General features: G+C 43.4%; 3 protein-coding genes across 14 annotated transcripts; 1 reads left to right on the top strand and 2 right to left on the bottom strand.

Moving 5' to 3' along the window:
• The first annotated feature begins 35,713 nt into the window (after positions 1–35,713).
• On the top strand, positions 35,714–83,527 carry LOC140902056 (butyrophilin subfamily 3 member A2-like). Of its 3 annotated transcripts, none has more exons than XM_073321698.1 (5): positions 35,714–35,848; positions 48,938–49,046; positions 55,039–55,314; positions 60,354–60,407; positions 83,484–83,527. In XM_073321698.1, the coding sequence occupies exons 2-4, from the start codon at positions 48,977–48,979 to the stop codon at positions 60,404–60,406; spliced, it is 399 nt and encodes a 132-aa protein (XP_073177799.1). In that variant the 5' UTR covers positions 35,714–35,848; positions 48,938–48,976; the 3' UTR covers position 60,407; positions 83,484–83,527. The 3 variants fall into 3 exon arrangements, with proteins under 3 accessions (XP_073177799.1, XP_073177801.1, XP_073177800.1); XM_073321699.1 differs by lacking the exon at positions 35,714–35,848 and adding an exon at positions 44,286–44,341; XM_073321700.1 differs by lacking the exons at positions 60,354–60,407; positions 83,484–83,527 and adding an exon at positions 68,147–68,216.
• LOC140902055 (butyrophilin subfamily 1 member A1-like) lies at positions 71,521–159,319 on the bottom strand. Of its 9 annotated transcripts, none has more exons than XM_073321689.1 (33): positions 159,118–159,319; positions 153,918–154,015; positions 151,869–152,219; positions 135,057–135,341; positions 133,963–134,391; positions 127,561–127,836; positions 123,123–123,191; positions 122,511–122,531; positions 120,786–120,806; positions 120,152–120,172; positions 116,139–116,159; positions 115,797–115,817; positions 114,631–114,651; positions 113,683–113,703; positions 111,805–111,825; positions 111,317–111,337; positions 106,101–106,121; positions 104,702–104,722; positions 99,572–99,598; positions 96,923–96,955; positions 95,991–96,011; positions 95,235–95,255; positions 92,502–92,522; positions 91,388–91,408; positions 86,258–86,284; positions 83,610–83,642; positions 82,678–82,698; positions 81,922–81,942; positions 79,190–79,210; positions 78,075–78,095; positions 76,984–77,004; positions 73,991–74,017; positions 71,521–72,128 (listed from the first exon to the last, which is right to left on the bottom strand). In XM_073321689.1, the coding sequence occupies exons 2-33, from the start codon at positions 153,979–153,981 to the stop codon at positions 71,602–71,604; spliced, it is 2,568 nt and encodes an 855-aa protein (XP_073177790.1). In that variant the 5' UTR covers positions 153,982–154,015; positions 159,118–159,319; the 3' UTR covers positions 71,521–71,601. The 9 variants fall into 9 exon arrangements, 8 of the variants coding, with proteins under 8 accessions (XP_073177790.1, XP_073177792.1, XP_073177791.1 ...); XM_073321691.1 differs by having other exon boundaries at positions 123,123–123,188; XM_073321690.1 differs by lacking the exon at positions 159,118–159,319 and adding an exon at positions 156,025–156,103.
• A 25,829-nt stretch (positions 159,320–185,148) lies between these two features.
• Positions 185,149–213,283, bottom strand: LOC140902132 (butyrophilin subfamily 2 member A1-like). 2 transcript variants are annotated; one of them, XM_073321864.1, is made up of 13 exons: positions 213,204–213,271; positions 211,922–211,969; positions 206,390–206,464; positions 203,925–204,203; positions 201,586–201,684; positions 199,773–199,799; positions 198,639–198,665; positions 197,328–197,354; positions 195,195–195,221; positions 192,304–192,330; positions 191,239–191,259; positions 191,108–191,134; positions 185,149–186,861 (listed from the first exon to the last, which is right to left on the bottom strand). In XM_073321864.1, exons 3-13 carry the CDS (start codon positions 206,460–206,462, stop codon positions 186,338–186,340), a joined length of 1,158 nt encoding a protein of 385 aa, XP_073177965.1. In that variant the 5' UTR covers positions 206,463–206,464; positions 211,922–211,969; positions 213,204–213,271; the 3' UTR covers positions 185,149–186,337. The 2 variants fall into 2 exon arrangements, with proteins under 2 accessions (XP_073177965.1, XP_073177964.1); XM_073321863.1 differs by lacking the exon at positions 211,922–211,969 and having other exon boundaries at positions 185,150–186,861; positions 213,204–213,283.
• Between the last annotated feature and the right edge of the window lie 41,771 nt (positions 213,284–255,054).

Raw genomic sequence — 255,054 nt, 5'->3', positions numbered from 1 at the left:
ACAATCTGCTCAGTGGAATCAGCGTATGGAAGAAATCGTGACAAAGGAGCAACACTATCCCTGCCCCACTTCCTCCAGGGATTAATTGTAGTGTGTTGAAAACTGTGTTTAAATTACAAGCTATCACTTTCAGTTTGCAACGGGTTTGCTGGTCCTGATTGTATGCTAGGTGGCTCTGCAGATAGCTGTGCAATCTGTGTCTTTCAGCAGGCAGTCTACAGAGAGCCAGCCTAGAGCAAGGTGGGGTGAGTTCTGCCTCTCTCTTTTACAGAGCAGCCTGCTCTGTCTCTCTCTGTTTTGCGGTTCTTGTCTGGTAGTGTTCTGGATTCTGAGCAATAAACAGTGTTATGTTGCAACTTTCCAACAATAATATTTTATGTTTTTATCTACTTTCTCTGTGTGTGTGCTATGAACATAACACTAATAACTGGTGATTGGTCTTTTACCAATAGCAAAGTATTACCCTAATCTTGTTACTGGCTCAGATGCTCTTGTCAGTGCCAAAGGTCGGCCCACTCCCCCTCAGACAGGAATAGCAGGTGTACAGCAGCAGCTTAAACCTGCACACCCAGATCCAAAGTGCAGGAGGGTTTGCAGGAGCATATGCGGAAGGGGAGGCTTATAAACCTTAAGCCCTTGGGCACCTTTGCAGAGCGATTCATCATCCAGCCTATAGTTATTCATCAACCAAATATTGCAATAAAACTGAAAACTATTTTCTATGAGACAGAATCAGACAGAACAGAGAGATTTGCTTGGGTCTGTTACACTCACGGATATTCTATAAGGCCAATAGGCAGACTGAAATTCCAGACAAATGTGAGTCTGAATATTAGCGATACTCTTCGTATTATTAATCTGTTTCTGCTCTATTTGAGACTAGCAGGAGCTGTTACGATGTATTATCAGTAGCAGCTTCCTCTCAGTTTTCCTGTTGTTTGTCTAGTTTCTGTCTGTCCTGTTCAGAGGCACACTCAGTGCATCTGAAGCACTATTGTCTTGGCCTGCAGTTTTGGAATTATAGATGGTCACTGATAAGGGGATGTTCCAGAGTCTTTCAGTATTTGGTACTTGAGATTATAATATACTATAATTAATATATTAGTGTCTTGACTCATGATTTTTGCATCACAGTGTTCCTGCCGAGTAACAGGACAAGTTGAATCTTTTTGATCAAAGCAAAATTTAAACAACAAAATAGTTTCAACTAAATCAATATTTCCATGAAAAATATTATTTTGAAAAAAAAATCTTTGGTTATTCCTATGTTCTTAAGTTGGTTTCTGCCACATTTCTCCTTGCTGGTACCTACAGCATGTTAATGGAATCACGGTTATTTGTAGGGCAATAGGCTTTAGCGTGAGAAAGCTCTCCCTCTGTTCAATGACAGCATCACAGAGATAGATCTTGCCCTCCCACTTGGTGTTGCTCTGTGTTCTGACATGTTGCCCTTAAATTTAAGAGGAAAAGTTAATATTTATAGATTGAGCTGCTCTGGAAATAGCAGAAACTCTAGCGCTCCCAGAGTCTAGGCTCCCAACTCTGCAGCAGGGAGCCTGGAAATACAGGGGGCTCTCAAGTTTTCCAGGTTCATTGCTGCAAGTCTGGGAGTCTCGAGGTCCTGGGATAGGCTCCCAGGGTCTGCAACTCTGGGACAGCCAGCCATGCGGGCTGACCTGAGGCTAGAGACCCAGGACTTCTGGGTGAGCTGGAGGTGCAGCCCTTGGGAGTCCCAGAAGCTGCAGAGTGAAACTGAATGAACCAGAAATCCTGAGTTTTGGCCACCTCTGCCTAACACAGTGGAACCCAACAAGTGCTTCTGCAGGGACCAGTTTCCATTCCCAAAGGAGATCAGACAGGTTTTGTCTGTGAGGGACCACTGCCATGCCTGGATGATTTGTCACTTATCCTGTGGACACTGGCTTTTTAGTTCCACCTGCACTGTGCTCTTATCATCCAGAAATGCTGTGTGGCAGGGTTTAATGTTTAACTACGGAATCATCCTGTTTTGCATCCAGGATTTTTCAAATGAGGCTAAGGGAGTTGGGCACCCATGTTCCACCGATTTTCAGTTAGGCCCTTTGAAAATCCCAGCTTAATTTTTCCACAATGTTGTGTGACAACTGTATTAGCTATGGACCCTTGTGTGTCCCAGGAAATTAGCAAGCGAAATTGGGTGAGGTAATATCTTTTGTTAGACCAACTTCTGTTGGTGAGAGAGACAAGCTTTCGATATTACAGAGAGCTCTCCTTCAGTTCTGGGAAACTAGCTCAGAGTGTCACTGCTAAATACAAGGGTGAAAGGAAGGAATAGGTGGGAAAGGCAGCTGGAGGTGGGGTAGGGGGTGTCAGTGGGTTATAGATTGTTGTAATAAGCCATAGATCCAGTGTCTCTAGTCAGTTCATGTTTTTTAGTGTCTAGCAATGTTATGAATTTAAGCTTCCCGGCACATCTTTTGAAAATGTTATGCAGGTTTCCTTTGAGGATTCATAGATTCATAGATTCATAGATATTTAGGTCAGAAGGGACCATTATGATCATCTAGTCTGACCTCCTGCACAATGCAGGCCACAGAATTTCACCCACCACTCCTAAAAAAGACCTCACACCTATATCTGTGCTATTGAAGTCCTCAAATTGTAGTTTGAAGACCTCAAGGAGCAGAGAATCCTCCAGCAAGTGACCCGTGCCCCATGCTACAGAGGAAGGCGAAAAACCTCCAGGGCCTTCCAATCTGCCCTGGAGGAAAATTCCTTCCCGACCCCAAATATGGCGATCAGCTAAACCCTGAGCATATGGGCAAGATTCATCAGCCAGATACTACAGAAAATTCTTTCCCGGGTAACTTGGATCTTACCCCATCTAAAAACCCATCACAGGCCATTAGGCCTATTTACCATGAATATTTAATTACCAAAACCATGTTATCCCATCATACCATCTCCTCCATAAACTTATCGAGTTTAATCTTAAAGCAAGATAGATCTTTTGCCCCCACTACTTCCCTCGGAAGGCTATTCCAAAACTTCACTCCTCTGATGGTTAGAAACCTTCGTCTAATTTCTAATCTAAATTTCCTAGTGGCCAGTTTATATCCATTTGTTCTTGTGTCCACATTGGTACTGAGTTTAAATAATTCCTCTCCCTCTCTGGTATTTATCCCTCTGATATATTTATAGAGAGCAATCATATCTCCCCTCAACCTTCTTTTAGTTAGGCTAAACAAGCCAAGCTTCCTGAGTCTCCTTCATAAGACAAGTTTTCCATTCCTCGGATCATCCTAGTAGCCCTTCTCTGTACCTGTTCCAGTTTGAATTCATCCTTCTTAAACATGGGAGACCAGAACTGCACACAGTATTCCAGGTGAGGTCTCACCAGTGCCTTATATAACGGTACTAAAACCTCCTTATCCCTACTGGAAATACCTCTCCTGATGCATCCCAAGACGACATTAGCTTTTTTCACAGCCATATCACATTGGCAGCTCATAGTCATCCTATGATCAACCAATACTCCAAGGTCCTTTTCCTCCTCCGTTACTTCTAGTTGATGCGTCCCTAGCTTATAACTAAAATTCTTGTTATTAATCCCTAAATGCATGACCTTACACTTCTCACTATTAAATTTCATCCTATTCCTATTACTCCAGTTTACAAGGTCATCCAGATCCTCCTGTAGGGTATCCCTGTCCTTCTCTAAATTAGCAATACCTCCCAGCTTTGTATCATCTGCAAACTTTATTAGCACACTCCCACTTTTTGTGCCCAGGTCAGTAATAAAAAGATTAAATAAGATTGGTCCCAAAACTGATCCTTGAGGAACTCCACTGGTAACTTCCCTCCAACTTGACGGTTCACCTTTCAGTAGGACCCGTTGTAGTCTCCCCTTTAACCAATTCCCTATCCACCTTTCAATTTTCCTATTGATGCCCATCTTATCCAATTTAACAAATAATTCCCCATGTGGCACAGTATCAAACGCCTTACTAAAATCTAAGTAAATTAGATCCACTGCGTTTCCTTTATCTAAAAAATCTGTTACTCTCTCAAAGAAGGAGATCAGGTTGGTTTGGCACGATCTACCTTTTGTAAAACCATGTTGTATTTTGTCCCATTTACCATTGACTTCAATGTCCTTAACTACCTTCTCCTTCAAAATTTTTTCCAAGACCTTGCATACTACAGATGTCAAACTAACAGGCCTATAATTACTTGGATCACTTTTTTTCCCTTTCTTAAAAATAGGAACTATGTTAGCAATTCTCCAATCATACGGTACAACCCCTGAGTTTACAGATTCATTAAAAATTCTTGCTAATGGGCTTGCAATTTCTTGTGCCAATTCTTTTAATATTCTTGGATGAAGATTATCTGGGCCCCCCGATTTAGTCCCATTAAGCTGTTTGAGTTTCGCTTCTACCTCAGATATGGTGATGTCTACCTCCATATCCTCATTCCCATTTATCATGCTACCATTATCCCTAAGATCCTCTTTAGTCTTATTAAAGACTGAGGCAAAGTATTTGTTTAGATATTGGGCCATGCCTAGATTATCCTTGACCTCCACTCCATCCTCAGTTTTTAGCGGTCCCACTTCTTCTTTCTTTGTTTTCTTCCTATTTATATGACTATAGAACCTTTTACTATTGGTTTTAATTCCCTTTGCAAGGTCCAACTCTACTTGACTTTTAGCCTGTCTCACTTTATCCCTACATATTCTGACCTCAATAAGGTAGCTTTCCTTACTGATCCCTCCCTTCTTCCACTCCCTATATGCTTTCTGCTTTTTCTTAATTACCTCTCTAAGATGCTTGCTCATCCAGCTTGGTCTACAACTCCTGCCTATGAATTTTTTCCCCTTTCTTGGGATGCAGGCTTCCGATAGCTTCTGCAGCTTTAATTTAAAATAATCCCAGGCCTCCTCTACCTTTAAACCCATAAATTCTTCAGTCCAATCCACTTCCCTAACTAATTTCCTTAATTTTTGAAAGTCAGCCCTTTTGAAATCAAAAACCCTAGTTGCAGATTTATTTTTGTTAATCCTTCCATTCAGTTTGAACTGAATTAGCTCATGATCACTTGAGCCAAGATTATCCCCTACAACCATTTCCTCTATGAGGTCCTCATTACTCACCAAGACCAAATCTAAAATGGCATCCTCTCTAGTCGGTTCAGCAACTACTTGCTGAAGGAATCCGTCAGCTATCGCATCTAGGAAAATCTGAGCCCTATTATTATTACTAGCACTCGTCCTCCAGTCTATATCTGGGAAGTTAAAGTCTCCCATGATCACACAGTTTCCATTAGTATTTACTTTATTAAAAACATTAAAAAGGGCTCTATCCATATCCAAATTAGATCCCGGCGGTCTATAGCACACCCCAAGCACTATCCCAGGGGAGGCTCTAATAGTTATCTTCCCCAATTTAATTGTTGCCCAGACAGACTCAGTTATATCCATTTCATCGCTTCTTATTTCTTTACATTCTATCTCATCATTGATATACAGTGCTACTCCACCACCTTTACCTTTATTTCGGTCTTTCCTAAACAGCACATACCCTTCAATACCTGTAGCCCAGTCATGACTACTATTCCACCAGGTCTCTGTTATACCTATAATATCTGGTTTCACTTCCTGCACCAGTAACTCTAGTTCCTCCATTTTGTTACCTAGGCTCCTTGCATTAGTGTACAAACATCTTAATTTTTGCTGTTTGGCCTCACTCACATTCTGTACCCTATTAGGCACGGTTATTTTACTACCAGTATAACTTATTAGACTTGTATCTACACTGCCCTTCCTCCTACCTACAGCTGTATCCACTCTTACTTCATTTTCTTTCCACTCTATGCTAAATTCTGGCGTGGAGATTACCTGGACATCTCCCAACCATCTCCCCCAAATTCCTAGTTTAAAGCTCTCTTAATCAGTTGTGCCAGCCTCCATCCTAGAAGTCTATTTTCTTCCCTACTCAGATGAAGTCCATCCCGAGAGAACTGTCCTCTATCCATGAATGCCTCCCAATGGCCATACATCCCAAAGCCCTCCTTATAGCACCACTGCCTAAGCCATCTATTGATAGTCATAATCTTGTCACATCTTTGTTGCCCTTCTCTAGGAACAGGCAGAATCCCACTAAAGATCACCTGAGCCTCAATTTCCTTAAGCGTCCTCCCCAGCCTAGCATAGTCTCCCTTAATACTTTCCAGCGAGAATCTAGCCGTATCATTTGTTCCCACATGAAGGATAATTAGGGGATTCTTTCCCGCTCCCTTTAGAATCCTTTTCAACCTCAGGTCTACATCCCATATCTTAGCACCTGGAAGACAGCACACCCTCCTATTTTCTGGATCAGCTCTGGTTACAGGCCTATCTATTCTTCTCAGTAAAGAGTCCCCAATCACATAGACCTGCCTTTTCCTAGTGACGGTGCTATTCTCCAGTCTCTCCCCTGTTCCCTCTGGCTGCAAGTTCTTTCCATTCCCATTCTCCCTTGTAATCCTTTTTAACCCATCCTGTATCCTCCTAGGGCTCATATTTGGTGTAATCTCCATTAACTCTTCCCCTTTTCCTATAGGACTAACTGCTCTTCTCTTCTTCCTTGCCCTGTCACCTTCAGTGACTACCTGCTGAGCCCCTTCTTCATTTTCCAACTCTGCAAACCTATTCTGAAGCTCTATTTCTCCTTCACTAGCCCGTCTTTTCCTCTGCCTAGTTCTTTTAGTCACATGCTTCCACTGACCACTTTCCTCACCCAGTCTCCCCTCAGAATTCCCTAGTCCTGCTTCCTAGTCTGACAGATCAGATCTCACCTACCTTGTTTCTCAACTGTATAAGCTGTTAGGGGAAAGGGTATGCTGAAACTTTATACTCTAACCTGCAGTCAGTGTTAATTTAAAGCTTCTCATCTCCTTATCACATGAGAATATGTGTAATGGAGCAAATTTTGCAATGTATCTACTTAGTCTTAAGTACAGGAAGAGCTGGCAATGGCACTTTAATTAACATTGTCTAACTTTCCTTTACAAAGCCCTGCTTTCCCCTGCTCTCCCCCCCCCCCCCCCCAGTGGCTTGTATGTTTTCCAAACTTTAACGGTTTGTGCTGAAATTTTCCTACTTGGTTTCCGCTTCAGGTTAAACTATTTTTAGAAAGTTTAAGTAAAAATGATCCAGTCATTTCTGAGAATTAGGTTAGGGGGAAAACACTATCCATAGAATCATGGAATATCAGGGTTGGAAGGGACCTCAGGAGGTCATCTAGTCCAACCCTTGCTCAAAGCAGGACCAATCCCCAACTGAATCATCCAATCTGATTATGGTGTATTAAAGCCTATGGGATTACGGTGTATTGAAAACTGTTAAAAGGATAGGCTATCACTTTAAATTGTCAGGAGTTATTCCTGGTCCTGCTTGCAGGCTAGGGGGCTCTATAGGGAAGTGTCCAATTGCATCTTCAGTGGTCAGTCTGCAAAGAACAAACCTAGAGCAAGCTGGTGTAAGTTTTGCATCGCTGCCTAAGGGAGCAGGCTGCTTTGTCTCTCCCTAGTTTTGGTTCTTGCATGTTAAAGTTCAAGATTCTAAGAAATAAAGTAGTGTTACATTGCAATCTTCCAGGAAAAGTATTTTATGGGTTTTTTTAAAATCTAATTTCACTGCTTGTATGCTGTAAACATAACATTGATTATGTAATTAAAGTCTATCATAATGCATGCACACAAAGTAGCAAACTCAGGTTGCAAAGACAACCTTAATTCTGGCATTTTTAGTGTTGGACATTGCAATCTTAATCTCATAATGTTATTTTCTTATTAAATTCCATTATGTGCACCCATGTGCTGGACAATAAAAATGCTGGGTCTCAGTATTGTGGGTTCTAGTCTCAGCTCTGTCAGAAATAACTTTGTGTCACCTTTCTGATCCTCAGTTACCACTGCTATAAAATGTTGTATGTGTCGGTGGTGTTGGGGGACTGATATTTGTTTACATACATTGCTTCCTAAATAACAAGGGTTGTGAAGTGCAGAGAATTATTGGGTCAGTCAGTGGAAGAGGTTGGACTAGAAATCACGCCCTCCTAACACCCAGTCCAGTGTCCTTTTTCCTCCTGCCACAAAATAGTTGATAGAGCAAACTCACAACAGTGGCAGGAGGAGCCATCATACCTGAGACTTTTGCAGTCATTTTAGAACGACAAAGGAGGCTCAGGAGGGTCTGGGAGCAAATGCAGCACAATGGGTCAAAAGTGAATTTTCAGATACGTCAAGCACATGGGAAATGGAGATTTTTTGCAACTGATAATTCAGCCAGATCTGGACACATTTTCACACAGGCTGCAAAAGATACTACTGTGACCTGAGGGCTATCTGCCTACAGGATTTCAGATAGATCCAGGTAAAAATTTGTTATTTTGTATTGTAGGCAAAAAATACATATTCAGTGGCACTGAAACATTTAATGAATTTGTGTAGATTTTGCTGAAATGTTTCAGGGAAAAAATGGGAAAAAAGGGAACTAATTTGTTTTAATGTTTTGATTATACTATTCAAAATGACTTTTTGTTTAGAAATTTCCTTTAATTTTATTTAATTAAAAATGCTCAGAATCAAAATGAAACATTTCATTTTGGGTTGAACTAATTGTTACGTTCAACCCAAGATTATTTTTTTATTTAAAAAACTCTTCATTTTTAACCCAAAATGTTTTTTTAGGTTTTCAGTCTTGCCAGCAAACTTAAAAATCCATTTTTCACTCACATCTAGTTTCAAGTTCCTAATCCAGTATCCTGAGGCCTAGAGCTGTTAAAAATTAGTGGCATACTGGGAAAAACAAACATACATTTTTCTCACTAACTTTGTGCTTTGAAAATGGCTGAACTAATCAAACTTTAAATAAAAATGTGACATATCAGTCACCAGTCATGGAAAATTCCATTCTGAAAGGGGAAAAGAAATGGCACAGTTCTAAGCAACTGCAAACAGGTGTTTCTAATAGAAAATTATAGACAACCTTATTTCTGGATGTTACTATTATGCCACTTCTAGTTCATAATTACTTTATAGTGTATTTGGCTTCCCCCTCCCATCAAGCCCTCGGATCGCTACCCCTTCCTGCTTCTCCACGTGGGCACCAATGATACTGCCAAGAATGACCTTGAGCGGATCACTGCGGACTATGTGGCTCTAGGAAGAAGAATAAAGGAGTTGGAGGCGCAAGTGGTGTTCTCGTCCATCCTCCCCGTGGAAGGAAAAGGCCTAGGTAGGGAGCGTCGAATCGTGGAAGTCAACGAATGGCTACGCAGATGGTGTCGGAGAGAAGGCTTTGGTTTCTTTGACCATGGGATGGTGTTCCATGAAGGAGGAGTGCTGGGTAGAGACGGGCTCCATCTTACGAAGAGAGGGAAGAGCATCTTTGCCAGCAGGCTGGCTAACCTAGTGAGGAGGGCTTTAAACTAGGTTCACCGGGGGAAGGAGACCAAAGCCCTGAGGTAAGTGGGAAAGCGGGATACCGGGAGGAAGCACAGGCAGGAATGTCTGTGAGGGGAGGGCTCCTGCCTCATACTGGCAATGAGGGGCGATCAACAGGTTATCTCAAGTGCTTATATACAAATGCACAAAGCCTTGGAAACAAGCAGGGAGAACTGGAGGTCCTGGTGATGTCAAGGAACTATGACGTGATCGGAATAACAGAGACTTGGTGGGATAACTCATATGACTGGAGTACTGTCATGGATGGTTATAAACTGTTCAGGAAGGACAGGCAGGGCAGAAAAGGTGGGGGAGTAGCACTGTATGTAAGGGAGCAGTATGACTGCTCAGAGCTCCGGTACGAAACTGCAGGAAAAACCTGAGAGTCTATGGATTAAGTTTAGAAGTGTGTGCAACAAGAGTGATGTAGTGGTGGGAGTCTGCTATAGACCACCGGACCAGGGGGATGAGGTGGATGAGGCTTTCTTCCGGCAGCTCACGGAAGCTACTAGATCGCATGCCCTGATTCTCATGGGTGACTTTAATTTTCCTGATATCTGCTGGGAGAGCAATACAGCGGTGCATAGACAATCCAGGAAGTTTTTGGAAAGCGTAGGGGACAATTTCCTGGCGCAAGTGCTAGAGGAGCCAACTAGGGGGGGGTGCTTTTCTTGACCTGCTGCTCACAAACCGGGTAGAATTAGTGGGGGAAGCAAAAGTGGATGGGAATCTGGGAGGCAGTGACCATGAGTTGGTTGAGTTCAGGATCCTGACGCAGGGAAGAAAGGTAAGCAGCAGGATACGGACCCTGGACTTCAGGAAAGCAGACTTCGACTCCCTCAGGGAACGGATGGCCAGGATCCCCTGGGGGACTAACTTGAAGGGGAAAGGAGTCCAGGAGAGCTGGCTGTATTTCAAGGAATCCCTGTTGAGGTTACAGGGACAAACCATCCCGATGAGTCGAAAGAATAGTAAATATGGCAGGCGACCAACTTGGCTTAATGGTGAAATCCTAGCGGATCTTAAACATAAAAAAGAAGCTTACAAGAAGTGGAAGGTTGGACATATGACCAGGGAAGAGTATAAAAATATTGCTCGGGCATGTAGGAATGTTATCAGGAGGGCCAAATCGCACCTGGAGCTGCAGATAGCCAGAGATGTCAAGAGTAACAAGAAGGGTTTCTTCAGGTATGTTGGCAACAAGAAGAAAGCCAAGGAATGTGTGGGCCCCTTACTGAATGAGGGAGGCAACCTAGTGACAGAGGATGTGGAAAAAGCTAATGTACTCAATGCTTTTTTTGCCTCTGTTTTCACTAACAAGGTCAGCTCCCAGACTGCTGCGCTGGGCATCACAAAATGCGGAAGAGATGGCCAGCCCTCTGTGGAGATAGAGGCGGTTAGGGACTATTTAGAAAAGCTGGACGTGCACAAGTCCATGGGGCCGGATGAGTTGCATCCGAGAGTGCTGAAGGAATTGGCGGCTGTGATTGCAGAGCCACTGGCCATTATCTTTGAAAACTCGTGGCGAACCGGGGAAGTCCCGGATGACTGGAAAAAGGCTAATGTAGTGCCAATCTTTAAAAAAGGGAAGAAGGAAGATCCTGGGAACTACAGGCCAGTGAGCCTCACTTCAGTCCCTGGAAAAATCATGGAGCAGGTCCTCAAAAAAAAAAAGAGGAAAGTGATCAGGAACAGCCAGCATGGATTCACCAAGGGAAGGTCATGCCTGACTAATCTAATCGCCTTTTATGATGAGATTACTGGTTCTGTGGATGAAGGGGGTTGGACTAGATGACCTTCTGGGGTCCCTTCCAACCCTGATATTCTATGATTCTATGATTCTATGATTCTATCAGGGTTGGAAGGGACCCCAGAAGGTCATCTAGTCCAACCCCCTGCTCGAAGCAGGACCAATTCCCAGTTAAATCATCCCAGCCAGGGCTTTGTCAAGCCTGACCTTAAAAACCTCTAAGGAAGGAGATTCTACCACCTCCCTAGGTAACGCATTCCAGTGTTTCACCACCCTCTTAGTGAAAAAGTTTTTCCTAATATCCAATCTAAACCTCCCCCACTGCAACTTGAGACCATTACTCCTCGTTCTGTCATCTGCTGCCATTGAGAACAGTCTAGAGCCATCCTCTTTGGAACCCCCTTTCAGGTAGTTGAAAGCAGCTATCAAATCCCCCCTCATTCTTCTCTTCTGCAGGCTAAACAATCCCAGCTCCCTCAGCCTCTCCTCATAACTCATGTGTTCCACTCCCCTAATCATTTTTGTTGCCCTTCGCTGGACTCTCTCCAATTTATCCACATCCTTCTTGAAGTGTGGGGCCCAAAACTGGACACAGTACTCCAGATGAGGCCTCACCAGTGTCGAATAGAGGGGAACGATCACGTCCCTCGATCTGCTCGCTATGCCCCTACTTATACATCCCAAAATGCCATTGGCCTTCTTGGCAACAAGGGCACACTGCTGACTCATATCCAGCTTCTCGTCCACTGTCACCCCTAGGTCCTTTTCCGCAGAACTGCTGCCTAGCCATTCGTTCCCTAGTCTGTAGCTGTGCATTGGGTTCTTCCGTCCTAAGTGCAGGACCCTGCACTTATCCTTATTGAACCTCATCAGATTTCTTTTGGCCCAATCCTCCAATTTGTCTAGGTCCTTCTGTATCCTATCCCTCCCCTCCAGCGTATCTACCACTCCTCCCAGTTTAGTATCATCCGCAAATTTGCTGAGAGTGCAATCCACACCATCCTCCAGATCATTTATGAAGATATTGAACAAAACCGGCCCCAGGACCGACCCTTGGGGTACTCCACTTGATACCGGCTGCCAACTAGACATGGAGCCATTGATCACTACCCGTTGAGCCCGACAATCTAGTCAACTTTCTATCCACCTTATAGTGCATTCATCCAGCCCATACTTCCTTAACTTGCTGACAAGAATACTGTGGGAGACCGTGTCAAAAGCTTTGCTAAAGTCAAGAAACAATACATCCACTGCTTTCCCTTCATCCACAGAACCAGTAATCTCATCATAGAAGGCGATTAGATTAGTCAGGCATGACCTTCCCTTGGTGAATCCATGCTGACTGTTCCTGATCACTTTCCTCTCATGTAAGTGCTTCAGGATTGATTCTTTGAGGACCTGCTCCATGATTTTTTCCGGGGACTGAGGTGAGGCTGACTGGCCTGTCATTCCCAGGATCCTCCTTCTTCCCTTTTTTAAAGATTGGCACTACATTAGCCTTTTTCCAGTCTTCCGGGACTTCCCCCGTTCGCCACGAGTTTTCAGAGATAATGGCCAATGGCTCTGCAATCACACATGCATGTCCAGCTTTTCTAAATAGTCCCTAACCACCTCTTTCTCCACAGAGGGCTGGCCACCTACTCCCCATGCTGTGTTGCCCAGCGCAGCAGTCTGGGAGCTGACCTTGTTCGTGAAGACAGAGGTTTTCTAAACTTCTGAACATTTTTGCTGCTTTCCTCTCGACTCTCTCAAATTTGTCCACATATTTCTTAAAGTGTGACACCCAAAACTGAACACAGTCCTCCAGCTGAGGCCTCCACAGTGCTAAGTAGAGTGGAACAAGTACCTCTTGTGTCTTACATATGACACTCCTGTTAATATATCATAGATTTATATTTGCCTTTTTTATAACTGCACATTGCTGGCTCATTTTCAATACTATAAATCCCTGATCCTTTTCAGGAGTACTGTCACCTATACAGTTAATCGCCATTAAGCATTGGTGCATTTGCTTTTTCCTTCCTAAGCGTGGTACTTTGCATTTGTCTTAATTGAATTTCATCCTGTTGATTTCAGACCAATTCTCCAATTTATCAAGGTCATTTTGAATTCTAATCCTGCCCTCCAAAGTGCTGGCAACCTCTCCCAGCTTGGAGTCATCTGCAATTTTATAAGAGTACGCTGCACTCTATTATCCAAGTAAGTAATGAAAATATTGAATACTATCAGACACAGGACTGACCATGCAGGACTCCGCCAAATAGGCCCTCCCATTTTGACAGCAAACCATTGATAATTACTCCTTGAGTACAGTTTTTCAACCAGTTGTGCACCCTCTATAACATGCATGCAAGCAGATCATATGGAATGCACTATTAAATATTTAATATTTTGTAATTACAGCAGAATCTTGCATTAACTTCCCTTCTCCAGTTAAAGAAGGTTGCCCAGTCTCCTAGTCCCCTCACCCTCCTCCCCATATAACCTGGTATAGGCAGACAGCGGGCCAAATCTGTACTGTCAGACGCTTTTGAATGGACCCCCAAATCTTTTTATTTACTTATTATCTTTATTGTTATTAATTAATTATTAATTATTATTATTAATAATAATAATAATAAACTGCAGGAGAGTGAGTTTGTGTGTGTGTGGGGGGGCGGAGGGTGAGAAAACCTGGATTTGTGCTGGAAATGGCCCAACTTGATAATTACTTTAGATAAGCTATTACCAGCAGGACAGTGGGGTGGGAGGAGGTATTGTTTCATGGTCTCTGTGTATATAATGTCTTCTGCAGTTTCCACAGTATGCATCCGATGAAGTGAGCTGTAGCTCACGAAAGCTCATGCTCAAATAAATTGGTTAGTCTCTAAGGTGCCACAAGTACTCCTTTTTTTTAAAAAGATATTACCTCACCCACCTTGTCTCTTTGTCTCCTAGGGAGTCCATTTCACCTACTCCAACTGCTTGTCCAAGTTGGAAAGGTGACTGCCCTCAAAGTTAGTTGCTTGGGTGATGATCACTGTTTGTATGGATGCTCCTGGATTTCTATAGGGCTATCCTGTTGCTTGGGCACCTCTGTTTCTCCCTGAGCAAAGTTGGTTTGTCAGAGAATTTACCTACTTTCTCCCCTTTTGGTTTATAGACAATAGGAATATACTTTCTAGCATAAAGTTTGGACGAGTATATCAGCCACTTATTTAGAATATCCATAATAAATAGTTACACAGCATCACAGCATCACACTAGGGTCTTTGTCTACAGGAGGTACTTGGGGTGATGTCAATGAAAGCCTGCCAGATAACACCTTTTCTACCACATTTCATAATCCCAACACAAGCAAAGCATAAGGGCCAAGTTCTGCCAGTGGAGCTACTTGCAGAGTAAGGGTGGCATGATCTGGCCCTAAACAAATGTTGTTTTTGATCAAAGCAAAGTTCACCATCAGGATGTTTCTGTGGAAAGTACTGCACTTCCACAAGAGTCTGTGAATTGCAAAGAACAAACACTTATCAAACCTTGGTTTATAATTCAGGGAATTGTTTGAGAACAGGTGATGACTGGATTTTTCTGGCTTTAACAGTTTGTGAACTGTGCTTCCAAGGAAAATGAAGTAATCTATGTTCTAAACGGCAACATGTCTCACCCCTCTTTCCCCTTATGCCACTGTGCTCTTTGTTTTCTTGAAAGCCTGAGTCTCTGTTTCATTTGCCTAATAATTGTGATTGTGGTTTCAGCAAAAAAAACAAACACACACACAACCTAAAACCATTTTCTATAATTTAAATGGAAAAAAAAACATTTCTGGAGCAGAAAAAAAATCTCTGGAATGGATATTTTCAGAAAGTGCAGGCCATATTTTTGTTTTGTTCTACAGAAAACATGGACTTTCCTAAACTGGTGCTAGATGACAAGATTCTCATGGACATTCTTGTTCTTGCCCTCATGCTCATAGCCATTGGGATTGCTTTCCTCATTTATCATCGCACAGGTATGGAAACCTTCCTTCTTCATGGCCTCACTTTCTCTGTACTTATCGTATAAGGCTAATCTTGCAGCTCTTACTCAGTCGTTGGCATCAAGGGGAATTTTGTTGTTTAGGGGCTGCAGCATTTGATCCACGACTTGTCAGTTTTACAAAGGATTATCAGAGATGTGCTCCAGAATTTGAATCCTGATTTTCAGTTGCTCCCACACAAACACACAAGGGTGTTTGGATCCAGTGTTTTGGCTTTTGAGTCATGAAATTTAGCTCTGGATCTAGATACCCATCATGGAGTTCTTGTGTTTATTTATTTAAAACTCTCTACCAATAGGCTATGTTGATTTTTAATGGTCCAGGGTTCTAAGTAGCAACTAACTGCTAAACTCTTTTTATCCCACTGTAAATGTCATAAATGACCTGTTTTTCATTTTACGGAAACAGAAGTAAAGAATCCAAAAAAAGTATTTACTCATACTGCAGCTTGATGTAAGTTCTGGCAAGTGTAACATATTTGTTTATATATAGAAGAGGGGGGAACAGACAAATATTTAGGATAACCAGTAGTTTCACAGATTAATAAATCTTTTTTTAAAAAAAATTGTTAGAAAATGTAACTAGCCCATTTAAGTAACACCTTGTTAAACTGCACATAGCAACTAGTGTAGACTAAATCAGATCTATTTAAGAACATGTTAACAGGTCATGATTAGCCCTAGAGTAAATATGGCTGGTTTTGTCTACACTTGGTTCTATGAGTTGTTTCAAAACGTAAATTAAAACTCACCTCTTTTTCGTTAGGGTGACCAGATTGCAAGTGTGAAAAATGGGGATAGAGGCTGAGGGGTAATAGGCACATATATCAGACAAAGGCCTGAATATTGGGACTGCCCCTATAAAATCGGGATTCTGGTCATCCTACTCCCAGTGTACCAAAGCTAAGAGTGAGTCTCTGCCAATTGTGCTTCTGGTGGAGTAAGGCACTACCCCATATGAGTGAGGAGTAAAGAATTAGAACTATTGATAGCACTCTCCTCCTATTGGAATAAAATTTCTTCTTCCTAGGTTAATTTGATGGAGCTTTCTCAAGGAACCCAGGGAAGCTATTTTTCAGTTGGGGTAGTTTGTTTAGTTGAGCCTTATTAACAAAACATGACCAAATCCCTGCATGCTCTTATTTCAAAGTCTGCACAAGCATAGCAGTCCTTTCTCCCAAATTCATCTCTCACACCAGTGATTCCAGTCACAGATTTCCTGGCTTTTACCTCAGACCCTCAGCAATACAGAGCTCCCAGCTAGTCTCTCCTCTTGTCTGTTTGCTTTTCTGGAGCAGTTCCCCTCAGCAGTAACTCTAGTTGCAGTCCCTCTCACCCCGTAACTTCCTGGAGGGTGTTCCAGCTCCTTCTCATCCACCCCTTCCTGCTGCTCTCTTTATTTAAGGGTCAGCTAATTAAGTTCCATCCTTTTCTCAGGTGCAATGGGCAAGGCTACTCAGATGCCAGGCCAGGCCAGCTCCAGGCCTCTGACCCCAAAGGAATGGTATCCCTTATTCCTTCACAAGTGGCAAAAGCTAACCCTAAACAAATGTGGGTTGGTGTGAAAGCAAAGTTAACCATGTGGAAGCTCACATGGCAAGGATGGCACTCCTGTTAATGTTCATGAACAACAAAGAATCAGGACTTGTCTGACTCTAGCCTTGGATTCTGTTTCAGAGAAGTGTTTGAGAACAGGTTATAGTCACCCAGTTCACAAGCTGTTCATCAGGAGACATGGAGTCACAAAGGTCCTGGTGCAGCACCATTACCTATCCCTCCTTCCTCCTTAGGCCACAGAGCTGCTTTATGTGGGTGTTGGAGTCTGTAGTTGATATCTGATCACCGCTAATAATTCTCATGTTCTGTTTTCAAATGTTGGGGAAGACGTTACACACTGAGGTTTGTTTAGATTGGGAGCTCTTTGGGGAGGGATTGTCTCTTACTATGTGTGTATGGGGAGGCCAGCACAATGCAGCCACTATTCTGGTTTGGTCTATGCTTGAGGAATTATTCTGAGGAAGTTCCCTGGCCTGTGTTATACAGGAGGTCAGATGAGGTGATCACATTGATCCCTTTTGGACTTAGACATTCATAGATTCATAGAATCCAAGTGCTACTACAACACTGTAGGTGGGTCTGATAGCAACATCCATTATTAAGGTGGCCCAACATTTCGGATTATAAGACCCTATTTGCAGTTACCAAATTTTCGAAACGTTAACCATTTGGGCTGAAACTTCCCATGCTGGGTGTCTGCCTTGGGCTGAAATTTTTTGCCCAAAATGGTTCAGCCATTTCTGAGAACCAGGCTAGGGGAAATACATTGTTTTGCAATGTTAAAGAGATTCTCTCAACTTTTTATTTGAGACTCTACTGCCCTCATGCTTTGGAACAGGGACTTGAAATTTGGCAGGGGGGATGGTCTTTGAATCAGGGACATGCCCTTTGCTATTCCTGTGAAAATCCACCCAAATTTGGCCACATTATAAACTTGTGAAAAAATTCATTTTGCACATGCTCAGTAGAGATTTTTTGGAATGTAGCCACTAAAATCTGCAGAGATTCCATCCTTACTGAGCATGCTCCATCCCATCACAGCATCTAGTGCAGTCCAGGCTGTGCATGCACCATCCCCACAGAGCAACTGAGCACTCTCCAGCCCAGAGCTGACAACTTTCCATGTAATTGATGATCCTAGCTGCTCTGGGCTGGGGCTGGGCACTGGAAGCTAGAGCCGGGGGCTCTGGCTCCAGGACAGCAAGCCTGGTGCACTGCCCAAGAACTGGGAGGTGGGTAAGCTGGCACAAAATATTGTCCAAATTGAGATGTTCCTACAGCATATTTTTATTTTAACAAGTTGGCATTTTCTGATTGGAAAAATATTGCCTTGGAAAATTTCTGACCCTTTCTACCACCTACATCTGTTTCCACTCACACACCGAGCCCACAGAAACCACTCCAGCATTGTTAAATGTTATGACCCCATTGCTCTGAGGATTCCTTCTTCACTTAGCCCTTACTAAGCCCTGGAGATCACTGCCAAGTTGTCATCAGACTGCTGACAATCCCCCTAGCAAGAAGACCTTTGCGCCCTGCTACTGATACCGCCTACACAATGCAGTGCTGAAATGAAGCATACTGGGTCTCTCAAGATACACATGCCTCCCTCCTCATACCACAGTGACAGCTCTGCCAGGCTGCCCCAACTACCCCCTCCACCAAACAGCTGCACCCGACACAGCGAACACAGCTGGAGTGAATGCAGGCAGCTCAAATCCGTGGAGCACAATACAAACAACTGCGCAGTCTTGTAGAACTTCCTCAGATATACTTATTAGTGCACCCCAACCCCTTACTCTATCATTCCCTATTGTCTGCTCCAAGGGGCAGAGTTAAGGTTGCATTGCAGAGATGGGGCACCTTAGCTTTGTATTACCTGGTTTTCAGAGGTTAAGTTTAACCACTCTGCATTATGGAAGGGCATGAGTCACAACTGGGCAACCTTAACTCTTCGGTAACAATGTACCTGCGTATTTAATAATAATTACAATAAGACCAATGAGAGAAAAAAAGAAAATGGTGTGGTGTTGTGCTCCTCGCTTTCTGCAAAGTCCAAGAGTTCCTTGTTTTTTGCATTTGTTAAATAATTATAATCATGGTTTAGCTTAAAATAAACAAGAAATACCTGGAACAATGTAGAAATATTCTCTATATTTAGCACAGAAAGGTATTCCCAGAGCTATGCAAATATATGTTACAGATTTTGAGTAACTACAGGGGATTCTTTTGCCTTGTTCACCAGAAAACATAGAGCAGTCTAAACTGCTGCTAGCTGAGATCATTCTCCTGACCACTGCTGTAATTTCCCTCTTCGCTCTCATCATCATCGGAACCATCTTCCTCACTTACCATTGCTCAGGTACGGAACCAGATTTTGCTCTCTCTCTCTCTCTCTCTCACTCACACACACAGAAACAGGTGATGGATCCAGTGATTTTGTTCAGCTCCTTACAGACAGAGACATTGGTCTGACTGGGTGCACCATCCGGTTAATGATCTCTGCTTAGCGGAGTTTATATTTTAAGGAACTTTTGCATTCATGAATTGCTCTCACTTTTTAAATATTTTTTACTGGCCGAGCTGTTGAATAGCTAAATTGAGTCAGTATTGGTCTCTTTGGGACACATTTTAAATAGTCTATTGATTTGCTTCCACATCCTCTGGAGAGATAAATCCGTCCAAAGATTGGCAAAAAGAGAATTTCCTTTGTAACCTTATTCTAAACCAGAATTTAAAATCTGAAACTGTATCAATATTTCAACCTCTACATGTAATTTTCAGTTGATCCCACTTAAGGCCAGATGTGTGGAGGTAGAAAATATGAGATTTATGACAGCATGCCAAACCATTAGTAACCCCATCCCACTTTCATGCCCATGACACTTTGCTTGATGCTTGAGAGCATGTTAGTGGCAGCCATTCATCCTTGGACTTTGATCTCCTTCCAGCTCTGTGTTTGCATGTTTCATCTATTCACCCAGTATTATTAAAATGCCTTTGTTAACCCAAAGACCCAATCCTGCATGTGGTTGTGGGGACGGACTCCTATGCCCATGCAAAATTCAACAGGGCACCCTGGATTCAAGGTCTGTTTGTGCAGATCCAATCTCATAGCTGGATATGAGTCAGCAGTGTGCCCTTGTTGCCAAGAAGGCCAATGGCATTTTGGGATGTATAAGTAGGGGCATAGCGAGCAGATCGAGGGACGTGATCGTTCCCCTCTATTTGACATTGGTGAGGCCTCATCTGGAGTACTGTGTCCAGTTTTGGGCCCCACACTACAAGAAGGATGTGGATAAATTGGAGAGAGTCCAGCGAAGGGCAACAAAAATGATTAGGGGTCTAGAATACATGACTTATGAGGAGAGGCTGAGGGAGCTGGGATTGTTTAGCCTGCAGAAGAGAAGAATGAGGGGGGATTTGATAGCTGCTTTCAACTACCTGAAAGGGGGTTCCAAAGAGGATGGCTCTAGACTGTTCTCAATGGTAGCAGATGACAGAACGAGGAGTAATGGTCTCAAGTTGCAGTGGGGGAGGTTTAGATTGGATATTAGGAAAAACTTTTTCACTAGGAGGGTTGTGAAACACTGGAATGCGTTACCTAGGGAGGTGGTAGAATCTCCTTCCTTAGAGGTTTTTAAGGTCAGGCTTGACAAAGCCCTGGCTGGGATGATTTAACTGGGAATTGGTCCTGCTTCGAGCAGGGGGTTGGACTAGATGACCTTCTGGGGTCCCTTCCAACCCTGATATTCTATGATTCTATGATTCTATGATTCATGTTTGGAAAGCAAAGTGCACCCAATGAAATGTCTGTTATTCCTTTGCAGATTCACCACACACTTCACCGGGTAAGTTCAGTTTGGGATTTTAACTCTTCCCTTCTAGGACAGAATGTCTCTATGCTGGAAATATGCACCCACTATGGGGTACCACTTCCATCTACCTCCTTCCCCTTCCCCAAAAAAATCAATCACTCAACAAGGTTTTCATAAATCTCCCATTAACAGACATAAGTCAAACTGAAATAAGCCTGGTTTAAACTGAAATAGGCCATTTAGGGCTTATCTATGCTGTAAATGCTGCCGCTGTGGCCCTTCCATGTAAACTGAATTCTGCCATCGATCTAGTGCTGTCTATGTGGGAACTTGGGTCGGCTTAACTCCACGGCTCTGTGATGAGGGTTTTTCACACCCCGACTTTAATTAAGCCGACTTAATTTTCAAACATAGACCAGGCCACGTCTTTTGCACCAATTTAAAATCACACCTTGTGTTAAACCTGAGTAACTCTGCAAGTAGACAGTTGGTGACCTGTTCTTTGTGGGATTTGGAGCCAGCTGGGTCTTAACAAGTCCCACCCCTCCTTCCTCATTATGCCCTAACATTGCTTCATGTATGGTATGAGGTACTTTATATCTGACCACCACAAATAATTCACCAAATGATTTAAAAAATAGGATGAACATGCAACATTATGTGTCATATATTGTGCTTTATTTAGATTATGGACTACTTGGGGCAGAACTGTTTCATGCTATGTGACCTTATAGCACCAGACCTGATCGAGTCCTTATCACAGCTGGAGGCCTTTATGCTTTACAACAACAACAACAATAATAATAGTTATTACTATTATTATTATTAATATATAATGTATAAGAAAAAGCTGTTGTTATATGCTGTGCTCCTTGTTTTCTTCACAACCCATACCTGCCTTCTTTCTTTCAGTTGTCAAATAATTGTAATTTTGGTCAAAGTCAACCAAATTACCCAGAGCCACCTAGATTACCGATTACCCAGAGCCACCTAGAATTCATTTCTCTGTTTAAAATGAAAAGACATTTCTAAAGCAGGGCAAATGTGATGGAGATTTTCACTAACTACAGGGCATATTGTTTTGTCTTTTTCCAAAGAACACCTGGACATGCCCAAACTGGTGCTAATGTTCAGCATTCTCCTTGCCGTTGTGACTGTTTCCCTCTTCATCCTCACTCCGTTCCTCATTTATTATCGTTGCTGCTCAGGTATGAAAATCTTACTTCTACTTTTCCAAACTGAGCCATATTCATACAGCAGATTTACTAATACAAAGATAAACCCTTGCAGTCCTCATTGAGACTGACATCAAGGGGAATTTCCCCCAAGTCAGGACTGCAGTGTTTGACCTGTAAACTTGTGCCAAGGCAAGCTGAGTAACTACTCATTTCACACATTTTATGTCATTGCAAAGGGGCTCGCAGCCAGCCTAGACACACACTTATTTTCTTTGTCTCGACGTTGCCTTTTGTTATATTGGTACAGAAGAGATAACAGAGAACAACTGCAAACCTGGCCCCCTAGAATCTGTCCTGTACCAAATTCCCTGCCTTCCCAGGTGAATTCCTTTGGATAGTATTGAGTTCCTGTGTAATCAAAAACAAAAAAACAAAACCTCCCTCTTACTACCACATGTGTGCGTGTTTTAGGCTTTGTCTACATTAGCACTTTTGTCAGCAAAACTTTTGTCTGTGAGGGTGTGAAAAAACACCCCCCTGACTGACACAAGTTTCACCAACAAAAGCGCTGGTGTGGACAGTGCTACGTCGGCAGGAAACCCTCTCCCCCCGACATAGCTACCACTGCTCATTGAGGGAGGTTTCATTATGCCGGCTGTAGAGCTCTCTCCCACCGACATAGAGCAGAGACACAGGAGACCTTACAGCGGCGCAGCTGCAGAGGTACAACCATGCTGCTATGAGGTCCATAGTGTAGACATAGCCTTGGGCTCTAGGGTTGTAAGTAGTAGGTAACTGCTGAACTATTTGTAGTGTTCAGATAGTGTCTCTTTCTTTGCTTTTAGAAAACAGAAAAAGGGATGCTGCAAAAGGTAATACAGGAGACAGACTGATGTAAAGTTTTGGCAAGTGGTTATATTCCTTGTAACAAATGTAACATATTTGAGTGTAAGTCAATAGTAAATATTTTCATATATAATCAATATTATTTTCTTCATGCCTATTACATCGGGGACTGGGATGGGGAGGTTAACAGGGGAAAGTATTGAGAGCCAGAGGTGGGAGAAATTGATTGGATGAGGAGCTGGGGAGGGCAAAACTGGGACTACCTGGGCAAGGAGACTGGGACAGGGAACCAGTGGGAGCAGGGGAGACAGATCTGATGAGGAGGTGGATTGGGGTGGAGAAGTGCAATTGTGGGTGGATTTAGAGGTTCCGACCCTGCTCGTGACTCAGGTGGATGTGTATCTGATGCCACAGGATGGAATTTCTGATTTTGGTTTTGTTTGATTTTTCAAAAAATAATAGGAAATTACACACAAAAACCTGCATTAAAAGAACAATAATTTTGCAAAATCAAGCACACAAAATTAGGAACTGAGAGATTTAAATTTGCCTGGTTAAACATAATTTGGCCTTCTTGTGCATAAGCATCAGAATACAGTCTTTAAAAGATCCTATTATTTTCCATGGGACTCTTGCCTCATTTGTTACCAAGTGCTCAGTGGTTCAGGGTTGTGTAGTGAGTAATGCCGTTGTCTGCAGGTCCCAGGCCTCATCTGCTGCAAAAGTTGGAGGGAGATGAGTGAACGAGACAGGGGATGACCGAAAGAGAAAGGATTACAGATTACTGAATACTGCCTAGGATAATTGTATTCTATCCCTGCCTCTGCCACAGAGTTCCTGTGTGATGCTGGGCATACCCACTTTGCACCCACCCTGCAGGCTGCACCTCACACCCAAGATACCTAGCTCTTTTCTTCCCTCTTAGGCCTTATGACAGCTCCTAGAGAGGAGTAACTCGGGTGCACATTGTGAAAAGGTCTCAGGACATGTTGGGTGCATGCTGGGTGCTGAGCCGTAGGGAACCACGTAGCAGCCCCCTCACTAATTAAGGGTTAAGTTCTGCTGAGCCCCTGTCCTGCTCCTCACCCAACACTGCACTTGGGCTGGACCTGACCTTGAGAATTTTCTAGGGTAAAGGCAAACTGTTGACACAGAACAAGTGTTTGTTACTGTAAATGTCGCAGTTCAGGGAAACTTCACCTGTATTCCCCCTCATGGTCCAGCAAAGGACCCACTCTAGGCTCCTAGCTCCCCAGCCATCACTTCTTCAACAGAGACCCATAAAAAAGCTGTGGGATCTGCTGCAGAGCAAGGCCTGCAATCATGGCATTGATGTGTCAGGAAGAGAAGAAAGAGGGCGATAAAGCCAGTAGTAACTGAGGGAACAGGGAAGCAGGGGCAGTGTCCTGACACTGTCACACCTGGGGAAGTCCAGGTAGCCAGGGACAGAGATAACTTCTACTGGAGCATGAGTTTTTCTCTTTGTTTGGTACAGAGAAATTCCACAGCTTTGGGCTTCTGAAGCCCTTCTTAATTAGAGCTGAGTGAAATATTTCAAACAATGTTTGCGTGCATGGGAGAAAAAATGGCCTTTTTATAAAAGCAAATTTTTTCACAAGACTGTGGACATTATCACTCTGATTTTCAAAATTTTAGTCAAAGAGGTTAGCAAAATGTTACATTTCAAAAACTGGGTTTTAATAACCTTTTCAGTAAGAATTTGCATTAAAATTGATAAAACAGATCACAAGAAATATAATAAAAAAACCCCAAATGGTCCATTTTGCACCTTGCAAAATGGAAACTTGGAAATGTCAAATTGTTTAACTTTCTATACATATAGTGCTCCTCTTCCCTTGAAGTACATGAATGTTTACTTAAAATATGTCCATGCTCACTATGAGAGTTAATTTGCTTTAGAGATGTAGCCAATAATTCTCCCCTCTGTTGTTCAGTACAGTTGTTAGCAAAGGGCGGAATTATTGGCTATGTCCCTATTGAAGCTTGTCTATCAATGTGGGCACGGGCATTATTTTAAGTAAGAACTCATGTGTTTCAAGGGAAGGGGTGCACTATTTGGAAGAAATATGTACTGTTTTCCACCCATGCTCACTACATTTATTATTGGGGCAAAAGTAGGGATGCAGCCCCACTTCCACACCAAAGAGCAGAGCAGGGCTAGTTCTGGGAGAGCCGCCAGGGCTGGAGATGGGTGAGAGAGCCAGGTGCATGCTGTGCCACTGGAACGGGTGTCACACCTTCTATTCTGGGGTGCTCGCCTCAAGACTTGCTGGAGACGGTCGCCAGACTGGGGTGTCTCCACACCTTTTTCCCAGGACCCCTGTGCTTGTAAGAGAGAGGATAGCAGCCATGCAATAGGCCGTAGTCCGTTGCATAAACCAGTGAGTATTAGTTACACAGGGGCACTGTCTTCTGAAAATCTTGATGGCACAAAAAAAATCAATGTCTGAGCTATAAAAAATTCAACTGAAATCACTAAATTGTATAGACTGTAAGATGTTTGGGGCGCGGACAGTCTCTTACTGTGTGTTTGCACAGTGCCCAGCACAATGGGGTGCTGACCTGCTTGGGATTATTAAGTACTTAATAAAGATAAATAATAACAGTTAATAGCACAAGAAATGTCATATATGAATTACCATGTCACATTATCTGTCTCTCTGTCATGTATTGTAACTCCACACTATCATTGTGAAACCACAATCGGCTGGCAAAGACTAAGTTGTGCCTGCTTTTTCTTGCAAGAGTTAATAATAAAATCAATAATGTTCATATTAATTAATTTGTCTTTGTTCATTTCAGTGATTTGTAATGACAAAGTACAGAGTTCATTGGGACGGGACATAAGACTTTTATAGGGTATATCTACACTGCAATTAAAAACCCGCACTGGCCTGTGCCAGCTGATGCAGGCTTGTGGGGCTTGGGCTGTGGGGCTGTTTAATTGCAGGGTAGACTTCTGGGCTCAGGCTAGAGCCTGGGCTCTAGGACCTTATAGGGTGGGAGGGTCCCAGAGCTCTGTCTGCATCCCAAGCTGGAACATGTACACCATAATTTAATAGCCCCTAAGCCCAAGTCCTGCGAGCCTGAGTCAGCCGGCACAGGACAGCTGCTGGTGTTTAACTGCAGTGTAGACATACCTATGGAGTTGAAGACCAGAAGGGACCATTAGATCACCTAGTCTGACCTCCTTTATAGCACCCACCATAGAATTTCACCCAGTTACTGCAAATTAAGCCCAACAGCATTTATTTGGCTAAAGTAATTTCCAGGAAATCATCCAGTCTGAATCTGAAGTCTTCAAGAGATGGACAATCCACCAGTTCCCTGGGGGAGTTTGTTCCAATAATCACTGTCCCTGTTATTATTATTTTTTTGCCTAATTTCTCATTAGAATTTGTCTGGCTTCTGCTTCTACCCATTAGTTCTTGTTGGGATAGAAATGGTTAAAAAACAAACAAAATTATAAATATGCTTCTAAGACTAAAACCGAACTGAACAAATAAGAATATTTTGTTCAAAGTAGATTTCTCACTACAGAACTTCTTCCAGCACGGCTGGCCAGTCCTTAGCCATGGTCCAACACAGAGCCAATTGCACTTGGTATCTTTGACTGCTCCAGGGAAGGATAACCATGGGGTTCTCTCCCCTTCTTTTTATAGTCCAGTAAACCTGTACAATGTAGTCTTTGAAAAGTAGCCCAGAAAAAGTTTACCTCACCTGCTGGGGTGTAGATGCCATTCTGTCTACTCCCCCACTTGATAGTTTGATAGCTTTGTTTGCGTTATTTGCATCTTGATAGTCTCTGCCTGGTAACCCAGCTGGTCAGAAGCAAAAAAAACCATTCCTTTGGCTAGGGCAGACTGGGTTCATGCATTGCTTGCCAAACACATTTTAAGAACACAATTCCAGCCCATACTCATAGTTCTTTGTATGCACCCCATACACACACACCATGCAATGATTCTTGGGACCAGTGTGTAACCAGTTTATATATGGCACCTTCCATCACACCTTTTAGACACAGATTATGACAACATTGAGTTGGGGTTCGCTGAGCTGGTCAGGCCAGCTGAGGTGCCCTGCTAGATACTGGGGAGCCCCTTGCTCTCTGTCATTGACATGTTTTAGCATCACAATAATTTCATTGCCTAGAGCCAGATTCTACCTAGTCATTACACAGATGTGCAGTGGAAGGGAGGCAATATTGGGCTGAATCAGAACCAGGTTGTATTCCAGCCCTGTGTCCCTAGCCTGCTTTCCCTCCCTCCCTGGAAATGAGGTGCAATACAAAGATATGCAGAGTGGCTGGCATGGCCCTGGCTCAAACCCCACGGTGAGAATGGGCCAGTGGAGTTGTCTGGCTTCCCTGGGGTTTCTGAAGAAATATGTACTGTTTTCCACCCATGCTTACTACATTTATTATTGGGGCAAAAGTAGGGATGCGGCCCCACTTCCACACCAATCAGCAGAGCAGGGCTAGTTCTGGGAGAGCCACCAGGGCTGGAGATTGGTGATGGACCTAGCAGCCTGGGTGCATCCTGGGGCTCTGAGCTCCCTGGGGGCATGGTATAATAGGCCGAGGGAGGCTAAACTTCCCCTAAACCGAGCCCTGGCCCTTCCCATGCTCCACAGTCTCCCAGATGCTGGTGTCTAAGCCAGCAGGCGCTCAGCTCTGCTGCTGGCCTGAGGTCAGCAGGTGGCACTGGGGGCGGGTGTTGGGCTGGCGCTGGAGCCGATGCTGAGGCCGGCCGGTGAGCTGGTGCTGGGGGCCAGTACTGGGGGGGCCTGGCAGCTCAGTGCTGGTGCCAACCAGGGGCGCCGGGCGGTTCGGCCAGGGCTTCTCTTGCCATGTGTGTGGGGGGAGTGGGCACTTGGGGCTGCGGCGGACGGTGTGGTAGGGGGCAGGACCATATGGGTAGTCTCCCCTAAGGGGGCACTCACATGCTGCCCATGCCTGGGGTCATGGGTAACTCTGGCTCATCTCTTATGGTGTGTCTATACTACAAGAGCTACAGCAGCAAAGCTGTAGTGTAGACACTTGCTACAATGACGGAGGGGTTCTTCCATCGTAGCAAATCCACCTCTCTGAGAGGTGACAGCTAGGTCCATGGAAGAGTTCTTCCATCAACCTAGCAGTGTCTACACTGGGGCTTATGATTGCTTAACTACATTGCACAGGGGTGTGAATTTTTCACACCACTAAGTAACGAAATTAGGTCAATGTGTGTTTTTGGTGTAGACCAGAACTTACTTAGGGCTGGGCTCACAAGGTGCAGCTTACCGTTACCGGAGCATGTGAGAAATAGTGCTGGGCCTGTTTTCCCAGCATGGCACCGTATATTGGTGCATCGGTAAGACTCGGGTCTCACGGTGAGTGTTTTCTTTGCAAGCACAGCCATTATGATCATCTAGTCTCAACACCTGCCTTACACAAGCCCGAGGGTTTCACCCACTGATTCCTGCGCTGAGCCCAAGAACTTGTAGCTGAACTAGAACCAATCTGTCTGAAAGAAGTCCAGTCCTGCTTTAAAGACTCCGGATGAGGGAGAATTTACCATATCCTTGGGGAAGTTGTTCCAATGGTTAATTACTCTCATTTTTTAAAATTTGCACTTTATTTCCAGGTTGAATTTTTCTAACTTCAATTTCTAGTCATTGGATCTTGTTCTGCCTTTATCTGCAAGGTGAAAGGGCTTCCATACAAATATCTTCTCCATGTGTAGGTATTTACAGACTACAATCAAGATGAGCCTATTTCTTTCCTGTTTGCTTTGACCAGCAGTGAAATAGTTAACAATGATGACATTTAAATGACTGTCACTAGGTTTCAGAGATAAAAACGCACTGAGGTGAATGGGGACAGTTTGCCCCCATCAAATCTCATTTCAAGCTGTCCACATACATCACTTGCATCACTGCATCTGTTACACTCAGCTCACAGTTTGAATTGTGTTGTCAGCTGTTGTGCATGTTTGTTCTCTCTGTGCTATCCCAGTCCTGCACAGAGAGTTGGTTCAGCAAACCTCAACAGTGCTACCCAGAAAGACCACAGGCTTGGCTCGGGGGCAAAAAGGCTCGGCCAGCTTTAATATCTAAAAAGCACTTTATCAGTGTTCCATACACTGCATGGGCATACTGCATGTATGCTCATGAATGTACCAGCACATTCAGTGTAAAGTCATCCCCTAAGCCAGTACGAAGAATCAAGGGGTGTCCCTTGATATATCTGGGGTGAAACAAAGACTTACATGCCTCATGGCATCTGTTTGTTACCTTCCCTTGTACCTTGTTCATGATGTTTCAGACAAAACATTCCTATTCATTGTTCTGTCAAACCATCTTATCTTGTGCAAGGTTGGGGTGTATCTGTGCTAGCCTCCTGAAACATATTTATGTTAATATCTAGTGACTAGTACTTCTTACGAGTGCCTGTGTTTTAGCAATGCTAATAGTAGCTTTGCCAAGTTCATATAGCGGACAGTGAACTTGTCAGCATGCGACTGCTCTATGATAGGCCCTGGTGTTTGCTCATAGCATGGCCTTGCTGACTGTGGTTCAAGCCTCAGGTCTTGCACCAGGCCCCAGGCTCTCTCTCTATTACATCCCCTACTTTTTGTCTTTTTTTATGGGGAGGAGATTTACCCATCATCCTGGAACAGCATCATGCATGGACTGAACATGACCCAGTGGGCTAACCACTTTTATATGGCCACCTTGTGTTATCCACACATTCATGCCCCATCTGTCCTTTGGTCTGCACATTCCCTCGTACAACCTGTGCACAGTTTCCTTCCGTCAATAGTTTTAGTCCCATATACTGGGCCTGGCAATGTTAGGTCTGGGACTTTAGTTGAGAGGTGTAGTCTTAGAGTTGCTCAGAAATACTGGGATAGGCATTATGAGTGTGTCCCACAGTGCTATGTATATGAGGAGTAAAACAGAAATTTGGAGTAGTGACATCACAAATGAGGTCTTCATATATACATTTCTTGTAATTAGTTACCACACAGTACTGTCCATCCATGTTATAAGTTATCCTTTCTGCTGATTGTTACCATCTGGTAAGTTTCGCTGGGCAGGAGACAGGAGCAGCTAGCTTCGCTATTCCATTGGATTGGCCTGAATCATTGTGGACACACAATAAGTTGCAGAGTCAACAACATTTCTGGCTGAACAAGCCATGGTGTGATGCTCTTTCGGTTTGCATTGCTCCATATTACACCAGTAGTTGATGTAGATCCAGTCGGTTTTTGTAGATGCTGTCTTCCAGGTGACCGACTGAATAGACAGGAACAAATTTATCAACTATTTCTACGTCAAAATTCAATATTGGTAACCAGATGCTGAACAAGACTGTTTTGAACAACATGTGCCTTAGTTAGGGTGCAGTGTTACTGACCCCAAAATTATGACTAGTACTAACAGGGAATTCGTCTATACAATTTCATATATTGCCATTTCACCACAGTTTTTTGTTATACACTGAGGGCAATGCCAGTTAGCTGTTTATTAATAATAAGGTGAGGCAATTTTTTCTCTCTTTTTTAAATGTTCTCTAATGACAGGTTTCAGAGTAGCAGCCGTGTTAGTCTGTATTCGCAAAAAGAACAGGAGGACTTGTGGCACCTTAGAGACTAACCAATTTATTTGAGCATAAGCTTTCGTGAGCTACAGCTCACTTCATCAGATGCATTCAGTGGAAAATACAGTGGAGAGATTTATATACATAGAGAGCATGAAACAATGGGTGTTACCATACACACTGTAACGAGAGTGATCACTTAAGGTGAGCTATTACCAGCAGGAGAGCGGGGGCGGGGGAACCTTTTGTAGTGATAATCAAGGTGGGCCATTTCCAGCAGTTGACAAGAACGTTTGAGGAACAGTGGTGGGTGGGGGAGGGGGCATAAACATGGGGAAATAGTTTTACTTTGTGTAATGACTCATCCACTCCCAGTCTCCATTCAAGCCTAAGTTAATTGTATCCAGTTTGCAAATTAATTCCAGTTCAGCAGTCTCTCATTGGAGTCTGTTTTTGAAGTTTTTTTGTTGAAGTATTACCACTTTTAGGTCTGTAATCGAGTGACTAGAGAGACTGAAGTGTTCTCCAACTGGTTTTTGAATGTTATAATTCTTGACGTCTGATTTGTGTCCATTTATTCTTTTACGTAGAGACTGTCCAGTTTGTCTCTAAGTAAAAGAATAAATGGACACAAATCAGACTGGGAGTGGATGGGTCATTACACAAAGTAAAACTCTTTCCCCAGGTTTATCCTCCCTCCCCCACCCGCCACTGTTCCTCAGACGTTCTTGTCAACTGCTGGAAATGGCCCACCTTGATTATCACTACAACAGGTCCCCCCCCGGCTGGTAATAGCTCACCTTAAGTGATCACTCTGGTTACAGTGTGTATGGTAACACCCATTGTTTCATGTTCTCTATGTATATAAATCTCCCCACTGTATTTTCCACTGAATGCATCCGATGAAGTGAGCTGTAGCTCACGAAAGCTTATGCTCAAATAAATTTGTTAGTCTCTGAGGTGCCACAAGTACTCCTTTTCTTCTAATGAGTTGGTTATTGTAGTTACCTCAGCCTGGTCCAGTCCACACAAGAGATCCACTTCCTGGACACTACAGTGCTAATAAACAATGGTCACATAAACACCACCCTACACCGGAAACCTACTGACCGCTATTCCTACCTACATGCCTCCAGCTTTCACCCTGACCACACCACACGATCCATCGTCTACAGCCAAGCTCTGCGATACAACCGCATTTCCTCCAACCCCTCAGACAGAGACAAACACCTACAAGATCTCTATCAAGCATTCTTACAACTACAATACCCACCTGCGGAAGTGAAGAAACAGATTGATAGAGCCAGAAGAGTCCCCAGAAGTCACCTACTACAGGACAGGCCTAACAAAGAAAATAACAGAATGCCACTAGCTGTCACCTTCAGCCCCCAACTAAAACCCCTCCAACGCATTATTAAGGATCTACAACCTATCCTGAAGGATGACCCAACACTCTCACAAATCTTGGGAAACAGGCCAGTCCTTGCCTACAGACAGCCCCGCAACCTGAAGCAAATACTCACCAACAACCACATACCACACAACAGAACCACTAACCCAGGAACCTATCCTTGCAACAAAGCCCGTTGCCAACTGTGCCCGCATATCTATTCAGGAGACACCATCAAAGGGCCTAATAACATCAGCCACACCATCAGAGGCTCGTTCACCTGCACATCCACCAATGTGATATATGCCATCATGTGCCAGCAATGCCCCTCTGCCATGTACATTGGTTAAACTGGACAATCTCTACGTAAAAGAATAAATGGACACAAATCAGATGTCAAGAATTATAACATTCATAAACCAGTCGGAGAACACTTCAATCTCTCTGGTCACGCAATCACAGACATGAAGGTCGCTATCTTACAACAAAAAAACTTCAAATTCAGACTCCAGCGAGAAACTGCTGAATTGGAATTCATTTGCAAATTGGATACTATTAATTTAGGCTTAAATAGAGACTGGGAGTGGCAAAGTCATTATGCAAGGTAGCCTATTTCCCCTTGTTTTTTTCTACCCCCACTCCCCCGACGTTCTGGTTAAACTTGGATTTATGCTGGAAATGACCCACCTTGATTATCATGCACATTGTAAGGAGAGTGGTCAGTTTGGATGATCTATTGCCAGCAGGAGAGTGAGTTTGTATGTGTATGGGGGTGGGGGGAGAAAACCTGTATTTGTGCTGGAAATGGCCCACCTTGATTTTCATACACATTGTGAGGAGAGTGGTCACTTTGGATAAGCTATTACCAGCAGGAGAATGAGTTTGTGTGTGTGGTTTTTGGAGGGGGGGGGTGAGAAAACCTGGATTTGTGCTGGAAATGGCCCACCTTGATTATCATACACATTTTAAAGAGAGTGGTCACTTTGGATGGGCTATTACCAGCAGGAGAGTGAGTTTCTGTGTGTGTGTGGTGGGGGGGGGGGGCGGAGGGTGAGAAAACCTGGATTTGTGCTGGAAATGGCCCAACTTCATGATCACTTTAGATAAGCTATTACCAGCAGGAGAGTGGGGTGGGAGGAGGTATTGTTTCATGGTCTCTGTGTATATAATGTCTTCTGCAGTTTCCACGGTATGCATCCGATGAAGTGAGCTGTAGCTCACGAAAGCTCATGCTCAAATAAATTGGTTAGTCTCTAAGGTGCCACAAGTACTCCTTTTCTTTTTGCGAATACAGACTAACACGGCTGTTACTCTGAAATTTTTCATTAATGTTGAGGATCCCCTTACATTTTTTTCCTTTGAATAAAAAACTTTGATTAATAAAAGAGAATTATTTTTGTTTGCAATTGCGTTATTCGTTGGGGCAAAATTATATGCACAAATATTTATAACTTCGGCTTTTGCAAAAAAAATGGTTATTAATAATATTATGATTACACCTCAATCATAGCATTGAAATAGTGTTACCACTTATATTTTTAAAAAAGGATAAAATTGACTTTTCTTGCAACAAAATTTAAGAAAAAGGTAGTCACATGAAACACACAATATATGACACAAGACAATATATATGACATACAGGACAAACTTTCAATTAAAGATGAATGGTACCAGAATTGTATTTAGAACTATACAAGATTAGGCATTAAGAGCTAAGTTATTAAAGTTAGAAAACAGGCAGGTAAACAAAAGAGTTAAACATTTAAATAAGTGAGTTATTAACTTTTTATTTAAAACTTTTTATAAGAATTGATACAAATTCATCTTAAGTTATCTGCCCACTTTGTTGTATTAATTTAGTTAACTTAAGGCAGTTTCCATCACTTTATATTCCTTTTATTTTAAAAATGCGACTATATGAAAATAAAAAATACCCATGTTTCATGTATTAATTAATGGCTAGAATGAGAAGAAGAGTTAACATCTCTATTGCTTGTCAACTATATCTTCAAGAAAGTTAGGAGTATTTCTAGCTGTTCCAAGTCCATAATTAATTTACTGGACTTATTTAAACTAAAGCTTTTACCTGGCTTTCTCTTTGCTTGTTTGTCGTTGCTTTGACTTTTTCTGCGATGGAGATTTGTGTAACAAGTATAACTTTTAACTTTTAAAACAAAGAGAGGGCAGAAGTGAAGAAAGGTGTGTGTAGGGAGAAAGCAACCTAGAAAGGGAGGGAGATCTGAGTCAAGAGATTAATTAACTCTGTCAGGTCATCTGAAGCTATAGGCAGCAGCAGCCAGTTAGCAAATTGAGAGAGGATATAAAGGAAAACTTAAGCAGTATGTAAAAACATTTGAAAAAGATTAAATTATTAGCTCTGAGTTAGGTGTGGGGCTTCGTGGGTTAAAGTCTTCTTGAAATTGCCAGTATGATTGGTTTTAGGATGAGGCTGGAAACACAATGAGAACAAGCCTTCTGCATTGTGCTTTGGGATTTCTGCTTCACAGCTAGAAGTGTGAATATCCAATACTTGCAATTAACTGCTCATGAATAATCAACATACCAAAAATTATTTGTGGAAATTATTTAGCAAAAACTTCTGAATTAGAGCAATGGTGGTAGGCTCTTCCTGGACTATTTCTCTGCTGGGGCTTCGAGGTTCTAACAGAATACAAATATAATTATAGCTGTTGAAAAGCTCTCCCACAGAAACACATGTACCTTGATTTTCCAAGACTTTAACCAAGTCCAAGTCCAAGATTGGGAACCCACACCCCTGGTGTTTATCCTGGCTCTGAGAGGAGAGTGGAAGTTGTTACCTGCTCTTGCAAAACCTGAATTTGTTCCCCCAGTGTCCCTTGCTTTTGTCTGCATGCCAAATGGATTGCGGGAGTGCCCTTCGCTGCTGCAGTTAACCATTTCTGAGCAACTCAATGAGTTAATGCATCAATTCTGGGTTTTAACCTGCTCATTCTTCACTTTTGACATTGAAATTCTTTTTTATCCACTCCCCTGCAATCAAGTCACACCTCCTGCCTGCAAATATGCTCTGTTAACTGCTCCATTTTCTCCTTAATCTGATTTACCAATCTAGTGAAAAGATTGTTTGCTACTTCTCCCTCCTGTGCACTTATTTCTCCCATTCTGACAGGCACCAGCCTAGGTCTCGGTTTAGGTTTTACCAGAACCTGGCTCCCATCATACAGTGATGGTGGCAGTATTGTGCCCCCTGCCCATGGATTGCTTGGTGGCTCTTGGTCTGGGTCATTCCCAATGTCCCCATTCCAGCAACCATTCCAATCATTCCATGTTCCATCTTTTAATTTTGATCAGGCCACATTTTTCCATTTCGGTCCTCATTCTTCAGGCACTGTACAATTACCCGAAGTCTGCTGTTGCCAGACAAGATTTATAGTGGGGGATGGCACTTCTCTTTTTTGCAGATTGTCTACAGCGGCTCCTCATTTTCTATTCTGTCCCTGTGCTTTCCAGTGCTCTATTTCTTCTTCTAATTGTTTTGTGTCTTCTATGAATTGCTCTGCCAATTTCATGGCATATTGTCTAAGCCAACTCACTGCCATATCCATTCATTTCAATTTTCTACTTTTATTACCCTCTGCTATTGCTTTTCATATTCCAGTCCATGTTTCCCCACTATACTTTTTGAACTTATATGAACCTTCTTTGCTGGCTATTCAGAGTGTCCAGACCTCATCAAACTCTGTGGAGATTCTTAGGGAGGGGAGGAGGGGATTATCTCCCTCTAATTTATTGATCTGTTTTTGATAGAGATGGGGTGAATTTCAATTCTCTTCAATATTGCCCAGCCTGGTATTTCCATGTCTGTATGTAACTTCCAGTATTGAGGATGTTTTAATGTGGTTTGTGAAATGTGTGTTTGCTAGAGACACAAAATGCATCCCCATCTAAGCACTGATATAGCTTTAGGGTTCTGGGCGACCTTTCCTGAAAAAGACACATACACTTCAGGTAGAACAACAGGAGAGTTAATATTTAACCTACTCTTTTTGTTTTCACTTTCCTTGGTCAGAGTTCAGTCCCTTTGTTCAGTGTATTCAAAGTGTGCGATCCATTCCGCGCAGGCATGCTGTCAAATCCCATTTTAAAGCCTTGGTTTTATTAACACTGGAGCCCCCGCATCTGGCACTGAGGGATGGAGAACCTTCCAGACTGTGGTCCAGTTTAGTTTTCTGAATAAAGGTAAGAGCCTCTGCTTTAATTCCAAATCCTCCGCTTGTGTTGATGGGTGGGGCTGCATTAACGTAAGGGGAGTTCTGACCATTCACACTCATTGGCTTGGGGAGCACATTGAGGAGAATGGTGGCTGGAATCTATAGCTGAGTTCGTAGTGGGAAGAATGGAAGATAAATTATGATTCTTTGAACAAATCTGTCACCTCTTCTTGACATTTTCCTTTTTTACTTGGTTGGTTGATCTGTCTGAGGGTTTACTAGCAAATAGAACAGGAGGCTATAATATAGGATGCAGAGGCAGTGGTGGATTACCACATAGGCCCTGGACAATTTGGGGGCCCCGCAAGAGCACCAGAACTTTGGTCCCACCCTCTGGTCCTCCTCCCCGCCACTCCCTATGTCCTGTTCCTCCTCTTCCCCCTGAGGACCTGTCCCCTGGCCCTGCCAGAAGATGGAGTCTGTGGTAGGGTGAGCCTATTCCCCTTGCCCCCATGCAGAGCTGGCAGAGCTGCTTGCCTGAGCCCCTCTCCCTTACCCCTCACATGACATGGAGTGGGCTCAAGCCCCCCCCCACACTGAGCAGAGTTGGCCAGAAGGTCCCCCGCCCCCATGTGGCATGGAGCTGGCTAGGGTTGCCAATTTTGGCTGGATGTATTCCTGGAGATTTTATCACATGACATAATCTTTAATTAATGTTTAATCTTTAATTCCTGGAGACTCCAGGCCATTCCTGGAGGGTTGGCAACATAAGAGCTGGCCAGAGCGCCATGCCCTTCCTCCCACCTGGAGCTGGCCCAAGCTCCCCCCCAGTGCAGAGATGGCCCCCACCACGCCACTGAATGTTTCTTTGTGTCTCCCGGGTGGCATGCCCCACAGTTTGGGGACCACTGCCATAGGCTGTGGTAAGAGTCACCCAGGGAACCTGTATAGCTGTGGGGAGCCCCTGACCCTCCACCTGCCCTGGGTGGGAGTTTGGGAGGCCCAAGAGAAGCTCCTGGCCTATGTCCCTGCCGCCAGGGCGCACTTCTCAGAACAGGTGGGGGGTTCAGGGCTCCTGACAGTGGCCCAAGCTCTCTGGGCAGCTCTTACCACAGCCCAGCTTCCGGCCAGGCCAGGTGGCGAGGCCTTGTGGGGAAAAGAAGGAGCAGGGGGTAGAGCCCCATGGCAGGGGGACGATGTGGGAGGCTCAAATGTTCTTTGTGCCCAGGGCCTCAAATATCTTCATCCACCTCTGTGCAGAGGTTATAGTCCATCTCTTCTGATTATTCATTTTTTGACTTCGGGCAAGTCACAAGTTAACAGCTTCAGCCTTTGTTGCCACCAGATGGAAAATAAGAATGATAAAATGTATCCACCATTTTAAAGTGCTTGAAATCTTCTGCTGGTTGGTGTTCTATTAAATCAAATCTTTGTTGTTTTTATTTAATTTATTTATTTTATTATTAATTATTATTATTATTATTACTAATCGCTGGTAATAATTGCTGGCAAGTGCTAGAGGAGCCAACTAGGGGGGGCGCTTTTCTTGACCTGCTGCTCACAAACCGGGTAGAATTAGTGGGGGAAGCAAAAGTGGATGGGAATCTGGGAGGCCGTGACCATGAGTTGGTTGAGTTCAGGATCCTGACGCAGGGAAGAAAGGTAAGCAGCAGGATACGGACCCTGGACTTCAGGAAAGCAGACTTCGACTCCCTCAGGGAACGGATGGCCAGGATCCCCTGGGGGACTAACTTGAAGGGGAAAGGAGTCCAGGAGAGCTGGCTGTATTTCAAGGAATCCCTGTTGAGGTTACAGGGACAAACCATCCCGATGTGTCGAAAGAATAGTAAATATGGCAGGCGACCAGCTTGGCTTAATGGTGAAATCCTAGCGGATCTTAAACATAAAAAAGAAGCTTACAAGAAGTGGAAGGTTGGACATATGACCAGGGAAGAGTATAAAAATATTGCTCGGGCATGTAGGAATGTTATCAGGAGGGCCAAATCGCACCTGGAGCTGCAGCTAGCCAGAGATGTCAAGAGTAACAAGAAGGGTTTCTTCAGGTATGTTGGCAACAAGAAGAAAGCCAAGGAATGTGTGGGCCCCTTACTGAATGAGGGAGGTAACCTAGTGACAGAGGATGTGGAAAAAGCTAATGTACTCAATGCTTTTTTTGCCTCTGTTTTCACTAACAAGGTCAGCTCCCAGATTGCTGCGCTGGGCATCACAAAATGGGGAAGAGATGGCCAGCCCTCTGTGGAGATAGAGGTGGTTAGGGACTATTTAGAAAAGCTGGACGTGCACAAGTCCATGGGGCCGGACGAGTTGCATCCGAGAGTGCTGAAGGAATTGGCGGCTGTGATTGCAGAGCCATTGGCCATTATCTTTGAAAACTCGTGGCGAACCGGGGAAGTCCCGGATGACTGGAAAAAGGCTAATGTAGTGCCAATCTTTAAAAAAGGGAAGAAGGAGGATCCTGGGAACTACAGGCCTGTCAGCCTCACTTCAGTCCCTGGAAAAATCATGGAGCAGGTCCTCAAAGAATCAATCCTGAAGCACTTGCATGAGAGGAAAGTGATCAGGAACAGCCAGCATGGATTCACCAAGGGAAGGTTATGCCTGACTAATCTAATTGCCTTTTATGATGAGATTACTGGTTCTGTGGATGAAGGGAAAGCAGTGGATGTATTGTTTCTTGACTTTAGTAAAGCTTTTGACACGGTCTCCCACAGTATTCTTGTCAGCAAGTTAAGGAAGTATGGGCTGGATGAATGCACTACAAGGTGGGTAGAAAGCTGGCTAGATTGTCGGGCTCAACAGGTAGTGATCAATGGCTCCATATCTAGTTGGCAGCCGGTATCAAGTGGAGTACCCCAAGGGTCGGTCCTGGGGCCGCTTTTGTTCAATATCTTCATAAATGATCTGGAGGATGGTGTGGATTGCACTCTCAGCAAATTTGCGGATGATACTAAACTGGGAGGAGTGGTAGATATGCTGGAGGGGAGGGATAGGATACAGAAAGACCTAGACAAATTGGAGGATTGGGCCAAAAGAAATCTGATGAGGTTCAATAAGGATAAGTGCAGGGTCCTGCACTTAGGACGGAAGAACCCAATGCACAGCTACAGACTAGGGACCGAATGGCTAGGCAGCAGTTCTGCGGAAAAGGACCTAGGGGTGACAGTGGACGAGAAGCTGGATATGAGTCAGCAGTGTGCCCTTGTTGCCAAGAAGGCCAATGGCATTTTGGGATGTATAAGTAGGGGCATAGCGAGAAGATCGAGGGACGTGATCGTTCCCCTCTATTCGACATTGATGAGGCCTCATCTGGAGTACTGTGTCCAGTTTTGGGCCCCACACTTCAAGAAGGATGTGGATAAATTGGAGAGAGTCCAGCGAAGGGCAACAAAAATGATTAGGGGAGTGGAACACATGAGTTATGAGGAGAGGCTGAGGGAGCTGGGATTGTTTAGCCTGCAGAAGAGAAGAATGAGGGGGGATTTGATAGCTGCTTTCAACTACCTGAAAGGGGGTTCCAAAGAGGATGGCTCTAGACTGTTCTCAATGGTAGCAGATGACAGAACGAGGAGTAATGGTCTCAAGTTGCAGTGGGGAAGGTTTAGATTGGATATTAGGAAAAACTTTTTCACTAAGAGGGTGGTGAAACACTGGAATGCGTTACCTAGGGAGGTGGTAGAATCTCCTTCCTTAGAGGTTTTTAAGGTCAGGCTTGACAAAGCCCTGGCTGGGATGATTTAACTGGGAATTGGTCCTGCTTTGAGCAGGGGGTTGGACTAGATGACCTTCTGGGGTCCCTTCCAACCCTGATATTCTATGATTCTATTATTCTATGATTCTATGGTCTCTGTCTGATTGTCTCATAAAGATTGTGTTGTAATAATATGTAGCAGTCCAATATTTAAAATAAAAAATCTTCCTAAATATTTCTGTGGATAAAAGCACTGTGCTCAGTTTGCTGTCACTCATGGGATTATGTTATTTGTTAGGACAGCTTCCAGATATTCCTGAGAGTGTTCACAGATCTCAAAAGTTATATTTTAGAACAAATAATTATTTAGATGAAAAGTCATATCCAAAATTCACTATTTTCATAATCATGAGAACATTGGAGCCGTCATCATATTATTTATTATTATTCATAGAATATCAGGCTTGGAAGGGACCTCAGGAGGTCATCTAGTCCAACCCCCTGCTCAAAGCAGGACCAATCCCCAATTTTTGCCCCAGATGACTAAATGGCCCCCTTAAGGATTGAGCTTAAAACCTTGGGTTTAGCAGGCCAATGCTCAAACCACTGAGCTATCCCTCCAGCAGAAATTCTTCTGTTTAAAAACTTTCTGTCACCCAACCAGAAATCAGAAACAATACCAACTGATGACCAATCATACACCATGAATAATGAGTAGTCACAGACAGGTCATAGGCTGAAACAGGTTACTCTTATTTATTTGGTAAATACTTAAGAAATAATAAATACAGTCACAGATTAATGGAATATATTTGTAAAATCAGGATCAGTTCATTAATAATTGGTTGGGATTTTCAAAAACATCTATTTGAGCTGGGAGATCAAGTCCCATTAAATAATCAAGGAAACATGCTTCTAAGTCATTCAGATCATGTCTACACTAGGAAAAAGGTGTCTAACACACGTTAATTAACAAGTAGTAGAATCCTAAACATAGACATGGCAGTTGTAGTATTAGCCAGTCAAGATAAACCCAACCACCTTGTCTACTCTAGCATTTTAAAATGTTAGTTAACTTGCACTACAACATACCTTTTCCCAAGTGAAGACAAGGCCATAGACACATTAAAATCCCCCCTTGACCTTCCACCTCAAGTCTCAGAAGCATTGAAGCTTACACATCCTGTATAGTTTCATATTTTGTCATGTCATAATTATTAGCTGGGTAGCAGCTCCATACAGATCTTCATATAGATAGAGCTTATCAAACTATTTGGTGAAAATAATATTTATGAGGAACTTTGGATAAAATCAGTGAAATGCTTTTGAAAATTTTACCCACAATCTCTTGACCAGCCAAAGACGAAAGAAGGCATTTCTGGTCACTGCTGTCACCTGGGAAACAAGGTATAGAGACTGGTTGTAATATGGACTCTGTGGGCCAAAATCTGCCTTCATTTAAAACTATCCAAACCCACTGACTTTGCTTAAGTTGAACAGTTGTAGCTAAAGGGGGAATTTGGCCTTGTACCTTTTACTGCTTCATGGCCTGATTCTAACTTTCATTTACCAGGAGAAACTCCATCACCAATGTTGTTAGGCTGGTGTAAAAACAGTGTGAGTGGAAAATGCTTTGCTTCTTAAAAATAATAGACCTTGAAATATTTTGGGAAAAATTAACACATAGGTTGGATGTTAACAAAACCAAATTTCAAAGGCACTCCAGAATAAACAACCGATACAGATAAACTCAGCAAATGTGCTATCTGCTCTTCCATACTAACTGTTTGAGTTACAGAGAAGCGATATCATGGTGTTATTCAGAAATGAGTGAGGCTAGACTTGGGGCTAAATTATGTTTGTTTGTTTTGTCTGCCTAAGAAAGAAACAGTGCATATTGTTATGGTGAAATGTGCAAATGGCTAGTACTTTACAGTCATTGATGGATAACCCCCAACACAAAATTCCCCTTAGAAGATATCACATAGTAACCTCCCCCAGTGGGCTATTATGGTTCTGTGTGGTCAGAGCGCTCTTCTTTGGCTTGCACATATACAGACACTCAGGGAAACTATTCTGAATTAACTAACGGGGTGAAAGAAGGTGAATTAGTTAAACTGTATTAAACTCAGATGTGGATGCTCTCATTCATAATTAATGTGGCCTTAATTAAACCAAATTAAGGTCACAGTAAAGCCATTTGCATTCTGAATAAGAGCATCTACATTGGGATTTAATGTGAGTTAACTATTCCACTTAAAAAATTCAGTCAGATTATTTTTCCCGAGTGTCTCTATGTAGACATGGCTTTGTGTCTCTGGCTTGGTCTACATTTAAAATTTAGGTTGATATGGCAACTGTGCTCAGGGATGTGAAAAATCCAGAGAGAGAAAGACATGTTTTTCATCTTACCCAGAGGTCTTGTTCAGGTCTAGGAAATTTACTCAGATTGTCACAGCTAAATCCACACCCCTAAGTGCCGTAACTATGCCAACCTAACCCTCAGTCTATATGCAGCTAGGTCAATGGAAGAATGCTTCTGTTGACCTAGCTACCATTGCTCAGAGAGGTGGTGCTCTGACAGCGATGGAAATACCCCTTCTGTCCATGTAGGCTGCATCTGTAGGCCATAGCTATGCCGCTATAGTCCCTGTAGAGTAGATATGGCCTCAGCATGGTAGCACAAAAGGCGGGTGGATGTTCAGGCTCATCCTGCCAGGTGAGCAGCCCTGGACTAGGTGTCAAGGCTGATTTCCCACTCTGGCACTTCGAGTGCAGAAGTGGGGCCCACAAGGATTCTAAAAATTAATACTGGCCACTCCAGGCTTGTATTAAACTCCCAGGGTTACAGCTTTTCTCTGACCTTGGATTGGTAGATGCTGCCACCACCCAAGTGCAGAACCCCTTTGAGAGCCCAGGAAGGTGCACTTGGGAATTCCTTCCTGTCGGGTACCCTCAAGCCCTTTCACCCCACTCCGGGGAAGAGCTGAGAAAGGGGAAAAAAGGAAATCAGCTGTTGCCACCAGCTAATTAAACAACATGTGCACAAACCTCTTAAGACACAAAAATCCAATTCTGTTCTTAAAAAAGGTAAATTTTATTAATATAAAAAAGAAAGAAAATACATCTGGGAACTCAGACTATTGCTAGATTTTCAAAAGAGCAACTACAAGGATTAAGCACCAAGACTAGCTTTCTTGAGGTCCAGCTTAAAGGTTACAAGCAAAACAAAAGCACCTGGGTTAGCACAGAGGAATCCACAAGCCATAACGAAATAAAAGGGATAAACCTAATCGCATCTTCCTGGACATTTCCTGATCTACTTACATATCTGGGGTTTTAAATGAGTAGTTTCTAGGTATGATACTGATTATTTTTTCATACCTGGCCCAAACTTTTTACAGCGTCGCTGCTGCCCTATCCACCTCTCCCTGGGAGAACAACAACAGACAGACAAAAGGGGAGTCTTTTTTTCAATTTTAAAAAGTTCTAACCTTCCCATTGGCTCTTTTGACTAGGTGCCCACTCACTTCCTTTTACCTATGCATAGCAGTGAGACTTTTTAACCCTTTACAGGTAGAGCAATTAGAGAACAGCTACTAAGAGGTATTTTATAGCTACTGGCTGGCTGGTTGTCCATAAAAGGGAGCTACCCCCACCCCACTTGATTTATCACACTTCGGCTTTCTCACAGTAAAAAACTTGGGCTGGGGCAGAAAGAGGAGTCTATGAAGCAGTGTGGCTGGAGAGAGAGAAACAGAGGCCTAAGACAGCTGCCAGTCCGTACAGGGCAGGAGTGCCTGGCCAGAGATTTCTGCAGGAGGGAGTGGTCTGTATATGTTTGTTACCACATGGTTCAAAGGAACAGGACTCATGTACATTTAGTAAATAAACAGGTTTCAGAGTAGCAGCCATGTTAGTCTGTATTCTCAAAAAGAAAAGGAGTACTTGTGGCACCTTAGAGACTAACCAATTTATTTGAGCATAAGCTTTCGTGAGCTGCAAACCTTCTGCCCATCAGAGTTGGCAGCAACAAGAGCCGGGTTCAGTATATAGGGGTTCCATTCCAATAACACAATGCAAAACCGGCTCAAGCCCCCACCCAGTGACCTGGGACAAATATATACCACCCCCGCTGGGCGCCTCCAAGAGGCAATACTTCCCCTCTCGCAAGCACAAAGTCTGAGTGTAGCAAAAAGCCTTTTAATAACAGAGAGAAACAATGTGGCATTTTGTTGGGGAAACATCACCAACAGGATTCATAACACAACCCATGAGCAAAAAAAAAAAACCCACCCCAAGCAAATTGGGGCATGTCCTTTCCCTTTGGTTCTTGAGTCCAGCAACCTAAAATCACCCCAAAGTCCCAAAAGTCCAACGACCCTGTCATAAATATAAAGGGAAGGTAAACCCCTTTAAAATCCCTCCTGGCCAGAGGAAAAATCCTCTCACCTGTAAAGGGTTAAGAAGCTAAAGGTAACCTCGCTGGCACCTGACCAAAATGACCAATGAGGAGACAAGATACTTTCAAAAGCTGGGAGGAGGGAGAAAAACAAAGGGTCTGGGTCTGTCTGTATGCTGCTTTTGCCAGGGACAGAACAGGAATGGAGTCTTAGAACTTTTAGTAAGTAATCTAGCTAGGTATGTGTTAGTTTATGATTTCTTTAAATGGCTGAAAAAAGAACTGTGCTGAATAGAATAACTAACCCTGTCTGTGTGTCTTTTTTGTAACTTAAGGTTTTGCCTAGAGGGATTCTCTATGTTTTGAATCTAATTACCCTGGAAGGTATCTACCATCCTGATTTTACAGAGGTGATTCCTTTACTTCTATTAAAAGTCTTCTTGTAAGAAAACTGAATGCTTTTTCATTGTTCTAAGATCCAAGGGTTTGGGTCTGTGGTCACCTATGCAAATTGGTGAGGATTTTTACCAAACCATTCCCAGGAAGTGGGGTGCAAGGTTTGGGAGGATTTGGGGGGGGGAAGACGTGTCCAAACTACGTTTCCCAGTAAACCCAGTTAAAGTTTGGTGGTGGCAGTGGAAATCCAAGGGCAAAGGATAAAATTAATTTGTACCTTGGGTAAGTTTTAACCTAAGCTGGTAAAAGTAAGCTTAGGAGGTTTTCATGCAGGTCCCCACATCTGTATCCTAGAGTTCAGAGTGGGGGAGGAACCTTGACAGACCCAAAAGTCTCTGTCCCTGGTTAGGGCAGCCCCAGAGTTCAAAAGTTCATCTGCAAAGTTTTACCTCCCAACGTAGGGGGGAAGAGGTAAGGGGCACCTTACATGATCTGAAGCTGACTGCCCTGCAGCTCCATAGGGCTTCACTCTGATCCGCTCCACGAGCCACTCCGCTCTTCTCCACCTGCTGCCCCACAAACTGCTCGGCTCCGCACCGCTCAGCGTCCCACAAGCAGCTCCCGCTGTCCCATGAACTGCTCCACCAGCCGGTCCACAAGCCGCTCCAGCCGTCCCGCAAACTGCTCCACAATATATCTTCAGGCTCCCTCATTACTTAACACAACGCTCAGTGATTTCAGCTCTTAGTCAGTTCAGCTCTTTTGTGATTTCAGCTTGTAGTAGGGGAGCCTCAGTGCTGGTGCACCATTAGCCCAAAGTGAATTCAGCTCAGCAGCCTGTAACTAGACTCCTAATGGAATCAACATTAGCTCTGATATTCCACAGTGGAGAGAGGAGGAAGTGCCATCAGCATGTAAGGCCCTCACCAAGGGGCCCATACCACCAAGTATTAATACCTGTCCCCAGCTGTAGCTCACAAAAGCTTATGCTCAAATAAATTGGTTCGTCTCTAAGGTGCCACAAGTCCTCCTTCTCCTGTAAATAAACAGTATCACTGATTTGTCCTGTAATTGGGGAAGTGTCCTGCCAGGCCCTGAATTCTGCTACTGCTTTGTAAAGGGACAAGTTTTTGTTTGTTTGTTTGTTTGTTTTGTTTGTTTTTTAAATTTAGCTTTAAATTAAAATAAGAATATAGGAACATAAGAATGGCCATACTGAGTCAGACCAAAGGTCCATCTAGCCCGGTATCCTGTCTTCCTGCCCATCCTGGCCAATAGCCATTAATGGACCTATCCTTCATGAATTTATCTAGTTCTTTTTTAACCCTGTTATAGTCTTGGCCTTCACAACATCCTCTGGCAAAGAGTTCCACAGGTTGACTGTGCGTTGTGTGAAGAAATACTTCCTTTTGCTTGTTTTAAACTTGCTGCCTATTAATTTCATTTGGTAACCCCTAGTTCTTGTGTTATGAGAAGGAGTAAACAATACTTCCTTATCTGCTTTCTCTACACCAGTCATGATTTTATAGACCTCTGTCATATCCCCCCTTAGTCATCTCTTTTCCAAGCTGAAAAGTTCCAGTCTTATTAACCTTTCCTCATATCAAAGCTGTTCCATGCCCCTAATAATTTTTGTTGCCCTTTTCTGAATCTTTTCCAATTCCAATATATCATTTTTGAGGCAGGGCGACCACATCTTCACACAATAGTCAAGATGTGGGCATACCATAGATTTATATAGAGGCAATATGATATTTTCTGTCTTATTATCTATCCCTTTTTTAACGATTCCCAACATTCTGTAGCTTTTTTGACTGCTGCTGCACATTGAGTGGATGTTTTCAGAGAACCATCCACAATGACTCCAAGATCTCTCTTTTGAGAGGTAACAGCTAATTTAGACCCCATCATTTTATATGTATAGTTGGGATTATGTTTTCCATGTTTTCCAATAAAATAAAATAAACATGTGCCTAGCCAAGGATATGAGAGCCAATGTGAATGAAGAAACATCTTGTATTAGACCAGCTTCTCTTGGTGAGAGATCAAACACTTTCAAGCTTACACAGAGCTCTTCATCAGATCTGGAAAACGTAATGAATGGCACAAATTAATACAAAATGGAACAGATTGTTTAGCATAAGTAATTTCAAGGGACCAAAATAAAATAAAATAAAAATAAATAAAACTGGTGCCTATCCAAGGATCTCGGCATCTTGGCCATAAATTACAAAAAAAAAAAAAAAATACAATTACACAGCCAGCAGAACATAAAGCTCCCATCTAAGATCTCTGATTCCCCTCAAAAGTCCCTCTCTGCAGCACGTTGCAGTGAAATGGACTGAAAGCTTTCACATATTATTTCAAATGGAAACTGCTTCACTTGAAGAACTGTCAAGTTCACATCATATATACCAGGAGCCAGATAAAAACATACATACTTTTTTTCTGGAAGGTTGCAGCATACATGACTTTATTGCTTAGAATTCAGAAGGACAACACACAAGAACCAAAACCAGAGAGCGAGAAAGCAGGCTGCTCTCTTAAAAAACAGAGAGGCACAACTCACCCAACCTTAGCCGAGGCTGGCTGGTTGCACACTGACTCTGATCCCATGCTTCCATACAGAACCCGCTGCCTGCAAGCAGGACCAGGAAAACCCTGAGAATTCTTTTAATACAGTTTTCAATGCATGATAAGAACCGCACTGTATTTTGCTTTCTGCCTTTCTCTCCTGACTAGGGTGATGGCGTGAAGAGCCATGTGCCTTTACAATGACTCCAATTCAGCAAACCATCATTTTTCAGAAAAGCACATGCTGAACTTAAAAAGGACTTCTGTGGGTACTTTGCTGAACTGGTGCCTATAAGAGGTGCTCTCACATTTTCAGTATATCATTATGTTGACTCTGAAAAATAATTCTGCTTATGAGGAAACACTCTACCTGTGCTCTCCCTAGCCAAGAGCTTCAAAATGGACTAGTCATGTTGGGTGCCCAATCTGAGAGACCTTGAAGGGCCTGAATTTCAGAAAGAGCTGAGGAGCCCCACTCTGAATATCAGGACTTCTTAAGGTCTCTCAAGCTGGACACCCAAAATCAACACTCAGTTTAGAAACTCTTGGCCATTGAGTTCAATTGGATTGTTCACAGTGTAGGGTACCAACCCACATGAGTCAAGCCCACAGTGTCCATGGAAAAAGAAGGCTGAGCTCAGCAGTACGATCTTCCTCAGACAGCCACACACAGCCCCCATGTAGACAAGCCCTTTTGGGCTGATGGCTTATGTAGATTTTTTTTTTTTTTTTAGTGACTTGTGTCTTTAAGGGTATGTCTATATTACAATAAAAAACCTGCAGCATCATGTCTCAGAGCCTGGGTCAACTAACTTGGGATCGCTGGGCTCTGCCTGCGGGGCTAAAAATTGCAGTGTGGACATTCAGGCTCAGGTTGGAGCCTGGGGGTCTGAAAAACACCCCCATCGCGGGGTTTCAGAGCCTGGGCTCCAGTCTGTTCCCAAACGTCTACACTGAAATCTATAGCCCCACAACCTAACCCCAGCCATCACTGTGCTGCAGGGCGTTTTACTGCAGTGTAGACATACCCTAAGGCACAGCCCATGGTAACAGGAATCCTGCAGACTCCGATGAGTGAAAAGGGGCAGGAAAACTGCTGGATATCCCTAGCTGAGAATTTCCTCTCTGTAGGGAAGTAAATCCTCTGGCTTAGAGCTTATGTTGCTGGCCTGCATGCCACCCCAGCTCCTGCACTGTATGGCATAGGGGCATGAACTGCCATGTCTTGAGCATGACAGAACTCTGGTTAAACTGATCTGATGTAATGGCCCTTTGGGGCCATAGCTAGGAGCAGCCCCGGAGCTGGCATAGAACTGGTCCCAGAATTAGGGAGTTGCAACTGACTCCTTTGTTCTCCCAACTGCCACATCACCAAAGTACGTCCAGTCGGAAGAGGGTGCAGCTAAGTGTATGGCTATGTGCAGTCACTGGCTGTGATTGCAGCTCGAGGGGACATGCCTGAGCTAGCTATAACCTCACTAGCACAGGCCCTGGAGCAGTGAAGCTACAGCAGCACCGGTTGGGAGTAATTATCCTGGGTTCTGGGCTCCTTGGTTTGTACAGCCTGGATTGAAGCTTGTGCTGCTGCAGCTTCACTGCTCGAGGACTCGAACTAGCGAGATTAAAGAACTCACAGGCAATGCCTGCAGCCTAGACATGCCCCGCATCTCGGCCTATTGTGCCTCAGGGAGAGTCAGTGCCTCCAGCAGCCCTGGAGAAGGGCAGGCTCTGTGCCACATCTGGACAGCAGTGGTGCTGGAATCACATGGCCTTGCCCTCCCGGAGCACTAGGACTATGACAGTGAGTGTCCCTTCCACCACAGCAAAGATTCTCATGTGATCTAGCCCACACACTCACCCTCACACTGGCTACACATAGTGACACCCTCACATATTGTTCAGCTTTCCCTGCAATGTACAGTGACACAGGGGAAGGGAAGGAACAGACTGGTGTATTTCAAGGGGGAATAACGAGAAATCAGGTGTCTTGTATTTCTGAGCATCTGTGTCTATTTTGATTGCTGCTCTCATTTCAGATCAGCTCCGTGACTCTTCCCACATGAGCTACCAGAGGCATGGAGCTACGGGGACAGCTCTCCAGCTGCTTGTTCTGTGCCATACTCCTAGCAGCGATTCCCTTTTCAGGTAAAAGCATTGTTGGTAAAACACTTCTCTGCAGCACAAAATCCCTGGAGAGAGAGACCCTAAACCTGCACGAAACCCCTGCTGGTATCTGTGTTTCAGCAGAGAAAATGTTTCTGTTTGTGTTACTGAGACACAAACAGGCGATTCAGAAGGCATTTGGGGATCTGGTCCTGGAAGCATCTGGGTGCTCTCAGCTCCTACTGAGCTTGGCATCTCACAGCAGGTTCTCAGCACATTGCCAGTTTCAGACTCTTTGTTAGCCCCAGAGTCATAGAATCATTGAATCATAGAATATCAGGGTTGGAAGGGACCCCAGAAGGTCATCTAGTCCAACCCCCTGCTCAAAGCAGGACCAATTCCCAACTAAATCATCCCAGCCAGGGCTTTGTCAAGCCTGACCTTAAAAACCTCTAAGGAAGGAGATTCTACCACCTCCCTAGGTAACGCATTCCAGTGTTTCACCACCCTCTTAGTGAAAAAGTTTTTCCTAATATCCAATCTAAACCTCCCCCACTGCAACTTGAGACCATTACTCCTCGTTCTGTCATCTGCTACCATTGAGAACAGTCTAGAGCCATCCTCTTTGGAACCCCCTTTCAGGTATTTGAAAGCAGCTATCAAATCCCCCCTCATTCTTCTCTTCTGCAGGCTAAACAATCCCAGCTCCCTCAGCCTCTCCTCATAACTCATGTGTTCCACTCCCCTAATCATTTTTGTTGCCCTTCGCTGGACTCTCTCCAATTTATCCACATCCTTCTTGAAGTGTGGGGCCCAAAACTGGACACAGTACTCCAGATGAGGCCTCACCAATGTCGAATAGAGGGGAACGATCACGTCCCTCGATCTGCTCGCTATGCCCCTACTTATACATCCCAAAATGCCATTGGCCTTCTTGGCAACAAGGGCACACTGCTGACTCATATCCAGCTTCTCGTCCACTGTAACCCCTAGGTCCTTTTCCGCAGAACTGCTGCCTAGCCATTCGGTCCCTAGTCTGTAGCTGTGCATTGGATTCTTCCGTCCTAAGTGCAGGACCCTGCACTTATCCTTATTGAACCTCATCAGATTTCTTTTGGCCCAATCCTCCAATTTGTCTAGGTCTTTCTGTATCCTATCCCTCCCCTCCAGCATATCTACCACTCCTCCCAGTTTAGTATCATCCGCAAATTTGCTGAGAGTGCAATCCACACCATCCTCCAGATCATTTATGAAGATATTGAACAAAACTGGCCCCAGGACCGACCCTTGGGGTACTCCACTTGATACCGGCTGCCAACTAGACATGGAGCCATTGATCACTACCCGTTGAGCCCGACAATCTAGCCAGCTTTCTACCCACCTTGTAGTGCATTCATCCAGCCCATACTTCCTTAACTTGTTGACAAGAATACTGTGGGAGACCGTGTCAAAAGCTTTGCTAAAGTCAAGAAACAATACATCCACTGCTTTCCCTTCATCCACAGAACCATCCACATAAATATAAAGGGAGGGGTAAACACCTTTAAATCCCTCCTGGCCAGAGGAAAAACCCTTTCACCTGTAAAGGGTTAAGAAGCTAAGACAACCTCGCTGGCACCTAACCAAAATGACCAATGAAGAGAAAAGATACTTTCAAAGCTGGAGCAGGGAGAAACAAAGGGTTCTCTCTGTCTGTGTGTTGTTTTTGCCGGGACCAGAGCAGGAATGCAGGTCAGAACTCCTGTAAAGGGTTAATAAGCAATCTAGCTAGATATGTGTTAGATTCTGTTTTGTTTAAATGGCTGATAAAATAAGTTGTGCTGAATGGAATGTATATTCCCGTTTTTGTGTCTTTTTGTAACTTACAGTTTTGCCTAGAGGGATTCTCTATGTTTTGAATCTGATTACCCTGTAAGGTATTTATCACCCTGATTTTACAGAGGTGATTCTTTTACTTTTTCTTCAATTAAAATTCTTCTTTTAAGAACCTGATTGCTTTTTCCTTGTTCTTAAGATCCAAGGGTTTGGGTCTGTGTTCACCTATGCAAATTAGTGAGGATTTTTATCAAGCCTTCCCCAGAAAAGGGGGTATAGGGCTTGGGGGGATTTTGGGGGCAAAGATGTTTCCAAGTGGGCTCTTTCCCGGTTATATTTTGTTAGATGCTTGGTGGTGGCAGCAATAAAGTCCAGCGGCAAAAGGTAAAATAGTTTATACCTTGGGGAAGTTTTAACCTAAGCTGGTAAAAATAAGCTTAGGGTTTTTTTCATGCAGGTCCCCACATCTGTACCCTGGAGTTCAGAGTGGGGAAGGAAACTTGACACCCAGTTTCTCCAGTGAGATGCTCAGTTCATTATGGATCTGCGGTCAGTACGAGGTATGATTGGTCTGCTCTGGGGATCTGCTCCAATTCTAGCCATCGGGGAAAGATGACCAGTGCAAAGCCCTTTTATAGACAAAAACACCCCCACCCCCGCCACACGCACAATATGGCTTGGTTGAGCTTATCCCAGTTTTAAACTGGATACACAGCACTAATGGAAATGACATCATGTTCTGTCTATATTTACAGATTTCAGAGTAACAGCCGTGTTAGTCTGTATTCTCAAAAAGAAAAGGAGTACTTGTGGCACCATAGAGACTAACCAATTTATTTGAGCATGAGCTTTCGTGAGCTACAGCTCACTTCATCGGATGCATCCGATGAAGTGAGCTGTAGCTCACGAAAGCTCATGCTCAAATAAATTGGTTAGTCTCTAAGGTGCCACAAGTACTCCTTTTCTTTTTGTCTATATTTAGACATTTGTGCTGGTGGCTGATGGCTGGAATAGGGCAAACACAGGGTTGAAATTTTGATTTGAAACTTTTGTTTCAATAGAAAAATGTCCTTTTCCCAACAATAAATTTATGTTTTTTCAACAGACCTCCTTCCCCATCAGATTATCAGTTTGGGATTTTTTCCCCTCCTTTTTCTTTTTTCTTTTCTTTTCTTTTCTTTTCTTTTTTTTGCCTTTCTTCATTCTCTCCCCTCTTTTCCAATTTTACCATTGAAAAAGGAGAAAAGTGGAAAAAAAAGCAGACAGCACTTCCCCCCCCCCCCCCGCAAAAAAGAAAAGAAAATATATTTTATTAGAACATTGGGAAAAAATGGGGAAAAAAGCTCTCATAGAGCAGCCCTAAGATCTCCCAGGGAGGCTCTAATTCAGTGGTTCTTAACCTTTACTGCAGCCTTCACCCCTTTGGTTCTCAAAATATGTTCTCGCACCTCTTATCAAAAATGGTTGAAATAGGTCAGTTCTTTAAACCTGTTTGTATATTACTGTAATCTTTAAAAAATGTGTAATGTTAATAAATACATAGGATGGATGAAACAAAGTAGTTGTACTTATGTGCCTGTGCTTAATTTGTGTTTTCAATTATTTACCTTCTAAAAAAATCTGGCATGTCTCACACCCCCAGAAAGGTCATTTCGCAACCCCAGGGGGTGCGTGCACCCCAGGTTAAGAACCACTGCTCTAATTATTTGGTATGTTTTATCTGTTATACAATGTCTTGTACACTGATGGTGCAATAACAAAATGTGTCTTCATTCTTCTTCTTTGATTCCCATCTGTCAGCTCAGCAGCTATGATTAGGGTTGGGTGATGTCTTTCCACCACTTTCTGTCTTGAACCAGCTTCATGGCTTCCTTTCTCTTTTTGTTCTATGTCATTGTATCTACGCAGTGCATTCTCAGTCTTCCTCTATTTCTAGGTTTCAGAGTAACAGCCGTGTTAGTCTGTATTCGCAAAAAGAAAAGGAATACTTGTGGCACCTTAGAGACTAACCAATTTATTTGAGCATGAGCTTTCGTGAGCTACAGCTCACTTCATCGGATGCATGCCATGGAAGTTCCTTGCACTCTGGTATGTATTGACAATATGGTATCCTTTTTAGGCCCATTCCTGACACATATCCAAACCATCACAGTTATCCTTCTTCAATCTTCTGTAACAGGGTTGTTTCTTGTCCCAGACATTTTCTTCTCATTTCATTTTTTAAAATTTTCTGCAGTCTTGAAACTCTCAGTATACCCCTCAGCCAGTTCATTTCTGCAGGCAATGTCTTCTGTTTGTTAGCTTTCCTCATACTCCAGCGTTCCAATCTGCAGCGCAGTATCGGCACGAGAGTTTCTTTGTTATTGAAATGTATTGAGGCTTCCAGATGTTGCAGTTTTCCAAATGCAGTAACAGCTAGTCCAATTTTTCTTTTTACTTCATCTTCACAATTCCCATGCTTTGATACTAATCCTCACTTTTTCTCACTTGTTCTAGTTCTTTGTCTCCACCTTTGATCTTTATCTCTTCCTCTTGTCTTCCAATTGCCATATTTTTTTGTCTTCCCTGTGTTGATGTTCAGTCTGAATTTTCTCCTTTCCCAGTCTAGCTGGTCAGTAATTCTTTGTAACTCCTCCTTGGTCAATGCTATGAGTCAATATAACCTGCGAAACTCAGGTTCTTAACAATAAGAATGATCTTAGATCCTTAATAAACAATAACAAAAGCATTCAATTGCATATTTGCAGAGTATTTCCACTCTTAAATTTATGAAGATAGATTCCTGTCCCACTGCTTGGAATTCATGTCTATTACAGACACCCTCAGTTTTGTTCTGGACAAACCCTCAGGGTACGATTACACTGCAGTCGGAAGACTGATTGAGCTCAGGTAGGAAGCTTGAATCTAGCTAGCTTGGTTAAAAATACCATTGAAGACACAGCTGCATGAACTCCTGTGTGAGTTAGGAATGTGAATATGTACCCAGAGTTCAGGGTGGGTTTATACATCCAAATCCCATGCCACCATGTGTTCATTGCTCTTTTTACCCATGCTAGCTCGATCCAAGCTAGCACTGGAATGCCAACTGAGCTGCAATCACTCCTCCAGTTGCAGTGTGGACTCTCCCTCATTTAGGTTTGCTTCTTTCAGAGAGTTTTGAAGTCAGCTCACATGAACCAGCCCGTGGAACTGCTCCGCTCTGCAAGGGGCTGCAAGCTGCATGTAGCAGGCTGTGTACACCTAGGAGCTCTGGCGTAGGACAACTCCCCACCAGCCCCTTACTCTAAACTGTGCCTGTATGGAGCAACTGAACCCTAAACACATGGAATATGAAACACTGGACCTGATTTTCAGTCACACCAAGGACTTCTTATGCTGCACTATCAATGTAAAGGGGTCTTAAAATGGGCAGAAATGGCCCCTTGAGAATAGGCCCAGGGCAGGTCTCTGGCTGGCTTAATGGCTTTGCACCCACTCAGCACCCAGCCTCCAACAGAAGGGCAGATTGGGATGTGTTAGGCACCTGGGAAGAGCTCAATGCACCATGGATGTCCTCTGCTTACTAGGGCCCATGGGGACCAGCTGCTCTAACTTACACCAGGGGGCTGGACCGGCCTTACCTGGCCCCAGAATACAGAGAGAGTGAAGGTGGTTTAAAGCCCTTTCTCTCTTCCATTCTTGCCCCAAGTGCAGGGACTAGGGAGCGGAGAAACAAGCCCAGCCCTCTGAGATCCCTGTCTAAGGGATTGTCTGTGCTTCAGTGTAGACTCACACTACAGCAACAGAAGGGGTTCTCCCATCACTGTAGTGAATTCATCTCCCCGAGAGGCGATAGCTAGGTTGACAGAAGAATTCTTGCATCAGCCTAGTTCTGTCTATACTGGGGTTAAATCAGCTTAACTGCACCACTCAAGGGTGTGGATTTTTCACCCCCCCTAAGCAATGAAGCTGGGTCGACCTAACTTTTGAGGGTAGACCTGGCCTGAGTATTGGCATTGGCATGTGACATTTTGGAGGCCAGGCAGCCATACAACTTGCTATTTATTGTGGAGACTCGTCATGATCTGGAATTCCCAGGAGGAGCAGGTGAAGAATTTATTTGAACTCCAGTAACAAAAACACAGAAACTGGGACAGTGTCCTAAAATAAATTCATAACAAAGGGACAATGCTGTTTCCCTGAGGATAGTCCCTTCCCAATCTTTCTCATCTTGTTTTAGCTGTTGCTTCCGTGTCCATCGACGTGCTGGGTCCCCAGGACCAGGAGATTGAACTAGCCTGCAGGTCAACAGGGTGGTTCCCTAGCCCTGAAGTCCACTGGGTTACAAAGAATGGGCAGGATCTGCAGCCTGTGACCAAAACAGAGCAGGATCATGAACTTCTGTTCAGTGTTCTGAGTCACGTCACCATCCTGGGAGAGGAAACTGGAGAAATCAGCTGTGTTATCCAGAACAGCCTGCTGAAAACAGAACAGAAATCTGTCATTCTCCTCTCAGGTGAGCCCTATGCATCATGCTTTAACCTTGGAGCTGCTTCTCTGCCCAGAGTCATGTCCCATCAGGCTCTTGTGTCCCTATTATCGATATAAGAATGTGGCAGAACACAGCTTCTCACATAACTCAAAAGGATGCTGCCCTAATACTGTTAGAAGGGCCCCATTGTGTTAGATGCTGTACAAATAACTAAACTAGACAGTCTCTGCCCCAGAGAGCTCACAGGGTAGGATTAGAACAGGAAGAAACATATAAAAGGGTAAACTGGGTGGAAAAGGCAACAGGAAAAGAGGTAGATTTTGCCTGCAGTGTGACTTTGTGGACAAAGCACTGGACTGGGACTCAGGAGAAGTGGGTTCTGTTCCCAGCTCCGCCACTGGCCTGCAGGGAGACCTTGGGCAAGTCACTTCCCCTCCCTGTGCCTCAGTTTCCCCATTCGTAAAATGCGGATAATGATATTGCTCTCTTTTGAGATACACTGATAAAATAAAAGGAGTACTTGTGGCACCTTAGAGACTAACCAATTTATTAGAGCATAAGCTTTCGTGAGCTACAGCTCACTTCATCAGATGCATATCGTGGAAACTGCAGCAGACTTTATATATACACAGAGAATATGAACCAATACCTCCTCCCTGCACAGAGAGGGGAAGTGACTTGCCCAAGGTCTCCCTGCAGGCCAGTGGCGGAGCTGGGAACAGAACCCACTTCTCCTGAGTCCCAGTCCAGTGCTTTGTCCACAAAGTCACACTGCAGGCAAAATCTACCTCTTTTCCTGTTGCCTTTTCCACCCAGTTTACCCTCTCCACAGTGGGGTGGGAGGAGGTATTGGTTCTTTTAAGAGACTACAGTTAAAACACAGTAGTAATAATAATAATAATGAACAGTGTTAGATGTTTGGTCTCCCCTGTCAGGTGCTTTTCTTTGCTCTTCCAAAATGCAAGTGGCTTTTTACACTAATGATACTTATCTATGTGAAATCAACCCAGTGTAGAGGGCTCACATAATGCCTATACACCACTTAAGTCACTTAAGTTCTACTTAAGTCCTATTTTGAGTGTCACGTAGGTCTTGTGTTGGCTCTCCGCATAGGAGGGAACGAACTTCACCCATCTGGCTTTATAAACAAATCCTCACAAAACTCCTTGGAAGCAGATGAGTAGTATTATCGATATTTAGAGATCATAGAATATCAGGGTTGGAAGGGACCTCAGGAGGTCATCTAGTCCAACCCCCTGCTCAAAGCAGGACCAATCCCCAACTAAATCATCCCAGCCAGGGCTTTGTCAAGCCTGACCTTAAAAACTTCTAAGGAAGGAGATTCCACCACCTCCCTAGGTAACCCATTCCAGTGCTTCATCACCCTCCTAGTAAAAAAGTTTTTCCTAATATCCAACCTAAACCTCCCCCACTGCAACTTGAGACCATTACTCCTTGTTCTGTCATCTGCTACCACTGAGAACAGTCTAGAGCCATCCTCTTTGGAACCCCCTTTCAGGTAGTTGAAAACAGCTATCAAATCCCCCCTCATTCTTCTCTTCTGCAGACTAAACAATCCCAGTTCCCTCAGCCTCTCCTCATAACTCATGTGTTCCAGTCCCCTAATTATTTTTGTTGCCCTTCGCTGGACTCTCTCCAATTTGTCCACAACCTTCTTGTAGTGTGGGGCCCAAAACGGGACAGTACTCCAGATGAGGCCTCACCAATGTCGAATAGAGGGGAACGATCACGTCCCTTGATCTGCTGGCAATGCTACTTATATGGCCCCAAATGCCATTAGCTTTCTTGGCAACAAGGACACACTGTTGACTCATATCCAGCTTCTTGTCTGCTGTCACCCCTAGGTCCTTCTCTGCAGATCTGCTGCCGAGCCATTCAGTCCCTAGTTTGTAACGGTGCATTGGATTCTTCCATCCTAAGTGCAGGACTCTGCACTTGTCCTTGTTCAACCTCATCAGATTTCTTTTGGCCCAATCCCTCTGTATCCTATCCCTACCCTTCAGCATATCTCCCACTCCTCCCAGTTTAGTATCATCTGCAAACTTGCTGAGGGTGCAATCCACGCCATCCTCCAGATCATTAATGAAGATATTGAACAAAACCGGCCGCAGGACCGACCCTTGGGGCACTCCACTTGATAACAGCTGCCAACTAGACATGGAGCCATTGATCACTGCCCGTTGAGCCCAACGATCTAGCCAACTTTCTACCCACCTTGTAGTGCATCCATCCAGCCCATACTTCCCTAACTTGCTGACACGAATACTGTGGGAGACCGTGTCAAAAGCTTTGCTAAAGTCAAGGAATAACACGTCCACTGCTTTCCCTTCATCCACAGAACCAGTTATCTTATCATAGAAGGCAATTAGATTAGTCAGGCATGACTTGCCCTTGGTGAATTAATGCTGACTGTTCCTGATCACTTTCCTCTCCTCCAAGTGCTTCAAAATTGATTCCTTGAGGACCTGCTTCATGATTTTTCCAGGGACTGAGGTGAGGCTGACTGGCCTGTAGTTCCCAGGATCCTCCTCCTTTCCTTTTTTAGAGATTGGCACTACATTAGCCTTTTCCAGTCATCTGGGACTTCCCCGGATCGCCATGAATTTTCAAAGATAATGGACAATGGCTCCGCGATCACATCCGCCAACTCCTTTAGCACTCTTGGATGCAACGCATCCGGCCCCATGGACTTGTGCATATCCAGCTTTTCTAAATAGTCCTGAACCACTTCTTTCTTCACAGAGGGCTGGCCACCTCCTCCCCATGCTGTGCTGCCCAGTGCAGTAGTCTGGGAGCTGACCTTGTTCGTGAAGACAGAGGCAAAAAAAGCATTGAGTACATTAGCTTTTTCCACATCCTCTGTCACTAGGTTGCCTCCCTCATTCAGTAAGGAGCCCACACTTTCCTTGACTTTCTTCTTGTTGCTAACATACCTGAAGAAACCCTTCTTGTTCCTCTTAACATCTCTTGCTAGCTGCAACTCCAGGTGTGATTTGGCCTTCCTGATTTCACTCCTGCATGCCCGAGCAATATTTTTGTACTCCTCCCTGGTCATTTGTCCAATCTTCCACTTCTTGTAAGCTTCTTTTTTGTATTTAAGATTAGCAAGGATTTCACTGTTAAGCCAAGCTGGTCGCCTGCCATATTTACTATTCTTTCTACACATCGGGACAGTTTGTCCCTGTAACCTCAATAAGGATTCTTTAAAATACAGCCAGCTCTCCTGGACTCCTTTTCCCCTCATGTTATTCTCCCAGAGGATCCTGCCCATCAGTTCCCTGAGGGAGTCAAAGTCTGCTTTTCTGAAGTTCAGGGTCCGTATTCTGCTGCTTTCCTTTCTTCCTTGTGTCAGGATTCTGAACTCGACCATCTCATGGTCACTGCCTCCCAGGTTCCCATCCACTTTTGCTTCCCCTACTAATTCTTCCCAGTTTGTGAGCAGCAGGTCAAGAAGAGCTCCGTCCCTAGTTGGTTCCTTCAGCACTTGCAGCAGGAAATTGTCCCCTACATTTTCCAAAAACTTCCTGGATTGTCTGTGCACCGCTGTATTGCTCTCCCAGCAGATATCAGGATGATTGAAGTCGCCCATGAGAACTGGGGCATGCGATCTAGTAGCTTCTGCGAGTTGCCGGAAGAAAGCCTTGTCCACCTCATCCCCCTGGTCTGGTGGTCTATAGCAGACCACCACCACGACATCACCCTTGTTGCTCACACTTCTAAACTTAATCCATAGACTCTCAGGTTTTTCTGCAGTTTCATACTTGAGCTCTGAGCAGTTATACTGCTCCCTTACATACAGTGCAACTCCCAGACCTTTTCTACCCTGCCTGTCCTTCCTGAACAGTTTATACCCATCCATGACAGTACTCCCGTCATGCGAGTTATCCCACCAAGTCTCTGTTATTCCAATCACATCATAATTCCGTGACTTTGCCAGGACCTCCAGTTCTCCCTGCTTGTTTCCCAGGCTTTGTGTGGAAAACAGACGACGATGAGGGAATATGATAGAGGTCTATAAAATCATGACTGGTGTGGAGAAAGTGAATAAGGAAGTTTCTTTTACCCCTTCACATAACACAAAAACCAGGGGTCACCCAGTGAAATGAATAGGCAGCAGGATTAAAAGAAACAAAAGGAAGTACTTCTTCACACAGCGCACCAGTCAACCTGTAAAACTCGTTGCTGGGGATGTTGTTAAGACCAAGACTGTAACAAGGTTCAAGAAAGTACTTTATATAAGTTCATGGAGGACACGTCCATCAAAGACTATTAGACAAGATGATCAGGGATGCAACCCCATGCTCTGAGCATCCCTAACCTCTAATTGCCAGAAGTAGGGAAGTGGATGATATGGGATGGATTACTTGATGATTGCCTGTTCTGTTCATTGCCTCTGAAGCACCTGACACTGGCCACTGTTGGAAGACAGGATACTGGGCCAGATGGGCCATTGGTCTGACCCATTATGGCTGTTCTTATTTTATAGAAAATGAACATACAAATAAATAACACTCCTTCCTCCCTTGCCCAGTGTTTGACACCTTATAGTCTTCCAGAAACCCTATTGGTTTTAGCTTCCCTTACATCTACAAGACTTAGCAGTATTCCCTAATTTACATCTAGAGAATATTGCTAAAACCAGAATGAATTTTTTAATGCACCGATTGTAATCATGGGAGGGGAAGAGTTCATTTCAGAAATTATAATATTTCTATTTTCTACAATTTAAGTGTGAGTGAAACGGATAAAAAAATCAGCACAGATTCACTGCTGCCCTCCCCGAGAGTCTTTGACAAGGAAAGCCAATATTGAAATATACACATTTTTATTTTGGAAAACTAAATGAACTAAGGGTTAAATCCTGTTCTCGTTCATGTTAGATCTGGTAAAAAAAAGTTTTCAACCATATTTTTCCTGATTTTTCACTGAAAATATTGTTTTTCAGGAAAATCTCATTTGATTTTTGGTCAGGAAATTTTGAAATAAAATAAAGATGTTCATTGAGACTGGAATGGAGTGTTTTATTTTGATTTTTTTTGAAGGGGAAAAAAACCTTGACTTTTCAACCAACTCTAAAGAGTACTCTTGTGAATAAGGTGAGTAAAACTCGGCTCAAAGCATCGGTACTGTGATATGGGGAATACCCACATCTCTCACTGAAAACAGTGGGAGCTGAGGACACAGCATCTCAGGAGATGGAGCCTTAAAATGTATCTTCCCTGAGCAGAGGTTTTGTGTTGGTCAAACACATTGTAACAAAAAATAAAGACTGAAAATATTTCCCAAGGAACGGCAACATCAATATCCCTCTGGTTGTAGAGCTGTTCTCAGATTTTTCAGAAACAAACATACTTACCATTTCCCCTCAGGAGTGGTCTTGCAAAGCAAATAAACAAACCAACCAACCAGTTAAAATCATCTAGAGCAGTGGTTCTCAAAGCTGGTCCGCCACTTTTTCAGGGAAAGCCCCTGCTGGGCCGGACCGGTTTGTTTACCTGCCATGTCCGCACATTCAGCTGATTGTGGCTCCCACTGGCAGCGGTTTGCTGCTCCAGGCCAATGGGGTCTGCGGGAAGCGGCGCAGTCCAAGGGGGTTTTACCTGCCCTATCCGCAGGTTCAGCCGATCGTGGCTCCCACTAGCCGCAGTTTGCTGCTCCAGGCCAATGGGGGCTGCGGGAAGCGGGTGCCATCCAAGGGACATGCTGGCCGCCCTTCCCGCAGCCCCCTTTGGCCTGGAGCGGTGAACCGCGGCCAGTGGGAGCCGCAATCGGCTGAATCTGCGGATGCGGCAGGTAAACAAACTGGTCCAGCCCGGCAGGGGCTTTCGCTGAACAAACAGCAGACTGGCTTTGAGAACCACTGATCTAGACATGATGTTAAAATATTCTCTGATACAAAAGCATGAACCAGATTTACAGATTTGATTCTGGGTGAGTGCCTTAGGAGATGCAGAACTAGATACAGCAGCAAGACATGACCCAGGAGGAGGTCAGACTAGATGGTCACAATGATCTTTTTCTGGCCTTAGTAAGTAGGCATCTATAAAATGCACATTTCTTTTAAGGACTAAATGTACTCCCTCAGAATTGATTTTAGAGTTTTTATATTTAAAGAATTTGGTCACAGAAACAGATATGACACTTCAGATCGAACCCATATCTCAATCTCTTTGGAGAAGCAAAATAGCAGAAATTGATTACTTATAATTTGTATTCAGAGAACAACTACCCACTCTTCCAGTAGATGGGGTGAATCTGCTAATGCTGATACTTCTGCTACTACCCAGTTGTAAACGCTTGCAGATAGATGGGGACCCCAGAGCGTCCTACTCCCCAGTGTCCCAGTCTTGGGTTGTGAAGGATTTGTTCTGACAAACTTTTCTGCCTTCCTGAGACTACTTAATTGCCAAGAAGGCCAATGGCATTTTGGGATGTATAAGTAGGGGCATTGCCAGCAGATCAAGGGACGTGATCATTCCCCTCTATTCGGCATTGGTGAGGCCTCATCTGGAGTACTGTGTCCCGTTTTGGGCCCCACACTACAAGAAGGATGTGGACAAATTGGAGACATTCCAGCGGAGGGCAACAAAAATAATTAGGGGACTGGAACACAGGACTTAGGAGGAGAGGCTGAGGGAACTGGGATTGTTTAGTCTCCGGAAGAGAAGAATGAGGGGGGATTTGATAGTGGCTTTCAACTACCTGAAAGGGGGTTCCAAAGAGGATGGCTCTAGACTGTTCTCAGTGGTAGCAGATGACAGAACAAGGAGTAATGGTCTCAAGTTGCAGTGGGGGAGATTTAGGTTGGATATTAGGAAAAACTTTTTCACTAGGATGGTGGTGAAACACTGGAATGCGTTACATAGGGAGGTGGTGGAATCTCCTTCCTTAGAAGTTTTTAAGCTCAGGCTTGACAAAGCCCTGGCTGGGATAATTTGGTTGGGGATTGGTCCTGCTTTGAGCAGGGGGTTGGACTAGATGACCTCCTGAGGTCCCTTCCAACCCTGATATTCTATGATTCTATAATTATGGTATCACCTAGGTGTCCCAGAAGCTGACTAGGGCCCCACTGTGCTAGGCACTGTACACTATTTATTAGGTGTATTATGGTAACACTAGGAGCCCCCAGTAATGGCCAAGGCCCCCAACTGTGCTGGCTGCTGTACAAACACAGAACAAAAACACAGACTCTGCCCTAAGGGGCTTCTGGTCTTCAGTGGGGAGAGATAGCTCAGTGGTTTGAGCACTGGCCTGCTAAATCCAGGGTTGTGAGTTCAATCCTTGAGGGGGCCATTTAGGGATATGGGGCAAAAATTGGTTGGATGATTTAATTGGGGATTAGTCCTGCTTTGAGCAGGGGATTGGATTAGATGATCTTCTGAGGTCCCTTCCAACCCTGATATTCTATGACTATCAAATGTCATTTATATTTTGGGGGGAGGTCAGGGGAGACGGATAGCTCAGTGGTTTGAGCATTGGCCTGCTAAACCTAGGGTTGTGAGTTCAATCCCTGAGGGGGCCATTTAGAGATCTGGGGCAAAAATTGGGGATTAGTCCTGCTTTGAGCAGGGAGTTGGACTAGATGATCTCCTGAGGTCCCTTCCAACCCTGATATTTTATTATTCTAATAAGGACTTCAAATTTGTTACTGTCTTGCACATCACAGTCAATTTAATCTTCATGACAACAGCAGACATGGTACGCATGCCCTACTCTCCCTATAGCATAGGCCCCTAACACTTCATCTAAACAGAAGTCTTTAATAGCTATTAGACATAAGGGAGAGTTGAACAGTTCTGATTCCATTCAGCAGAAGGCACTGGTGATACATACACACTTGTAAAATCATTATAATATTCTGTCTTCCTTATGACAATATCTTTATACTTAGATAGATTCATATATCTAATATTTTGTCTTTATGCTAACCATAATGCTGAGATTATCATAAGTAGTGCTATTTTTTTAAGAGGTTATACATGTGTTAACTCTACTAAAGTCATTGGAATTACACAAAGGGCGAATTTGACTCATTTAGTTTTTGCATCAGTGCTAGGAGAGAGACAACAATCATACAAGTCAACACATTCAACCCTGTACTTCCCTTTCACACAATAAGTGTGAGGGAGGACTCAATAATAGTATACAGGAGAGCTGGCTAATAGAGTCACAATAGATAATTTTTGATGCATTTTGGTAGTTTTATTTGTGAGTGTGATTTTTTGTCATTTATCACTCACTTTCCTAAATGGATGAATAATATTCAGCAAATAATTTATTCATCAATAGCTTGCTGATCAGCTCTAGAACACAATATGCATGATCACATTTTCATTCTTTGATGATGTTTAAGATACGAACTCAAAACTTCTTTATGGTGCCTGTGTTTATGATACAGGTACAGTAACTTACATAAAGTGCTTGACACTCCAACTACGATAAACAGACTCCAGTACTTACTTTTGGCTGAATGCAATTTAAAGGGCTGAGTGAAGCAGGGGATTTCTATGCAGACAATTGAATATAAATTGGCTAATGCACAGCTGGAGAAGTATTTACATAATAAAGTGAACCAATATTGCTAGCTACTTCATGTCTTTGACTGTCACAGCACATAGTGGTCATTGTAATATTTCACTGCCTCTATCATTTTAGCCTGTGATATTTCCAGTGAGCTTAAGGGAAACAGGTGCCCAGCTCCCAGTGAAACACAGCTTACATAGTCATGTTATTGCCACTCTTCCTGCATGCAAAACTCTTATGAGAATAGGGCCCAGTTCTGTAGCCTTTACTTACGTGATAAATCCCATTGACTTTAATGGGATCGTTAGCATGGCTAAAGAATTACCTGCACAAATAACAGTTGTGTGACTGAGCCCCATTCCCTGAACATCCTTTATACAGAGCTGTCAGATTTTTAAAAACAGTATCAGAAAAGAAAGAAAAATGAGTGTCAGTGACTGGAGTACTGTTCTGCTTCAGAGCAACTGTCAGGAGAGCTGGGTAAGATGAATTCTTTTGTTTTCAATAAGTCTTTGAGCACTTGGGAACTTCCATCAGCCCAGGAGAAAGTGAATATTGTACCAATTTTTTAAAAGAGTAAATGTGATGACCCTGGTAATTATAGGTCTGTCAGCCTGACATCGATCCTGGGAAAAATAATAGAGCGGCTGATACAACACTTGATTAATAAAGAATTAAAGGAGGCTGAGACAAGTAATACAAATCAATATGGATTTATGGACAATAGATCCTGTCGAGCTAAATTGATGTCTTTTTTTTTTTGTAATGAGATTACAAGTTTGGTTGATAAAGGTAATAGTGTGACATAATCTACTTAGAGTTCTATAAGGCATTTTACTTGGTACCACACAACATTTGGATTAAAAAATAGAATATAAAATTAACTTTGCACATATTAAATGGATTATCAACTGGCTAATAGGTCTCTAAATATAATTGCAAATGAGGAATTGTCATCAAGCCAATGGGCTTCCAGTGAGGTCTCACAGAGATCAGTTATTGACCCTGTACTATTTAACATCTTTATCAGTGACCTGGAAGAAAATATAAAATCATGACTCATCAAGTTTGCAAATGACATAACAGTTGGGGCAGTGGTAAATAATGAAGAAGACAGGTCAGTGGTTCAGAACAATCTGGATTACTTGGCAGAGGTGAAAGTAACTAAAGGGACTTACTGGTATGCAGTACGTACTTACTAGTATGTACCGGGGGGTGGGGCGGCTGGGCTCAACCAGAAGTGGCGGGGCCTTTAAATCCCCAGGCCCTTTACATTGCCGCTGCTACCCTGGGGCTTCGGCTGCAATTTAAAGGGCCCGGGGCTCTGGCTGTGGTGGCAGGGAGCTCCGGGCCCTTTAAATCACAGCTGGACCCCCATGGTAGCAGTAGCGGCCTCGGCGTCCAGGAGCTCTGGCGGTGATTTAAAGGGCCAGGGGCTCTGGCCACCGCTGGAAGCCCCGGGCCCTTTAAATTGCTGCTGGAGCCCTGGGGCTCCTGACTGCTGCTGCTACCACAGCCGGAGCCCCGGGCCCTTTAAATCACCACCAGAGCCCCAGGGTCCTGGCCGCCGCCGCTACGCCAGAACTCTGGCAGCAGAGCTCTGACTGACGGCGATTTAAAGGGCCAGGGGAGTGGCTGTGGATAATCATCTGAACATGAGCACCCAGTATGGGTAAAAGGGGCTAAAGCTATCCTGGGATGCATAAACAGCGGAATCTTGAACAGGAGCAGAGAGGCTCTTTTCCCTCTCTATCTGGCATTGGAGCAACTGCTGCTGGAATCCTGTGTCTGGTTCTAGTGCCCACAAATCAGCAATGGTGTTGATAAATTGGAGAGGGTTCAGAGAAGAGCCATGAGAATGATTAAAGGATTATAAATCACACCTCATAGTGATAGGCCCAAAAAGCTCAATTTGTTTAGCTTAACAAAGAGAAGGTTAAGAGATGACTTGATCACAGTCTATAGGTAGTTACATTGGGAAGAAATATTTAAGAATGGACTGTTCAGTCTAGCAGAGAAAGGTACAACATGATCCAATGGCTGGAAGTTAAAGTTAGAGAAATTCAGACTGTAAATAAAGTGTAAATTTTTAACTGTGAGACTACTGCACTATTGGAACAATTGTCCAGGGCTCAGAGTAAATTCCACATCAGTGACAATATTTAAATCAAGATTGGATGGTTTTCTAAAAGCTCTGCTCTAAGAATTATTTTGGAGAAGTTTTGGAGCCTGTTCTACACAGGAGGTCAGACTAGATGATCACAGTGTTATCTTCTGGGGCTGGAGTCTATGAATCTATCAAAATTAAACAGTTATTCTTGCAATGAACATTATAATTATTGTTCATACATTAACTAGATTCAAATAGAATGGAGACGAGCGTGCTATAAACACATGGGTAGGAAGACAGCAGAGATGTTAAACTCCACTGTATTTCACTTTTTGATAGATTTGCAAGATATTCATTGTTCTTTCCCTTTGGAGATTTCAGAAGAGCTCGGAGCTATGCTGATAAACTGGAGTGGGTTCAGTCAACCTATTTTCTATAAATTTTAGAGATGATATTTTTTTTCAGAAGATCAATATGTGAAAAGAAAATCATTCCTAGTGCAGTCACTGGATATATTTAGAAATAAGTGTGATATAAATTTATTTTATATCTTTCAATCCATCTGTACCTTCAATTCTATTCTATTTACCTGTTTTGTGTAACAATACTTATTTCTTAAGTATTAACTATGGGATCAGTGTTATCAAACACTTAGGAAGATGTGGTTCCTGTTGAGAACAGTTTACAGTTGAAGACCCCAGTCCTGCAAAGTATTTAAGCACATGCATAACTTTAAGCATATGAATAGGCCCATTGAAGAAAAGAGCAATGTAAATTTAAAATTGTAAAAACATAAGAACGTCCAGACTGGGTCAGATGAATGGTCCATCTAGTCCAATATCCTGTCTTCTGACAGTAGCCAATGCCAGATGCTTCAGAGAGAATGAACAGAACAGGTATCAAGTCATCCATCCCGTGACATCCAGTCCCAGCTTCTGGCAGTCAGAGGCTTTGAGAGACCCAGAGCATGGGATTCCATCCCCGATCATCTTGGCTAATAGTTATTGATAGGCCTACCCTCTGAACTTATTTAATTCTTTTTTGAGCCCTATTACACTTTTAGCCTTCACAACATCCCTTGGCAATGAGTTCCATAGGATGACTGTATGTTGTATGAAGAAGTAATTCCTTTTGTTCTGTTTAAACCTGCTGCCTATTAATTTCATTGGGTGACCCCAGTTCGTATGTTATGTAAAGGGGTAAATAACACTTCCTTATTCACTGTCGCCACACCATTAATGATTTTATAGAACTCTAGCATGTCCCGCCTTAGACGTCTCTTTTCCAAGCTGAAAAGTCCCCGTCCTTTAAATCTTTCCTCTTATGGAAGCTGTTCCATCCCCCAATCATATTTGTTGCCCTTCTCTGACTTTTTTCCATCCTAATGTTGTTTTTTTGAGATGGGATGACCAGAACTGCACACAATATTCAAGGTGTGGGTGTACCATGGATTTAAATAGTGGCCTTAAAATATTTTCTGTCTTATTACCTATCCTTTTCCTAATGGTTCCATTCTGTTCGATTATTTTGACTGTCGCTGCACATTGAGCTGTTGGTTTCAGAGAACTTTTCACAATGACTCTAAGATCTCTTTCTTGAGTGGTAACAGCTAAATTAGACCCTGTCATTATGTATGTATAGTTGTTATTACATTTTTTAATGTTCATTACTTTGCACTTCTCAAGATTGAATTTCATCTGCCTGTGTCTAAGTGATTTCCTCGTCTTGGGTTTATATAGATGGAGAAAACAATATAGTCAGACACACTATGCTGTGGATGAGTCCTTGCTGGCATAGGCTCCAACTCCAGGGTTTCTCCATTGCTCAAGCCCCCAAAGAAAATAAATTGGGGGTGCTCAGCACCCACTAGCCACATTACTTTCTTGGGTCCCAGGGCTGGCCACCAATCAGCTGTTTGGTGGGCCCCAGGGCTGGTGGCGGATCAGCTGTTTGGTGGGTCTCAGGGCTGGCCCTGGATCAGCCAGAGGCTGGCGAGAGGAGCTCAGGGGAGGGAGGGACTAAGAGGAGTGAGCGGCGGGTGGGCAGGGAGGGCTCAGGGGAGTGGACAGAACAGGGGTAGGAAGAGGCAGAGCCGGGGTGGAACAACCACAGGGAAAACCAAAAGTCAGCCCCCGGGCTTGCTGGTGATTCTATCGGATAATATAACAGTGTGTTTGTGTGAGCATGTGGTTCCTTTTGCAGATTGGTACATAACAGCATTTTGCTGAAGGAATTTTACATAAGAAGAAATTTGCAAGAAAACACATCTTGTCTTCATTCCTCCTGAAGAGAAGAGGGAGCTTCAGGAATATGGGGAAGCATGAAAGAAGCCATAAAGAGAAGAGAAGGAGAAGGATAAACAGGAAGTGTTGGGGTGGGAGTCATGGTGAAGTAAGAGGGGGAATAGTGGGAAATGAAAGCAGGATGTAGTTGAACTGTGGAGATCCTTGAAGATGTGGGTGAAAAGTGTGATCCTGATGTAAGGGTGACAGGAAGACAATGGAGGGATTAAAGAAGGTGACTGACAGGTAGGGCTGTATGACTCAGGGCAGGAGAGGAATGGACAATGTGGGAATTTAAAAAATATATTTGTGAATATGATGGGTGCCTCAGTTTCCCTCATATTTTGCATTGCTACCCAGCGTGGGGGGAGAGTATGTTTGTTTTCCGACAGATTAAATAACATAGGACTGTGTCTGAGTGGAATGAACAGAGTTGTTAAGAAACTGGTTGAACCTTACCCAGATCAGCAAGGAGTCCAGACAGATCATACAAGCTCCAATGACTCATCAGTTGACACTCAACAGCAAGATACTCCAGCCTGAGGGGCTGTGAACTTACCGTGGCCCTGCCTGGAGAACAAAAGACTGAGCCATGACCAGGAGAGAACAAATAGTTGGTGGGTGGGGCTCTCTACTGGGACTTACTAAGGAAAACAGAGAGAGAGCGATGGGGACTGAAAATGGAGTTCCTTACAGCTTGGCTGGTGTATTGTGGCTTGACCAGAATGGACGATGCTTTAATCCTTATTTCTGTGTGCTAACTTAAGGACTTCCAATGCTGTGTGGCAGCTAATAAATCCTGAACCTTTTTGAAAAGGCAGCTTGGGTGTCACTGAAAATACTGGCTAAGTTGCATGGGTGAATGAAGAGTGTGCAAATCTCTACCAGGAATCGATCACAGTTGGACGCTTTGGGCACAGTTCATGGTGTGAAGCAGGAGAGCTGGAACCCAGAGGCTCAGTCTGGGAGGCATTGAGGCCGTGTGGCCTACCCTGAAGGGAAGAGTGGGACCCCTAAGGCCTCAGACACGCAGAAAGGGTCCCGTCAAACACTGTTTAGAACCTGGGTGATGGCACCGATCTTGTGGATCCGTTACAAGGAAAATGCCTTTAGCTGCTCTAGTTTAAATGAAAGTTGGGATGTGAGGTGCAAGCTGGGCAGATCAGAGAGGAGGATGTTGGGGGAGATGTGGAAGCATGAGTTGACCAAGGACTGGAGAAGCATTTTAGTCATAGGGATAGGAAGAGAGAGATGAAGTTTTGAGTTGTTGTGGCGAAAGAACAGACAAACTTTGTCAACAGAAAGAGATGAACATAACACCAAGGTTGTGAGTCAGGTCATAAGAGTTAATACCAGGAATGGAGAAAGGAATGAGAGTGATGGACTAGGGAGGAATGCTGAGGAGGTCAGTGTTAGCAATATGGAGTTTAATTTGGCAGCAGGACAGACAGGTCCTGAGAGGAGCTTCTCCAGATCTCTCCAGCCACAGCAGGGGACAAAGCCGCACCATTCTAAGTGACCAGGCTGCTTGCCACTTCCCCTGATGGTGGGAGCTCTGCTATGGACCATGCCTCCACAAGATGAGGCCTGAGGTAAGCCTCTTAAAGATGAATAAAGCAATTCCAGAATAGAGCTTCCACTCCAGCTTTAACTCACCCACTGAGCCCAGTTTTTAAAGAACTTGTGATGTGTAACATTACCTTGGAATCTCACATACCTCTGGGCAGTTGTGATGGCCTTAGGATGGGGAAGAGCACTGTATGAGTTTCCCTTCAGTACATTTGTGTGTGTGTTATACAGAACATAGGGTTTGGTCCTGTAAGATGCTGAGCACTCTGACCCAATCATGTGAAGCAGTTGCTGTCAGTTCAGCTATTCATTTTCTTCAGAGCTTTGCAACAAGCTTATCAACAAGGATAAGTGCAGGGTCCTGCACTTAGAACGGAAGAATCCAATGCACCGCTACAGACTAGGGACCGAATGGCTAGGCAGCAGTTCTGCGGAAAAGGACCTAGGGGTGACAGTGGACGAGAAGCTGGATATGAGTCAACAGTGTGCCCTTGTTGCCAAGAAGGCCAATGGCATTTTGGGATGTATAAGTAGGGGCATAGCCAGCAGATCGAGGGACGTGATCGTTCCCCTCTATTCGACATTGGTGAGGCCTCATCTGGAGTACTGTGTCCAGTTTTGGGCCCCACACTACAAGAAGGATGTGGATAAATTGGAGAGAGTCCAGCGAAGGGCAACAAAAATGATTAGGGGTCTGGAACACATGACTTATAAGGAGAGGCTGAGGGAACTGGAATTGTTTAGTCTGCAGAAGAGAAGAATGAGGGGGGATTTTATAGCTGCTTTCCACTACCTGAGAGGTGGTTCCAAAGAGGATGGTTCTAGACTATTCTCAGTGGTAGAAGATGACAGAACAAGGAGTAATGGTCTCAAGTTGCAGTGGGGGAGGTTTAGGTTGGATATTAGGAAAAACTTTTTCACGAGGAGAGTGGTGAAACACTGGAATGCGTTACCTAGGGAGGTGGTGGAATCTCCTTCCTTAGAAGCTTTTTAAGGTCAGGCTTGACAAAGCCCTGGCTGGGATGATTTAATTGGGGATTGGCCCTGCTTTGAGCAGGGGGTTGGACTAGGTGACCTCCTGAGGTCCCTTCCAACCCTGATATTCTATGATTCTATGAGGGCCAGAGAGCTCAGCAATTCTCAGGATTGGACCCATAGTAGTTTTCAAAATGACTTTTTCCATAGCAGCACTTAGGGAGAATACTGCTTCTCTTCACCAGAGGGTCTCTGGGGTCGAAGCAGCTGAGTAGCACGTCCAGGAGCCACCAGCTACAGCAAGATGGATGTTTAGGAATATAGTTTAGGAATATTTCAAGTTTAGCAAGTTTTCCAAGGAGGAAAAAGAGCATATAAGGAAAAAACATTGAAGCTTGTTTATCATTTATGGGGATAGAGGGTTCAGACAAACTGCTCTGCACCTACAGGTACCCAGAGGAGAGTGATGCAATCAACCAAACGAAATCTGAGCTTCTGTTTTCCAGGGAGAAGCTTTTTATTTTGCCTCGGAGGTGAAGCTGCCAATTAGGAAAGTGTGAGAAAGGATGGTGTTTTCTTCTTTTTAACACCTGCCCATCAAATGCCCCAGAAACACTGGGATTTTAATAAGCTAGTCAAATATTATATTGGACAAAAGTCACAAGCAAAAAACTAATCGTAAATGAAAACATTTTATTGAAAAATATATAATGAAGACACCATGACAATGTACATTTAAAAAAACCCAGCTTTTTATACATCAAAATACATTTGTGAAAACCTTGATTTCAGTTACACCAGTATAAAATCAGCATCAGTGCCATGTTATATTTATTCCTCTTTAATTGAGCAAATTCTCATTGTTGTTTCTTTGTGTGAATTTTTAAAGAATGGATAAACCTCTCCTGAGAATGAACAATCATTAAATGTGAACAACACAGACATGTCAGTTACATTTAAAAAAGTCACCTGCCTGTCTTGGTGACTAAGGTAAACTCCAATTTTCTGGGGCTTTTTCTGCACCATGACCCGGGTCCATGGGTCTGTTTTTGCCCAATAATCTCTCCCACTCAGACCCAGAGCCCAGAATCCCTCTTTAGGGGACAAGGAAAGTTTTCCTTTTCTCTGTATTGATGTTCTGGCCACTCCCAGGTCCCAGTCAGTGCTGCTCACAACCTCCACCTCCCAGTAGTGCTTTCCAGAGAAGAATCCTTCAGAACCCAACACACAGACAGTTGAATCGAACCTCTCTGCGTTTGCTGGAACTTTTTGAGGTTGGGCTTCATGTTTCAAACTCTTCTTATTGGGAGCAATGGAGAGGTTGGGGTGCGCTGTGTCTGCGTCAAGAGTGATGTCATCTACAGGAAGAGAGTTTTCTTTCTGAGAACCACTCCTATAATGCCAGAATAAACTGGAATAGGAGGAAAATATACACCACAAGCCTTCTCCTGCCGCCTCTCCTCATGCAAAGCTCCCACTGATTTCAATCAGAGTTTTGCCTGAGTAAGGACTGCAGGACTTGACCAATTCAATGTTGCATTGAACTATTTCGGAAATGAGAGTTGCTTGATATTTGCCCAAAAATAAAAGTAACCCTGAACTGTTTATCAAACTGGGATAGATTCTGAGCTCAGTTACACAAGTGTAAATCTAGAGTAACTTCACTTAAACTAATGGCCAGCAAAGTACATCATCACCATTGTATCTGAGAGCTGAATCAGGTCCACTATGTGTTTAGCATTATGGGATATTGTGTGTGTGAAGAATAGCAAAAATATTTTTCCTATGACAGCTAACTATGATGAGAAGTTCATCATGAAACACACAATTGGATTATTAAGAACTCAAACATTGGTCATGTCAACATACCCCTATTACTATCATTGTAAATAAATAAGATGCACATAAATAAAAACACATTATAATAGACTGTATTTTACCCATTAAAATAAAGTTTTATCTAGTAATGAATCCTGGAATCAGGACCGGTAGGTTCTGTTCCCAGCTCTACTGCTGTGTGAGATTGGTCAGGTCACAAACTCTGAGACTTGGTTTACTCCTCAGTAAGCTCAGTATGGTGCCAACCTCATCAGGTGCTAGAGGGTGTTTTATTGTTTGTAAAGAGTTCTGAGATGGTCAGCAGAAAATTGCTATAACATATAAATGATTATCTACACTATCTTCATCATCAGATCACCATCACTGTGCCCTTCCTCATCCCTGTATCATTTTAATCTTCTCTCACTATAATTATTATAATCAACAACATCAACATCAGTCTCCGTTATCACCAGAGCAACGATCCCACCACTGTCTTCATCACTTAGCAAATGCCTCATAAACCTCGTCGCGTCCTGGCCAGGCCTGTCACCACTGCAATCTCCATTGTGATCCCCACTTCCACTGCATTTTGATTCTCATTGCAGTCCCCATTCCTGCCACCACATCATCTGTGCCTTCACTGTGGCCCAAATCCTGAGGGCCTCCTTAGGCACTTCTGAAAACCCCGCTCCAAGTAAACACTAAGGCCCAACTCCTCAAAGGTATTTAGGTGCCTACCTCCCATTGGTATCATTATCTTGGAGGAGCTGTGCCAAAGTGACTTAGAAGCACAGGACTTTCAGAGGGTAGCTGGCCTGCCGGAGGGGGGCACAAGGCAAATGAAGTTCATCTGGGAGTAGAAACCTCACTGAATAACTGGGGCAGAGGGCAGATTATTAGGCAGGGAAGCACCAGGGATTGATAAAAGTTTACAGACCTCAGTGAGAGGGAAAACGAATACAGAATTGAGGGTGGAGGTATATAGGGCACGGAGTGAGAAAATTACACCCAGGTGAACTGGGATTTGTGCTCTGAAGTCACTTAGGTTTTTTTTGAAAGTCACACCCTCAATCCTTATTCAAGGAAATCTCTCACTGGGGTGGATTCTGATCTGACTGCTGTAATTCAGGAGTAACTCCATACAAGTCAATGGAGTCACAGTGGTGTGAAATCTGTGTAAATAAAGTTAGGTTCAGGACTTGTAACCAGTTTGGGAGCTGGGGAGTAAGGTCCTTAGGAGCTGTCTCTGATAAGAACAGTTTGTGTTTCTCGTTTGATTATAGTAGCAAATATGATGATTTCTTTAATATTGGAAAAGATTCTAATGCATTGAGATTCTCCCACTGCACCCAGCACCACAGTATTAACACCTCCATCCATGTGCTGTGTGTTCTGTTACCTGAATTGTTCCGAACCCTTCTCCATTCTGAAACAAAAGTAAGAAAACAACGGACATTGGATTAAGAGAGGCATTGACTATAGATTTTCTCCCTCCAGCAGCCAAAGATGATGTGTGTGCGTGTGGGGGGGATGCGGGATCATGTGCCCCCCTCCTACCCCCACCTCCAATTTCTGCCAGGGTTTGCTGGCTAGATGCTGTCCCTGTGCAGCAGCTCCTGGAGCTGGCAAGTTGCAAGCTGCAGTCAAGGGAAGAGGGCACAGCAAACAGCTGGGAAGGGGCCTCTTAGGGTAAGGGGGGGCATGCCTGGCGGAGCGTGACTCAAGTTGTTAGCAGGAGGCAAACCTTGAAATTGTGTCCTCCCACTATCAGCAGGTACCAGTCATCTCTGCTGGCAATAGGAAAGGTCAAGCCTGAGAGCAAGTGAGGATTCCAGATGCAGTTGGGGGCAATTCCTTTTGCCGAGTTAATATAGACATAATGGCACTTGAATGGTCATTCTCTCTCTCTCTGTCACACACACATGGGCTGTTCTGAGCTGAGATTAGAAACCAGGGCAGGAATCCTGCTCTGGCTGAGATCTGTCCTGTCTGTCTTGCACCTCCAGCCAAACCGTCACCTCACCATGTTACCTGCTCTCCTGAGCTTTGATCTGTTTCTAACTCCCTTGTAATAAATAAATGCGGGGGGCCGGGGGGAAGCTCCCTTTGATGGACATCCAGCGAGCCAGTTAGCTGTAAAATCCCTCTTGCTAACTATTCTTTACTTGCTTTACCTGTAAAGGGTTAAAAAGTCCCCCAGAAAGAAAAAAAAAGTGGGCACTTGACCAAAAGAGCCAATATGAAGGTAGAACATTTTAAAATTGGGAAAGAAACTTTCCTTTTATCTGTTCTCTCTGGGCTGAAGGGTCAGAGCAGCCATGCTATAAGCAGCTAAGCCAGGTATGCTTATAAATCATCAGATCATGCCTAGAACTAGTTATCTGAACTTCAGTGTGTAAGTAGATCAAAATGTTTAGCTAGATATGATTAGGGTTATTTCTTTTATTTCTTATTGGCTTGTGGACTCCTCCATGCTAACCCCAGATGCTTTTGTTTGTTAAATTTGTTAGTCTCTAAGGTGCCACAAGTACTCCTGGTTTTTTGCTGATACAGATTAACAGGGCTGCTACTCTGCAACCTTTTGTTTGCTTGTAACCTTTAAGCTGAACTCCCAAGAAAGCGATTTTGGGTGCTGGATTTTTGGAATTGCTCTTTTAAAATCTAGCAAAAGTATAAGTTCCAGATGTATTTCCTTTCTTTTTATTTTTAATAAAATGTACCTTTTTTAAGAGCAGGATTGGATTTTTGGTGTCCTAAGAAGTTTGTACATGTTATTTGATTAGCTGGTAGGCATAGCTAATTTCCTTTGTTTTCTTTCTCAGCTCTTCCCCAGAGGGGTGTGTGAAAGGACTTGAGGGCACCTCACAGGGAGGAATTCCCAAGTGCTCCTTCCTCGGTTCAAAGTGGGTTTTGTGGCATTTGGGTGGTGGCAGCATTTACCAAGCCAAGGTCAGAGAAAAGCAGTAAGCTTAGGACTTTAATACAAGCCTGGAGTGGCCCGTATTAACTTTTAAAATCCTTGCGGGCCCCACTTCTGCACTCGGAGTGACAGAGTTGGGATTCAGCCTTGACATCCCTCTTACACATTCCCCTCTCACTCTAACAGACAATGAACCTTGCCATCCACACGTACAATGTTTCAGGCTGCCAGAGGCTGTATTCTCAACTGTTCAGCTCCTACTAGGCAGGACATAGAAGTACAATTCCCTCCAAGGGTATGTCTACACTGCAGCTAGGAGGTGAAACTCCCAGCATGGGGAGATGTGCACGCGCCATCTCTGTCTGAGCTAGTGCACTAAAAAGTAGCAGTGTGACCATGCTGGCTTGGGCTAGCCGACTGAGTACAATTCCACGCCAGCTGTGGCTACGGAGGTGTTTTTGGCCCCACATGTGACTTTTAGACAGTCAGTGGGTCTGTCCCAACGCACAGGTTCAGACAGATAACAAGGCACAGGCCACATCTACTATGCTGCCCGGTATGTGTGAGCAGTGTGCGATGATGCAACGAGTATGCCTCGAGCTGCTTTATTCCCAGCTATGGATGGGGAAGAAAATGGACTGTCAGGATCCCTTTCCCTATCAGAGGCAGCCAGGGATATGGAAGAGAGAGAAGGAAAATGGCACCTCTCTCAAATATCCATGCATTGGGAGTGGGAACAACAGAGAGGGTGTACATGGGTCTTCATTAACCTAAATCCTATCTCATTGCAGCTGGAAAAAAGGAAACAAGGAAAGCCTTTTAAACTCTTGTTCAGTGTTTCCCTTGCTACCATGTATGAACAATTACACAGGAAATGAATAACACTGTGCAAAATCTGTGGTAACTTAAGAAGAGCTAGAGAAACTGATAGCTAGATAGCTGGAAAGATGTACTAGAAGGATGGTTTAAAGTTTGGATGATTATTCATCACTAACAGATATTCATGTAGAATTGGGAAAAAATGTGGAGTTCAAGGGGCTTTCAGATCCAGGTAAGGGACTGCAGAGCTGGCTGAGCCCTTCTTCATATAGGGGGGAAGGAATCTTAGGTGCTCTGCAGAGACTCTCAGTGCCCAGGTCCGGGGGGACACTGTCCTCTCTCTGTCCCTCAGGCAGAGTGTGGGGTGTTTACATGGCCTCAGCTACTACAGCTCAGGCCCAGCTCTAGCAGCTCTGTCCTGCCGCACTCCCCATCCAGAGCTCTCTGATGCAGAGGGTAAGTACAGTTTATGCACTTTACATATTCGCTAACTGCTCAGTCCCAGTTGCCAAAAGGTACTCCCCTCCTGCTTACTGCTAGAGCAAAAGATCATGACCCTAGGCTGTTAAAGGAACCCTTCCTCCTCCAATGACTTTAACGGCTACATGATTGATCCTTCCCCATCCAAACAGCAGAAGTCAAAGCCAACTTACCCATGTTCTCCTTGACTTGGGCTGTAAAAAAAAAAAAAAAAAAAAAAAAGGACACTTTTCCATATATGCACTTAGAATCATAGAATCATAGAAGATTAGGGTTGGAAGAGACCTCAGGAGGTCATCTAGTCCAACCCCCTGCTCAGAGCAGGACCAACGCCAACTAAATCATCCCAGCCAGGACTTTGTCAAGCCTGACCTTAAAAACTTCTAAGGAAGGAGATTCCACCACCTCCCTAGGCAACCCATTCCAGTGCTTCACCACCCTCCTAGTGAAACAGTGTTTCCTAATATCCAACCTAGACCTCCCCCACTGCAACTTGAGACCATTGCTCCTTGTTCTGTCATCTGCCACCCCTCAGAGCAGCCAAGCTCCATCCTTTTTGGACTCCCCCTTCAGGGAGTTGAAGGCTGCTATCAAACTCCACCTCACTCTCTCTCTTCTGCAGATTACATACGCTCAGTTCCCTCAGCCTCTTCTAGTAAGTCATGTGCCCCAGCCCGCTGATCATTTTCTTTGCCCTCCGCTGGACTCTCTCCAATTTGTCCACATCCTTTCTGTAGTGGGGGCCCCAAAGCCGGATGTAATACTCCAGCAGTGACCTCACCAGTGATGAATAGAGGGGAATAATCACTTCCCTCCATCTCTTGGAAATGCTGCTATTAATGCAGCCCAATATGCCATTCGCCTTCTTGGCGTGGACAAACAAATCAAGCCTTTTTGGCAACTGCTACAGAGGTCTGCGGGCTTGAAAGCACTTGAAATGGCAGTAACACAACTACGTCCATAGGGATCAGACTCGACAGCCATATGCCAGATATAATCAAATGGTACTGGAAATCTCCCACCCAGGACCAGGCAGATGTAGGACAATTGCCCACTACTACCCTGCGTAGCATGTTCTTGTGGACATCTCGAGGTTCTCTCCGAGGAGTAATTTGACAAATCCTCCTTTCCCCCAATCTTTCTTGTCATTCCTATTTCAAAGAGGTGATTCCTGAAAAATTCTATGACCTCTTTCCCTTTTTAAAGGAGAATCAGAGCCCCAGGTTCTGTCCAGCTCTGTCCAGGTTCTGTCCAGCTAACTTACCATTATCTTCCTTGAGTTGGGCTGCAAAAGAAAAAAAAAAGGACACTTTTCAATGCACTTTATTGTTATTAAATTAGGGGCCCATTCCTGATCCCAGTACAGATGCCTGGGGGATACCACTATTTACCTCTCTTCATTCTGAAAATGGACAATGTATTCCTACCCTTTGTTTCCTATCTTTTAAACAGTTACCAATCCAAGAGAGGACCGTCCCTCTTATCAATGGTCAAGTCTTAGATTAAGTAAAGCTAGGGTTTTTTCCCTGAAACACCTACTCTGCCCCCACATGATTGGGTAGCCTAATGGAACCTTAACAATGTCTCCTTGCATTTGTTCTGTGAAAGAGGCACAGGGACTGCACATGTTACATGAACAGGTAACATTTCCCTCATCCATCTGCGTATAACTGATGCACAATGAGGGCAGACTTACTGATTTGCTTAGGTAGGGCTTCTGAACAAGAAATGTTGCAATTATATTGGAATGGTCATTTTTCAAACCAGGCAAAAATATACTATACTTTCTCTGCTAAAACTTTCATGACATTATCAATATATCAAACTAAATATGCAGGTGTTGAGAGCTATTGGAAAAAGCAGACTATGAGGTGAGTTTTGCATGGATCCTTAGAGGTGGGGTCATTCTGATATTGTGCAGGTTTGAGTTCTGTAGTCTAAATCCAGCTACCATACAGGTTCATGTTCTGTCTCACAAGTGGAATGTAGTAGGTATCAGTGGGGATCATAGTCATAGCAGGAGAAACATCTCTCGGATAAGAAGGTGAGATCTTACGGGAAGTTTTGAATGTTAATCTAGAGACCGTGAATTGTACTCCACATTCAATGGGAAGCAAGTCTTTACGGTGTTCCTACTTAGCCTTAATGTAGGTATAAGCCTTCAAGTCCAAGGCTGCAGATTGACTAAATTCTGTACTTGGCACATTGATTTCAATGGGATTACACTGACAGACCACAATACCTCACAGAACTGACCGTTTGGAGCCTGCTGATGTGTAATGGATAATTTAGGGAGTGATACTGAGGTTTACAAATACAGGACATACATTATACTTCTGGGAAATAAAAACAGGGTGATACTAATCCACACAAACTCACCAATTTCTCTCTGCAGTTGCTCTGCAAAAGAATAAACTTTATCAGTCACCACTTGCAGTTTTGTTGTTTCGAATTTGAAAGAAAGAGAACATAACAGTTGGATACCTGATTTACTAACACCATGAAGAGCATGAATCAGCTGTATTCAGTACGGCTGATTTGTGTAGGTATTCAGTATTCAGCAAGGGCGGTGTGGTCTATGACCACCCTGACTATGTACCAACAGAGTTCAAGCAGGTTTATGAATCAAGCAGGTTTATCAAGCAGGTTCCACACCATTCATGATTTTATAGACCCATTTGGTATTCCCCCTAAACCACCTCTTTTCTAAGGTGAACAGCCCTACTTTTTTTCAGTCTCTCCTCATATAGAAGCTGTTCCAAATTCTTGACCATATCTATTGCACTTCTCTGTATTTATTCCACCTCTAATATATCTTTGTTGAGATGAGGCTAGCATAACTGGAAATGGTATTCAAGCTATGGGTGTTCCATGGATTCAGATAGTGGCTTTAGGACAATTTTTGTCTTATTTTCTATACTTTTCCTAATCGGTTCTAACCTATTGTTAACCTTTTTGACCACTGCTGCCCATTTCCTGAAGTTTTCAGATAACCATCCACAGTGACTGCAAAATCTCTCTTGAGTTGTAATAGCTAATTTAGAATCCATCGTTATATGTGTATAAGTGGGATTATTTTTTCCCATGTACATTAGTTTCCATTTACCAACCATGCATTTCATCTGCCATTTTGTTGCCCAGTCCCCCCGTTCCGTGAGATTTCTTTGTAACTCTTAATAATTTTGAATAATTTTGTATCATCTCCAATTTTGCCACTTAAGTGTTCACTCTCATTTCCAGATCATTAGCAGGTCCCTTGGTAAACCCCATTGTTTACCTCTCTCCACTGTGAAAATTGACTACGAGGATTCATTTTGCAGCAGAGTCTTTCACACGCTGTTTGTGAGGCAATAAACTCCCCTTCTGAGGAAACATCCAAGAGAGAGGATCCTGGAGCTCCCAGCAGAGGGAGTTCTCCTTGGGAGGATGTATTAAACCTCACAGAGTGGTTTTTTTTTTTTTTTTTAAGATTCACAGAGGGTTGCTTGGTGGAATCTGGAACTAGCTACTGAGTTATTGTCTCTGAAATCAAACTCACCCTTGCCTTCCTGCCATTGTTTTGCAAAACCAGAGCCATCACAACGCACCCCCTATTCTATCTTTGCTTTTGCTCTGTCAATGAACATTTCTTTCCTCTGAACAGCCCCAATCTGACATCCCCACCACAACCCTGTAAAACAGAGAAACAACCCCCAAGTGAAAAATGCCCAAATTCCCCTGAATCCCAACTGCAAAATTAATCTTGCCACCTCACTGTTTACCTCTTTTTCCAGATCATTTATGAATATGTTGAATAGGACTGGGCCCAGTACAGATGCCTGGGGGATACCACTATTTGCCTCTCTTCATTCTGAAAATGGACAGTGTATTCCTACCCTTTGTTTCCTATCTTTTAAACAGTTACCAATCCAAGAGAGGACCGTCCCTCTGATCAATGGTCAAGTCTTAGATTAAGTAAAGCTAGGGTTTTTTCCCTGAAACACCTACTCTGCCCCCACATGATTGGGTAGCCTAATGGAACCTTAACAATGTCTCCTTGCATTTGTTCTGTGAAAGAGGCACAGGGACTGCACATGTTACATGAACAGGTAACATTTCCCTCATCCATCTGCGTATAACTGATGCACAATGAGGGCAGACTTACTGATTTGCTTAGGTAGGGCTTCTGAACAAGAAATGTTGCAATTATATTGGAATGGTCATTTTTCAAACCAGGCAAAAATATACTATACTTTCTCTGCTAAAACTTTCATGACATTATCAATATATCAAACTAAATATGCAGGTGTTGAGAGCTATTGGAAAAAGCAGACTATGAGGTGAGTTTTGCATGGATCCTTAGAGGTGGGGTCATTCTGATTTTGTGCAGGTTGTCTCCGAGGAGTAATATGACAAATCCTCCTTTCCCCCAATCTTTCTTGTCATTCCTATTTCAAAGAGGTGATTCCTGAAAAATTCTATGACCTCTTTCCCTTTTTAAAGGAGAATCAGAGCCCCAGGTTCTGTCCTCCATCACTTCAGAGGTGGAAGGCAGATGAGGGCAATTAGATGCAAAGACTAGAGGGTCCTGATGCCTATGCAGGACTCCTGCCTTGTTTCATCAACTGCTGCTTCAGATAAAGTTTCCTGGCCATCTGTGTTCTCTTTTTCACAGAATGGCAGATGCTACAACTTTCTGTAATGTGACCCACTCCTGGGCAGAGAAAAGAGTGAATTTGCTCCTCGCTGTTGAGGACAGAGACACCACACAACGGGCAATATTTGACCCCTGGAGAACATTGCATAACCCTAAGTGTTTTGGGCCCCACATGGGGCTCTAAGGGAGACAGTGGGTCTTCCCCACCCCTCAGGCTCAGACAGACAACTGGGCAAAGGCCACAGCTCCCGTGCTGCCTGGTATGTGTGAGCAGTGTGGGGAGATGCAATGGGTCTGCCTGGACCTGCTGTATTCCCTGCTATGGGAGGGGAAGATAGTGGACCGTTAGGATACCCTTCCCTCTCAGAGGCAGCCAGGGAAAGGGAAGGCAGACAGGAGAAATGGCTCCATTCCCCCGATATACAAGCAAGGGGAGTGGGAACAACATCCAGTGTGTACATAGGTCTTCACTCACCTAATTCATTCCTCATTGCAGCTGGGGGGAAAAAAAGAATCCATCAATCACTACACTCTTTTAAACTCTTCTTCAGTGTTTTTCCTGATACCATGGATCAATAATTACCCAGTAAATGGATTACATCTTGCAAAATCAGTGATGACTTAAGTTAAAAAAGAGCTTGAGAAATTGATAGATAGCTGGAAAAATGTTTTGGAAGGATGGCTTAAGGTTTGGATGAGGAATCATCACTAACAGATATTTATGTGGAATTGGAAAAAAGTGTGGCGCTAAAGGGACTTTGAGATCCAGGTAAAGGACTGCAGCACTCTATGCCTGTCCGAGCCCTTCTTCCATATTGGCAGAGAGAAACCTTGGGTGCTCTGCAGGGGGTGTGAGTGTCCCTCAGGCAGAGTGTGGGGTGTCTTCATGGCCTCAGCTATTATAGCTCAGGCCCAGCTCTAGCAGCTCTGTCCTGCCGCACTCCCCATCCAGAGCTTTTTGATGCTGAGGGTAAGTTCAGTTTACGCAGTTTACATATTTGCTCAGGTTTAGGCTGCCCTTGATCCTCTTTGCAGAAAGCTAGTGAGGGCTCAGCTCCATGATATACAAGGGCGCTAGAGATTCCCTGCTTGGATCTCCTTCTTCCAGTCCACCAGCCTGTGGAAATATAATATCCCTGCTGTTGCTGCTGCTGGGGATGTCTGAACCCATGGTGAGATTATAGGGTTTGGCTCTTTGACTGTCAGTGTCCCCTGAACTAGACGCACTCACCCATCTCCTCTTCTAGGTGCTCTGCAAAAATAGAATGGAGAGAAGGAGATCAAAAATTCAGTCTATTCTGTACGAACTGAGGAGATGGATTGGGATCCTTTTAAATACCATCAAAACTGGTTTGTAAATATCACAGAGCCTTTACCAGCCATTCAATCTATTGGGCTGGTATTTCGTGCCCGTATGCTTATGCAGAAGAAAGAGTAGACTCTAATTTTTTTTTTAAATAACAATCATTTCCCCTAGAATCTTCATGTTTCCCATTAGTTAGCAGCATGGCTAAATACAGAGTCATAGATTCCGAGGCGGGACGGTATCACTGTGATCATCTTGTCTGATCTCCTGTATAACACAGGCCAGAGAACTGCCCCCAAATAATTCCAGTTTGAACTAGAGCAGATCTTTAAAAGAATCATGCAGTCTCAATTTGAAAAATTCCAGTGGTAACACACAGTTCATATCTAATTCAAAATGACATCAGCCATGAAAGAAGCAGTGGCACTCTTTAGATAATGAGTTGTGGTCCATTTTCTGTTTCAAGGAAGAATCATTTCCATACATGCATTTCCTTCCTTCCTTCCTGTTTGGTTTAAGAAGGGATTGTCTACACTTGAAATGATACAGCAGCACAGCTGCAGTTGCACCACCGGAGCACTTCAGTGTAGACACTCCCTCCAGTGATGGAAGGGGTTCTCTGTCAATGTAGTTAATCCACCTCCCTAAAATAATAATAAATAATAAATAAATAAATAAATAATAATAATTAATGATGATGATGATGATGATTTTTTTTATAATCTGCATAGGACTTCAAGCAGTGGAGTGAAACTGGCAAGAAAACAAAGCAGATTTACTCAGGGAACAATATACAGTTGTTCTATGAAAAAAGAAAACTCTTGCTAATGGATGAGGAGGGACAGGGGACACTTTACCTGCTTGAGAATGATCTTTTTTCCTTTCTGAATCTGGACAAGAGAACAACATTTATCACTGAAAAATAGATGTGTATTTCTCAGGTTTACACATGCACACAACACGGAAACCTTCGCATCGCCCAATCCCACAACCACTGAAATTTTGACTTCAATTAGGATACATCATTTAAAAAAACACTGAATCTTGATTTTAAAATTACCAGAGATGGACAATCTGACATAAACCTTGGTACATTTTTTCAATAGCTAAATGCCCTCACTGTTAAAAATTCACACCATATTTCTAGTCTGAATTTCAATAGCTTCCCTTCCACCCATGGGCCCTTGTTAGACCTTTCTCTGCAAGACTGAAGAGCCCATTTTCAAATATTTGCTCTCCAGGTAAATACTTGTCGAGTGCGATCAAGTAAGCCCTTCTCTTTTTAAATAGATTGAGTTCTTGGAGTCTATCCCTATAAGACATGTTTTCTAATCCTTTCATCATCTTGTTGCTCTCCTCTGAAACCTCTTAGTGAGTCCCAGGACTAGGGATCGTGGGCTTCCAGGGTCTGTATGTTGTGGAGTGCCCAAGGGAGTGGAGTGCCCAAGGGCCAGGAATCCCAGGGCTTCCAGACTCCAAGTCCCCAGGCTGTCTTTTCTGCATCATTATAAAAAGTTATATAATCTCCATCTAGGAATGAGCCAATAGCATTGTTAGGATTTCTTTTCTTTCTCTTCCCTGACCCACAACCTCTGTAGTGTTGCCAACTTTCTAATAGCAGAAAACTGAACTCCCTTGCCTTGCCCTCTGCCCCGCCCCTACTCTGAGGCCCTGCTCCCACTCACTCCATCCCTCCTCCCTCCTGGGCTCGTTCTTCTCCACCCTCACTCGCTCGCTCATTTTCACCGGGCTGGGGGTGCGGGCTCTGGGGTGGGGATGGTGCTGAGGAGTTTGGGGTGCAGGAGGGGGCTCCGGACTGGGGGGGTGGAGCCAATGGGTTCAGAGTATGGGATGGGGCTCCAGGCTGGGGCAGGGGGTTGGGGTGCAGGAGGGGGGCTCCGGGCTGGAGACGAGGGGATTGGATGGATTATGATTGGGGGGGGCAGGCCTGGGGCAGGAGGTTCGGGTATGGGAGGGGCTGAGGGTTCTGGTTGGGGGCCTAGGCTCTGGGGTGAGAATGGAGATGAGGAGGTCGGGGTGCAGGTGCTGGCACTGGTCTGGAGCAGGGGGTTGGGGCATGGGAAGAGGTTCAGGTTGCGGGCGCCGTGTAGTGCTGACCTTAGGCAGCTCCCGGGAACCAGTGACATGTCCTTCCGGCTCCTAAGCAGAGGTGCGTCCAGGTGGCTCCCCTTTTTTCATCATTATAAAAACTTGTATCATCTCAATCAAGTAATGAGCTAATAGCATACCGTATATACTCGATCATAAGCCAGTTCGTTTATAAGCCGACAACCCCCAAGGTGGATAAGTAAAAATGGAATTTTTTATGACCCATTCATAAACTGACCCTATAATTCATAAGCCGACCCTTTAATTCCCACCTTATCTGGGGAGGGCCAGGGGAGGATGTCTCTGGCCTGGCTGGTGCTGCTCCGGCAGGCTGGGCAGTGCGGCCGCAACCTGCTCCAGTGGGCCAGACCGGGCGGTGCGGCCGCAGCATGTTCCAGCAGGCTGGGCCGGGTGGCACGGCCGCAACCTGCTCTGGTGGACTGGGCTGGGCGGCACAGCAGCAGCCTGCCAGCCCCGGAGCTGCAGCTGCTTCAGAGACTGGGGGGAGAGCAGCGTGGCCAGAAGCGGACTCTGACCCCGCAACTTCCCTTCTGGTTCTGCTCGCTGTGCTGCCTCTCCTTGCTCCCTCTGTTGGGGGGAGGGGCTGTGTCCCACCTCTCCCTCTCTATACCCGTTCATAAGCCGACCCCCTTCTCTGATGCTTCCCTTTTTTACTAAAAAAATTCGGCTTATGAACGCGCATATACTGTCGTTATGATATCTTCTATTCCTAATGTACTGTAAAAGCTCCTTCTTCTTCTCATTTCCCTATCCCAGCCAGCCATGGATTTTTCCATAATGTTGTCAGCTTCCCATATCAGTTTTCTATATAAATTGGTATCTATTCCCCCTTTTTCCCAAGTTGCCCTCTTTTGTGATTCTCAAATCATGGCTTTTTGGCCAGCTTCTAGACTCTTCTTGACGAACTGCCAATTTTCATTCACATTTTTCTGTTTAACTATTCCCTTCCAAGCAATGTTGCTTATACTTTTCCTCAGTTTTGGGAAATTAGCCCATGTGAAGCCTGAAATATATGCATAACTGGTTAAGAATGCCCTGTGTTTCCCCAGATTGAATGTAATCAGGACAGGATCACTGGTCCCTCGGCAGCAACCAATATGCTGTCCAATGATTTATCCACTTTTACTAGTCAGGATGAGGTCCAAATAGAGTTATCCTGTGTTGGTACAAACCCTTTTGAGTTAGAAAATCATTGGCTGTATATTTTAGAAATACTGAAGATGTTTTATTATGGTCTGCACAGGACTTCAAGCAGGGGAGTGAAACTGGCAAGAAATCAAAGCAGGTTTACTGAGGAAACAATGTAAATATTAAGTTGTTCTGTGAAAAAAGAAAACTCTTGCAAATGGATTAGGAGGGACAGGAGAAATCTTACCTGCCTGAGAATGATCTGCTTTCCTTTCTGAATGTGGGAAAGAAAACAACATTTCTTATTGACTAAACATATGTGTATTTCTCAGATCTGCACACTCAAATCTTCCCATCGCCCAATCCCACCACCACCAAAGAAAATGGCAAACACCTTTTGACTTAATTGGAGCAGATCTTTGAAGAAAATCTCCAATCTTGAGTTTAAAATTATCGCTGATGTACAATCTGCCACGAACCTTTCTAAATTGTTCCAACAGCTAATTACCCTCACTGATAAAAATTTACACCTTATTTCCACTCTGAATTTCACTACCTTCACTTCCAGCCATTGGATCTTGTTAGACCTTTCTCTGCTAGATTGAGGATCCAATTACCAACTATTTGCTCCCCATCTACCTACTTACAGAAGTTGATCAAGTCACCCTGTGTTTTTGTTAAGCTAAGTAGATTGATCTCCAGGACACCCTCTTTCTTCAGTTGTCCTATGGGATTGATTTAGCATGGTGCTGTCTGCCACATTCATGTACAGCTTTGAGCACAAAAGAGTTAGGTGCAGGGAGTGAAAACAAAACCTGAGAATCTTTCATTGGAATCCCCAACTTTTTATCAGCCCCTTTGAACAACAGCAGTGCCATTGGTGGAGCCTGCCTGACGGTTTTTCCATGATCTGGGAGGGCTTCATTCACGAGTAGAGCCACTCACGCAAGGGGTGACATTTGCAGATTACCCAAACAGTTTCTGTCTGGATTCCTGGAGCTCCTCTAGTGGAATCTGCAGTGAATCTCCAACCCAATTCATCAGTCCTGGAACTACTGAAAATGGTGAACAAGGGAAGGTGGAGGAGGCGTCACAGCTCACCTGGGCGAGGTGAGGAGATGGCAACCTGTGCAGCAGTCTCCTCATGTGCTCATGCCTAAATCTTAGACCTTTGCTTCCAAAGGTTATACCCCATGAAAGGAGGCCAAGATGGATCCAACCTTTCCACATAGCCAGGTAAGCAGATCCTCTTGACGACTTTCTACTGAGCAGGATTTGTTGAATCGAGACATGTTCTCTCTTTTTGGTCTATCCAGTCAGAAGCCAGGATGAAAGATGACATCTGTCCATGTCAGGAGAGGAATTGGGAGGAACAGATTTATTACTCCTTGGGTCCATTTCAATCTCAAGGCTTCGAAAATAAAACCTGCACTGTGCCCTGCTCAGAAACAAAACTGGTGACATTTTCTCTTCTCTTTCCTTGCAAATAGGTCAACAAAAGGAATAACCTACCTCCGAAAGATGGGTCTGAGCACACTGTTCTTGAAAGACCAATTGGGATTGAGCTAGATCCTCCTGCTGAAGAAGTTGGCCAGTTGATTGTGGACTCCAGCTATGTGCGTAGCTACATTTGAAATGTAAGGACTGGAAAGGATGGACTGAAATCACCCCCCCCACCACCACCACCACCCCGGCCAACCTCTCCCTGTTTAGATAAAACACTGCTGTAACATTTTCAGTGACAATCTGCACTGGAAATGCCTTGACAGAAATGAGAATTTTTATCTTAATGGATCCAAACTTTTCTACTTTTTTCGAGGGGGATGGCTTTTCAAAAATTAAGGAAATTAGTTAGGGAAGTGGATTGGACTGAAGAACTTATGGATCTAAAGGCAGAGGAGGCCTGGGATTACTTTAAATCAAAGCTGCAGAAGCTATTGGAAGCCTGCATCCCAAGAAAGGGGAAAAAATTCATAGTCAGGAGTTGTAGACAAAGCTGGATGAGCAAGCATCTCAGAGAAGTGATTAAGAAAAAGCAGAAAGCATACAGGGAGTGGAAGATGGGAGGGATCAGCAAGGAAAGCTACCTTATTGAGGTCAGAACATGTAGGGATAAAGTGAGACAGGCTAAAAGTCAAGTAGAGTTGGACCTTGCAAAGGGAGTTAAAACCAATAGTAAAAGGTTCTATAGCCATATAAATAAGAAGAAAACCAAGAAAGAAGAAGTGGGGCCGTTAAACACTGAGGATGGAGTGGAGGTCAAGGATAATCTAGGCATGGCCCAATATCTAAACAAATACTTTGCCTCAGTCTTTAATAAGGCTAAAGAGGATCTTAGGGATAATGGTAGCATGACACATGGGAATGAGGATATGGAGGTAGATATTACCATATTTGAGGTAGAAGCGAAACTGAAACAGCTTAATGGGACTAAATCAGGAGGCCCAGATAATCTTCATCCAAGAATATTAAAGGCACCCGAAATTGCAAGCCCATTAGCAAGAATTTTTAATGAATCTGTAAACTCAGGGGTTGTACCGTATGATTGGAGAATTGCTAACATAGTTCCTATTTTTAAGAAAGGGAAAAAAAGTGATCCGGGTAACTACAGGCCTGTTAGTTTGACATCTGTAGTATGCAAGGTCTTGGAAAAAATTTTGAAGGAGAAAGTAGTTAAGGACATTGAGGTCAATGGTAAATTGGACAAAATACAACATGGTTTTACAAAAGGTAGATCGTGCCAAACCAACCTGATCTCCTTCTTTGAGAAAGTAACAGATTTTTTAGACAAAGGAAACGCAGTGGATCTAATTTACCTAGATTTCAGTAAGGCATTTGATACCGTCTCACATGAGGAATTATTAGTTAAATTGGAAAAGATGGGGATCAATATGAACATTGAAAGGTGGACAAGGAATTGGTTAACAGGGAGACTACAACGGGTCCTACTGAAAGGTGAACTATCAGGCTGGAGGGAGGTTACCAGTGGAGTTCCTCAAGGATCAGTTTTGGGACCAATCTTATTTAATCTTTTTATAACTGACCTCAGCACAAAAAGTGGGAGTGTGCTAATAAAGTTTGCGGATGATACAAAGTTGGGAGTTATTGCCAATTTAGAGAGAGACTGGGTTATCATACAGGAAGATCTGGATGACCTTGTAAACTGGAGTAATAGTAAAAGGATGAAATTTAATCATGAGAAGTGTAAGGTCATGCATTTAGGGATTAAATAATAAGAATTTTAGTCAGAAGATGGGGACGCATCAATTAGAAGTAACGGAGGAGGAGAAGGACCTTGGAGTATTGGTTGATCACAGGATGATTATGAGTCGCCAATGTGATATGGCCGTGAAAAAAGCTAATGCAGTCTTGGGATGCATCAGGCGAGGTATTTCCAGTAGAGATAAGGTGGTGTTAGTACTGTTATACAAGGCACTGGTAAGACCTCACCTGGAATACTGTGTGCAGTTCTGGTCTCCCATGTTTAAGAAGGACGAGTTCAAACTGGAACAGGTACAGAGAAGGGCTACTAGGACGATCCGAGGAACGGTAAACCTGTCTTATGAAAGGAGACTCAAGGAGCTTGGCTTGTTTAGCCTAACCAAAAGAAGGTTGAGGGGAGATATGATTGCTCTCTATAAATATATCAGAGGGATAAATACCAGAGAGGGAGAGGAATTATTTTAGCTCAGTACCAATGTGGACACAAGAACAAATGGATATAAACTGGTCATTGGGAAGTTTAGACTTGAAATTAGATGAAGTTTTCTAACCATCAGAGGGGTGAAGTTTTGGAATAGCCTTGCAAGGGAAGCAGTGGAGGCAAAAGACCTATCTGGCTTCAAGATTAAACTCGATAAGTTTATGGAGGAGATGGTATGATGGGATAACATGATTTTAGCAATTAATTGTTCTTTAAATATTCATGGTAAATAGGCCTAGTGGCCTGTGATGGGATGTTAGATGAGGTGGGATCTGAGTTACTACAGAGAATTCTTTCCTGGGTATCTGGCTGGTGAATCTTGCCCATATGCTCAGGGTTCAGCTGATCGCCATGTTTGGGGTTGGGAAGGAATTTTCCTCCAGGGCAGACTGGAAGAGGCCCTGGAGGTTTTTCACCTTCCTCTGTAGCATGGGGTGCGGGTCACTTGCTGGAGGATTCTCTACTCCTTGAAATCTTTAAACCATGATTTGAGGACTTCAATAGCTCAGACATAGGTGAGAGGTTTATCGCAGGAGTGGGTGGGTGACATTCTGTGGCCTGCGTTGTGCAGGAGGTCAGACTAGATTATCATAATGGTCCCTTCTGACCTTAATATCTATGAATCTATGTCATGAGGGCCCCCGTTTCCCCTATTCTTTGAGCAGATGTGATGGCCATGAGAAAGCCTGTCTTTATCAATAGATGTATGTCGGAGCAGGTTGCCATAGGTTCAAACGGGGGACCACTTAGGCAGCGTAAAACTAGATTGAGATTCCAAGGTGGAGTGGGGTCTTGTACTTCCAGCTGTAGATTTCAAAGACCTGTGAGAAATCTCTTTGTCACTAGGTGTGTGAAAACCGAATGGTGATGGAAGACCATGATAGCTTTGAGATACATTCTAATTGAGCTTGATTTTTTGAGTTTCAAGATGTAGTCCAGTATCCGTGGTAAGGGAGAGACTATAATTGTGACCTGCTTGTTATTGCACCAGGTCTGGAATCTCAGGGGCATCCAGGAAACTCTTCTGGCAGAAAGGCACAAGACCTCTCTGTATGAGGCCTGGGTTCTATTGGACTCTTGGGATTTACAATCATTCCACCACTCTGCTGTGTGATAGGAGAACCCCCTCATTAGTGTGGGATACAGTGAAAGGCCCCTGAAATTCCCAGCAGAAGTTTCCCATCCAAGCATTTCACTCTGAAGGGATTCCCCTCGGGGCAGTGTATCAAACCCCCTAGAGTTGTTGAAGACTTACCATGGTTTGCTGGGTGCCATCTAGAACTGACTGCTAACCATTTCCCTGATAAAAACCCCACTCTGTGTGATCATCTCAGAAATCAAAGCAAACTCACCCTTTCTGTCCTGCCATTGCTTGCAAAATGAGAAGACCCCTGGTGTCTCCTCTTTGTGTTTGTTTTGTCTGAAAATTGGGTTAATTAACATTTCTTTCCTCTCAACAGCCTCAGTCTGAAACTACACTGCTCACCAAGCAATGAGACAACCCTCCAATTGAAAAATGCTCTAATTCCCCTGAGTCCCAACTGGAAAACTCACTCACCTCAGCTCAGTGCAAAAATAGAAAGATTCTGACCCCTCAGGAGTTAAAGAAAACCTGCCTATTCAACAAGGACTGACCCCTCCATCTCCAAACTGCAGAAATCACAGCTAACTTACCATTATCTTCCTTGAGTTGGGCTGCAAAAGAAAAAAAAAGGACACTTTTCAATGCACTTTATTGTTATTAAATTAGGGGCCCATTCCTGATCCCAGTACAGATGCCTGGGGGATACCACTATTTACCTCTCTTCATTCTGAAAATGGACAATGTATTCCTACCCTTTGTTTCCTATCTTTTAAACAGTTACCAATCCAAGAGAGGACCGTCCCTCTGATCAATGGTCAAGTCTTAGATTAAGTAAAGCTAGGGTTTTTTCCCTGAAACACCTACTCTGCCCCCACATGATTGGGTAGCCTAATGGAACCTTAACAATGTCTCCTTGCATTTGTTCTGTGAAAGAGGCACAGGGACTGCACATGTTACATGAACAGGTAACATTTCCCTCATCCATCTGCGTATAACTGATGCACAATGAGGGCAGACTTACTGATTTGCTTAGGTAGGGCTTCTGAACAAGAAATGTTGCAATTATATTGGAATGGTCATTTTTCAAACCAGGCAAAAATATACTATACTTTCTCTGCTAAAACTTTCATGACATTATCAATATATCAAACTAAATATGCAGGTGTTGAGAGCTATTGGAAAAAGCAGACTATGAGGTGAGTTTTGCATGGATCCTTAGAGGTGGGGTCATTCTGATATTGTGCAGGTTTGAGTTCTGTAGTCTAAATCCAGCTACCATACAGGTTCATGTTCTGTCTCACAAGTGGAATGTAGTAGGTATCAGTGGGGATCATAGTCATAGCAGGAGAAGCATCTCTCGGATAAGAAGGTGAGATCTTACGGGAAGTTTTGAATGTTAATCTAGAGACCGTGAATTGTACTCCACATTCAATGGGAAGCAAGTCTTTACGGTGTTCCTACTTAGCCTTAATGTAGGTATAAGCCTTCAAGTCCAAGGCTGCAGATTGACTAAATTCTGTACTTGGCACATTGATTTCAATGGGATTACACTGACAGACCACAATACCTCACAGAACTGACCGTTTGGAGCCTGCTGATGTGTAATGGATAATTTAGGGAGTGATACTGAGGTTTACAAATACAGGACATACATTATACTTCTGGGAAATAAAAACAGGGTGATACTAATCCACACAAACTCACCAATTTCTCTCTGCAGTTGCTCTGCAAAAGAATAAACTTTATCAGTCACCACTTGCAGTTTTGTTGTTTCGAATTTGAAAGAAAGAGAACATAACAGTTGGATACCTGATTTACTAACACCATGAAGAGCATGAATCAGCTGTATTCAGTACGGCTGATTTGTGTAGGTATTCAGTATTCAGCAAGGGCGGTGTGGTCTATGACCACCCTGACTATGTACCAACAGAGTTCAAGCAGGTTTATGAATCAAGCAGGTTTATCAAGCAGGTTCCACACCATTCATGATTTTATAGACCCATTTGGTATTCCCCCTAAACCACCTCTTTTCTAAGGTGAACAGCCCTACTTTTTTTCAGTCTCTCCTCATATAGAAGCTGTTCCAAATTCTTGACCATATCTATTGCACTTCTCTGTATTTATTCCACCTCTAATATATCTTTGTTGAGATGAGGCTAGCATAACTGGAAATGGTATTCAAGCTATGGGTGTTCCATGGATTCAGATAGTGGCTTTAGGACAATTTTTGTCTTATTTTCTATACTTTTCCTAATCGGTTCTAACCTATTGTTAACCTTTTTGACCACTGCTGCCCATTTCCTGAAGTTTTCAGATAACCATCCACAGTGACTGCAAAATCTCTCTTGAGTTGTAATAGCTAATTTAGAATCCATCGTTATATGTGTATAAGTGGGATTATTTTTTCCCATGTACATTAGTTTCCATTTACCAACCATGCATTTCATCTGCCATTTTGTTGCCCAGTCCCCCCGTTCCGTGAGATTTCTTTGTAACTCTTAATAATTTTGAATAATTTTGTATCATCTCCAATTTTGCCACTTAAGTGTTCACTCTCATTTCCAGATCATTAGCAGGTCCCTTGGTAAACCCCATTGTTTACCTCTCTCCACTGTGAAAATTGACTACGAGGATTCATTTTGCAGCAGAGTCTTTCACACGCTGTTTGTGAGGCAATAAACTCCCCTTCTGAGGAAACATCCAAGAGAGAGGATCCTGGAGCTCCCAGCAGAGGGAGTTCTCCTTGGGAGGATGTATTAAACCTCACAGAGTGTTTTTTTTTTTTTTTTTTTAAGATTCACAGAGGGTTGCTTGGTGGAATCTGGAACTAGCTACTGAGTTATTGTCTCTGAAATCAAACTCACCCTTGCCTTCCTGCCATTGTTTTGCAAAACCAGAGCCATCACAACGCACCCCCTATTCTATCTTTGCTTTTGCTCTGTCAATGAACATTTCTTTCCTCTGAACAGCCCCAATCTGACATCCCCACCACAACCCTGTAAAACAGAGAAACAACCCCCAAGTGAAAAATGCCCAAATTCCCCTGAATCCCAACTGCAAAATTAATCTTGCCACCTCACTGTTTACCTCTTTTTCCAGATCATTTATGAATATGTTGAATAGGACTGGGCCCAGTACAGATGCCTGGGGGATACCACTATTTGCCTCTCTTCATTCTGAAAATGGACAGTGTATTCCTACCCTTTGTTTCCTATCTTTTAAACAGTTACCAATCCAAGAGAGGACCGTCCCTCTGATCAATGGTCAAGTCTTAGATTAAGTAAAGCTAGGGTTTTTTCCCTGAAACACCTACTCTGCCCCCACATGATTGGGTAGCCTAATGGAACCTTAACAATGTCTCCTTGCATTTGTTCTGTGAAAGAGGCACAGGGACTGCACATGTTACATGAACAGGTAACATTTCCCTCATCCATCTGCGTATAACTGATGCACAATGAGGGCAGACTTACTGATTTGCTTAGGTAGGGCTTCTGAACAAGAAATGTTGCAATTATATTGGAATGGTCATTTTTCAAACCAGGCAAAAATATACTATACTTTCTCTGCTAAAACTTTCATGACATTATCAATATATCAAACTAAATATGCAGGTGTTGAGAGCTATTGGAAAAAGCAGACTATGAGGTGAGTTTTGCATGGATCCTTAGAGGTGGGGTCATTCTGATTTTGTGCAGGTTGTCTCCGAGGAGTAATATGACAAATCCTCCTTTCCCCCAATCTTTCTTGTCATTCCTATTTCAAAGAGGTGATTCCTGAAAAATTCTATGACCTCTTTCCCTTTTTAAAGGAGAATCAGAGCCCCAGGTTCTGTCCTCCATCACTTCAGAGGTGGAAGGCAGATGAGGGCAATTAGATGCAAAGACTAGAGGGTCCTGATGCCTATGCAGGACTCCTGCCTTGTTTCATCAACTGCTGCTTCAGATAAAGTTTCCTGGCCATCTGTGTTCTCTTTTTCACAGAATGGCAGATGCTACAACTTTCTGTAATGTGACCCACTCCTGGGCAGAGAAAAGAGTGAATTTGCTCCTCGCTGTTGAGGACAGAGACACCACACAACGGGCAATATTTGACCCCTGGAGAACATTGCATAACCCTAAGTGTTTTGGGCCCCACATGGGGCTCTAAGGGAGACAGTGGGTCTTCCCCACCCCTCAGGCTCAGACAGACAACTGGGCAAAGGCCACAGCTCCCGTGCTGCCTGGTATGTGTGAGCAGTGTGGGGAGATGCAATGGGTCTGCCTGGACCTGCTGTATTCCCTGCTATGGGAGGGGAAGATAGTGGACCGTTAGGATACCCTTCCCTCTCAGAGGCAGCCAGGGAAAGGGAAGGCAGACAGGAGAAATGGCTCCATTCCCCCGATATACAAGCAAGGGGAGTGGGAACAACATCCAGTGTGTACATAGGTCTTCACTCACCTAATTCATTCCTCATTGCAGCTGGGGGGAAAAAAAGAATCCATCAATCACTACACTCTTTTAAACTCTTCTTCAGTGTTTTTCCTGATACCATGGATCAATAATTACCCAGTAAATGGATTACATCGTGCAAAATCAGTGATGACTTAAGTTAAAAAAGAGCTTGAGAAATTGATAGATAGCTGGAAAAATGTTTTGGAAGGATGGCTTAAGGTTTGGATGAGGAATCATCACTAACAGATATTTATGTGGAATTGGAAAAAAGTGTGGCGCTAAAGGGACTTTGAGATCCAGGTAAAGGACTGCAGCACTCTATGCCTGTCCGAGCCCTTCTTCCATATTGGCAGAGAGAAACCTTGGGTGCTCTGCAGGGGGTGTGAGTGTCCCTCAGGCAGAGTGTGGGGTGTCTTCATGGCCTCAGCTATTATAGCTCAGGCCCAGCTCTAGCAGCTCTGTCCTGCCGCATTCCCCATCCAGAGCTTTTTGATGCTGAGGGTAAGTTCAGTTTACGCAGTTTACATATTTGCTCAGGTTTAGGCTGCCCTTGATCCTCTTTGCAGAAAGCTAGTGAGGGCTCAGCTCCATGATATACAAGGGCGCTAGAGATTCCCTGCTTGGATCTCCTTCTTCCAGTCCACCAGCCTGTGGAAATATAATATCCCTGCTGTTGCTGCTGCTGGGGATGTCTGAACCCATGGTGAGATTATAGGGTTTGGCTCTTTGACTGTCAGTGTCCCCTGAACTAGACGCACTCACCCATCTCCTCTTCTAGGTGCTCTGCAAAAATAGAATGGAGAGAAGGAGATCAAAAATTCAGTCTATTCTGTACGAACTGAGGAGATGGATTGGGATCCTTTTAAATACCATCAAAACTGGTTTGTAAATATCACAGAGCCTTTACCAGCCATTCAATCTATTGGGCTGGTATTTCGTGCCCGTATGCTTATGTAGAAGAAAGAGTAGACTCTAATTTTTTTTTTAAATAACAATCATTTCCCCTAGAATCTTCATGTTTCCCATTAGTTAGCAGCATGGCTAAATACAGAGTCATAGATTCCGAGGCGGGACGGTATCACTGTGATCATCTTGTCTGATCTCCTGTATAACACAGGCCAGAGAACTGCCCCCAAATAATTCCAGTTTGAACTAGAGCAGATCTTTAAAAGAATCATGCAGTCTCAATTTGAAAAATTCCAGTGGTAACACACAGTTCATATCTAATTCAAAATGACATCAGCCATGAAAGAAGCAGTGGCACTCTTTAGATAATGAGTTGTGGTCCATTTTCTGTTTCAAGGAAGAATCATTTCCATACATGCATTTCCTTCCTTCCTTCCTGTTTGGTTTAAGAAGGGATTGTCTACACTTGAAATGATACAGCAGCACAGCTGCAGTTGCACCACCGGAGCACTTCAGTGTAGACACTCCCTCCAGTGATGGAAGGGGTTCTCTGTCAATGTAGTTAATCCACCTCCCTAAAATAATAATAAATAATAAATAAATAAATAAATAATAATAATTAATGATGATGATGATGATGATTTTTTTTATAATCTGCATAGGACTTCAAGCAGTGGAGTGAAACTGGCAAGAAAACAAAGCAGATTTACTCAGGGAACAATATACAGTTGTTCTATGAAAAAAGAAAACTCTTGCTAATGGATGAGGAGGGACAGGGGACACTTTACCTGCTTGAGAATGATCTTTTTTCCTTTCTGAATCTGGACAAGAGAACAACATTTATCACTGAAAAATAGATGTGTATTTCTCAGGTTTACACATGCACACAACACGGAAACCTTCGCATCGCCCAATCCCACAACCACTGAAATTTTGACTTCAATTAGGATACATCATTTAAAAAAACACTGAATCTTGATTTTAAAATTACCAGAGATGGACAATCTGACATAAACCTTGGTACATTTTTTCAATAGCTAAATGCCCTCACTGTTAAAAATTCACACCATATTTCTAGTCTGAATTTCAATAGCTTCCCTTCCACCCATGGGCCCTTGTTAGACCTTTCTCTGCAAGACTGAAGAGCCCATTTTCAAATATTTGCTCTCCAGGTAAATACTTGTCGAGTGCGATCAAGTAAGCCCTTCTCTTTTTAAATAGATTGAGTTCTTGGAGTCTATCCCTATAAGACATGTTTTCTAATCCTTTCATCATCTTGTTGCTCTCCTCTGAAACCTCTTAGTGAGTCCCAGGACTAGGGATCGTGGGCTTCCAGGGTCTGTATGTTGTGGAGTGCCCAAGGGAGTGGAGTGCCCAAGGGCCAGGAATCCCAGGGCTTCCAGACTCCAAGTCCCCAGGCTGTCTTTTCTGCATCATTATAAAAAGTTATATAATCTCCATCTAGGAATGAGCCAATAGCATTGTTAGGATTTCTTTTCTTTCTCTTCCCTGACCCACAACCTCTGTAGTGTTGCCAACTTTCTAATAGCAGAAAACTGAACTCCCTTGCCTTGCCCTCTGCCCCGCCCCTACTCTGAGGCCCTGCTCCCACTCACTCCATCCCTCCTCCCTCCTGGGCTCGTTCTTCTCCACCCTCACTCGCTCGCTCATTTTCACCGGGCTGGGGGTGCGGGCTCTGGGGTGGGGATGGTGCTGAGGAGTTTGGGGTGCAGGAGGGGGCTCCGGACTGGGGGGGTGGAGCCAAGGGGTTCAGAGTATGGGATGGGGCTCCAGGCTGGGGCAGGGGGTTGGGGTGCAGGAGGGGGGCTCCGGGCTGGAGACGAGGGGATTGGATGGATTATGATTGGGGGGGGCAGGCCTGGGGCAGGAGGTTCGGGTATGGGAGGGGCTGAGGGTTCTGGTTGGGGGCCTAGGCTCTGGGGTGAGAATGGAGATGAGGAGGTCGGGGTGCAGGTGCTGGCACTGGTCTGGAGCAGGGGGTTGGGGCATGGGAAGAGGTTCAGGTTGCGGGCGCCGTGTAGTGCTGACCTTAGGCAGCTCCCGGGAACCAGTGACATGTCCTTCCGGCTCCTAAGCAGAGGTGCGTCCAGGTGGCTCCCCTTTTTTCATCATTATAAAAACTTGTATCATCTCAATCAAGTAATGAGCTAATAGCATACCGTATATACTCGATCATAAGCCAGTTCGTTTATAAGCCGACAACCCCCAAGGTGGATAAGTAAAAATGGAATTTTTTTATGACCCATTCATAAACTGACCCTATAATTCATAAGCCGACCCTTTAATTCCCACCTTATCTGGGGAGGGCCAGGGGAGGATGTCTCTGGCCTGGCCGGTGCTGCTCCGGCAGGCTGGGCAGTGCGGCCGCAACCTGCTCCAGTGGGCCAGACCGGGCGGTGCGGCCGCAGCATGTTCCAGCGGGCTGGGCCGGGTGGCACGGCCGCAACCTGCTCTGGTGGACTGGGCTGGGCGGCACAGCAGCAGCCTGCCAGCCCCGGAGCTGCAGCTGCTTCAGAGACTGGGGGGAGAGCAGCGTGGCCAGAAGCGGACTCTGACCCCGCAACTTCCCTTCTGGTTCTGCTCGCTGTGCTGCCTCTCCTTGCTCCCTCTGTTGGGGGGAGGGGCTGTGTCCCACCTCTCCCTCTCTATACCCGTTCATAAGCCGACCCCCTTCTCTGATGCTTCCCTTTTTTACTAAAAAAATTCGGCTTATGAACGCGCATATACTGTCGTTATGATATCTTCTATTCCTAATGTACTGTAAAAGCTCCTTCTTCTTCTCATTTCCCTATCCCAGCCAGCCATGGATTTTTCCATAATGTTGTCAGCTTCCCATATCAGTTTTCTATATAAATTGGTATCTATTCCCCCTTTTTCCCAAGTTGCCCTCTTTTGTGATTCTCAAATCATGGCTTTTTGGCCAGCTTCTAGACTCTTCTTGACGAACTGCCAATTTTCATTCACATTTTTCTGTTTAACTATTCCCTTCCAAGCAATGTTGCTTATACTTTTCCTCAGTTTTGGGAAATTAGCCCATGTGAAGCCTGAAATATATGCATAACTGGTTAAGAATGCCCTGTGTTTCCCCAGATTGAATGTAATCAGGACAGGATCACTGGTCCCTCGGCAGCAACCAATATGCTGTCCAATGATTTATCCACTTTTACTAGTCAGGATGAGGTCCAAATAGAGTTATCCTGTGTTGGTACAAACCCTTTTGAGTTAGAAAATCATTGGCTGTATATTTTAGAAATACTGAAGATGTTTTATTATGGTCTGCACAGGACTTCAAGCAGGGGAGTGAAACTGGCAAGAAATCAAAGCAGGTTTACTGAGGAAACAATGTAAATATTAAGTTGTTCTGTGAAAAAAGAAAACTCTTGCAAATGGATTAGGAGGGACAGGAGAAATCTTACCTGCCTGAGAATGATCTGCTTTCCTTTCTGAATGTGGGAAAGAAAACAACATTTCTTATTGACTAAACATATGTGTATTTCTCAGATCTGCACACTCAAATCTTCCCATCGCCCAATCCCACCACCACCAAAGAAAATGGCAAACACCTTTTGACTTAATTGGAGCAGATCTTTGAAGAAAATCTCCAATCTTGAGTTTAAAATTATCGCTGATGTACAATCTGCCACGAACCTTTCTAAATTGTTCCAACAGCTAATTACCCTCACTGATAAAAATTTACACCTTATTTCCACTCTGAATTTCACTACCTTCACTTCCAGCCATTGGATCTTGTTAGACCTTTCTCTGCTAGATTGAGGATCCAATTACCAACTATTTGCGCCCCATCTACCTACTTACAGAAGTTGATCAAGTCACCCTGTGTTTTTGTTAAGCTAAGTAGATTGATCTCCAGGACACCCTCTTTCTTCAGTTGTCCTATGGGATTGATTTAGCATGGTGCTGTCTGCCACATTCATGTACAGCTTTGAGCACAAAAGAGTTAGGTGCAGGGAGTGAAAACAAAACCTGAGAATCTTTCATTGGAATCCCCAACTTTTTATCAGCCCCTTTGAACAACAGCAGTGCCATTGGTGGAGCCTGCCTGACGGTTTTTCCATGATCTGGGAGGGCTTCATTCACGAGTAGAGCCACTCACGCAAGGGGTGACATTTGCAGATTACCCAAACAGTTTCTGTCTGGATTCCTGGAGCTCCTCTAGTGGAATCTGCAGTGAATCTCCAACCCGATTCATCAGTCCTGGAACTACTGAAAATGGTGAACAAGGGAAGGTGGAGGAGGCGTCACAGCTCACCTGGGCGAGGTGAGGAGATGGCAACCTGTGCAGCAGTCTCCTCATGTGCTCATGCCTAAATCTTAGACCTTTGCTTCCAAAGGTTATACCCCATGAAAGGAGGCCAAGATGGATCCAACCTTTCCACATAGCCAGGTAAGCAGATCCTCTTGACGACTTTCTACTGAGCAGGATTTGTTGAATCGAGACATGTTCTCTCTTTTTGGTCTATCCAGTCAGAAGCCAGGATGAAAGATGACATCTGTCCATGTCAGGAGAGGAATTGGGAGGAACAGATTTATTACTCCTTGGGTCCATTTCAATCTCAAGGCTTCGAAAATAAAACCTGCACTGTGCCCTGCTCAGAAACAAAACTGGTGACATTTTCTCTTCTCTTTCCTTGCAAATAGGTCAACAAAAGGAATAACCTACCTCCGAAAGATGGGTCTGAGCACACTGTTCTTGAAAGACCAATTGGGATTGAGCTAGATCCTCCTGCTGAAGAAGTTGGCCAGTTGATTGTGGACTCCAGCTATGTGCGTAGCTACATTTGAAATGTAAGGACTGGAAAGGATGGACTGAAATCACCCCCCCCACCACCACCACCACCCCGGCCAACCTCTCCCTGTTTAGATAAAACACTGCTGTAACATTTTCAGTGACAATCTGCACTGGAAATGCCTTGACAGAAATGAGAATTTTTATCTTAATGGATCCAAACTTTTCTACTTTTTTCGAGGGGGATGGCTTTTCAAAAATTAAGGAAATTAGTTAGGGAAGTGGATTGGACTGAAGAACTTATGGATCTAAAGGCAGAGGAGGCCTGGGATTACTTTAAATCAAAGCTGCAGAAGCTATTGGAAGCCTGCATCCCAAGAAAGGGGAAAAAATTCATAGTCAGGAGTTGTAGACAAAGCTGGATGAGCAAGCATCTCAGAGAAGTGATTAAGAAAAAGCAGAAAGCATACAGGGAGTGGAAGATGGGAGGGATCAGCAAGGAAAGCTACCTTATTGAGGTCAGAACATGTAGGGATAAAGTGAGACAGGCTAAAAGTCAAGTAGAGTTGGACCTTGCAAAGGGAGTTAAAACCAATAGTAAAAGGTTCTATAGCCATATAAATAAGAAGAAAACCAAGAAAGAAGAAGTGGGGCCGTTAAACACTGAGGATGGAGTGGAGGTCAAGGATAATCTAGGCATGGCCCAATATCTAAACAAATACTTTGCCTCAGTCTTTAATAAGGCTAAAGAGGATCTTAGGGATAATGGTAGCATGACACATGGGAATGAGGATATGGAGGTAGATATTACCATATTTGAGGTAGAAGCGAAACTGAAACAGCTTAATGGGACTAAATCAGGAGGCCCAGATAATCTTCATCCAAGAATATTAAAGGCACCCGAAATTGCAAGCCCATTAGCAAGAATTTTTAATGAATCTGTAAACTCAGGGGTTGTACCGTATGATTGGAGAATTGCTAACATAGTTCCTATTTTTAAGAAAGGGAAAAAAAGTGATCCGGGTAACTACAGGCCTGTTAGTTTGACATCTGTAGTATGCAAGGTCTTGGAAAAAATTTTGAAGGAGAAAGTAGTTAAGGACATTGAGGTCAATGGTAAATTGGACAAAATACAACATGGTTTTACAAAAGGTAGATCGTGCCAAACCAACCTGATCTCCTTCTTTGAGAAAGTAACAGATTTTTTAGACAAAGGAAACGCAGTGGATCTAATTTACCTAGATTTCAGTAAGGCATTTGATACCGTCTCACATGAGGAATTATTAGTTAAATTGGAAAAGATGGGGATCAATATGAACATTGAAAGGTGGACAAGGAATTGGTTAACAGGGAGACTACAACGGGTCCTACTGAAAGGTGAACTATCAGGCTGGAGGGAGGTTACCAGTGGAGTTCCTCAAGGATCAGTTTTGGGACCAATCTTATTTAATCTTTTTATAACTGACCTCAGCACAAAAAGTGGGAGTGTGCTAATAAAGTTTGCGGATGATACAAAGTTGGGAGTTATTGCCAATTTAGAGAGAGACTGGGTTATCATACAGGAAGATCTGGATGACCTTGTAAACTGGAGTAATAGTAAAAGAATGAAATTTAATCATGAGAAGTGTAAGGTCATGCATTTAGGGATTAAATAACAAGAATTTTAGTCAGAAGATGGGGACGCATCAATTAGAAGTAACGGAGGAGGAGAAGGACCTTGGAGTATTGGTTGATCACAGGATGATTATGAGTCGCCAATGTGATATGGCCGTGAAAACAGCTAATGCAGTCTTGGGATGCATCAGGCGAGGTATTTCCAGTAGAGATAAGGTGGTGTTAGTACTGTTATACAAGGCACTGGTAAGACCTCACCTGGAATACTGTGTGCAGTTCTGGTCTCCCATGTTTAAGAAGGACGAGTTCAAACTGGAACAGGTACAGAGAAGGGCTACTAGGACGATCCGAAGAACGGTAAACCTGTCTTATGAAAGGAGACTCAAGGAGCTTGGCTTGTTTAGCCTAACCAAAAGAAGGTTGAGGGGAGATATGATTGCTCTCTATAAATATATCAGAGGGATAAATACCAGAGAGGGAGAGGAATTATTTTAGCTCAGTACCAATGTGGACACAAGAACAAATGGATATAAACTGGTCATTGGGAAGTTTAGACTTGAAATTAGATGAAGTTTTCTAACCATCAGAGGGGTGAAGTTTTGGAATAGCCTTGCAAGGGAAGCAGTGGAGGCAAAAGACCTATCTGGCTTCAAGATTAAACTCGATAAGTTTATGGAGGAGATGGTATGATGGGATAACATGATTTTAGCAATTAATTGTTCTTTAAATATTCATGGTAAATAGGCCTAGTGGCCTGTGATGGGATGTTAGATGAGGTGGGATCTGAGTTACTACAGAGAATTCTTTCCTGGGTATCTGGCTGGTGAATCTTGCCCATATGCTCAGGGTTCAGCTGATCGCCATGTTTGGGGTTGGGAAGGAATTTTCCTCCAGGGCAGACTGGAAGAGGCCCTGGAGGTTTTTCACCTTCCTCTGTAGCATGGGGTGCGGGTCACTTGCTGGAGGATTCTCTACTCCTTGAAATCTTTAAACCATGATTTGAGGACTTCAATAGCTCAGACATAGGTGAGAGGTTTATCGCAGGAGTGGGTGGGTGACATTCTGTGGCCTGCGTTGTGCAGGAGGTCAGACTAGATTATCATAATGGTCCCTTCTGACCTTAATATCTATGAATCTATGTCATGAGGGCCCCCGTTTCCCCTATTCTTTGAGCAGATGTGATGGCCATGAGAAAGCCTGTCTTTATCAATAGATGTATGTCGGAGCAGGTTGCCATAGGTTCAAACGGGGGACCACTTAGGCAGCGTAAAACTAGATTGAGATTCCAAGGTGGAGTGGGGTCTTGTACTTCCAGCTATAGATTTCAAAGACCTGTGAGAAATCTCTTTGTCACTAGGTGTGTGAAAACCGAATGGTGATGGAAGACCATGATAGCTTTGAGATACATTCTAATTGAGCTTGATTTTTTGAGTTTCAAGATGTAGTCCAGTATCCGTGGTAAGGGAGAGACTATAATTGTGACCTGCTTGTTATTGCACCAGGTCTGGAATCTCAGGGGCATCCAGGAAACTCTTCTGGCAGAAAGGCACAAGACCTCTCTGTATGAGGCCTGGGTTCTATTGGACTCTTGGGATTTACAATCATTCCACCACTCTGCTGTGTGATAGGAGAACCCCCTCATTAGTGTGGGATACAGTGAAAGGCCCCTGAAATTCCCAGCAGAAGTTTCCCATCCAAGCATTTCACTCTGAAGGGATTCCCCTCGGGGCAGTGTATCAAACCCCCTAGAGTTGTTGAAGACTTACCATGGTTTGCTGGGTGCCATCTAGAACTGACTGCTAACCATTTCCCTGATAAAAACCCCACTCTGTGTGATCATCTCAGAAATCAAAGCAAACTCACCCTTTCTGTCCTGCCATTGCTTGCAAAATGAGAAGACCCCTGGTGTCTCCTCTTTGTGTTTGTTTTGTCTGAAAATTGGGTTAATTAACATTTCTTTCCTCTCAACAGCCTCAGTCTGAAACTACACTGCTCACCAAGCAATGAGACAACCCTCCAATTGAAAAATGCTCTAATTCCCCTGAGTCCCAACTGGAAAACTCACTCACCTCAGCTCAGTGCAAAAATAGAAAGATTCTGACCCCTCAGGAGTTAAAGAAAACCTGCCTATTCAACAAGGACTGACCCCTCCATCTCCAAACTGCAGAAATCACAGCTAACTTACCATTATCTTCCTTGAGTTGGGCTGCAAAAGAAAAAAAAAAGGACACTTTTCAATGCACTTTATTGTTATTAAATTAGGGGCCCATTCCTGATCCCAGTACAGATGCCTGGGGGATACCACTATTTACCTCTCTTCATTCTGAAAATGGACAGTGTATTCCTACCCTTTGTTTCCTATCTTTTAAACAGTTACCAATCCAAGAGAGGACCGTCCCTCTTATCAATGGTCAAGTCTTAGATTAAGTAAAGCTAGGGTTTTTTCCCTGAAACACCTACTCTGCCCCCACATGATTGGGTAGCCTAATGGAACCTTAACAATGTCTCCTTGCATTTGTTCTGTGAAAGAGGCACAGGGACTGCACATGTTACATGAACAGGTAACATTTCCCTCATCCATCTGCGTATAACTGATGCACAATGAGGGCAGACTTACTGATTTGCTTAGGTAGGGCTTCTGAACAAGAAATGTTGCAATTATATTGGAATGGTCATTTTTCAAACCAGGCAAAAATATACTATACTTTCTCTGCTAAAACTTTCATGACATTATCAATATATCAAACTAAATATGCAGGTGTTGAGAGCTATTGGAAAAAGCAGACTATGAGGTGAGTTTTGCATGGATCCTTAGAGGTGGGGTCATTCTGATTTTGTGCAGGTTGTCTCTGAGGAGTAATATGACAAATCCTCCTTTCCCCCAATCTTTCTTGTCATTCCTATTTCAAAGAGGTGATTCCTGAAAAATTCTATGACCTCTTTCCCTTTTTAAAGGAGAATCAGAGCCCCAGGTTCTGTCCTCCATCACTTCAGAGGTGGAAGGCAGATGAGGGCAATTAGATGCAAAGACTAGAGGGTCCTGATGCCTATGCAGGACTCCTGCCTTGTTTCATCAACTGCTGCTTCAGATAAAGTTTCCTGGCCATCTGTGTTCTCTTTTTCACAGAATGGCAGATGCTACAACTTTCTGTAATGTGACCCACTCCTGGGCAGAGAAAAGAGTGAATTTGCTCCTCGCTGTTGAGGACAGAGACACCACACAACGGGCAATATTTGACCCCTGGAGAACATTGCATAACCCTAAGTGTTTTGGGCCCCACATGGGGCTCTAAGGGAGACAGTGGGTCTTCCCCACCCCTCAGGCTCAGACAGACAACTGGGCAAAGGCCACAGCTCCCGTGCTGCCTGGTATGTGTGAGCAGTGTGGGGAGATGCAATGGGTCTGCCTGGACCTGCTGTATTCCCTGCTATGGGAGGGGAAGATAGTGGACCGTTAGGATACCCTTCCCTCTCAGAGGCAGCCAGGGAAAGGGAAGGCAGACAGGAGAAATGGCTCCATTCCCCCGATATACAAGCAAGGGGAGTGGGAACAACATCCAGTGTGTACATAGGTCTTCACTCACCTAATTCATTCCTCATTGCAGCTGGGGGGAAAAAAAGAATCCATCAATCACTACACTCTTTTAAACTCTTCTTCAGTGTTTTTCCTGATACCATGGATCAATAATTACCCAGTAAATGGATTACATCGTGCAAAATCAGTGATGACTTAAGTTAAAAAAGAGCTTGAGAAATTGATAGATAGCTGGAAAAATGTTTTGGAAGGATGGCTTAAGGATTGGATGAGGAATCATCACTAACAGATATTTATGTGGAATTGGAAAAAAGTGTGGCGCTAAAGGGACTTTGAGATCCAGGTAAAGGACTGCAGCGCTCTATGCTTGTCCGAGCCCTTCTTCCATATTGGCAGAGAGAAACCTTGGGTGCTCTGCAGGGGGTGTGAGTGTCCCTCAGGCAGAGTGTGGGGTGTCTTCATGGCCTCAGCAAGAGTGGACCATCCCTCTTATCCCATGACAGCTTACTTTGCTTAAGAGCCTTTGGTGAGGGACCTCATCAAAGGCTTTCTGAAAATCTAAGTACATTATATCCACTGGATCCCCCTTGTCCACATGCTTGTTGACACTCTCAACAAATTTTAGTAGATTGGCGAGGCATGATTTCCCTTTACAAAAACCAGTTTGACTCTTCCCCAACAAATTATGTTCATCTATCTGTCTGACAATTTTGTTCTTTACTATAGTTTCAATCAGTTTGCCAGGTACTGAAGTTAGGCTTATCGGCCTGTAATTGCCGACATCACCTCTGGAGCCTTTTTTAAAAATTAGCGTCACATTAGCTATCCCCCAGTCATCTGGTACAGAAGCGGATTTAAATTATAGGTTAGAAACCACAGTTAGTAGTTCTGCAATTTCACATTTGAGTTCCTATAGAACTCTTGGGTGAATACCACCTGGTCATGGTGACTTATTACTGTTTAGTTTATCGGTTTGTTCCAAAACCTCCTCTAATGACACCTCAATCTGGCACAGTTCCTCAGATTTGTCACCTAAAAAGAATGGCTCAGATTTGGAAATCTCCCTCACATCCTCAGCCATGAAGACTCATGCAGTGAATTAATTTAGTTTCTCTGCAATAGCTTTATCATCCTTGAGTGCTCCTTTAGCATCTCAATCATCCAGAGGTCCCACTGTTTTTTTTTGTTTTTTTTTAAGCAGGCTTCCTACTTCTGATGTACTTAAAAGAATTTTTGCTATTACTTTTTGAGTCTTTGGCTAGCTGTTCTTCAAATTCTTTTTTGGCCTTCCTAATTATATTTTTACACTTCATTTGCCAGAGTATATGCTCCTTTCTATTTTCCTCACTTGGATTTAACTTCCACTTTTTAAAGGGTGCCTTTGTACATCCCACTGCTTCTTTCACGTTGTTGTTTAGCTATGGTGGCACTTTTTTGGTTCTCTTGCTGTTTTTTAATTTGGGGTATACATTTAGTTTGAGCCTCTATTATGGTGTCTTTAAAAAGTTTCCATGCAGCTTGCAGGGATTTCTCTTTTGGCACTGTTCCTTTTAATTTCTGTTTAACTAACTTTCTCAATTTTGTGTAGTCCCCCTTTCTGAAATTAAATGCTACAGTGTTGGACTGCTGTGGTGTTTTCCTCACCACAGGGATGTTAAATTTAATTATATGATTGTCACTATTACCAAGCGGTCCAGCTGTGTTCAGCTCTTGGATCAGATCTTGTGGTCCACTTAGGACCAAATCAAGAATTGCCTCTTATCTTGTGGGTTCCAGGACTAACTGCTCCAGGAAGCAGTCATTTAAGGTGTCAAGAAACTTTATCTCTGCATCCCATCCTGAAGTGACATGTATTCAGTCAGTGTAGGGATAGTGAAATCCCCCCTTATTGAGTTTTTCTATTTTTATAGCCTCTCTAATCTCCCTGATCATTTCACAGTCATTATCACCGTCCTGTTCAGGTGGTTGGTAATATATCCCTACTGCTATATTCTTATTATTAGAGCATGGAATTAATATCAATAGAGATTATATGGTACAATTTGGTTCATTTAAGATTTTTTACTTCATTTGATTCTAAGCTTTCTTTCACAGATAGTGCCACTCCCCTACCAGCACGACCTGTTCTGTCCTTCCGATATGTTTTGTACCCTGGTATTACTGTGTCCCATTGATTATCCTCATTCCACCAAGTTTCTGTGATAGGTCCATCAATGGCTATTAGCCACAATGGGCAGGAATGGTGTCCCTGGTCTCTGTTTGCCAGAAGCTGGGATTGGCTGACAGGGCATGAATCACTTGATGATAACCTGTCTTTTCATTCCCTTTGGGACACCTGCCATTGGCCATTGTCAGAGGACAGGATACCGGGCTTGAAGGAGCTTTGGTCTGACCCAGTATGGCCATTCTTATGTTCTATTAGATCAATAGCCTCATTTAATACAAGGCACTCTAATTCACTCATCTTATTACTTAGACTTCTAGCATTTGTATATAAGCACTTTAAAAAGTTGTCACTTTTTAGCTGTCTGCCATTACATGATGTGCTTGAATGAGACTCTTTTTCATTTGACTGTTTCTCATCAGATCCTACCTGTATTTTATCATCTTCCATCCTCTCCTCCTTACTAGGATATAGAGGATCTCCATTAATAGATCCTCCCCGAACCACATGCTCCTCCACACCAGTCAGCTTTCGACCAGCCCTTAGTTTAAAAACTGCTCTACGACCTTCTTAAGTGCCAGCAATCTGGTTCCATTTTGGTTTAGGTGGAGCCCTTCCTTCCTGTATTGGCTCCCCCTTTCCCAAAAGTTTCCCCAGTTCCTAATAAATCTAAACCCCTCCTCCCTACACCATCATCTCATCCACACATTGAGACCCTGCAGTTTTATCTGTCTAACTGGCCCTGTGCGTGGAACTGGAAGCATTTCAGAGAATGCTACCTTGGAGGTCCTGGACTTCAATCTCTTACCTAGCAGCCTAAATTTGGCCTCCAGAATCTCTTCTATACTTCCCTATGTCATCGGTACCTACATGTATCACGACCAGCGGCTCCTCCCCAGCACTGCATGTAAGTCTATCTAGATGTCTTGAGAGATCCACAACCTTCTCACCAGGCAGACAAGTCACCATGCAGTTCTCCCAATCATCACATACCCAGCTATCTATGTTTCTAATGGCACCTTAGAGACTAACAAATTTATTTGAGCATAAGTTTTCGTGGGCTAAAGCTCAATGCATCAGATGCATGCAGTGGAAAATAAAGTAGGAAAATACAGTAGGATGTATAAAGAGAACAGTCTATGTAACTCTCAGGGTATGTCTACACTAGAGCCAGGAGGTGTATGCCCACACTGGCTGTGATTGAGCTAGTGTACTAGAAATAAAAGTGTAATCATGGCAGTGACAGCAGTGTGAGGGCCTATCTACCCAACACACGATCCCATCTGAAACACTAGGTATGTGCTGGAGACAGCTAGCCCATCCTTCTGCCCTTGAAGATGTCACTACGCTGCTAATTTTGGTATAATCATTCGTGAAAATGTTAAATAGAGTAGGGCCAAAACACAATCCCTGTGGGACCACACTACAAGCACTCCCACTCTGTGAGGATTCCATGTTTGCAGTTACATTTGGAGACCTATGAGTTAGTCACTTTAAATCCATGTAATGCATCATGTTAATTTTATATTGATCTAGTATTTTAATCCAAATGGATTAAACAAATCAAACACCGTACAGAAGTCTAGTTATCAACACTATTACCTTTATCGAACAAACATGTAGTGAACAGGAGGCAGGGATGTGCCATCCCCTTCCAGGGGTGGAAGGAGAAATTTAGACAACATACGGGACTTTATACAATACAAGTGATTATTTTTAAGGTGCTTGGATACTGTAAGCATCAGTATGTTCTATATCTGTAGACAGACAAATTGATATAATATGGCAAATCATTACAGAAAATGTAAAAGATTAAAATGTATGAATCTAATATTCAAGAACATTAAGTAGGGAAACAGATTTGTGTTGCAGCTTAAAATACTTGTTCAAGGCTTACCCAGGTAGAAGTGTGGATGTGAAAAGATGTTCTATGTGACTAACAACTTACAAAATTCTGTATTTGGCCAATTATCTTCAAAGCAACTATTTATGTGGAGAAAGATACCTCATGTAACTCAGAGTTTGCAGAACTGGACACATACTGAGTAGTATTTTCTTAAAAAAAGCTCTGCTACATAATGGATGATTTAGGGACTTCTGTTTAGACTTAGAAATATAGGATATACAGTTGAGTTAACCTTGTCCTGTCCCACTTCAAGATGGTTTTGGAGACAGTGCTTCTTGCAACGTTTAAGTGCCTGAAGCCTATTTTGTCTTTCTTTCTTTGCTCTCTTGGTAAAATGTAAAGCAAATTGAACACTTGGAGGGTGAGTGTCCTTCACCTAAACATGTTGTATCTAATGCTGGGAACACCGCTAGATAAGATACACACCTTTTGAAACTGGGTTTCTTCTTCAATTCCATTCAAGTAACTATCTAATCTCCTACTACTAAATGCTAACTCATTCCTATTTGATTAACTACGTTTTAATGCTAGCCACCAATCATACCACAAAAGTATTCCTGAGCTCCACATAAAACTATTCATCTGGTCACAGTGAGAAGGAACTCACTGCCCCTTTTGTACCCTAGCCCTGGAATGCTCCAAGTTCACTGAGGGGAGGGGTGAGGGAGGTGAATGAGCACTTCAATGGCTATGATTGGCTAGAACTCTACTGTTCAGGGCTGCACTGGTCTGGAGAGTTCTCATGAGTGAGAGTATGCAGAGTACACTTGAAGGAGAAGAATCTCTCAGTGGATGGTCCAGGATCCCATGGATAGAACCTGCTTTAGCTTCAAAGTGTAGTTTCCAGGCAGCACACTTTATCTCCTCCATGAGCTGGGAAGCCCATCCCCCTTGAGAGTACATTCCCCAGGAGAAGCTCATAGATTTCCCAGCAGATGTGCCAAAAATGGCAACAAACTGTAGCTTCCTGTGACAATCTGACACTCCCAATACAGCACAAATAACAGCCACTCCTAACAATCGTCTGACGAAATATGAGCAATGTAACCCAACTACCAGCTGCGATAAACTTCACTAATCTCCCTCCAGTTCATCACTGCTGCCCTTGGTTCCTTCAACAATAATACAGTCATTTCTAACCAATATCCTCTCTCTTCTCAAGAGTAGAAAGCTGCACAACTCGGTGCTAACTTACCCCTTTGTCTCTGAAGCTCATCTGTAAAAGAATGACACACATTTGAGTAATTACATAATTTTCCCCTTTTCTTCAAGCATCTTGAATACAATAGGTCCTTCTGGACAATTCACTGTTGCTGGACATTCAATACATGCAGCTCCTAAAAATTCCTTCTCAAATCTGCAGGTGGTTAGGAGGCTGTTGGCAATATTGCACATATGACTAATGAAATAGTTTCCCCCCCTCTGCAAACGTCTGAATACAAATTCAGGAAAAAAATATGTTGGGAGTTTTTCAAAATCCTAGGGACTAACTTACCCGAGTGTTACTACAATGACATCACTGTAGTTACAGATGGGATGAATTTAGCCATGTCTGCGCAGTGGAATGTTTTCAGAGAGAACCGATTTCTAAACAACTAATACACAGCATCCACAATTCCACCATATATCCTCTCTTTTTTCCTTTGCTTGAGTAGCAGGCTATATAAATCAATGAAAACTTACTCATTTCTCTCTGTTGTTGATCTGCAAAAGAATGACAACTATTTGAGTAAGAAAATAAATTCCCCTCTTCTTCAAAATAATTCTTTTATAGAGGTTCAGAGGGGGTAGATTCTGTTAGGTGAGAGTTATAAAAAGACAGCAACTTTTTTTCTTTATTTTTTAGAAAGGCCCAATTCAAGACTGGGGCTTAAATAGGGCTGCCAACTTTCTAATCGCACAAAGCTGAACATCCTAGCCCCGCCCCTTCCCAAGGCCCTGTCCCCGCTCACTACATTCCCCCTCCCTCTGTGGCTCGCTTTCCCGCATCCTCACTCGCTTTCACTGTGTTGGGGAAGGGGGTTGGGAGGGGGTGAGGGCTCTAACTGGGGTGCGAGCTCTGGGGTGAGGCCAGAAATGAGGGCTTCAGGGTGTGGGCGGGGGCTCTGGGGTGGGGCAGGGAGTTGGGGTGTGGAAGGGGGTGAGAGCTATGGCTGGGGGTGCGGGCTGAGATATTTGGAGTGTAGGAGTGGGCTGCCAGTTGAGGAAGGGGGTTGAGGTGTGGGAGGGGGTGCGGGCTCTGGGCTGGGGGCTCTAAGGTGGGGCCAGGGGTGAAGGGTTTGGGGTGCAGGAGGGGTCTCTAGGCTGTGGGGTCAAGGGATTCGGAGTGCAGGAGGGGGCTGTGGGTTGAGGCAGGGGGTGCGGGCTCTGGGGTGGGGCCAGGGATGAGGGGTTTGGGGTGCAGGAGGGGTCTCTGGATTTGGTGGGGGGCTCAGTGATGGGGCTCGGGGTTGGGATGCAGGGGGGGTGAGAGCTCCAGCTGGGGGTGCAGGCTCTGGGGTGGGACCAGGGATGAGGGGTTTGGGGTGAAGGAGGGGTCTCTGGGTTTGGTGGGGTGCTCAGGATCGGGGTAGGGGATCAGCATTGGGGCACAGGCTTACCCAGTCAGTAGTGCAGCAGGTCTAAGGCAGTCTAGTCCCTACCTGTCCCAGCTCCGCGTTGCACTCCGGAAGCGGCCAGCAGGTCCGGGTGCTAGGCAGGGGGGGGATAGGAGAGGGGGGGACAGGAAGTTCTGGGTGCTGCTCTCGCCCGCAGGCACGGCCCTCCCCTGCTCCCATTGGCCGTGGTTCCTGGCCAATGGGAGTGCGGGGGCAGCGCACAGAGCCCCATGCACCACTGCCTAGGAACTGGACTTGCTGGGCGCTTCCAGGGCACAGCGTGGTGCCAGGACAGACAGGGACTAGCCTGCCTTAGACAGCACCGCCGACTGGACTTTTAACGGCCTGATCGGCAGTGCTGACCAGAGCCGCCAGGGTCCCTTTTCGACCCATTCCGGTCAAAAACCAGACATCTGGAAACCCTAGGTTTAAATAAGTGTGAGAGTGCACTAGAAGCTCTGCATTTTCAGCAGGGATACTTCTGGCTATGGCTGTGCAGTGGACTATTCTGTGAGGGAGGGGTGCTCCGGTCAGCAAATATAAAGCAAATATAAGTCCATCATCAGCTCCATCTCTGCATCAATAGAAGGTGGAGTAGGAAGAGGTCCTGAAACATAAGCCCATGTGTCAGACATAAGACCAGATATAAGAGGCCTGGTATGAGGCCTGGGCTAAAGTAGTTAAAATCTTGCTGCTATAACACAAAGTTAAGTTGTGAGCAAGAGGCAGGCCCTGCTCACAGAATTGATTGCAAAAGTATAGCTTGTGTTATAAAAGACTTGGCCCCTACTACACTGTAAACAAATTAAGTTAATCTGTGCATTAAATTTGGGTTACTGAAAACAAGAAGAAATGTAAAACAAACAAAAAACTTTATTATGTTAACTAACTTAAACTGTTTAAGGTTGCAGCCCACAGATCAAAGAAAACAGGTGATATCACATCCCAAACACACCAAACTTACCAATTTGCCCTTGTAGTTGGGCTGTAAAGGAATGACACACATTTGAGTAACAGCAGAGTTTTTGTTCTATCCTGTAAACAAATGTTTTCTACATAGTATAACTTGGCAGAGGTGGCTGTTAGATGGGAGCTATAGAAAGACAGCAGGAAAAGTGTAATGGTCACAGGATGCTGATGGATAAGGAATTAGCTCACCCTGCATCCTCTACTCATACCAGTCACCCATGAATATCATTGCGACAGATATGGCAATTTCCTAAAATATCTTTGGGATATCTTACTGCACTGTTTTCTCTGTAAATCTTTCACCTTGCAAAGAAATATGTTTGCATATAAAAAGCTACGTGGTAACTTGTGCCTGCTGGCAATTCCAGCTGCACATAGACTTTGAAGAGAAAGCAAAGTACAGATGCAGGCCAGTTTAGGCAGTCTGGCTTGCTGGGGATATCACATTGTAGGCAGGGAACTGTGCAGCCTTGACAAACCCCAGTCAGGAGGGAGAGAGACACATATCTCTGTCCAAGAGAGGTGATGACTGATGAGCCCTCAAGAGACCACAGAGGGGTAATACAGGGAGAGTTGCCCTGAACTGTGATAATCATGTCACAGTTTTCAAAATGCAGAGCAAGTGGACAGCCCATTCATTTAGCCTGGCTTTCCCACAGCTGCAAAAAGGAAAACAAAGGGAAAGAGTAGGAAATTTGCAAAAAAATGTTTAATAATTATTACCTGCTAGTTTCTGGGAGGCATATAGACAATATGAGACACTTTATCAGAATGATGATTTGTAAGGTGATCAGACACTCTAGAAATAAAACTGCTGGACATTTTGAGGTAAATGAGACAGAGTAGGTAAGTAGATAAGTAGAAAGTTTAGACATATAGGATATACATTGCAAAGCAGAAAAGAAATCTGAAAATCACTACTTACAAATCAGTGCAAACTTACCACAATCATTACAGAATTGGACTGCAACAGATTAAATTAGATTATTATTATTTTTGGTTCTTGAACGTTTAACAATACATTTAGCTGACTGAATTTTTAACTTTGTGAATAGCACCAATAAACCTTATTCAATGACCCACATAGTGCCAAATATATTGTGCTATGTATATATTTTACCACCATCCTGCTGCTCCCAGCCTGTCATCACTGGTTCTTTCTCAGGTCTTCCAAGAAAATGTAAAATATTTTTTTCACAACATACGATGGTCACTGCATTAATTACCAATCCCACCTGTATTTAATATTTGCTTCTCATATGATCAAAGTTTAGCAGATTATGCAAAGATTAGCAGAAATCCACTCTACAGATTAGCCCTCTTGCTAAGAATTAAATAAACTAACATTTGTTCCAACAGGAGTTTTGCAAAAACTGTCATCTAATTCATCCTTGATGTAAATCGCACCGACTTCACAACAAGGATGAATTTGGCCACTGCTGTGTAGTAGACTCCACTGACATGGAGCAGCACTCTAGATAATGAATATATATCACATGCAGTTCCTTCATGTCATGCCACAGCTGCAATCAGCAAAGAAGCTGAGGCTAGATCTCCTTAATATAAAGTTGCTAGTGGCAGAGCGCTCTATATAAAGTTCCTGGGGCTTTGGAATACCCTCCCGACCTAGGTCTGAAATAACCTGGATTTCCAAACTTTCAGAGCATGCTTCAGAGCTCACCAATATGTTGAGGTGTTGTCAGACAGGAGTGAAGTTTTTATCTGATTTTGTATTTTGAAATAATTGGCAGGGCGCTCACAGCTTGCACATGGGCACTTTATTTTATCTCAGCTAAACAAACACATTTTCACAAATATATTCTTGCTTTTTTAATGAGAAAAGGTGGGTAAGGTAATATCTTTTATTGGATCAAATTCTGTCATTGAAAGAGACAAACAGTTCTGCAGAGCTGTTCCCAGATCTGAAAAAAAAAAAGAGCTCTCTGTAAGCTTGAAAGCTTGTCTCTTTCACCAACAGAAGTTGGTTCAATGAAAGACTTTACTTTACCCACCTTGTCGCTCTAATATTCTGGGACCAAAGCAGCTTCAATAACTTTTCCTTGTCTTGGTAGCTTGAGCAGAAGCTTACAGAAATCAATGTAAACTTACCCCTTTCACTCTGCAGTTGATCTAAAAAGAAAGTACACAGTTTTCTTTAGTAAAAAAAAAAAAAGAGATTTAAATGGGAGGAGGGAGTGAGTTGGGATAGGGGTTTGTTAGCTGTGATTATAACAAGATTGCAGAAAAAACCCTGGGGCCTATTTTTCCCTGATGTAACTACACTGACATTACTGAAGTCACAGCAGAGATGGACTTGGCCACCGCTGTGCAGTGGATTGCTCTGAAAGGGAGCACTGCTTTGATCAGCAAATATGAAGCACCTGTAATTCCATTATATGCTCCATCCCTTTCTCCTTGAGTGGAAACCTACATAAATCAAGTCAAACTTACCCATTTCTATCCGTAGTCGGTCTGAAAAGGAATGACACAGATGTGAATAATGGAAGAGGTTTTTTTTTTTTTTTCTATAGGCACTGACTTTTTTTTTTTGGCCGGTGGGTGCTATTGAAGGGGTGTGTGTGCTGAGCAGGGTGGTGGTACACTCTGCCAGTTTTGGGAGGAGGCTATTTTCAGCATATTTATATACTTCTTTCCTATTCTAATTATTTGAATGTGTCTATCACTGATATCATTACTATTTTAATAATGATTAAATTGTTATGAACTACATAATTACATTATCATGAATTACATTATATTAAAACCATTGCAATCACCTACAAGCTGTTTTCACTAACGTCCCAATTTAAAGACATTATGTCTCACTGTAACTTTCTGGATGAAACTGTCAGCAATCTTATTTACATCTAGTTCCCTGGTATTGTCTTGATGCACATTAGGACAGTTACATTATTCAGTGGTGTCTGTCCCACTGATGACTGGAGAAAATTTTTAAGTCTTCTGAAGCTGGAGAATGAGTTCAGGATGATACTGGCACAACGAGAAGGATTCTTATAAATTTGCATTACTCTGGAAGCATAGTTATACTCCATATTCTTTACGAAAATATGTTTGTGGTAGGAATACGACATAACTAAGATATGTTTTATGCAAGGTAACTCTTGTAAGGTATCATTTGAAAGGTTATAATACACAAATAGGATAATCCTATTCAGTATGCATGTATCATTTCTGTATCTGCAATTAGGAATATTGACTCTGTGTCTATATTTCAACTATGCTACTTTGGATGACGCCCCCTACTAACACTTCAGGTACAATAATGAAAAAGCCGGACAGTGCTGATGGTCCATCAGCAAGAGACAATGGACTGTAAAAGACCTTAGTCTTCCAGTGAACTTGTGGGTCAGCCTGTGAAGAATGGCCACAGGGGCCCTACAGAGGCATGTGATCATGTCACCTGCTACTGGAACCCATCTTGAATTCTGTACTTTTCCAGGAGAAGCTGGGGTGTGTGTGTCAAACTAGGAAACAAAGGACTCCCGCCTTATGCAAATCCTATTTAAGGGTGGGAAGTGAGGTAATCCAGGTCATCAGTTCTCCCCTGCAACCCCACCCAAGATGACTGCTGGAAACAACTAAGACAGGGGAGGGATAGCTCAGTGGTTTGAGCATTGGCCTGCTAAACCCAGGGTTGTGAGTTCAATCCTTAAGGGGGCCAATTAAGGATCTGGGGCAAAAATTGGGAATTGGTCCTGCTTTGAGCAGGGGATTGGACTAGATGACCTCCTGAGGTTCCTTTTAACCCTGATATTCTATGATTCTATGAACTGGGGGAAACAACTGGACGCAGGCTGGAAGGGTCTCAGGCCTGTGAATAAGATTATTAGAATCACATTTAGGGTGAGACCTTACATGCAACCAGTTTCTTTAGTGTATTAAGTTAGTTTTCATGCTCTGTTTTATTTTCTTAGTAATCTGCCCTGTTCTGTCTGCTACCTCCTTAACTACTTAAAATACTCCTGTTATTAAAATACTCCCACAGTATTCTTGTCAGCAAGTTAAAGAAGTATGGGCTGGATGGATGCACTACAAGGTGGGTAGAAAGTTGGCTAGATTGTCGGGCTCAACAGGTAGTGATCAATGGCTCCATGTCTAGTTGGCAGCCGGTATCTAGCAGAGTGCCACAAGGGTTGGTCCTGGGGCCGGTTTTGTTCAATATCTTCATTAATGATCTGGAGGATGGTGTGGATTGCACCCTCAGCAAGTTTGCAGATGACACTAAACTGGGAGGAGTGGTAGATACACTGGAGGGTAGGGATAGGATACAGAGGGACCTAGACAAATTGGAGGATTGGGCCAAAAGAAATCTGATGAGGTTCAACAAGGACAAGTGCAGAGTCCTGCACTTAGGATGGAAGAATCCAATGCACCGCTACAGACTAGGGACCGAATCGCTTGGCAGCAGTTCTGCAGAGAAGGACCTAGGGGTGACAGTGGACGAGAAGCTGGATATGAGTCAACAGTGTGCCCTTGTTGCCAAGAAGGCCAATGGCATTTTGGGGTGTATAAGTAGGGGCATTGCCAGCAGATCGAGGGACGTGATCGTTCTTCTCTATTCGACACTGGTGAGGCCTCATCTGGAGTACTGAGTCCAGTTTTGGGCCCTGCACTACAAGAAGGATGTGGAGAAATTGGAGAGAGTCCAGCGAAGGGCAACAAAAATGATTAGGGGACTGGAACACATGAGTTATGAGGAGAGGCTGAGGGAACTGGGATTGTTTAGTCTACAGAAGAGAAGATTGAGGGGGGATTTGATAACTGCTTTTAACTACCTGAAAGGTGGATCCAAAGAGGATGGATCTAGACTATTCTCAGTGATAGCAGATGACAGGACAAGGAGTAATGGTCTCAAGTTGCAGTGGGGGAGGTTTAGGTTGGATATTAGGAAAAACTTTTCACTTGGAGGGTGGTGAAACACTGGAATGCGTTACCTAGGGAGGTGGTGGAATCCCCTTCCTTAGAAGTTTTTAAGATCAGGCTTGACAAAGCCCTGGCTGGGATGATTTAGTTGGGATTGGTCCTGCTCTGGGCAGGGGGTTGGACTAGATGGCCTCCAGAGGTCCCTTCCAACTGTTATTCTATGATTCTATAGTTAATACATTTATTTCTGGTTTACAATATAACTCAGTTTGTGTGATTTCTAACTGGGGGATGGGGGCAAGAAGTTGTGCATACTCTCCTCCACATTGAGGGAAGAGGCAAATTTCATATAATTTTGGGTTTGTACTCCAAGGGGGGTGGACATCTGGCACTGGCAAGCCCCTTAAACTGAGCCTTCCCAGAGTGGATCTCTGTCTCTCTGTGCAGCTGTGTGTGGTCCTGCCTGTGTGCTTAGCTAGAAAAGCTAGCCCAGTGAGACCAGGTAAAAGGGGGCCCAGACTGGCAGAATAGTCTGACTCAGTGGTGTCCCTGCACAGCAGGTGACATCCCAGGGGGTCCAGCCTGTCACATAGGGAATGGGCAATTTTTATATATATATATATATATATATATATATATATATATATATATATATATATATATATATATATAAAAGCTCTGTCCTTGTCTCCGTGGGTCCTGCATTTCCTGGAGGATTTCGCTAGCCTCAGAGGCTCACTGTGACCCTCCACGTAGCCCTTCTCTCTCTAGAGACAAGGGTCACAGTCTACTGAGCCATTTTCATCATAAGCCAGAAAGGGAGGTGAAGAGAAGCTATCCTCCCTTGCACAGTCTCAGTTGTCTCCCAGTCTCAGTGATTAATTGGGGATGGGGACAAAGGGGGGAGCCGGGGCCCGCCCTCTACTCCAGGCTCCAGCCCAGGGACCCTAATAGTATCAGCTATGGTAGCTGACCTTTTAGAAACATGACATGTACAATTCCCTGGGCTATTTCCCCACAGAAGCCCCCACTTCCTCAAGCTCCATTTCACCCTTACCTCAGGGCCTCCTTCCTTGTGCCTGATATGGTGTGTACTGCTCAGTCTCTCCAACAGCACAACTTCCTCCCACAGCTCCTGACATCTGCACCCACCTGACTAACTGGGAGGCTTTTAACTAGTTTCAGCCAGTCCCTGATTGGCTTTAGGTGTCCCAATCAACCTAGCATTCTCCCTGCCTTCTGGAAAGTTCTTAATTGGCCCCAGGTGTCTTAACTGACCTGGAGCAGCTGCTATTTAACTTATCCTGGTACCAGGGATTTGTTTAGCCTGGAGCTAATATATGTATCTCCCACTACTTTTCTATACCCATCTGGCCTTGCCCCGTCACAATTATATATATATATATATATTGTTGCCTGCTATGAGGGACTTATATTCTAGCATGAAATACTAAAAGTATTTAGGTAAATGTGACAGATTAGGCAGCTAGATCAATTAGACAGCTCAGTAAAATAGGATATACATTTCTGAAAGAGAAAAATATCTGAGATCAACTGCTTAGAAATCATTGCAAACTTACCATAGTCATCGTGGGATTGCTCTGCAACAGATTAAATCAGCTCAAAATGTGCATTTTGTAATTGGAAATTTGGTTAACATTACTATTGGCTGATTGAATTGTTAACTTAATGAATGGCTTATTTAATGAGCCACATATGACAGAGTCTTTAATCTTTAATACTTGTGTTATGTTATACATATATAACCACTATTTCACTCTCTCACTATCTCTTGTACCATCAAGCAATATTATCTATTCTTCACAGTGTAGGATCACTGTTTTCATAACATCTTCATCCAGGTTCATGCTGTATTTGAAATCTGGCTCCTATCATATCTAGCACTATGCAAAGGTTAGGTGAAATCCAACCTTCATAGTTATCCTCTTTCTGGGAATTAATGACACTACATTTGTTCCAATAGGAATATCCCAAATACTCTGAAAAAAATGCTGCAACCTAATCCTTCCTTGTTCTAACTGTACTGACTTCACTGGAATTACAATAGGGATGAAATTCACCAGTGCAGTACAGTGGACTACACTGAGAGAGAGTTGTGCTCTTGTCAATAAATATAAAGTACACACAGTTCCATCAGACGTACTATTTAACACTGGCCTGCTTAGAAGGCTACATAAATCAATACTAACTTACCTCTTACCCTCTGCACTTGGTCTGCAATGGAAAGACAGAGTTGAATAAATACATATTTTTGCCTTCTTCTGTAAACAAGTGTTCTGTATAGTGGGCAACTTGTCATGGGTTTTGGTTAGGTGTGATCCTGAAGAAGACTGAAACAAAGCCGGTCACTGAGATCTCATGACCCTGGTACTTCACATTGGCACCCCATAAAATCCTGAGTCAAATTCCAGATCAAGGCTCATCTTTAAGGAAGTTTTTGATATGTACACAAGAGGAGACAGAATACACTTGTCAACCTTACAGCAAGATCTCTCTTGAGGGCTCCCAGATCAACCATGAATTGGTCAACCATACATGTTGAACTTGTGAGGGCAGCAGATGAGGCTCCCAGCTGCTGTAAAAAGACCAAGTAGCTGCCTCTGAAGCAGGTGAGAAGGCCTCAGATATCACTGGTTCCAGAGCAAATGTAGCTTTCCCAGCCAAAACACAGAGAAAGAAGGGAGGAGGAGAAAAAGATGTGCAAAAAATATTTTTGCAAAAAAAGAAAGAGTTAGATTAGGTAGGTAGCTTATGTCGATAGCTCTGTGTGTTACTGCCTGCTTCTGTGAGGTACTAAGCACCCTCAATTCACATTGGCCAAATCCATAAGTCTTATTCAGATGTAATTCAGGCAAAATTCTCAAAAGCATAGATAATTCTTGGAAAACATCTGCTCAATGTGCATCAGCAGTCAAAAAAGCTATCAGAATGTTAGGAACTGTTAAGAAAGAGATAGATAATAAGACTGAAAATAACATAATGACACTATATAGATCCATGGTATGCCCACACCTTGAATACTGTGTGCAGTTCTGGTCACCCCATCTAAAAAAAATATGTTAAAATTGGTAAAAGTGCAAAGAAGGACAATAAAAATGATTAAGGGTATGAAACAGCTCCCATACAAGAAGAGATTTAAAAGACTAGGACTGTTCAGCTTGGAAAAGAGATGACAAAGGGGGAATATAACAGAGATCTAAGAAATCATGAATGATGTGGAGAAAGAGAAAAGGAAAATATTATTTACCCCTTTGCATAACACAAGAACTAGGGGTTACCTGATAAAATTAATAGGCAGCAGGTGGTTTAAAACAAACACACAACACACACTCAACCCATGGAACTCATTGCTAGGGGATGACGGCCAAAAGCATAAATAAGTTCATGGAGGATGGGTCCATCAATGGCTATTGGCCAACATGGTCAGGGACGCAAGCCTGTGCTCTGGGTGTCCCTAAGCCTCTGACTACCAGAAGCTGAGACTGGACAACAGGTAATGCTGATAAATTGCCCTGTTCCGTTCATTCTCTTTGGCACCAGCCACTATCAGAAGACAGGATAGTGGGTTAGATGAATCATTGGTCTGACCCAGTGCGGCCGTTCTTATGTTCTTAATGTTTAAGAAAAAGAGTATTGTGCCATTAAAGACTAAGTAAAACCTGTATTTGGTCCACTTAATCCAATGGACTATTTATGTGGGTAAAATGAGCTTTCACCCAACTGAGCATTTTCAAAATCTGAGCCCTACAGTGAAAGGGTTTTTGTGTTTTGATTGTTTGTTAGTTCCTCTTGCAAAGTGGATTATTAAGCAACTAGTGTGGAGAATTGAAATGATAGGAAATACATTTTTTCAATTAACCAAATAGAAAATAGAAACAAAATCTGAGTGTAACTGCTTAGAAATGAGGCCAAACTCACCAATCACATTCTGGAACTGGCCTGTAAAAGATTAATATTGATCAATGTACTTAGTTCATGTTCAGATTCATTAATTGCATTTTAAACATCATGAACATCAAAAATTAGCCACCTTCAGTGAGGTTCATGAGGACAGATATTTGGATCCAGTAGTTTTGCTATCAGCAAATTTGACCAGCATTGTGTTCTCTCTGCTGTTTTCAGTCAGCTTCTCCTTGTTTCTTTCAAGGAAAATTAAACTCATTCACTTGCAATATGACAGTTTTTCCATTGACCCCAAGGCCAAAAGAGACCATTCTAATAATCTAGTCTGATCACCTGTAGAACACAAGCCAGAGAACTGCCCCAAAATAATTCCCAGAGCAGAGTTTTTAGATAAACATCCAATCTTGATTTAGAAATTGTCAGGGATGGAGACTCCATCACAACCCTTGGTAAATTGTTCCAATGATTAATCATAGAATCATAGAATGTCAGGGTTGGAAGAGACCTCAGGAGGTCATCTAGTCCAACCCTCTGCTCAAAGCAGGACCAATCTCCAACTAAATCACCCTCACTGTTAAACATGTACACCTTATGCAAATTAAAACAAAAAAAAATAAGTTAACTTACTTTTGCATTTTCCAAAAAAATGTTCGACAGTCACAGCAATAAACAGCAAGATACAGATTAAGAAACCTACTGAAAGATAGAACATGTTACTATCACCACAATGTAAAAAAATAGCCTCAAACATGGGAGGTATTTCTAGGTGTTACAGTTTTGGACCTAAACAATGATGAACTTTTTTCTCATTCTCTCAAGTACGGTTCTCTTTATACCTTGATAGAGAATGAGAGAGAATATATTTCATATGGAATAATAGAGGCCTGCCTTCAGCATCTCAGGGAATTACAACAAAATCCAAAATACATGTACTTACTTTTCTGTTGCTAATGCTCTATCAGACTACACTGTGAACATTTACATTAAGCTTATAAATGAGCTAAACAGCCAGTCCCAGAATGTTTCTTTTTTCCTTCACACACAACTGCATTCCCAATCTTATGTATTCTAATAACCTCCAATTCACTTAATAGTGAACTTGGCCCTCATCTAGAATATTTATCATTCTTCTGGTTTTGTGTGAGACCTGACTCTCATGATGGAAAGTGTCTCTTCCAAATGTCTATTGCCACGTAGCTAGTCTTTAGGTTCGGAAGGATTCAATTTTTATTGATAAATGTCAATAAACTTCGGTTTCACCGTCCACAAACAAACTGAGGGAAAACATTTCTACCAATAATAATAAAAATGTATAAATAGGCAAAGAAAGAAAAATGTTGCTTGAGAATTTATTAGAGTCTGAATTAAGGATATCTTACTTTGTATATTTTGACATACAATGTTCACAATTTGTATTTTAGTGGTTATAAAGTTTTATCTTTTTGAATTTCAATATCTACTGTCATTAAATGATTATTGTCTGATACCCCCTGTTGTCTGAACCCACCATAATTTTCCCTAACTGTAAAAATTTAAATTGGTAAACATCTAAAAACCCCTTAAAACCCATAATTTTGCATAACTATGAACATTTAAATGATAAAAATAAAAAAATGCTTAAAAATTAGCATTATTATACGTCAAAATTATAAAACAATAAAATCGAATTCTACCAAGCCTATTTATCTTTGGTATTATGATGGGCTATCACTAAAGATGAGTGACTTGTGAAGAATATTTCACATGTATTTGTTCAAATTTAAAGACTAATTTGAATTTGGCCATGGTCTCAACCCTCTTGTGTTTCCTTTCTGAGAACTTTCAAGTTAGTATGAATACTCAGGAAAAACAAATTTTAAAGCTGAATTCTCTTATATTTATTATAAAGTGTGTTTGGAATTTCAGAACCACTTGTCATATTCAAAAATACACCCTGTGCTGGTTACTTTACAAAAATCATCTATGCAGTGTTGTAGCTCTGTCGGTCCCAGGAAATTAGTGAGACAAGGCGGGTGAGTAATATCTTTTACTGGAACGACTTCTGTTGGTGAGAGAGACAGGTCTGAGGAAGAGCTCTATGGAGCTCGAAAACTCTCACCAAGAGAAGATGGTACAATAAAAGTGTAACCACCAAGGCGCTTACCTAGGTTCCTGGGGTTCTGTGTCCTGGTAATTCAGGGAAAAGCACTGACCCTGAGAGGAATGGGGGCCAAGGGCAGATTCAGAGTCTGTTGGCAGCCAAGAGGGAGACACTATTTAGAGCAACAGGAGCCCTGTCGGCGTGGGAAGAGTAGCAGGTCTGCCTGCTTAGAGGAGGGGGCAGTGTCTGAGAGAAAGGAGGGGGAAGAGTCAAATGACTGACAAGTGAAAGCCCAGAGAAAAAAGCTAACCTTACACATAGGAAGTGAGATGCCCTCCCCTGGAGAGAGTAGAAACCATTTTTGAGGAGTCTGGGGTCAGCCACAGAAAGGGCGGGACTAGTTGTGGGGGCTGGTGAGTCCCAGGCCTGCATGCAGAGTCCCCCGAGAACTGGCATCTGGGCACCTGGCAGCAAAATCCCACAGCTTGGCCCTTTCCCTCTTCAAGGTGACTCCAGGTCTATACAGTTTTGTTGGGAAAACTTCCCACCTAGCCAGGCTGAGTTAGCCTTTCAGCTCCCTAGGGAAAAGCAGTCACCACATGGCACCTCTGCTCTGGCTGATGGTTCAGGGCTGCCTCCTGCTTTAAGTGTGTCTGAGTGCTAGGGTGGGAGACTTAAGTGAGGATTTCATAGAATCATAGAATATCAGGGTTGGAAGGGACTTCAGGAGGTCATCTAGTCCAACCCCCTGCTCAAAAGGAGGGTTGGACTAGATGGGATTTTAGCAGAGTTGTTGTAATCTGCACCTTGAGCATTGCACCCCTTTGTGGTGAGGGGAAATCCTGGGACCAGAAGCACCCCAACTCCTGCCAGCAGCGATCATCAGCCCCTCTGCTGTGACTGAGGAGGCCAGATCCAGCTCTGAACTTGAGGATCATTCATGGAGTTGTGAGTGCACCATCCTTTAGTTAGATAGTCAGGGAGATTGTTTGGGAGACCCCCTAGTCCCTGAACTGTGTCCTCAAGCCAGGGGGTAAGGGTTTGGAGATTTCACTACCTGCTGCCTGTTAAACACATGGTGGGACTTACTGCCTTATCCCACATGTGAGTCGTTTGGGCTGCACTGAGCCCAGTTAGCCAAATCGCTAACTGCTGCTGCACAGAAGATATCATGGTCACAGGTCATCAGAGGCCCCTACAAAGTACACATACTAACAGAACACTAATTTTTATGGGTATTATCAGTATGGGGATAAAAAAAATGATGTCTGATTGTGGGAATTCATGGGTATTATCAGTATGGGCACCTGTGACCTGGAGAGTAGGGTTTTACCCAGTTATGTTATATTTACTTCCTGTTTAATATAATTACTTTGTTGAATATATTGTGCATTTGTGTTATTTCTTGGGAGACTCCAGCTATCTGGCATGTAAGTGGGAGTTACTCTGTGGTAAGAATGTTCCTTCTTAGCTGCCCTGGTGACCCTGCCAGGAATGCAGGAATGTGTGAGGGGGTGGAGGCACCACCAAATAAGTTCATACAGGAAGAAAACAAAGAAGCTACACCTTACTGAGCTGGAGGCGGGATCCAGATGAACCCAGGCATGTCCATGAAAACCTGTAAGGAGACTGGCACTAAAGGAGGTAACCGGGGAGACAGAGGGTGTTATAGAAGATATTACCTCACCCACCTTGTCTCATGAATAATCTAGTCACGTAACAAACAATACCACCTGAGTTTTTTAACCAATATACCGTGGAAGCTGAAGCTCAGATATAAAATATTCACAAATGCATTTGTGAACATTCTGAATTCCTAATTTTGTTAAAAAATCAGCAGTTTTTGCCTGAAAAATATTAGGTTTGGGGTGTCTAATAAAACATCGAAAAAGTTAGAGGGAAGCAGACACTTTCCACACAAAATTAATTTAGTCAAAACTCCAATTTTCTACCAAAAATAATGTTGATGGAAATTTTTTTGACCAGCCCTAGTACAATATGAGTGATTTGCAGTGTTTGACCAAAATATTCAAAGTTGGGACCTAAAGAGAGACCAAAATAAAAGCAGATATTCTTGAGTGCTGTGCACACACTGCTCCCATAGACTTCCATGGCATATGCATGGGCGCAACAATTCTGAAAATGAGGTCATTTATCTGGGTACATAAATATGGCAGAAATTCATCCCAAAAAGTTTAAGCAATTGGTGTTTGTGATGAGCTCTACATTTTGAGGGCAGTGTGTGTGAGAGTATGTGTTTCTGAGAGAAAGAAATACACTGGTGGTGGCCAGAGTGGTTGTAGCAGCTCTCTGATCTGACTGTATACATGTATGTACTATTCCAGTAGCTCCTTTCCTAGACCATTGACAAAACTGTTGGCATGTAGCTACCCCTCCTTGGTGATGCAGAAGCCCCACTAAACAATCTCTCATCCTGAGTGACCTCATAACAGAGGAAAGGCCAAATTCTATCCTGACTGGCACAAACTGCAACACTTTGAATGAGATTGAACAAATCCCTCTAGAAGTAGAAATGCCTCACCCATCATAGAAATGCAGTCACATCTGAGAGGAGTGCAGAAGCAGTTCTATATCAGAAACACTGCATGCTGCAGTATGATCATCCTGCAAGCCCTTCATCTGTTAGAGTCCCATAGATTTCAAGATGACAGGTTTCAGAGAGTCCGTTTGCCCCTTTAACCCATTCTCAGCCACAATCAAAACTAACACTGCAAGATGATACGATGGGAGATGAGGGTGCTGAGCAGGTCACAGACACATGCTCAGCATCTTGAAGAATAAAGTCCTAACTTGTTACAGATGAATTATTTGGGGATAGAGATGAGTTAAGATTCAGAATGTAAAGATTTGTGTTTGTTAGTAGGCAGGATGATGCCCCATAGACCAAATAAAAAAAGCAGTAACCCTTGCTCAGAAGAGGGCAAGTTTCCTGGAATAATAATGATGACATACAAAGTTACATACCAAAGTGTTGAGCAGTTGATTGTTGAATCATCTCTGATTCTGTGTTGACAATGGCACAGGTAATCTCGGGGGTATCACATGACACAGCAATGGTGCTTGCTACTGTGAAAAGATTTTGCTCATCCTGCACTTCTGTTGTCTCAGCCAATGAGTTTATGCTTTGTCCTTTGTGATTTCTCCAGAAGACCATGGGCTTTGGATACCACCCTTTCCATTTACATTCATATTTGCAAACTTTCTGCAGATGCATTTGTAAAGAAGTTTCATTCCCTACTCCTGTAAAAAAGGCAGCATTATCACAATGGATGCATGTCTGACAATGTCGAGAGATGCTCAGAGAGGGTACAGTGTGAAAAGATCTCAGGGGCATCTACACATTTGTTCACTGTTTCATCTCAAAGCAAAGAGTGTATGTTTTGGTTAATATGATTTAAGATAAATCCCAGTAGAAACAATGGGAAATAATTTTCCTGTTTCCAAAAGCAGATCTGCTTTGCTCTGCCTGAACAAATATGAAGGTTCAAGTATTGCTCTCATTTATACCTGTACAAGCCCAGTGAAGCTAACAGTTCTCCATGGGGTTAATGGAGGGCAGAATTTGCCTCAAATATTTACACTGAGCAGAATGTGCTCCACAACGAGAAAGACTGAGCTCCAGTCAAATCCCCAATCACTGCACCTTTACATAGTGTCTCTCACCCTGAATAACTCATCACACTTTACAAACTTTAAAAGAAAAAAAAAACAAAGCCAAAAATAAGCCTTAATGTGAAAAGATGGACACATATCGCTGTTCTTTGTCATTAATAGATGGCTGCCATACTAACCCTGGCATAGTTCAGCAAAAGGGCACATGAAGGAGTCATTTTGTGTAGGAAGAAAGGGGTGCAATTACCACCTTCTGCTTATAGATAAATAGGTTATATTAATAAGATGGCAGGAAAAGAAAGAAAATATGTGGAATTGCCACAGGACTCTATTTGCAGTTAAATGACCATAACCTGCTGTATGTCAATATATTACACTAGGGTTACAGAATCCTCTATCTGTTCCAACCCTCTTCTAGAGCCCACTCCTTCCTGGCCCCTACTGAACCAGAGTATCTTATATATCTCTTTATTACGAATTTTAACTTCACACACTAAGAGAAAACTACAATTCCATCATAACTCATTTGCTACTCTCAGCCTTTGGTTTTGTGTATTTGCTTTTGTATCTCTTCAATAACATCTAGATCCATCAACGCATAGATAAGTGAGTTCAAGTTTCCAGATGAGCAATTCAGAAAACAAAATTACATAAATGGAGAAAAATGTTTGTGAAACAGCTAGATTAAAGTAGGGAAGGGATGGACAGAGAGTGGGCCAGAAGGAAGTGGCAGCAGAGGTGGATGGCACAACTTTGCTGCTTGTGCTTCCACATGCATTGATCTGCCTGTCTAGACATGTCATCTGCTTCCTTGGTTGAAACGGAGGAAAAAATGTTCTTCTCAGGGCTAGTGTATGCAAACCCAGGGATTGCAGCAGTGCCCTTGGATCTTTTAGTGTTGGCAGTGCTGTATCCGTCTTCAAAGAAAATAAACTACAATCCATGAAGGGGAGCTCTTCAATGGTCTGTTGTATTTCTACAGGAATCCCCAATGACTGAAGCCATGATGAGCAACAGATGGTAACTCCCATTACCATGACTCTGGCAGCTAACTTGGCCGCATCCAGAGAAGCCAGCAATGCAGACCTTGCAACCAGATGACCTTCCAGCAGGAGGGACCAGCAATTAAAACTACCCTTTAGGCTGTGATGTGCGAAAGCAAAGGTGTCTGGGCTCTAGATTGTTATGCCCTGAACAACTGAAACCCCTCTGTGCAGTATTCCCTGTTTATAGCAAAGCTGCCCTTCTGCTTTTGCCTGGAGACCTGGGCTGCTCTAAGCCAGAGCAACTGAGGGTTCAAATTGAATGTGGTTATATAATGATTTCTTATCATATTCTTATATGAACATTTCATATCACCTCATGGAAGGCAGCTCCAGAAAATTTCATGCTGACAACTGAAGCCTCAATTGCTAAGGAGCAAACAATTCTCACTAGAGAGTGATCCTGCAAGAAGATGCTGGACTTGCAGAAGGCATTCAGCATCCTGAAGGACAAAGTCCAAACTGACCAGGGGTTGGGGATAGAGATAGAGATGACTTAAGTAGACAGCTCAGAATATAAGCCTCCATGGTTATTGGTAGGCATGATAATGTAATACATAAGGGCCAAATAGAACAAGAACCCCACTGTATACCTGGAACAGCCTGTAAACACTAGCAACAAAAACTAACAAAGTGGAAAAAATAGCTTGGTATAAAAAGTTACATATACCGAACTGGTGGGTGCTTGATTCTTGACTGATCTTTAATTCTGTGTTGATGATGGTGCAGGTAACCTCAGAGGTCACACATGGCACAGTAGAGCTCTCTGCTGTGAAAAGTTTTTGCTCATCCTCCCTTGGGTTGTCTTAGCCTTTGAGATTATGTTTTCCCCTTTGGGATTCTTCCAAAGGACTTTAGGTTTTGGATACCATCCTCCTGATTTACATCTATACCTACATACAGTCTCCTTCTGATGCATTTGCAGAGATGGTTTATCCCCTATCCCTGTAAGAAAGGCTTCATTATCACAATGAAAACATCTTCTAGTTCAGAGAGATGAAAAAGACAATGTTCAGGAAGGACACATTGCTGAAAGATCTCAGCAACATGACATCTGAATATTTGTTCACTGCTTCAGCCCAAATCAGTTTCCTTTTTATACCAAAAAAAGTGTGTGTGTATGCTGGTAGATTATTTTAATAGTGATTTAACATAAACACATTGGGGAAAATATTGAGCAGAAGTTGCTCTCATTTACCATTGTATGACCTTTCTGAAGTCTGTAATGCTACAGGGGTTTAACTAAGGGCAGAATTTGCCCATACAAGTTTTCACTAAGAAGAATGTACTCCACCAAGAGAAAAATCTTAGCTCCCATCAGTGTCCAAATAATTTCTCTCTCTCTCTCTCTCTCTCTATATATATATATATCGTCAATAATACTTATTGACACCACATATTAATATTCATTAAGCACACAATTTCAATAAAAAGAAAAGGAGTACTTGTGGCACCTTAGAGACTAACCAATTTATTTGAGCATGAGCTTTCGTGAGCTACAGCTCACTTCATCGGATGCCTTTGAGAGCGTGTGGCACAAGCTGTCAGCATAGTCTGTGTGGTATGTAGATTGTAATGGATTTTTTACCTTCAGTCCTTTTGGTACGATGTCCATCTGTTTGCATTTGGAAAGGAAGATGATGTCTGTCTGTATCTGTACAAGTTTTTTCATGCAGTTGATAGATTTCCACTCCATACGGCTAAATGCAGTGCCTTACATAATGACAGGTTTCAGAGTAACAGCCATGTTAGTCTGTATTCGCAAAAAGAAAAGGAGTACTTGTGGCACCTTAGAGACTAACCAATTTATTTGAGCATGAGCTTTTGTGAGCTACAGCTCACTTCATCGGATGCCTAGTGGATGGTTCACTTCATCAGATGGTTAGTCTCTAAGGTGCCACAAGTACTCCTTTTCTTTTTGCGAATACAGACTAACACGGCTGTTACTCTGAAATCTGACAATTTCAATATAACATTATACTTACGGCTTACGGTTAAGGATTTCATTGGACTAGGATGCAGATGATCTGGGCTCCATTCTTGGTTCTCCCACAGACTTCCAGTGCGACCTGGGGCACGCCACTTATCTCTCAGTTCTTTAGTTCCCCTTCTATAAAATGGGAATTATAACACTTCCTTTCTTCCACCCATTCTCTGTCTTGTCTATTTGATTATAAACTTTTTGGGTAAGGGACTGTTTCTTAGCCTGTCTGTCTCGCACAAATTGTAATCAATAATTATAAATAATAAATAATAATATAGAATCTTCAGGTAAAATTTTCAAAGGCACCTTAGTCCCACTTTCAAAGATGAATGATGTACTTCTATGCCTAAGGGCAGGTCTGCATTTAAAATGCTGGATTGGTGCAGTTACACCAATGCAGCTGCGCCACTGTAGCATTTAAATGAAGACACTCCTACATCTAATTGGCATAGTTAATACATCTCCCCAAGAGGCAATGGCTATATCGATGGGAGAAGCTCTTCCATCGACACAGCACTGTGTACACTGGGGGTTAGGTCAGTATAACTATGTCGCATGGGGTGTGGATTTTTCATACCCCTGAGTGACATAGTTATACTGACATAGATCTATAGTGTCGACCCAGACTAAGTCTCCTGAAAAATTAATGGGATTTAGTCTCCAAAGTATCTAAGGACTTGTCTGCATGGGAACACTCAGGAGAGTTAATCTGAATCAACTTTTAAAATTAATTAGTTAAACCACAGTAAACCCATGTGGACATTCTTATTCAGAAGTGGCCTTAATTTGATTTAGCTTAGTTCACAAATTGAATTCAGGCAACTTAAATTTCATTAACCCCCTGTATGGGCATCTCTATTCAGAATTAAACTAATCCACTTTTGTCATAAATATAAAGGAAAGGGTAACCATCTTTCTGTATACAGTACTATAAAATCCCTCCTGGCCAGAGGCAAAGTCCTTTTACCTGTAAAGGGTTAAGAAGCTCAGGTAACCTGGCTGGCACCTGACCCAAAATGACCAATGAGGGGACAAGAGACTTTCAAATCTGGAGGGGGCGGGGGAAAGGCTTTTGTCCGTCTGTGTAATACCTTTTCCGGGAACAGATCAAGGATGCAAGCCCTCCAACTTCTGTAAAGTTAGTAAGTAATCTGGAAAATGTGTTTTCTTTGTTTTGGCTTGCGACATTTACTGTGCTGGAGGAAATGTGTATTCCTGTTTTTATGTCTTTTTGTAATTTAAGGTTTTGCCTAGAGGGATTCTCTATGTTTTGAATCTGACTGCCTGTAAGATTATCTTACAGAGTTGTTCTCTTATCTTTTTTTGTTCTTCTAATAAAAAGTTCTGTTTTTTTAAGAATCTGATTGGGTTTTTTGGGTCTTAAAAACCCAAGGCTGGTTTGTGCTCATCTTGTTTATTCTCAGGCCTCCCCAGGAAAGGGGGTGTAAGGGTTTGGGGGGATATTTTGGGGAAACAGGAAGTCCAAGTGGTCCATTCCCTGATTGTTTGTTAAATCACTTGGTGGTGTCAGCATACTGTTCAAGGACAAGCATACTGTTCAAGGACTTGGACTTCCTGTTTCCCCAAAATTCAAGTTGCAGTGGGGGAGGTTTAGATTGGATATTAGGAAAAACTTTTTCACTAAGAGGGTGGTGAAACACTGGAATGCGTTACCTAGGGAGGTGGTAGAATCTCCTTCCTTAGAGGTTTTTAAGGTCAGGCTTGACAAAGCCCTGGCTGGGATGATTTAACTGGGAATTGGTCCTGCTTTGAGCAGGGGGTTGGACTAGATGACCTTCTGGGGTCCCTTCCAACCCTGATATTCTATGATTCTATGATTCTATGATTCTATGACAAGGAGAAATTTGTGCCTTGGGAAAGTTTTTAACCTAAGCTGGTAAAAATAAGCTTAGGGGGTCTTTCATGCCAGTCCCCACATCTGTACCCTAGAGTTCAGAGTGGGGAATGAACCCTGACAACTTTACATTAAAATTTTAGTTAATTGGGATTAATTTTCCAGAGTGCCTCTGCGTAGACAACAACTAAGTAACTTTTGAAAATGGGACTCAAGATCCTATATCTTTTTGCCACTTTTGAAAATTTTATCCTTATGGAATAAAATGTAATTTTTCAACCTGAGTGTAGAACGAAAAACATCTGTTCTCTGTTGTAAAGTGCCACAAGTACTCCTTTTCTTTTTGCGAATACAGACTAACACGGCTGCTACTCTGAAACCTGTTGCCATAATAACTCTCATAATGACTTCTCGAGGTCCCTTCCAGCCCTACATTTCTTTGATTGTATGTTGTTATAGCTTATTATCATTATTCTGCTTCAAAAAGGTTTATTAAAAAGTAATTTAAATTGCACTCTAACATCCCTTTAATTGAATTAATTAAATTAATTAATTAATTAAATGGAAAGAATTGGCATTTTAAAAGGAAAGTAAAGGGGAGAGTGATTATTATTGGTATCTTTTCTAACAGCAGACAGTCTGAAATCACTTCTGAAACCAGGAAACAGATCTCACAGTGAGATGCATTAGATCATGTAGTAGCTTCTCAATAGAAGAAGTGGAAACTCCATTATTTAGGAGTTTTAAAGCAATAATAGACAAAGCAATAGAAAATGTGCTGTAGAGAAGGGACAAACCCGTGCTGGCTCTTGGGGAGATAGAATAACAGAGTTCTGCTACATTTGCTTTCTCCAGTTCCAGGCTTTTCTTACCTATAACCAAGACTTCAGTGATGATCTCTCTGTGAAACAAGTTGGCTGAAGCAGAGCATACATATTTCCCTTCATCTTCCATCTGAATATTGTTCAGTTTCAGAGAAATATTTCCTTTCCCAAACTCTTTTCCTTTAAAAACTTCTGCCTTTTTTTCATATTCCTTCCGGAGCCATTCTCTGCTATTGTCTCCATTTGGAGATAAATAGCTCATTGGGCATTTGTCACTCTGTGGATAAGAATTAACTTGGGGGCTGCTTTCATCATAGAGATAGAAATAGATTATCTTATCCTTTCCAGGTCCAACTTTCCTCCATTGCAACTCCATGCTAGGGGGCAGATGTTTCGTAATCAGCCGGCAGGGAAGAATGGTATTTTCTCCAATTACCGTAGTAATTGTGTCATGTTCTGCCTCCACATCAAAGAAACCTGAAAAATGTTCAGGGGGTTATATTTGCACCAGCAGCACATACTGCCTCATATTAATGTGCAAGAGAGAGAGAGTGAAAAAGAGGCAGCCCTAATTCTCCTCTTATTGATACTGTTTTTACAATAGTGTAAATTCATTAGCTTCAGAGGGTCACTCCTAATATACACACAGATAAATGAAAAGAGAATCAGAGCTCTACTGTCTTTTACATCTTTGGTGATCTCAAGGATAGTATTTGAAAAGAAATGGTGAGTGGTACAGGTCTTAACTATGCTACACCAAAGGCTTGTCTATGCAGTGGGGTAATGGGCACTACAGAAGTGTAATTAATAAAGTGCACCAATGTGTTGTGCATTTATTGCTCTGTGTAGACCTTGATGATGCACACTAAAAGTTCTCTAGTGTGATTTACCATATTACTGTTTCAAACAATAATACAGTAAAGCACACCAGGGAAACTTTAGTGAGCACCAGCTGCGAGTCTACATGGACTAATTAACGTGGAACCCATTAATGCACTTTAGAAATCACACCCCAATAATGCATGTTGGTGCTCCATGTAGGCAAGCCTTGAATGACATGGTTGGCCACAAGGCAGATGTGTTTAGCCCGATTTCATAAGTAACATCAGGAATATTTACTTTGACAGTACTGCATCTCTTACCTGAAATTGCAATAACTTTTTTGAGGTGCCTCTTCAGCAAGGGGTTTCTTATAGTGCATGAGATAGTGTCAGAAGCAGTATCTGCGACCCTGAGCATACTGTGGATTTGATACAGATCTGTCCCATCTTTTTGGATTCTTGTTTCAGCCATAGCAGTTATGTTTTGTCCTGTGCTGTCAGTCCAGCATACTTCAGGTTGTGGGTACCACCCTTGGGACGTACACCTCAGAGTGACTGAATTATTCTGCTGATGGTCTATAGTTAGGTGAGGTGCAGATCCAAAACCTAGAGTGAAAACCAATTTCAGAAAATGTTAAACAGGCTGAAGAACTAGCTAACAAACCAAACAAAGAGTGCTAATGATGAATGATCACCACTATCATTACAATCACCATGTCCTATTGAATCTACACTGACCTATAATTTTGCATTTCCAAGTATCTTAAATTCATACAGAGAGATTTCCACATCAAAAGATCACCAAACACTTCACAAGCTGATCCCAAAATGTATGTAGACATGACTACATCGTATGTATGTGACAGCTTCACTTTTAGGATGGCAGCAGGTCCGTAAGGAAACAGTATTTTCAGAAAAGGGGAGATCCATCTTTTTGCTCCCCATATTTTGAGCTCATTCAGGGGCCCCGCTATGGCCCATTGTAAGTCAGAGCAGCCTTAAGTCTATTCTAACATACATTTTGCTTCTCATGGTCCCCTATGAGCCCTGGGAAGCAGAGCATAGCCAAAGCACAGTGTGCTCCAGCCATACCAGTAGTATAATGGCCCTACTGTCAATCAAACCCTAACCCCGCCCCTTGACCCCTTGACCCCTTGACCCCGACACCTTAGCCCCGCCCCCCAGCCCAAGGGGGCCCTACCATCAATCAAGCCCCAACCCCGCCCCTTGACCCCTTAGCCCTGCCCACCGGAAGTCCCACCCTCATGAGTTATTACTTCCGGGGTCAAGGCCGCCACATGACCGGAAGCAAGGTGTGTCATGTGACACCCACCCCACCCCTTGACCCCTTAACCCCATCCCTTGACCTCTGCCCCCCACCGGAAGTCCCGCCCCATGGGGTATTACTTCCAGGGTCAAGGCTGCCACGTGACCGGAAGCAAGGTATGTCATGTGACCCCTCTAACAACTCCTCCCACTGCCCTCTACCAATCAGGATGGGTTTCGCCCCTGTAGGACCGCCCAGAGAGGAGCTTTGACCAATCAGGGCGAGTTCCGGGGTGGGGGTGTCCTCTCTGGAAGTGGGTCTTGTGACCCCTCTAACAACTCCTCCCCACACTCCGCTACCAATCAGGAGGGGTTTTGTTCCGATAGGACCAAGAGGAGATTTGACCAATTAGGATGAGTTCCGGGGGCGGGGTGACCCGTCCGGAAATGATTCGTGTGACCCCTCTAACAACTCCTCCCACCAACCTCTACCAATCAGGCCGGCCCGAGAGCAGATTTGACCAAAATAGGGCAGGTTCTGGGATGGGGTGAACCGCCCAGAATAGGGGCGTATGACCCCTCTGCCAGTCAGAGCACAGCACCATCACCCCATAAGGCCCAGCGTCGGGCAGAAGAGGCTGTCTTTTACCGAGAGCGCGTGTTTTAGAAATCGTGGAAACATGGACTCCTTCACCACCCCCGTGAGAACTTCAGACTTTGTTTTAGCCCCGAGGGCCTTCATAGATTCATAGATAGATTCATAGATATTTAGGTCAGAAGGGACCATTATGATCATCTAGTCTGACCTCCTGCACAACGCAGGCCACAGAATTTCACCCACCACTCCTAAAAAAGACCTCACACCTATATCTGTGCTATTGAAGTCCTCAAATTGTAGTTTGAAGACCTCAAGGAGCAGAGAATCCTCCAGCAAGTGACCCGTGCCCCATGCTACAGAGGAAGGCGAAAAACCTCCAGGGCCTTCCAATCTGCCCTGGAGGAAAATTCCTTCCCGACCCCAAATATGGCGATCAGCTAAACCCTGAGCATATGGGCAAGATTCATCAGCCAGATACTACAGAAAATTCTTTCCCGGGTAACTTGGATCTTACCCCATCTAAAAACCCATCACAGGCCATTGGGCCTATTTACCATGAATATTTAATTACCAAAACCATGTTATCCCATCATTCAACCAACCGCGGAGAAAGCGCTACATCAGCGAGAGTTCCGAGGAGGAGGGGGCGATTGAGGGGAGCCCTTTGGCCCAGCCATTGATGGATACACCGGAACCTGAAACCCAACCGCTTGTGAGGCACCGCGATGAGCGTGATGGCCTCTTGTTGTCCACCCCCCGAGAGGTGGAAAGTGATCACGGCTTGGGGGAGTTATGAGCGGACAACGTGAATGAAAAAGACGTGACTCAGGTAAATGAATGCTTAAGAAGTGACGTGGGGTGGGGGTGTAACGGGGGCTAGGAACCAGGGATTGTGTAAATCAAAAACCAAGCAGCGGTGTGCTTATGCTGTTTCTTTTTTGAAAAAAAATCTCTCAACAGTTCGATGATGCCTTTCTAGAGGACCCGGAGACTCTGGACAGCATTGCACCAAGCAGCGAAGATGAACCGGGCCTACCTTGTTTTTGCTCAACGCCGATACAAAATGTTGAAGAGGACTCCGAGGATGACGGCTATGAGGAGTTTAGGAGGAGGCTTGGCATGGAACTGACTGAGCCAGTACCACGTTGTGAGCGTAAAAAAGTCATGCGGACTATTGTACGCGTTGCTGTTTATTCTGTTCTTAATCACTGTCTTAGGCAAAAGCTTTTTGAAGATTGTGAGGGCTGTGTCATAGGTGCACCAGGCGGCACCATGACTGTGTGACTTGGACTTCAGTGGATATAAACTGCAAGTTCCGGGGCCTGTGCGCTGAGCTGTGTTTGGAAAGCTTATTAAACACTGTGATTGCCATAGGTTATGCTATGCAATGTCTGTGCCTAACCCAAGAACATTTAGCACAAGGGGTGACCTTGATAAATGCTGTGCAATTCAGTGGAGACCCTGACCATGTTTTAAAGAAAATGACCAAACTGGAAGATGCCTGCTTAGAGCGTTATATTGACCGTCTGGTCCGCACAAAAAGTTACAAAACCCTGCTTAAGAAAAAGAAAAGATTTCTATTTGTAAGAAATCTAAAAGGATTAAGTTAGAAAATGGTGAGGGGCCAAAGATGCGATATAAAACTTGGTAGCTATAAATTTTAAAAAAAATCTATTGAAAAGGGCTTTGTGACTATCTGTATTTCTGTTAAAAGGTCTCTGGCCCCTAAGGGAGCTTAAAGTCTTTTTTTCTTTCTTTTTTAATGGAGCATCTTGGTTTGTTTTCAAGGAGCTGTATGTCTTTTAAATAAAATAAAATTGCTTGTGAGAACCTAGCTCTTGTGTCTTTTGTGTAAGAGAGACTCATTTACAGCAAAAAAAAAAAAAAAAAAAAAAGCTGAAATGTATGTTGTGGGAAGGGAAAAAAATCCTAAAAGTGTGTTTACAATAAAACAAACAGGGATGGTTCAGACATGTGGTTGAGTACAATAGAACTGACTTATTCTGTTGAACTGAATGGGTTTAACCATCCCCACCCCTCACTGAATAGCCAGGGTGACTGTGATTACTCATCCTGGTTGTCATAGGGTTAATTTTGATGGGGGTGCACCCATAGTAAGGGAGGTGGTCCCCTCCCAAAAAATACAAACAAGTCCCAAGACATTCATTGATATCTGCAAAGGGTCCCTCACTTGAAATGGTTACTATAAGAAGGCCCTAAAGGGGGTGGGGAAAAATAAAATGTATTTGAACTTAAAAAAAAAAGGAAAAAAAAAAGAAAAAACTTATACCCACCCCTTTCCCAGATCACAAAAAAGGGAATGCTAGGGAGGAGTGATCCAATCAACCTGCTAACTACTTTGAAACAAAAGAGTTAGGATGGTATAAAAACCTCAGGTAGCTTGGAGACTGTCTCTTTCAACAGAAACTCTCTTGAATTGCTGCTGGACTGCAAGTGGAGGTATGTTCTCTGTTTTTAACATTGAAAATATATATTCTATAATGCCATGCTTTGGCCATGCTGTCTGAGTAAATAAGGATGTTTATCTTTATTACAGTGTGATCTGTTTACAATGGAACCAGTAACTTTAAGTTGCAGTTCATCACCAGGCCACGGTAAAAACCATTTTAAGTGTAGTTATAACTTAAGTAATAACTTCAGGTATTACTTAGTTTGAATAGGGATTTGGGGCTAATACTAAGTAACATTTTGCTTGTTTTTTTGTTTTTTTTTTAAAAGCCAAAGGCCCCAAGCCCACATGGCTGTGGGGTGGGGGACAGAACAACCAGGGGTCTTTTTAAAAGCATGTGGGGGTGAGGGGGGTATTGAAAAGTATTTTGTTGCAAACTGTTTTAAACTGATGGTAAGGGTATGTTTATAAAGCTGCTGGGGTTTTGTGTGTATATGTAAAACATAAGTGATTTTTACAAACTGATGGTGATGGTGTGTTTCCAATTAACGGGGTTTGCTTTACAGCACGGTCAAAACCTGGGGGGGTAAAAATGCTCAAAAGAAAAAGGAAAGAGACAACTGAAAAGAAAAATTCACCAGTATCAGTGACAGATGGATGGATGAAGCTGGGTAAATATATTTTGCTTATTAGTCTGGTTAATTTATGAGGTTTTGTATTTTAAGTACATACATAGGTGCAGGTGCGAGAGGTGGCAAAGTTATGTTTTTGTAAAATGCTCTTTTTTTCCCCCTGCCCCAATCAGTCATGTGCAGCCCCTCTGACAAGGCTGTAGTGAGAGCTACCAGGACATCCCCCCGAGAACCATCAAAGAACCAGGAATCTGCTCTGAGACCTTTAACAGCGCAAAGCAGCACAAGCGTGCAGATGAAGCATCAGGCCAGTCCAAACCTCATTTACGTCAGACCCAAGGACAAAACAAAACACTCTGGTAAAAAACGCCCCTGCAAACACAACTCCAGTTCCTCAGCGGCCACCGCTGCACCAAGCTCTGAGAAAACTGTGAGCGAAAACGCCCACATTCACAAACCCAGAGCGCCCGCTGTAGCGGCTCTGAGTGTGCGCAGAAACACACACATTCACAAACCCGGAGCAGGCGCTCTAGGGGCTGTGAATAAAAAACCAAGGACCGACAAGCCATTCTCCCAAAACCATAAGCTTGTCACAGATCCCCCATATGATAGTATTTGGGGAGAGATTGATGTGTCATTCAGAAAACTGATGGATGTTGTATCCTCGGGGGGTCTAAAACCACAACATTCTAAAAAGATTTGGAAAAAATACGCTTTGTTCAGAAAACTGGTGGAGGCTGAAGCCGCAGGGGTCCTAAAAGAAAGGGGGGCTGGAAAGGGTGGCTCTGATCAGGCCTGTCTAGGTGTGGAAAGGGGTACCTTCAAGGATGCACATCAGCTCACGTGTAAACAAAAGGGTGGACAGCCCTTGGGGGATAAACAGATGGCTGCCAAAAAGTTCCAGGCCAGGGTCGCTGTAAAAATTTTAAAAAGGGCTAAAGAGGTAATGAGGAAAAAAAAAGAGACGCCCCCTACTGGAGGCTCTCAGACTGGCCTGTCTGAAAATGGGGAGGCAAAATCAGACTCTGGTTTAGAAAATTCCCCAGCGAGTTCTCTAGATTGTGTCCCATCTACTCCCAATGACCCACAGGGAGGAGTCTCAGGGTCTGACTCTCAATTAGTATCTGATGTAGAAGATGCCATTGATGGTTCCATAGAGGAACCCCCAAGTAACCCTGAAAATGCAGAGGTGTATATGGAGAGAGTGAGAAGTTGGCAACGTGAATTACCTAGATTTGGGGGGTTGGTGTATTGTGAGGAGTTTCGTTTTGTCCATCTTGAGCAAATAAATTCAGCTCAACAGGCTGTTGAAGCCATACATAGAGGGATACAGCTAGTTCTCGATGACATTAATGGTAGGGTAGGCCCTGATGATTACGTACAGTTACATTTAGAGAGCCGTCGTTTAACTAACCCTTTGTTTTCGGTCAGAAGAACTAGGGATGAGCTGTCCGCTGAGGATTTCTTAAATCAGACCTCAAAGCTGCTTCAGAGCAATAGAGAATTGCATCTCGATGGTACGTTGCGCCTCGTTGTGACAGTTGTAAAAAATAGGGGTGGGGGCGCTCGAAGAGTTTTAATTTCTATCCTTAGTAGTCAGATTATTCATAAAAAGAGACAATGCTTAGTAGACCTGACTTACACCGGTACCAATCTATGTTTTGCGGGAGGGCTCTTGGCCGTCATGGCTGGTCATAAACCAACGGATGCGGAATTGTTAGCAGAGGCGAGAAAGTTGCACGAGAAACTGGGGTGGTCAGATCAAAAAAAGGTTATGCTCAGTGACGTAGCAAAGTTTGAACAGCATTTAGGAGTTAACATACAGGTGGTGTTGTATGCGGTGAAAGGTGGCTGGGGTTTTTTTTAAAAAGGGGGTCCCCGTGTACCCTAAGACTTATTTTATCCTGTTGCACGATGAACATTACTATGGGGTTCTGGATGTGAAAAAGTTGTTCGGAGCAAAAAATTACTGTGAGTTTTGCCACACGGTGTACAGTCACGACCATTCTTGCCATCTCTGCTTGAGCGCAACATGCTCTGACAACGTGGGTGTGCAGCTGAGGTGTCCTAGCTGTAAACTGTATTGTCGGTCCAAAGAGTGTTTAGACAGACATGTCAACTGTGCGTCAAAAAACCAAGTTGAATGCCTGTCTAAAACTTTGGGCGATAAGTGTCAGGCGTACGTGGACAAGCGGCACAGGTGTAAAGGGAGGCGCTGTAAGCAGTGTCAGGGTTTGATCGTTGGAGATGTAGATGTTCACCTCTGTTTTATGGACAGCCTTAGAAAGCCCGAATCATCAGAAAAGTATATTTTTTATGATTTTGAATGCATGCAGGAGACAGGGTTGCACACTCCCAATTATATTTTTGCGATGTCCCTAAAGCCGGAAAAATCCTGGGAATTTAAGGGTGACGAATGTCTTTCTATGTTTGTTAAGACCTTTATTGGCAAAGAGTTCTGGGACTACACGTTCCTAGTGCACAATTCCAAAGGTTATGATGCATATTTCTGCATTAGACAGTTACTGAAGGAAAAGATGTGCATAGAACTGATCACTCAGGGCAGTAAACTAATGTGTGTGGAAGTTAAGGCCCTTGGCATTCGTTTTATAGACTCTTTAAACTTCTTGCCCATGAAGCTTAGCAAGCTCCCACAGGCGATGGGGTTTGAAGGTTGCAAAGGGTATTTTCCACATTTTTTTAACACTTTAGAAAATCAAAATTATGTGGGGCCTATGCCCAGTGTGGAGCACTATGGTGTAGAAAGCATGATGCCCAGGGAAAAAGCAGAGTTTCTCGACTGGTATCAAGACCACAGCTCTGAGACTTTTGACCTGCAGAAAGAGCTTGCGTATTACTGCCAGCAGGATGTAAAAATTTTGAGACAGGCTTGTATCCTATACAGAAAAGAAATTATGAATATGACGGAGAAGGTCGATCTAGTAGAGAGAGAACCCGGTAAATTCACCGAGATAAAACTGTGTATAGATCCGTTCCGGTACATAACACTGGCATCCGTCTGCATGGCTATGTACAGGTTTATGTTTTTGGAGCCTAACACGGTAGCTCTTCTCCCTCCAGACAACTATCACAGACAGAAAAAGAGATATTCGACCCCATCTATCCAGTGGCTGTTGTATATCTCTCAAAAAGAACATATACAAATACGGCACGCTTTACAGGGTGGGGAACTACAAGTAGGTCCCTACTTTTTAGATGGTTATGCCAATATTGACGGGGTACACACAGCCTTTGAGTTTAATGGGTGTTTTTTTCACGGCTGTGTCACCTGTCATTGTGAAAAAGCACAAAACCCTATGATGGGTACAACTTTTGGGTTTCTTTATTACAAGACGCAGCTCAAGACCGACTATCTAAAACGGCTTGGTTTTGTAGTGAGGACTCTTTGGGAGCACGAGTGGGTGGTGATGAAAGAAACAGACAGGGAGCTTGTGAGCTTTTTAAACCGAGCCCAGTTACCCCAACCTCTCATGCCTAGGGATGCTCTTTTTGGGGGGGAGGACGAACGCCATCCGTCTATATTATAAACCTAAGCCCGGCGAAGAAATCCACTATTATGATTTTACCAGCTTGTACCCTTTTGTAAACAAAACCAAAGACTACCCTATCGGGCACCCCGATATAGTTTATGACAAATTTGGACCCCTTGCAAATTATTTTGGAATTGCAAAAGTTAAAGTGTACCCCCCACGAGGCCTCTTTTTCCCATTGTTACCTGTCAGAGTGGGCGGCAAGCTTATGTTCCCGCTATGCCGAACCTGCGCGGAAACCATGCAGCGGGAGACGTGCACCCACACTGATGAGGAGAGGGCCATCCTGGGGACTTGGTGCACTGTGGAATTGAACGCAGCCATAGCGAAGGGGTACGTGGTGGCTAAAATCTATGAAATCTGGCATTTTAATGAAAAATCTGATGAACTCTTTTCGGAGAACATAAAATTACACCTCCGTCAGAAACAAGAGGCTTCAGGGTATCCCAGCTGGTGCACAGACGAAGACAAACAAAATAAGTATGTTAACGATTTCTACCAGAAAGAAGGCGTGCTTTTACGCCGACATGAGATCAGGCTAAACCCCGCTAAACGCCAAATTGCTAAACTGTTTTTAAATTCTCTGTGGGGTAAATTCGGCCAAAGAACCAACCTACCCAATACCAGCATCGTGAGAGACCCCGACAAACTCTTTCAGTACCTATTTTCCCCCAACTACGAGGTTTCATCCTGTGAGTTTATCGACGATGAAACAGCGTGTGTATCTTGGAAGCACGCAAAAGACCGTTATTCTGTCTCTGGCAATACCAATGTTTTCATAGCCTGTTTCACCACCGCTTATGCCCGCTTAGAACTATACAACCTCCTAGACGGCTTGCAAGAGCGGTGCCTGTACCACGACACTGACTCGGTGATATTTGTGAAAAGGGAGGGGGCCTGGAATCCCCCTCTGGGGGATTATTTAGGGGACCTCACGAGCGAGATCCCACCAGATCAACACATCACCGAGTTTGTGTCGGCAGGCCCAAAAACATACGGGTATAAACTGTCGGGAGGAAAGGCTTGTATGAAGGTCAAAGGTATTACCCTGAACGTAGCAAACTGTGAAAAGATCAACTTTGACAGTTTGAAAGATCTAGTCCTGAACTATTGCACGGGTCTGCGAGAGAACCCCTCAAAAAAGATAGAGGTGCAGCAACCCTCTATTGTAAGAAACAAAAATCAGTGGCAAATAGAGACAAAAACACTTAAAAAAACACAGAAAGTCATTTACAACAAGAGGGTCCTAGGAGAAGGGTTTAAAACCCTGCCCTACGGCTTTTGAAAAATGGATACGAGGTGGAAACACCCCTTTTCTGCAATTCTCGCGGGGCCTAGCAACTGCAGGAAAAGTTACTTTATAAAAAATGTATTGGATAATGCCAAACAAACATTGTCTGTTACGCCTGAGAATATTGTGTGGTGTTACAGTTGTTGGCAACCTCTGTATAAAGAACTGTTCTGTAAATACCCCTTTATCAATTTTGTGGAGGGTCTGCCTGATGCTTTTGATGATGACCGTTTGTTTCCTACCAATAAAGTGAACATGATTATCATAGACGATCTGATGAACTCCGCTAGTGAAAGCGATGAAATCGAGAAAGCCTTTACCAAGTACGTGCATCACAGGAACCTGAGCATTATGTATATAGTTCAGAACGTATTTTGCCAGGGAAAGAAGAATCGCACTATTAACCTAAACACAAAATACATGGTTCTGTTAAAAAACCCCAGGGACAGATTACAAATTGCTACACTCGCTTGGCAAATGTACCCCGGCAAAGCTCAGTTCTTTCTAGAAGCTTTTGAGGATGCTACCAAAAGGCCTTATGGCTACCTGGTGGTGGATTTAAATGCTTCCACACCAGAAGCTTATAGGCTAAGAACTGGTCTTTTCCCTCCAGACTGGCCGGCAGTTTATACTTTAAAAAGAACAATAGCCCAGTATAAAAAGAGATGAATTATTGGCAGGCCCCTTTTTAGCAGCCGGGGGTGCTGACTGAAAACATGTCTAGCTGCGTGAAAAGAAACCTGGGCCTTTTAAAATTACTTAGCAAATCGTCCCCGCAGCAAAGAAGGGCTATACTGTGCTCAGCCTCTGACGATCTAGTAGCAGCCATCTCAGAAATAGCGCTCAACACCTTAAAAGGAAACGTACCTTTAATGCCAAAGCAAGTGCGTGTGCTGAAAAAGAAACACACGCTTATAAAAACTTTGTGTAATAAAAGGGTTTCACTTAAAAGAAAGAAGCGTCTGGTGAAGCAGTCTGGGGGGTTTATAGGACCCCTGTTAAGTTTTGCTATCCCTCTGATAACGGGACTTTTAACTAATCGATAATGGAGTATGCAGAAAAAATGTACCTGGTGCCCAGCCGGCAGTTGGAGCAATTAAGTGCTCCCCCTCCGGCAGAGGAAAATATCAGAACGACCGCAACATGCTTACTGGATGCTGAAATGAAATCTGTTCTTCAAAGAACTGACTTAGGTGAATATGAAAAGGCTAAACTTTACAGCACCGTGCTTCAAAGGTACCTAACGTACGTGAAGCAGAGCGATATGGACAAAGGAAAAATAAGTCTGTTTCTACCAGAACAGGAACAGAGTGTGACTGCCAAACCCTCCGAAACACCAAAGACCTCAGACTCTGTTGCTCAGGAGGTGTTGGATAACGTGAATAAGCGTTATAAGAAAAATGCATCAGTATTGCTAAATAAGCTGGGCCAAGATAAAAACATTTCTTCATGGACCGATAAAGGGTCTTTTGTGTACAAAGGCTCTGTGGTTAATGGTTCTAACATGCTCGACTTAGTCAGGGCCGTCACCCAGACGCACTCTGTTCCTAGCAGACATGTACCTAAAGGATGGGATGTGTTTATGAAGGCCATGGCGGAACTGAACATACCATCTTCCGTCATGGGCAACGCGACCAACAGAGATCTTTTGGAACGCCTCAAGGCCTCGATCGTCGACACCGGAGTGGACCAAGAAACAGTGACCCCTTTTTTGCCATCTAAAAAATGAAAATTGGCTAAAAGAGCCGAATGGCTCAGTTTGTGATCTTTTTCTCATTCTATTTTTTTTAAAACTGGTAATGTTTTGCTTTAAATAAAACATTTCTGAATTGGGTCATTGTGTTTTTTGTTTTTTGTTTTAAAAACCACACCAAACATCGATTGTCTTTAACCCCTTACCTGGGGTGCTTTATTGGGTAACATGACTATGAAAATCGTTGCAAGATACGCATGTCTGGGCTTGTTGAAACATGCTTTGAGCAAGGCTAGGCATGGCTAAGTATTTAAATTTATTTTTTACAAAATTCATCACCGTCCGATCGTTTTGCACTAAGTCATTAGAATACAATTTTAAAATCCGGTCAAAAGATAAACCCTTGCTACGATGGTGTAAGAAAAACACGCAGTGACAGCCGCAGGCAACGGAGCTGGGGTCTTGTAATTGTCTGTTGTGAAACACAATGTCTGTGGCATTTTTGTTTAAAAATTTCATAATGCTTTTAGGAAAGAACACACTGTTCGGGGGATGCCCGTATGAGTCAAAAAACTCTCCAAGGTTACGCTCCACCAGATACACGGCAAGCCAGTGTTCACCCGGTCGGCTGTGTGGATGCGTGTTGACCACCAAAACCTAGGGGTCTCTGAGACAGCTTGCCGCCAGGGAGCCAATCGCAGGGAAACACGTCTAAGAAATTCTTTTTCGTGTAAGGGTCCGTTGATAAGACACGTGAGAGCTGCACGGTGTCCATGTTCACATGTAGTCAAACAGAACATTTCTCCTCTGATTTATCTCTATGACGTTGTCAAAAACCCCATACACGATCATATTGACGGTAATGGTTAAAGCCTTCCCAAAACGAATTTCTGCTCTCAGGTTCCCGGTTTTAATCAGGGAATAGTGATCGGCGCATTCCTGGTCGGGGGACAGGTCAAAGGCAAACAGGGTGTAACCCTGTGCAAACTCCTCACGGCCGATTAACAGAGAACGATCTTTCATGTGTTTACCGGCCGTCTGTACCAGATTCATGTATTCTCTCACGCAGCGTCCTGCCTCGAAGTCTGGTTGCAGAGGCTTGGTCGGTATCTGCTCACCATCCACATACAAGGCCACAAAATTAATATCGTAATGCTTAAAATGAAAGGGATTTTTAGCGTAACTTCCGCTAAAGGCATCGTTATCCACGAACCCCAGGACAAGCATTTTGGGTAACTGTCCCAAGAACAGGTTCTCCTGGTTACTGACCCTGCTGCCCGCAGGGATGCTAAACACTTTCATTCCCACATGGTCCACGGGGTATTTGGCATTAGCGGTAAGCAGGGCCTCGGCGTGCCCCAGACGAACGCTCGGGGCCACCCGTACTTTCTTCACAAAAAGGGATGCTGATAGAATGCGCAGTTTAAAGCCTTCAGTTCCGCTGCCCATTAAACAGAAAGGATCTTTACTGCGCGTCAGTTTAATTTTCACATCCACTCCGTTCAACAATAGTTTTTTTCTTGAAAAAATAGGTCGCTGTGTAGATGACCCAGAAGCTCTACTGTTCTGCTTTGAGCGGTCAGCTTTGCACGCCTCACAAACCCTAGATTCTCGCCATCCAAGTCTGTGTCTTCCTGTTGTCCGGCAGTGTCTTTGTAAAAGAGGCCAGCGGAAAATTGTGTGGCGAGGGTGTCGTTGCTGTAATTGAGCACCGATTCTATAAAGGCCCTGTAAGGGTAACAGTTGTTGCTTTGGCTTACAAGACAGTCTCCGAGTGTGACATCCAGCTGACTAAAAATAGAGGCCACTGGGTAATTCACCAGGCCCACCTCGGCGTCCGCTTCGAGTTCAGTTCCGTCTCCTTTTACAATCTTGCAACACAGGTACAGCAGTGTGTTGTTTAAATCCATATAATCTATGCCATTCCCTGCTATAAAAAAAGTCAATGGGGGCAGACTCCGTAACGGCCGACAGAGGTGGCACCTCAATGTAGATGCTTTTCTTAATGCTGGTCTGCGTAGGGGCTATTTGGAACAAGTCTAGTTCGGATTTGGTGCATTCTTCAGACCCGCAGTGAACGAAAGCCATGTTGATTAAAATATATCTCTCGTATCAGCCGGCGAGCGTTTCCTCTTTCGCCCAGGCTTCCTCTTGGACTTTCGCTTATGGCCGACCCTGCGGGTCAAAGCCCTTCTTTTAAAGGGTTTCGGAGGACCTGCGCGTCGCGGGTATGACGCATTTCTCTTTCTCTTCTTCCTCCTTTTAATGTACATCAGCCCCGATCCTTCCTGTGAAGCTGTGTTCCCCACCTTCTCCAGAACAGCGCGGGAGACGTGACCTACCATGTCTTTAGCTACGTTTTGAGCGGCGGTTTTTATGTGGGGTTTAATAATCTCTAGCCCCCTCCTCAAAAGTGGTACGGCTTTTCAAAAGAGGCTACGGAATATTCCACCCACGCCTGCCCCATACATCATGGGGGCCCCATGATATCCGGGAAGGGTGTATCCCGCCTGGGCTTTGTAATAGTTTCTGTAGACGTTGGGGTCGCCATAATACTGTTTTGCTTTTTTTTAGAAAACTCGCTCTCTCCGGGGGCGCAGGTGTAGCTTGATGATCACCTTGCCAAAGCGAAATGAGACGCTTTTGTTCTGATCTGTCTTTATTTCAATGGTAATGGTGTCGATGTGGTGTTTACTGATAGGGACGTAATGAGGTTTATGGTAGGTGATGGTGACAAACTCGTTGTTCCTTCCTTGGACAGGGACACAACGTAACAGGGGAACAGAAAAGTCCCCCACAAACTGATGTTCTACGATATCCGTGTACAGATACAAGGAATTAAAACCCCCTGTAATGTCTTCCGAGAAAGGGAATTTTTGGACGCTGTGTTTGGGGCCCAAGCCCAGAATGTTAGCTAGCTCCCCGCTGGTAGAAAACATATAAGTAAAAGTGGCAGATTTAAGTCTAATTTTTCTATCCACAGGGTCGTAGTTCATGACCATCTCAGGCAGTCCGGGGTGACGAGCTATGATACTGTTCATATGATCCAGTAAATCGGGTATGGACGCATAATAACCTCGTCGTAGAATGAAACTCCATGCCATATCTCCAAAGGTGACATCAAAAGGGGTGTCTTCGTTGATAGTGTTCCAGCTGTGCGGGTATTGTATTTCCACTAACCCCACCTCCCAGGCACCCCGGAGATCCAAGGGCTTAATTAGCCGTATTGTAAAGTTCGAGCTGGTGTTTTGGGGAAAAACTGCAGAGCTGGCGTTGCTGGGCAAAGTAATGTAAAACCCGCCGTCGCTCATCTTCTCTGACTTTGCGGGGAGGAATAACTTTTGTTTGTTTGTTGTTTGCGTCTAAATGTCACAGAGTTGAGAAGCTTTCACCCAGCTGTCAAACTTATCAGGCCACCCCAACCATTTTACCAGTAGTTGCTTTTTTCTCCCTTTTCCTTTCTCCGCTAGAACTTTTTCAAACCTGTAAATCCTGTCTCGTTTGGGGTTTACTTTTTGTAATTCTGCAGGGTAAAAAGATCCAGTAACTGTCTCACCCTCATAGTCTTTTAATCGGTATACAGGTCTCTGACCCCTGGTTAAGGCTTCGTCCACTATGAACATCTCATCGGTAAATGTCTGTTCATAAACTTTTTCAAAAGCTCCTTTCGTTTTAGATAGTCTCACGTGGTCGCCTTTTCGAAAAGGGGCAACAACCGGTTTTATTTTAAAATCATCTCCATAAACCATTTTCCATACCTTATTCCACTACCATACCACATGACACACCTTGCTACCATACATGTAGTATAACTAGGGATGAGCTGTCCGCTGAGGATTTCTTAAATCCTTTCCATACCACATGACACACCTTGCTTCCGGTCATGTGGCGGCCTTGACCCCGGAAGTAATAACTCATGAGGGTGGGACTTCTGGTGGGTGGGGCTAAGGGTCAAGGGGCGGGCCTAAGGGGTCAAGGGGCGGGGCTAGGGTTTGATTGATGGTAGGGCCCCCTTAAGCTGGGGGCGGGGCTAAGGGGTCAATGGATAAAATGGATAAATTGGAGAGAGTCCACCGAATGGTAACAAAAATGGAACTGGAACACATGAGTTATGAGGAGAGGCTGAGGGAGCTGGGATTGTTTAGCCTGCAGAAGAGAAGAATGAGGGGGGATTTGATAGCTGCTTTCAACTACCTGAAAGGGGGTTCCAAAGAGGATGGCTCTAGACTGTTCTCAATGGTAGCAGATGACAGAACGAGGAGTAATGGTCTCAAGTTGCAGTGGGGAAGGTTTAGATTGGATATTAGGAAAAACTTTTTCACTAAGAGGGTGGTGAAACACTGGAATGCGTTACCTAGGGAGGTGGTAGAATCTCCTTCCTTAGAGGTTTTTAAGGTCAGGCTTGACAAAGCCCTGGCTGGGATGATTTAACTGGGAATTGGTCCTGCTTTGAGCAGGGGGTTGGACTAGATGACCTTCTGGGGTCCCTTCCAACCCTGATATTCTATGATTCTATGATTCTATGAATGGGTCAAGAGGCGGGGTTAGGGTTTGATTGACAGTAGGGCCATTATACAAGTTTTGGTTTTTTTTCCTCATTACCTCTTTAGCCCTTTTTAAAATTTTTACAGCGACCCTGGCCTGGAACTTTTTGGCAGACATCTGTTTATCCCCCAAGCGCTGTCCACCCTTTTGTTTACACGTGAGCTGATGTGCATCCTTGAAGGTACCCCTTTCCACACCTAGACAGGCCTGATCAGAGCCACCCTTTCCAGCCCCCCTTTCTTTTAGGACCCCTGCGGCTTCAGCCTCCACCAGTTTTCTGAACTGGTAGGGGTATGAGTAGTATAATGGCCTTACTGTCAATCAAACTTTTGATTTTATTTGATTTGATTGACAGTATTTGATTTGATTTGGGGTTTGATTGACAGTAGGGCCATTACACTACTCATACCCCTACCAGCCCTTAGCCTGCTCCCTCTCTCCCACAATCCTGACATGCCCCTTACACCACGTCTGGAAGCAAGGCCACTACAGAGCCCTTACATCAGCACTACACTGGCCAAGGAGAACCTTCTCTGTACAAGGGGTAATGTCAGCGGTACATTTCCACGTAAAAGGGCCTTAGTGTAACTGAGAATCAGGGGCAGTGTGTACAAACCACAGGTGGACAGTGACCTCACAGTTCCACCAGACTCTGTAATGTACTGCCTGGATTCATATGTGTGTGTGATGGGAGGTAATGGCCCAGCTTTGCCCCTGCGTTTTATTCATTTTATTGCTGTTGTGCGTCAGCAGCACACACAAGGCAGGTGGATGAGAATTGCACATGCCACTACCAAAAAGACAGAGAAAATGTACATGATGTGTTCATGTTGTGTGCATACACTGGGTATAATTTGCATATACTATGCGAGATGGACACCAAACTGCTGAAGCTTCCCTGACTCCCAGTCCTGCGCTGCCTCTGCCCACCTCCCATAACGTTGCACACACATGGATGTTCGTCTACAACAGATGCTGTTTCTCCTTCCCTTGCCAGCCGTTGAACCCTTTCTATTGGGAGGAAAGGATTAAATGGAAACACAGCTGGCCACACACAGTGCACTGCAATGGACAATCAGTGCCACTGTGATAAGTGCAGCATTGTTCACAGCCAGCAACACTTCTGTATGAAAATATCCATGCTTACCTGCAACAATCACCTGGGCGATAGCTTCTTGATAGACACCATCATTTGTCACCGCACACACATACTGCCCACTATCTTCTACTTGCACTGGAAAGAGCTTCACCGTAACGATTCCATTTTCATATCGTCCTCTGGGAGCGTCACTCCTGTGCTGGTCCCCAACCCGGCCCAGCTCAGTACCATTTTCTGTGCTATTGTAAAAATATAACGTCATATTTTTGCTCCTTTCCCATTTATACCAATGCACTTGAACGTTAGTGGGGTTGTGGCCTCCGGGCTGGCAGGACAACATCACACCTTGTCCAACCAAGGCAATTGCAGGATCAACATGTACAGTGACAGTAAAACCATCTGCAAGAAAGAAAATAAATCATGATCATTGATTTTCTTCAAAAGCTTGATATTGATGTTGAGAGAACAAAAAAAACTAGACACAATTACTGAGACACAACAGCAGTGTTATGTTTCATGGTAGAAATGATAACCTAATTATCCCCCTTCAGAATGGAGAGAGCATTTGAGGTCCTCACTGGTAGCTCAGCTATGCACAGATTTGAGCACGAGGTGGCACAGACTGAACTTCTGAGGGGTAGGTGCAGGATGCATAGTCCCTCCTGAAGCTCCAGGCAGAGCAGAAACCGGTGCCATCATTGAAGATGTTACAGTGTGTTCTCCTCTCAGTGGCTGGCCAGCATGGGGATGTGGACAGCAGAGCTAGGGTTAGACTTGGCAGAATTCTATTTTTTTAAATAATTTTGATGGATAATATCAATGTTTATTTTTTATCATTTTTTTCCTATTGAAATTTTAGGAGTTTTGCAGACTTATGGGTTTTAAGAATTTTTGTATTTGTATCAATTTAAATTTTCAGAGTTGCAGGAAATTATGGAGGGACACACAATGGGATCAGGCCAGATTATTATTTAATGACAGTATATTCTGTGATTCAAAAAGTTAAAGCTTATAAGCATTAAAACATAATTGTCAACAGAATATATCAAAAGTTTAGCCTGAAATCAAACTCCAATTTCTTACTTTGTATCTCTGAATAGTTTGCAGCGATAGAAATATTTTTCATCAGCTTGTGTGCATACAGAGAAATCAACATTTATCAGCATTTAATGATAAAAAATCTAAGCCTAGTTATTGTCCTGCTTTCTGCCCAACCCTTTGGGTGGCTTGTGCCTCTGTAAGAAGTAGGAGGGAGAAATCCTTGCGTGCAGAAAAAGCAATTGTACCTGGCCACCATTGTGTGAAGTGTGTGTGTGTCTGTGTGTAACAATTTTTCTGTCACTTTGGAATACTAACAACCATTCTGTTATTTTAGACTTCTCCAAACAATACTCCTGGACAGGGTAAATGTCCTGGCTCTAGACTGTTCTCAATGGTAGCAGATGACAGAACGAGGAGTAATGGTCTCAAGTTGCAGTGGGGGAGGTTTAGATTGGATATTAGGAAAAACTTTTTCACTAAGAGGGTGGTGAAACACTGGAATGCATTACCTAGGGAGGTGGTAGAATCTCCTTCCTTAGAGGTTTTTAAGGTCAGGCTTGACAAAGCCCTGGCTGGGATGATTTAACTGGGAATTGGTCCTGCTTTGAGCAGGGGGTAGGATTAGATGACCTTCTGGGGTCCCTTCCAACCCTGGTATTCTATGATTCTATTCTATGATTCTATGATTCCCATCTAAGCATCAGTGTCACTGTGCTTTCATCCTAATCATGGCTCTCAGTACTTTTTCATAGGTTGAGGAGGGTGAGTAATGAGAATTTTAGCATTGTGTTCAGACAGAGACAATGTATGGTTACTCCCCCTGCTTAATGAGGCAGGGTCACTGAGACTTTACATACACCTGAGAGCATGTAAAAACAACCAGGGAGGTAGACAGGTTCCAGCACACAATGATGTTAATCCCAGCTCAGTGCCATTAGAGCTCCCACATTTGGTTTGGGTTTCCCTACTTCAGATTACATCATGGTTTCCATACACAGGGATTACACAGACAGAATTTATTTCCTGATCAGTACTTAGGAAAAATGATGTTCTTACCCCAAAGACATTTGCTGATGATATAAAGAAATGGGATGGCAATTGATTTGATCCATGCAGTCATTGTGAAGTGATTGCAATATCATCCATCCAACTCTCTGCCAATGGAAATAGAAAACATCACAAACTGTGGCATGAGGTTTACACACAACTAGAGCTGGTCAGGAATTCTTCTACAATGGGGCTGCATCAGAAAATGTTGATTTGTCAATACCAAAATATTTCACGGAAACAGCACACCTCACCAGTTTCAGGAGAGTCTGGGCTTCCAGGATCCATGGTTCTAGGATGGCACTGCCATATAGATGGCACCAAGGCCTGGGACCCAGGGTTCTCAGGATTTGCAGGTTTCCTGCTCTGCATCAGAGGACTCCCCAAATGTTGGGGGACTCCCTATGCAGCCCAGGGAGACTTCAGGAGTTAAGAGTTAGAGACTCCCAAAAGCCCACGTACTAAGTGGCTCCTTGTTTAAACAAGCCAGTGGGAGAGGCCTAGGTGAGCGATGTGAAGAATCGCTGTAATTAGGCACCAAGGAACAGGTGCCTAATGACAGAGCCAATTTGCAGTCAGGATTTATTGGTGACTCATGGGGATAAATTTTAGACACTAGCTTTCCCCTTTTTATGGTTAAAAATCATAAAATCAAAAAAAGGCTATTTGTTTAAAAAATCCTCACGATGTAATCCTGAGGGATAATAAATATATATTTTGTTTTGTTTCATTTCAAGTCGAAATCTTCCAGTTCTTAATAACCAGAACATCTTTAAAAAAATCAGGCATTTGGAGTTCTTTTTCTTCCACTTTCTTTCTCTTTTCTCCTTTTTTGCCACTGAATGCAATAGATTGACTGAGTGAGGTCTAGGGTTTCTTTGCTTGTTTATATTTTTTCCTGTGTTGTTTTTTATTGCACTCTGTAACTTTGCAAAACTTCTCCAATTTTGGAAAATTTACAGAAAACAAAAAGGACAGAAGTGTAACAATGTAAAAAAGAGAAAACGGACAGAAAGAGGGAGAAAAACAGAACTCAAAATAAAGGAAAAAGCAAAATCTGAATGTTGTGGTGCCTGAAACCATAGATTGAAACAGAATGTTCTATAGAAATTGAACAAATTTATTTTATTTCATTCTGAATTTTTCCATTAAAAATTAAAACATTTCAAATGAAATATATTTGTTCAAAATTTCCTATAGAAAAAAAAATTGGGGGAGATTGACCAGCTCTGATCTTCAGTCTCTTTTAAAGCTTTCCTATATACACTTTATAATCCAACTGACCCCAAAAAACTGTTAAGGTTTTTTTTTTTCCCCATTTGTTTGTTTTCCCAATTCCTTCCCCCTTTATGCTCCAAAGACAACTGCCAACTACCAGTAGAGCAATGCTGTTAATCCTGTGAAATATGCATCTCCTCCTCTGAAGCACCTCCAGTTAAACACAACGCAAGAAGAAAAATTCACAAGCCCCTTTTTATTCCCTCTTCTTTTCACCAACTGCCTGCCCATCCCATGCACATGCAGTAGTATATTTTACACCAAGATATACTTTCCAATGTGATAATCTATTGTTAAGAATGAAAGTCCTTTTTGTATTTGACAGCTCTAAAGACACATCTAGTTCTGCCATCTCCACAGCTCCCTCAGAGCAGATTCCTGCCTTAAAGCTCCGATAGCAAAAGGAGAGTGGTTTTGGTTACAACTTTCCTCTCTTGAAAAAAAATAAAATAAAATAGTGAAGTGCCTACCTCCCCTTAGCATTACAACTCTAAATCAAACATTATGTGACAAGGAAATTAGTATCTATTTCTCTCATCTTCCCATTCAGCAAGATCCAATGAATACAGATAAATGTTGGTCCAAACTCTGTATTTGCACAGAACTCCTTCCAATTATAAACCACTGTTTTATGAATGAATTGCAATTTTTTCATAGCTTCAGTTACGAAAACATCCCTGCAATGCATCTAAACTTTAATCTTAGTCATTCCAGTTGCTCCAGAAACAAGAAGTAACTTTTTAAAATCCCAAAGCTACATAAATATAAGAAACATATTTTAGAAATCACTTATCTGGATTATAAATGACATTCACATACAGCAGATCTGTGTACTCACCTCAGAATTCTCTCAGCAGACACAAATAAGCCCGCCAAAATCCGTTGGACTATAAAAAGCAGGTGTGGGCAAAGGGCATGAAAAAGCACTCAGGAAACATGTGAGGGAGGGGACTAAAGGTGAATGAAAGAAAATGCCATCAGTGTTTGTGTGTAGATTGCATCCTACCCCCTCCTGCTTCCCAGAATCCACAGATCACCAAGATTTGTACATGGGTGTATGTGATTACACAATGTGCAGGACAATGATGAATTGTCTTAATGCACAATCTCCCCCATAAGGATAAGGATGAGTGAGCCCTCAGAGGTGATTAAGCTTTGGCTTTGCAAACATGGAAATGTCCCAGCAACTTGGGGCCCTCCCACAGATCTCAAGGCATCTGTTGGAGTGGCTGTAGTCCCTCACACTCTTACTGCAGGGCTTCCAGTGTCCTTGTTCCCCTTATCTCAGGGGGTAGGGAAAGCTGCTCACAGCTGCCTGGTATGATAGCCTGGGCCCTCCCTCTCTAGCAGGCTCCAACCCAGGGCTCTAGGAGTGGAAATGACATCAAGGAGGGCCCTGAGGCTGCTTCCCTAAACCACTTCCCACCTCTTACTTTTAAAGTCCAAGGTGCAGTCAGACTGTCACAAACTATCCAGCAAAAGATGAAGTGAAGGGTTCCCTAATCCTTAAAGACAAACTAGTCCCCCAGTAGGGACTCCTGCTATACCCTTACTCAGGTAAGAGTACATGCACATCTGAAAATTCCTACATTTCAAGGCCAGAAGGGACTACTGAGATCATTTACTCTGATCTGTATGAAAGCCCAGAGGACCTCTCCCAGCAATTTTTGCATCAAGCTGATAACTTCTGGTTGAGCTGTAGCATCTCTTTGAGAAAGACATCCAGTCTTATTTTAGTGATGGAAAATTCACCACATCCCTAGGTAATTTGTTCCAAGTGTTAACTACCCTCACTGTTAAAAACATGCACCTTATTTCTATTCTGAATGTGTCCATCTTCAGATTCCAGGCTGTAGGTCTCATGATTTTTTAATCCTAAATTAAGGAGCCCTCTACTATCAGACATCTTTTTCTCATGTACATACTTGAAGACTGTGAGCAAGTCATATCTTCCCATCTATTGGCCTCTGTGCCAGTTAGCAGGTGGGACACTATGATGTAGAGAATGTTTTATACAATAACAATTCTGTAAATACTGCAGCTAATATAGACACTAGTGTGCTGCCTATTAAGAAAGGTGTTATGCAAGAAACACCTGTGTTCTGTGACCTAACAGCTTTTCATCTGATTTCCAGGGTAAATTTAACATGTACATTTTGAGTTGGATTTTTTCTGGTTCATGCATCAGCAACAGAACTATAAACTGAATTTTCAGTGTCAATATTCGTTGCCGATCATTCATGAAACAGCAAGAGCCCAGCTTGACTTTCAGAGTTCATGCTGAGTTTGCAGAGCACCTGGTTACTTGTAGACAGAACACATTTTCACTAGTCATTGAGAGACACTAAATATGGAGTCTGACCATTTTTAAAGAATCATTTCTCAGAGTTTGAACCTATATTTCATACAAAGGCTTTATAATAGAACTTGACAATGAATAAGGGTTGCAGAATCAGGCCCTAAGATAATATCTTGGCATTAAATACTATTGTGGGGAGGAGGCTGTAGAAGTAGAGAAGGCTGTGTATTGCTGGACATCATCTTTAGTTGACCATTGCGGCAAGATACTGTGATTTCTTGATTCCGAACACTTACACGGCAGAATTGGACTCTCAGAGAGGGCAAATAGTCACCTGTTGTTCAGATTTTGCTTATCTTTTATTACATTCAGGAGGGTCAGCAACAGGGTTACATGGCAAAATTTCTTATTTCTTAACGGTGGGAAATATTTCAAGCAAGTATAATAAAGCCCCAGATTTATATAAAATCCCAGTATAAGTGAGACATCCTGGTGAACATTGTATTTATTCCCTTAATTAACCAGCAGTCCAGAATAACAATGGGCCATTTAGGAAAATAGCTGTCAGAAATAAGCTACTAAGAAATGAAACACTGATTCATTTTAAATGTTTTTTATTTTGTGGCTGGCCAGCATGGGGAGGTGGACAGCAGAGCTAGGGCTAGACTTGGCAGAATTCGATTTTTTAAAATAATTTTGATGTATAATATCAATGTTTATTTTTAATTACTTTATTCTATTTTTATCTATTGAAATTTTCAGAGTTTTGCAGAATTATAGGTTTTTAACATTTTTATATGTATCAATTTAAATGTTCACAATTGCAGGAAATTATGGGGGAAGGGGTCACAAAATGTCAGTGGCAGCATAGATCAAAAGCAGACCAAGCTGTGGGTGACAAAAACTTAGCACCATTCAATGACTCTTCTGGACTATGTGAAATGTGCCAATTGTCCCAGCCAAGTTTCTAACAGAAAAATGTTCCCATGAAAAAGTAAAAGAGCAAATTAGTAGTACTCTGGTCCTTTGCGGGACGAGGCTTATATAGACATAACCTGACATTCCCCAAAGTGGTCTCTCTAGATCTCGGTTGGGGAATTTGTGCTTATTCTTTTACTATTTCTGCTCAGATATTATAAAGGGATTTAGTTTCCATTGATCTCAAATACACAGGCGCTGACTTTTGTTTTTGACGGTGCATGCTCCACCCCCTCTCCGACCCGAGGCCCTGCTCCCACTGAGCCTCTTCCCCCGAGGCCCTGCCCCCACTCCACCTCTTCCCACCCCTGCTCTGCCTCCTCCCGCAAGGCCCCCCACCACCACTCGCTCCTCTCTGCCCCCTTCCCCAAGGCTTCTCCCTCCCACCTGCCTGCCGCTTGCGCCTCTCCGCTCCCAAGGCTCCACCAGACCGCCACTCACTCCTCTCCTCCTCCTCCCCCAAGCACCTCCCAACTGCCATTTGCTCCTTTCTGCCCCCTCCTGCCTTAAGGGGGAGTGACAGGGGAGGGGCGGAGAGGAATGAGTGGTGGGGGCCTCGGGAAAAGAGGCAGAGCAGGGGCAGAAAGCTCAGATAAGAATTTTTCACAAACACAAAAATAATTTCAAAGAAAAAAAATTCATCTTCAAACTCACCTTATATTGTCTTGTAAATTTGCTGCATTTCTTTCCCCAGAAATGCTGATTGAATTGCTACTCAGATGATAGTCACGCACCTTGTATAAGATCCTATTTAAAGAGGGAGCATAGTAGAAGTACGGAAGTCCCTATGAGTGAGCCTTCAAGAATCAGGCCATGTAGTAACAATTTACAGCTACTGAAGTATTTTTCACCCCAAAAGACTTCACAAACATAAGGAACTCAAATATCAATTACTTCCTTATGCAAAGTACAAAGTACAACGCTGTTAGAACAGGAATGTTAACTCTTTATTCACCTGAAACTACAAGGGGAATTTATGTAGATAAGCTTTGGTTAACAAAATTGTAATTTGTCCAAGACAGCAGGGTTAATAGACTGACCACTACAAGAACATACCAGAATCATAGAATCATAGAATCTCAAGGTTGGAAGGGACCTCAGGAGGTCATCTAATCCAACCCCCTGCTCAAAGCAGGACCAATCCCCAACTAAATCATAATATATGTCACATCACATCCAGTAGGATGTTACCCCTTCATACTGTGCTATAGTAGCAAATTTTGTTATCAGAGTGGGTACAGTCAATCTTACTATTTCCAAATACCCAAAATAAGCAAAGCTGTTTTATGCAATGATCATAATATTGACATTAGTGAAAAGTAAAACGGCTGGGCTGAGACACCAGCCCCTCCCTCCGTCACCCCTGGGGCTGGACTGAGACAACAGCCTCTTCCCCCCGTCACCCTCTGGACAAGGCAGAGTAGCTAGCTGCTTCCCTCCCATCACCCCGAGAGCAAGACTTAGGCACAAGCCCTTCCCCCATCACCCCCAGGGCTGGGCTAAGGCACCAGCCCCTCCCCCAACCAACTGCCATTTGCCAGCTGCCATGGAACCACCCATCCCCACGTGTCTTTGGGCTGGTTCCAACCGTTGCTCTGGTCCGGGTCCCGCAGGATGCAAGGGCCAGTTCATACCCAGCAGCCCCTGCCCAGATACAGCCCATGCAGACCCCTGACACCATGCAAACATTCCTGCCCCCATCTGCCCCCTGTAGGGATCCTAGCCCAGAGCCAAGACACACCCAGGTCCTGGCACCAGGGATAGCAATAGCCAGGGGGAGATAGACACTGGTCAGGGCAGCTGCCACATTGTGTGGGTGGCAGGTGCAGGAGTTGATTTTTGTGGATGGGGGGCAGTAAGTGATTTTGGGATGAGGGATGGAAAGTGAGTGATTATGGGGGTAGGATCAATTAGCACTTTTTGGGGTGGGAGGAACAACAAGTGATTTTGGGGGTGGGACTCGCATGGGTGGCCGGTTTGTAGTTTTGGTGGTGCCCAGAACCCGCCCCCCAAACTCCGCCCCCCCACCTGCCTAAGGCTCTGGGAGGGAGTTTGGGGGGGTCTGGGGTGCTGGCTCTGGGATGGAGTTTGGGTGCTGGGTGCAGGCTCTGGGCTGGGGGTGCAGGAGGGGGTGAGGGGTGAAGGCTCTGGGACGGAGTTTGGGTGCAGGCTCTGGGAGGGAGTTTGGGTGGGGAGGGTCTGGGGTGCAGGCTCTGGGATGGAGTTTGGGTGCTGGGTGCAGGCTTTGGGCTGGGGGTGCAGGAGGGGGTGAGGGGTGAAGGCTCTGGGACAGAGTTTGGGTGCAGGCTCTGGGCTGGGGGTGGGGGTGCAGGCTCTGGGAGGGAGTTTGGGTGGGGAGGGTCTGGGGTGCAGGCTCTGGGATGGAGTGTGAAGGACTGGGGTGCAGGCTCTGGGAGGAAGTTTGGAGGCAGGAGGGGGTGTGTGGGAAGGGGGAGGGAGTTTGGGGATAGGAGGGGGTGCAGGGGTGAGGGCTGGGGAGTTCATGATGCAGGAGGGGGATCAGGGCTGGGGTAGAGGGTTGGGGTGCGGGGGGATGAGGGGTTTGGGGTGTGGGAGGGGCTCAGGCCTGGGGCAGAGGATTGGGGTTCGGGGGGATGAGGGCTCTGGCTGGGGCTGGCGTTGAGGGGTTTGGGATATTGGAGAGGCTCAGAGCTAGGGCGGAAGGGCAGGGTAAGGGCAGCCTGCCCCGCCATCAGTGAATAGGGGGCACTAGGACCCTGCGGCAGCAGTTGATGCGGGAGCCCGGAGAGCAGAGTCCCTGTGAGCTGCAGGCTCCGGGGCAGGTGCGCGGGGGCAGCAAGTGGGGGCCGCGGGACACTCGGGGAAGGTGCGGGGGCGCGGGGCAGGCGGATCCGGGGGAAAGAGCCGGCCCCACACGCTGGTGGAGCCGGGACCCCGGGCGCTGTATATTGCTGGAGCCCGGGCACCGCGAGTGTGTATAACTCGCCGCCCCTGGGTGGGAGGGACAACGAGTGATTTTCGGGGCGGGAGGAGCAAGTATGATTTTGACGTATGGTGGTAAAGGGAAACACGTGATTTTGAGGAAGGGGCAAGAAGTGATTTCTGGGGACAGGGCGGGGGACGTGACTGTCTCGTGGGGGAAGAATACGTGTGTGTGTGTATGTGTGAGGCACCTGGAACATCCCTGTAATCAGAGTTTGGCTCCCAGGATCCTCCTTCGAGGAGTGGAGGGAGGGACGCGCCTCAGACTGACATTCCCCAAAGCCCGCGCACCGGGCGGCTCCTCGTTTAAACGAGCCAACGGGAGAGGCCAAGATGAGCGATGTGCGCGGGGCCCTGCCCTCTCCCACAGACAGGTGCCTCAGTACAGAGCCGGTTTGCGGCCGGGCTTTATTGGTGACTCCTGGGGATACACTTTGGACAGTAGCTTTTCCCTTTTTGTGCTTAAACATCTTGTATGTTGGGAAGGCTATTTGTTTTAAAATATCTCCATGATGTCACCATAAGGGATACTAATAATATACTTTTGTTTTGTTTCGTTTCAGATTTAAATCTTCCATTTCTTAATAACCAGGACATCTTTAAAAAATCAAACATTTGGATTTTTATCTCTTCCACTTTCTCTGTCTTTTTTCCTTTTTTCCTTTTTTTTTTTTTTTTTTTTTGCCACTGAATGCAATAGATTGCCTGAGTGAGGTCTAAGGTTTGTTTGCTTCTTTATTTTTTTTCCTGTTTTTTTTTTCCCTGCACTCAGTTACTTTGCAAAACTTTTCTAATTTTGGAAAAGTTACGGTGAAAAAAAGGAAAGAAATGAAACAACGTAAAAAGGAGAAAACTGACAGAAAGCTAGAGAAAACCAAAACTCAAAAAAAAAAAAAAAAGGAAAAAGCAAAAAATGAATATTGTGGTGGCTGAAACCCCAGATTGAAACAAAATGTTCTATTGAAAAAGAAAAATGGTCATTTAATTTCATTCTGAATTTTTTCCATGAAAAACTGAAACATTTCAAATGAAATGTATTTGTTCAAAATTTCCCACAGGGAAAACATTGGGGAGTTTAACCAGCTCTGATCTTCAGTCTCTTTTAAAGCTTTCTTATATACACTTCAAAATCCAACTGACCTCAAATAACTGCTGGGGGATTTTCTTTGTTTCTTTTTCCCAATTCCTTTCCCCTTAAAGCTCCAAACACAACAGCCAACTACCAGCAGTCCTTGATTTGGTTTTATTCTTTTCTGAGGCCAGATCATTGTTATAATTGCATCCTGAGCAACAGGCAAGTTTGAGTTCAGTCCCAAAATAAAAATCTGATTTGCCTTGACTATTCTTGGTTCTTCTTGTACTGGAACAGTCTGTTTGGTTTGAAAAACAGTGTTAAGGCAATAAGACAGTATCAGTGTTGTTAAGACATGTATTTTTTTTTCTTTTCTTGCTCTTGGGTTGGCTTTCTCTGATTCTTTACTTCCTCTTTTGTGGTCAACATCTCTGGTTCCTCTGCCCGTAGAGAAATATTTATTTTCCAGTGCAAGTTTAATTCTATTAACATGATAGAATTTGCAAAAAGAAAAGGAGTACTTGTGGCACCTTAGAGACTAACCAATTTATTTGTAGCTCACGAAAGCTTATGCTCAAATAAATTGGTTAGTCTCTAAGGTGCCACAAGTACTCCTTTTCTTTTTGGAATACAGACTAACATGGCTGTTACTCTGAAACATGATAGAATTTATTTACTTTTTTTTTTCTGATTCTGTATACAGAGGAACTGAGTGTATTCATAATATAATGTGGCCCAGTTCATTGGTTACATACATTGTGTTCTATACAGTATATGATAGGAGCATAACTTGATCTCCAACTTTCCCAAGCATTCTCTCTTTCACTTTATCAAAATAAACTTTTGCCTTCTGTTTGGATTTTCCGAATTTGATAGCTACCTGAAAGTGAATCTCATTCAAATGTTTTTCATAATGCTTACAGACAGGTTTTCAGTTTGATTTCCTCTAGCTGTGTGCAACTGGTATGCCACAAAAGATGCTCTGGCATTCACATGGTTCTCCCAGTAGGAGGAGAAGTCCCTGAGTGCAGGAAAAGCATTTGTACCTGGCGATTGCATGATGGGTGGGGTGTGTGTGTGTGTGAAACAATCTCTCTGTTACTTTGGAATAGTAACAATCATTCTGTTATTTCAGACTACTCCTAACAATATACCCTGGTAGGGTAAATGTCCCATCTAAGCAGCAGTGTCGTACTTTCATCCTGAAACATGGCTCCCTGTTCTTTTCCATAGGTTGAGGAGGGTGACTAATGAAAATTTTAGTATTCTGTTCAGACAGGGAGCTTGTATGGTTACTCCACCTGCTTAATGAAGCAGGGTCACTGAGAATTACACCTGAGATCATGTAAAAACAACCAAAGAGGTAGACAGGGTCTGGAACAAAATGATGTAATTCCCAGCTGAATACCATTAGAGCTCCCAAATTTTGTTTGGCTTTCACTCTTCAAATTGTATCATGGTTTCCTTACACAGGAATTAGACAGGCAGCAATGGATATAGTTATTTCCTGACCAGTAGTTAGGAAAAAATGGTGTTCTAACCCCAAAGCCATTTCCCAATTATATAAACAAATGGAAGGGTGGAGAGAAAGGCGTTTGATTTAATCTATAGGCTCATTGTGAAGTGATTACAATATCATCCATCCAACTCTCTGCCAATGGAAATAGAAAATACCACAAACTATAGCATGAGGTTTCAGAGTAGCAGCCGTGTCAGTCTGTATTCGCAAAAAGAAAAGGAGTACTTGTGGCACCTTAGAGACTAAAAAAATTATTTGTGTACACACAACTAGAGCTGGTCAGGAATTCTTCTACAATGGGGCTGCATCAGAAAATGCGGATATGTCAAAACCAAAACATTTCACGGAAACAGCATGCCTGGCCAGTTTCAGGAGAGTCTGGGGTTCCAGGAGCCACTGCTCTGGGGTGGCACTGCCATGCAGATGGCCCCAGGGTGTGAGACCCAGGGCTCTCAAGATTTTCAGGTTCCTCTCTTTGCATCCGAGGACTCCCCAAACTTTGTGGGACCCCCCTTGCAGCCCAGGGAGACTCCAGGAGTTGGGGTGGCCAGCTGTTCTATTTCATATTGGGAAAATTGAATCATTGAATTGAAAATGAATCTAAACCATTTGATTTTTTTTTTAAATGTTTTTCAGAATTTCCTTTATGTGATTTCAAACTTTCCAGTTCTGTTTCTGAATCAAAATGAAAGTTTTTTCAAAATTTCAGAATTTCCAGTGGAATGGAAATTTTGATTTTTGGCCAGCTCTTTACAAAACTGCATTAATTTTACATGTCCCCTTCTACTTTTCTGAGTAGTGAAACACTAAGCAAAAATTATCTTTTGTGGAAGCAGATTGAGGGAAGACAAGATAATTCATCTGATATTTTGCTAATCCTGGACACTTTCACCTGTCAGTGACTGCATGGATCAACAACAGCCTGAGTTGTGGGTGACATAAACTTGGCACCATTCAATGACTCTATTCTGGGCTATGTGAAATGTGCTGATTGAGACATCAGCCCCTCCCTCAACTAACTGCCATTTGCCAACTGCCATGGAACCACCCATCTGCACGTGTCTATGGGCTGGTTCCGCCCATTGCTCTGGTCCGGGTCCCGCAGGCTGCAGGGGCCAGTTTTGACCCAGCAGCCCCTGCTCAGATACAGCCCCCCCCACTCATCCCATGCAGAGCCCCAGTACCATGCAGACCCCCCTGCATCTGACATCATGTGGGAAGGCATCCAGACCCACTGCCCCCACCCCCCGCCCCCACAAACACACTGGTATCCCAGCCCAGACCCAGAAACACCCAGGTCCTGCTGCCAAGGACAGCACTAGCCAGGGGGAAATAGACACAGGTCAGGGCAGCTGCCGCATTATTGGAATGACAGGGGCAGGAACAGATTCGGGGGGGGGCAGCAGGTGATTTTGGGGTGGGGAAGGGCTATGAGTGGTTTGGAGTGTGGTGGTAATGGGCAATAATTGATTTTGAGGAAGGGGCAATAAGTGATTTCTGGTGACAGGGCAGGGGACTGTGACTGTCTCATGGGGGAAGAATATGTATGTGTGTGTTAGGCACCTGGAACATCACTGTAATCCAGAAGTCTGAGTTTGGCACCCAGGACCCCATACAAGGAATGGAGGGAAGGACGCGCCTTAGATAGAGATTCCCAAAAGCCCACACACTAGGTGGCTTCTTGTTTAAATGAGCCAATGGGAGAGGCCAAGATGAGCGATGTGCGCTGAGCCCTGCCCTCTCTCAGAGACAGGTGCCTCAGTATACAGCCGGTTTGCGGTCAGGATTTATTGGTGACTCCTTTTTTTGCCATTGAATGCAATAGATTGACTGAGTGAGGTCTAGGGTTTGTTTACTTCTTTATTTTTTTCCCATTTTTTTCTGCACTCTGATCCTTTGCAAAACTTCTCCAATTTTGGAAAAGTTACAGAGAAAAAAAGGAAAGAAATGAAACAATGTAAAAAGGAGAAAATTGACAGAAAGCAGGAGTAAACCAAAACTCAAAAGAAAAAGGAAAAAGCAATAATTGAAGGTTGTGCTGCTTGAAACCCCAGACTGAAATAGAATGTTCTATACAAATGGAAAAAAATAATTTTATTTCATTCTGAATTTTTTGCATGAATAATTAAAACATTTCAAATAAATGTATTGGTTCAAAATTTCCTACAGGAAAAATATTGGGGAGATTGACCAGCTCTGATCTTCAGTCTCTTTTAAAGCTTTCTTATATGCACTTTATAATCCAACTGACCCCAAATAACTGGTAAGTTGTTTCTTCTCATTTGTTTGTTTTCCCCATTCCTTCCCCCTTTAAACTCCAAAGACAACTGCCAACTACCAGCAGAGCAATGCTGTTAATCCTGTGAAATATGCATCTACTCCTCTGAAGCACCTCCAGTTAAACACAACGCAAGAAGAAAAATTCACAAGCCCCTTTTTATTCCTTCTCTTCTTTTCACCAACTGCTTGCCCATCCCATGCACATGCAGTAGCCTAGTATATTTTACACCAAGATATACTTTCCAATGTGATAATTTATTGTTAAGAATGAAAGTCCTTTTTGTATTTGAGAGCTCTAAAGACATGTCTAGTTCTGCCATCTCCACAGCTCCCTCAGAGCAGATTCCTGCCTTAAAGCTCCGATAGCAAAAGGAGAGTGGTTTTGGTTACAACTTTCCTCTCTTGGAAAAAAAATAAATAAATAAACAAAATAGTGAAGTGCCTACCTCCCCTTAGCATTACAACTCTAAATCAAACATTATGTGACAAGGAGATTAGTATCGTTCCTTTCTGACTGTTTTGAACTTGTGTCCGTTTCTATTCCCCCACGCTTGTGAACTGCACAACTTGAGCCAGACTGTACATCTCGAATTTCTTTCATTAAAAAGAAGCACTTTATGTACTGCCATTTTTAAATTTTTTTTTAAAAAGAACAAGTTTTTTTCATTTCTGCTTGGTCTCCCCTGGATCTACTGGAAATGACATGAGTGTTTTCTAGTAGTAAACATGAGGGAAAGCTTTGAGGGATAGTAATGTATGTCAAAGGAGACTAGATTGGCTTTAAGTGTGCTAAGAGGGTTTTTGTACGGAGATTTTTTAGAACCTCTTATAGTCACCTTTACAAGGGTTTGGAATTCTAGTTGACCAGGCCAGCAAACAATCAGCTAGAGCCGACCCCCTTCACCGCACACAGCTGTTGGTTATCCAAAACTTAATTGACTTCCATGTGGTAAATGTCTCAGAACAGTACACAAGTGTGATCTAGTGTATGCCATGCTGCTTTTAACAAGGAGTATCTTAGAGTTGGACCATTATGAAATGGGGCACGTGCCATATTTAGGGCTGAGATACCTGTCCTAATACTGGGGAGGGATTTAGGTGTAGAGTAGAAACTTAATCCAGTAAAGGTAGAATGAGGTGTGGATCATACAAGAGTGGTTGTTCAAGTAAAAATTACAGAGGCATTTTATTATAAATGACTCAATGCTGTGCATGATCATGCTGGTGCTTGACCATGAGGTGAAAATCTCATCCTTTTAAAATGTGTGTTATAACTTCACAAAGCTGAACTTTGCTTAAAAATAAATAATATAGAAGTTTTGAAGCAGTGGGAAAAAAATGATCCAATTAATACAGATAAATGTTAGTCCAAACTCTATATTTGCACAGAACTCCTTCCGAATATAAATCACTGATTTATGAATGAATTGCAATTTTTTCATAGCTTCAGTTATGAAAACATCCCTGCAATGCATCTAAACTTTAATCTTAGTCATTCCAGTTGCTCCAGAAACAAGAAGTAACTTTTAAAAATCCCAAATATACAGTAAATATAAGAAACATATTTTAGAAATCACTTATCTGGATTATAAATTACATGCATACACAGCAGATTTGTGTACTCACCTCAGAACTCTCTCAGCAGACACAAATAAACCAACCAAAATCCATTGGACTACAAAAACAGGTGTGGGCAAGGGGAAAATGTATGAACAACATGGGAGGGAGGGGACAGAAGGTGAATGAAAAAAAATTATGTCAGTGTGTGGGTGTGTGTTTGCGCGCGTGCGCAAATTGCACCCGACCCATCACCTGGTTCCCAGAATCCACAGATTCCCCAAGATTTTTACACTGGCATACATGACTACATAATGTGCAGGACAATGATGAATTTTCTTAATACACAATCTCCCCCATAAGGGTAAGGATGAGTGAGCCCTCAGAGGTGGTTAAGGCTTGACTCTGAAACCATGGAAATGTCCCAGCATCTAGGGGTCATCCTACAGATCTCAGAGCAGCTGTTGGAGTGGCAGTAGTCCCTCACAATCTTGCCTCAGGGCTTCCAGTGTCCTTATTCCCCTTATCTCAGGGGATAGGGAGAGCTGCTCACAGCTGCCTGGTATGATAGCCTGGGCCCTCCCTCTCCAGCAGGCTCCAACCCAGGGCTCCAGGAGTAGAAATTACACCAAGGAGCGCCCTGAGGCTGCTTCCCTGAACCACTTCCCCCCCTCTTACTTTGCAAGTCCAGGATACAGTCAAAGTGTCACAAACTATCCAGCAAAAGATGGAGTGAACTACAGAATATCAGGATTAGAAGGGACCTCAGGAGGTCATCTAGTCCAACCCCCTGCTCAAAGGAGGACCAATCCCCAACTATATCATCCCAGCCAGGGCTTTGTCAAGCCTGACCTTAAAAATATCTAAGGAAGAAGATTCCACCACCTCCCTAGGTAACGCATTCCAGTGTTTCACCTCCCTTCTAGTGAAAACGTTTTTCCTAATATCCAACCTAAACCTCCCACACTGAAACTTGAGACCATTACTCCTTGTTCTGTCATCAGCTACCACTGAGAAGAGTCTAGATCCATCCTCTTTGGAACCCCCTTTCAGGTAGTTGAAAGCAGCTATCAAATCCCCCCTCATTCTTCTCTTCCGCAGGCTAAACAATCCCAGTTCCCTCAGCCTCTCCTCATAAGTCATGTGTTCCAGACCTCTAATCATTTTTGTTGCCCTCCGCTGGACGTTTTCCAATTTTTCCACATCCTTCTTGTAGTGTGGTGCCCAAAACCGGACACAGTACTCCAGATGAAGCCTCACCAGTGTCGAATATAGGGGAACGATCACATCCCTCGATCTGCTGGCAATGCCCCTACGTATACCTCCCAAAATGCCATTGGGAGGTACGTAGGCAACAAGGGCACACTGTTGACTCATATCCAGCTTCTCGTCCACTGTAACCCCTAGGTCCTTTTCTGCAGAACTGCGTCCCTAGTCTGTAGCAGTGCATGGGGTTCTTCTGTCCTAAGTGCAGGACTCTGCACTTGTCCTTGTTGAACCTCATCACATTTCTTTTGGCCCAATCCTCTAATTTGTCTAGGGCCCTCTGTATCCTATCCCTACCCTCCAGCATATCTACCTCTCCTCCCAGTTTAGCGTCATCTGCAAACTTGCTGAGGGTGCAATCCACACCATCCTCCAGATCATTATTGAAGATATTGAACAAAACTGGCCTGAGGATCGACCCTTGGGGCACTCCACTTGATACTGGCTGCCAACTAGACATGGAGCCATTGATCACTACCCACTGAGCCCGACAATCTAACCAACTTTCTATCTACCTTATAGTCCATTCATCCAGCCCATGCTTATTTAACTTGCTGGCAAGCATACTGTGGGAGACCGTGTTAAAAGCTTTGTAAAGTCAAGGAACAACATGTCCACCGCTTTCCCCTCATCCACAGAGACAGTTATCTCATCATAGAAGGTAATTAGATTAGTCAGGCATGACTTGCCCTTGGTGAATCCATGCTGACTGTTCCTGATCACTTTCCTCTCCTCTAAGTGCTTCAGAATTGATTCCTTGAGGACCTGCTCCATGGTTTCTCCAGGGACTGAAGTGAGGCTGACTGGCCTGTAGTTCCCAGGATCCTCCTTTTTCCCTTTTTTAAAGATGGGCACTACATTAGCCTTTTTCCGGTCATCCAGGAACCCCGGATCGCCATGATTTTTCAAAGATAATGGCCAATGGCTCTGCAATCACATCCGCCAACTCCTTTAGCACTGTTGGATGCAATGCATCTGGCCCCATGGACTTGTGCTCGTCCAGCTTTTCTAAATAGTACCGAACCACTTCTTTCTCCACAGAGGGCTGGTCACCTCCTCCCCATGCTGTGCTGCCCAGTGCAGTAGTCTGGGAGCTGACCTTGTTTGTGAAGACAGAGGCAAAGAAAGCATTGAGTACATTAGCTTTTTCCACATCCTCTGTCACTAGGTTGCCTCCCTCATTCAGTAAGGGGCCCACACTTTCCTTGACTTTCTTCTTGTTGCTAACATACCTGAAGAAACCCTTCTTGTTACTCTTAACATCTCTTGCTAGCTGCAACTCCAGGTGTGATTTGGCCTTCCTGATTTCACTCCTGCATCCCCGAGCAATATTTTTATTCTCTTCCCTGGTCATTTGTCCAATCTTCCACTTTTTTTTTTTTGTGTTCAAGATCAGCAAGGATTTCACTGTTAAGCCAAGCTGGTCACCTGCCATATTTACTATTCTTTCTACACATCGGGATGGTTTATCCCTGTAACCTCAATAAGGATTCCTTAAAATACAGCCAGCTCTCCTGGACTCCTTTCCCCCTCATGTTATTCTCCCAGGGGATCCTGCCCATCAGTTCCCTGAGGGAGTCAAAGTCTGCTTTTCTGAAGTCCAGAGTCCGTATTCTGCTGCTTTCCTTTCTTCCCTGTGTCAGGATCCTGAACTCCACCATCTCATGGTCACTGCCTCCCAGGTTCCCATCCACTTTAGCTTCCCCTGCTAATTCTTCCCGGTTTGTGAGCAGCAGGTCAAGAAGAGCTCTGCCCCTAGTTGGTTCCTCCAGCACTTGTACCAGGAAATTGTCCCCTACACTTTCCAAAAACTTCCTGGATTGCCTGTGCACCGCTGTATTGCTTTCCCAGAATATATCAGGGTGATTGAAGTCTCCCATGAGAACCAGGGCCTGCGATTTAGTAACTTCCGTAAGTTGCCGGAAGAAAGCCTCGTCCACTTCATCCTCCTGGTCCGGTGGTCTATAGCAGACTCCCACCACGACATCACCCTTGTTGCTCACACTTCTGAACTTAATCCAGAGACTCTCAGGTTTTTCTGCAGTTTCATACTTGAGCTCTGAGCAGTCATACTGCTCCCTTACATACAGTGCAACTCCCCCACCTTTTCTGCCCTGCCTGTCCTTCCTGAACAGTTTATATCCATCCATGACAGTACTCCAGTCATGTGAGTTAACCCACCAAGTCTCTGTTATTCCAGTCACATCATAATTCCTTGACTGTGCCAGGACTTCCAGTTCTCCCTGCTTGTTTCCCAGGCTTCTTGCATTTGTGTACAGGCACTTGAGATAACTTGCTGTTTGTCCTGCTTTCTTAGTTTGAGGCAGGAGCCCTCCCCTCTCCTGCTTGTGCTTCCTCCCGGTATCCCACTTCCTCACTGACCTCAGGGCTTTGGTCTCCTTTCCCCGGTGAAACTAGTTTAAAGCCCTCCTCGCTAGGTTAGCTAGCCTGCTTGCGAAGATGCTCTTCCCTCTCTTCGTTAGGTGGAGGCCGTCTCTGCCTAGCACTCCTTGGAACACCATCCCAAAGAATCCAAAGCCTTCTCTCTGACACCACCTGCGTAGCCATTAGTTGACTTCCACGATTCAACGGTCTCTACCCAGGCCTTTTCCTTCCACGGGGAGGATGGACGAGAAGACCACTTGCACCTCAAACTCCTTTATGCTTCTTCCCAGAGCCACGTAGTCCTCAGTGATCCGCTCAATGTCATTCTTGGCAGTATCATTGGTGCCCATGTGGGGAAGCAGGAAGGGGTAGCGATCCGAGGGCTTGATGAGTCTCGGCAGTCTCTCTGTCACATCGTGAATCCTAGCTCCTGGCAAGCAGCAGACCTCTCGGTTTTCCCGGTCAGGGTGGCAGATAGATGACTCAGTCCCCCGGAGGAGGGAGTCCCCTACCACCATCACCCGCCTCCTTCCCTTGGGAGCAGTGATCATGGAACCTCCATCCCTAGGACAGTGCGTCTCATGCCTTCCAATCGGTGGAGTCTCCTTCTGTTCCCTTCCCTTCCCTCAGTTGTATCATCTGGTCCTGTGCACCGCAAACTGAAAACCTGCATCTCCATGACGCTCCTCTTTCTTCTTCTGGAGGTCACATGCTGCCAATTTTCGTCACCATCCTGTCCCCACTGTGCAGCCTCCTCTGAGTCTTCAGAACGTTGTGTCTGTAGAAGCATATCCTGATGTCTGTCCAGGAAATCTTCAGGGTTGATGCTTGTTTCTCCAGACCTTGAACCTTCTCTTCCAATATGGAGACCAGCTTGCACTTTGTACAGACAAAGTCGCTTCTGTCCTGTGGAAGAAAGGCAAACATGGCACATCCTATACAGGTAACAACAGCTGAACGCTCACCATTCATATTACCTCCCTTCTAAGAGCTTCCTCAGCTGTTGCAGTAACTACTCAGAGAAGTCTGCAAGATGAAAGCCTCAGTGGGCTCTCCCCAGGCAAACTCCCTCTGTTAGCTTCTCTGCTGTTTGCCGCTCAGCTGGTTCACAGCTGACTACCTTTTTATAACAGTCAGGCCCACTCAAGGCCCACCTGGAACAAAGCACTCCCAATTCACACTTTTGGAACAATCAAACACACAGTCAAACTGACAAACAGGAAGGGTTCCCTAATCCTTAAAGACAACCTAGTCCGTCAGCAGGGACTCCCTCTGTACCCTTATCAGGAGTTGTGGGGTAAGTTTGTCCTCCTATCCTATCTGCTGCTTCCCGAGCTGGATGGATCCCTTTTTAAATTCCTCCAGCTGCAGTTGGCTCTTCTGGTGCAATGGAGTGGGGCTACGTGGGCCCAGAACAGCTTCTTAACCATTCTGTCCAAATGTAGGGTTTCTATACCCCACTGCACTCTCCTTCATTGGCATAGAATGGGAGGGCATGTTGGAATTTTGACCATTATTAGCTCTTCCTAGAATCTCTAGCAGAGGTTTCATGAGTTTGCCAGAATCATAATGGTACTTAACATGTCTGTCTCCCAGGTCCACACTCTCCAGGCTGATATCCTGCTACATGCACATCTGGCCTTGAAATGTAGGAATTTGCAGAAGAGACTATTGAGATCATCTACTCTGATCGGCATGAAAGCCCAGAGGACCTCTGTCAAGGTTTCTTCCCCACTCTGAACTCTAGGGTACAAATATGGGGACCTGCATGAAAACCCCCTAAACATATTTTTACCAGCTTAGGTTAAAACTTCCCCAAGGTACAAACTATTTTACCTTTTGCCCTTGGACTTTTTTGCTGCCACCACCAAGTGTCTAACCAATCTATAACAGGGAAAGAGCCCACTTGGAAATGTCTTTCCCCCCAAAAATCCTCCCAAACCTTACACCCCCTTTCCTGAGGAAGGCTTGATAAAAATTCTCACCAATTTGCATAGGTGAACACAGACCCAAACCCTTGGATCTTAAGAACAAGGAAAAAGCAATCAGGTTCTTAAAAGAAGAATTTTAATTGAAGTAAAAGAATCACCTTTGTAAAATCAGGATGGTAAATACCTTACAGGGTAATCAGATTCAAAACATAGAGAATCCCTCTAGGCAAAACCTTAAGTTACAAAAAAGACACAACAGGAATATACATTCCATTCAGCATAACTTATTTTATCAGCCATTTAAACAAAACAGAATCTAACAAATATCTAGCTAGATTACTTACTAAGTTCTAAGACTCCATGCCTTTTCTTTTCCCAGCAAAAGCATCACACAGACAGAGAGAACCTTTGTTTCTCCCCCCCTCCAGCTTTGAAAGTATCTTGTCTTCTCATTGGTCATTTTGGTCAGGTGCCAGGGAGGTTATCCTAGCTTCTTAACCCTTTACAGATGAAAGGGTTTTTCCTTTGGCCAGGAGGGATTTTAAAGGTGTTTACCCTTCCCTTTATATTTATGACATGCCCCCCAAATCACAGGTAAGGTGAAATGCTGGCTGTGATTTCTTCCTGGAGCTCGAGAAGAAAACAGAGTTAATAAGACACATGCACCTCTAAATATACTACCAAGTATATAAAGACTAACAATATTTTCCACATCTCAAGGACGATTTTAACCAGTTTATTCTGGGAAACTTTCATGGGAGAGTGCATCAGCCACTTTGTTAGAAGCTCCTGAGATGTGTTGGATGTCAAAATCAAAATCTTGGAGAGCTAAACTCCACCAAATAAGTTTTTTGTTATTTCCCCGTGCAGTATGAAGCCACTGTAGCGCAGCATGGTCGGTTTGCAGGTGGAAACACTGTCCCCAAACATATGGGCGTAGCTTTTCCAGAGCGTAGACAATGGCATAACATTCTTTTTCACTGACTGACCAGTTGCTTTCCCTCTCAGACAGCTTCTTGCTGAGAAACACTACAGGGAGGAAATCTTGATGTGGTCCTTCCTGCATTAAAACTGCTCCCACACCACGCTCTGTGGGATGCATCTGTGGTTAGTAGGAACGGTTTGTCAAAGTCTGTGCCCTTAGCACAGGGTCAGACATGAGTGTCTCTTTAAGCTGACGTCATAAATATAAAGGGAAGGGTAAACCCCTTTAAAATCCCTGCTGGCCAGAGGAAAAACCCTTTCACCTGTAAAGGGTTAAGAAGCTAGGATAACCTCACTGGCACCTGACCAAAATGACCAATGAGGAGACAAGATATTTTCAAAAGCTGGGGGAAGGGAGAAACAAAGCCTCTCTCTCTGTCTGTGTGATGCTTTTGCCGGGGACAGAACAGGAATGGAGTCTTAGAACTTAGTAAGTAATCTAGCTAGATATGCGTTAGATTCTGATTTCTTTAAATGGCTGACAAAATAAGCTGTGCTGGAGGGAATGGATATTCTTGTTTTTGTGTCTTTTTGTAACTTAAGGTTTTGCCTAGAGGGATTCTCTATATTTTGAATCTGATTACCCTGTAAGGTATTTACCATCCTGATTTTACAGAGGTGATTCTTTTTACTTTTTCTTCTATTCAAATTCTTCTTTTAAGAAACTGAATTATTTTCCATTGTTCTTAAGATCCAGGGGTTTGGGTCTGTGTTCACCTATGCAAATTGGTGAGGATTTTTATCAAACCTTTCCCAGGAAACGGGGGGTAAGGTCTGGAGGGTGAAAGACGTTTCCAAACGGACTCTTTCCTAATAATAATAATACCGGTTAGATGTTTGATGGTGGCAGCGAAAGTCCAAGGACAAAAGGTACAATAGTTTGTACCTTGGGGAAGTTTTAACCTAAGCTGGTAAAAGTAAGCTTAGGAGGTTTTCATGGTCCCCACATCTGTACCCTAGAGTTCAGAGTGGGAAAGGAAACTTGACATCTGGTTAAAGGCCTTCTGACACTCTTTGGTCCACTGAACCGCATTTCGCTGTTTCTTTTTGGTTAGGTCTGTCAGTGGGGCGGCGATTTAGCTGTATTGCAGTACAAATCGCCTGTAATATCCGGCCAAGCCTAAGAAGGATTGAACCTGTTTCTTTGACTTTGGGACAGGCCACTTTTGGATAGTATCCACTTTGGGGGTTGATAGTTCCTTGACCCGCCTGGTGTCCAAGGTAAGTCACTCTGTTTAGGCCTATTTGACACTTCTTAGCCTTAACAGTTAGTCTTGCCTCCCTTATGCGCTCAAAGACTTTTTGTAGCTGTTCCACATGTTCTGCCCAGGAATCCGAAAATATGGCCACATTATCAAGGTAGGCAGCGGCATATTCTCCTAATCCCGCTAGGAGACCATCTACAAGTCTTTGGAAGGTGGCGGGTGCATTTCGCAGCCCGAAAGGGAGTACATTAAATTCATACAGCCCAAGATGTGTGGTGAAGGCTGACTTTTCCTTGGCGGATTCATCTAGCGGTACCTGCCAGTATCCCTTGGTTAAGACCAAGGTAGAGATGAACTGGGCCCATCCCAGTTTCTCTAATAGTTCATCTGTGCATGGCATTGGATAGTTGTCTGGGCGAGTTACAGCATTTAGCTTACGGTAGTCCACGCAAAAACGTATCTCCCCATCTGGTTTGGGAACTAGAACCACTGGAGATGCCCATGCACTGCCAGAGGGGTGGATTATCCCCATCTGTAACATATCCTGGATCTCCCATTCTATAGCATTTTTAGCTTGAGAAGACACCCGGTAAGGTTGATTTTTAAATGGGCGCACATTCATAGAATCATAGAATATCAGGGTTGGAAGGGACCTCAGGATGTCATCTAGTCCAACCCCCTGCTCAAAGCAGGACCAATCCCCAATGAAATCATCCCAGCCAGGGCTTTGTCAAGCCTGACTTTAAAAACTTCTAAGGAAGGAGATTCTACCAGCTCCCTAGGTAACGCATTCCAGTGTTTCACCACCCTTCTAGTGAAAAAGTTTCTCCTAATATCCAACCTAAACCTTCCCCACTGCAACCTGAGACCATTACTCCTTGTCCTGTCCTCTTCTACCACTGAGAATAGTCTAGAACCATCCTCTCTGGAACCACCTCTCAGGTAGTTGAAAGCAGCTATCAAATCCCCCCTCATTTTTCTCTTCTGCAGACTAAACAATCCCAGTTCCCTCAGCCTCTCCTCATAAGTCATGTGTTCCAGACCTCTAATAATTTTTGTTGCCCTTCGCTGGACTCTCTCCAATTTATCCACATCCTTCTTGAAGTGTGGGGCCCAAAACTGGACACAGTACTCCAGATGAGGCCTCACCAATGTCGAATAGAGGGGGACGATCACGTCCCTCGATCTGCTCGCTATGCCCCTACTTATACATCCCAAAATGCCATTGGCCTTCTTGGCAACAAGGGCACACTGCTGGCTCATATCCAGCTTCTTGTCCACTGTCACCCCTAGGTCCTTTTCCGCAGAACTGCTGCCTAGCCATTCAGTCCCTAGTCTGTAGCGGTGCATTGGATTCTTCCGTCCTAAGTGCAGAACCCTGCACTTGTCCTTGTTGAACCTCATCAGATTTCTTTTGGCCCAATCCTCCAATTTGTCTAGGTCCCTCTGTATCCTATCCCTGCCCTCCAGTGTATCTACCACTCCTCCTAGTTTAGTATCATCCGCAAATTTGCTGAGAGTGCAATCCACACCATCCTCCAGATCATTTATGAAGATATTGAACAAAACCGGCCCCAGGACCGACCCTTGGGGCACTCCACTTGACACCGGTTGCCAACTAGACATGGAGCCATTGATCACTACCCATTGAGCCCGACAATCTAGCCAACTTTCTACCCACCTTATAGTGCATTCATCCAGCCCATACTTCTTTAACTTGCTGACAAGAATACTGTGGGAGACCGTGTCTAAAGCTTTGCTAAAGTCAAGAAACAATACATCCACTGCTTTCCCTTCATCCACAGAACCAGTAATCTCATCATAGAAGGCGATTAGATTAGTCAGGCATGACCTTCCCTTGGTGAATCCATGCTGACTGTTCCTGATCACTTTCCTCTCATGTAAGTGTTTCAGGATTGATTCTTTGAGGACCTGCTCCATGATTTTTCGGGGACTGAGGTGAGGCTGACTGGCCTGTAGTTCCCAGGATCCTCCTTCTTCCCTTTTTTAAAGATTGGCACTACATTAGCCTTTTTCCAGTCATATGGGACTTCCCCAGGGCATTACCTGTGTCAGTGTAGTGGTATGCCCGTTCAATCAGTCCTGGGGTGGTTGAGAACTTTGGCGCGTAGCTATTGCACAGCTCCTTGATCTGCTGTTGCTGCATACGTGCAAGGGTCATGGAGAGGTTCACCTCTTTCACGCCACCGGCACTTTTCCCTTCATAGTAGACACCTTCAGGCCACTCAGCATCATCTCCTCCCTGGGCTGTAAACTGACAAACCTTTAATTCTTTGGAATAAAAGGGCTTTAGAGAATTAATATGGTACACCTTAGGCTTTCGGTTTGAGGTGGGGAATGCTATGAGATAATTAACAGCTCCCAGGTGCTCCTGGGCCATGAATGGCCCTTCCCACGACGCTTCCATTTTATGGGCCTGGAGCACCTTTAAGACCATGACCAGGTCTCCTACTTTGAAGGAACGCTCTCTGGCATGTTTATCATACCAGGCTTTTTGCTCTTCTTTAGCAAGGGCTAAGGAGGTTTGGAGGGTGTTTTGTAGATTGGTTACAAAGTCCAGAATGTTAGTTCCTGGAGAAGGTGTAAACCCCTCCCATTGCTGCTTTACCAACTGTAATGGCCCCTTAACCTCGCGGCCATATACAAGTTCAAATGGTGAAAACCCTAAACTGGGTTTGTGGTACAGCTCTGTAGGCAAAGAGCAAGTGCTGCAACACTAGGTCCCAATCAGTGCTCATTTACGAATTTACGTATCATGGCCTCCAAAGTTCCATTGAACTTCTTCACCATGCCATTTGTTTGATGGTGGTAAGGAGTGGCAACCAAGTGATTTACCCCATGAGCTTGCCAAAGGCTTTTCATAGTTCCTGCCAGGAAATTAGTTCCTGCATCTGTGAGGATGTCGGAGGGCCAACCTACCCTGGCAAAAATGTCTGCTAGTGCACACACTTTTAGCCCTGGTGTTGCTTAGAGCTACTGCTTCCGGCCATCGGGTGGCAAAATCCATGAAAGTCAGTATGTACTGCTTTCCTCTGGGTGTCTTTTTCAGAAAAGGACCCAGAATATCCGCAGCTACTCGCTGAAATGGAACTTCAATGATGGGGAGTGGCTGGAGAGGGGCTTTGACCTGGTCTTGGAGTTTTCCCACTCTTTGGCATACCTCACAAGACCAGACATAGGTAGAAACGTCCTTGCCCATTCCCTCCCAGTGGAATGACCTCCCCAAATGGTCTTTGGTCCTGTTCACCCCAGCATGGCCACTAGGATGATCATGGGCTAAGCTCAAGAGCTTTACCCAGTACTTAGTTGGAACTACCAACTGTCTCTGAGGATGCCAGTCTTCCTGGAGTCCACCCGAAAGAGTTTCCTTGTATAAAAGTCCTCTTTCTACAACAAACCTGGATCGATTGAAAGAGCTGAGAGGCGGTGGGTTGCTCCGGGCCACCGTCCAAGCGCTCTGGATGCTTTCATCTGATTCCTGTTTGGTCTGGAACTGTTCCTTTGATGCTGGAGACATAAGTTCCTCATTGGATTGTGGGCCTAGGCTTGGTCTCTGTCATAAATATAAAGGGAAGGGTAAACCCCTTTAAAATCCCTCCTGGCCAGAGGAAAAATCTTCTTACCGGTAAAGGGTTAAGAAGCTAAAGGTAACCTCGCTGGCACCTGACCAAAATGACCAATGAGGAGACAAGATACTTTCAAAAGCTGGGAGGAGGGAGAAAAACAAAGGGTCTGTGTCTGTCTGTATGCTGCTTTTGCCGGGGAGAGAACAGGAATGGAGTCTTAGAACTTTTAGTAAGTAATCTAGCTAGGTATGTGTTAGATTATGATTTCTTTAAATGGCTGAGAAAAGAGCTGTGCTGAATAGAATGACTATTCCTGTCTGTGTGTCTTTTTTGTAGCTTAAGGTTTTGCCTAGAGGGATTCTCTATGTTTTGAATCTAATTACCCTGGAAGGTATCTACGATCCTGATTTTACAGAAGTGATTCCTTTGCTTCTATTAAAAGTCTTCTTGTAAGAAAACTGAAAGCTTTTTCATTGTTCTAAGTTCCAAGGGTTTGGGTCTGTGGTCACCTATGCAAATTGGTGAGGATTTTTACCAAACCTTCCCCAGGAAGTGGGGTGCAAGGGTTGGGAGGATTTTTTGGGGAAAGACGTGTCCAAACCACGTTTCCCCAGTAAACCCAGATAAAGTTTGGTGGTGGCAGTGGAAATCCAAGGGTAAAATAATTTTGTACCTTGGGGAAGTTTTAACCTAAGCTGGTAAAAGTAAGCTTAGGAGATTTTCATGCAGGTCCCCACATCTGTACCCTAGAGTTCAGAGTGGGGAAGGAAACTTGACAGTCCCTCTGGAAGCGATGTAGGGGATGGGGCTGTTTCCGTTGACTGTGAACCACTCTCCGCTGGTGCACTATGTTGGGGTTCAGGCTCCAGCTTAGCCTCTTGTGTCGGGTTATCGGCTGCTGCCGGTTCAGGTTCGGTGGAGCCCTCTGGTGTTGGGGTTGCAAGTACTGGATTCAGTGGTGGCAATGGGTCTGGTGCTGGTTGTTCCACCGGTTCTGGTTCTGGGACTGGCTTTGTCTGGGTCTCTGTGACTGGATCCACTACTGCTGTTGCAGACATTGGCCTGGGGTCCGGGTCCATCACCTCTGACCGGGTCCTGATAGAAGTTTCCGGAACAGAGCTAGGCATGACAGCTTGTTAGCCTGGCTGCGGATGACCATTCCCACCCTCTTGGCTAGCTTCACATGATTGGCCAAGCCTTCTCCCAACAGCATGGGGATGGGATAATCATCATATACTGCAATTGTCCACATTTCTGACCAGCCCTTGTACTGGACAGGCAACTTGGGTGTAGGCAAATTGAAAGAGTTGAATTGTCACTTGGATCTCTGGGTTGATTAAATTTAGGTCCACTAAGGAAGCATGCATAGCCAATACTTGTGCTTCGGTGTCCCTCAACACGGTGTCCTTCTTCCCACCCACACTCACAGTTTCCCTCCACTCCAAGGGTATCTGGAAGGTATCTGGGCCTGAGGACGTCTGGTGTGATTCTGGTGCAATGAACTGTAATCTGTTAGGGTTCCTGGGGCAGATGGCCTTCACATGCCCTGGCTCGTTACATTTAAAACATCGTCCAGCTGACGGATCACTGGGGCAAGGTGGGTTGCTGGAGAATGGTGTGGCAGGACGATAAGGTGTCTGGAGTATTCCTTGGTGTGTAGTTGGGGCCTTGGGCTGCCCCCAGTAGTAGGGTGTGGTCTGAGGGTGTCCCTTCTGGTACCCGCTCCAACTGCGACCAGGGTTGTTCCTCTCTCCTCCCTCCACCCGTTTTGTTCCAGTTTGCCCCGCCTCTCTGGCGGTCTGGGACTGCTCGTATTGATCAACATAAGAAGCAAGCATTTCTGCTGAATCTATTTCCTTATCCCATAAACACTATTTTATTTCCTCCCTGGACATATTCAGGAATTGCTCCTGAGCTATCAAATCACACATTCCATTAAAACTAGTGACACCCCTTCCTTGGACCCATTTATTTAACAGATCCTTCATCTGGTTTAGATAAGCCACATTACTTAGTCCAAGCCCTCTCTTAAGGGTTCGACATTTTACTCTGTACATTTCCAATGTAATTTGAAATTGCTTTAAAACCAAATCCTTGAACTTATTATAGTCCAAAGCCTCATCAATAGGCATCTTATTGAATATGTCCAGAGCTCTTCCAGTCAATTTTGCGACCAATGTGGTCATCTTGTGAGCATCAGGAATTTTATGGAGAGTGCACAGTCTCTCAAAAGTGAGAAAATATTCAGCAATATCATTGGATTCATTATACTGTGGACATAGTCGCTGCCGTTTGTAGATTGTTGGGGAAGGATTGTTAGGGTTATCCAGCAGATTCTGCTCAGCTTCTCCATCTCCAGTTCATGCTTCCTCTCTTTTTCCTTTTCCTCCATTTCTTTTTTCTTTGCCTCCATAGCACTCCTGTGAGCAGCCTCTTGGTTCTTTTTTTACCTCCATAGCTCTCCTGTGGGCAGCCTCTAGGGCTTTTTCTGCCTCTTTCGCTGCCTCCAGTCTGGTTAACTCCAGTTTGTGTTGTGCTTTGGTTTCTGTCATGTTTGCCTCTCTGTTTTTAACTAACTTTACACCCAAGAGTTAGAAATAAAACAAACAAACAAAAAAACTTGGCTTGTCAAACAAAATAGGTTGTGCTGTAACTGGATACCTATCTTCTCTGATAGTGGTTGTCAGCCTACAGAAAAATCCTAAAAAAACCCAAACACCTTTGTCTCCAGGCAAATAGACAGAAAACCCCTTTAATTGCTCTTAGGTTAAAAACAAACAAACAAACAAAAAACTTCTTCAGGTCTGTGAAGACTTGTGAATTTCCCTGCAGGAGGTTAACTACCCTGCCTTTAGGTAGAGAAAACTCCAGCTCACAAAAGACAATTCCCTTTTGTCTCTGCTGTGGCCCCCAAGCAGAGATAAGAAAAAAAAGCCTCTAACTGCTTTCAGCTGAAAACCTGCTTTCCAGCAGCCCAAAGGAAAAAAAATCCTTTTTAAAATCTGCTTCATGTTCAAAAAATCTCAAATTGATCTCAAAATGATTTCAAGTAAATCCCAGCGCTCTGCCACCATGTCTAGGTTCCTTCCCCCACTCTGAACTCTAGGGTACAGATGTGGGGACCTGCATGAAAACCCCCTAAGCTTATTTTTACCAGCTTAGGTTAAAACTTCCCCAAGGTACAAACTATTTTACCTTTTGCCCTTGGACTTTTTTGCTGCCACCACCAAGCGTCTAACCAATCTATAACAGGGAAAGAGCCTGCTTGGAAATGTCTTTCCCCAAAAAAATTCTCCCAAACCCTACACCCCCTTTCCTGGGGAAGGCTTGCTAAAAATCCTCACTAATTTGCATAGATGAACACAGACCCAAACCCTTGGATCTTAAGAACAAGGAAAAAGCAATCAGGTTCTTAAAAGAAGAATTTTAATTGAAGTAAAAGAATCACCTCTGTAAAATCAGGATGGTAAATACCTTACAGGGTAATCAGATTCAAAATATAGAGAATCCCTCTAGGCAAAACCTTAAATTACAAAAAGACACAAAAACAGGAATATATATTCCATTCAGCATAACTTATTTTATCAGCCATTTAAACAAAACAGAATCTAATGCATATCTAGCTAGATTACTTACTAAGTTCTAAAACTCCATTCCTTTTCTGTTCGGGGCAAAAGCATTACACAGACAGAGAGAACCTTTGTTTCTCCCCCCCTCCAGCTTTGAAAGTATCTTGTCTCCTCATTGGTCATTTTGGTCAGGTGCCAGGAGGTTATCCTAGCTTCTTAACCCTTTACAGGTGAAAGGGTTTCTCCTCTAGCCAGGAGGGATTTTAAAGGTGTTTACCCTTCCCTTTATATTTATGACAACCTCTCCCAGCAATTTTTGCATCAAGCTGATAACTTCTGGTTGAGCTGTAGCATCTCTTTGAAAAAGATATCCAGTCTTATTTTAGTGATGGAAAATTCACCACGTCCCTAGGTAATTTGTTCCAAGTGTTAACTACCCTCACTGTTAAAAACATGCACCTTATTTCTATTCTGAATTTGTCCATCTTCAGATTCCAGGCTGTAGGTCTCATGATTTTTTTAATCCTAAATTAAGGAGCTCTCTACTATCAGACATCTTTTTCTCATGTAGATACTTGAAGACTGTGATAAAATCATATCTTTCCATCTATTGAGCTCTGTACCAGTTAGCAGGTGGGACACTATGATGTAGAGAATGTTTTATATAATAACAATTCTGTAATTACTGCAGCTAATATAGACTCTAGTGTGCTGCTTATTCAGTAGGGTTTCATGGAAGAAGCACCTGTGTTTTTTGACCTAACAGCCTGTCATTTGTTTTCCAGGATAAGATTAACATGTATATTTTGAGTTGGACTTTTTCTGGCTCATGCATCAGCAACAGAACTATAAACTGAATTTTGAGAGCTAATGTTTGTTGCCAATCATTCATGAAACAGCAAGAGCCCAGCTTGACTTTCAGAGTTCATGCTGAGTTTGCAGAGCAACTGGTTACTTGTAGACAGAACACATTTTCACTAGGTCATTGAGAGACACTAAATATGGAGTCTAACAATATTTAAAGAGTTATATCTCAGAGAGTGAACCTTTATTTCATACTAGGGCTTTATCATAAGACTGGATAATGAAGAAGGGTTGTAGAGTCAGATAATATCTTGTCATTTAATTCTATTATGGGGAGAAGGCTGTAGAGACGGAGAAAGCTATGTATTGCTGGACAATATATTTAATTGACCATTGCTGCAAGATACTGATTCTTGATTCCCATCAATTATACGGCAGAATCGGACTCCCAGAGAGGGCAAGTTGTTGTTCAGATTTTGCTTAGCTTTTATTACGTTCAGGAGGGTCAGCAACAGGGTTACATGACAAACTTTCCTGTTTCTTAACAGTGGGAAATATTTCAAGCAAGTGTAATAAAGCCCTAGATTTATATAAAATCCCAGTATAAGTGAGACATCCTGGTGGACATTGTATTTATTTCCCTAATTAACCAGCTGTCCAGAATAACAGTGGGCCATTTAGGAAAATAGCTGTCAGGAATAAGCTATTAAGAAATGAAACACTGATTCATTTTAAGTTTTTTTATTTTATCAATTTGTTTCTTCAAGAGAAAAAAATGTCAGCTTTCACAACATGTAAAATGACTCATTTCTTCTCAGTAGTGGGTTAATGCATCCTCTTCAGCAGAATTTTTGGTACTTGTGTCTCTATTAAGTAGAATTTATCTCTATATAACCTCCCTAGGATGCACATGCTCCCTGGCAGAGCTTCCAATATAGCAACCAACCTTGTTTAAAATCACTCCAATTGAATGGACTAAACTGTTTCAGATATAGTTAAATTTGGTTCTTCCAAGTATTTTCTTTTAACACACTTTGTTGGGAAAGGATTCGTATCAGATGGAAATCTTTATTTAAGGCACAGAAATGAAAAAGCAGTCATGAAAACTGGGATTTTGATGGGGATCCTATGGAAATTTGGCACCCAATTCAATGTGATTTAGGTGCCTAAATCCCTTAAGTCCCTTTGGAAACCCCAGTCTAAAGCATTCCTCCCCAAATGCAAATACAGGTCTAGATGTTGAGCTCTATTTTGCTGCTAAGCAAAAGGAAGGGAGATTAGGGTCTTTTCTTTCCCACCAAGTCTAGATTGTGCAATGCACTCATCGTGTATAGACAGGGGAATTGCAGGGCTGTAAAATTCCAGAGGGAATGCTGCGAAAAGGGCTGACCAAAATTTGTCATAATTTTTTTGTAATCAAAAACAAAGTTTTTGAAAAAACAAAACATTTCACAGAAAGGTCTGCTTTCCTAGAAAATTTTTTGATTTTTCACCAGAATGCTGAAAATATGAAAACTGAACATTTTCATCGAAAACCCAAAGATTTCCCAGTTTGCAGCCAAAAATATTCAGCCACCAGTAGCTTTTAGCTGAAATATTCGTTTTTCAGAATTTTGCTATTTTGGTCAAAAAATCAAATGTTTTTTGCTAAAAAATCACCAGGAATTATATGAGGTTTTTCATCTTCACAGTCATTTTCTGCTGAAGGGGGCAGATTGCCTCCTAGAACTCCCTGGTGCTCAGGGGTCGAGCACTCCAAACTACACTCCTACATTGGGTGCAGCCTATGCCCCTCTAAATGACTGGCCCGTGGGGTTAAAAAGGGCCAGAACCATGGCAGGGGTATAACCACTGCTGTGAAGATAGTGCTCAGTTTTGAATGTCTGTAGTAGTGTTGAGCAAATTATGCAAAGAAGGTAACATATTTGTATCTTTTTCTACTGGTGAATTATCTGAGAGCATTTCTCACTTTTCACAAATGTATTCACTATTCAGAGTTATTTTCCAAATAATTGAAACAAAACAATTCTTGGCTGTGAGCTATTCAATGTGAGTAACTGACATTTGATATTTGAGTTGCCCTGGTTAGAATTGTTTGGATGGATAAGTATTCTGTCTTGATTGGGTCCTGGGTTCAGCAAACCATCCCTATTCTGCAAAGCACTAGGGTTCACTAAAATCTAAGGAACTTAAGAATAGTCTTAAATTTTGCTGAAGAGAGATGGCCTTTGCTGCATTGTGCCCTAGATGATCATATCATTTGACATCAGGTTTCTGGTGTGAATATTTGCATTTACTCATTCAAAATTTGCATTCCACCAATATTCTGTCATCTTTGCTTATACTTTATCATTTCCATTAACATTGCTGATATTAAATTAGTTCACTAGATACCTGATGAAAGTGAACACAAAATGGACAAAAGCACAGCCGTCCTTTATTCATTTTTTTATTCAAGTCAATATTTACTGAAAAAATATTGGTCCATTTGACCAGTTATTGTTTTTACTCAGGTCATTTCACTGGCAATTTGCCTGGGTCAGGGGTTATGAAGTATCTGTTTCGGCCTTTGGGCCATCTTCAAAAATGTCAAAATTGTACCATTCCCCCTTTCTCTTAGATTCAATATTAACTAATTAAACCCTTCCTTTTCTTCTATATTGGTTCAGGTTTCCTGGTTCCCCTTGTGTCCTCTCTCCTCAGATGGAGTGAATTTAAAATTCCCATAACTATTAGATCCAATGTTTGATTTCAGAGAGAGGTTAAGGGGCTGGGGACACTGAGAGGGCGGATTCCTAGATATTGGTTATCATTGCCAGGATTGAAGAATGGGTACAGTTTTCTCTGAAAATCTTGAGTGATGGACACAACAGGGCACATTAGCGCTACATTATAGAATGAGATCATTCCCTCTTCCCAGTCCAGAAAAATGCCAACCACTGGGCACTTTTTATCCTCAGAGGTGATTGTGTCACTTTTCCAACTACAATGATATTGACCCTCAGATAGCCGCAAACTCCAGTATTCCTTCTCAGGAGGTTTCTCCATCTTCTCATTTTTCAGTTTCCCCCTTTCATTCTCAGTCAGCACCCCCAGCTCCCACTCTGGCTTGTCCCCAACCTCCACCTCCCAGTATTGTTTCTTCTCTGAAAATCCTTCATTTGCCACCACTATCAAATCCCTGCAGGCTTTCTTCTCTGCAGTGGAAATGACTCGATTTTTATCCTTGAGTGAAAGTTTGGGATGTTTACAGTCAGAATCCAGAGTGATGTTAACTGGAGGGAGGAATAAAAATGTTCATTTCATCAGTAACTAGAGACTTAGTAACTCTCACTGAAATAAACAAACAAATATCAAAGCTGGTGAGGAAAATTAAAGACACAGTAGAGAGACAAACAAAATATTAAATATCTCAGCAAAATGCACTACAACTGCCCAGAACAAGAGCATATGTAATATATATATATATATATATATATATATATATATATATATATATATATATATATATATATATATATATATATGTAATAGCAAGGGCACATACAGCCCTGGCTAGTTATAGCTTGAATTAACTAACACTCCTGGCCCAAATCATCTCCTCCCATGGTAAAAGCCATGGGCACAGAGAAAAGAAATCTCTGATCTCATAAGAACAGTCATAACGGGTCAGACCAATGGTCCATCTAGCTCAGTATCATGTCTTCTGACAGTTGCCAATGCCAGATGCTTCAGAGGGAATGAACAGAATAGGGCAATTTTGAGTGATTCATCCCCTGTCATCAAGTCCCAGCATCTGGCAGTTGGAGGTTTAGGGACACCCAGAGCATAGGGTTCCATCCCTGACCATCTTGACTAATAGTCATTGATTGACCTGTCTTCCATGAACTTACCTAGCTTTTTTTTGAGCCCTATTATAGTTTTGGCATTCACAACATCCCCTGGCAACGAGTTCCACGGATTGACTATGCACTATGTGTGAAGAAGTACTTCCTTTTGTTTCTTTTAAACCTGCTGCCTATTAATTTCATAGAGTGAGCCCTGGTATTTGTCTTATGTGAAGGAGTAAATAACACTTCCTCATTCACTTTCTCCACAGCAGTCATGGTTTTATAGACCTTTATTATATCTCCTCTTAGTCTTCTCTTTTCCATGCTGAAAAATCCCAGTTTTTTTTAATCTCTCCTCACATGGAAGTTGTTCCATACTCCTGATAATTTTTGTTGCCCTTCTCTGTACCTTTTCTAATTCTAATACATCCTTTTTGAGATGGGATGAGCAGAAGTGAACATAGCATTCAAGGTGTGGGCATAACAGGCATTTATATAGTGGCATTATGATATTTTCTGTCTTATTATCTATCCCTTTCCTAATGGTTTCTAACATTCTGTTTGCTTTTTTGACTGCCACTGCACATTGAGGGGATGAATTCAGAAACCAATCCACAATGCCTCCAAGATCTCTTTCTTGAATGATAACAGCTAATTTAGACCCCATCATTTTGTATGTATAGTTGGGACTATGTTTTCCAATGTGCATTACTTTGCATTTATCAACACTGAATTTCATCTGTCATTTTATTGCCCAGTCACCCAGTTTTGTGAGATTCCTTTGTAACTGTTTGCAGGCTGCTTTGGACTTAGCTGTCTTGAGTAATTTTGTACTGTCTGCAAATTTTGCCATCTCACTAGTTACCCCTTTTCCCAGATCATTTATGAATATGCTGAGCAGTACTGGTCCCAGTACATACCCCAGTACATAAACAGGGGACACCACTATTTACCTTTCTCCATTCTGAAAAATTACCATTTATTCCTACCCTTTGTTTTCTGTCTTTTAACCAGTTACTGATCTATGAGAGGACCTTCTCTCTTATCCCATGAATGTCTACCTTGCTTAATAGCCTTTGGTGAGGGACCTTGTCAAAAGCTTTCTGAAAGTCCAAGATGTTTGTCCATTGGAAAATGCCAGTTTATCAAACTCTGTATTTTCTGCAGGAATGTGGAATTCCGCAATTTTGAGGAAATTTTGTTTTTGAAAAAAAAAAAAGCTCATAAAGCACTTTCCATTTCAGCATTTTTATAATGGAATATTTTGATATTTGTCTTAAAATAATTTTCCCTTCAAAATCTATTTCATTTTATAATGTAAATTTTAACATACAATAAAAACTTTTAAAAATGAAAATGAAATATTTTATCAAAAGGATAGGTTTCAACTAACCCAAAACAATTTTAAAAAAATTTATTTCACAGTCGATTTTAAAATATGACTCTTTCTTTATAGGACAAATCACTGCAGGACAAAACCAAATCTCTAAATGTCAGTATTTGCCATTAAAATGAAAATGTGGCTTCCTGCACAGTTCTAGTTGTAAGATGTGAGAGAGATGGAAGTTTTCTGCAATGTCCTTGAAAAATTTATTGCATTAAGTTTAAATACCTTTGGAATCCGTTGTATTATATGCAAAGATTATGTATTATTGTGGGCTGGGATTGCATGTAACCTCTACAGGGGGGACAGTGAGGTGAACTCTTGGAAGTGTTATGAATTTCAGAGGTCTGTATTGAACAACGTGCCAGAGAAGAATGGACTTTTGGGACAAACAGGTTCAAGTGGTTTGCCTGGGGAATATCTAGGGGAAGGTGAATGGAAATTCCCCATCTCTGGTTATGCAAAAATCTAGGTTTTTGAAGCTACACCCAAAGTCAGGGACCATTTGTCTGCTGATTATCTGTTCCCAGAGACTCAGGATCAAAGTTCCCTACTGTATAAAGGAGATTTACGGATGTGCTAGTTCTTAATTAAGGTTGTTTTGAATTTGTAACCACAGGAAAGCTCCTGTGCATTTTGAATGACTGATCACCAACCAAAGCCAGAGGTAAAAGTTGGGATGACCTCTAGTAAGTTTATTAGCCTATTTGTAGGGTCTTCTTATTGTTTTAAATGTTGTCTCTGTAATGCTTTCACCTTAAGAATAAATGTGCTTGCTTAGAAAGAGCTGTGTGATCATTTTTGGCTGTGAGCAATTATAGCTGTTCATGGACTCTAAGAAGAAAGCAAAGCACAGATGCTGGCCTATTCAGGCAGTCTGGCTTGCTGGGAATAACACAGTGTAGGCAGGGAACTGTGCAGTCTACAAAATCTCTAGTCAGGAGGGAGAGAGACATGGGTCTCTGCACAAGCATGTTTATGGCTGAGAAGCTAGGAGCCTAGAGCGGGTGTCCTCAAGGGACAATGGAGAGGACATAAAAGTGCAGTGGCCTTGAACTGTGACATAAGGTACCTAGAGACAGAGGCTTTCAAAAATATGAATAAAATAAATAAACAATGCTCATGTGAATTGTGTAAGAGAAAAACATATGTGTTTAAAGGAATGGATCACATTTCAAAATATTCTGCAGGAAAATGGATTTAGCCATGCAACTTCTCCTCAAGTGAATGGGAGCCAAAATATGAAGGTCCCTATCCTGCTGCCATTACTCACCCGATCCATGGATACCAATAGAGTTGCTCACATGTGTAATGCCAGGAGCACTGGGCCCTAAAAACTTTCTTCACAATGGCACTTCATAGTCATTCATGATAGCAAGGGAGAGTTAATGGGCAGGGAAAGAGAGTGGGAGTGACAATAGGCCAGTAGTTAGGATCTAGGAGTCCCAAGTTAAAGTCCCCCATCCAATTACTATTTAATTATTGATAAGAAATGGAACAGCTACCACAGGAGAGACTGAAGCCACAGCTTCAGCTTGGAGGGGGAGGGATAGCTCAGTGGTTTGAGCATTGGCCTGCTAAACCCAGGGTTGTGAGTTCAATCCTTGAGGGGGCCATTTAGGGATCTGGGGCAAAAATTGGGGATTGGTCCTGCTTTGAGCAGGGGGTTGGACTAGATGACCTCCTGAGGTCCCTTCCAACCCTGATATTCTATGATTCTATGATTCATTCCGTAGCCTAGCACATATTGTGCCTTCCTCTAACATGGGGGACCCAAGCTTGCATCCACAATCCTCAACAAGCAAAGGATGCAACTGAGCCTAGGTCTCCTACCTCCCTGCTGAGTGCCCTAACCACTAGGCTAAAGCCTACAAGAGAGGCACAAGGACCTCCCCCTTCAGCCATTTTGTTAATCTAGTCCTCCTTTCCTTTGTTTTTGTCAGAATGCCATTTTCAGGTTGAAATGAAACATTTTGGCTTTTTCAATGAAGTTGAAATTCTTCAGCTAACTCAACACAAATTCCTGAATAGTTTCAGTAGACTGGAAACTTCTTTTTTCAACTGTTAAAATATTTGTCCTAGAGTCTTGCTCAACTACAGTCACCAATTCTTTTATCAACAAATATTGTCCCTTTCTTCTGCAGCTAGGTGCCTAGTCAAATCCCAGTCACATTGCTCTTCAGGGCTGTTGAGCAGACATTCTTTATTCCTCCTTTCAGAACTCAGGACACCAAAAATATTTAATCAAAATATTAAACTTCTGGGAGAAAATAATGTGTGTATAATTCCAGATACAAGGCATCTTACCTGCATTGCTACGAGCCCTCCTGAAGTCTACAACAAAAAAAGAGAATTCAGAATTTCAGCTATAGCATATGGCTTATTTTACATTGAAATAATACAAGTTGTGTAATATTAAACATGGTCTTTCAACTCACCCAGCTCAGCCATGGCTTTTTCTGAAATGGAAAAAGATTGTTACATCATGCTTCTTCATTATTCCCTTGTTAATTCTGTTTTGTAGGAAATCTTTACTCCCTACATGGACTTAGTCAAGTAATATACACTCAGGTGAATAAGGGTCAGCTTCTAAGGCCCCAAACCTACAAAAATCTACATCCATGCTTAATTTTAGACACCGTGAGTCCATTGTGTTAAATGGAACAACTCAGTGCGTGTACAAATTTAAGCATGTGTCTAAATCTTTGCAGGATTGGGTCTAAACATTTATCTTTTTGCCATATTAGCTGCAATAGAATATCTACTGTGCTGTGTTCAATGGCACCCTCATACAAACTAAACTATGCAAAAAAGGTGGCTAAATCTTGAAGTCCATGCTGCATTTAAACAATGGTAATTTGCCTGAGTGAAAATAATGTAATAAGAGAGTAAGAGTCAGATATGTAATGGTATTAAGCACCTAAAGATGCAGCTAGGTACCTGAAAAGAGGTTAGGTGTCTAATTTTGAAAAGAGGTTAGGTGTCTAATTCCCATTGGTTTCAATGAGAGTGAGGCACTTAGCATGATTTTCAGAAATGTCAGAGTGCCTATCTGCATCTTTACAGAATAAATACTTTTTAAAATCTAGCCCTGGATTCCTTAGGATTTGACCGGCTGACTTGCATGCTTTAAAGTTCTCAGCTTTTTTGATGTCTGAATATAGTGTTTTGTTTTGGTTGTTTTACACTGCATTTCCTTCTTTATGGAAAAGAGATAAAAAGAGCTATGTGGATTTTTTTCTAAAAGTGATGCTATAAAAATGGTTTTGGGGAAGTTTTCTGGCCTATGTGATACAGGAGGTGAGACTAGATGACCACAATGATACTTTTTGGCCTTGGAATCTATCTATGAATACAGAGGGGGGAAACAAACCCCCCCAAAAAATGATGAAGTTGGGGGCTGGCCACCACCAAGGGGCCAGTAGGCTGGGATGTCTCTGTTACCAGGAGGATGCTAAACTAAAGACTAGAGCTGGTTGAAACTATTCCAATGAAACACTTACCAAATTTCTCCTGTATTGCCTGAATTTCTACAAAGAAACACAATTAAACTGTTAACCAAAAGACAAGAGGAGTCTGCAGATGACAGCAACTAAACAGAGAGTTTTAATATAATCAAAATACATTATGGAGGTAGTTTCTGGGAGTGCAGAATGCATTGATCTGCGGGTAGTGAACAAAATTTGACAGATATTTGGCTTTCACAAACACTTAGGCTATTTCTGTTCTCATGGTAGTGAGTACATACATTTCACACCCAGCTAGCACGGGTATAAATAGAGGTGTGGTCAGTGAGGCACTGTTTAGGTTAGTAAAGACACTCCAGAACCTTAGGATATATTCCCTACAGGGCTCTCCTCATGCCCAAGAAGTTCATCCCACATCTGCACTGCTACTTTTAGCAGTGAAGTTGTAACACCGACAGACCCCGGTCAGCAGCGGGCGGGATCGAACCTGGGACCTCTGCTGCTAAATGCATGAGCCTCTACTGCATGAGCTAAAAAACACATAGCTGTTAGCTAAGGCTGTAGAGCAGCCTCATTAATCTCTCTCTGTAAGTGGTCTCGGTGTCACTAGATGGGACAGAACACGACACCCAAGAGGTGTGTGGGTTACATACTTTGCCTAGCTGAAGAAGTGCATCCCAAGCTTCAGAGACTTCCCAGTCGATATCCCAGATGAGCCCCTACTTGTAACACCGTTAGACCCCGGTCGTCAGCAGGCGGGATTGAACCTGGGACCTCTGCAGCTAAATGCATGAGCCTCTAATGCATGAGGTAAAAACCATACAGCTGTTAGCTAAAGCTATAGAGCAGACTCATCAATCTCTCTCTCTCTCTCCTCTCGGTGCCACTAGATAGGACAGAACACCACGCCCAGGATATGTGTGGGTTACCAAGTGTCTCACTGCCTTCCCGCTGCCAGAACCTTTCACTGCCATGTGTAGTTACACACAGCAGTGCAAACACAGCCTGCTTTTCACTGTGGTGTGTAGCTACATGTATCCAACACACCACCGCCAGCACAGACAATGCCTTAGTTTTATGAAGGCCAGGAATTAAAACAGTGCAGTTGCAGCAATAATGTCACTCAAAACAAACAGCCACAAATGAGATCTAGAGTGCAAGAAACACTCATAAGAGCAGGAAAATATGGACTTTATGGTATTGTAGAGAAACAACATCACTGAATTACCTGTAATTTAGATTAATGAAAACAATAAATCAAGAAAGAAAAAAGATAAAGTCTCCATGTGTGAAGTAAAGCGTGTTTCTTCTTTGTAACATGCTGAATTTTTCCCAAAATGCCCCCTATCCCTGTATATAAGACTCCTAGAAATTTCAAAACTCTGCTACATAGATACAGTAAATTCATCGCATTTATCCCGTTTATTTACAGTTAAGTCCTGGGGCAGAGGTTCTCTGCATTTTTGTCTGCCATGAAGGTGCCTATCAACAGGGCATTTAGCTCTTCCTATAGTTGGTCATTTGCTGTCTGAGATCATAGAATCATAGAATATCAGGGTTGGAAGGGACCTCAGGAGGTCATCTAGTCCAACCCCCTGCTCAAAGCAGGGCCAATCCCCAATTTTTGCCCCATATCCCTAAATGGCCCCCTCAAGGATTGAACTCACAACCCTGGGTTTAGCAGGCCAAAGCTCAAACCACTGAGCTATCCCTCCCTTCCTGCCCTTTAGAAGATTCACCTTCTAAAGTAACATTTTCACCTATATCATCTTCAAGCCTGAATCATCTTCCTCCCCAGTAGTGATATGGCCACACCATTTGAAGTCAAGCCCTTTCTTTGTCTTATCCCCTTTCCTTGTCTTGTGACAGTTGATCAATTCATTTCTCTATTAGCGCCACTCTTGCCTTTTCCAGCTATGTCTCTGATCCTAGTACATTCCTGAGAACACTTTTATTCCATTTCCTTTCTGCCCCATAATATCATACAGGTGTCGGCAGAAAACCCTGGCAGACATGTGGAGCTTTATCCCTTTATGCTGTGCTGCTTTTCAGACATTCCCTTTGTGATATCTGTGCTAAGTCAAATTTAGTTGGTAAAAAGAACAGGAATACTTGGGCACCTTAGAGACTAACAAATTCATTTGAGCATAAGCTTTCGTGAGCTACAGCTCACTTCATCGGATGCTCTAATAAATTTGTTAGTCTCTAAGGTGCCACAAGTACTCCTTTTCTTTTTGGGGATACAGACTAACTCAGCTGCTACTCTGAAACCTTTGGTTGGTAAGTGACATTTAGCAATGACCTTGCTGGAGTTTGGTGAAAGTGTTTTAGTTATTATTAGGTTCTTGAGAAGCAGAAAATAAAATCTTCAGGTTAAATTTTCATGTTTGCTGTGGGTCTCAGATATAGGTGGTAAAAAAAGTTTAAAAAAAGTATAAATTTTTTCAAAATATATCTAAACTTAAATTAATTTTTTTATTGTTGAAAATCTCAATTGATCTCAACAGGATTGGTTGAAACCCCCTTCCCCCACCAAATACATTTTTGATGAACATTTTCATCAGAATTTTTCTTCATAAAACCCACAACATTCTGAAAATTTTATCCATCTCTCGTATAATCATTTGTGTATAATAAGCTTATTTTGTTAGTTTGTAGTGTTGCTGTAGCCGTTCTTGTCCCAGGATATTAGAGAGACAAGGTGGGTGAGGTAATATCTTTTACTGGACCGACTTCTGTTGGTGAGACAAGCTTTTGAGCTTACACAGAGCTCTTGTCTCTTTCACCAACAGAAGAAGGTCCAAAAAAAGGTAGTTACCCACCTGTATCTATTTTGTTAGAACAGCCAGCTCAAAACAAGCACCCATGCTGAAGACTGAAAGAAATCTCTTGAGTTTTAAATATTAAATAGTGAGAGATGGAATTACCTTGTTGAGAGTTTTGGTGCTCAGTGTCTGCAAAATAAAGAAACAGAAGAGGTAATCTCAAAATAATAGGCAGAGGGGTTAGATTTTCATTTGCCAAACCCCACACTAAGATATATGACAGTGCGAACGTTTTGTCTGAGATTTGTAGAGGTACCTAAGGAATCTGGACATTCAATTTCTATTAAAATTAAATCAGGCATCCAAACACCACAGGCAGCTTTGAAAGTCTCAGCTTTCAGATTCATAGCTGTATATAGGCCTTTAAGCATGACAATCTCCCCATCTTTTTCTAACATTTGCAAACAATACACACATATGGGGTTTAGCAAGCTTTTGCAGAGAGAAATAAAATAAAATGTTCCTTTAGAAATAGTGTCCTGACAGCTCTCACAGTTTATTTGTTTATGGTTCCTCTAGCTACACAACCACAGTCGCCACAAACTCCTTTATTCCACCCAGACACACACAGCAGCCTCAAAACAGCTCAGATTAGGCCTGTTTTGACTCATTTCCCAAACCCATCATATCTGAATTCATCTAGGTCAAAAGAAGCCAGTGTAACTGCTCAGATCCATCAGCTGCTTCCCTCTCCCAGTGCTAAAGGGGAAGCTGCAGTCTCTGAAAATGTGGGTTTCAGCCTTTTCTGTGTCCTCTCCCACTCTGTCCTCACTCCTATTATTAGCTAGTAGAGCTGGGTGGGAAAGCCTGTGAGAATGTTCAAGGTTGTAAAAACTTTCCCATTCTATTGGGTCGAAACCCTAGCCCTATTGAGATTTCACACACGCGCGCGCACACATAGACTCACCCTGAGGTAGCCAATGGCATAGTGGTTAGGGTCCTCTGCTAGGATGCAACAAATGCAGCTTCTAGTCTGTATTCTGCCTACTTCATACCAGATGAGTGTCCTAACCACCAGCCTATTGACAGTGGGATCTCTCTGGGGTTTCAACCAGAAAATGCATCTTGGACCTGAAAAACTTCTCTCAACTAAAGCTTTGTCAAAACGGATACACTTCCGTAAAAAGTTTGGGTTTCAGTGAACCAGCATTTTCCAATGAAAACTCTTCACTGGAAAACTCCCAACCAGCTCTGTTAACAAGGGGCATGGAAAGAGTCAGAAGATGGGGGAAACTGGAACCCAAGCGGTCAGTGATCTGGAGCCTGCAGGTTTGCTACAGAGGCCCTCCTGTAGCTCGTCGGAGGGGACCCCAGACTTGAAGAAACCTGTCAGACTAGGATTTAGCTTACAGGTTGAACAGTCTGGGGGAGAGCTAAGTGATGTTGGGGATGGAGGGGGGCATGGACAAGGCCTTTGGCAGTGTGGCTGGGGTACTCAGGTGGTGAACAAGGTTGAATATGGTAAAACCCAGCATTGTTCCAGTGCCCTGCTGCACAGACCAGTTCCCTGGCCCCAGTGGGCAGCTTGGTTTCTAATGGGAAAGCCATTTTACTGAGTCACACACATTTTCTTTTTTATAACAAATCTTAGTGGAGATTTTCAATGGGACTTTTACTTCTAAATCCTTTAGGTGGTTTTGAAAACCTCACCTATAATATGTATGGGATCTAAATGTCACAGGCAGGTTATTAGGCTTTAAATCACTATATAAATCCTACAATTTAAAGGGGAAATGTGGCTGAGCTGGGTGAGAGCAGGATTCAACCTTTCAAATGAAATCACCAAGCATGAGAAATTCAAACCCAGCTGGAATTTTGGGGGGAAGTTATTAATGCTTGAACAAAGGATTTCATTGGGATTTTCAAAAGCACTTAAGGAGTTAGGTGCCTAATTCCCATTTAAATGCAACAGGTGGTAGAGGTGAGGGAGTAAGGAGCCTAAACACCTTTGAGGATCTGGGCCTGAGCAATTTAGGAGCGCAATTCTCAAGGAAAGTCAGTGGGGCTTGTGCTCCTAACTCCCTTGGATCATCTTTGAAAATCCAAGGCTGAGTGCTCAACTCCCTTGGGCTCCTTTGAAAAAAACTTTGAATGGAACAACTGTCTCCCTCTTAACTGCAGCCTCTGTACCATGACATTATAATATTTGGACTTGGACTTCTTGACAGTTCTCCTGGCAAAGCATACACTTACCCAGAGCAGAAAATAATTAGTTGAGCTAAAATACACTCTTACCCAGTTCTTTTGTGAGAAGTCTTATTTCTGAAAGAAAACATATTTCAGAATTACAGCGGGAAACACACATTAATATACTCTAGTTCTGAGGCTTTTATCAGATGCCTCCAAGCTTTCTATTTAGAACAATGTAAATTAATTATGGATCTTTTATTTCCATCTGGACAGGAAGTGGTTGAATTTAACACTATAAGCCAGATTTTCAGCTGATGTTAATCTATATAGGTCCAGTGTTGGAGTAAATCAGCATAGCTCCACCATGAAGCTTCATCAGTTTACACTATTTGAGGATCTGATCCCTTAAGGGAAGGGAGACTTTTCTAACATTCAAAACCCTTTGTCCTTTTCCCCCATTTGATGGCAGTTCAATACTGACAACGATCCCAACTCTTAGGACTAATGAATTTCTCTTCCAAACCAAGTAACATTAAGAAATTAGTATGCAGTAGTTAGATACAATAGGTAGAAAAATGGATGCCAAAGATAGATAAAAACCAGAGACAGATGTCAGAGCTGGTCTCATGCCAGCAGGTCACATTTGCAAACAATTCACAAATACTAGGAGTCTGGTTCAATTTGACCATATTTAAAAACTTTCATATTTGTGACTAAGCAAAGCTTCAGAGGTGGCCAGCACCATTCAATTAATTATATGAATTCAGCATCAAACATGTATTTTACCCAATCAAGCTTTTTAGAATGCTTTACTTATCAAGTCTGCAATACAAACAAAACCGTGTGACTTGAGTGGATACAGCTGAAATACTGTATGCCAAACACCCAATGCTAGGTAAAGGACTTTCATAGACTGCCAGTTCTTCACTGGGAAATTCTGGCAACTGTTTTCACATACAGTAGAGCCTCAGTTTTACAACCACCAATTTTATGAATGACTAGTTATACAAACCATTTTTCCTGATGGAGAAAAATAATCACATAACAAATGTGATGTTAATGAGGAACAAATCGACTTTCCTTCATATCCTGATGCCTTATGTACCCTGGAAATTGCTTTCCAGTGGTGTAAAGGTCAAATAGAAAGCATTGAAGTACGCCATACTGCAACTTATGCACTGGACTTACTGTCATTTTGACATGTTCCATTTTATTAACTTTTTGATTTTATGAACTCTTCAATCCCCGATTAGTTTGTAAAACAGGGAGTTTGCTTTATCAGGTACATTCACAAAAATCAGAACCTGTTGATGAGTAATTCCTTGATTTTATCATTTGTCAAATACTATTTTTCACCAGATCTGATAGATGTACAGAAATATTATTGAAAGGATACATAACATATGTTATAGTTACCGTCTTCGATGGATTTCTTGTCATTTACTGCACACAGAGAGAAATATATTACAAACCTAGAGATAATGATTAGTGCATTAACAGCTAGTTTCAAAAGGTATATAAGTATTACATTAGAACGATGTTAAAAGAAAGTTCAGGTTGTGAAATCAAGCACTCAGAAGTTAGGAAATTCTCGAATTAAGGCTGCTGGAACAACCTTAATTCAAACTCCTTTGTGCATATGACCTATGAGGAAAGGTTGACAGAATGGGATGTGTTTAGAGAAGGGGAGGCTGTCAGGGGACATGATAACAGTCTGTAAAAGGTTGTTATAAAGCGAATGGTGATCAATTGTTGTCCATATCCACTGAGGGTAGAACAGGGAAGAATTGGCTTAGTTTTCAGAAAGGGAGATTTAGTCTAGATATTAGCAATGACTTTCTAACTCTCACGATAGTTCAGCACTGGAACAGGTCACCAAGGGAGGTTGTGGGACAGGTTAGACAAACACTTCTCAGGGATGGTTTAAGTAAACTTGATCCTGTCTCAGTATGGGGGTTGGAGTAGATGATCTCTAAAGATCTCTTCCAGGCCTACATTTCTACAATTCTATGCATTCTGACACGTTTTGAGGACAACATATAATTTCTGCAAAATTTTTGTTTAGTCAGAAAAAAAAGTTTGGACAGAAAAAATTTGACCAACCCTAACGTGGACAACTTCATACAAGAGAGTGTGTCCCATGGAAATCTCTCTTCCCATTCATGGTAGCACAGACTACCCCTCCCATGAAATAATACCCCTGTGGCAACTTCAGCATTGGAAAGTACTATTAGGGAGGTATTTCATGTGTTTTTATCTGTCTTTTAATACAGTTTAGCAGCTAGGAACAAGCAGGAAAGTCAGCTAGCCTGTTCTCTGTGGACCATCAACAAGTGCCCTGCAACATTAGCAGAATCCAGCTTTGGAACTGCTGCTAGAAGTTATTTTAAGACAAATGTTAAACTTTCAGGGCCCACCACTGCGAACTGAGAGTAATCAACAACATAGAGGAGAATCAACCCCAGGGTTTGTACTGTGCAACTAACTAGTAATGCTTAATACTTACACAATACTTGGAGATGAGTAAATATTATATTTATTGGGACTTACCAGCCTGAGCAGTTGTTTCATTGTTTTCTGGAAAAGTAATTAAATAAATAAAACAATGCTTCTTTTAAAAGGAGACAATTTAACTTCATATTATGGTTCTGTGTGCTTCACAGCAGTCATATTTCATAGACCGCATAGGACTGGAAATGTGTGATTTTTCAAGTAACCATCACACAAGTCAGATCTGATCCACACTAACAGTTAAAACTAGTGCTCAAGAAAAATGGGCAACTCCCGAAGGCTGTGATGAATGCAGTAGCTGTTTGGTCAGCTAGATGAAAGCAGTGTTTCCACTCAGTCCATTTCCTTGTGCACAAAGCCCTGTTCAGTGTCACAAGTTCTGAAGAATGGTTGGGATTTACGATATAGTAACAGGTAATACATATGTTGTAGTTGTGTTTTTTCCTTTCCTACATGTTGTTCGACATCTATGTGCCATGAGACTGTCTGTAACTGTCTGTTCTCATGTATTATCATTGCCCAAATGTAATAAAAAGGTAAAAAACCCAGCATAGTGGTCAGGGTCGTCTGCCATTTTGTGATGCCAGGAGCCTGGTGGTAGAGAGGCTAATCATGCAGAACTCTTACACTTGTTACTACATGAAGGGTTAGATTCACAAAGGGACTTAGGCGCTAACTGCCACTTTAGGCACCTAAAACCCAGAATCAGGCTCCAGTGGGATTCACTAAACCCCTGCTCAGCTGCCCCCAAACCTGTTAGCACCTAAACTCATTCAGCGCCTACATTTTTGCAGTCAAACTTCCCTCAGCACCAGGGAAAGATAGACGTTCCTCTGTCTACCTTGCATGCAGGACCCGATCTGGTAAGCATGTTCAGAGCTCACCTATTGGATCAGGCCCTCTCACCTGGGATATGGGAGACCCCTTACTCAAGCTCCGCCCTGCCCTCCCTGCCTCCACATGATGGAGAAATAGGATTTAAACAGGGTTCTGCTACCTCTCAAGTGAATGCCCTAACCAGTGGGCTATGGGAAATACTGAGATGGGGCACACTCAATCTCTCCCGCTGAAGCTGTTCCACTTTGGATAAATAATAATAAAAAAGTCATTGGAGTGGGGGGAACTCATCCTTGGGTCTCCCATTGCTCCAGTGAGTATGCGCACCACCAGGCTACAGAGTCATTCTCATGCTTGCTTTATCTCTCTGGCCCAATGATCCTTTCATTTTTTAATCTACAGTGCAAGAGCTTCAACAGAAAAGACTGAGAAAGGCTTAAACCATGGCTCTCCAATTTGCCACATGAGTTCAATAGCCACTGGGCTAAAAGTTACAATGGAGCTCCTCCCTCCAGCTTATTGCTAACATGGCGAAGGCACATGACAGCCAGAAAGAACTTGGAGCTGAGAATGATAAGCAGAGATAGGTGCCTCCCTGAAGCCTGTATTTAGGCATTTATCGCCAAGTGAAGGGCAGGGCTCAGCACACACCCCTTGGCATGACACCACCCACCGGCTGATTCAGGTGAAGATATATGTAGAGGACTGGCTTGTCTGAATCCCATTCTGAGGCACCTACCTCTCTCCATTCACTATACAGGGAGCCTGGGCACCTCACATATGCTTTATTAATACCATTGATTATCCAGGCACCTGGAAATTAGATGTTGTAAGCATCCCCTCACCTGTTTCTTTGTGAATCTAGCCCGAACAGCCTCACTGAGCAATTTTGGATGGTTTGCAAGGGGTACAGGCTGTACATGGGAATGTGTCACATCTTCTACCCAAGCTCTTTCATATCACAGTGTTTAGACTCTTTAGTGTTTGCTGAAATAACATGAATAGGAAAACGTACTTTTCAGCTTATAAATCGCAGCGATAACCAAGGCTATGCTAATCAGCAATATCACAATGAAGGCAGTCATCCATGGGGAGGTGGCAGGGAAGAAAACATCTGCAAAACAGTTCACAGTGTCCATTATTCTCTCATGTCATTCAACTTTTTCAAAAAATGACAAAACTAAAGTAAATCTTCATGAGAAGCAGGTGAGATCTGAACTCTCTCTAGGACACATTGAAGGCACTGTCTTATGCATGAAGGGGTGGATTTGCATCGAAAGGTTATGCAGTTTTCCCCGTGATATTGTGAATAGTTGCTATAGGTCCCAGACCCATCCCTCCTGAGAGTAAGAAACACATACATCAATGTATTATCAGGGTAGATTCATGCATTCCAGAGAAAGAGAGGGTGCCTTAATGAAGACCTCCAGTAACATCCAAAGATAGGCTATAAACACTCAAGGTGGGATCTTCAAAAGCACTCAGTATTGGCCTGACTCTGTCCCAGTTGAAGTCACTGGTAGAACTCCCATTGATCTGAATGGGAGGAGTTATATCAGTACTGAGCTTGTTCTTGAAAAAAATATCTCCAAGGCCTTAATCATCAGCCATGGAAGGCAATGAAAGTCTTTCCATTGACTTCAGCGTGCATTGGATTTGGTCTTTAGGATGAGATTTTCAAATGTGTCCAAGGAATTTAGGAGCACTGCTCCCTTTGAAAGTCCATGCTTTGCTCCTAACACCCAGAGGCACTTTTGAAAATTCCACGATGAGATACTATGCTGATGGTCATGAGAGAGAGATTAGACCATCCCCTCTGGAACATTCCCACACCAGCATCAACATCCTGGACACAGCAATCAGCTTCAACAATGGAACCCTACAGACAACTATATACAAGAAACACATGTATCACAACACCTACCTCGACAGATTCAGTAAACACCCCAAACACGCCAAGAAATCTGCTATTTACAGCCAGACATTCAGATACCACAGACTATGTTCTGAGGAGAAAGCCTGAGGTACACACCTTAACACATTTAAATCTGCCTTCACTAAACAAGGACACTCCACAGAAGTAGATCACCTCATGGACCAGGCCACCCAAATACCCTGAGAGAACCTGGTTCAGTATGGAAAAAACCCTTTGACCACACCCACTGTCACCTACCAGCCCACACTGGAACCCATACGGGATATCTTTAAATAGTTACAACCCAAACTCGATGGGAACATCATCCTGAAAAAAATCTTTCCTGAATCCTCACTTTTGGCCTTGAAACAAACACCCCAACCTCACCAAGTTCATCAACAGAAGCAAGCTCCCCACAGACCTGGACACCAACTTAAAGCGGCACCAGACACTGCCACAACAACAGATGAAAAGTTGCAGACATATCACCACTGCTAGACGATCAATACCCATCACAACACACCTTTCAAGATCCATGGGTCCCACACATGCCTATGTGGTGTACCTCATCCAGTGCACTAAATGCCCCAATAACAACTATGTAGGTGAAATGAGACAATCACCGTGCTCTCAAATGAACTCACTCAGAAAAATCATAAAAGACGAGAACACTGTATCACCCATGGGCAAACACTTGTCACAAAACAATCACTCCATATCTGACTTCTCAGTCCTCATCCTCAGGGGAAACCTGCACAAAACCTGCAAAAGACAAGCCTGGGAGTTTAAATTAATAACTTTGCTAAACTCTAAAAATCATGGACTCAGTAAAGACACTGGATTTATGGCTTATTACAACAATCTGTAACCCACTAACCCTCTTTCGTCTTATGACTACAGAGCTGCAGACTACCCATGTTACCTTGAATGATCTCTTGCAACAGGTGTTAACTCCGTATGCTAAACAATCTGTTCCACATTGTATTTAGCTGAGACACTCTGAGTACCTTTTGGACCTCTGTGTAAGCTCCAAATCTTGTCTTTTTCACCAACAGAAGTTGGTCCCATAAAAGTTATTACATTGCCCACCTGGTCTCAGAGAGAGAGAGAGAGAGAGAGATGGCATTCTCCATCAGTCTGTTAAATAGTGAAATTGTCAAAAGACACTGCTGCCCACTGGTGGAGTTAATTTCTACCAAGCAACTGCACACGTAGGACGGGTTATTGTTAGATTTATTAATAACAATACTTCAAAGAATTTTACTTTTTACCTATAGATACTTGTAAGTGGTGGTTCTGTGTAAAAAAAAAAAGGAAAAGATCAATGAAGATGATTTCTGGAGGAGCTGGGAATTGTGTTCATCTAAAAGATTTGGAATCATTTTGAGACAACCTGTGTTTTTTCCTCCTGGAAGACACTGATACAAGTTCTTATTTACCTGCAATTACAACTGTAGATTCGGTTGAGGTCTCTAGCACGTTATCAATTATGTTACAGGAGATGGCATTGCCAGATCCTGATTTCAGAAGGATCGAACTTTTGGCACTAGCCTCATCTGTGTTGGAGGTTGGGGTGATTGGACTTCCAGTAAGATTGTGTCCTTTACTGTCTGTCCACAGCACTTGCACATCAGAAAACCTCCGCTCAGAAAAACAGGTGACTCGGATCCCATTGTCCTCATAATTGTCCAGGACAATCAATGGTTCATGGCTGTTACCTATAAAGATAAGAGACACATAATTTGTTATGGGGTCCATGCACTCCCAGTGGTTTGTCTATGTCCCTCTCTGCAGCTATAGTTTGTGAAGAAGTTTTGGAATTACGTGGTCCTGACTTGGCTGCATAGTCATGGTTCCAACTTAGATTCAATTGTGGGCCTTTTGATATGCACCTCTGCCCCTAAGTTTGGTTAGGAAAATTGGCCTGGCCTGAAAATGGGAAACTCCACTCTGAAAGTGAAGGAGGATAGCTCTCCATAGTCTGCACAAAGGTGGTCAAACTGTATTTGAAATAAAGGCCATTGAAGATTATCCGGACGTCAAATGACAATCAACGGTTTACTTCTCTCTGGCTCTCCCCAGCTCCAAAATGACTTGTTACTAGAGCTGGGTAGAAAAGGGTTTTCCCATCTTGGGAAATGTTTAGGAGTCTGAAATTTTTATCTCTGCTAGAAATGGGGAAAAATAATATTCGGGGGGGGGAAATGAAAATGTTTCATTTTGATCATTTTCAAATGTTTTATTTCGATTTCATGCAATCGTTGTAGCTGTTTCAGTCCCAGGATATTACAGAGATAAGTTGGGGGAGGTAATATCTTTTATTGGATCCAGTTCTACTGGTGAAAGGGACAAGCTTTCAAGCTTACACAGAACTCTTCTTCACGTCTGGGAAAGGTATTCAAGGTGAGTACTTCTGTTGATGAGAGAGACCTGAAAAAGAGCTCTGTGTGCCTTGAAAGTTTGTCTCTCTCACCAACAGAAGTTATTAATAAAAAGATATTACCTCACCCACCTTGTCTCGTGCTTTGATTGTGACTTTTTTGAGGGTGGGGTAAAATTTTTGTTAGTCCAATGAGGCTTTAGTTTCTAAACACTGAAGTGATTTTGAATCAGAAAACTAGAATTTTTCATTTTGAATATGTCAAAATGAAACATTTTTCACAATTTCAAAACTTCTGTCTGTACATTTTTTTGAATTGGTAAATTTATTGAAACTGACGCTGGTTCTTGAACAGTTTGAGTTTCGATGAGTAAGTACTTTTCAACAATAACAACAAAGTGTTATCAAAAAATTCCCAATGAGCTCTACTTATTACTACCTTTCCAACTTTCCATATATGTCAGTGTCCTTGAAAATAAAATACAGGGCTACACTGAAGAAAATAATGTGTAAATAAACAAAGTTAGTGACTGTTGTATCTAGATAAGAGTGCATTTGAGAGAGAGAGAGAGCACGTGTCTTTCTAATTGCTAGTTGAGGATTAGAGAAACTATAAAGGTGCATGCAAGATATAGCAATCCTGTTTTTAGCTTAAGTGACTCCTCCTAGCCAGTTGGGCTCCATCTCATATACTTCTTTCCACTTCTTGGAAAGGAGAGGAGCAAAGGGTTCAGAGATTCAGGAGGAGTATCTCTTACACATACCCTGTACCACTAACCAGCTGGTAACCACTTGGTCTGCAGCACATTGCCTGAGAGGGCTGTATAGCAGACAAAGAGAATTAAACTACCTACAGTGCAAACTGCACCACATAATGTGATACAGTTCAGGGCTCTACTCATTCTTTGAGCTTCAGAGAAAAAGGAGAGGCAGCTGGGGACTTCATGAAGTTCTTAACTTCCACATGAATCTAACAGAAAAAAAGTCCATGAAATTAACAAACAAACAATTTCCTTAAATGTAAGTCAGTGTTTCTATGTGTTACGTTCACAGAATACAAATAGTGAAATTAGATAAAAAACATAAAATACTCTTGCTGGAAGGTTGCAAGTTTGCACTATGTCTTAGAATTCAGGATGATAATACACAAGAACCCAAAAACACACAGAGAGAAAGCAGGCTGCTCCCTGAAACACAGAGGCCCAACAAACCCCACCTTGCTCCAGGCTGGCTTTCTGCAGACTGCCTGCTGCTAGACCCAGATCCCACACTTCCCTACAGAGCCTACTGCCTGCAAGCAGGGCCAGGGAAAAAACCCTGAAACTCAAAGTGATAGCTTACAATTTTAACTGATTTTCAATACCCCCACCATTGAACATTAAAGACCAGCCAGGCCTCTAACAGTATGAAAATGAACAGTTATGGGAAGGGAGATAAAAATTCAGATAGGCTCACAGTTTCTGAAATTAGTGTGTGAGTGCAAACTATCGCTGTGCATAACAAAAATAAATACAGTGAATTTACCTGCAGTGGAATGGAGGCCCAGCACTAGCACCAGCATCTGAATGGCTGCTGTCCAGGGAACTGAGAAAGTCATTGCTATGAAACAGAAAAGCACATCCTGAAGACCCAGATATGAATACAACAGAAAGAAGGTGGAAGTTCAATAACAAGTAACACAAACCCCACGGCACCTGGAAATGGGAAGCACAAGAGGGCTCTGAGTTCAGAGACCTCAAATGTAAAATAGCTCAGTGTACATGAAAAGGAGGATTATCACAGGGTGACACCAACTCTATTTTTAGCATGGCAGTGCAAGTCCCATTCTGACGACCTGGGCTTGGAGACTCGCTGCCAGGGCTGTGTAGATATATGGGAAAGAGGCCAATGCCCCCGTGACTAGTTGGCTGTCCCTAGCTGGAGTTAAGAGAGACTACCTGGACTTTATGTAGGGAAGAGTCCTGGTCAGCTGGGGAAGTGAACCTGCAGAGGGTGGACGGCTGTGTGGGCCCTGTCTGAGCAAGAGACAGGGAGCTGCTTCGTGCAGGGAAGTTCAGGCAAGGAGAAGTGGGCTGCTGCCTAGAAATGCAGGCCCCCTGAGCTCAAGGGGAGAGACCAGAGAGCAGGGCTGAGAAACAGAGACCTCAGGAAGGACAGGCTGTGCCCAGTAGGAGACTGGAGCAGAAGAGACTTTACTTTGGGTTTGACTTTGCTTTGGGTTTATTTTGTAGTAAATATACCAGTCCCCAAGAAAGAAGGTTGTTCTTGAATATAAGTCTCTGTGGATGATTCCTGAGGCCCTGAGAGAAGGGGGAACTGAGGCTGGGTGCCTGTGGGGCACCTTCCTGCCATGGGGCAGTGTTCGAAGATGGCGGCCCTGTGACAAGGATCAATACAATTATTTAAATGCCTGTCACAAAGACAATTGTGCCTAAGGCATAGTTTCCTTCAGTACAACCACTATGGCTATCCACTAACTGTGTCCTCCACTGGCCCAGCTCCGCTGTTATGATCAGTGAGCCTGTGCAGCTGGGAGCAGAACTTCACCTATTAGCTTAAAATCACTAGATAAATTCATAACAAATTATTTAGATTGCAAGCTCATTGAGTGTTCACCGGAGGCCTCTGACCTGATCTTTAAGGGCGTCTGTTTCTGATTAATGTAAAACCTACGTGCTAAGCAGTAGTGTAAGTAGATGACACCGAAGATTCAGTATATCAGACTTTGCTATAGGTTTTAAGATTAAGAATTAGCATGAGGCCTATCTGAGGCCTGGTTGTTAGCAAGGGCTAGCCTATGTGCTTGACCAGAGGTGATGGAATTTAGCAATATGTGCTTGGCACATGTTAAATAAACTGCAAAGGAACAAGTACACTGCAAGATTGCACAAAATAGTAGATTTTTAGGTCCTTTTGCAATAAGGTAATTATTAATTTAACCACATTGAGATATGAAAACTATCAGGGCATTAATTGACACAAGTGAGGTATTAACTGGCAGAAACTTCACTATGGTTAGCTGGAATACCACGAATGGTCAGTCAGAATACCACATATGTGCAAGAGTCAAACCCCTATCAGATATGAGCTCAAACATGTGTGGATGAATAAAATGTGGTTATCCAGCCTGTTGTTGGGACACCAGGGATGACCGAATGGCGAAAGCCTGAGTATAAACAAGCCCTCTTTGGTGATTTCCACTTCCTTTTTTCAGCTATCTTTGCAGTTTAACAGTCTCTACGATGTTCTAAGTGTGTCAGCATTGGGAATTGTTTTATCCTGTGCCAGCCATAAGGCTGTACCTATGCACAACCCAGGGGGTTATTTTCTTAACTTGCTAGATTTCATTTTTCTATTGTTTCAGTTATACGTTTCTGTATTAAATCAAACTTATAAGGTATCTATGTGTGTCCCACCAATTTCATCCTTTTAATTAATTTTAAGTAACTACCTGGATAAAAAACCTGTTATTAGTAACAAGTGCATTTAGAAACCCAAATTAACCAAGGCTTCAGACTGCGTTTATTTTATGTTTGTACAGCACCGGGCACAGTGAGGTCCCAATCCTGAATGGAGACACTGGGTGAAACTGAATGCAAATGGTAACTAATAACAACAATAAAATCTCCTGATGCACACTGGAAAAAGAAAAAACTAGGAATTAATGAAAGCAATAGGGAAAAGGATTTTATTTCCTTTAAAGATAACATGCATTTACCTCTCAGTGGATTAAAGAATAATTCTATTTGCAAATGGCTAAATCCTGACTCAGCTTCCCAGTGAAGCTGATGGGAGTTTTGTCTCTGTAAAGTCTGAATAAAGAGCCCTTCATTTGGCTCAAGACATGTTATAGGTACAAACTTTTGCACGTGACTTTTACAGAAACACTTACTGTCTGATTCTTTTCCCACTTATAGAAGTCTCATACCTTTGTCACTCCCTTCATTACACTGGAGCTACTGATGGTTTACTTTGGCGTAAATGAAATCACAATCAGGCCATTAGAGCATAAATAAAAGGACTAGGGTGCCACTAATGTTGAAATTCCAGAGTGGCTCAGCACATTTAACTGGTACCGGGTTTCCAAAAGTGCTCAGCTCACAGTTAGGCACCTAGATAAGGGCCAGATGTTCAAAAGGGCTCAGCTCAACTTCCACGGTGACATGCATGGCCAGATTGTCAAAAGAGCATCACATTAGAGATTATTAAAAAGTGGAATTTTTGTCTCATGGGAAAATCTGAGATTTGGATATTTGTTTTTCACCCTAAATTGGGACAAAAAGTGAAAATATCTAAACTTAAAAGAATGAAAAGTTCTGAACATTTTTGATTTGATGACACTGAAACGTTTCATGTTGCGTCAGTTTGAGCATCTAGTGTTGCAGTTCAGATGCCTCATGCCCCATTCTCCTCTATGGACCACATCTCCCATGATCCATCAGGATCTTGGGACTCCCATGGTACATCTCAGCAGCTCAGGGGGTCCATTAGTGTCAACCCAACCCAAAACAAAATGGTTCATTTCAATTTTTCTCAATGGAACATAAGAACGGCCATACTGGGTCAAACCAAAGGTCCATCCAGCCCAGTATCCTGTCTCCGACAGTGGCCAATGTCAGGTGCCCCAGAGGTAGTGAACCTAGCAGGTACTGATCAGTGATCTCTCTCCTGCCATCCATCTCCACCTTCCGACAAACAGAGGCTAGGGACACCATTCCTTACCCATCCTGGCTAATAGCCATTAATTGACTTAACCTCCATGAATTTATCCAGTTCTCTTTTAAACCCTGTTATAGTCCTAGCCTTCACAACCTCTACAGGCAAGGAATTCCACAGGTTGACTGTGCGCTGTGTGAAGAACTTCCTTTTATTTGTTTTAAACCTGCTGCCCATTAATTTCATTTGGTGGCCCCTAGTTCTTATATTATGGGAACAAGTAAATAACTTTTCCTTATTCACTTTCTCCACACCACTCATGATTTTATAGACCTCTATCATATCCCCCCTTAGTCTCCTCTTTTCCAAGTTGAAAAGTCCTGGCCTCTTTAATCTTTCCTCATATGGGACCCATTCCAAACCCTTATCATTTTAGTTGCCCATCTCTGAACCTTTTCTAATGCCAGTATATCTTTTTTGAGATGAGAGGACCACATCTGTATGCAGTATTCAAGATGTGGGTGTACCATGGATTTACATAAGGGCAATAAGATATTCTCTGTGTTATTCTCTATCCCTTTTTTAATGATTCCCAACATCCCGTTTGCTTTTTTGACTTCCGCTGCACACTGCGTGGACGTCTTCAGAGAACTATCCACGATGACGCCAATATCTTTCTCCTGATTTGTTGTAGCTAAATTAGCCCCCATCATATTGTATGTACAGTTGGGGTTATTTTTTCCAATGAGCATTACTTTACATTTATCCACATTAAATTTCATTTGCCATTTTGTTGCCCCATCACTTAGTTTTGTGAGGGGGGGGGAGGGATAGCTCAGTCGTTTGAGCTTTGGCCTGCTAAACCCAGGGTTGTGAGTTCAATCCTTGAGGGGGCCATTTAGGCATCCAGGGCAAAAATTGGGGATTGGTCCTGCTTTGAGCAGGGGGTGGGACTAGATGACCTCCTGAGGTCCCTTCCAACCCTGATATTCTATGAGATCTTTTTGAAGTTCTTCACAGTCTTCTTTGGTCTTAACTATGGAAAATTAAAAAGAAATAGGCAAATTTGACATTTTTCTACAGCTAATTTAAATTTCACAGAAAACATTTTCTATTGAAAAAAACATTTCAATGGAAAATTTCCAACCAGCTCTCTTTAGCAGGTAGGGTGCTGAGACCCTTTAAAATTTGGTCACTTATTTTGTTGCTTAAATTAAAGCTGGTTTCATTTGAAAATATTGCCCTGCTTGAAAAGCTGGCTCTCAGCTCTTTTAGGAATGGGGTCCTTGGATCTACACATTGCATCCTAGAGAGATCTATCACAATGTTCATAGCACTTTCCATCGGGTTAGATTTAAAAACACAGTGGCTCACCACAACAAATCACAGATGTTTATCACTAAATTCAGTTTTACCTGGAAATGACTGGGGGTTTTCTTAATCTTAGATCAGGAATGGAAATTGAGAAGGGCTGATTCCATGGGCTAGTCTTAGAGTTGGGCAGAAAGTGGAATTTCTGTCCTACAGGAAACTTTGCATTTTAAAAAACAAAAATATTCATTCAGATTCGGAACATAAAGCTGGAATTGCAAAATTCCTGCGGAAAGGAACTTTTCAAAAAAATGTTCAAGAAGTGCCAGTCCCACCTCCCTGGGCACCATAGCTGCCTGCCTGTGGTGCTGCCGAGGAGCCAGAGAACTTGAGATCCAAGGTGCCAGCTCCTTGGCACACTGTGTGCCTAGAAGACAGGCAGGCTGTTGGTGGACCAGGAAGCCGGGTGAGCTGGCTGGGAAATAGACGGGTTTCAATCTTCATCATAATCAACACGTTCCCATGGAACATTTCAATTTCAATGAAATGGCATTTTCTGGCAGAAGAATGTTCCATCCTAAAAATATCCAACCAGCTCTAGTTAGTATTGAGGTAGTTGTAGAGATAAGAAATCCCAGCACAAAACCACTGTCTAGGAACCTTGTCTTCTCAAATGCCTTAGGATGGTGGTTCACAGACTAGGAAGAGCACAGCATTTCCAGCTGCTTCATGGAGCAGCTTCTGTCCCCACAGTGACAGATCTGCCACCCTCCAGTGACGCTGCCTGCTAGTTCTAGCCCAGTCCAGAGCTTTCTGAAGGTTTCCAGAGGTTTTTATTGACCCGCTAAATGAGGAAAAACCAATGGCTTTTCTGCACACAGCACAGTTGCCTTATGTCTTTATCAGGTGCAGTATTGCCAGCTCCAAGAGTTCCAAAATCAAGGGACTGGCTTAAAAATTATGAAATTTTAAAAATAATAATAGTACATTTGGGGTTCTTTTTATTCACCTTCTGTTTTTGGAGGTTTTAAATCACACACAGTTCACATTTTCAAGTTTTCACTGCAACCTTGAGGGCTAGAAACTTACTTTTTTGAGGAAAGCTGAGATCCTCACATAATCACAGGACTCCAGGAGCTGGTGATTTAAGAAAAACCCCCAAAATCACAAGACTTGTGATAAAAAACACAAGAACTGGCAACACTGCCAGAGGTCTCTGGTGAAAATTCTATTGTGATCAAATTCACTGATTGCACGTGCATTGGAGAGGCAGCAGCAAACACACAAGAGGAACAGAACTGACAATTGACCTGATACAAGCATCAGGGAATGCAGGGACTTGGAGGGAGAGCTGTTAGAAATGAAAGTAAGAAAACCATGTGTTTAGAGTAGCTGGATTTTTCAATGGGGACTGGGGGAATGAGGCACCCAAATCCCACTGAAATTCAATTAGAGTAGGGTGCCCAACTCACTTTGGCTGCTTTTCAAATTCCTAAAGATACTCCTTCCTGTAGCCAAGCCAGAAAGAAGACATGGGATCAGGATTCAGAAGCTGCAAGAAGTGTCTCTAAAAGGGCCTCTTGGTTAAGAACCAGCCCACAGTACAAACACATCTGAGAAAAGATGGCTTAAGAAGCATGTGTTCATCCCCTGTGGGGAGAGTGAAGGTATTACACCAGGGATCCTCAAACTTCATCGCACTGCGACCCCCTTCTGACAACAAAAATTGCTACACGACTCCAGGATGGGGGGGGGGAAACCAAAGCCTGAGCCCACCCGAGCCCCGCAGTCCAGGATGGGGAAGCCAAAGCCCAAGCCCCACTGCCCCATGTGTGGGGGGAGGGGGCAGAGGGGGGGCTAAAACAGAAGACGAAGGGCTTCAGCCCCAGGCAGGGGGCCTGTAACCTAAGCCCCACCTCCCAGGGTTGAAGTCTTCAGGATTCAACCCCAGGCGGTGGGGCTCGGGCTTCAGCTTCAGCCCTGGACCTCAGCAAGTTTAAGCCAGCTCTGGTGACCCCACAAAAACAGGGTTGCGACCACTTTGGGGTCCCGATCCACAGTTTGAGAACCGCTATGTTACACTGATCTCTAGTGGTCTTTCTGGTCTGGCATGCAAACACTGATACTCGGCACAGGGCAGGCCTAGTTAGATGGATAGAGAAGGGCAAAGGAACTAGAGGACTGGCCCTCTCGGATAGAAGAAAAGCTGGAAGATTTTCCCGGGAGCGGGACTGAAGAGTGGAAATGCGAAAATTAACCCTCACTCTGGAACAGATCAATGCAATCCCAGCAGCACGGGGCTGGACTGGCTCTGAGCAGCACCAGAATATTACCAAACACAACTGAATTTTAAATAAGCAGAATGTACTACCTGGAGATCTGGATCCCGTAACTCCGAACCCTGGGGGTGCTGGTTATGGCTGCCTGCTACCTTTGAACCCTGGGACTGGGTAATTGCTGTCAGGGAAACCAGAGAGGCTTTTCCCAAAGTTATCTATTAACTGAGGAGTGAAAAACGAAAGCAGTTTTCTCAGTGTGGGGAGAAGGGAGCAGGTGGGGCTGTGGATTTATTGCTCTTCATGGGACAACTACTCTATCCCTCTGCTAAACTAAACAGCCCTTAGGTTCCTTTGTAAATACCAGCCTAAACCCCATGCACTGCCTTTAAAATATCTCTGAATGGGATTAGAAGAGCTGGGTGAAAATTTTCAAATCTCAAACTTTTTTCCATGAAAAACAGGGACAGGTTTGTAATGAGGAAGGTGAATATCTTTTTTTTTTTTAACTTCCTCTGCAGCACAGGCTTGGATCACCTGCTAGGGCAGCTGGGCAGATCTCACCTAATTCATTCAGTGCCACTGCAGGGGCAGCAAGTGTAGAGATATGTTTGTACAAGATAATTATTTACAGAGGCTCGCTCAAAAGGGACTGTATTAGGACTGTAGGAATTCTGAGCCGTCCCCTGGAAGCAGAGGTGCAGAACTCCATGTAGCTGTGCACGGCAGTTCACCACAGACACTCTCAGGTTTGTTTTAATAAAAGATTTATTCCTTTCTCATTCACTGGGTTGTTCTTTAATGAACCCCAAGACAAGATCTTGTGGGGGGAGGGATGGCTCAGTGGTTTGAGCACTGGCCTGCTAAACCCAGGATTGTGAGTTCAGTCCTTGAGGGGGCCATTTAGGGATCTGGGGCAAAAATTGGGGATTGGTCCTGCTTTAAGCAGGGGGTTGGATTAGATGACCTCCTGAGGTCCCTTTCAACCATGAGACTCTACAACCATTCCATGGTACCAGAAAGTCTGAATGAGAAAGAGACTGAGGTCATTTTGAGGTTAACTCCTTTGTTTGAAACTGAAAGCAGAGAAAAAAGGAGCCCGCAGAGCAGCAAATAGAAAAGAAATAAACACTTTTTTATATATTGTATGAGCACAATAGTAGCTTGACTAGTTTAAGAAGGGAAGAAAGCCAAACCTGGATGTGTCACAACCTGCATTCAGTCTGTGAGTGTCAGGCAGTGTTGCAGAACACAAAAAAAATTCTGACAGAAATTTGAATTGTATTTAGCAGCCACAAGGGAGAAAAATAATAAAGTGAAATCATCAATTTTTGCATGTTTTCAGGAAGGAAGCCTTGGATATTTAGAACACCTTTAAGTTTGAAGAAGGTGAAAGCATGAAGTTAAGTAAAATTCTGACTAAATTTGAGGAACATTGCATGCCAAAAAGGAATGAGAGCTTTGAGAGAGATATTTCTTTACATGCATGAACAAAATTGATGCCACCATAGAACAATATGTCACATGATTAAGGCGAATCAGTAAAACCTGTAACTTTGGTGGACTGGCAGTGTCTGATCAGAGATAGACTCATTTGTGGCATTAAAGACAATGTGCTAAGAGAGAGAGACTGCTCTGTGAAGGAGATTTCACTTTCGGAAAAGATCTCCAGGTATGCAAGGCAGAAGAAACTGTGTCAGCACAAGCCAAAGAGCTGAATTCACCAGAAGGGCTTATCCACATACTAAGTACAAAAGAATATAGCCAGAAAAGGTCAAATCAAAAAGTGGAAACATCCCCTATGAAAACCACTGCTGGTGGGGAGACAGTGTACAGATGGCTATGTGGAAGGTGTGGAGAACAACATGGCCCAAACCAGTGTTTTGCATTTGGGACACTGTGTCATAAATGTTGGGAAAATAATGTCCCCAATGCAGAAAAGTCAAGTGCCTGCAGTTGAAGACAACCTGTTTGAGGAGTTTTACATAGACGTGCTGGGATCAAGCAAACCAGATGGGAGGGCCTGGATACTGCCTATGAAAGTGAATGAAACAATTATTCTACTCAAACTGGATGCAGGAGCTCAGGTTACTATTCTGTTTGAACAAGATTATGAGAGACTGAAAATAAAACCAAAACTGGGACCAACATAAATACGAATAACTGGTTATTCTGGAACAAATATACCAGTGAAGGGGAGATGCATTGCTAACATCAGCTATAAACACACTACACATACAGGCTCCCATTTATGGTCGTGCCAAAGGAAGTGACACCAATTTTAGGCCTGTCTGCCTGTGAAAAACTAAGATGGGTGCTCTCACAAGATCAGACTGAACCTGGCTACGAGGCACTCATTCAGGAATACCATGATCTGTTTTAAGGGTTGGGTTGCTTGAAGGCTGAACATACAATGAAGGGAAACAAGCAGGTCCCTCCCATTATCCATCCTTGTAGAGAGGTGCCATTTACTCCATGATAAACTCAAGGTTGAGCTCACAAGGCTGGAAGCAGTGCAAGTAATACAAAAAATTGAGGAGCCAATGGAATGTCTGAGTTCACCAGTCATTGTAGAGATAGATAATTGCCAGCTACGCTTATGCTTAGACCCTAGAGACCTCAATACAGCTATAAAGAAAGAACATTTCAAACTGCCAACCAGAGAAGTGAGGGGATTTGCTCAATTTGCAAATGCACAATATTTCAGTAAATTGGATGCTCCTCAGGATTTTGGCAGGTAAAATTAACTGAAGAATGGTCAAAACTATGAATATTTAATACCCTATTTGGAAGATACATATTCTTATGCCTACCCTTCAGTATAGCTTCAGCACCAGAAATGTACCACAGAGCCGTATGTATGATCTATGAACATATTAATGGTGTTGACACCTCAATGGATGACATCATCATCTGGAGCACAATTAAAAAGGACCATGGCTGTAGACTCTGGGAAGTCTGGGCTGCAACCATATTACAAGCTTGAAACTAAATAGGGAGAAATGTGTTTTAGGGAGTTATAGAACTGACTTTTGTTGGAGATATTATTTCCAACAAAGGTGTAAAACTTGATAAGAGAAAATGATGGCACATCCCCAGTCAAAGAAAAGTATCTAATAGTTCCTAGGAAAGGTTAATTATCTTGGAAAATTAGTACCTAATCTATCTACAGAATGCAGCGGCTTTAAGGCAACTCCTAGAAAATAAAAAGGAATGGTACTGGGGCGCAGAACAGGAGGAAACATGGGAAGGTTTAAAACAACAACTCATACAAGAGCCAGTGTTGAATTTCTATGCACCAGGCAGGCCTATTATAATTTTACAGAAACTTCAGGATTATTGGCAACCAGTGACATATGTATCCAGGTCACTAGTTGGCCTGTGTTAGACAGAAGGTCAGACTATATTATCACGGGGTCCTGGCTGGCCTTAGAATCTATAAAAGAGAGGGGTTGAAGGGATAATGCATGTGTCTATGGAGACAGGGCCTTAAGTGCTGGCATCTGTGGTTGAGGTCTTCAGTGCAATGCTGGGGATTTAACCACAACTCTGACATTGCAGTTCTGGGGGAAGGTTGGGAGTTTCAAAGGAGCATGTAGGAGTTAGGCACCGAAATTGGAAAGGATTTGCTCTCTGAACTAGAGCTGTTCCTCAAATATTTTCAAGAGTTCACAATTCTTTTCAGTCTTGAACTGAGAAAAAAAGGTTGAAATCTTGAAAATATTTGAAAACATTCTTTTTGTTCCAGTCAATCTAACATTTTGTTTCAATAATTTCAAAATGTTTCAGTTTTGAAATTTTTTCTAACCATATCTTCAGTCTAATTAGCTTAAATTTCAAAAGACAAAGTCACTTTGGATCAGAAAACCAGAATTTTTCATTTTGAAAATATCAAAATGAAATATTTTAACAATTTCAAAAGCGCACCCCCAAAACAGATTTTTTAAAATTGGGAGATTTGTCAACTCCTGTTGTCAGAACCTGTTTCACGAATAGTTTTGTGTTATGTTAACAGCACACACAGACATTAGATTACAAACACAAATCTTATTTCTGGAAGGTTTCAAAGTAACACGACTTTATTTAGTAATATTCAGAACGATAACATGCAAGAACCAAAAACAGAGAGAGACAAAGCAGGCTGCTCCCTAAGGCATTGACGCACAGCTCACCCCATGTTGCTGGAGGCTGGTTTTCTCCAAACTTATCCTGATCAAATTATTTCTTACAGAGTCCCCTGCCTGCAAGAAGGACCAGGAAACCCTCTACCAATTAAAGTCACTGCCTATAGTTCCAACACAATTTTCAAATACACATTTTGATTTCAATTAAAAAAGGATTTATCAAAATTTCCCATATACATCAAACTTCTTTAAGCTCCCTTGAAACCATACAGTAAACCCTTGCACTGCACTGGAAATCTCACCCAAGGGAATTAGCTGTGTAAGCTCCTTTGGTCCTTATTCCTATTATTAGGGAGGAGTAATGTGGTCATGGGTGCAGCATGGTGGCACCCACTGAGCCAGCATCTAGCCCCAGCTTTTAATGGGCATTAAATACCTAAACACCTTCGAGGACCCAGCCCTGAGTGACAAGGCGAGAGATGCTTTATAAATCAGATCTGGAAAAAAACACTCAAATTATTTTTATGAGAAATTATGATTTTTTCCCCACAAATATTTTTGAGAGCTTCAGTGGAAACACTGAAACTCCCAAAGATTCCAGTTTTCAAATACACACACACACACACACACACACACACACACACACACACACACACACACACACATATTCAGGAAAGAAATGTTTAGTTTCTTGGGAAAATGCTGTGCTTGAAAACAACACTTTTTTTTTTTTACCAAAAAGTTTTCACTTTTACATTTTTCTATCCAAAAAAGAGAAAATCTCTACCCAAATTTGGTCAAGAAGCCATTATAAAATATTTTAATGTAAATGTTTTGTTCAGCTGTCCTCGAGATCGCTAAAAACACCTTCCCTGAGTTTATATTAGGCAGACAATAAAACTGTCCCTTCTCTCTGATAAATTCTTCCTAAACTAGGGTGACCAGGTGTCCCGATTTTATAGGTACTGTCCTGATATTAGTGGCTTTGTCTTACCTTGGACCCTATTATCCCCCAGCCCTCGCCCCAATTTTTCACACTTGCTGTCTATCCTGAGCTGAGCTGATTGCAGAACTCTGAGCAACTGCTGCTTTCAGGAAACCCAGCTCTGCTTCTTAGGAGAGAGGCATTCAGAGGGCCTCTCCCAGGGTAGCCTCTTACAGTGGAAGCCACAGTGAAACAGCTGTGGAGGAGCCCAGCAAGATTACAGGAAAAGGGGTTAGATTGAATCTGAAAAGCCTGATCAGCCAAATAAAGAACTAGCAGCCATGTTACTGCAACAGCTATAAGCACTCAGCCACCAGGAAATGCAAAGGTTTCAGTTCCCACAGTACACACTTAGGGCCACATTTAAAACTCGGGCTGTTTTAGCCAGATTGTCCCCTCTGCACAAGGAGGGGGAGGGGATAAAAGCTTTGGGGATGTGCAACTGATTGGTTCTCCTGTGCTGTTTTGTCATCCAGAGCCAAGGATGTGTGAGTGCCAGGGTTGGCAGCGGGAACTCACATTGACCTATCTACCCTGCAGAGAGTCAGCTTAAACGTGCAGACTGACTTGGTGCTTTGCATGCCCTCGCGCTGTGCATCGGGTGTAGCAGGGAAAACTCCAGCTAGGGAATCCCAGGCAGTAGTTACAGTGGAGCTGATCGGACAGACCAATGGCCTCAGAGATAGACAGAAGCTCAGGGCTTTTGCAAGGGCAGCTCTGGCCTCTGGAGGATGGCCTGACGTCTGCAGGTTTAGGAGATCACGCCAAGTACTCATTCCAAGGAGGGCAACAACCCTCAGCCCCATAGGATTCCACAGGGAGAGACTCAGGTGCATCATGGGAGATGTAGTGCAGCCACTGTCAAGGCCATCTGATCTAGTGTTCAGAGCCAGAACCATGTGTGACATACTGGGGTACAATACAGACTAGTGGAGGGCTATGTCACCCCCTGCCCTGCACCCTTGGGTGGCTTACAATGCCTTGCTGTAGTAGCTCCTATTTGGGCTGCTCACAAACAGCCTTCCAGTGTGCAGGCCACATGCTGAGTGTCTGTGTGTAACTGCAGCCTGACAGCTACACCCTGGCTCTCAGGGGCCTTGGTTATGCTGCAGAGTGACTCCAACACACCCCCTGACCAGATCTTCCCCCAGAAATGTATGTCCTGTACTTCCCAGCCTTCTCCTGGACAGTACAAATATATAAAATCCATTATTCCTTTAAGGAATACCTGAAATGGAGTTACCCAACCACTTCAATTTAAACACACCGGATTAGATAAAACAGTAAAACAAGAGACAGATTTCAAGTGAGTACAAGTAATGAGGCATAAAAGTTAGAAATGTTAACTAGAAAAATAGAGATAAAATGTTTACTAGTTCTAACTTAACAAACTTTATTAGATTCAAGCAAAATTTCTCACCACATGCTTTACCAGATTACTGACCAAACTCTCAGGTCAGGACCCCTTCCCGCAAAGTCCAATGGCTGTTTTCTTTTGTCTCTCAGGTGCGGAGCATGTGATAGGCAGAGAGAGAGAAAGGGGTGCCTTCGGGTGTTTGTCCCTCTCGCTTGAAAAAACATTTCCATCTGACAAGCAGGAGACAAAGAGTTTATGTAGAAGGATGTTCCCTGCTGGTTTTTTCACCTGTTTGAACTTCCTTTGTTTTCCCTTCCTGCCTTATGACACTGTTTACTGCTTACGTGCAAATTAAGGCAAGTACACATTTCTTTGTTTAGGATAGATCTGTTCGCCGACTTCTGTTTGGGCAGCGCTATGGGGTCTGGAACATGTTTTAGGATTACACCATACAGGGGAATTTTATCACTACATATACAATGTTGCCACACATATTTTACCAGGACAATAGTGACTGGCAATTTCTGAGTTTTCAGGTGATAACTTAAAAGGCATACTTAGAATCATAGAATCATAGAATATCAGGGTTGGAAGGAACCTCAGGAGGTCATCTAGTCCAACCCCCTGCTCAAAGCAGGACCAATCCCCAACTAAATCATCCCAGCCAGGGTTTTGTCAAGCCTGACCTTAAAAACGTCTAGGGAAGGAGATTCCACCACCTCCCTAGGTAACGCATTCCAGTGTTTCACCACCCTCCTAGTGAAAAAGTTTTTCCTAATATCCAACCTAAATCTCCCCCACTGCAACTTGAGACCATTACTCCTTGTTCTGTCATCTGCTACCACTGAGAACAGTCTAGAGCCATCCTCTTTGGAACTCCCTTTCCGGTAGTTGAAAGCAGCTATCAAATCCCCCCTCATTCTTCTCTTCTGAAGACTAAACATCCCCAGTTCCCTCAGCCTCTCCTCATAAGTCATGTGTTCCAGTCCCCTAATCATTTTTGTTGCCCTCCGCTGGACTCTTTCCAATTTTTCCACACCCTTCTTGTAGTGTGGGGCCCAAAACTGGACACAGTACTCCAGATGAGGCCTCACCAATGTCGAATAGAGGGGAACGATCACGTCCCTCGATCTGCTGGCAATGCCCCTACTTATACATCCCAAAATGCCATTGGCATTCTTGGCAACAAGGGCACACTGTTGACTCATATCCAGCTTCTTGTCCACTGTAACCCCTAGGTACTTTTCTGCAGAACTGCTGCCAAGCGATTCGGTCCCTAGTCTGTAGCGGTGCATTGGATTCTTCCGTCCTAAGTGCAGGACTCTGCACTTGTCCTTGTTGAACCTCATCAGATTTCTTTTGGCCCAATCCTCCAATTTGTCTAGGTCCCTCTGTATCCTATCCCTACCCTCCAGCGTATCTACCACTCCTCCCAGTTTAGTGTCATCTGCAAACTTGCTGAGGGTGCAGTCCACACCATCCTCCAGATCATTTATGAAGATATTGAACAAAACCGGCCCCAGGACCGACCCCTGGGGCACTCCACTTGATATCGGCTGCCAACTAGACATGGAGCCATTGATCACTACCCATTGAGCCTGACAATCTAGCCAGCTTTCTATCCACCTTATAGTCCATTCATCCAGCCCATACTTCTTTAACTTGCTGGAAAAAATACTGTGGGAGACAGTGTCAAAAGCTTTGCTAAAGTCAAGGAACAACACGTCCACTGCTTTCCCTTCATCCACAGAGCCAGTTATCTCATCATAGAAGGCAATTAGGTTAGTCGGGCATGACTTGCCCTTGGTGAATCCATGCTGACTGTTCCTGATCACTTTCCTCTCCTCTAAGTGCTTCAGAATTGATTCCTTGAGGACCTGCTCCATGATTTTTCCAGGGACTGAGGTGAGGCTGACTGGCCTGTAGTTCCCAGGATCCTCCTTCTTCCCTTTTTTAAAGATGGGCACTACATTAGCCTTTTTCCAGTCATCTGGGACTTCCCCCGATCGCCATGAATTTTCAAAGATAATGGCCAATGGCTCTGCAATCACATCCACCAACTCCTTTAGGACTCTCGGAGGCAACGCATCTGGCCCTATGGACTTGTGCTCGTCCAGCTTTTCTGAATAGTCCCGAACCACTTCTTTCTCCACAGAGGGCTGGTCACCTCCTCCCCATGCTGTGCTGCCCAGTGCAGTAGTCTGGGAGCTGACCTTGTTCATGACCTTGTTCGTGACCTTGTTCGTACTTGGTACAATAATTATTACAATGGTGTGTAAGGTGTGAATACAGGGGGTCTATTCCATCACACCATGCCAGAGATCAAAGCCAGAGTAAGAATCCAAAGCCACGCCAAGGATTAAACCAGAGTCAGACATCACACCAAGAGACAACGATGGATTCAGCAGTGGGGGTCAGGACAAGGAGGTAGAAGCAAGGAGCAGAGCATGGATCATGGTTTCAGGAGCAGTGACAAGCTGTAGTACCAGGAACAATGAGTAAGACCCAAGCAAGGAAGCAGGGACTGGGTCCCAAGGGGGCTAGGTAGCAGTTAGTTGAAGGCCTTGCAGGTAGTTGCTCGGAAAAGGGGTAGGGCAGGAACAAGAAGACTTATACAGCAGTGTGCTGCTAGTCCACTAACCAGGAGGCATTGCAGTGGCTCATGTGGACACAGAGATTATTGTCAACTTCACTCCTAATGACAGAAAACTCCACCAATATTGATCTTTTCCTGCAGAATTTTTGATTTTCCCAAAATCACATTTTCTCTTGGGAAACATGTTTCATTAGAAACATTTGGACCAGTCCTACTCACCATTTATCCCTGTGCACAGGGCATGCAGAGTGGTTTGGAAGCATTGCCAGCCCTCTGTGGAGATAGAGGTGGTTAGGGACTATTTAGAAAAGCTGGACGTGCACAAGTCCATGGGGCCGGACGAGTTGCATCCGAGAGTGCTGAAGGAATTGGCGGCTGTGATTGCAGAGCCATTGGCCATTATCTTTGAAAACTCGTGGCGAACGGGGGAAGTCCCGGATGACTGGAAAAAGGCTAATGTAGTGCCAATCTTTAAAAAAGGGAAGAAGGAGGATCCTGGGAACTACAGGCCAGTCAGCCTCACCTCAGTCCCTGGAAAAATCATGGAGCAGGTCCTCAAAGAATCAATCCTGAAGCACTTGCATGAGAGGAAAGTGATCAGGAACAGCCAGCATGGATTCACCAAGGGAAGGTCATGCCTGACTAATCTAATCGCCTTTTATGATGAGATTACTGGTTCTGTGGATGAAGGGAAAGCAGTGGATGTATTGTTTCTAGACTTTAGCAAAGCTTTAGACACGGTCTCCCACAGTATTCTTGTCAGCAAGTTAAGGAAGTATGGGCTGGATGAATGCACTATAAGGTGGGTAGAAAGCTGGCTAGATTGTCGGGCTCAACGGGTAGTGATCAATGGCTCCATGTCTAGTTGGCAGCCGGTATCAAGTGGAGTGCCCCAAGGGTCGGTCCTGGGGCCGGTTTTGTTCAATATCTTCATAAATGATCTGGAGGATGGTGTGGATTGCACTCTCAGCAAATTTGCGGATGATACTAAACTGGGAGGAGTGGTAGATACGCTGGAGGGGAGGGATAGGATACAGAGGGACCTAGACAAATTGGAGGATTGGGCCAAAAGAAATCTGTATAAGTAGGGGCATAGCGAGCAGATCGAGGGACGTGATCGTTCCCCTCTATTCGACATTGGTGAGGCCTCATCTGGAGTACTGTGTCCAGTTTTGGGCCCCACACTTCAAGAAGGATGTGGATAAATTGGAGAGAGTCCAGCGAAGGACAACAAAAATGATTAGGGGACTGGAACACATGAGTTATGAGAGGCTGAGGGAGCTGGGATTGTTTAGCCTGCAGAAGAGAAGAATGAGGGGGGATTTGATAGCTGCTTTCAACTACCTGAAAGGGGGTTCCAAAGAGGATGGCTCTAGACTGTTCTCAATGGTAGCAGATGACAGAACGAGGAGTAATGGTCTCAAGTTGCAGTGGGGGAGGTTTAGATTGGATATTAGGAAAAACTTTTTCACTAAAAGGGTGGTGAAACACTGGAATGCGTTACCTAGGGAGGTGGTAGAATCTCCTTCCTGAGAGGTTTTTAAGGTCAGGCTTGACAAAGCCCTGGCTGGGATGATTTAACTGGGAATTGGTCCTGCTTCGAGCAGGGGGTTGGACTAGATGACCTTCTGGGGTCCCTTCCAACCCTGATATTCTATGATTCTATGATTCTCAGCTCACTTTCCACTGGGGTAAATGGTGACATGAAGTGCATAGATTATAAGATCCAAAGAGAACATTGTGACCCTAGATTCGTAGATTCTAAGGCCAGAAGGATCTAGTGTGATCATCTGACCTCCTGTATAACGCAGGCCAGAGAATTTCCCTGAATTCTCAGAGCAGATATTTCAGAAAAACATCCAATCTCAATTTTAAAATGGTCAGTGATGGAGACTCCACCACTGTCCATGGTAAATTGTTCCATTGGTTAATTACCCTCACCTTTAAAAATGTACGCTTTATCTCCAGGCTGAATTTGTCTAGCTTCAGCTTCTTGCCATTAGATCAAGATTATCTCTTTCTCTGCTAGACTGAAGACCCAATTATTAAATATTTGTTCCCCATGTAGCTACTTAACGACTGGGATCGTTACCCCTTAACCTTCTCCATGTTATGCTAAATCGATTGAGCTCCTTGAGTGCATCAATATAAGGCAGGTTTTATAATCCATTAATCATTCTCCTTGGTTCACTTCTGAATCCTCTCCAATTTATCAACATCCTTCTTGAATTCTGGGCATCAGAACTGGACACAGCAGCAGTGTCATCAGAGCCAAATAAAGAGGTAAAATAACCTCTCTACTGCTATTCAGAATTCCCCTGTTTATGCATCCCAGGAACACATTGGCTCTTTTGAACATAGTATCACAGTGGGAGCTCATGTTCAGATAATTATCCATCCTCTTTCTCCCCTACCCCAATTCTTTTCAGAGTCACTGCTTCCCAGCATAGAGTCCGGTCATCTAGTCTGGCCTCCTGTATAACACAAGCCATAGAACTTTCCTGAATTAATTCCTATTTGATCTAGAGCATCTCTTTTAGCAAAACGTCCAATCTTGATTTCAAGCTACTTCTGATTTATATAAGGGAGAACAAAAGGAGACCCAAGCTCAGTATGCTCAGAGGATTCAGGTGTGAGAAAGCCCACGTGAGTCTCATGGAGTGAAAGGCAGTAAGCATCTTTCTATTCTTAGTCTGAGTGGGGGATGTAGGCCACAGACAATATAAGCTGGCAGCAGAAGTGGACTCACCTGAGCAGAGAGCAACTCAAGCCTCTTTTCTCATGACAATCTAAAGGAGTAGAAATAGCCTGTATGTGGAGAGCTGTCCACCACAACCATCCTGAAAGGGATTGAGAGAGAGACTGCACATTCTCCTCCCAAACTGTTATAAGCAAGAGCAGACTCAGAGCTCAGGCCTGCAACAGCATCCCCGCTGCCTCACCCCAACGAGAAGGAGAAAGGTCAGCGTGGGAAGAAACTGTGGGTTTTCTTACACCTACTCAAGGGAGCAGCGTGGAGAGGCTGCTGCTGAGCTGCACAAGCCTCCAGGAGAAGAGGGAAGTGCAGAGCAGAGAGCTGAGATGCACCTTATCCACCCATGACCAGAAGAGCAGAGGCGGGTCAGAGCAGGGCTCAGAGCAGCTGCACTTCCTCCACATTGTGATGCTCTGGAGGAGCGGGAGCAGGATGCAGGCCCTGCCGTGGGGAGCAGAGACCACTCCAGAGTTCTCGGGCTGCACAGCCAATGGCAAATCTCGCAGGGCTTCTCTCACAGTGGCTGTGGCTTCTCTGTGAGTATCGTGACACTTGGCTCTGTTGTGTGTGTGTGTAGCTCTGAGAAATGATGCATGGTGAGTTTCAGCCTGGTTCCCCTCTCCTTCGCCCTTTTATAGGCCCTTTTACAGGTTGCCGTAGCCTGGATTCTGCTTTACCCTAATGCCCCTTTACACTGCTCTGGAGTGCAAAGAGCCTGTGAAGCAGGAATAGGTGCATCTCTCTGGGGCCCCTGGGGCCTGCTAGAGGGCCGCAGTGTAAACGAGAGGCTGACCCTGCACAATGGACTGGGACACTCTGCGATGCAGAGTTTAAAAAGTCACCAGTTAGAAACAGGGTGAGATGAGGCTTGAACAGGCTGGATGCAGCTGCTCACATGGGCCTGGCTCAGTCTATTTGTTCCAGTGACCCTCAAGCCAAATGCAAAGGCTCCAGCTTGGGCAGAATAGAGCATCTGCCTCCTCTGTGGGATGGGCTGTCCTGAGCACATCACCTCCACTCCAGTCCCCCACCCGGCTCCCAGCCTGCATTCAGTGCCTTCCATGGGCTTGTCTTCAAAACCACTAGTGAGCAGGTCCCAGCTATATCCTCAGCTGCTTCTCCATCCACCACCATCCAGGGGAGCCATGCTTCCTGGGACAACTACCCAGGGCAGAGTGTGGTAAAGCTGGAGACGTGGCATTTTCTGGAGATGGGACTCTGTGGGATGAGATCAGAGAATCATAGAATCATAGAATCATAGAATATCAGGGTTGGAAGGGACCCCAGAAGGTCATCTAGTCCAACCCCCTGCTCAAAGCAGGACCAAAGGTGAAATACGCAGTCTGTTCACCTTTGGGCCCCTCCTCTTTGTTAAACGTTCCCACCATAACCAAAATGAAGGAGAAAATATCTTATACCCCAGCAGAGCTCCCTAGAGCAAGGGAAGGGAAAAGAGCAGAGGCTACATAACAATTCTTCCTTTCCTGAAAGGGGTGTTTTTGATGTACGTGAAGCAATCAAGTACCATGGTGATTAGTGCCATGGTGACAAGAGCTGGGGGTTGTTTGGCTTTTTGCAGGGCGGATGTGGTGGAAAATTCCACACAAAATGAAACAATATATAGAGAGAATGTTTGTCAAAAGTTTCCATGTAAAATGTCACCTTTTCATTGAAAAACAAAACACCAACACCAAAAAGATTTATCTGAAAAAGTTTGGATTTTCAGGTTTTTGGTTTTTTCATGAAAGTCAAAATTTTCTGTCTAAAGAACACATTTTCTGTAGAAATTTGCATTGAGCTAAAATCCCAATTTTCCACTGAACAGTTTTGATGGCAATTTGTCAACCAGCCCTAAGTATCAACATAGATGTTGTATCAATCTTATCTTTCTTTTTGTCTAGTTAAAGTCTTTTTAGTTTAACTGACGATATGATTAACTTACTGGACATTATAATGAGAAATTTGCTGTTGAAAAGGATGAGGAGAAACGTATTTCTCTTTGTAAAAAACAAGAATGAACATTTAATTTAAAAGATTAACATGTATAAAATGTGACCAATTCTAGATGTAGTTTAATAGCTACACTTTCTAAAGAACAGACAGTGGGGGTGAAATATCTTAATGAATCTTAGTTTCACTCATAAACTTCATTTCATTTGCACTTCAGGGAAGTTCTACCTTGAAAATAAAAGAAAATGTTTCTTCTTTTGTTTTGTTTCCTTTCCCTAAAATACATTTGCTTTTCTTTTCCAAGCTCTGAGCTTTGCCTCACAGCAATGGCAGCATTCCAGCTGCACTTCTTCTGGTGAGTGCTTGCTCAAAGCAGCTGCAGAAGTAAAACCAACTAATGAAACTCAGTTAACTTCAGTGAGGTTTCTCTAGTGTGAGTAAAATTTGACCAAGTGCCAGATAAGCTCCAGATCCCGTTGTGAACACTGTGAAGTTCATGGGGTCCCATTAATGTCAATGGACTCCACACAGGTGCAGAAGGCTGCCCCTGCACAGCTCATTGCAAGATCGGGACATAAAACTAAAGTAGAATATTGCATTTCCCAAAGAACCTAAGGGTCCGATCGGCAAAGGTATTTAGTAACACTAGACATATGACTGGAAAGACCCTCCGGGGTCATGGCCTCCAATCCCCTGCTGTCATAAATATAAAGGGAAGGGTAAACCCCTTTGAAATCCTTCCTGGCCAGGGGAAAGCTCCTCTCACCTGTAAAGGGTTAAGAAGCTAAAGGTAACCTCGTTGGCACCTGACCAAAATGACCAATGAGGAGACAAGATACTTTCAAAAGCTGGGAGGAGGGAGAGAAACAAAGGGTCTGTGTGTCTGTCTATATGCTGGTCTTTGTCGGGGATAGACCAGGAATGGAGTCTTAGAACTTTTAGTAAGTAATCTAACTAGGTATGTGTTAGATTATGATTTCTTTAAATGGCTGAGAAAAGAATTGTGCTGAATAGAATAACTATTTCTGTCTGTGTATCTTTTTTGTAACTTAAGGTTTTGCCTAGAGGGGTTCTCTATGTTTTTGAAGCTAATTACCCTGTAAGATATCTACCATCCTGATTTTACAGGGGGGATTTCTTCATTTCTATTTACTTCTATTTTTATTAAAAGTCTTCTTGTAAGAAACTGAATGTTTTTTCATTGATCTTAGATCCAAGGGTTTGGGTCTGTGGTCACCTATGCAAATTGGTGAGGCTTTTTATCCAACATTTCCCAGGAAAGGAGGGGTGCAAGTGTTGGGAGGATTGTTCATTGTTCTTAAGATCCAAGGGTCTGGGTCTGTGGTCACCTAGGCAAATTGGTGAGGCTTTTTACCAAACCTTGTCCAGGAAGTGGGGTGCAAGGTTTTGGGAAGTATTTTGGGGGGAAGGAAGCGTCCAAACAGCTCTTCCCCAGTAACCAGTATTAGTTTGGTGGTGGTAGCGGCCAGTCCAAGGACAACGGGTGGAATATTTTGTACCTTGGGGAAGTTTTGACCTAAGCTGGTAAAGATAAGCTTAGGAGGTTTTTCATGCAGGTCCCCACATCTGTACCCTAGAGTTCAGAGTGGGGGAGGAACCTTGACATGGTGGCATAGTGGTGGGATTAACCTGAAATCATTTTGAGATCCAGTTGAGATTTTTTGAACTAGAAATACAGATTTTAAAAAGGAATTTTTTTTTCCTTTGGAAAGGAAGTCCAGAAAGCAGCTGAAACTGAAAGCAGCTTGTTTTTTCTCTGCTTTGTGGCCAAGCAGAGACAAAAGGGGATTATTTTTGTGAATTGCAGGTTTTCTTTGTCTGGAGGCAGGGTACTTAACTCCTGCAGGGAAATTCACAGTCTTCCAACCCAGAGGTTTTTTTTTTCTTCCTAAAAGTAAATAGGGGGGGGGTGTTCTACCCATTTGCTTTTTCTTTGGGCTGGGTAAGCAGGTTTCCAAGTAGTTGGAGGTTTTTTGCTTTAATTTGGGCCCAGAGCAGAGACAAGGGAATTGTCTTTTTCTGTAGGCTGACAATCACTATCAGAGAATAGGTATTCTATTCCAGCACAGCAAAATTTTACAGCCAAGTTTTGTTTGTTTATTTCTAAACCTCGGGTGTAAAGTTAGTTAAAAACAGAGAGGTTAGAATGACAAAATCCGTGGCTCGACTACAGCTCGAATTAGCCAAATTTCAGGCTGAGGAAAGACAAAGGGAACATGAAAGACAGATAGAACTCATGCAGCTGAAGAAGGAACAAGAAAGGGAGGCAGCGAGAGAAGCAGAACAACACCAAGCGGCTGCTCACAGGAGAGCTATGGAAGCAAGGGACAAAGAACTGGAGGAGAAGGAAAAAGAGAGGAAGTATGTGGAGGAGATGGAGAAGATAAAGGCTCAGCAGAATATCCCAACAAACCCTAGTAATCCTTCTCCAAGTACCACTTCCCATCCCAGAAAGTTCCCTACCTACAAGGCAGGCAATGATACTGAGGCCTTCCTAGAAAACTTCGAAAGGGCCTGCCTTGGGTACAACATCTCTACTGACCAATACATGGTAGAGCTGAGGCCGCAGCTCAGTGGACCCTTAGCTGAGGTGGCAGCTGAAATGCCTAAAGAACACATGAACAAGTATGAACTGTTTAAATCCAAGGCGAGAGTCAGAATGGGGATAACACCCGAGCAGTCTCGTCGGAGGTTCAGAGCCCTAAGGTGGAAACCAGACATGTCATTTACCCGACATGCCTACCACATTGTGAAACATTGGGATACCTGGATATCAGGAGCAAGTGTTGAATCTCCAGTAAATTTGCCCTTCCTAATGCAAATGGAACAATTCTTAGAGGGTGTTCCTGAGGAAATAGAAAGATACATCCTAGATGGGAAACCCAAAACTGTAATCGAGGCAGGAGAGATTGGAGCCAGATGGGTGGAGGTGGCAGAGAAGAAGAAAACTGGTCGCAGTTGGAGCGGAGACCAGAAGGGACCACCCCAGACCACACCCTATTACCGGGGGCCGCCCAAAGCCCCACCTACCTCCCAAAGAACCCTCCAGACCCCTTATCGTCCCACCACCCCGTTCTCCAACAACCCTCCTCGCCCCAGTGACCCGTCAGCTGGACGATGTTTTAAATGTAACGAGCTGGGGCATGTAAAGGCCAACTGCCCCAAGAACCCCAACAGATTACAGTTCATTGCACCAGAATCACACCAGAGGTCCACAGGCCCAGATACCTCCCAGATACCCTTGGAGTGGAGGGAAACTGTGAGTGTGGGCGGGAAGAAGGTCACCGCGTGGAGGGACACCGGAGCACAAGTGTCAGCTATCCATGCTTCCTTAGTGGACCCCAATTTAATCAACCCAGAGGTCCAAGTGACGATTCAACCCTTCAAGTCCAACTCTTTCAATTTGCCTACAGCCAAGTTGCCTGTCCAGTACAAGGGCTGGTCAGGAATGTGAACTTTTGCAGTCTATGATGATTATCCCATCCCCATGCTGTTGGGGGAAGACTTGGCCAATCATGTGAAGCAGGCCAAGAGGGTGGGAACGGTCACCTGCAGCCCGGCTAAACAAGCCGTGAGGCCTAGCTCTGTTCCGGAAACTTCTATCAGGACCCGGTCAGAGGTGATGGACCCAGACCCCAGGCCAATGTCTGCAACAGCAGTAGTGGATCCAGTTCCAGAGACCCAGACGGAACCAGTCCCAGAACCGGAACCAGCCGAACAACCAACACCAGACCCAGTGTCAGCACTGAATCCAATACTTGCAACCTCAACACCAGAGGGCCCCATCGACCTGAACTGGCAGCAGCCGATAACCCGACCCAAGAGGCTCAGCCGGAGCCTGAATCCCAACATAGTGCACCAGCGGAGAGCGGTTCACAGTCAACAGAAACAGCTCCATCCCCTATATCGCTTCCAGAGGGACCAAGCCTAGGTCCACAATCCAATGAGGAACTGATGTCTCCAGCATCAAGGGAACAGTTCCAGACCGAACAGGAAGCAGACGAAAGCCTCCAGAGAGCTTGGACGGCGGCACGGAGCAACCCACCGCCTCTCAGCTCTTCTAATCGATCCAGGTTTGTTGTAGAAAGAGGACTTTTATACAAGGAAACTCTTTCTGGGGGACACCAGGAAGACTGGCATCTTCAGAGACAGTTGGTAGTTCCAACTAAATACCGGGCCAAGCTCTTGAGCTTAGCCCATGATCACCCTAGTGGCCATGCTGGGGTGAACAGGACCAAAGACCGTTTGGGGGGGTCGTTCCACTGGGAGGGAATGGGCAAGGATGTTTCTACCTATGTCCAGTCTTGTGAGGTGTGCCAAAGAGTGGGAAAACCCCAAGACCAGGTCAAAGCCCCTCTCCAGCCACTCCCCATCATTGAAGTTCCATTTCAGCGAGTAGCTGTGGATATTCTGGGTCCTTTTCCGAAAAAGACAGCCAGAGGAAAGCAGTACATACTGACTTTCATGGATTTTGCCACCCGATGGCTGGAAGCAGTAGCTCTAAGCAACACCAGGGCTAAAAGTGTATGCCAGGCACTAGCAGACATTTTTGCCAGGGTAGGTTGGCCCTCCGACATCCTCACAGATGCAGGGACTAATTTCCTGGCAGGAACTATGAAAAACCTTTGGGAAGCTCATGGGGTAAATCACTTGGTTGCCACTCCTTACCACCATCAAACAAATGGCATGGTGGAGAAGTTTAATGGAACTTTGTGGGCCATGATACGTAAATTCGTAAATGAGCACTCCAATGATTGGGACCTAGTGTTGCAGCAGTTGCTCTTTGCCTACAGAGCTGTACCACATCCCAGTTTAGGGTTTTTCCCATTTGAACTTGTATATGGCCGTGAGGTTAAGGGGCCATTGCAGTTGGTAAAGCAGCAATGGGAGGGATTTACACTGTCTCCAGGAACTAACATTCTGGACTTTGTAACCAACCTACAAAACACCCTCCGAACCTCTTTAGCCCTTGCTAGAGAAAACTTACAGGATGCTCAAAAAGAGCAAAAAGCCTGGTATGATAAACATGCCAGAGAGCGTTCCTTCAAAGTAGGAGACCAGGTCATGGTCTTAAAGGCGCTCCAGGCCCATAAAATGGAAGCATCGTGGGAAGGGCCATTCATGGTCCAGGAGCGCCTGGGAGCTGTTAATTATCTCATAGCATTCCCCACCTCCAACCGAAAGCCTAAGGTGTACCATATTAATTCTCTTAAGCCCTTTTATTCCAGAGAATTAAAGGTTTGTCAGTTTACAGCCCAGGGAGGAGACGATGCTGAGTGGCCCGAAGGTGTCTACTATGAAGGGAAATGTGGTGGTGGTGTGGAAGAGTTGAACCTCTCCATGACCCTTGGGCGTATGCAGCGACAGCAGATCCAGGAGCTGTGCACTAGCTACTCGCCAACGTTCTCAGCCACCCCAGGACTGACTGAACGGGCATACCACTCCATTGACACAGGTAATGCTCACCCAATTAGGGTCCAACCTTACCGGGTGTCTCCTCAAGCTAAAACTGCTATAGAACGGGAGATCCAAGATATGTTACAGATGGGTGTAATCCGCCCCTCTGAAAGTGCATGGGCATCTCCAGTGGTTCTAGTTCCCAAACCAGATGGGGAAATACGTTTTTGCGTGGACTACCGTAAACTAAATGCTGTAACTCGCCCAGACAACTATCCAATGCCACGCACAGATGAACTATTAGAGAAACTGGGATGGGCCCAGTTCATCTCTACCTTGGACTTAACCAAGGGGTACTGGCAGGTACCGCTAGATGAATCTGCCAAGGAAAGGTCAGCCTTCATCACACATCTCGGGCTGTATGAATTTAATGTACTCCCTTTCGGGCTGCGAAATGCACCCGCCACTTTCCAAAGACTTGTAGATGGTCTCCTAGTGGGATTAGGAGAATATGCAGTCGCCTACCTTGACGATGTGGCCATATTTTCGGATTCCTGGGCAGACCACCTGGAACATCTACAAAAAGTCCTTGAGAGCATAAGGGAGGCAGGACTAACTGTTAAGGCTAAGAAGTGTCAAATAGGCCTAAACAGAGTGACTTACCTTGGACACCAGGCGGGTCAAGGAACTATCAACCCCCAAAGTGGATACTATCCAAAAGTGGCCTGTCCCAAAGTCAAAGAAACAGGTTCAATCCTTCTTAGGCTTGGCCGGTTATTACAGACGATTTGTACCGCACTACAGCCAAATCGCTGCCCCACTGACAGACCTAACCAAAAAGAAACAGCCAAATGCTGTTCAGTGGACCGAAAAGTGTCAGAAGGCCTTTAACAAGCTTAAAGCGACACTCATGTCTGACCCTGTACTAAGGGCCCCAGACTTTGACAAACCGTTCCTAGTAACCACAGATGCGTCCGAGCGTGGTGTGGGAGCAGTTTTAATGCAGAAAGGACCTGATCAAGAATTCCACCCTGTAGTGTTTCTCACCAAAAACTGTCTGAGAGGGAAAGCAACTGGTCAGTCACTGAAAAAGAATGTTACGCCATTGTCTACGCTCTGGAAAAGCTACGCCCATATGTTTGGGGACGGCGTTTCCACCTGCAAACCGACCATGCTGCGCTGAAGTGGCTTCACACCGTCAAGGAAACTAACAAAAAAACTTCTTCGGTGGAGTTTAGCTCTCCAAGATTTTGATTTCGACATCCAACACATCTCAGGAGCTTCTAACAAAGTGGCTGATGCACTCTCCCGTGAAAGTTTCCCAGAATCAACTGGTTAAAATCGTCCTTGAGATGTGGAAAATATTGTTAGTCTTTATGTACTTGGTAGTATATTTAGAGATGCATGTGTCTTATTAACTCTGTTTTTCCTAGAGCTCCAGGAAGAAATCCCAGCCAGTGTTTCACCCTAGCTGAGATTTGGGGGGCGTGTCATAAATATAAAGGGAAGGGTAAACCCCTTTGAAATCCTTCCTGGCCAGGGGAAAGCTCCTCTCACCTGTAAAGGGTTAAGAAGCTAAAGGTAACCTCGCTGGCACCTGACCAAAATGACCAATGAGGAGACAAGATACTTTCAAAAGCTGGGAGGAGGGAGAGAAACAAAGGGTCTGTGTGTCTGTCTATATGCTGGTCTTTGTCGGGGATAGCCCAGGAATGGAGTCTTAGAACTTTTAGTAAGTAATCTAGCTAGGTATGTGTTAGATTATGATTTCTTTAAATGGCTGAGAAAAGAATTGTGCTGAATAGAATAACTATTTCTGTCTGTGTATCTTTTTTGTAACTTAAGGTTTTGCCTAGAGGGGTTCTCTATGTTTTTGAAGCTAATTACCCTGTAAGATATCTACCATCCTGATTTTACAGGGGGGATTTCTTCATTTCTATTTACTTCTATTTTTATTAAAAGTCTTCTTGTAAGAAACTGAATGTTTTTTCATTGATCTTAGATCCAAGGGTTTGGGTCTGTGGTCACCTATGCAAATTGGTGAGGCTTTTTATCCAACATTTCCCAGGAAAGGAGGGGTGCAAGTGTTGGGAGGATTGTTCATTGTTCTTAAGATCCAAGGGTCTGGGTCTGTGGTCACCTAGGCAAATTGGTGAGGCTTTTTACCAAACCTTGTCCAGGAAGTGGGGTGCAAGGTTTTGGGAAGTATTTTGGGGGGAAGGACGCGTCCAAACAGCTCTTCCCCAGTAACCAGTATTAGTTTGGTGGTGGTAGCGGCCAGTCCAAGGACAACGGGTAGAATAGTTTGTACCTTGGGGAAGTTTTGACCTAAGCTGATAAAGATAAGCTTAGGAGGTTTTTCATGCAGGTCCCCACATCTGTACCCTAGAGTTCAGAGTGGGGGAGGAACCTTGACACCTGCTATCAAAGGAAACCCCATTAAAGAGACCTGGGGGGGGTTAGGCCCCCAATTTCCAAACCGTTTGAAGGCAATTTGAGCACCTAAGTCCTTTAGGCTACTTTTAAAATCTCAGTCTAAAGATTTTCTCTTTGACAATTGATCCAGTAATTCTAGCAGAGTGTGATCCTGCACTCACTCATGTCAATGGACCCTTGATTATGTGAAAATCAACTATTTAAGGACGATGAGTCACTGAGTTTTTATTTTTCCAGGCACACTTCCTGCTGCTGAGATGTTCTTGGGGACAATCTCTGCTAATGAGGGGGACACTGTCAGTGGCAGATGTTTAATCCCTGCAGGAGCCCCTGTCTCCATTGTTTTCTTTTGTAAGGATGGGATGGAAATTTCAAGGCTGCAGGAAAATTCTCTTATGATTTAGCTTACAGCGTGGCTGGAAGCTCAGGCAATATTTCCTGTGGATACATGTCCAGAAATGACAATAACCGGGTGTTAAATTCTCTGTTAAGCGTCACTCGGTATCTGAAGGTCTCAGGTAAGACAGTTTTCAGAGTAACAGCCGTGTTAGTCTGTATTCGCAAAAACAAAAGGAGTACTTGTGGCACCTTAGAGACTAACCAATTTATTTGAGCATAAGCTTTCGTGAGCTACAGCTCACTTCATCGGATGCATACTGTGGAAACTGCAAAAGACATTATATACACAGAGACCATGAAACAATACCTCCTCCCATCCCACTCTCCTGCTGGTAATAGCTTATCTAAAGTGATTACTCTCCTTACAATGTGTATGATAATCAAGTTGGGCCATTTCCAGCACAAATCCAGGTTTTCTCACCCTCCGCCCCCCCACACACAAACTCACTCTCCTGCTGGTGACAGTGCTAATTACTTAAAGGATAAAACATTGCACTTGTTTGTTATCAGAAATTAAAATTACTGTGAACTATTTTTTTACAGATAGTTATGAATACTTTTCAGTTCTTTCAAAATTCCCTGTGAAACTTTTCTAGTTTTTTGATGAAAAAACAGAAATCAAAGATTTTGTTGGTAATGTTTTTTTGGTTTCAGTTATCTTTTTTTTTTTTTTTACCAAATAATGACAGTTTCTACCAAAACTCAAACATGATGAAATTTTCATTGGAGAACAAGAAAATTATTCACTTTCAAAATGTTCACTTTGGTCACAAAGGCATTTTTTGTGAAGAAAAACATTTTCAGGGGAAAACATTAGAGCAGCTCTAACATGTTGTAAATGTGGATGTTTAGGGACATACTTTGGTCACATGGGGACAAGTGAGCACCCAGTGTGCTCCCAATAACCTTCAGTCTTTTGGTAAACAGGCTACTTATTACCGTGTCTAAACGGGAGCTGTGCTGTTTTGAAAATCTAGCCCATTCCGGCAACCCAGACTCTCCTAAACTGAGGAGGCAGTTCCCCTGTTGCCCTGAGCCCTGTGGGAAATCCAGCATAAAGTTAATAAGGCCTGAGGCTACAAAACATTTCTTCAGTTCCTCTGCCTCATCTGGAAACACCCCTATTAAGATAAGGAGAGGATTAAGGGGCTGGCTCAGCATTTCCAAGGAGGATCACTCATAGGAACATGGGGCACAGGACTAGAAGGGGCCTCCTTCCACAGCAAATCTAGCTCCTGCTATTGCAGGTAACCCCATCTTATCATCCTCTTCATAAATTTACCAAGCTCTGTCTTTGAACTAGTGACCGTGTTTGCCCCCCACTCTTCTCATTGGGAGGCTCCCTCCTCTGATGGTTAGAAACCTTCTTCACATTTCCAGCCTGAATTTGTTCCTGGCCACTTTATCCCCATTTGTTCTCATGCCAGCTGTTTTCTGCTTTTGCACCATCTCTGCAGGTGCCAGTTCCAGGAGCAGCACGACTGAGAATCCATAACTGATTTGTATTTACTCTGACACAGTCGGTAATTTCTGTTGTGGGCTAAGAGGCTGGAGCCCATTCTGGGGCTTAGTCTACACTACAAAGGTCTGCCGGCACAGCGATTTCAGCTAGGAAAGTGAAAAATTCACACACCTCAGTCAACCTAGTTATGCTGGCAAAACCCTGGTGTAGACACAACTACACCAACAAAAGTGTGCTTCTGTCAGCCTGTCATTCGGGGAAGTGGTGTAGCTATAGCAGCCGAAGAATGACTTCTGTCAGCATTCAGTGCAGTTGTAGCCATGTTGGTCCCAGGATATTAGAAAGACAAGGTGGGCGAGGTAATATCTTTTATTGGACCAACTTCTGTTGGGTATAGAGACATGAAGAAGAGCTCTTTGTGTCTCTAAAGCATGTCTCTCACCAACAGAAGCTGGTCCAATGGACTATAAGGTGGGTAGAAAGTTGGCTAGATTGTTGGGCTCAACGGGTAGTGCTCAATGGCTCCATGTCTAGTTGGCAGCCAGTATCGAGTAAAGTGCCCCAAGGGTCAGTCCTCGGGCCGGTTTTGTTCAATATCTTCATAAATGATCTGGAGGATTGTGTGGATTGCACCCTCAGCAAGTTTGCAGATGACACTAAACTGGGAGGAGAGGTAGATACACTGGAGGGTAGAGATAGGATACAGAGGACCCTAGACAAATTAGAGGATTGGGCCAAAAGAAATCTGATGAGGTTCAACAAGGACAAGTGCAGGGTCCTGCACTTAGGACAGAAGAATCCCATGCATCGCTACAGACTAGGGTCCGAATGGCTTGGCAGCAGTTCTACAGAAAAAGACCTAGGGGTTACAGTGGACGAGAAGCTGAATATGAATCAACAGTGTGCCCTTGTTGCCAAGAAGGCCAATGGCATTTTGGGATGTATATGTAGGGGCATTGCCAGCAGATCAAGGGACGTGATCATTCCCCTCTATTCGACACTGGTGAGGCCTCATCTGGAGTACTGTGTCCAGTTTTGGGCCCCACACTCTTCACAACTTGTACCTACAGTTTTGGTTTGAGATATATTTTCTGGATCTGATTTGGATTTGGCTTGACATGGAAGAAATCTTGCAAGAACAGCTGATTTTGTGAGACTTGCATGATTTGAGACCAAAATCATATGACCCACAGCTTGTCATATTTCACCACTGACCCTGAGCCGATATACTAGCCCGGGACTGACCTTGAGTCTGAACTTAGGTCAATATTTTTCAAATGTCAAAAATTGGATGAAAATATTTGATATTTGAAACATAAACTAGAAAAACATTCACAAAACTTTTTTCTTGATTTTTTTTATCAAGTCTAAGGCCAGATGAAAGTATATGAATTTCAAAATTTTATATTTCAAAAAATCAGGAAAAAATCTAGATGAGTTTGTGAATTCTTCTCCACTTTTTTGTGATAAGCTCTGATGAACTCTTCACCTAGCTCTAACCCTAACCTAAATCTTAACAGAACTTCAGAAACAAACCCCTGTCTCTGTATCCCTTAAGTAGTTTGTTTAACTTCTTCTCCCTCTCACTGATATTCTGGGGAGAGGCAAAGAATTTTTCTCTAAACCTTTCTAATTTTTTTTTTTGCAGTTGTAACTAAAAGGAGAAAAGAAAGGTAAGAATGGGGTAATTCCATCATGCCTCTCACATTACACACAGAAAGAGATTACTCCCATATAATATATCAACTTGTGTCCAAGTCAAAGGATTTGGTACCTACAGCAGCCCCCTATAAATGGTAATGCTGTTGTGGGATATATGGGATACTTCAGCTGTCTACCTGGATTATGTTATGGCTCCCCACTGTCACTATAGTATCTGAGGTAATGATGATGCTTGATAGCTAGTGACTTCATTCATGAAATCAGGGTCCCTTTGTGTTGGTCACTGAACAAAGAGGTAATAGAGAAGACTGTCCCTGCCACAGACAGTTTAAAGTCTACATATTGTTATTAATCATTAATAGTATGGTTGTTCTTGCTATTGTTATGATTAATCATTGCTATTGCAACAGTGTCTAGAGGCCTCAAACATGCTGGGCCTCGTTGTGCTTGGTGCTGTACAAACACAGAGTATATGACAGTCCCTGACTCTGAGCCCTGGTCTACACTATGAGTTTAGGTTGGATTTAGCAGCATTAGATCGGTTTAGCCCTGCACCCATCCACACTACAAAGCCATTTTTTCTGACTTTAAGGGCTCTTAAAATCAGTTTCTGTACTCCTCCCCGACGAGTGGATTAGCGCTGAAATCGACCTCGCTGGGTCGAATTTGTGGTAGTGTGGATGCAATTCGATGGTATTGGCCTCCGGGAGCTATCCCATAGTGCTCCATTGTGACTGCTCTGGACAGCACTCTTAACTCAGATGCACTGGCCAGGTAGACAGGAAAAGCCCTGCGAACTTTTGAATTTCATTTCCTGTTTGGCCAGTGTGGTGAGCTGATCAGCAGAGGTGACCATACAGAGCTCTTCAGCACAGGTGACCATGATGTAGTCCCAGAATCGCAAAAGAGCTCCAGCATGGACTGAACGGGAGGTACTGGATCTGATCGCTGTATGGGGAGATGAATCCATGCTATCAGAACTCCATTCCAAAAGACGAAATGCCAAAATATTTGAAAAAATCTCCAAGGGCATGAAGGACAGAGGCTATAACAGGGACCTGCAGCAGTGCCGCATGGAACTTAAGGAGCTCAGGCAAGCCTACCAAAGAACCAGAGAGGCAAATGGCCACTCTGGATCAGAGCCCCAGACATGCCGCTTCTATGATGAGCTGCATGCCATTCTAGGGGATGCCCCTACAACTACCCCAGCCCTGTGCGTGTACTCCCTCATTGGACTCTCACGCAACAGGGATGTGGATTTTGGGGATGAGGAAGATGAGGAGGAGGTTGAAGCACAACAAGCAAGCAGAGAAACCGTTTTCCCCGGCAGCCAGTAACTGTTTCTCACCCTGGATCTAGTACCCTCCCAACTCACTGAAGGTGGGCTCCTGGACCTAGAAGGCAGAGAAGGGACCTCTGGTGAGTGTACCTTTGTAAATATAATACACGGTTTAAAAGCAAGCGTGTTTAATGATTAATTTGCCCTGAAGTCTTGGGATGCATTCGCGGCCAGAACAGCTACTGGAAAAGTCTATTAACATGTATGGGGATGGAGCGGAAATCCTCTAGGGACATCTCAATGAAGCTCTCCTGGATGTACTCCCAAAGCCTTTGCAAAAGGTTTCTGGGGAGGGCAGCCTTATTCCACCCTCCATGGCAGGACACTTTACCACGGCAGGCCAGCAGCACATAGTCTGGAATCACTGCATAACAAAGCATGGCAGCGTATGGTCCGGGTTTTTGCTGGCATTCAAGCAACATCCATTCTTTATCTCTCTGTGTTATCCTCAGGAGAGTGATATCATTCATGGTCACCTGGTTGAAATTGGGTAATTTTATTAAGTGGACATTCAGAGTGGCCATTCCTGCTGGGCTGTTTGCCTGTGGCTGAATAGAAATCATCCCCGCTGTTACCCACGCAGTGGGGGGAGGGGTGAAGCAATCATCCCAGAGAATTCCATGGGTGTGTGGGGTTGGGGGGCTTAGTTGGATTTGTGCTGCACGTTAACCCAAAAAACCACAGCCCCTCCTTTTAAATGGCCAACCCATTTTAAAGGGCCAACCCAATGGGTGCTTGGTATGTGAAATGAGGGTGCTGCTGTTTGAAACCATTCCCACATGTTAGGAAGGTTAAAGAAGCCAAAAGACTGTAGCTTACCATGTCTTCCTGCAAGCCGAATTTTGTTGCCCGCCGGCCCTGCATGTGTGATCTCTCACAACATACCAGCAGGCCCTCAATATAAGAGACAAAATGTGACCTTGTAAAGAAATCACACATGCTATGTAATGTTAACAGCTTGGTTCACCATGAAAGAGTCTACCCATTGTTCTCTAAAATGTCTCTTTTTAAAGACTAATCTCCCTTTTTTCCCTCCCGCAGCTGCAAATGTTTCAACCTTCCCCCTATCATCTCGGTCCCAGAGGCTATCAAAGATTACAAGCTGAAAAAAACGCACTCATGATGAAATGTTCTCTGAACTCATGCAGGCCTCCCACGCTGAAAGAGCCCAGTACAATGCATTGAGGGAGACAATGTCAGAGTCCAGGAAAGCACAAAATGAACGTGAGGACAGGAGGGATGAGCGAGAGGAGGGATAAGCGAGAGGACAGGAGGGACAAGCGAGAGGAGAGGTGGCATCAGCGTGATGAGAGGAGGCAGGATGTAATTCTGAGGCTACTGGAGGATCAAACTGATATGCTCTGGCGTATGGTTGAGGTGCAGAAAAGGCAGCAGGAGCACAGACCGCCGCTGCAGCCCCTGTGTAACCAACCGCCCTCCTCCCCAAGTTCCATAGCCTCCTCACCTAGATGCCCAAGAACACGGTGGGGGGGCCTCCGGGCACCCAACCACTCCACCCCAGAGGACTGCCCAAGCAACAGAAAGCTGGCATTCAATAAGTTTTGAAGTGTAGTGTGGCCTTGTCCTTCTGTCCTGCCCTCCTCCCCCACCCCTCCCGGGCTACCTTGGCAGTTATCCCCCCATTTGTGTGACGAATTAATAAAGAATGCATGCATTTGAAACAACAATGACTTTATTGCCTCTGCAAGCGGTGATCAAAGTGGGGAGGGGAGGACAGGACGGTTGGCTTACAGGGAAGTAGAGTGAACCAAGGGGGCAGGTTTTCATCAAGAAACAAACAGAACTTTCACACAGTAGCCTGGCCAGTCTTGAAACTGGTTTTCAAAGCTTTTCTGATGCCAGTGCACCCTGCTGTGCTCTTCTAACCGCCCTGGTGTCTGGCTGCGCGTAATCAGAGGCCAGGCGATTTGCCTCAACCTCCCACCCCCGCCATAAACGTCTCCCCCTTATTCTCACAGAGATTGTGGAGCACACAGCAAGCAGTAAAAACAGTGGGAATATTGGTTTCGTTGAGGTCTAACTGAGTCAGTAAACTGCACCAGCGCACTTTTAAACATCCAAATGCACATTCTACCACCATTCTGCACTTGCTCAGCCTATAGTTGAACAGCTCCTGACTACTGTTCAGGGTGCCTGTGTATGGCTTCATGAGCCATAGCATTAAGGGGTAGGCTGGGTCCCCAAGAATAACTATAGGCATTTCAACATCCCCAACAGTTATTTTCTGGTCTGGAAAGTAAGTCCCTTGCTGCAGCCATTCCCACAGACCAGAGTTCCTAAAGATGCAAGTATCATGTACCCTTCCCGGCCATTGATGTTGGTGAAACATCCCTTGTGATCCACCAGTGCTTGCAGCACCATTGAAAAGTACCCCTTTCAGTTTATGTACTGGCTGCCTTGGTGGTCCGGTCCCAAGATAGGGATATGCGTTCCGTCTATCGCCCCACCACAGTTAGGGAATCCCATTGCAGCAAAGCCATCCACTATGACCTGCACATTTCCGAGAGTCACTACCCTTGATAGCAGCAGCTCAGTGATCACGTTGGCTACTTGCATCACAGCAGCCCCCACAGTAGATTTGCCCACTCCAAATTGATTCCCGACTGACCGGTAGCTGTTTGGCATTGCAAGCTTCCTTGGGGCTATTGCCACTTGCTTGTGAACTGTGAGGGCTGCTCTCATCTTGATATTCTGGCGCTTCAGGGAAGGGGAAAGCAAGTCACAAATTTCCATGAAAGTGCCCTTATGCATACGAAAGTTTTGCAGCCAGTGGGAATCGTCCCAGACCTGCAACACTATGTGGTCCCACCAGGCTGTGCTTGTTTCCCGGGCCCAGAATTGGCATTCCATGGCATGAGCCTGCCGCATTGCCACCAGGATGGCCAAATTGCCGGGGCCCGTACTTTGAGAGAAGTCTGTGTCCATGTCCTCATCACTCTCCTCACCGTGCTGCCGTCACCTCCTCACCTGCTTTTGCAGGTTCTGGTTCTGCATATACTGCATGATAATGCGTGTGGTGTTGAGAGCGGTCACAACTGCCACGGTGATCTGAGTGGGCTCCATGCTTGCTGTGGTATGACGTGAGCAGGAGAGCAGAGTGACAGCGGAAGCGGCTGGTGGATGATGATGCTGACAGCAATATGGCGCCCACACGGAAAAAGGCATGAAACGATTGTCGGCAGTTGCTTTCACGGAGGGAGAGAGGAGTAGGCTGACAGCAGATGGTGCTGCTGGCTGGGAGAGCTATCCCTCTGCCAATATTCCAGGCAGGACTGAATCTTCATTAGACAAAACTTAAAGAAGAGAATAACCTGAGTCACTCCCATTTCTGTGCAGGTGCCCCTGACAGACTTTACTGAGGTCTGCCAGGAGCACCCATGTCCGCCCAGGCGCCCCCGACAGACCTCACTGAGATCTGCCAGGAGCACCCATGTCTGCCCAGGCACCCCAACCGACATGACCAAGGCTGGCCAGAGCACCCAGGAGATGACGAGGATGGCTACTAGTCGTATTTCACTATCTGCTGCCACAAGGCAATGAGCTGCTGCTGTGTAGCAATGCAGTCCAACGTCTGCTAGCACCCAGGAGATGTACTGTGACGGTGAGCTGAGCGGGCTCCATGCTTGCCATGGTATGGCATCTACACAGGTAACCCATGAAAAAAGGCACAAAACGATTGTCTGCCGTTGCTTTCACAGAGGGAGGGAGGGAGGGAGGGAGTGGGGGCCTGATAACATGTACCCACAACCACACACAACAATGCTTTTTGCCCCATGAGACATTGGGATTTCAACCCAGAATTCCAATGGGCGGCGGAGACTGCGGGAACTGTGGGATAGCTACCCACAGTGCAATGCTCTGCAAGTTGATGCTAGCCTTGGTACTGTAGTACTGTGTCCACCGACTTAATGGACTTAACGGTTTTAAGTGGGGGGACACACAATCGACTGTATAAAATCGCTTTCTAAAAAATTTCGACTTCTATAAATTTGACCCTAACTTCGTAGTGTAGACATACCGTAAGAGTCGCAGTATAAAGGGGTGTGAACAAAGACAGAGATTAGCCCCATTAGTGATCTGGTGGCTGTGTCCATCTGTGAGAGTCCTTCCTCACCAAGAAAACTCCAGCTAACCTGGGGCAAAATCCACTAATCCACTAACAAGTGGTAAGCTTTGCCCATGCAGTTCTGCCCTAGTTGTTCCATGCAGCTTGTCAGAGCAGAGTTAAAATATCACAATTTCCAGCAGAGGCATGTCCCTAGGATGATGTGGCCTCCCACTCCAAGCCTGCTTCTGGTCAGAGGGAACAAGATAAGACGCTTTCTCCTAATCCAGCAATACTGGGTTGCAAACCACTCATCCAGAAAACAAAATTCCCATTGCACAGGACATTCCAATATTTCAGCATTTGTTTTCATGCCGAATAGGAATGAAAAATCAAAATGTTGACATTTTCTGCAAAACTAAAATTCCCACAAAATTGTTTTGGAAACTGTTAGGATATAGATATTCAGGCCTGTCTGCAAAGGCCTATACTGTAAGAATTTAGGTGTATTCTTATCACTTGGCTAGTGATAGAGGTATAAAAGAAAGAATCAAAACCACTGTCTGCCAGTGTAAGGGCCTTCTTTTACTGTGACAGTCTGTGGCCCTGTGCTTAGGCTCAGGCCTTTGGCTAAGCAGCAGAGGCAGCCGTAAGCTGGGAAGCGACCGGTCACATCCTCACATTCCAAACTAGTCACATTGAAATAAGGTGCTATTGGGCTGTTAGGCACTATCAGGACAGGATTGTATTCCTATCACCTCCAGAGAAAGGGAAGTGCCTAGAAAATGTAAAAGGAAACTTAGTTTGATAGCATCCTGTCTGGCAAGAACTCCCTTATCAATAGCTGGGATGTGAAATCCTCACTTCTGTGTTGTCTTGTCATTGTAGTTCCCACTTTGCTATTGTTTGTCTGTATAATCTCTGTCTGGTTCTGTGATTGTTCCTGTCTGCTGTATAATTAATTTTGCTGGGTGTAAACTAATTGAGGTGGTGGGATATAATTGGTTACATAATCATGTTACAATATGTTAGGATTGGTTAGTTAAATTTCAGGAAAATGATTGGTTAAGGTATAGCTAAGCAGAACTCAAGTTTTACTATATAATCTGTAGTCAATGAGAAAGTGACTGGGGGTGGGTGGGAGTGGGCATGTGGGTGTGTGAGATGGGAACAGGGAATGGGGGTAAGGAAATTGGAATCATGTTTTGCTAAAGGGGGAGATGGGAACAGGGAATGGGGGTAAGAAAATTGGAATCATGTTTTGCTAAAGGGGGAGATGGGAACAGGGAATGGGAGTAAGGAAGTTGGAATCATGTTTGGCTAAGGGCAGGAATGGGAACAGGGACACAGGTGTAAGGCTTTGTGGTGTCAGAGCTGGGAAGGAGGATACTAAGGAAGGAAACTGGAATCATGCTTGCTGGAAGTTCACCCCAATAAACATCGAATTGTTTGCACCTTTGGACTTTGGGTATTGTTGCTCTCTGTTCATGCGAGAAGGACCAGGGAAGTAAGTGGGTGAAGGAATAAGCCCCCTAACAGAAACATCAGAAGGTTTTGTTTTCATAATATTGAAACATGACTATACTATGACATATTAGTTGTATGATTCATAACTATAGTATATATTATAAATAATTAAAATTAATATTTTAACAATATAAAAGTCACAATGAAATTAATTGAAACAAAGTTGAAATGAAACATGTTCGCCTTATTGAAGCGAAACTTTTGAAGTTTTTGAAACAAAAAGTTTTAACAGTATTGAAATAAAATGAGAAAGTTGGAGTAATTCATTTTTACTTCCTCCAGTCAAAAATTTTGTCAAATCCACATGTTCCCATGAAACCCTTTCCAGTTCAACATAACTGAATTTTCCAACCAACTAATTGCTAAGACTGTGTGGCTCCATAGCAGCCTCTGTGTCACTTTTCTTGCATATACTTCTTAAAGAGAGATGGCTCTTAATTTCAAAATTCACTCCATAGTTTGGAACTGTGGTGCTTGGACTGCTTGGATGTAGGGTTTCATTCAGCATCCTGATGAGACAGGGACTACTTGTGCAGTTCAGTTGTGGATGCAGATTTGGATTCTAACTCTCCACAGCCTCTGTGTTCAGTCTGCATGAATTTCAGGATTTTGAGCCAAGTCTATCTCTTATTTTAGACTATAAATATAACTCATGTCTCCTGTTCACTTGTGCAACTTTTCTCTTGTTTTTACTAGGTTGCAAAGCCTCCGTGAGAGGAACGATAATCCCATTGAAGATCAGTAAGTGGGTACGAAAATCAGACACATTAATCACTTATTGCTCTGAGCTACAGATGCATTTGCTGTTTGGTTTTTGAAGGAATGGGGAGTTTGGTGAAGTGTATGTAGTAATTCAGGGGCCAGGATCTCTGACAAGTCAGTTAAGAGCACATATTGGAATAAGTACGGAAATTATTTCCACCAGCAGCAATTTTTAACTACCAATGGTTCTGTCTACCTCGGTACTTAATTTATCAGCATGGTACCTAATGCTTTCCTCACTGATTAGAAAACATAACATCCTATTTTGCTCTCTATTAGCAGCTGAGTGGAAGAACTAGGAATAGTCGCAGGTCTCTTGATTTTAACAGTAGCGACCAGTTCTCTGGGTCACATTGCCATTTTAAAGCTATGTTGATTATAACTGATTTCAGAAGCAGCTCTCTATGAATGTGCATCTGGCACAAATCAGGTCTGGAGTACAAATCCATCCCAAATTACCTCTTCTGGATGTATAGCTCAACAGGTTGATTTCAATAATCATCTCTGAGTTTAAATATTTTAAAAAAAATTTTTGGGAACTATGTTGTGCCTATTACATTTGCTGAGACACCAGTTAAACATATTGTAAGGGGAAAAATTCACTTTTTAAAGCTCCTTACAGCAAAACCTTACCAGAAACCGTATTATAACAAAAATTATTATAGATGTGACCTTTTTTTACAGATAACAATGGGGTTGCGTATTCCCATGGCATGGTAAGTGATTATGCTGTGCTGTTAAGCCATAACGATACACTGAAAGTCTGACATATTACACAGCAATGATTTCCTGTTTAGATGTATTTTCCTTAAAAAATTTCTAATAAATTATAATTTCTATTTTGATAGTGCTTCAAGGTCCCAGCTGTGATCAGAGCCATTAGGCACTGTACAGATATATAATTAGAGACAGTAAGTTTGTGAAACTGCTTTTTTGTTTGAGAAATTATACACAAAATTAAAAATATAAAGAATGGTCAAAATTGAAACAAAATGTTTCAGATTTATTGAAAGAGAACATTTTGTTTGCCCCAAAACAATGTTCCCCCAGAATTGTGTGTCACAAAAAATCTGCAAAATTTTTGTTTTTCACCTTGATTATGGATGAAAAAAAATTTAAGTCTCAAAATTTTCCATAGGACAGAAAACCTGTTTTCCATCGGGATATCATGTGTTCAGGGGTGTCAAAGTTAGATTCAAGACTCACAAAATTTGTCAGACCACTCTGTTTATTAGCAAAGCGCTTTGCCAATGCACCCAGATATGTGAGCCTCTTGTAAAAGCTCAAGCTAACTTATTTAAACAGATAAGCCAAAGCCAATTTAACATAAGAGACAAAAGGAAGCAGAAACTGACAAATATACATACATATCTTATTTGCATACTAACGTTTACCAATCTCCTAGCTCAGTAGAAGCTCTAAGTTAATTAGTTTGAGGACCCATTGTCTCACACCCCTTTATGTTTCTTTTCCTGACAACTATATTTCAACAAACCCTTCAAGCAGCATTTCTTTAATGAATTATAATTTCAATATAATTCATTCTACTTTCACAGGGGAATTAAGCAGTTGAGAGTTATATCTCTTGCTATTTAGAAATGTAAAAATGATCCTACTGTAATAACAAGAAAATAGCACCCTGCTATAATTCCTCAAGCTACCAATAAATGTATTAGCGTATTACCAGGGTTTCCGTGACTAATACAAAAATTATTAACATTGATATCCATTTTGTGGCCAATGCTTCATAGATGGAAATGTTAATTTACTAATGAATACATCTACAGCGTGATCTAGGGTGATCTTAGTGATGGCATTTTCAAACATGTATGAAGACAACAGGTTAGGTGAGATTGAATTCCCTCCTCTCCAATAACTAGTACTTATCCACAGAGATTTTTCCACTTACACTCCATGGCAGGACTATATATTCTTATTTCATTTTTCAAGCCAGAAAGATACAATCTGTGTAGAGAAGCATCTCCTTCTGTGCTGAATTCAGCTGGATTCACCAAAGGATTGGCTATTTATCTGGTTAACGAGGACACCTAGAATTACAGTACTCAGGGTTTACAAATCACCAAGACTTTTGGAAGAAATATAGCTGCCTGCTTCAGAGCATCAACCATCCTGGAACAACTGGGGGTTAGAAGAGACTTTCCCTATGGGCAGATTATTTCCTAGCTGCCTCTTGCAGGATTTCATTTTTATTATTATTATTATAGCTGGTTGAAAATGTTGTGACAGGACAGTTTTCCATCAGAAAATGCTGATTCAACAAAATCAAAATATTTCATGGAAATTTTGTTGAAATTTTTGAATGAATGTTATCAAAATATTTCATTTCAATATAGTCAAAAATGTGTTTCAACTTTATGGTTTCAACTTTTATGTTAGAATATAATAGAATAATAGTCTAGGCATTTAGACATAATTATTATATTATATTATATTATATTATATTATATTATATTTATTAAAGAGTCAGAATGATAAAGTCACAATGAATCATTCCAGCCTTTCAGAAATGAAACATTTTGATACAGCCATTTCAATATTTCTGGAATGAAAAATTTCAGATATTTAGTGTCTTGGTCAATTTTCCCATTTTGACTTTTCATTCCAGTTTTGAACAAAAAGAAATCTCAAAATGTCTCAATTTCCCAAGGACCAGAAATTCAGTTTTCTGGCCAGTTCAATGATGCAGTAATGCCTTGATGCTCCGGGCATTGATCAGCATCCTATTGCACTACGCTCTGTACACACACACATTACAAACAGATGGCCACTGAGTTGAGGACTTACAATCTAAGGCCTCCATCCTGCAAATTCTTATGCACATGCTTAACTTGATGCTGTGTGTGCAGTCCTATTGAAGTCAATGGAGATGCTTGCAATGTGTAAAGTAAAACAATACATTCATTTTTGAGGACTGTTGGTCTGTGTAATATCCATTTCCCCCTGAAGCCTCTGCTGCCAGCGTCAGATTTGACTTTTTATAAAGTACACATGGATTTGTTGGGGCTGATTATCTATAGTTTGTACAGTATTCTGAGATCCTCAAGTGAAAGTCACAATGCAGTTTTGCCATTGACTTCCGTGGAACCCGTATTTCACCCAGTATATTCATTATTTAGTTATGATCAATTAATGAATTCCCCCTTCCCATTTAATAATGGGTATGTTTGATCACTCTCTGAGAAGCTATTTTGGCTGTGCCTTTAAATCTCAGCTTTCTGACAGCATTTCAGTCAGAAAATAGCACCTTTGCACCCAGTTTAACATGCTCCCATTGATTTAAAGGGCAAAGAAGCCCCAGAGCCAATCTATCAAAATTTTGATCTAGAGGATGTACCTCATTCTATACGTCACTCCAAACAGAAGTATGAATCTGCCTTTCCGCTCTATGTGAATGGTAAGTGATCCACTCCACTCACGGCCTCAGCCCGGACTCAGCAAGGGTCTTAAACACTTGTATACATTTCACCAGGTATGTAATTAGTGGGATTGTCCATGTGCTTCAAATTATGCATGTGCTTATTTACCAGGGCCTGGATCCTTGTCACTTATTCATACTTATGTAGAGCTTTCTCCACCAGGAGAACTAGGATGAAATTGACCCCTTCTGCCCTAAGCTTGGGGAATCTGATTTTCCATAGAAGTGGGGCAGGAAATAGAATGAGAACAATCAGAGGCAGATCCAGGTCTTTCTCCCTGATCCATGGAGGAGCAGCCTGAATTCATTGTATTCTAACACTCAGAAGGGTAAACTAGTGGGGAAAATGTTTCCTGTAGGCTGACTCCCACCAGTGAGAGATTTTGAAATCTCTGATTAAATATAAACTGGAAATAAGATTCTCATTTTGACGTTGAGGGTGACTCACCCTTAGAACAAGGGAAGTGGTGGATTCTCCATCACTTGATATCTTCAGGTCAAGACTAGACACCTCTGTGGAAGATGCTTTAGCCAAACAAAAATTATTGGGCTCAACTGAGAGGTAACTGGGTAAAATTCACGGGTCTGTGCTATACAGGAGGTCAGATTAGATGATCGAATGGTCCCTTCTGGCCTTAAACTCTATGAATCAAGGAAACTTTGACCCAAGAAAGAGAAGATAGAGTATAAATATCAGACTGAATGGGTTTTGCTTCCTGGCACTTGGAGTCTTTTGGTCCTTATTAGGATATAGATATTCAGGCCTGTCTGCAAAGGCCTGTACTCTAAGAATTTAGGTGTATTCTTATCACTTGGCTAGTGATAGAGGTATAAAAGAAAGAATCAAAACCACTGTCTGCCAGTGTAAGGGCCTTCTCTTACTGTGACAGTTTGTGGCCCTGTGCTTAGGCTCAGGCCTTTGGCTAAGCAGCAGAGGCAGCCGTAAGCTGGGAAGCGACCGGTCACATCCTCACATTCCAAACTAGTCACATTGAAATAAGGTGCTATTGGGCTGTTAGGCACTATCAGGACAGGATTGTATTCCTATCACCTCCAGAGAAAGGGAAGTGCCTAGAAAATGTAAAAGGAAACTTAGTTTGATAGCATCCTGTCTGGCAAGAACTCCCTTATCAATAGCTGGGATGTGAAATCCTCACTTCTGTGTTGTCTTGTCATTGTAGTTCCCACTTTGCTATTGTTTGTCTGTATAATCTCTGTCTGGTTCTGTGATTGTTCCTGTCTGCTGTATAATTAATTTTGCTGGGTGTAAACTAATTGAGGTGGTGGGATATAATTGGTTACATAATCATGTTACAATATGTTAGGATTGGTTAGTTAAATTTCAGGAAAATGATTGGTTAAGGTATAGCTAAGCAGAACTCAAGTTTTACTATATAATCTGTAGTCAATGAGGAAGTGACTGGGGGTGGGCATGTGGGTGTGTGAGATGGGAACAGGGAATGGGGGTAAGAAAATTGGAATCATGTTTTGCTAAAGGGGGAGATGGGAACAGGGAATGGGGGTAAGAAAATTGGAATCATGTTTTGCTAAAGGGGGAGATGGGAACAGGGAGTGGGGGTAAGAAAATTGGAATCATGTTTTGCTAAAGGGGGAAATGGGAACAGGGAATGGGAGTAAGGAAGATGGAATCATGTTTGGCTAAGGGTAGGAATGGGATCAGGGACACAGATGTAAGGCTCTGTGGTGTCAGAGCTGGGAAGGAGGATACTAAGGAAGGAAACTGGAATCATGCTTGCTGGAAGTTCACCCCAATAAACATCGAATTGTTTGCACCTTTGGACTTTGGGTATTGTTGCTCTCTGTTCATGCGAGAAGGACCAGGGAAGTAAGTGGGTGAAGGAATAAGCCCCCTAACAGTCCTGATCAATGGAAAGCCTAGCAATAATTTGAATGAGTCCTGGGTCAGACCTGTTGCCACTGGAAGTGTTGCAATTTCATATTAAGTTGAATTATGGATACCCTGGAATTTCATAATACAAAAACCAGCCTCCAAATCACAGATATGAATCTGCAATTACTATAATATTATAGGTTTCAGAGTAACAGCCGTGTTAGTCTGTATTCGCAAAAAGAAAAGGAGTACTTGTGGCACCTTAAAGACTAAACAATTTATTTGAGCATAAGCTTTCGTGAGCTACAGCTCAAGTGAGCTTTTCTTTTTATAATATTATATACTCCTTTTCTTTTTATAATATTATAAAGTTTGTTCTATTACCTTTGTGAAACTGACTGGGATTCCCGTGTCTTTTTTAGGGGCAGGTAAGTGGCAAAATAAGACCTGAGCAAATATCTGAAAATGGTGGTGTTTGGTTTGTTTGTTTTTTCCAAATATTTGCTCAGAAAGAAACTCTGGATTTTCCTTGATGGCGTTCTCATCCTTCATACGTTTGCTTCCTGCACCACTCCATTGAAGAGTTTTCTTCAGTACGGTCATGGAGTCAGCAAATCAGAAGTAAATGTTAGATCAAGAGTCAGAGAGAGAGAATTTCTAATTCAGCCATGAGTGTTCACACTGCAAACCTGACTGTGTTACCCTCAACCAACCACTGAAGAGATTAAACTGACCTGTTAGATTTATGTTATCAAATGCAATGAACTTAAAGTAGATGGGCTACGCAACCAAGAATATTTTGTTGAAATTGTTTAATTAATAAATTCACATTATTAATAAATTTGAGATAATAACAATATGTTCAGCCAATTTGTAAAGAGAAAAAAATTGTTCTAACAAGTTAAAACTAATTTTTTAAAAGTGGATCAAGATTTTGGGCACCTAGACTGATGCATCTTAGAAAAACCCGATTTTCACAAAATGAGGCCCTGTTATGGTGTCTTCATATGTTCTCCTAAAATCGCTAGTCACTTTTGAAGATTTAGGCCCAAAATTCTATAAATATCTGCCCCAGATTTAGCCATAAATCAGGAGTCCCACCTCCACATTCAGCATGATCATTTGTAGTCTCAACAGAGAGTTCATACTTAAAACAGGCAAACGCACTGAAACAGGGCTAGATTCTGCCCTTTTACGTATAGGAAGCACTCATGTGCTATGCACATAACTGACTAGAAGAGCAAGGTACTTTTCAAAGTGACTAAGAGTGGCAGAACCAGGCCTGAAATCTCAGATAATCAGAGACTGGGACTGCAAGGGTCACCTAATCTAACCCCTGCCAACATGCAGGATTTATTGTGTCCAAACCATCCAAGACAGATGGCTATCCAGCCTCTTTTTGAAAACCTCCAGTGAAGGAGATTCCACAACTTCCCTAGGCAGTCTGTTCCATTGTCCTACTGTTCTTACCGTTAGGAAGTTGTTCCTGAGATTTAATCTCTATTTTCTATGCTGTAACATTCCATCTGGTGGCCTCTCTGGGGGAAGGTTGAAGATAGATGGACAGATTGATAGATAGTGGGTTTGAACAGGAAATTGCATTGCTTCTGTGTTTCTTATGCAGAGAGAGGATTTCATTCTTGAGGGACTGCACCATGCATCAATTTTACATTCACCTCCAAATAATTATAAACCGATTGCCACACTAATATTTGCAAAAACTGGGGTTTGGTCCTAGACCAGAATTTATTGCAGAGGTGGCTGATTTGATATGCACATGGGGTAAATAAGGACAGACACGGGGATGGATTTTGCATGGCAGGCTGCAACTTTATTAAACTTAACACAGGGGAGAGGCACTATCTGCCGTGTCATCCATACCCTCACCCACCAGGCATTTTAGGTGGTTACAGTGCAATGGTTACAGGCTCCTGAGAGGAAGGCAACAATCCCACCAGGCCTCTGCTAATTTGGCCTGATGGGAAGAAAAATTCCTTCCTGATCCCCAAACAGGCCATCTGTCAGACCCATAGCATTGGCACAACACAACTCTGAAACTACCATTACAGGGGTGGGGCTGGGGCTGTTGAAATGGAGTAAAAAGAGGCTCCACATGGCCCAGGCTAGGGCTTAAATTAACCAAAGGCGACAGCAAGGGACCAATCAACTCCCTCTGTCTCCGGCTGGCCAAGAGGTGGATAGAACCTCTGAAGCGAGTGCTCTCCTCCCCCTTTCTACTGGGGCTGTCCCAATCACCCCTGGCCCCATCAAGTTTTCCACCCATTGAGGCAGGTGGGTGGCACCATCCCTCTCTCATTTTTGTATGCCTGGAACCAGTGTCCAGACAGCCATTGCAGGGGTCTGAGAGTCCATCTCATCCCCTATTCCAGTGTCCGGTCCAAGTCACAATTTAGCCTGTAACATTTACATTCTGTCTCTGGAATACAGGCTGCACAAATCATATCTCTCTCAGCAACCTTCACTTAAATCAATGGTGTGTTTTGTTTGGGATAGGGTGAAATTCCCTGGGGATCAATGGTGTGAGATCTGCAGGTGGCTAATATGTTTTCCATGTTTCCTTCTCATTTTCCTGTAGACTTGTACAGGCCATGAGAGGTGCAGGATGTTGGAAGATAAGCGTCTCCGTTTAGTTTTTTTCAAAGATTGATTTCAATTTGTCAGAGCCAGCAGAAGAAGAAAGAAGAGGACACTCAGGCAGTGAAGGAACGTTTCAGAAATTTGGAAATATGCAGAATTTTTGGTTTTTGAAGAGAGAAATAAAGAGCAACATGAGTTTAACCTACGTGATTTCTTAACTGGGCATGAGGATGTGTGTCAATTTCAGACTAGTTCCTCCTGTGCAAAGGGAGAATGTGAGTTTGATGTAAATAGATGATGCTGTATTATAAATCATAATTTTATTTCTCTTACATGTATGCTGGACTGTAATGTATGAGAGGGCTCGCTTTATTATTGGATCATATGAGTCAGAATTTTCTTTTTGTTATCTTTGTCTCTATACAACTATTAATTTCAATTTCCTTTCTTTCAATATATGCAAAATAAAATTTAAAAAAGAAAAACAAGTATTGTGCAGTAATGTGTACAGAACTGAGCAAATATTTGATTTTTTTTTTGTCTCAGGAACCAAACTAAAAATGTCGTTATTTTGAACCAGAGCTGATTTTGTTTTGTTTTTTTTCACCAAAGCAAAAAAAAAGTTCTTGTTGGGTTTGTTTCATAGAAATCATAGAATCTCAGGGTTGGAAGGGACCTCAGGAGGTCATCTAGTCCCACCTCCTGCTCAAAGCAGGACCAATCCCCAACTAAATCATCCCAGCCAGGGCTTTGTCAAGCCTGACCTTAAAAACTTCTAAGGAAGGAGATTCCACCACCTCTCTAGGTAAAGCATTCCAGTGTTTCACCTCCCTCCTAGTGAAAAAGTTTTTCCTAATATCCAATCTAAACCTCCCCCACTGCAACTTGAGACCATTGCTCCTTGTTCTGTCTGTACTAGGCCCTCTGTTGTTTAATATGTTTATTAATTACCTGGAAAGGGGAGCGAACAGTGAAGTAGCAAAATCTGCGGATGGCACAATATGCTCAGGATCTATCAGGTTGCCATGTATGGGTCAGGAAGGAATTTTCCCTGGGTCAGATTGCCAGGGATTTCCGGGAGGGGGTGGGGGGGTTGGTTTTTGCATTCCTCTGCAGTGTGGGGTGAGGGTTACTTGCTGGGATTATCTGGGTATTTCTCACCTAATCAGTTCCCAGCCATTGCAGCAGCCTTGGGCACTGATGCACCGCTATCCTTCCTATT

Source organism: Lepidochelys kempii, chromosome 23 (genome assembly GCF_965140265.1).
Source record: "Lepidochelys kempii isolate rLepKem1 chromosome 23, rLepKem1.hap2, whole genome shotgun sequence".
In the NCBI taxonomy this organism is placed as follows: domain Eukaryota; kingdom Metazoa; phylum Chordata; order Testudines; family Cheloniidae; genus Lepidochelys; species Lepidochelys kempii.
Note: the sequence above shows the minus strand (reverse complement) of the source record. Positions and strands in the feature narration are given on the sequence as shown.

Excerpts from the sequence above, each read along its gene's own strand:
- LOC140902132 (XM_073321863.1), bottom strand. The coding sequence starts at position 206,462 with ATGACTTTCTCAGTTCCCTGGACAGCAGCCATTCAGATGCTGGTGCTA. Across the intron at positions 197,355-198,638 it reads CAAGAAATCCATCGAAGACG|AAATAAGACTTCTCACAAAA; the intron begins GTAACTATAACA and ends GTTTTCTTTCAG. Across the intron at positions 186,862-191,107 it reads GAGGGCTCGTAGCAATGCAG|TTAACATCACTCTGGATTCT; the intron begins GTAAGATGCCTT and ends TCCTCCCTCCAG.
- LOC140902055 (XM_073321689.1), bottom strand. The coding sequence starts at position 153,981 with ATGACTGCATGGATCAAATCAATTGCCATCCCATTTCTTTATATCATC. Across the intron at positions 115,818-116,138 it reads CCGACTACGGATAGAAATGG|ATCAACTGCAGAGTGAAAGG; the intron begins GTAAGTTTGACT and ends CTTTCTTTTTAG. Across the intron at positions 92,523-95,234 it reads TGCAATGAGGAATGAATTAG|AGCAACTGCAGAGAGAAATT; the intron begins GTGAGTGAAGAC and ends ATTCTTTTGCAG.
- LOC140902056 (XM_073321698.1), top strand. The coding sequence starts at position 48,977 with ATGGAGCTACGGGGACAGCTCTCCAGCTGCTTGTTCTGTGCCATACTC. Across the intron at positions 49,047-55,038 it reads AGCAGCGATTCCCTTTTCAG|CTGTTGCTTCCGTGTCCATC; the intron begins GTAAAAGCATTG and ends ATCTTGTTTTAG. Across the intron at positions 55,315-60,353 it reads ATCTGTCATTCTCCTCTCAG|GGGAAAAAAACCTTGACTTT; the intron begins GTGAGCCCTATG and ends TTTTTTTTGAAG.